Here is a 279,786-nt window from a genome sequence, read left to right as displayed (position 1 = left end):
TTCTGTGATACAAATTTCCCGTTTTCTATGATAATCTACTCTGGAAAATATATTAATATTTCCAAAAAGTCGATAATCTACTTCCACAAAAAAGTCGATAATCTACTTTCTAAAGTAGATAATCTACTTTTCAGAAAGTAGATAACCAACTTTCCCGGAAAGTAGATATTTCCCATTTTCTATGATACAAATTTCCCGTTTTCTATGATAAGTAGATAACCAACTTTCCCAGAAAGTAGAAATATTTCCCATTTTCTGTGATACAAATTCCCGTTTCTATGATAATCTACTCCAGAAAATATGTTAATATTTCCCCAAAAGGGATAATTTACCTAACGAAACGTCGATAATCTACTTTCCCGAAAAGTAGATAACCAACTTTCCCGGAAAGTAGATATTTCCATTTTCTATGATACAAATTTCCTGTTTCTATGATAAGTAGATAACCAACTTTCCCAGAAAGTAGAAATATTTCCCATTTTCTGTGATACAAATTTCCCGTTTCTATGATAATCTACTTCAGAAAAATTAGGTAATATTTCCCCAAACGTCGATAACTACTTCCCCAAAAAGTCGATAATTGCGAACTTTTGAGAATAAGAAAGTTAATAAAGTCATTTTCTCTTAAGTTCGAACCTACGACAATTAAAACGATCGTAAATTCGTATTCTCAAAAGATCGTAAGTATCTACTTTGTGACGTAGATTTTCTACTTTCGGTTAAGTATAAAAATTGGCTCTTTTCATTTTGCCTTGGAACCCTTTGTTTTCAACGTTTTATTAGGATTATTATAAACAAATAAGTATTTTTTCATTTATACGACACATTGTTACTATACAAATATTTGTTATGATTTCGGGATACTAGGTTACTGCTAGTTGCTGCCCTGGTACTCACAACTCCCAGGTAATACAGGGGTCCTGCTAAAGGCGACTCCAACCTGACTGGCGCGTAAAGGGCTTCAGTGTACCTGGTCGACGTGTTTCGCCGCCTATTTCCTATAGGGGCTGCCAGCCTCGGCACCCAGCCCTGCATCACTGTCCCTACAGTGCTGCAGACAGCCTTTAGTCATCAATATCCCTTACTAGCTGTCCACAACTAGCTACTTATAACCCCTAGAAGCATCATGTAGATCTTAGGAGAATCACTCAGCCTCTCCACATCCCCAAATTGCCACAAACATCACTTATCCCTTGAAGCTACACTGCCTTGTAATTAATTTTATTAATATGCAACATTTAAAAACAAAACAAAATACAATTGCAAAGCTTCCAGAGAAAAATTCATTGTTACAAATGTTGAGAACACGTAATAAACAACTAACTGATAATTGTACCCTTAAACTGGCATCGCTTATTTTGCTGTGCCAGCATAAAACATTGTATTACACAAATGAAAATTAAACTACAGCACAAAATATCAACCAACAATGCTTAACTTATCTTGACTTCAATTTTATTCCACCTATAACGAACTATTTTACTCTTGCTGGCAATTACAAGTGATGCTGTTTAAGCAATTCTACTGAAATTTCAGTTCTTATTAAATAATTACAACTCTTGTTGTAACATTATGTCACAAGTTCTTGCATTTTGCTTTTGAGTGAGCTGAAGTAACATAGGTATTCCATTGATGGATGCAGTGAGCGTCACCACTAGTAGCTCCACGTCAATGGTGAACAAACCACAAAGTAATGACATCATCAACAGTCTGCCTGTTGGGAGACAAAGCCCTTACTTTACACCACACAGTCAGTCCTTCCTCACCCCCTACACCTCACAGGGAGTCTCCTCACTCCTACACCTCAGTGCAGTCCTTCCTCACTCCTACACCTAGCGAGTCCTTCCTCACCTCCACACCTCACAGTAGTCCTTCCCTCACTCCTACACCTCACTGCGTCCTTCCTCACTCCTACACGTCACAGTGAGTCCTTCCTCACCCCTACACCTCGTGGGAGTCCTTCCTCACTCCTACACTCAGTGAGTCCTTCCACTCACCCTACACCTCACAGTAGTCCTTCCTCACCCCTACACCTCAGTGAGTCCTTCCCCTACTTCCCATCAACGTGACTCTCACACTCCTCCACATCACAGGTCCTCACTCCTACACCTCAGTGAGTCCTTCCCACACCTGCAGTCCTTTCTCACTCCTACACCTCACAGTGAGTCCTTTCCCTCACTCCTACACCTCAGTGCGTCCTTTCCCTCACTCCTACACGTCACAGTGAGTCTTCCCTCACCCCCTACACCTCACAGGGAGTCCTTCCCACACTCCTACACCTCAGTGAGTCCTCACTCCTACACCTCAGTGAGTCCTTCACTCACTCCTACACCTCACATGAGTCCTTCCTCACCCTACACCTCCTCAGTGAGTCCTTCCCTACTTCCTAAGACAACGTGACTTTCACACTCCTACACATCACAAGTGAGTCCTTCCTCACTCCTACACAAACACTAAAAGTCCTTCCTCACTCCTAAACAACACCGCATATTCTTCCTCACTCCTACACAACACTGCATGTCCTTCCCTCACCCTAAACAACACCGCATATCCTCTCACTCCTACACAACTACAAGTCTTTCCTCACTCCTACACAACACTAAAAGTCCTTCCTCACACATCCACAACACTACAAGTCCTTCCCTCACTCCTACACAACACTACAAGTCCTCCCCACTCCACACCACACCATAAGTCCTTCCCCTTCCCATACAACATCGCAAATCCTTCCCTCACCCTACACACAATACTACAAGTCCTTCCCTCACTCCTACACAACACTGAAAGTCCTTCTCTCACTTCTACACAACACTACAAGTCCTTCCTCACTTCTACCAACACTACAAGTCCTTCCCTCACTCCTACACCACACCACAAGTCCTTTCCTCACTATACACCACACTGCCAAGTCCTTCCTCACTCCTACACAACACTGCAAGTCCTTCCCTCACTCCATACATCCCTAAGTCCTTCCTCACTCCTACACAACCCTGTAATTTCTCACTCCACACAACCCTGCAAGTCCTTCCTCACCTTAACAACCCTGCAAGTCCTCACTCCACACAACCCATATGTCCTTCTTCACTCCTACACCTGCAGTCCTTCCTCACTCCTACACAACCCTGCAAGTCCTTCCTCACTCCTACACAACCCTGCAAGCTCCTCACTCCTACACAACCCTGTATCCTTAACTCCTAACCAACCCTGCAAGTCCTTCCCTCACTCCTACACAACCAGAGCAAGTCCTTCCCTCCTCCCTACAACACTACAAGTCCTTCCCTCACTCCTACACAACACTACAAGTCCTTCCTCACTCTACACAATACTACAAGTCCTTCCCTCACTCCTACACAATACTACAAGTCCTTCCCTCACTCCTACCAATGCTAAGTCCTTCCCTCACTCCTACACACAACACTGCAAGTCCTTCCCTCACTCCTACACAATACTACAAGTCCTTCCCTCACTCCTACACAAAACTTCAAGTCCTTCCCTCACTCCTACACAATACCAAGTCCTTCCCTCCTCCTCTACAATACTAAATCCTTCCTCACTCATACACAATATTACAAGTCCTTTCCGCACCCCAACACAAAACACAAAGTCCTTCCCTCAGTCCTACACAAAACTACAAGTCCTTCCCTCACTGATACACAACACTACAAGTCGTCTCTCCTCCTACACCACACTAAAGTCCTTCCATCACTCCTACACAACCCTGCAAGTCCTTCCCTCACTCCCACACAACCCTGCAAGTCCTTCCTCACTCCTACACAACCCTGGATGTCCTTCCTTAACTCCTAACCAACCCTGCAAGTCCTTCTTTCCTCCTACACAACAGTGCAAGTCCTTCCCTCACTCCTACACAACAAGGCAAGTCCTTCCCTCACTCCTACACAACCTACAAGTCCTTCCCTCACTCTACACCTTACAAGTCCTTCCTCACTCCTACACAATACTACAAGTCCTTCCCTCACTCCCTACAATGCTACAAGTCCTTCCCTCACTCCCTACAATACCTAAGTCCTTCCTCACTCCTACACAATACTACAAGTCCTTCCTTACTCCTACACCACTGCAAGTCCTTCCCTCACTCCTACACAATACCTAAGTCCTTCCCTCACTCCTACACAATACTGCAAGTCCTTCCCTCCTCCTCTACAATACTAAATCCTTCCCTCACTCCTACACAATATTACAGTCCTTTCCCTCCCCAACACAAAACTGCAAGTCCTTCCCTCAGTCTACAAAATACAGTCCTTCCCTCACTTATCTACACTACAAGTCGTCTCTCACTCTACACCACTAAAGTCCTTCCATCACTCCTACACAACCCTGCAAGTCTTCCCTCACTCCCACACAACCCTGCAAGTCCTTCCCTCACTCCTCACAAACCCTGGATGTCCTTCCTTCACTCTAACCAACCCTCCAAGTCCTTCTTTCCTTCCTACACAACAGTCAAGTCCTTCTCACTCCACACAACCCTGCAAGTCCTTCCCTCACTCCCTACACAACAGGGTAAGTCCTTCCCTCACTCCTACACAACCGTGCAAGTCCTTCCCTCACTCTACTCAACCCTGGATGTCCTTCCTTAACTCCTAACCAACCCTGCAAGTGCCTCTTTCACTCCTACACAACAGTGCAAGTCCTTCCTCCACCCCTACACAACATGAGTCCTTCCCTCACTCTACACAACATTGCAAGTCCTCCCTCCTCCACCACACCCTGCAAGTCCTTCCCTCACTCCTACACAACATTGCAAGTCCTTCCTCACTCTACAACGTTGCAAGTTCTTCCCTCACTCCTCACAACCCTGCAAGTCCTTCCCTCACTCCTACACAAACCAGGTCCCCCTCCTCCTACACAACATTACCAAGTCCTTCCCTCACTCCTCACACAACACACCAAGTCCTTCCCTCACTCCCTACACAACATTGCCAGTCCTTCCCTCCCTCTCTCAACCCTGCAAGTCCTTCCCTCACCCCTACACAACCCTGCAAGTCCTTCCCTCACTCCTACACAACCTGCAAGTCCTTCCCTCCTCCTACTCAACCCTGCAAGTCCTTCCCTCACTCCCTACACAACAAACAAGTCCTTCCCTCACTCCTACACAACCTGAGTCCTTCCCTCACTCCTACACAACCCTGCAAGTCCTTCCCTCACTCTACACAACATTCCAAGTCCTTCCCTCCTCCTACACAACATTTAAGTTCTTCCCTCACTCCTACTCAACCCTGCAAGTCCTTCCCTCACTCCTAACAACATTCCCAGTCCTTCCCTCACTCTTACACAACCCTGCAAGTCCTTCCTTCACTCCTACACAACATGCAAGTCCTTCCCTCAGTCCTACACAACCCTGCAAGTCCTTCCTCCTCTACACAACCCTGCAGTCCTTCCCTCCTCCTCAACCCTACCAAGTCCTTCCCTCCTCCCTACACAACAAAACCAGTCCTTCCTCACTCCTACACAACATTACAGTCCTTCCCTCACTCCTACACAACCCTGCAAGTCCTTCCCTCACTCCTACACAACCCTGCAAGTCCTTCCTCACTCCCTGAAAACCCTGCAAGTCCTTCCCTCACTCCTACCAACCCTGCAAGTCCTTCCTTCACTCCTACACAACCCTGAGTCCAGCCCTACTCCCCTCTCAACCCTGGATGTCCTTCCTAACTCCTACACAACCTACCAAGTCCTTCCCTCACTCCTACACACAACCTACCAAGTCCTTCCCTCACTCCTAATCAACCCTGGATGTCCTTCCTAACTCTAACCAACCCTGCAAGTCCTTCCTCACTCCTACACAACAGGGAAGTCCTTCCCTCAGTCCTACAACCCTGATCCTTCCTCACTCCCTACTCAACCCTGGATGTCCTTCCTTACTCTAACAACCCTGCAAGTCCTTCTTTCACTCCTAGAACAACAGGGCAGTCCTTCCCTCATTCCTACACAACATTACAAGTCCTTCCCTCACTCCTACACAACAGGGCAAGTCCTTCCCTCAGTCCCTACACAACCTGCAAGTCCTTCCCTCCTCCCTACTCAACCTGGATGTCCTTCCTACTCCTACACAACCCTGCAAGTCCTTCCCTCACTCCTACACAACCCTGCGTCCTTCCTCACTCCTACAAACACAGTCCTTCCCTCACTCCTACACAACCCTGCAAGTCCTTCCTTCACTCCTACACAACCCTGCCAAGTCCTTCCCTCACTCTACAATACTACAAGTCCTTCCCTCACTCCCTACACCACCTGCAAGTCCTTCCCTCACTCTACACAATACTACAAGTCCTTCCCTCCTCCCTACACAAAATTCTAAGTCCCTTCTCACTCCTACACAATACTGCAAGTCCTTCCTCACTCCTCTACAATACTACAAATCCTTCCTCACTCATACACAATATTACAAGTCCTTTCCACCCCAACACAAAACTACAAGTCCTTCCCTCAGTCCTACACAAACTACAAGTCCTTCCCTCACTGATACACAACACTATAAGTCCGTTTCTCACTCCTACACCACTAAAGTCCTTCCATCACTCCTACACAACCCTGCAAATCCTTTCCTCCTCCCACACACAACCTGAAGTCCTTCCCTCACTCCTACACAACCCTGGATGTCCTTCCTTAACTCTAACAACCTGCAAGTCCTTCTTTCACTCCTACACAACAGTGCAAGTCCTTCCCTCACTCCTAGAACCTACTAAGTCCTTCCCTCACTCCTACACAACACTACAAGTCCTTCCCTCACTCCTACACAATACTACAAGTCCTTCCCTCACTCCTACACAATACTACAAGTCCTTCCCTCACTCCTACAATACTACAAGTCCTTCCTACTCCTACACAATACTACAAGTCCTTCCCTTACTCCTACACCACACTGCAAGTCCTTCCCTCTCCTACACAATACTACAAGTCCCCCTCCCACTCTACACAATACTGCAAGTCCTTCCCTCACTCCTCTACAATACTACAAATCCTTCCCTCACTCATACACAATATTACAAGTCTTTCCACACCCCAACACAAAACTACAAGTCCTTCCTCAGTCACCACAAAACTACAAGTCCTTCCTCACTGATACACAACACTACAAGGTCGTCTCTCACTCCTACACCACACTAAAGTCCTTCCATCACTCTACACAACCCCTGCAAATCCTTCCCTCACTCCCCACAACCTGCAAGTCCTTCCTTCATCCTACACAACCCTGCAAGTCCTTCCCTCACTCCTAACACAACCCTGCAAGTCCTTCCCTCACTCTCCTACACAACAGGTTAAGTCCTTCCCTCACTCCTACACAACATTGCAAGTCCTTCCTCACTCCCTACTCAACCCTGCAAGTCCTTCCCTCCTCCTACACAACCACCAAGTCCTTCCCTCACTCCCTACACAACAGGTTAAGTCCTTCCCTCACTCCTACACAACAGGTTAAGTCTCCCTCACTCCTACACAATATTACAAGTCCTTTCCACACCCCAACACAAAACTGCAAGTCCTTCCCTCAGTCCTACACAACACTACAGTCCTTCCCTCACTGATACACAACACTACAAGTCCGTCTCTCCTCCTACACCACACACCAAGTCCTTCCTTCACTCTACAACCCTGCAAATCCTTCCTCACTCCCCACACAACCCTGCAAGTCCTTCCCTCCTCCTACACAACCCTGGATGTCCTTCCTTAACTCCTAACCAACCCTGCAAGTCCTTCTTTCACTCCTACACAACAGTGCAAGTCCTTCCCTCACTCCCTACACAACAGGGCAAGTCCTTCCCTCACTCCTACACAACCATGCAAGTCCTTCCTCACTCCTACACAACATTGCAAGTCCCCTCTCTCAACCCTGCAAGTCCTTCCCTCACTCCCTACACAACAAGGCAAGTCCTTCCCTCCTCCTACACAACAATGCAGTCCCCCTCACTCTTACAACCCTGCAAGTCCTTCCTCACTCCTACACAACCCTGGATGTCCTTCCTTAACTCTAACCAACCCTGCAAGTCCTTCTTTCACTCCCTACACAACAGTGCAAGTCCTTCCCTCACTCCCTACACAACAGGCCAAGTCCTTCCCTCACTCCTACACACAACTTGCAAGTCCTTCCCTCACTCCTACAAACCCTGCAAGTCCTTCCCTCACTCCCCACCCTGCAGTCCTTCCCTCACTCTACACAACAGTTAAGTCCTTCCCTCACTCTACACAACATTGCGTCCTTCCTCACTCCCTACTCAGCCCTGAAGTCCTTCCCTCCTCCTACACAACAGTGCAAGTCCTTCCCTCTCCCTACAACAATACCAAGTCCTTCCCTCACTCCTACACAACCCTGCAAGTCCTTCCCTCATCTTACACAACCACAAGTCCTTCCCTCACTCCCTACACAACAGTGCAAGTCCTTCCTCACTCCTCACACAACATTCCAAGTCCTTCCCTCACTCCTACACAACAATGCAAGTCCTTCCTCACTCCTACACAACCCTGCAGTCCTTCCCTCACTCCTACAAAACCTGCAAGTCCTTCCCTCACTCCTACTCAACAGGGTAAGTCCTTCCCTCACTCCTACACAAGTGAAAATCTTTTCCCTCACTCCTACTCAACCCTGGATGTCAGGTTAAATGACGTTAAACTAATGTTAAATGGCGTTAAACTAACGTTAAATGGCGTTAAACTAATGTTAAATGGCGTTAAACCCAACGTTAAATGGCGTTTAATTAAGGTTAAATAACGTTAAACTAACGTTAAATGGCGTTAAACAACGGTAAATGGCGTTAAACTAACGTTAAATGACGTTAAACTAACGTTAAATAGCGTTAAACTAACGTTAAATGGCGTTAAACTAACGTTAAATGGAGTTAAACTAACGTTAAATGGAGTTAAACTAACGTTAAATGGAGTTAAACTAACGTTAAATGGCGTTAAACTAACGTTAAATGGCGTTAATTCCCTCACTCTACAACACTACAAATCCTTCCCTCACTCCCTACACAACACTACAAGTCGCTTCCCTCACTCCTGCACACAATATTACCAAGTTCTTCCTCACTTCCACAATGCTTCACAGTCCATCCTCACTCTACAATACCTGATGTCCTCACTCCTACACCACTGCAAGTCTTCCCTCACTCCCTACATTACTACAAATCCTTCCTCACTCCCTACCATTCTACGTCCTTCCCTCACTCTACAGCCCACATAGTCCTTCTCCTCTCTACAACACTACAAATCCTTCCCTCACTCGCACACAATATTACAGTCCCTTCCACACCCCAACACCATTTCTAAGTCTTCCTCAGTCTACACCCTTTTCGTCCTTCCCTCACTGATACACAACACTACAAGTCCATCTCTCCTCCTACACCACACTAAAAAGTCTTTTCATCACTCTCCCAACCCCTGCAAATCCTTCCTCCCTCCCACACAACCCTGCGATGGCCCCTCCTCCCCACACAACCCTGCAAGTCGCTTCCTTCACTCCTACAACCCTGGGTGTCCTTCGCCAACTCTAACCAACCCTACAAGTTTCTTTGCTCCTACACAACAGTACAGTCCTTCCCCTCACTCCCTACACAACAGAGCAGAGTCCTTCCCTCACTTGCCCTCAGTCCTTCCCCTCAATCCTACTTAACACTACAAGTACTTCCTCACTGATTCACCACACTACAAGTGCTTCCTCACTGATTCACCACACTAAGTGCTTCCCTCACTCCTACACCACACTACAAGTCCCCCTCACTAATACACCACACACAGTCCTTCTCTTACTCCTACACCAAATTTAAAAACTCCTTCCTCACTCCTACACACACTAGTCCTTCCTCACTAATACACAACACTACAAGTCCTTCCATTACTCATACCTACTACAAGTCCCCCTCACTCCTACACACAGTCCTTCCCTCTCCTACACCATACTACGTCTTCACTCTACACCACCCTTCAAGTCCTTCCCTTACTCCTACACCCACACTAAGTCCTTCCCTTACTCTACACCACACTACATGTCCTTCCCTCACTCCTACACCATACCACAAGTCTTCCCTCACTCCCTACACCATACTACAAGTCCTTCCCTTACTCCTACGCCACACACAAGTCCTTCCCTTACTCCTACACCCATTACAAGTCCTTCCTCACTCCTACAAAACACTACAAGTCCTTCCCTCACTCCTACACCACACTACGAGTCCTTCCCTCACTCCTACACCACACTACAAGTCCTTCCCTCAATCCCACACCACACCACAAGTCCTTCTCTCACTCCTACACCACATTTACAAGTCCTTCCCTCACTCCTACACCACATTTACAAGTCCTTCCCTCACTCCTACACCACACTACAAGTCCTTCCCTCACTCATACACAACACTACAAATCTTTCCCTCACTATTACACCACACTAAAAGTCGTTCCCTCATTCATACACCACACTACAAGTCCTTCCATCACTCCGACACAACCCCGCAAACTTCCCTCACTCCTACACAACCCTGCAAGTCCTTCCCTCACTCCTACACAACCCTGCAAGTCCTTCCCTCACTCCTACACAACCCTGCAAGTCCTTCCCTCACTCCTACACAACCCTGCAAGTCCTTCCCTCACTCCTACACAACTCTGTATGTCCTTCCTTAACTCCTAACCAACCCTGCAAGTCCTTCTTTCACTCCTACACAACAGTGCAAGTCCTTCCCTCACTCCTACACAACAGTGCAAGTCCTCTCCTCACTCCTCCACATCACCGCATGTCCTTCCCCCACTCTTACATAATATTCATTGTTCTTTCCTCACTCCTACAGTGCTACAGTATCTCTACAGTGGTCAGTAGATTAGATTTCAACACACTGTTATAATCTGTTGTAGCATTTATGTGGACGTATTTAACCAACACTTAAATATATACAATACAACTTCCTGTCATGTTTGGTAGACTGCGTTATTTAGAGAATGTTCATCCTTTACTGTACTCTTGATCGTTTCTCTTGTCCATCTTGATGTTGCCTCGTCATCTGTACACCAAGTTATGGTCCTCATCCTCCCTGGAGTAGTATTTTCTGTTAATACCTGTGAAATTAAAATTTTATTAACCAAAAATACTTTTTTTGTATATATAGCAGGGCGACAAGAATTAAAATCACTCTTTCTTCATACTGTTATGCCAGGTCTCCTCTTTATCAAGAATTTACGACTAGTCAAGTCACAAGTCACACGAGTGGTCACAACAACAAGCAGGGTAAACACTATAATGACTCTTATATTATCTCCACCAAATTCTCAATAATAACCCTCAGATTAACTCAAAATATAGGTATCATGTTGAAGATGAATCATTAAATGCTTAACTTAGCATTATAAAGTTAAGAGACCACAAACAAATGTCAAGTAAAGGAACAATTTAAGTACAGTACAGATGACCACAGCGTAAATTAACCCAAACCCGAACCTCAGCCTCACCATACACTAGAAAAGTACAAAAGTATACACCACTTATCTCCGTATAAATACAATATATCCTGAGTCCAGACCAATTGTACCACATTTGCACCACACACTATCACCAGCCAGGCTCGTCTACCTCCCAGCACTTGCCGTGACCCACACAATTTGGATACCATGCCGCCAATTACCATACTATTTTCCCTAATAATAGCACAACGTTAAGCTGATTTACGTTTTACATACTTATTATAAATTAATATATATAACATACTAGACAATGTTTACATACAGGAACATATATAAAATATAGTCCTACCTACAGAAGAAGCAGTGTAATTACCTCTCAATCAAATATATTCAGTGACTTATAAAGCTCCCTCCCCAAACATAAAACACCTGTGCTTTATTTTCAATCTGGTGAATGAGATAGAGCATTTGCTACGAAATTCTCTCGCTCCTACACAACATACCAAGTCCATCCCTCACTCCTACACAATACTACAAGTTCATCCCTCACTCCTACACAATACTACAAGTTCATCCCCCATTCCTACACAATACTACAAGTCCATCCTTCACTCCCACACAACATACCAAGTCCTTCCCTCACGCCTACACAACATCCCAAGTCCATCCCTCACTCCTACACAATACTGCAAGTCCTTCCCTCACTCCCACACAACATACCAAGTCCATCCCCCTGCTGCATCCTTCCCTCACTTCTGCACAACTGCAGATCCTTCCCTCACTCCCTACACAACCCTCTGGGTCCTTCCCCTCGCCCCAACACTACCAAGCACACTACAAGTCCTTCCCTCCTCAACAACACCTAGTCCTTCCCTCACTCCTACATAACCCACAAGTCCTGCCCCTCCTCCCTACAACCCCATGAGTCCTTCTCTCACTCCTACACACCCTGCATGTCCTTCCTTAACTCCCTACACAACCCTGCAAGTCCTTCCCTCACTCCTACACAACCCTGCAAGTCCTTCCTCCCTCCTCCACACAACCCTGCATGTCCTTCCCTCCTCCTACACAACACTTCTTCCCTACACAACCCTGCATGTCCTTTCCTCCTCCTACACATCACTTCATGTCCTTCCCTACTCTACACAACACTTCATGTCCTTTCCTCCTCCTACACATCACTTCATGTCCTTTCCTCCTCCTACACAACACTTCATGTCCTTCCCTCACTCCTACACATCACTTCATGTCCTTCCCTCACTCCGACACATCCTTCATGTCCTTCCCTCCTCCTACACAACACTTCATGTCCTTTCCTCACTCCTACACATCACTTCATGTCCTTTCCTCACTCCTACACAACACTTCATGTCCTTCCCTCACTCCTACACATCACTTCATGTCCTTCCTCACTCCTACACAACACTTCATGTCCTTCCTTACTCCTACACACCATGTCCTTCCTCACTCCTACACATCACAGCATGTCTCCCTCACTCCATATTGCTTGTTCTTTCCTCCTCCTACAGTGCTACACTATCTCTACAATAGTCAGTAGATAAGATTTCAACACACTGTTATAATCTGTTATAGTATTTATGTGGACGTATTTAACCAACACTTACATATATACAATACAACTTCCTGTCATGTTTGGTAGACTGAGTTATTTAGAGAATGTTCATCCTTTACTGTACTCTTGATCGTTTCTCTTGTCCATCTTGATGTTGCCTCGTCATCTGTACACCAAGTTATGGTCCTCATCCTCCTGGAGTAGTATTTTGTGTTAATACCTGGTGAAATTTATTAACCAAAAATATATTTTTTGATATATTGCAGGGCGGAATTAAAATCACTCTTTCTTCATACTGTTATGCCAGCACTCCTCTTTATCAGAATTTACCACTAGTCAAGTCACAAGTCACGAGTGGTCACAACAACAACAGGGTAAACACTATAATGACTCTTATATCATCTCCACCATTCTTAATAATATATATAACATACTAGACAATGTTTACATACAGGAACATATATAAAATATAGTCCTACCATAATCAAATATATTCAGTGCCTTCTAAAACTCCCTCCCCAAAGAAAAAACACTTGTGTTTTATTTTCAGTCTGGTGAATGAGATAGAGCATTTGCTACGAAATTCTCTCTCTCCTACTTCATCCCTCACTCCTACACAATACTACAAGACCCTCCCTCACTCCTACACAACGTACCAAGTCCTTCCCTCACTCCTACACAATACTACAAGTCCTTCACTTACTCCTACACAACATACCTGGTCGATCCCTCATGCCTTCACAATACTGGAAGTCCTTCCCTCACTTCTACACAATACTACAAGTCCTTCCCTCACTCCTACACAATACTACAATTGCTTCCCTCACTCTACACAATACTACAAGTCCATCACTCACTCCTACACAGTACACCAAGTCCATCCCTCACTTCCACACAATACTACAAGTCCATCCCTCACTTCCACACAATACTACAAGTCCATCCCTCACTTCACACAACATACCAAGTCCTTCCCTCACTCCTACACAACATACCAAGTCCATCCCTCACTCCTACACAATACTACAAGTCCTTCCCTCACTCCTACACAAAATTACAAGTCCTTCCCTAACTTCTACACAATACTACAAGTCCTTCCCTCACCCCTACACAATAATACAATGTCCTTCCCTCACTCCTACACAATACTACAAGACCTTCCCTTACTCCTATACCACACTGCACGTCCTTCCCTGACTCCTACACAATACTACAAGTCCATCTCTCACTCCTAAACAACATACCAAGTCCTTCCCTCACTCTTACACAACATAGCAAGTCCTTCCCTCACTCTTACACAACATATAAAGTCCATCCCTCACTCCTAAACAACATACCAAGTCCTGCCTTCACTCCAACACAACATACCAAGTCCATCCCTCACTCCTAATACCAAGTCCTTTCCTCACTCCTACACAACATACCAAGTCCTTCCCTGCAGAGTTAATCACCATCTATTAAGTCTCCGATTCTTGTTTTTCATTCGACTTCTAAACTGTAATAAATTATGGTCACTGTAAACTACAATTCTCTGGTAGGTGTTGCCAAGATATAAGTTAAACTTTTCCAGTGCCATAAGCAGAGCCACAGCTTCTTTCACTATAGTAGAGTAATTCCATTGCACCAGCTCCAACGTCACTGGTAAGACATAAATTTTACTTACGAACCATTCAAAATCCTGTCTCTGCCTTGTCCAGTTCAACACGACTTCAGTCCATCTGGCAGTCGAACCCGAGGCCTCCATCATCCACAACAGGTACCTTGCCAGTGAGCCACCATACTGTGTTGAATAGTATATACACCAGTGTCAACATTAGATCGGGTCAAAAAGGGTATACATATTTTAAATTGCAATTTAGAATTTGTAATAGTCTAGAAAAGTTGCTCCTATATATAGTTTATCAAACTCCAACATATGGTATTAGTCTTGTATTATTACAGTAAAAGATGGCACCAATTTGCAGCCCTTAACTAATACTACGTAGATCTATCCATACTATTAATACTGAAATGTGCTCCTTAATTTGGGTTACTTGATCAACAAACACCTTTCCCTCAATACCAATATTTTGTTCTTTTTTCCATCAGTATATAATACAGTTATCTCTTATTTTTCCTCTTCAGTGTACAACAGTTTACATTACCCATCATCATCTCTGACGTTTGCCTCGAGCTGCTGGAGGCTGCCCACCATCCGTGCCTCCACACTCGCCTATTTTATTTTTCTATGTCGAGCATTTTCACCTATATGAAGGCTCCAATTCATGATATAAGTGTTAACAAATTATGTTTGATGAATATTGTTCACTTCTTTGATAACTGCCCTGTTCACACGGCACGAGAGATGAAGCAGTGGTCAGAGGAAAGGTCGAAGGAAATTGGTTTGAATTACAGGGGTTAGGTTAGGTTTCATTTCACCCCACATTATGGCTTCGTCCCCGTGCAATAATAACCTACCTCAGAGTTCCTTATTTACTATTTATGAATGTTCAGTCATACTAACTCCCTCAGTGGCAAACCTCTGGATGAAAGGCTAAATATAAAATGATAATACACGCGTAGTTGCTAGTGGCGTGGTTACTAGGGGCGTATCCAAAGGCTGAGTATTTTTGCTTACCATATATAGTTTCTGACGGGGCATCCTCCACTCAGGCGGAACTAATAGCCCTCCTTGCTGCCCTTCTCGCTGAGGAAGAAGCAGATGGTTTCTTGCCCCTTGCTTGTCTGCTACCACAAACACGAGGTAATACACAAACAGCAAACGTAAAACATGGAAATAGTGATCAAATACTGTATGACCACACACACACACACACACACACATGTTGCCGCCACCACTGCCGTACCTCTAATGTTCACTGGCAAGTGGCGAACCCGAGGTGCTTCGATTCCTTAATTCATTGGTTCGCTTTACTGATTCATATGAAAATAATTGACTGGACGGCGGAAAGAACACCATACAGGATTGGTCCGTCATCTATAATCTCATTAATTTTTTTAAATCACTTCTATCCACCATTAGCTAATAAAACTGATAATTATTAACGAAAGATAGTCATGAGTTTCGAAGCTTCGTCAACGATCCGCTCTTACGTCACTAAACTAGTCCACAACCAAACAAAAAGTTGGCTTCCACGGTCAGCATAAGCGTAATACTTCCATTACTATTTTTATTATTATTATTATTACTATTATTATTATTATAAATATTATTATTATAAATATTATTATTATTATTATTATTATTATTATTATTATTATTATTATATATATATATATATATATATATATATATATTAATATATAAGCTGTTGTACCAACTGTCAAGTGTCCCGGATAAACAAAAATTTCTCTCCTGGGAGCTTCTGACTTATGAATGGGATCATAAAGCGTATAAGGTGTTCATACATACAGCATAGGTAGTCCTCATTTATTTAAAAAACCCTCACAATGTGCGAATTTGTGATATGTCACTGGTTTATGCCCACATTTGCCCTTGAGAGGACTTGCATCCCACGTTTTTGGTGACGTTCCTCAGATGTTATAGCACTGATCATTCTTCAGGATGAGACCCACAACAGTCGACTAACATACCCACAGCTCGGTAAACAGAGGCAGCAGATGCCTAGGTTCTAGCCCTGTCCGGGATCGAACAGTAAATCTATCCGTTGTGAGTCAAATGCACTAAACTACCAACCATTACTAACTTTCTATTAGAAGCAATGTGTAAAGGGAGGTGGAGGGGTGAAGCTCGCAGCAAGGCTAGAGGTTATCTGTCTGACCTCTTAATATACAGGTGAAAGCTGTGACAAACTTGTCGGCTTCCACGCCCCTAGAGATGGCTGTCCTTCACTTGTCTTAGTCCGGAACACACAGTTTTTAATCATGGGAGCTCATAACTATTACTTACTATAAATAACTTGTGGTTAACAATTAGTAATTTATTGCCAAGTGTTGCATGTTCTCCCACTCACGGCCGTGCATCAGCTGATGGCTGACGCCTGTCTCCATATGATCCACATGCACAAGGTTCTTGTTGGTTGCTGCTCTGCTGGAATTTTTCGTGCGTATAGTCTGCAGTAATCTTATGACAGCATTGCAAAAAATGAAACATTGCGATAATCGGGTATTTTTATTATAAAACTAAAACTACGATAAATTTATATTCGAATTTGTGATAAACGAGGGCTAGCTGTGCTAACATGTAATAACACTTCCTAAAACTACAAAACAAACTATATACACAATAAAACAAAGGATTATTTATGGACACGGAGTTCTATCTCTCAAACTATATTGTCATTGTTGGACTAGTGTATTACTAACCTTGCTCTGTTCTTAAAGACCTTCATTGTTGAAGTGCAGTAATAACATTATAGCAACAACAACAACAGTAATGGATATGTTACATACCGATTGACCAAGACATATAATCAATATATACAGTACCGGTATACAGGCAGTCCCCAAGTGACGACCGTCCCAGTATTTTCATAATTCTGTATTGTTTAACATCACTTTATTTACAGTATTTACATTATTTGTTATGTATGGGATATTATTCTGGTTTTGTATGGGCAGGGTTTGCGCTTTAACCTATCCTAAACTATGGAATTAACACTGTTCTGACTTTCAAACAAATCGACTTATGATCAGGGTCCAGAAATGTATCCCTGTCATAAGTAGAAGACTGCCTGTATATATCCATTCCAGTCAATGTAACCTTTTAACTATGTCTCGAGAACTCTTAAGTGTGAATATATCTTGAATGATACTTTCCATAGAATGAAAATATCAGTAGTAACAGTAACAGTATCAAAAGACCTTCGCCTCTGGAAGCAGAGGAAGAAGAGCCAACCCTCGACTTGCTTGACCTCATTGATGTGACCCACGTCCGTCTTCTGTATCTGGCAACCTCCCGAGCAACCTCAATCGTGTTGACTCTGTAAGGAAGAAAAAGATAAAAATTAAGATGTTGTCAGTTCGATAAATACAGTTCACGCAATAAATTTATTTTTCTACATAGAGTAAAAGCACACTACTAAAATAGGAAGAGAAAAAGACATCTTCCTACCTGGGCTGAGGAAGGTAATGAACACCTGTAAGTGTACATGACTATATGTGGTAAGGGGAACTCCAGAGACAACTATTTGGTGATTTAGAATAGTTTTTTTATATGGATATGTATTTTTGTAAGTCCCGAGGAGGAAAAAAAGTAGAGTTTGTGGATTCGAAATGGGGGTTGGCTACCAGGGAACGCAGCCCGGCCCGGGGAAATTACGCCACTGTTTACGTTATGAGAAGACGCGCTAGCGGGGCCCAGTAACAGGTGCGGGGCCCAGTAACAGGTGCGGGGCCCAGTAACAGGTGTGTACCAAGTAGTTATAGCTCTATTAGGGTGCGTTTGGTAGGTTGAGCATAATGAGTGTTATATGAAGATTGTGATGAACTTGTGGTGGTATTTTGTAAGCCAGAATAAGGCTGGAGAAGGCTGGAGATGAACTGGGTATATAGGGTCAACAAGGTCACCTGAGAATGGCCTGGGCACCTGGCAGACTTACCTGAGGATGATCTGTACGCCTGGCAGACTTACCTAAGGATGATCTGGACACCTGGCAGACTTACCTGATGATGATCTGGACACCTGGCAGACTTACCTGATGATGATCTGGACACCTGGCAGACTTACCTGAGGATGATCTGTACACCTGGCAGACTTACCTGAGGATGATCTGGACACCTGGCAGACTTACCTGAGGATGATCTGAACACCTGGCAGATTTACCTGAGGTGGACATGACGGTGGTGAAGGTGTTGTAAGGGTCGAGCATTGTGGGTGATGGGTGAGCCGTCAGGGCCATGCAGGGTCTTCAGGGTGTCTAGCTGTCGTCGTGATACTTGCCCAGTCTGTTATTCAGAAGGTAAAGCTTGGTGATGCCAGGCAAAATTCCAAAAAGCTTATTACTTACATACCCTGTACAGTAATTGTGTCATTCTAAAAAAAAATAGTAATTTCTGCAGCCTTAATACGTCAAGACATTCAGAAACATTGTACTAACTACGGTCAAACATGTTAACGTTAAATCAGACGATTCATATTACGCTCAATAGCCCATGAAAGATGTTTCTATAACTTATTTCTTGAGTTCCCTCACCGAGACGTCTGTTTTCTCTATCGTTCACTTCAGTACCTCTAGAAAATCCCATGTTTACGTTTGTAAGTTTAAAATTACGAATGACTGTATGTGTTACCGTAATTGATGTGATCCATGACACTCATTATCATAGCCCAATGTGTACAGTATCTGAGTCAAACGAATGGGTATGTAGGTTCTTGTTGTGGCATCATGGAGTCTAAAACTGAGGTGCTGGGAAGGAGAATCACTTCTTGACGCTCTTTCTCCATTCCGTCGCACACCCCAATATTAAGTGTATTTAACTTGGTTGAACTTTGTTGAATATATCAATGTTCCAGTTTTAAACTAGTTGAACTTCTTATGTATCAAATAATTCTGTAACACAACTGGGCTCTTTCTGTGTGGAATGATACATTCATTCCCTTGCCAGACGTGTTTTGTGACATCGTGTTTTGACTTTCATTGCTTCTTGACGCTCCCCCTCTGTTGTATCAGGCAATGTGTGTATTGTTGCCGCTGCCAAGTATCGGTAGCCGCCTGCAGGCAAGATATCTAATGCAAGATGTTTTTAATACATCTAGATTAGAGTGACCATCACTATTGCCACTGTCGTGTAATAATACACTTAAGGACGTACTATTATTGAGTGTTGTAAGTGACAACTGAAGATCTATTTTTGCTACTTATAAAATACGACCTATTGGTCAGTTCTATTTTGTCTAGGTGTTACAGTAAAGTAATCAGTAATTGAACCTAAGTTTCGTTGTTGTGAGTGAAGGTTCGAAGTGTCACCATATTCAGACTTGCATTTCATAAACAATGATTCAGTATAATGTGTATATCACCGCTCACTCCTTCTAACGATAGCCATCACTGAAAATACTCTTGATAGCTCACCTACCTAACCTCTCATGCATACCACGCTAATTGAGAGGTTCATTGTGGATGTAATATTCTAAAGATAAAGCCTGGGTGGTGGTAGCTTTGAGATGTAAGTACAGTACAGTAATTATGCGAGTGCGTAAGAATAAAGAAGGATGTGGTTCTCCCATGCAGGTTAACCCACAGAACAGAATATAACGAAGTAAATCTGAGAATATAAGTAAATAAGAGAAAATAAATAAGAGACACTGAAAAAATACAATAAGTACTTTAAGAAAATGATTTATAAATTAAAGAAAATAACATAAAAACTTAAATAAGATAAATATAACTAAGACGACTATAGAGAGACAAATAAAGTAACATCAACAAGCATTGAAAATTTACCTTGTTACAACATCTAAATACTTCAAGACACCCCGAGACATATATCTACACTTGTAAACTGACTAAATTCCTAACAACAATTAGTATAGAGGACCAAGACACGTATACCATGAGGAGGACGAGCCAGGAGACAGGGGGGCCGCAGTAGAGGTGGGGGAAGGCACCCTGGTAATCGTAGTAAATGGTGGTGTCACCCATCAACCGCGTCACATTGGGAGACTTTACCATCTTGATGCTTCCCGCCTTCCTTAACTGGTGAGAGGATGAAGTGAGGAGGAGTGTGATCAGTGAGACAAGGTAAAGGAGAGGAAAAGGAAACAACGTGAGAATAATGTAATGAAGAATAAACTGAAGAAAATAATATGTGGTTGAGAAGCACATTTTTATAACACTTCTTTTTATTTAAACCTCTAAATCTTCTAAACCAAGTATAAATGTACAATATACATATATACTTTTACATACTCATACAGACTAGTGGAAGAAATCTTGTTTACATATGAATCAGTGTCAGGGTTCAAACAGAAACAGGATAACTCGAGAGACATGGGGGGGACATGAGACCGGTATAGCTGTATATTAAGTTCCTCAGGAAGTATCGTGATTATCAACAGAAGCTAAATGAAAGTTTAGTAAAGACAGACAAAAAGATGGATGTTATAACTGATGAGAGAGTTTGTGATGGGGTAAAAAAAATGAAGAAAATAAAGAAATACAAGGCAAAATTATTTCATTATTTGATAAAAACATCGACTGTCACCTTCACCTCCTGCCTGTGTTTATGTCTGTCTATGGCGCCGAGTATGTGTTTCAGTTCCTCGTTGTCCTCAGCCTCGTTTTGCAGCACATCCCAGGTGTCCAGTAATTTTAGTGGCTCCTGGATTGAGAAGAGAGAAGTTCTAGCACATATACAAGTACCTGTATTACATAATTGTCTTCTCACCTCTCTCATAAAATAGCGGCTGTAAACACATTAACTTGTGTATAGTTATGGACAAAAAGAATTTGGCAGGGAGGGACTATAAGTTGCATCTTCCTCATAATCAAACTAACAAAGAATCCAAATTGTTGTGTGGAAAGAATATCGTACTTATAATGGCCACCTCTATGTAAAGATGCCCAGTCTCCACCCACCCATGTACCAACTCCCTCTACTCCCTCTACAGTATTTGTTAATCACAATTTTACTTTGGTTTAAGTTCGTCAGTATTTAAAAGCTTCAAGGTTTGCAAAATCGCAGAAGATCCTAACCCAAACTATTATACTTGTGCAGTTTAATGTATACATTGATTGCTTGCCAATATAAACATTATCACAGAAAGATTTGCAATACTTACTTAATATCAGCTTCTCTCTTACCTAAAGGATCTCCAACACGTTCTTAAAAGACACGTTCTCTCTCCCTAAAGAGTACCAAGATATGTTGAAACACACGTTCATTATCTTGAAAAGAAAGGTATGAGACGTTCTGAAGCACATTCTTTAATCTACAGAAACTTTAGAAAAAGTCCTTCTCCCTCTGAGAAATTCGACACACTGATACAAACACAATCTGACACACGGGAGAAGATGAGGACATTCTCAAACAATAACTTCCTCTTACCTGAAAGAACTTGACAACAATTATTACTCCATCAGGTCTCTTCAGTGCTTCCTTTAGGTTCTTGTAGGAGGGGTTGTAGTGGATCAGCTGCACCTCCAATGGGAAACTGAGGCCCCCTAAGTGGTGCTCAGAGCCCCAGCGGAACACCATCTCCGCCAATAAGTAGCCCTTCGTCAGGTTACCCCCAATTAGTTCCCATTGCGGTGCCCCTATGGCATACCTCACCTAGGAAAGAAAAATATACTTAGTCCCCAAGCCCTTAAAAGATCATCAAGACTTTTCCTTCGCACAAAAAAGATAATCATTGCCTATATTCAGAACAGATTCAACTAATTTTTCTCTATAGCTGGTGATTATAACGGCTGGGTCACGAAGAAAAGAATAATAATAAGAATAAGACTTTACTCTGTTACCCCAGTCTTCACATTAACCACAAAGGATAACAATATAAAATAGGTTTACATGCCAAGGTTAAGGATAAACAACCAAGATTACCAGGTACAGTTTCATGACTACCTGGCTAAATCACACATACATACAGTCATACAGATGCTCGTGCAGAAGGACACACATACAAGACAGACAGACAAGGGATACTCCGTAAACCTAAGGAATGGGGGATAAAAATTAGATGTAAACTGAACTGTACAGTCTACCGCACCTCGATAACAAATGCCACGAGTTTACATTTACACAACTAACGCCGTCAGTTTGCACTACATGCGACAACAAGAGTGACCCAACAAGAGTGACCCAACAAGAGTGCTGTAGACTACCTTGAGGACCCGACCATCATTGGCGACGCTCACTTCTCGGCAAGACCCCAGATGTTTCCAGACCAGGTGTGGAGAATAGGTCACCTGTGCATGTTCCAACTTTAGATCTACAGGTGAGGGTAGAGCGCACTCTTGTTCCCCTATCCGCTGCTGCTTCTGTTGATGCTCCTGCTGCCAGTGTGGACCAATACTCGCCAGCATTACCCCGGGGAATGTTAGGCACTGATCCAAGGTGTTTGCACGATCTTTACCACAAACCAGGCTCTGCCGTCCCTCCTTCAGGCTACCACTGACAAAAGAACAGGATGTAAATGATCATATTGGGTCAAAAATGGTGTCAATGGGTGGCAGGTACCTGCAAAATTTACATCAGGTCAGAGATGGTCACCAGTGATACATTTCGCTGGATATATAACAACACTTACCGGTTTTCTTGAGGCATCATTGATTGCGAGTGTCAGAGTCTAAGACCTGAACTCATATTCGCAATGATTCTTACATTAATACTAAACTATCCATGAGAAAAAATATTTCATAATATTAAACTCTTTCTATACTGTTCTTTCAACAACAGTTTGGTCGACAAGATTGTGCCACAGCTTAGGTGCAATATGATCTCACATTACACTTAAGAAAAATGTAACATACAATTAATTCTTGACTAACATTATCACAATTACTGTCCCCTGTTTACTGTGTAATGATCACAGTCATACATGATAGTAAACATAAAATCAAATGATTCATATTACGCTCTATAGCCCCTAAAACATGTAGCTATGACTTATTCATGAGTCCCCCTACTGAGACGTCCGTTCACTCGCTGCTTCAGTTGCCTGAGACATCCGTTTTCTATCATGTGTTGACATCTCGTATCTCATGTTGATCTCTGTAGATTTAAATTTACGAGTGAATGTTTATGTGTTACTGTAAATCATGTATACCTGCTTACCGCTGAAGCATTCGAGATCCATTATGAGTGATGTTGAAAGCTTCAACTGTATTTACTGTTTGTAAAACTGCCAAGTGTGTTAGAGTTTGCAGTAGAGGCGAAAATCGCCAAACATAGAAAAGTTGCCCTCTTACTTACATTCTACCATATCACAATTGTTTGAATCCTCCTCCTTTCCCCAGGACCTCACCTGTTAAGGGGATCTTGTTCACCTGAATATATCTGCTATAGGATCTTCACGCACCTGAACAAGACTCTCCTGTTACCCAGGGGCTGTACGGGACGGAAGTTGTTGGCGATGTATCTCCGACTCAGTTGATTTGAGTTCTTGTGTTCCCTGACAGGCTGCACAGGATGGGGGCTGCTGCTCTTGTGTTTATGACCCCGATGAGTCTCACTCTTGTTCTCTTCGTTGAACTGCACAGGATGGGGGCTGCTGCTGTTGTGTTTGTGACCCCGATGAGTCTCACTCTTGTTCTCTTCGTTGAACTGCACAGGATGGGGGCTGCTGCTGTTGTGTTTGTGACCCCGATGAGTCTCACTCTTGTTCTCTTCGTTGAACTGCACAGGATGGGGGCTGCTGCTGTTGTGTTTGTGACCCCGATGAGTCTCACTCTTGTTCTCTTCGTTGAACTGCACAGGATGGGGGCTGCTGCTGTTGTGTTTGTGACCCCGATGAGTCTCACTCTTGTTCTCTTCGTTGAACTGCACAGGATGGGGGCTGCTGCTGTTGTGTTTGTGACCCCGATGAGTCTCACTCTTGTTCTCTTCGTTGAACTGCACAGGATGGGGGCTGCTGCTGTTGTGTTTGTGACCCCGATGAGTCTCACTCTTGTTCTCTTCGTTGAACTGCACAGGATGGGGGCTGCTGCTGTTGTGTTTGTGACCCCGATGAGTCTCACTCTTGTTCTCTTCGTTGAACTGCACAGGATGGGGGCTGCTGCTGTTGTGTTTGTGACCCCGATGAGTCTCACTCTTGTTCTCTTCGTTGAACTGCACAGGATGGGGGCTGCTGCTGTTGTGTTTGTGACCCCGATGAGTCTCACTCTTGTTCTCTTCGTTGAACTGCACAGGATGGGGGCTGCTAGTGGTGTACTTGGGGCTCTGTTGATCTGCTTCCCTCTTTTCTCCGATGGGCTGTACCGGAGGGAAGTTGGTGACGTATTTGTAGCTTAATCGATCTATGTCTCTGTTTTCTGTGGTGGGTTGTATAGGAGAGAAGTCAGGTGTGGTGTGTGTGTAGCCCAGGTGATATATGACTTTGTGTTCCTTATCGTGATATTTACCATCAACATCGAAGTCCTTGGAGTCGATATCGTCATCATCATCGTCATCATCATCGTCATCATCATCATCATCCTCATCATCCTCATCATCATCATCATCATCATCATCCTCATCATCATCCTCATCATCATCATCATCATCATCATCATCATCATCATCATCATCATCATCATCATCCTCATCATCATCATCATCATCCTCATCATCATCATTAACGTCGAAGATCTTGTGATCAAAGTTGTCGTCATCATCATCATGAAACATGTAAAAGTTCCTATCCTCTACATTACGGTAAGAGTCCAAACCGTGTTTACCATCACCAGTGACATCTCGGGTAGTACGGTGTCCAATTTTCTCTTTCTTGTTATTTTTGTGGATAAGTTCTGTACGACTGATGTTCTCGATGTCATCATCGTCATCATCATCAACAATGGCTGGCAGATTTCTTAGACCACTGAAGAAGGAGTGGGGGACCCTATGTGGTCGTCTGAACACCGTCCACAAGACATTCTCCGTGCAGGGTGGCGTTGTTAGTGACCCCTCGTACCTGCCGGTGAAGTAAACATTAGGGAAGGACACACACATACACACACACACACCTTTATTGTATAGTGTACATTAAGTTTGTCTAAAATGTATTATAATTTGTCAGCTTCCTTTATAAATAAAGCTACACTCTATACTACCTACTAACCGGTCTTCAGCCTCCAGGTTAATGGTTGACGCTGATTATAGAAGAAAATAACACAAAAGGTGTGCTGACATGGGCCTGCGACACCGACACAAGGAACATAATCACATCCTCTCGAACACTCACCAAGAGGCAGGTGATGGTCTGTATAAAAGCTAGGGAGCAAGATTTCGTACTGGACAACAAATGCTTTGTACCAAGATCTATAAGAATAATTGAAATGAACCCTGATATTATTGTGAAATTAATTATTCTTTGGATGGTTGCCATACATCAATAAAATTAATGCAGCCACTTCTGACTCTTACAAATGAGCAGAATTCAGTACCACCCCCATCACTGATCACGTCACCCAGGTAACAGAACTCGTCGACACAGTCCAGGAGATATCCTTAAGGTTGAGTTTCTCCAGCCTTGCTGTGGGCACATGGTTACCTGCACATAATGAACATTTAAAGTCAGCAACATCCTGCAGTCTGCCATCTACTCCACTGCACCTTCCACACTTATTGCACAATACTGAGTTGCTGCCAAGACCTTTCTTACAGACAGCAAATGGCCAATTTCCACTTTCCACCACAGGTCCCTCACCCACACCATTAGTCAATACTTTTGTTTTTGATATATTCACTCAGGACCATTGATTCCATTTCTTATATTTCTCCACTGCCTCTTCAGCACCACCTGCTATCAGAACCAAATCATCAACATTCAACAACTCCCAGGACAGACCAGTCCTTAAGTCCCCGTGATATTGCCTCTAACATCATGATAAACAGAAGGTGGATCAAGACAGGCTCCTCATGAACCTTACTTTCACCAGACAAGTATTAGGACATGTCTGGTGAATATCTGCTGCTGTAGCCTGTAGTGTTGTGGTGAAAGTCCTGTAAACTAACGTGTATTAGGTGAGCTCCTCTCTAACACATACTCCTTGTTGTGTACTGTACCCCACTGTACCTGTAGAAGGTGGCGTCGTCGAGGGGTAGCAGCTGGCGGAGATAGACGGGTGTGGTTGTGGTATTATTAATTTGCAGAGGCTGGAGAAAATTGAACCAATTTTGGGTGGCAGCCTGATGCTCCTCCTGTGTGTAGTGGCAGAAAGGACCCATCTCACGCCCCGCTACCTTGAAGTAACACTCGGCCCTGATGAAATGACAGTGGGGGTTAGTTTCTAGGATGATAGTATATATAAAAAGCCAAGTCGACTCAATAAACAAACCTGTACAAAAATTTTATAATAAATTGAATGTACAGTATTTACTCATCTACAGCACTTCAAATAATCTACCACATATAATATCTGTATTGTATACCTGAGTGTAAGTGTGAGAGCCATGAATACAAATATTGCTCTCTAAGGGATAATGTGGAAACTTTTTGCCACCTCTAAGGAGTTAATAACAGAAATTTGAATCCATAAAAGGCTATATCTGACAATGCTAACACTGTGTTAAGAGGTACTGTATCTTTGGTGTTTTATTTATAAGATTATCATAACTGGAGTTTATTATCATTGTTTATATATTGTAAAAAAAAATATGAACCAAAAATTCTACATCTTCTCAATAAATGACGAATTAAACAAACTTATATGTACTTAAGTGTATCAACTCCCTGCACTGAACAAAACCTTGGCTAATGATCAGTGATGAATACTGGGGTACAAGCTGTGGAATGATCACAAACTGTGTTATTTTGGCATGACAGAATTCCTAGGTTTAACCCCTTTGAGTAAGAGGACTTTACCCCACCAGACTACAATGTTATTATACTCAAGGGGTAAATCATGGGAGTAGTGTTAAAAAAAATCTCTCAGTTACTTACCTAGAAATCAGGTCATCAGACGTTGAGGGCATTACAGCGTGAGAGAGCGAGTCCTCCAGCATCACCCCAAGAACCGCCAGACCATCAGCATAATTAAGAGCTTTCCCCACTCCCCCATACCTGACAGACAGTGACAGTCATTTATCTGATGAACCTGACCTTACTATAGATTCTTATCCTAATAATAAAACAAAATAAACATACATATATCTGTTAAGTATGAAGGAACTACATAGAGGTCAGGTAAAGCATTATCCCTCTGTGCATAAGTCAAGTCAACGATAACTTTCCTCTCAGTCAATGAATATATTAGGTTATTGACAATTTTCCTGTCAGTGAATAAGTAGGTTAGTTTAGTTTAGGTCACCTTAAGACAGTGACAACTTTCCTGACAGTAGCTTAGTAGGTTAGTGATAATGTAAAGGCCTTGTTTAACACAGCCCCTCCTGATCATCAACAGATCCACCTAAGTAATATAGCACGTACACATGAACTTTGACCCAGTGACCCTAAAATCAATGGGGACTCCCTCTCCCTCAGGTCAAGGTACAGTACAAGTTTTACACGTTTCTTTGATGTTTGGGGACTCGGATTATGGATCAGTAATAAATATTCTGTTTCTAGTAACATTGACCTTCACCTTTGACCCAATAATATATGGAGGACCTTTGCTGTGGTAGGTTAAGGTACCCGGGTAAAACGTTGAGAGGATCATGATAATTCAGCTACATTCCAGACACCAGAGAACAACAGCCAAAACTGACTTGGGTGATGATGTTATGTTCCTGTGGTTAACATGCATACAAACAATTATTCTCACTTAACAAAAATAAGTACTGGTCTGAATAAATGATAACCTCACAGTTTTTTCTTGATACATTTTAGGCACATCCAAATTGTTATTGTTCGGTAAAGAAAATGACGTTCAAGTTACTATTATTCTCATATATAATATAAAAGACATTAAAACAAATAAGATTAAGTTTGCTTGTCCTCTTGGTCACCTCATCAGTCTGTCGGTCTGCTTATTCATTAAAATCATTATACAACACCATTCAGTTACTTACTCCTTCTTGAAGTGCACAAAATGCATTTCCCCAGAGAAGGAACATCCCTGTAACAGATGCTCTGAGCCAATGTTGCTGCTCGTCCCCCAGTGGAAATGGACGCTATCTAGCAGGTAGATCCCCGTCAGCCCTCCTCCAGACACTGTTGGTCTCTTGTTTGAGTCAGGAAATAACTTCACCTTCAGTGAGTGGCCCGTGTTTTCCAGCGTCACGTTGATCAACTTCATGCAAAAAGAAAATAAATCAAGTTTTGCTACAGCCTATATGATAAGGTGACAAACTGCTCGTCATTAGTCTACCACAAGAACAAGTGCCAGAGTGTTGCCACAGCACCAAGTGTGAGCTCCCTCAACCCCTTGTGCAATACCAACTGGAAGTGTCGTATTGCACCTTAAACATTCTACCCTCAATTACATGTCGTGTTAGGGACTGTGTTTATTTATGATTTTCTATTTAAAATAATATGGAACTTTAGGCCATAATTAGTTTTTGTGTTGTCTGATCTCCGATCACCTAAAAATCAAATGAGGACTTAAATCCAAAAATATTTAAAAAGGTGTCTGGCTGTACTGAATCAATATTTATGCAGACAAGAAAATGGAGCAAACCAAAAACAATAACCATATCTTCACCATGCATGGAAGACAACAAGGTCCACTACACAGAGAACCAAGTGGTTCCCTGACCCCATGATTGTGTTACCGTACCACAGTGCACTCTAGTGAAATATAAATCATTAAACTGCACCTCATAACACAATATAAATAAAAGAATTATGATTCAAAAGAACGATTCTTCCCCTCTCCTCCCTAACCCATACTCAACTTACGCCATAGTTAGTGAAGACAAAAGGTGGTGGGGTGAACTCCTCGACACTGCTGCAGTCGATGGGGGACTGCCTGCTTCCTAGACACTGTCGCTCAATCTGCCCCCACGACTCTGTATCATCATAGCTCCAGCTCTTATTTGCCATCACCCTACAACTAAAGAGAAACTGTTAATGTTGGCTCCTCTGTCGTTACCGGGATAACAATATGAAAGATTAACATAGTACAATGTTTTACCTTTGAGATTGGATGTAAAAAAAAATCTTTTGAGTGTGTCCAATGGTAAACTAGGGAAAATTGATGTGATAAACCAATATTGTCCACACACACACACACACACACACACACACACACACACACACACACACACACACACCTGGCCAGCAACAGTAGCAATAGCGGCTTAATCACGGTGATAGTGTTCATTCTGGCGTAGACGCTGACCCAGCTGTTCCACCTCCAGCTGTAGCAGTACCCAGGATCAACGTCGTCCACTCTTCTACACCAGCGGTCCTGGAGGAGGAGCACAGAATTACATGAAGATAGAACAATGCTGTTATAAAATAAACTAATAATACAGCATAAAAATCATCAAGTACTTCATATATCAATCCCAATTAAAGCCACCAGATAGAGCCAATCAAAGATGCAGCACAGATCATTCAGCAAGCCCTCCAGGAGGAAGACTTGAAACTTGAAGATGCAATTCTATGATGCGAGTGTCATGGGGAGTCCTGAAAAACATTGCTCTTCTAGAAAGTGGTACTTCAGAGACTATCTCAGGTTGATCTTGTAGATTTGAAATTATGAATGACTGTATGTGTTACATTAAATCAGATAAGTCTGCTTACAGCTGAAAAATTCAAGATGACTGGATTGAAGTTATTGTCAGTCTTATCCATGCGAGTTATCCATCACATTTGTTTAACTCTTACGATCACGACAGGTTTGGGAAGCGGGTGTGGATGACCCGACCAATAGCAGGAGGGTGGATGACCCATCCCCCATCCACATCATCGTGTGGATGACCCGTCCAACAGAAGCAGGGGTGGATGACCCTTCCCTCACCTACATTACGATGCGAATTACACGTTCAACAGTAGATAGTGTGGATGATCCCTCCTACATCCGCATCATGGAGTGGCTGACCAGGACAGCAGCAGCAGGAGTATGAATGACCCCTCCCTCACCCACATGGCCGACCTCTGTAATGATCAACACAATATTTTACCATAAATTTCTACTTAACTTTCTTATCTTTTTACCAGAATAAGAATAATAGATAAATTGTGTACAGGTACATGTTTAAGTATAAAGCACTGGTACACGTTTAGGTATGCATTTACTTTTGTCCTCTTCGCCACTGGGCGGTCGGTCAGGTCTCTGTTGCGCACTGTTGGCAAGTACTGGGCATGTACTGGCTCCTGAATGTATCTGTACCTCGCCAGTGTTGGCTAAGTCTGGTCTTGAATGAACTCACACTTGGTGCCGTCGCAACACTCTCTGACGGATTGTTTCAAAAGTTTACATTTCTAACTCCGAAAAAGTTTGCCCTCACTATTTTCTGGACTTGTGGCTTCTTCAACCTTGAGATGTGACTCCTTGTGGGGCGAGCGTCCGCCAGTTCCAGGTATGGACACTCGACTGAGTAGTGCCCTCTGAGATGTTTATAAACTTCCGTTAGGTTACCCTTTGCAAGTCTGTAGTATAAACTAAGCAGTTGTAGGCGTTCTAATCTCTCTGGATAACTGAGTTGCCGTAGTGCAGGCACCAGTCTGGTGGCCCTTCTTTGGACATTTCCAATCATGTAACAGTCCCGAGCATATCCCGTGGACCAGACGGGGAAGCACATCACACTTGATTCACCTTCTTCTCGCAATGGCCTGATAACTTCAATTTATTTTTAACATACACACCCAGGTCCTTTTCACATTCAATCTCTATTAATGCAGTTTCTTCATCCCGATGGGATATATGATACGACCTAGGTGACATTGAATCTTAGCAGCCGTTTCTTCGACCACTCTTGAAGCAGACATATTTCTGTAGCTCTTCACAGTCAGTTTGGTTCTTAATTTCCCTGAATAACTTGGCATCGTCCGCAAACATTTGCATGGAGGAGTGTATAGCTTTTGGCATGTCATTTATGAAACAAACAAACAACAACGGGCCCAATACACTGCCCTGTGGTACCCCACTTGTCACAGGTACACAACACACTGCTTGCAGTCATGAAGTCTCCGTTCCACACTAGGAGTCCTCCCCAAATCCTGTACCCTCCCAGTTTAATTCTCAGACTTTGGTATAGTAGTGATATTTTAAAGCCATATGAACTGGATATTAGGACATATTATATTTTTTGGGGGCACGTGCCCAGGTCCCCCCATTGGATCTGCCAGTGGCCTGAATCGATAAATGGGTTGAAATATATGGAATCCTTCTACAACCCAAGGCGTACTTTTTAAGGACACTGGGCGAGGCTACCGTCACTATGTATGGTCAGGAACTTACCTGGGAGATGCTGTCGGGACTTATAGATAAGACGGTGAAACTGTATATGAGGAGGAAGCTTTTGCGTCTGTAACCTGATGGGAGAAGTAAATAAAGTGATCTCATAGTGTAGAGGAGACCGAGGGTGCCATTACCTCCCTGCGTGGAAAAAAAAATACTGGAAAAGATACGAAACCCGACCCATGAATGAGGCGGAGAAGGACGAGTTGGCTAAAAAAAATGGTGTGAAAAAGGTCGCGAAAACTATCAATCAAGATGACTTAAAGAGTCAGTGAACTCATTTTCCCTCCTTTGGTGGAACTAAAACAAACATCAGTGACAGTCAACTTGTCTGAAAATATAACTAGTCACCCCACCAGTTGCTGGCCGTTGTGATCCCTCGGACAAATGAGGATTACCTTACCTTCTGCTCGACTGAAGGATGGAGGAACAACTCTTGTAGATGTCTCTCATTAAAGACGTTTATCACAGAAACAGTCCGTAACAGGGTAATAAGACCTATCATGATTAAGCAAATTACTTCAAATAATGTGCATATGATATGGAAGAATTCGTTGGTGAGGAGTCTGATTAATTGACAGTTCTTGTGGCAGTTATCCTTTGTGCATAAAATAAGAGGTAATGGAAACTTTCACCCTAACTTACCACAACACTGGCAGGCCTCAAGCTAAGTCAGACCTAACAGTAACACAACAGTTCGTGTTTAGAAGAACTAGCGAACATCTGTTATTAGCGCGATTATCTGGAGAAATCGTCATTTAAGGAGTCCCAGGTACAATGGAATACTGTACTCACTACCGTACTGAGTTACCCGACTTAGCCTGGATGGGAGGACAGGAGATAGTACCTGACCATTCCCTGAGGCCACCCGCATCTCTATAGACACAGAGAATGTATTCTATATACTATACTGTATATACATTACTGACCATTTCCTGCTATTAAAAAGTGACGATACCTCGACTATCGTTACTTACCTCAATCATGACTAACAGGATATATTAACACTTACCTTAAACACACAAACTCAAGATCCTCCTCAAGAACTCAGACAACAAACTCAAGAACCCTTCCACTAACCGTTCCACGCTAGTCATCCAACAGATAATGAGGCTATGAGACCTGTTTTACTGTTCCTTATGATTAAACCGGATTCCTGAATTTAGTATACCGTCGTGGATAAAAAGCGAGAACGAAAACAATCGGTATTTATGCCCACCAGTTTAACACAACAATTTCTGGCAACTTATTTCTACTTGATATGATTTTTGTCAGCGTGAAGAAATTAGTGAAACATGAAGACAGTGGATACAAAGAAGAAGGTAGAGGTACAGTAGGACTAGATATAATGAGAGAACGGGGATAGCACAGTAGAGAAGACAATAAAATAAGAGTAACTAAAAAAGTGATAGGGTTAGTAATGTCCGTACCAAAGCATCAGAAGTACGGATAAGTACAAGAATGCCAGGAAAAATTATTCTGAACATGGTAGGTAAAGTATAAGGAAGGATACTTACTGACCATGTAATATACTCCAAATAAATACTCAAAGGAGAGGACGAAAGAGGTTTTAGGAAATGTTTACAAATGGGGAAGTGATAGAGTTAAGCTGAGAGAGAAAAAATGAGTTAAGATATACACGATGGCCTTATGGGAGCTGTTGACCTTGCAGGGGTACGGTGAAGTATACTGAAGGTTGTCTTAGAGATTTCATAAATAAAGGGATGACTATGTTAGATTTTACGGTGATGTGTGTGATGATTAAAGTTACACATAATGGTACTCGAATGAACACACAGGTACAGGCCAGACACCACACTGTTTAACATGTTTATCACGAGGTACAGTCAGATGAGCATCGACTATGAAAAATGAGGGAGGAGACATGGAGAAGCTGTAGGTGAAGGGTGAAGGGAGGTTAGCGATAAAAAATAAGTATGGAGGACAAAACTAAGTAAAATATCCCGTTTTGTTTTTAAATTGTGAGTAAGTTTCTTCATAACTAAAGAATATTATGAATACAAATGGCATAAAGTTATTGTTTAATAAAGTAAACTGTTCACAGAATATGCTGAGGGTGGTGACTGTACTCACCGAAAAGTTAATAAGGAAATATGAAGAACTTAAAGGCTTTAGTCACCCCTGTTACTCTGTATATCAAGTCAAGGTTGTCTTCACCAGCTACTAGACCATCGCATTGGTTCAGGTGATCAGACGTTAGAAAAAGACGTAAAGTCAGCAGGTAATATACTCCTCGAAAGCAATATAAGCGCCATAGTGTATTACATTAGATCAGTTCGCAATACATTGAATTGAATTGAATTGAATTGAAACAGTTTATTTAGCCAGAAAACACAGATACAGAGTGGATAATAATAACAATATTAACATGGCTGAGCCAGTTGATAACCTAAGCTCTCTTTTAGGCACCTGATATATACTATACATTTATCTCAAGGAAGTATTATGTAACATTTAGTAACATCTGGAATAGTACAATAGCATCGCCAAATGCTGTGCCACCGATGGCAATAATACAGAACCAGTCGCTTACCAAGGCTGTGGGAGCAAAAAAGTGTTTGCAATTTTAAGACTAAACCCGGAAAAGACCACAAAAGAGCAAAAAGGGAGGGTCGAGGGACGGTAAATCAGCCACCAACCGTCTTCCACCCGACTCGATGTAAACAACGGTAAACATTCTGGACACTGAGCGAGTCCTTACCTTAGCCTGGATGACCTCTGTCATTCTGGAGGACAATACTGGTGATGTTCGCAGCCACATGGTGAAGCTTTGTGACTATTATAACCCAGCATGCACCAATGAAACAGGGTATTATTTCTGTTCCGTACTGTCTCCGTGTCCCAAATTAACTCAAGAACGAGCTTGTGAATTTGCACCAAACTTGGAAGTTTGATTATCATGTGACATGATTCACATGATAAACTTTTGGTGAGAACCGCGCCAAAGTTTACTAAGTTTTGCCGAGACAAAGATTCGCACATACGGTTTCCGGCAGTTAAAGAAAACGGTTCGCGGGCATGATTTGTATTAGCTCAGAGAATAGTTAAATAATATTATTATTGCTATTATCGTTATTTTTATTAATATTCATCATTAATATCGTCTACATATATGTAAAATAGTCTTTATATACACCAAAAAGTAAAACCGTTGACCAACCCACGCTCGGTTTGACCTTCTCCCCCTCCCTCATACCTACACATCTCCTTCTATTAATGGTGTTCCCTCAACTCTTTGTCTACTGACGCCGGGTACAAGATGTCAGGTTCTACTTACGAGGCACAGTTAAGTACGTATAATTGCATTTATTCATATACATTTTTAAACATATACTTTATCGTACTTATCAGTAGGAAATCTTATGTTCTTATACTTCCTGCTTCTCCTTAATTGTTTTTGTACTCATTAACAAGGTTTTTATACGCGTTAGGGGTATGAGTTATTTAAATAGTGAGGAGAAGATGGGGGGAGAGTAGAGACGGGAGAGCAGGTGTACTGTAAGGGTGTACCAGAGAGGTCAACATGTTGGTAATATATCTTAAAGACTTAGCGGGCAACACCAAGAATAATAAAAAAACACGAACACTGGTTTTAAACACGGGTATATTAATTTAAATCTGACTAACTGTGAATTAGAACATAAAATGATTGACTCACTGGAAGCTACGGTACAATGGTGGCAGTCAGAATGTGGAGTAAATCGCAAAAATCACTTAATGAACACATAGGTCTATTTTTTAATACAGAGACCCACACTTCCCGGTAATATACAGAACAGGTCAGCTATCAGATTGATTGTTTCGATATCAGTAAACTTTTCTGTTTCATATACCGCATCCAATGTTTACATATTTGTTTGGATATAGTGAAGTGTGTCAGGAACTCATTCAAGGATAAATTACATTGCTTACCGATTAATACTGTAAAAAATATCAACAGGGTTAAGGTCACGTATATTATTCGATTAAGTTACGTAGAAACTCAGGAAGCCGATCACCTTGGTCGTCTCGGGGCGCCTAGTGAACTGACACGTGGCGAAGAGGATAATTAGTGAACAAACAAACCAACTGTCCTGTAGCCTCTGGCAATAACAGGACAACAGTATCACCTTTACCGATGTGCCGTTCATTAGTGCTCAGGTGACGCAACCCCCCGGGACCACCACCTAACACCATCAACTTCATAAATCCCACTGATATATTCGTAATCGCTGGATGGATTATCTCGGGAGCTTTAGTTATTTGAATATCTAGATACCATTCTACTTAATAATGTTCATGGATTATCGCAACTGAGGTTAATTGCCTCATTAATATTGAACGCTATCTTTGTGACAAACTACCTTTCACTTTAATTTGTTGTGTAAATTATATTGTTATTTTGAATATCATCATTATTGTAAGAAATGCGAAACGTTAATAATCTTTGGAAGCATTTTTATATCGGAGGCAGCTCCAGTAGATAACACAATATGTAATGGAGCCTAGCTTACTGTATACTCCCTCCCACTCCCAACACCGCGTTCCATATTAACACCATGACCTTCAATACATTTATCATCACCATTGCACCAGGGCATCACTCACTCACTGTCAATATTATAACTCGTTGATAAATACCACATACTGTGTACACATGACTACAAAACCACACCGAATCTACGATATGTTAATCTCAAATTTATTACAAACAATAAACTGTATCATTGCATTTTTTATTTATTTTTTTTATTTTTTACAAGACAAGAATTTATATTTTTTCTCCCATAACTATATTTTTGGCGTGGGAAGAAACAGACCTTTTGGGATGAACACTTTGAGAAGGTCGAGGCTGAGAATAAATATAGTTAGCCTAATAAGCTAACTATAGCGAAACTTCTCCAAAGAACACAGACCCACCAAATAACAATAACACAACGCAATTATAGACCCAGAGACAAGACATAACTATAGAACCAGAGACAAGACATAACTATACGTCCAGAAACAAGACATAACTATAAACAGGCACGACATTCTATAGATTGACCCACTTGGATCAGTATGCCCACGGCTCCCTAATCCGGCCCTACTCGTAACTGTGCACGGATAAGAACATACAGTACTTAACTAGTTGCCTAAATGCACTGACACAAAGCTATTAGTTTAAACTTCATAAAGACGAATTTGTATGAGTAGTTTATTTTCACAGTTGCGAGACAAAGTTAGGATATGAATTTCATGAGAATTTGAGCTGAACATCGAAAACGTTTTTGTCGATGACCTATGTTTACCTTTCAAGCCGGGGTTGCTTAACGTGACCTCAACTGTATATTTGAATTTGATGTCTAACTGTGACCTACAAATACGACCCCACTGACGTATACTGGCCACTGAAGACGGGATATCAATTCGAATCTGTATTTATTCTGGACCCGACAAGTCCAAATTCTACAGAACCACCCTGGCTTTCCAGTAGGTCAGGCCGGCAAATACCAGCGAACGCGAAACTGTTATTTACCGCATATAATGATTGTTGTCAAGTGAGTGTTGAACAACAATCTACCTTGACACTACAACTCTTAAAACTTATAGTGAAGCAAATGTCTTCCAGCGCCCCGCTATGCGATTGGGTTATAAAAACAGATCGGTGGGAATGTTTGGAAAATAATCAGTAACTCAATAGGAATGTGATCATCGTATTCAGATAACTTGCTATTCAGCCCATCATTTTTGACAGAGAACACGTTACGAATATTGCTGGAAATAATAAGCCGGGGACACAAAACTTTAACTTTACTGCACTTGGAAAATTAATTGTTCGCTAGGTATTACATTAAATTGTTAGAGCTGCCAAAAATCATTTTATTCTCTTTAAATACGGTATCTGAGGGTTAATTGTCTGTTTACATAAAATGCATCATCTACTGGCCTCAACCATAAATAAAGGTTTACTCTACTCACCAGATAACGTCGACCTTGTGACAGAAGAACTGGAGCCTTCAAAATAATAGCAGTCACAAACCACTCTGACTTCCAGGTCGAACTGTGTGTGTGTGTGTGTGTCTACATTGAGGTTTTTCTTACTTCCTGGGAAAGGCTGTCACCGCCGCATGGTTGTGTAAGGTACGGACACTAATTACTTATTCGATAGACTAGAATTCAAACACAATAGCTGTCCTGTAGCCACCCTGCAGTACAAACAGGACAACTGCCCGTGTAGCGCCCTTACCTCACTGCTGTCCTTCAATGACTACTTCACTAGACGACCCACACCCACTAACCCCCTCCCCCTGTTACCGCTTCCACCTAATGCTTAAAATAGCTGCCCGGATTAACTTGAAAGATATGCACCGGGATAATGCCTTTTTACTGTCTAATGAGGCAAACTGTACCACTATACCATTGTTGTTTCCTACATTCGAATTATTTTCTCGAGTCCACCGTTCAACTAACTCCCTGTTGCTAAAAGCGAAAACCAATTCATACTCAGGTGAATTGCCTGTCTACATGACCTTGAATAACCGAAGTATGACGGATGATTTGGGCAATCCCCTCATAAATAACAAAGCTCTATCCCCCCATAAATAACAAAGCTCATGGCAGATTCGACATAAATCCATAAATTACGTTATTTCTACGTTAGCGTTATCACGCTGTGACATTTTTATAGGATAGTATTATTGTTACGTAAGACTGGGAGAACCACTTTCATGTGGACCATTTAATTTGTTATCTACTCCCAGACAGTATTATGCAAGTAACATCGATTCCTGTGAGGGTTATTTACGCCATGGTCAACACCAGGTATAATAATATAGCTTTACTTACTGGTCCACGTCGATTCATTAACTGGTCCCCGTTTCTTAAGGAGTCAGAAACTAGTACCAGTTTAGACGAGTCATGCAGTGTCACCAGTTCGCCAACACTACTGTACACAAATCATAGTCTCACACATATCTAAGTTAATGCTTGTTTATGTTATAATGCATTGGTGCACTTACAGGATCTTAAGTGCACACTCTAGTTAGTCAACACAAGTCATCAACAAATAAAAAAAAATTATATACATGTGCAGTGTTGGTAGTGCATTGGTAACACATTTATCTCTCGTGTATGTCGCCGGTTCGAGTCCTGGCCAAAGACACATGTGAGAAGATTTTTATTCAGTGTGGCACGATACCAAATATCTCAGGTAACAAACAGCAGATCGAATGGTTAGTAAAATGATAAGTGCTGAAATGATACTCTCTCCGGTTCTTGAAAATGTTTATCACGTGTGGTTTCCCTCTAGAAGAATACCGTGTTTTCTGCAGAGTTCATATTGAGGGAGAATGTTTCTTCACGGGGAGTGGTTACAATAAAGAGGGAGTGGAATTACCCTGAAGAATAGAATTAATAAAAGTGAAGTGATAAAATACAAATAAAAATAACTGGGAAGAATGCTGAGGCTGTACTGTATTACTGCGCTTCAACAGCTAAGGTTGTTAAGGTAAAGATACTCCAAGGTAGTGGTAATAATTCGTCTCGGTAGTGAAGATGTAGCCGATCTTTAAGGTTTTGAAATGCACGTGGATTACTTTTGTTACACGTTGAACACACTATCTGAAGTGGGCGGCGTCACACGATGAACACTGAGGTGGGCCGCATCACACGGTGTATCAACACACACTGTCAGCAGAAGAGGCCGCATGAAACAGTGTATTAAAACACTAGGGGTGGCCCGCATAACACACTAGGTCAGGAGGACACTGCTCTTACCTCAGTATCAGCTCCTCTCCTCACCTCTTGTATATTTTTACCGCTGGATATAGCGTAATATAAGCTCAAGAAGATTTTTCATATTGAGGCCAAAATATTTCGTAAAATAATGTGTTGACGAAATCATTTGTATTTTTGTTAAATTATGCCATAAAATTACACAAAAAGTCAATTGTATAAGTTACTGTTGACAGTTGTTTAACAGTGGCGGTCCGAAGGGTGGAGGGTAGGTGGGGCATTTGGGAGTCTAATTTACGATTTGAACAACCGACGAGCTTTTAAATTTTTCAATAACATCAACAAGCCTTACGTAATAGTAAGTACCCCTCCTGTCGTAATCACCACTGTAACATTTGAACCTTGGCTTTTATCCTTTTATCCTCGTTAGCCGCTTGGACGGTCGGTCACGTCTCTGATATACAGTTGGCAAATACTGGGCTTACTCATATCATGAACAACGTAACAGTTAAATTTGAAGGACAATGTCAATGTCACATGAATACATGATGGCTGGTACTAACAGGGGCTATATGTTTTAACGTAGTCACCACACTGTCCTCATTAGTTATAAGGTTCGGCGGGTTGTTCACCTTTATAGCGAGTCGGACGTTTTTCATGTTGTTATAGAAAATTGTCTGTGTAATTTCATTTCTCCAATCCCTGTTGCCATGGTTGAAGTCCCCCATGACAAGGAGGTGGCTAGAGTTGAACGCCATTACGTTGTACATTTAGGTTCTTAAGTTCCCTTGGTTTAGTAAGCACTGTAAGTTGCACTTTGGGGTTCTATAGATACAACCACCAACCAGTAAGTCTCTCCTTTAGTTTAATTGTACACCACCTGGCTGACTCTAAGGTTCTGTCTCCCATAAACAACCACACCCCTCGTGCAAGTATTATGAGAGATGCTATAATGTAAAGGGCTGCCAACACGGTTTATGCCGGGACACTCCTGTTTAACACAACTACTAAAGGTACTTGATGTTTGGACCCAAATTCCGGGACGACTTTAAACATTTTATTTGGCTGCCAGAAGATTTTATTCAGCTCATAGAGGACCCTATACACAAGGGATTACCAGACTCTTCATTAATAAGTACAGTAATAGATAAGTTTACTGTACGAGTATTTCTGAAAGTGAACAACGTTACATTTTACCAACTTTTGCATACTTAAAATTTGACTTTTTTTCTCTTAAAATTCCTCGATTTTTAGAATTCTCACACTGTATATTGGCTGCCTGGGCGCCTTTCTCCCCCTCCAAGTGAATTTTTGGACATTTCAATCAGACCTAAATTTGCACTCCCATAAAAAAAAAGTTAAAAAGAATCATGTGAAATGAGGACGCATAATTATACCGTAGTACAGTACTACTCTAGACCAATTAATGTGCCAATTTTTAGCTTAATTAGAACAAGTGTTGGTCATTTGGCGATTATAATTATTTCCAGGTACATGAAGTAAATACAAATATGAAGCTGTCCTTACCTTGACTTTGCTCCAGTATGTTCTGTGTTGTCAAAGATGTACCTTTAAGCTTGGGAGACAAGGGTAGATTATCTTTCGTTAGATTTTGACCTCACCCACATGCATTGGCGGGGCGGTACACATCACATAAGTTACTTAATGATGAAATAACTGTCTTCTTGACACTTATATCACAAAACTAAGGTGGTCTCCCAGTTCAGTCCTACTTCCATATTGCCACAAAGAATACTCAGGTCCTTCCTTGTGACACCGGCATACTAATTCTCAAAATATTAATCACCATTCAGTAAGTTTCTCTATTTTTGAAACCACCATAATAAGTCCTATACTTGTTCTCTTATGCACTGACCCCCAACCGCTTGGCATGGAAGTGACTTCAGTGTATTGTAGTGGAGTCTTAATAAGTTTTACAGGAAGCTTCAGTCAGCCTCGAGCTGCATGGTTCTTATCAGCAGCTGTTTGGTGATTGATAATGACATATCAGTAAATCATCTTTATACTGTCAATCATTTTGGCTAGAGATGTCATTACAGGTATCTTGACTTTTTATGGATCATTACGCCACAGTTCATACGTCATCTAAATATTTCTCGAATCTTTTTACAGACTGTATATAGATGCCCATCAGAGTTTCATTATCAGCATAAAGGGAACATTCGGACTTCAAAGGAATCGTGGAGGATATAACCTTAGAAGATGAGGTACCACAAGTCTGGTAAACATTTGGCTGCCCCACTATGATAGATGTTTTCCAATTCAAGCCTAATCTATTCCCTAGAGTACTGTATCCTACCAAACTTAATCCAAACCTAGTCTAAATTAATCCTAGTCAAACAAAGACTTAGTCAAATCAAATCTAAACTTGGTGCAACCTTAATCCAAGCCTAGGCCAACTGGAGTGTGGCAGCCAAGTGGATACAGTGCTCACTCCCTGTTTCATGCGTCTGTGACTCGATCCCCAAGCACTCCCAGTTCACCCAGCTGTAAATGGGTACCTAAGTTTACAACTTAGGGAAGTGAATGTTTTCAAGTGGGTAAGGCGGTAATGAGAACAAGCTGCCCTGTGTTGAGGCCAGCTCTTGCCCTAAGATAAGAGTTATCACTTGTGATCTTCACACCTAAAAGTTCAACTTCTTTTTGTAAGGCACTAATTCTGATCATGTACAATATTTCATTCAGAGACTGGTTCTCCCATGTCTTTGAATTTTCTTTCTTAATTTATATAAGAGGAAAGTTTTTGTCTTCTGGTACAGGTGTTAATAATGACTTTGGTTACCAATGACCTTCATTATCATGGTGTTCTTGTATCAAGCAAGTCCTCATTACCGAGTTACCTACTTAAACAAGATATAAATGGACATATCAACATTTGATAAGCATCAATTTATACAGGTACAGTATCCCTCAATTTACGATGGGGTTACATTCCTGAAAAAACCATTGAGTCAAAAATAACATTCTTACAATAATAATATATATAAAATACAATTAAACAACACTCACCACACCATTAAGAACTAGTCTGGCCATCATCACATGTTCCTTTTAAGGTTAAGGGGACCCTTGAAGGTGGAGTGGAGACGTCACACCGACTACCATTCGGCCTCTGGGGAGTCCAGCTTCACACTCCAGAGACACGGGTTTCTTGGGTGCCTTGGCCTTCCCAGACATTTTAAAAGTTATACTCCTCACTCCACAGTCACCAAAATAAGGAAAAAGCACTTGTCACAAAAACAGAGCGAATGATGATAACGTAAAAGCAACGATAATGGCTGACACTGCTCACAACAACAGAGGCAAATCACTTTAGTCACAAAAAACATTGCATAAATCACTTCACAGTTACCAAAACAGCACAATGTGAATGTTAGTGATGTCCTCTCACTGTAAGGTAACATCACCAATACTGTATTGACTGATAATTTCATTGACAATTTCAACAGCACACTTCATCAATATTTTAGGGCCATTTTCCATGATGATTTGGTGGCAGCATTCCTCACTATCTTTCTTGTCAGGTTCTTAATTCTTGAGGCCATTTCTTACAACCTCTCCCCATGTCACTCTTGTCCTACACCTGGCTCTCCTCCACATTTAAGCTCATGCATCTCTTATTTACCTTATTCATACCAAATGGCCACCCACTCGAGGTGGTTATGCTGAGAGAAGGAGGCCAGACCTGTGTAGGATCACTTCACTGTTCTTGATAGTTTTGTCGAGGGTTATTATGAAGGCTAGTACAGGTACAGTACAGTACTGTTTGTGAGTCCACCCCTTTTGCTGGTAGACAATTCCATAAGTCTACTACCCTCAGTGTGAAGAAGTATATTTCCTTATGGGCCTTCTTGACCCAGTTGCTCTCCTCCATTCTCTCCACATACGCAAATCATTTCAATCTTTGCCCATGTTGTCCTCTTAGCTCTGAACAGGAGTTTTCTGACTTTCAGTGTCACATTACACATCCACCTCACCATTCTAATTTCAGCTCACTCAAGCCATATTTCACTGTCATGTAACATAACACGTCTTATGCCAGTTTCATACACCCCTCATTTCACATGAAGGGAAGGTCCTCTTGCTGTCAATACATAACATACAATTAAAAATGAAAGCTGAAGAAACAGTAAGTAAACAAAAACTTATCCACATAACATACAGTACTGTAGTCTTTAGCAATAATTTCCATATTTCATCCAGTAATACTTGGGTGTAAACTTACAGGTTCAAAAATACATATTTGATCATAAGTTAAACATAATCTAGCACACAGACAATACAGTAAAAGTACTGTATTGTACAGTGTAAACATTGATGGATTTTTTCTCAAAGTTGATGTCGAGTTTGGATAATGGACAGAATGAAGGAATTGGGGATAAGAACTATGAAGGGTACAGTGTTTGGAATATGGATACACAGTAGTAGGTGAATAATGGCAAGTTGACTAAAGATGTGGAGGTGAAAGCTGAGAGTTAACAATAGGAAGCCTGTGAAAACTGAAGGTAACACTGAAAGACCTGAGGATTATGTGTGTAACAGTTTGGTACTGTTACGAGTGTGTGGGTTGTGTGTACCCTCTTAAGATGCAGCTGGCATAAGATGGAGGAAGAAAGTGTAGAGTAAACTTTTTAAAACTATTCAATATCCAGCTCAACTAAAGTCTAAAAGATAGATAATTTACACTCTGTTAAAAGACTGTTTATACCAACAGTATACAGGTATACACATTCTTATTCCGAAATTTCCAGTTATTCACATACTTAGGTAACTAATTACCCTATTACAACTTTATTTCTACTGAGATCTTCAACAAGTGACAGGGTTAATGCTGACACACCTTCGCAATCATCAGGAAATACTTGTTAGAGAGACCAACCTTTCACCATTCTAAAATGATCAATATTGCACAGATGCACAAAGTCTCACAACAAATCAAAATAAATTTATGTATACAGTAGTAATGTAGTACAGTATTCTTAACTAATACACATTATATTTTTTCCATCATATTTATTTTAGAAAAAATGTTTAACAAATTATCTGGTGTTGTTGTGGCAGTACTGTAAACCCTCGCAATTAAGGACCTTAAATATTTCAGATTTTTTCCCCTTGGGCTCCCATACATAATGTTGTACAGTACTGATAATTTTGAAAAAAGTAGGAAATGGTCATCCATTTGATAACTTCTCATGTGAGTAACACTTAATACTGCCCACCTTGGTCTCTTGATTGGCCCAAATGGTTGACTTGACCCACTTGATGCTGAGACACTGCCCACCTTGGCTCTCACAGTAACATAGCCACACTCTCAGTTCTTTGTATGAACTTGAATCATCAACACATCACCCTTGTGTTATCTCTGCTCAGCTATAATTTGTACAATTCACTCTCATTTTATTTGTGGTTTTCTGATAATAATCTTTGTGCTATAGCAAAGGCCTCTGCTAGTATTCTATGCAAGGTTCTACCATGGAAGATTTTAGCATCTCAGTAAAGCTGAAAATAACAGACATACACAAGTACTGTATGGAACAAATTTTCAACTGTGCCCGCCTCTCCCTCCTACCTGCCAAATCTTTCTTGCAGGGTCGTTCCATCAATATTTTGTCCCTGGGTTCACATCTGCTCAGCCATAATTTGTAGTACTGTACTCACCCTTTACTTGTGGGTTTTTAACACTTATAATATAAACAGAGGTGTGCAAAGTACAGTACATGTACTGAAACTTGCTATCCATGTTATAGTACAAATAATTTCACAAATAGTTACTTAGGTTGAAATAAAAGTATCACTCACAAAATGTACCCGAGAGCAAAAAGGTACAGTACAGAATTAGTTTAAAATACACCCAAGTGGTAAGAGTATAAAGTAGCCTCTCAAACATAATATCAATAAGTAGATAATACAGTGAATAAAAGAATACTTCCTGTGTGCTTCTTTAACTTAATATGAGATATGACCAAGGATAGTTAGCACTCCCAGAAACATAAGTGATCAAAGTTACCTCCAACATTTTCAACCTACACATCATTTGTATAAGGTTTTATCCTTTCAGTGCTAAATACAATACAGCTCCTCCCCAACTTACGACGGGGTTAGGGACCCAAATCCAGGTTGTAAGTCGAAATGGTCGTAAGTCGAAAATGCTTAAATAATACATAGAAAATCTAAAATGGGTGTCACTTTTTCTTCTCAGCAACACAACTCTCACTTTTAAGCTTGCCAGCCATTTTAAAGTGAATTACAAACGAAAATTTTGTCTGCGTACTGATGTTGGGACTCGAAAATACGTAATTTGACAAAATTTTGGTACGACTGAGGCAGGTCGTAAGTGCAGGTGGTCGTAAGGCGAGTAGGTCATAAGTCGGGGAGGAGCTGTACAGTACTTGCCAATACCACACTTTTGCCTTCCTTTACTTGATGGGATATTATTTCCAATGTATCTTGCTATATCTTGGTTCCTCTGCACCACTCATTGCTCCCCCGTGCAGCTAAGGTGAAAATATCAAAAATTTCAGTAAATATCTGTTCAGCTTCACTAATCACATCACACTGTTAGATTCAGTACTACCACTTTTGTCCTTGAAACCTGACACTAGACCTAGCATGAGTGACCTTATTATATATGACCTAATAGGTTGGCCCAAAACACAACCATTTTGTTTTAGTATTTGTAACCAATAGCCAATGAGCAAATTGTTTCCCTCACCCCAGCCATCCTTCTTACCTATGGTATCCCCCTCCCCAATCTGGTGTCAGTTAAGAACATAAGGAGTCTGCAATAGGCCGGTTGGTCTGTGCATGGCAGCTCCTGTCGAGAGTTACTACCACTCTCTATCATCCATGAATCTATCTAGCCTCCTTTTAAAACTCTCCAGCGTTCCAGTTCTGTGAGGTCATGACTCATATCACACACACACACATGGACACACATCCTCTCCATGAAAGAAGGCATTCAAATTGTTTTAAAAAGTCAACACACTCCTGACCTGTTTTTTAAATCTTTATACTGTACACCTGTTTTTGTATTAATTATTGGCATGAGAAAAGTTTAAGTAATGAATCATCTATCAGTATCACAATATTATCATCTTACTTAATATGAATGACTCAAAGGTCCCAAGATTTCAAGATCCCAAGGTCGGAGCAAAAACCCAAAGCGTAATAACAATGGAAGGTTAATGGTGCGACCACTATTGCCCTGTGAGTGACATTGAAGGTATGTGATTGGTTACTTTAAATTCCCACATTTTCCACTAATTCCTCAGATTAGTCAACTGAACCACATTAACTTATCAAATGATTGTGAAAAAATATTTTTACTTTACAAACTTGGGTGAAAATGTATTAAACAGTATTAAAATAAAATATTTTCTCTTAAAATGTACTGTAAGTTTCAGTAAAAGTATTTTAAAATACAGTGAACCCTCACTTTACGCGGTTAATTCAACCCACAGGGAATGGCGGAAAGTGAGAAACGCGTAAAGTGAACAACATAACATATGGGATTAATTGAAATAGAGACCGGGCCGACCCCCAAACTCCACTTTTTCAGACACAATACCTACGTTGTAGTAAAAATAACTTCTTAATTTTATGATGGTATGCACACACAATTAATAATTAAGAGAAATATCAATAATATTAGGTTTTTTAACACTTACATTAGTAGAAAAGATGGCTGGGCATACGGGGAAGGGGGGTTGGTTCCGAGGCAGAGGGCAGATTATTGGCCCTCACCTGTATCACTTGTATCAATTGTATCACTATCCACCACAGAGGCTTGCAGGGCTTCTTTGTCAAACCCCTCAAAGTCCATATCCTCACTATAATTATCACTATCACTGACTTGGGCCGGCTGTGGTGGGTGGCGGGTGAAGAACTCGGTAATGTCTTGATGACTGGGCGACCTTGTGCGCATCCTGCTCGAGCCGCTTACACAACATGGCAGATGGCGGGAGAGGGCGGAAGAGATGGCAGGAGGTTTGGATCCAAAAATGGCGCGGCTCGCCAGCCGCTCTCCGCGTAAAGAGGTACACGCACCACGGAATGTGAGCATTCCGGTTTCGGCAGGGTACCGCGTAAACGTGGAAACGCGGAATGTGGGACCGCGTAAAGCGAGGGTTGACTGTATAGGTAATTCTGAGAATGTGGATCCTGAAAAATATTACTAAAGTATACCGAGTACAGTACTTCACAACTGCACACCTCCATTTATAGTGCTCTAAAAATGGCTTTCAGTGGTAATGGTATTCTAGCAAGAAACATAACATATTACATGAGCTTAAAATAATAGAGGCACCTGGGCCTGGAAGACATCTGGTGTAATCTGAGTAATCACCACTACAGTACATACTTTTACCTTGAGCTCATAGGAAAAAAAACAAAAGAAAGAAAATATAACCTGCACAGTGCAGTACAGTACTGGATCTAGATGAACAATCATCCTAAAGCTAACTTCTCCTAATGTCCCCAAGAATCATTAAGGAATTTAATCATTGAGTGAAATAAGCTGGTTACTTGTACATAAGGCAAACTCAAGATGAGTAGCCTTCTATAAGCCAAAGAAAGTGAGTTTTTGAGGGGACACCTTACAGAGTTCATAATACAGTACAGTACTGTATCTATGTTTTCAAGACTGGCCTTCCCAGATCCTCCAAGAGTTTATGGCACTGTACTTGTAATCTGGATAGGATTTAAACACATGTGGCCCCAGGAAAGCTTTACTTAATCAAAGGTTGAGAATATCATAATCTAAAATCACCCTTTTCCTTCACAATCAATAATATTCTGCATCTGTTAAAACTTATATTATATATACAGTATATATATGCACTACCCTGTATTATGAAATTGCAAACTTATAATGGTAAGTGTGTGGAAATACGTAAAATATTGGAAGAGGCAGTTAAACCAGAATAATGAAAACAAAAATACAGGATATCTGAAAATTCAGTACTGTACAGTCAACCAAAGAAACACTGACCCCACCCCAGTCTCGGACTCGCAATTTTACCTGGAAATACTTGGTAAAGTAAGGCTGCATGTAAAGGTAGCATTTTTATAATAATAAACTATCCATCATGATTTTAGATCATGAGAAGTTTCCAAAAGTTCGTACATTTGTTTAAATAATGAAGAAAGTTTGATGTGAGAATCAATGGCAACTGTAGTTGTAGTTGAGTTGCCAATTTATTAACATAATTTTCTTCATTACTTAAGCAAATATACGAACATTTGGAAACTTCTCATGATCTAAAATCATGATGGATAGTTTATTATTATAAAAATGCTACCTTTAGTATTATCCTGACAGTGATACAGCTGTAAATAGATCCACCAATCACAATCACCTCTACATACAGCCTTACTTTACCAAGTATTGCCAGGTAAAATTGCGAGTACAAGACTCAGTGCATCTTTGATTGACTGTACCCATTGTCTGTGTTCAAAATGTTCACTTTAATTAAGTTCATAACATAACATATCTGTAGGCAATAAACCACCACTGGATCTGTGGGATATGCTCATAGAGATAGTCCAATTACCTGATTTCTATTGATCAATTCCTTACTTTTTGAACACCCAGTAGTGAAAGGCAATGTAATCTATAGTATAAGGCAATAATGTAATCTAGATGCATGAAAAATCAGATTCTTCATTGGATCTGCAAAACAAAAGCAACAAGACTCATACATATAACTCAACACAAATGTAAAACTAACACAAACAGGAGAAGTAATACATGTAAAAATATAAAAAAGAATTGGGAAGGATATAGTGACAGTGCTGTATATGTAGAGGCCCACCGAATGGACATACATCACTACAGACAGGACCAAGAAACACCACGACAGAAAAAGTAGCAGAAAAGACATCAAGAGGCAATAACAAATACAGTACAATATATTAAAACTTAATGTAAAGTGGAAAATTAAAAATATTAAGACCAAATTTGATGTGTAATAAGAAAAACTGTAATGCAAGATAAAAAATAAAATAAATAAATAAAGGGAATGATGAGGAAGTAAATATTGTAGAAGAAAATAAAGTTGAAAGAACTGATGAAGAGGCTAAAGAAAGAAATTATAAAGAAGCTAATGATAAAACTACTGTATAAAGAAGGAAGCAAATAAGTGGAAGGGAACTATGGGGCATAAAATGATGAATAAGTAACTATGAGGAGAAAGATAAGAGAAGGAAGCAATAAATGTGTATTCTTAATTAGAAACAAAATAAGTCAGGTGGCAAAATGCAAGGACAGTATAGAATACTACTATGAACAGTATTTGCATAAGGGAATATAATAAAGCAAATGGTAAGTACCAAAGGTGAAAGCAGACAGAAGTAAATATGTTTCTCGTCAAGAGTACAGTACTGTAATATCTATAATGTACAACTTGACACCCTCACTCCTTCACAACAGAGAAGGTGCCACTCGCTGTGACTGTACCAAATGTCATTAGTACTGTATTGACAGATATCACAACCACCTTAATAAAGTTAAAATATCTTCAGTAGTTGGTTCAGAACTACAGTATAACTAAAATTAACTATCATTTTTTCTTCTAGCTTACATGTAGTTCAAAATAAACATTTGTCTTGTACATCAGAACATGATAAACAGTACTGTACTTTATAAAATTTTAAATTATTCCCATGACTTTTGCGTTGAAATGCAGCACAGTGCTGAAGACATCATAAAGCCATATACAGTACAGTACCAAACTTAACAAAAACATTTATTACTGGCCAATAGTTTTTCTTTTATATTTGTGCTTAAAAGACAGAGAAGGAGGAAATACCAATTCCAGATTGATTTTAAAGTTACCATCACTTAGGTGTTCAAAAGCTAGGTTGTGTAAAGTTTCAATATTTTACACATCCATTGAAACTATTGAAAAATATTATTCCTTGACCTTATTTGAATTTTTCCTTTTCAGCCCTTTTGACAGTCAATTCAGCACAAAGTACAAGATATGATAGTACACTTGATCTTTACATATACAGTACAGTATAGTACAGTACAGTAAATATAAACTCACCCAAGAAAGCTTGTAACTCTTATTAATAAAAATAAAAGATGATAAACAAAAACAAGATTCTCTTTCACATAACGCAATAGTAGTACAGTAAACCCTTGCTATTTGCGGGTTTGTGATTCACTCTTTGGACTATTCGCAATAAACAGATGGTGGCTAGCTTATGAGCCTCTCCCGCAGCGCAACGAGCCACCCCCCACACGCCCACAGCATCTTCTCTCCCTTTGTTTGCGCTCAACCATTGCCTGTGATGCAGCATCTTTTGTGTTGTACTCAAAATTGTTGTGTTTCTGTGTGAAATGGCCCCTAAAAGACTGCCAAGTGCTAGTGGAGTGAAACGTTGAGAGACCGCAATGCTGAGAGGTAACAACTATCAATCACAATGTTTTTCAAGAAGGAACCAATCGTTTTCCCAGCTGATTCGTGTCCCTCACTTACTCGGTCAGCTGCTGCCGCCACTCCACCACCCACCTCCTCGCCACCAACCACCACTGCCTCACCATCTTCCAACAGTGATCTTGATGATCTCCCTATGCTTCAGTAACCAGATTTAATCCTACTATACAGTACACTTCTTCAAGCAAACGTCCACATATGAAGGAAAGTAGTATTGGTGACTTAAGTTTCTCATACACAATATAGGTATACAGTCGTGGACTGAGTCAGTATAAGTTGCAATTTGCAGTTTTACCAATTTGCACCATTCCTTGGAACCTAACCCCCACAAATAGCAAGGGCTTACTGTATTGTATGAAGTCATCAATGTTAAATATGAAATACCTGTACACAACAAGTCATCAGTACAATTGGTCCCCATTAATCGTCTCTCCTTTATTCCTCGTTTCACATATTTGTCGGTCATCAATGAGGGAATAAATTGCCTTCACCAATCATTTATGTCCCACTCTTTTGCTGTTTTAACTACGTGCCATGGTGGAGTAATTAGTCAACACTTATGCTACTTATAGAGTATTATCATCATTTTTCGTCTATTTTGTGTATTCTGGGTCAAATTTTGAGGTTTAAACTAAGGAAGAAAATACTATGTTGATACAGTAAATATTTGTACTTGTTATGTATACAGTGTAGTTAGATATAAAAGAGAACCATCGCACTATCTGTGTCTAGCTATGAACCATCGCACCATCTGTGTCTAGTTATAAACCAACGGCCATCTTAAGTCCAGTCATGAACCATCGCACCATCTGTGTCTAGTTATCAACCATCGCACCATCTGTGTCTAGCTATGAACCATCGCACCATCTGTGTCTAGCTATGAACCATCGCACCATCTGTGTCTAGTTATGAACCATCGCACCATCTGTGTTTAGTTATGAACCATCGCACCATCTGTGTCTAGCTATGAACCATCGCACCATCTGTGTCTAGTTATGAACCATCGCACCATCTGTGTTTAGTTATGAACCATCACACCATCTGTGTCTAGTTATGAACCATCGCACCATCTGTGTCTAGTTATGAACCATCACACCATCTGTGTCTAGTTATGAACCATCGCACCATCTGTGTCTAGTTATGAACCATCGCACCATCTGTGTTTAGTTATGAACCATCACACCATCTGTGTCTAGTTATGAACCATCGCACCATCTGTGTCTAGTTATGAACCATCACACCATCTGTGTCTAGTTATGAACCATCGCACCATCTGTGTCTAGTTATGAACCATCGCACCATCTGTGTTTAGTTATGAACCATCACACCATCTGTGTCTAGTTATGAACCATCACACCATCTGTGTCTAGTTATGAACCATCACACCATCTTACTCTGTCCTGTGTCTAGTTATGCACCAGTGCAGTTCTTGTTTGCCTTTAGCACTTTTTGAATTTCTTAACCCTTAAGCCCCGGGTTAGGGTGCTGCTGGCAGTACCCCCCACGCAGGGTTAAATCAATAAAAAAAATCAACATTTCCAAAATTAATTAAAAAAATAATAACAAAATAAATAAATAAAAACTGGAGGGAAAATAGGCGGACGTTCTGGAACGTCAACCGGAGCCTAAGGGTTAATGATGATATGTATATACAGTCGACCCTCGTTAATTCGGACCCCTTTAATCCGGATTTTGGATAATTCAGACAAATTCTGAACTAAGCGAGGGACTGTCCGTATCAAATTTCTGGCTCTGGGATTGTCTGATAGATGGCGCGCACGCGCCAGACCGCCAGTCATTGTTGACTTAGCGCCATATTCGAGTATCAGTGTTGTGTTGCCCTGCAATTTTCGTTGATATTTCAGTGATTAGGCATCTTTCAGCCTTGTATTTTACATCATGTCTTCAAGGGGGAGTAATACGCCGAAGAGGAAGCATGTGACCCTTTCTGTGAACCAGAAACTGGAACTTATAAGGAAGTTAGAGGCTGGTGCTTCGGTGGCTAGAGTTTGTGACGAGTGTGTTGTTAAAAAGCAAACGGTTTCGGACATACGCAAGGCTAAGGACAAACTCACTGCATTTTCTTTGAAATGTAATGCAATATTAACCCCTAAATCGGTAAATTCGGACAATCGGCTAAAACGGACACCCTTCCCCCCCTTTTAGTCCGTTTTAACGAGGGTCGACTGTACTTTAAATTAAATCTTTATTTGTTATTATGTCCTTTGAATTAGGATTAGGTAAAGTTCAGCATATATTAAACTATACGTATAGTGTAAAGGTACGGCAATTGGTACAGTGTCGATGACTTGGAATGTAACCTAACCTTATTACGGTATTTTATTTCTTATGACAGAAAATTTCCCCAAATTTCATCAAATGAGCAATGTTAGCGATGAATAGTTACATCAATACCCCTTATTCCATGAACTCTTTAAGAGGGAAAATTTCCCACTATTAGACATTCAGCATTAATCCCTATTTATTTAGGATGAAGCCCAGACAAATAATGGGAACCAAATGTATTGACTTCCCTGATCAACAATACAATTTTAAGAAATATGTAAAGTTTTCTTCTATGTGCTACACTCACTGCTGATGATTCAGTCTTAACTAACACTTCCTAAGATGCCTTATATACTGTATAACACTTATGCTATAGTAAAATATATAATTTGGGCAATAATGCAGAACTCTTTAATGTTTCAGATGACTGACTCAAGGTCTTGCCTAATTTTCCCACTCTGGACCAACAATTAGGATAATCCTCTGCCAAGTCTTATCAATCTGGATTACTCAGTTCCTCTCTACCTTAAGTATTGCCACTTTATATCACCAGCTTGCAAGATCCTTTCCCATGTAGGTCCTGGCCCCACCCTTTACTTGAAAACATAAAGTAACAAACTTTTACACTAATAACAAAGAAACTACTAAGAACTCTATAAAACAGTACAGTGTGGTGTTGGATCAATCTAATTTACATAAAACTCAAGTTTTAATGAAGCATCCATACTAATCAAGAGTGGAAGCCTCTCATATTCCCATACTACGTATTTTATGACAAACCCAAGCCAGGATGTGAGTGCCTCTTATTTACCAGCCAAGCTCTGATAAAAATCACAACAATCCATGAAAACAAGCATTAGACATTTGACAAAGGCAGAGTAACACTCAGGTTACATCAAACACTCAGGTTACATGAAGAACATCAAAGCTCCACTTCACACAATAACAAGATAACAATTATAACTATTCCAAGTTAACATGCTAAGTTGGAGGATTATTTTGGCAAAAATAAAAGTGTCAATATATTAAATAAATAAAAAATGTTGAGAGCAATATACAAGTGAATACCTTCAACTTAACCAGCGTATTACATCACTTGCAAATCCTAACTTAAGTTAACATCCTTCCCAGCTCCTCTAAATTTTAAAGAGTTGGCATTTACTGAGAGAAAAGGGTCAGCTAACCCAGGGCTTTTACATATGAAGAGTACTGTAAGTGGCTTTACACGCACCACAGCTAAGCACTCCGCCTGTCTCTAATTATGGACACCAAACTGTCTTTTGGATTCTGTTGCCACTGATACTGGTAAACATCTTGGCTCTTTGTCTACCCACAAATATCACTTAACACATGGATGTATTAATATTTCAAAATATCTATAATCATATTTTAATTACAGTCATAGTTTTAATGTATCAACAATCCAATATTTCATGACATATGCAATGTACACAACCCCAAAGATGAGATCTTACTATGTACTAATCTTACAAACTGCTGTTATCCACCTTATCTTTCATATACTTGTACATAGATTTAAAATTAAACAATGTATTAAAATATTAGAACAAATAAAAAGACACAGTGCTGGTTTGCTTTCAGATAATCACCATGTACAGTCAGGGTCAAAAGTTTGCTCCCTCCCAAAATGAAGCAGTATCGAGCCCAAGTGAAATAAAACAGCACACCCGCACCAGATAACGTCAGGGTAAATAAAGTTCGGAGACTCATTCCCGTGATTCAGTTTCACCGCGGAGAGCGAACTTTTGTCCTCGACTGTACAATGGTTGAAATGATCACATTTCATAAAAAAAAAATTTCTTTCTAAATTCACACCTCTGGTTAGTGATGTCTTTATGATAAAAAGCTTCTCAGATATTATGAAATAATCTAAATCTGAAATCATCTTTTTGTATCTTTCCAAACTACTGTTCTGTAATATACAGGTATATTCCTTCATAATAAATATCCTTTCTTAATAATAGAAAGATGTGCCTTGTACTTATTACAAACATTCACTTTTTTGCTTATTCACTATTGCACCTAAGATATCAAGTTTAATCGTTATTCCTACTACAAACTCGACTTAATCACAAAAATGAAACATCCGTACACGATAAAATAATAAGAGAAATAAAATTTTCTCATAGTGTGGTAAATGTTCAAACTCAACAATAGAGTTATCAAAGTTTCACACTGACATATTTACTACAGTACTTCATATAAACTTTCATCTGCTGTTTATTTCATCATTACTGAAGTGGTATGTGTGATTGCAGACTGTTTTTTCTGTTCTATTTCACATATAAGGTACTGTATACAGTACAGTATACTCAATTTAATCTAGAGAGCACTGCTCCACAACACTTTAACATCATGAGTATACTTAAAAAAAGTGAAAAATTAAATATTGTATGATAAACACACCTACATTTCAAAGAAATTAAAATATTCTGATGCAGTCACTATCTTTTTGATGATGTAGTAATAACAAACTGTTTAACTTTCCTCAGGAGAGACTGACACAGTGACCCGAGATAGTAAAACATTGGAATCATCTGACCGCGGGTTACTTTCACATCTGATCTCGATTCTCCGGTCACTAAAATGTCACTCGCTTCGTCACATTTCTGCCATAGTTCAATCATAAAGTCCAACTTGTCTGAATTGGCTGTAGAGTCTGAATTAACCATCATTTCATTAGCACTAACCTGGGCTTCTGTGACAGCAAGTTCGTACTGAAGAGGAGTAAAGTTGATCTTCTTTGGAACTCTCTTGGAAATTTTCTTTCTTCCAACCCACAGCTGAGACACAGCTACACACTGGTACTGTGCTAACCTGTGATACTGTGTAACTACTGGCACACTTTCTCCATCGACTCCCTTTATGCGTTTCCCTGTTTCATTGTCATCGTCCTGTATGATGGATTTCCTCTTCTTGCTCCCAGTAAAGGACTCAATTACAGACACATCAATTTTCAAACACTGTTGCAAGGTAAAGTGCACTATAGAACAAGCAGCCTGTCCTATGTCATCTGCAGCTGTCATTACACTCTTTCCACCAGACACTGCACCATCAAAGGTAATATTAAAATCTGGAATTTCCAAAAATTCTAAAGGGAACTTGTGGATTTTCTTCTCTGCAACACTCTCAGGCAACATTAATGACACCTCATCACATAAGTCCTTCAACTCACCCAGTCCATTTGCCCCTGCAGGTTTTTCCTCAGATGTGCAAGTAATATCTGGATTTTTTGTCATCACTTCTCGTGATTCTCCTGACAGCACCACTATTACATCCTCTACACCAGCCATAATTTCCTTTTGCTTATTGGCCTTTGTTAATGTTGGGATGCCTTTGGTTTTTGAGACTGTGTGCTTTTTGTTCCTCTTTTCAGAAGAATTTAAAATTTTGATTGAATCCTGAGAACCATCGTCAGAGTCACCAAGAGTTATGACCTCTTCAACAGACTGATCCAATTCTTTAGGGGAATCATTTGAGCAAATCTCTTTAAGTACATCCTGTGTAATCTCAATTGTGCTAAGAAAGTCACTTAATGGCTGCTGTCCTTTTATTATATTCGTACATATTTCCGCAGCTCTTTTGCATTTGTACTGAAATTCTGTAAGAGGACCTTTTTTTAGTCCTCTGGTGCAGTTATGACTGTGCTCAAATGGATCCTGTAGGCACAGTGCAGTGTCCATCTGAAGGCAAGTTTTTTGTCGACAATACCATATCTGACATTGGGGAAGACTTTTCATGTCTCCTTTTAGGAGAAGTTTCTTCTCTATCAGCTCCCCAGCAAGTGGACTTATAACCCACCTTGAGGCATCCAATTTCTCAAAGTAGGTGAAGAATTCTGCCACAAGCTCCATGACAGTCACATTGTGTTTTCTGCTAGTCCAGTCTTCCATATTTTGGTTATAGCCACAATCCCAGCCACCAATGATAACCTCATTATAATGTGGTCCCCGGTTGTTCTTGAGATATGATACGGATGGAATTATTGGATCATCTCTTGTCATAAGATTGAAGAGCATTAGCATGGTTAAAGCATAATTAGTAATGAGATATGATGGCTGCCCCCCACCTGCCACATCCTGAAAGAAGAGACACAACCTTTAGTAAGAAGGAAGAGAAACTAATATTGACAAGAACATATAACTGAAAAATACTTAATGCAGTGTGACACAAACTGTATTAAACACACTTTCTGCATCCACCACAAGATGTCACATGCAGAATCTCTCGGACTTTATAGTCTCTCTCACCCCTGGAAGTCTTTTACTGCTATAAAGGTGGCCATAACACAGGCTCTCCCTCAACACAGTCCTTTGTTATCTCTAAAAGCTACAGCTGATGAGTTCTGGTATGGGTGAAATGTTTAATGAGGTTTTCTAAGTAGCAACGGATAACTAGAAAGCTTAAGAAACTGAGATGTTATTTCAAAATCAACTGTTATGAACTTCGGCTAATTTGAACAAATCTCAAGTTCAAACAGATTATACTTTGAACCACTCGTCTGAGTTTGATAATATCAGTCTGATTCGAACCTAACTGAATTCCCACCAAAGCGCTGCCACTCAACGGAAGTCAGTTGTCATTTAAACACGCTGCTGTAAACATCAGTTGTCAGTCATTCCCAGTATAGACCTATTATAGTGGGTGTTGTGACAAAAAATAAGGTGTAAAATTTAGGAACAACCCGCCAGAAAATGTTGTGACATCACCAAGTGTGAACTCTTTAAGGTCAGACTTGACGAACACTGGCACATGTTCTGATACATTCTAAAGCCTATACCTCCTCAATATTGCCAATAGTGTCATCATCAGTGTTTTTGACATTGGTGATCACAGTCTGCCACTTGGGTATGTCTCTTGCTGGCTAGATCAGCCTTCCAGCCGTCCATCCAACTCTAAGAGTTGACCAGTGGTGAAGAGTGTTAGTTTATATGTGTTAAGGCACTTTAAAAATTGTGAATAAGCTGTGGATATCACTAAAACCTTTGGCTTAAGTTTAACATACAGTACTGTAATTTCTAACAGTTTTTCATATTTCTCCTGAATGATGCCTGGCAGCTGTACAGAAAGAATATTGTAATAGTATCTTAATTTGTTGCCTTAAATTACTATATCCAATTGTGTACAGTACTCGACTATAGGAGTAGTTACAGATGAGAAGAGGAATTATATAAAATTTTCTCATCAAAAGTAACAGTGGCCATCATCAGTGGATGTTAGCTGTAAGGATGACAGCCAACATCAATGGCTGTTTCATGTTCTGTGTTCCAGTTTTTGCACACATGGGTGACAGTTTAGGGGATCCTTAACCACTATATAAGGGTTAATGCCCACGCCACCATGTACAACAGCATCTTTCAGACTGTGCTTTCTATTTTTGCTCAAAGTATTGTAGGTTATAACAAAATAAACTGTACTGTATACTGTAAACATTAAAGGGAGATGTGCAGATGGTTAAACCCTGTTAACTGACATTAAGGGAGGTGTGCAGATGGTTAACAGCTGTTGACTGACACATATTTGTATCAAGTTTCCCTTAACCGCACAATTGATTGAAATCATTTTGACTGAACAAGATGTATACAGTATACAGAAAATACAAAGAAAAGAGAAGTTTGAGAAGAAATTACAGACAAGGGACAATGCAATGAGAATGTGCTTCCCTAGTTCTTGTAAACATAAAAATTAGCAAACCTTATACAGTACTGCACATAACTGTTGAATAAAACTTAAACCTACCTGGATTTTGGCCCAGTATCTGATGAGCATCAGGTAAGGCCGGACCAGAGGGTGTGCAAGTGAATACTGAGAAATGAGGTGAGTGTTGTACACAGGCATACCATGTCGAAAAGAGAGGTCCACCATCAATCGAGTGCTAGTGTCCTCAAATTTTACAATAGGAACACGTGCCCTAGCAACAGGTTGAACCTGAGAATAAACTATTATTATTATACACAGCACAAGCAAAAAATTACATATATGACAAACAAGCTAGACTCTAATGTCTTTACTTACATTCAAATATAATTAAAAATTCATCATTAGAGATGTGGATGCACTCACAAGTATTTTGATTTCCAACTAGAAAAAGTATGAGATAGCTGTTAGCTCCTTTCATAATTGTAAGTAACATTGAGCTGTGGTAATATCACTGGCACTGGTGACCAACAATAGCAATTCTCATATTCATTCTTGTGTATACACAACAAAACCACCAAAATTAACATCCTCTCTGTATACAGTACAGTACACCACATCACAAATGTGTCTTATAAAAACCTTATATTATATCTATATACATATATATCAAACAAATGACTCAACACACCTTGGTACCAATTCCTGATTGCCTGATCTCTCGCGACAAATAAAATGTAATGTCACTCGCTTTGCATTCCGACTCAACTGTAATGACAAGGAATGAAGAGAAGTGTTAATATGAATCCAAAGATGAATCCCTAATGCTCACACTGATCTCATGTTTACTGTTTCTTAGTTTAAGTTGAATCATTAAGCTCAATTATACAAAACTATTATGCCTGAAATTACTCGACTATGCACAATCCATAATCCTTCTTCCTCTTGTATTATCAAATATGACATCTTTTGTCCTTACAGCCTCACTAACTCACTTTTATACTGTCTATATCATTGTTTGTCATCCTCTCCCCAAGTTATTACAGTAAATCAGTGAATAAAAGTACTGTATATATGTGTAGAGGTTTTCAATTTATCAATATGGCCACTAGATATATTACAGATGACAAGACTATGCAACAGTTTCAAGCAACAAATAGGTACTTGTCTCTGTTTTTTGTCCTCTGGAAATTGATGAAATCTCCAACTTCTATCACGTAGTCTGTAATTTGATATGCATCCAAATACGGAGCATTTATCAGGCAAGCCATAGACCTTCACACCACGACAGCCAGCTGATAACTGAGGTCCCACCCCGAGCCACCCTCCTGGGTGGTTGGCTTGGTATATTTAGACATTGTGTGGACACTTTCACCAGGCACCAAAAAGAGGTTGGAGGCCTTTGAAATGTGGTGTTATAAGTGAAAGTTAAAAATAAGTTACACTGACAGGAAAACAAGTAAAGTACGTACTACTAAGATTAGCAAACACGTTGAGAGAAATATTTGAAATGACCATATAAATATAAATAAAATATTTTGGTAATATAATTATGGAGGGCCAGGGGAAGGCGGAGACTGGGTTGGATGAATGAAATTAAAAACTGGATCCCCAGAGAGATAAAAATCCTTAGAGGATTGGTAAAAACAGTTGCCAACCCTCAGATATGATGATACTACTCTGACTGATCTCCTCTAAGCCCATACGTGTAGTACATATCTTCTTTTCTAAGACTCTCTATCATCTGCTTTAATGTAAGAATTAATTTATCCACCTTCTTGTCTAAAACCTCCACTCATAACCTAACAATGGTTCAGTAATACTTATTACTCTCTCAACTGATATCAACCATATTCCTCTATTATTCTTAAAATCATTCTGACTTACTTTAAAAGTCAAACAAATTCTTCTATAATTCAAACATTATACATCAGAACAACTTTCCTCTTTCTCACCTAACCACAGCATCAAACTTGACTTGACACTTCTGAAATACTGTTCTGACTGCCTTACTGCCTCTTTTATAATGTCTTCTTTCTTCCCAACTGTACCTTATCCATTTTTTTACTGTTCTTACATTTACATCATTCTTTACAAAGTCTTCACTTGTGGCTTACTCCTTCCCTTCCTTATCTAACACTTTCTATCCAGCCAAATCCCTCACAGTTATATTTCTCAATTTCATATGAGAGAAATTTGTCCTTACCCCCATGCTTCAATAGATTCTCTTGCTAAAATTGTCATCCATGGCAGTTAAAAAGCAGAAACATAAAACAAGGTATGGATGGACATTACTTAGTACAGTACAGCAAATAATGATATGAGTGGAGGAGCAGTGGAATAAAAATAACTGCAAGACACTAAGGAATGTAACCGTAATATGTGTTGCTGCTCAAAACACCAATTACCACTAGAGAATCAAGACTTCACTACTACAAGAATGCCTCAGTGAGTGAAAAAGTGCAAGCAATTCCACTTACCTTTGCTTAAACCCGGTGCCCATGGATTTATACCAAGGTCAACATACATATCAACGTCACAGCCCTTGAAACCTAAGTTGTTTGCTGATGATCCAAATACATATCCAAATACACATGGAAAAAGATGCATCAAGAACTGCACTATGTTCTTTCTGTCAGTAGAAACAAAGAAACAGGTAAATTTCACAACTAATTATAATTTACATAGAGAAGACCCAGCCAAGTCTAAACATTAATGTTCCTTCCAAATCCAGGAATTATAAATGTCACGAACAACTGTGTCTGTTGTGAAAATAGGGTTATTCACTTAAACTCCCAAAACAATTGTTATTTTCACTTGAAATTGTACCTAAACATTCTGAAAAAGAAAATAATGATTAGTAACATGAAAATGTGATATAAATCAAACCATCAACAACTCAATGATCTGCTGAATATACTGTACTGTACTCACACAGTTAACATAATATTACTGTACCCAATAAAGCCACAATATACCAATATGAAAGTATTATACTGTGCATATATAGAAGAAGGCCAGTGTAACCTGAAGGATGTCTAATACAGTACAGTACACTGTACTGTATGGTGTGCAAAATAAATAATTAATAATATTCAACTCAAAAGAGCAATATGTGTAAGATCATAAGTCATATCCCTCTCCACCAAGAAGCAAGGACCATTATGCTGAGAAGTAAGTATGACAAGATACAAAACAAACATTTCTCTTCAATTTCATATAACACACATAAAAACATTTTAGACTACAGTACAGTATTTTCTCTTTACCAGTACTGTACAGTATTTAATATATATTATGATAAGGAACATAAAAGTATTAATATGGAGAGTATAAAATATTCTTCTGTATCTAAGCCTTGTAAAGGTATAAGGTATAGAGAGCGGTACAGTACCTCGATACACTGGACTAATTGGGGGCAGACCTCAGGCGGAAAATGGTGTCAACTACAGTCGTAAATCGAATTGGTTGTAAGTCGAAAAGGCGAAAATAATACATAGAAATTCTAAAATAGGTGTCTCTTTTTCTTCTCAGCACCACAAGAACTCTCATTTTCATGCTTGCCAGCCATTTTAAAGAGAATTATAAATGAAAATTTTGTCAGTACACAGCGCGAACACTAACGTCGGGACTCGAAAATACGTAATGTGAAAAATATTTTATACGACCATGGCTGTAGTATGTCCGGGTTGTCGTAAGTCGAGGAGAGACTGTATTACTGTAAAGTAAAGTGTTATATACCTGACCTTCGCTTCATGTGAGGGCTACTTTCTGCATAAACCTTACAAACTCGAAATCTAAAAGGTTGAATACATAATATTAAGGGGAAAACAGGGATGCATTCCACAACAATTTCTAGCAATTTTTCATTGGAAAGACACACTAAAAGACAACAGTATTGCTTTACTGAGACAATACAAAAAAAAAAAAAAAAACACTGAGTACCGGACCACCTGAGCAGCGACACAAATCTTGGAAAAATTATTTAAAATTTGAAAAATTATCTTGAGGATCATTGTTATTGTTGTGGAGCGATGTGACATGGACCACGTGGTCCCGCCAGCCCATCCCACATCAAGAGAACACAGCCGCGTCGCACTTATCTACGGGTGGCTATTACTCAGTGCAGATGTGCCAGTTCTCTTGAGACATAAATAACACACATTTCAAGAACAATGCCCAAGCAAGAACATTCGGTAAGGTCCCAAAGAGCAGAAAGTGCCTTACCATGAACAATGAAGTGTAAAAGTTGTGGGAAAATCACTTCAGTATGGTACAGAACTCTGATGTAACTTAGAAATAGTGGAAATATAATATAAAACTATAAAAAGGACCATGAGTGTGAAAAATATTCTGTGTGGGGGATGAGCATATGTATGGATGAGTTACGCTCTCTCAAATGTAATGTCACGGCAGCCAAGTGTCTCTCAAATCAGCTGGCTGGCTGTACTCGCCCACTCTGCTAAGTATAGTACTGTACATATAAGTAGCACAGTGCCAGAATGGGATAAGCACCACAACCGACCTAACATGTTTTCTTTGTAAAATGTGTAGTTCATTCTTCCCGTATCAGGTACAAGCGGTAGATGTCTCTTTAAGACACTGCAGTACAAACATGTTTGACAATCCAGTGAAAATTTTTTTATCAATGTGACCTTATTGTAGTGCAACTTTGGACGAGATTTTTTCACTTTTTTAAAAATGGCTCTTATCCCATTCAGGTGGTTGGCAGCTCATATGGTACAGTACTTTTACACTGACTGAATGTACAGTACAATATACATAACTATAATAACTTTTTACATCTTAAGACTGCTTTAATGGTATTCTTGGCTGATCATCTGCTGGTATAGTAATGTACTAGTACAGTACTACACAACATAGATTGTATGAGAAAACAGCAGTGAGCAAGTGAACAAGCTTATACTGAACAATGACAGAAGACAATGAACTTAGAGTGTCATGATGCGATAGTTTGAGGAGATAGGCTGCGAGATACAGCAGCCAATCATAGGCCTCCCATGCAGTCACATTACAGTAGTGGCACTTTACATTAGGTTTTCAGGAATGGAACCCTTTCACATATTGGGGAAGGCCTGAATAAGTATTCTGAGCAGCAAAACATGAGCCTGATGATGCTCACCTGAGGTGTTCTCGCTTCCGATAATCGTCAGGCTTCAGCTCAATCTCGGTGATCAAGGAATTAATGAATATGTCCAGCTCCTTTCCTGTTGCCTTCGTCTGTAGAAGCCTTTGTAGGGTCTGGCTTAGTTTGATGCTTCTGCTGCCTGTAAATAGATTCAGGGCATCAAAATGGTCCCATGTATATTGGATTTCAGCAGGACTTCAATCTTCATCATTTCAGACTGACCTTGTAACAATTTACAGAACATACATAAGCAGAAAGGTTATTTCTAAAGTCAACCTCAGCACTATAGGTACACAGTACTGCATGTCTCAACACATAATGATAGTCTACGAGCAATTCCACGTCCATACTGTAGGTATTTAACAATACAGTATAGTATTGCAATAATTTTTGGTCAAAGATTACAACCTAAAGGAGCAAACTCTTCATGAAAATACTGTGTTAAATAGTTAAGTGTAATGAAAGTTTTTCTTTTAAGAAAGAGATAATTAATAAGTATATGGATGTTTTACTGGAATTCCACTTTTTAAGAATTATCATAAAGGTGAGACAACCAACCTGGGCCCCTGCTCGGCTTCCTCGAGTGTTTGGCTGTCACTTGTAACCGGTTCTTTCCTTGGTAAAAAGTCTTCTTCAGAATATCCTTAACTACGTCCCTGTGACAAAATGAACCACATCAGTGCAGGTCATAAAACAATACTGTTAACTTCCATCGACTGTACACTGCCAACAAACACTTCTCAACACCTGGGCACAATATATGTGAGAATGAGCAGACTGGGGCTTGTCATCTCGAATGGTTTCAGATTATTGGTTCATTTTTCAGATTGTACAATGCTTATCGTGTTGAGAAGTTTTTGGTGAGTGTACATGTATATCAATTCTGTCATTAAAAATTGTGAAACAACATAAGTACAAATTCATCCATAAAATGAGAAGTAAAATCCTCAGTGACATAAAATTTATTGGTAAAGTGAACTGCACGTAAATTTATGAGCTGGCAACTGATGGCCACTTAGTTACTAGCCAACAGCATTGACTTCTTATTTAGTCAAAAATTTTGACACAACACAAATGTCCCCTAAGGATAATAAGACTGAACTGTCACTACTCACGACAATATAACTGTTATATTACCTTTCCACACTATTCTATAGTACTGTACTTCAATCTACTGCAATATATTCTGCAGGCACACACACACTCACTCCAGAAGCTACAATTGGACATAAATCCTCCTGGCATATGGTCAGTGGACCCCAGACCTGGGCCCAGATTCACTAATGACTTCCGGTTACCTTAAGTCCGTACGATCAATCTTAAGGCTGAAAAAAGACTAACTTATAGTTTATGGTGACCGTAACCGTAACACAGCAAAAGTTATGGTGGCCACCGAGCATCTGTAAGCTTTTGCAAGGCAGAAATAACTACTGTTTTCTCTACTATACAAACTGTCTCAAGACACACACAGCTGCCAGACATACAGTACTTCATGTGTCATTAGTGAGAGTGAAGCTGTGAAGATGGAACTAATGATTGCTTTAATTCATGACTGTACATTCCAGAGAGAAAGGGTGTTTAGGGATCCTTTGGACCCTCTACAAATTGATGACCACTAACTGCTACATAAGGATATACTCTGGCTAGATATGTCTGTGTTAAAATCCTTGAGGTTTTTTGTAAATGGTAGTTTCCAGAGTGTAGTTGATGATGTTACAAGTTAAGACAATCAACTGTGTCAAGAATTATAAAGTGCATTTGCTCCAAAATAACAGCACCAGTAATAATAATAGTTATCATTGTTGTTATTAGTTTCATTATTCTTTGTATTAATGTTATTGTTATGAATTAACAAAAATCTCATCAGTGAAATTCAGCTGCCTTTTATTTTAAACTTGTCCCTCCATTGTTCTTATCACATGTAACTTTATACATCGTCTGCTGGCATGGGTAACTTTTGATTGGTTAATATTCCTTCACAGTGTTTGTTCCAAGCATGGTGATTGGTCTGGCGAGGAAACAAAACAAATGCACCACAGCACCCTCTAACAGTAGCTTACTGAACTAATTGAACTAAACTTACTTGCAGTCGCTGTACAAACCTTTAGTGAATTGCCTATTCCCAATGTCGTACGGTCACCGTAGCCTCTCGAGATAAAGGGAGACACACACAATCAATGTTACGGTCAGGTTACTGAACCTGGGCTCTGATCCTGAATACTGTAATCAAGATGATTATCCCTAATCCCCGCCCTACCTCAACTCAGGAGACAGATCATGTGATCTGATTCCTTTGTTCTCTGTCTTTCTCCCTTTGTTCTGTTAGTTGGCTGAAGAGGGTCCTAGTATACCAGCTCCAAGATTTTGTCTTTTATTTCTCCAATGTGGGTTTTTACTTCATTTACCAGTGTGCCCATTAGGTACACTTTGGGAATATCATCTACTTAGCAGCTCACCTCACAATGTGTTACATTTATTTAATACTGTATTATTTACTTTATTATTACCTGGACTGTATGTACATTCAAAAAATATTTATGTTTGCACAGTACTATAGAGTATTAACTATAAATAGAATATTTTATGTGGCAGCCAAGACATTGTCACGCAGTGTATATGTTTGTTGGTTAGAATAACGAGGAACAATCTTCAGAATGATCCAGACAAGGTGCAATAATTGAACACAAAAATATGGAAATTGTCGAATACCGTACAGTAATATCAAAATACTGTACTGTATTCCGAACCCAGCTAATTCAGATTTTTCGGTAATCTGAGTGACCCAGAGCCCTCTTTTTGTTGAATTAACGAGGGTATTGTGTATGTGGTCAGGACTGTTGTATAGGTCAGAAGCGTGGATACTTTCAGCAGACACCAGAAAAAATGTTACAGGCGAATGTTAAAAAAAATGAAGTATGTGAAATGTACAGAAACAGAAAAATGAAATACAGTTCAGTACTTTGGCCATATAATTAGGACTGAGGGGAGAATGACAGAAATGTAAATGGGCAAAGTTGAGGGTAGGAGGGCCAGGAGAAAGCAGACTAGGATGGTTGAATGAAATTAGAAACTGGGTCCCAGAGAGATGCAAAATATTGGAGGATTGGTAAAAAACAGCCCAAAAACGTTTAGAGTGGAGGACTGTGGACGCCAACCCAAAGATATAAAGACGGTACTTTGATATATTTGATTACATCATAAAACCCGGAAGCTGCAGCGGCGTAAATGTTCGGGCATCTAATAACATACAGGTACAACACTAACCTTGTGTTTTAGCAAAATATTTGTGCCTTGTCCAGCAATGATTACCATTTAGACTTCAGAGGGTTCTGGTGGGACATAGGCTGCTTATGTAAGTTGTAAAAAGTAGGATATTTCTTAAACAAATAAAAATGGAATGTGTATGAATTTGGGACTGAAGAACCTATCTATTTTTCCAGAAATTCAGTATAGAATATCTAAAGGAAAGCAAGAAACTGCACTACCTAATGCCTCATTTCCATGATGGTCATGGCAGCAACAAGTCAAGGGGGATGTTGTCTCATGAGAACACAACTTTCTCACAATTAATGGAGAAATAATGTTATTGGATAAAAAAATAGCAAAAGGCAATAAAAAATGGAAGATGGTTGAAAAATGTGGTGTAAAAAAGAAAATTAACCTTGAAATCAATAGAGCCATTACGAAGTACCATGTGATAGGTGTACATCTTGTGAAAATCTCCTGAGCTTGACAATTATTAACATGCTACTATTTATAGTACTTGACAGACCTACAGTCAGACACATACATACCAAACAGTTTACATTAATAAAAATAATGGGGTAAATACTACAAAATAAAACTAACTTACGCAGTATGAAACTCGATGGTACAGGAGTTGTAGTTGTGGGTGATGTTACGTACGCCATAAGAAAAAAAGATTCCCACCATAGTCTCAGCACTAGTCCTTTGGTTAAAACCTGAAAGTACAAAATATTAAATATTAAAAAAAAAATTACTTTTAATAAGCTGGCAGTCACAGCCTCTTAAGGATTCCAATCTAGTTCACAGTGACCACAGAGGATTATGTAATAAAGGTAGCTACACCATGATATCTATTACCTGCAGATTTAATCCTTGTACCCTCAAGGTGAGATAATGCGTGCAGATACAACTATCTTGATCTAATCTTCAAGTGATCCCAACTTTCCCTAAATATTCATTACCCTGTATAGATAAAATTTCACACAATGCCAGTAATTACCTGTTACTTGGATGGTTCGGCTTCCTTCATCATTCGCTTGTGGCAGATTCCTATTCGTGAGGTTCTTCCGATGTCGTTTACCCAATATGTGCGTAATGTAACCGAGTCTGTCCAATGTGTGGGCATTGCAAACGATGCATGTAAACAAGTCCTGCATACGTACAGCATTCTTGTTTTGTTCCATTGTGGATATTTAAAAGTATTGCATATCAAGGCACTTACAAAATCTCTAGTTTACCACTTTGTACACACTGGACTTTCTTTCCCTTTTACTATGAATTGCTCGAGGTTGTGTGGCGTCAGCATTCTCCTGAAACTATTCAACAGCTGTGGTTTGTCATTTCACACAGTTGCATTCTTATCTTTCTATCAATTCAGTGCAGTACTTTGATGCAATAATATGTTCTCAAGTTGGAGTTAATACTTCCATTAGAGTTGCTAAGATAATGCAACTGAATATAATCACTTAAAATATTGTACTACTAAACTGCACATCAAACTCACACATGTTCTTAAAAACACTCAGGAATATAAGTCACTCTATTTAAAACAGAATCCACTCAAGATTCCTTTCACCGAAAATGTTTATTAACATTGCATATATGAAAAATGTCACTAATAATTCACAAGTAATGACTGAAGGATAAACTTAAAACTCTGCAGTCAGTAACACAGTGTTCCATCCCAGGGCCATCTGTCACCTACAGTGAGGTCTCCTCTGAAAGGATAAGAAACAAAAGGGTAAATTGTATGCAGATTTTCATACAGCCACTTACTAAAAAAGACAATTATGAAACACAGTTACAGTACAGTAAGTACTTACATCTGCTGGAGTCAGCTCTAACAGAAAATTCTAACTCCTGAGAAAAAGTACTTTACAAAGTAACATCCGAAACATGATATCCATAACATTTTCTTGTCACATAATCATCACAACCACTTTTTCAAAATTATAAAACATATACAGTACTGTAAGTAGTATTGGCACAAGTGACATTTTCTAAAAATAGAGAAAAAGGTGATTAAAGTTTGGTAAACATTAAAACGTAAATATCTTTAGAACCAACCAAACGATTTTCTTCTAGTTTGTGCCATTTTAAAGGAAATTTATCCCTCAATTACCTGTCAAAATCTTATTTTTGCTTTTACTTATGCCTATGACGCAACACAAAATGTAAGGTATGGCATTTGGATTCAATATTAACCAATTAATCTAACCTAACCTACTGTACACTAGGTCTTAGAGATGGACATAGAGAGGGACATTATGGCTGTGTTGAAGGTCAGAGAAAGCATCTGTTGAATTGTGTTCAGGAGAAAAACAATAATATAATTCTCATCCAACAAAACTTATTCCTCGCACGGTTTTCATCCATCTCGGGTGAGAAAGCATCCATGCTCTACAGATATGTCCTACAGTATTTAGATAAGGCATGCAATAATCTGGACTATAACTAATCTAATAATGATATGGCAGAGATCTTCTGGAATTCTGCTGAAAAATTTACCAGACAAAACACCATAAAGGCGCTTGAGTACTTTATTATTGTATCAAACTAAACAGTTTATCTTTATCCACAAATCCAAATGTTCCAAAGGTTAATTTATACTGAAGCTACCGTGGTTCCAGGAGAAGAGTACCGTAGCGTGGTTAAGTAATAGGTACAGTAAACTTCATTAAAAAATAATAATCAGTACATAATAACATTTACTTACATTCATGTTCTTGGCTTGTACCCGCTATTACACCTCACGCTCAACACTACCCCTGCCACTTCTATAATATATACAACCGTGAAGGTATATCACTTCAATATCTAAGTCAAATTTCCAGTATTATCAAAGAGAGAACGTAAGATAGGGAATAAATGTGGTGAGAGTGATCCCCTCTGTCCCTCAGCCAGACGGACAGGACAACAACTGGTTGATGAAGGACCACGACCCTAAAATAAATAAACATTATCACATTTATCTTTATTTTTACACATTCACATTAAATCATCACATAATATAGATAAGTGATTATTTTTCCACATTTTATTGAATAATATGGTCTATTGGAGGTGTAAAGAATTAAAGAATTAATCTGCGTCAGTGTTTAAACTGATGAATAAAATATTCACAAGGACCAGATCCTATTGATGGAACTATAGGAAAAAATGTGTTCTGTGTCTTATATTTACTATACACTCAATGGTTAAAACTTTGAAAATAGTAAAGGGGCACATATTATAACAAATAGAATTGCTATTACAATAGATTTAAAAAAAGATAACTAGTTGAAATTTTTATAGTTACGTTTTATTTGGCCCATACACATTAGTTTCTCTTATATTTTTTAATTATTGATGAGCGAGTGTAGAGGGAATATGAGGGATCGAATACTAAAAGTAAAAAGTAAAAAAAAAAACCACCTAACAAACCTTTGAGAACCTCACCTAACTTACCTTACAAGTGTTTTCGGTGTTTAGTATGTGCGAGGTTTTGTTTTCGATGTTCAGATAAGGAGCACCCATAAACTCAAAAGCAATTCTTAACCTTTTTATAGGTTAGGTAAGGTTTCCAAAGTTTTATTATTTTACTCACATTTTCCCTCTACGTTAAAGCCCTTTGAACAACCAGTATTGTCGGTTCAGGTTGTAGTGGATTCCTCCCCTACAAACGCTAGCCGACCCCGCGAGTTCCCCAGTGTATGCCTCGTGGTCTAGGTCAACCAGTGCCGCCTTACATGACTGAGGTCAACTATTAAGCCACGCCTACCTCCGCTATATAAGACCTGACCTCGTGGTGACAACCTCCCTAGACCAGTATCCGCCAGTGGGGTCGGCGGAATATGAAATAAGGCCCTTAAATCACCCATAAATGGGACAGGGTAGGCTGTCTAGTGCCTGTACCGGCAGACAATAACTAACCCATGACACAACCCTGACACACTATTAGCTTAGCTAGGCGGTCAGCCCGCCCTCTCTTACCTCCTCCTGAATTTCTTCAATTTCCGAACTATAACTTCCTTCCCCCACCTCTACTCTTCTTTCACCCCTCCTTTATCTACACAAAAAAAAAACACTCTCTTTCGACCTACACTAACCAGCCAGCAACACCTCCTCCTCCCTGGCGGCCCTCGCTCCCGCCAGCGACCATGGCGACCCACAAGCTAGTCCTCTGAGCACCCTCACCAACCAGCTCTCTCTACTCAACGCTTGTAACCATGCTGCCACTTCCCAGCACCAAGCTGCATTGTACATCCAATACAACATGTATACAGAGAGCACATTGTGAGTTTCCTTTCTCCATCCCATCCTGAGTGTGAACCAAACATCTCGTACCCCACAAGGTAATTGGTTAAAATACTAAAAAATATATAAATTTGCAATGGAAATATAATATATAATGAAGTACATGTACAGTACATATTTTTTGCTTTCTCCCTATATAAAAAGAAATATGAAGTTTCTTGTTCGACCTGAATCGAATCTTTACCAAATTTTCTTGTGTAATTGTTGATAACAGAATATGACCTTCATAAAACATTGGCTTAGTCACCAACAAATGTAAAGTCTTCTGAAACCAAAACTAGTTCCGTCTGTTTGTTAAGGACCAGAAAATTCTCATTCACTTTCACTTAAAGGATTCCACGTGCCATGCATTGAATTTCTTCTCTGATTTCAGTGGAATGTGTTCTAGTATTTCCTCAGGTGTTAAGCTTAGATGCTTCTGCCAAGAGGTAATAGAATTCCATCTCATGCTCCTGAAAGATAGGAGTTAGATGATGGTCAGTTTCAGCTATAAGTTAACCTATCAATAACGGTTGTGCATCTACATGACCCAAACCTGCATTCACTAAGTCAGCTATGAGCATATCATTGGTTACTGTAAAAGCCTGAATAGAGGCTTCAGCTGCATGCAAATACTGTATTGTAGGCACTGACTGTGTTAAGCCAAGGACTATACTTTTAACTTTTATTTTTATCCTCTTCACAATTGATTGGCTCATTAGCTGCTTGGGCTATCAGTCATGTCTCTGTTACGAACTGTTGGCAAGAAATGGCTCCTAAATGTATCTGAACCTGCTCCAGTGCTGTTCAAGTCTGGCCTTGAATGTGTTCACACTCGGTGACGTCACAAAACTCTCTGGCAGAATGTTTTGAGTGTTCACAATTCTCACTCCGAAAAAGTTTGCCCTCACAGTTTTCCGGACTTGTGGCTTCTTCAACCTTGAGCTGTGGCCTCTTGTGGGGCAGGCATCCGCCAGCTCCAGGTATGGACACTCGACTGAGTAGTGCCCTCTGAGATGATTATAAACTTCGATTACGTTGCCCCTTGCACGCCTGTATAAGCTAGGCAGTTGCAGGCATTCTAATCTCCCTGGATAGCTGAGGTTTCAAAGTGTAGGCACCAGCCTGGTGGCCCTCCTTTGGACATTTTCAATCAACTAACGGTCCCTAGCATATCATTGGGACCAGATGGGAAGACAATACTCCAGAAGGAGAAGCACATCACTCTTGAAGATCGTGATGAGCGACACACCATCCAGATATCTAAACGTCCTTCTTATAAGACCATCAATTCCTCATCAGAGAAATTACGTCTTCCCTTTGATTTTGGCATGTAGACAACTTCAGCGGTGTCCTCCATTTTCGCATTGACAGTATCAGGTGACAGGCTAGTGATGTGATTGGCTAAGCTGCTACTCCCAGTACTTGTTGACTATGTTGGGATTTTCATTGAATTGTTATAATTGTCTCACCTGAAAAAAAATCCTATGGTGCACAATCCGAGTCACCTATCTAAGGATAAATACCATACTGGCACCTACACAGAGACTCATTGGCATTTCTTATTGGTCACACCTGAAGAGCCTGGGACCAGTCACAAGACCATCTCTAATCAAAATAGGGCCTATGTCTCTCACCTGAATAAAATCGTCTGGAGTTAGTCAGAATAAAATATACTAAGTGTGCCATAGCCCTACAAAGGGTTAATAAGAACTGGAATGTTCTTATGGTAGTGTTCCCATGGGCACTAAGCAATCTATTAAGTAAAGATGTAAACCATTGGAGAAGCAAACACTCTGTACATTAAAATATTTATTATGGCCTATAAATATATTCAACAAAACTTCAGTACACATTATCTTGTGCAGTAGTTTCACACTAATGTTTTCATGAAAAAATATCACCTCTGTTAGATGACAATATACTGAACTTTTTGATCCAAGTTTTATTGCTCTCAATATCTGTACAAATTCAGAGCACTAAAGAACTCTGGTACTATCAATCAAAAAAATAAAATAAATTAACAACTGTTGTAATATGACTGAGTTAAACAAGTCCCCTAAAAAATTAAAAGTTCATTATATGTCACCAGTACCTCAATCTCAAATAAAGTAAAATATCAATTTATCAAAATAATAGTTTTTACCATTTTACAATATAACAAAGGGAGTTGAGAGGAAACAAAAATTACATTTTTTAAATATTCATTAACTAGCCACCAACATAAAAAAATTCTTATTGGAATGCTTATGCTGTAGTCGGCCGGAGAGAACCAGAATACAGTATTATCAAATATAACAAAATCAACCTTAAAGTGACTAGAATAAAGTACGGTAAGAAAAGTGAACGAAAAACGTAAACTCTTCAGTTAACACCACAAGGAGCAGGACTCTGGAGATAAAGTATAACCCATCCCAAGACTTACACTTCATTATGATGGTCACAATGCTTTTTTACTTAAACAAATTGAATATCTATGTTTGCATAATCAGAACTCTTATGAATCAGGACAGATACTGATACCTGTTGTCATGTATCATGTTGAGGAACTTACTTCACATACATAATCCACGTGCTTATTTATGGTATAGAGGCAGTCCCCGAGTTACGAACGAGTTACGTTCCTGGTCCCCGTTTGAAAGTCAGAAGTGTTAATTCCATAGGTTAGGTTACGCTGAAACACAACCATGCCCATACAAAACAACAATACGGTAATATCTCGTACATAACAAATAATGTAAATACAGGTATGGGACCATTTATCTGGCATAGTACTTGGGACTTGGGGTTACTGGAAGGGTTTTCCAGAATTTGGAGCACCAGGCAATAAATATACAGTAAACCCTCTGTAACTGGCTGTGAAGCCTCTGTTCAGAACATTATATTCACTCATAAAAGTAGCTTTAACTGTACACTGTAACATTAAAACTTAAAATTGTAGACATAAACATCAATAACAAAAGCATATAAATAGCAATAATGAAAGCAAAAATGATGCAAGTTACTGTACAAACTGTGTCACAGTTGCCCCTGCTGCTCGCCTTAGCGGTGTTCCTAGCAACGGGGCTCTGGACCACAGACCCTCCAACCTCTCCACATACTGTACTCACCACACAGCTTCATGGTGGAAACCCATAGATAAGTAAAACTTTACACCTTATGATAATTATTTAATTGATTTCATTTTGTGTGCATGTAACTGAGTAAAAAATAAAAAATTACAAACCACATCAAGCCAAAATTATTAGTTGAATGTAATATTGAGTGTGTATGTAATTGAGTAAAAAATAAAAATAAATTAAATGTCTGCCAAAAATTACAAGATTAAAATAATAACCATAACATAATACAGTACTGTACAGCTCACAGATGGAGAATGGTTGAAAATACCCCCACTCCTCCCAGAACATAGTCAATTTTTGGAGTGTTCCAGATACCGGGACACCGAATAAATGGTACCATACCTGTACCTGTAAATGAAGTGATGTTAAGCAATATAAAGTAATGTAAAAATTTCAAATATACAGATGTTTGTGATGAATATATTGGGATCCCATTAGTAAGTACGGGTGTTCGTGAGTCAAGCTTTCGTAACTCGAGGACTGCTTGTTGTATTAACATATATAAAAATCTGGTGTCCTTTTTATTGGCTATAGTACCTTAAGTAAACATATCAATAAGGAGTGATTTGAAATATAAATAAATTGGTTTCAGAAGTACAATTGTATATGCTCAACACGGCTTTATTTATCAACTGGCTACTAGCAAAATTGAGCAATTCAAGTAATGACTAGACCAGTTCAAATAATTTTTAAAATATCTTATTGTAACTGATTAAAAATTTCATCCCAACTGTGCTTAATCTCTAACCTCTTTTTATTCACCTCATAACTCAGTCACCATAGTTTATCCCAATAGAGCCCTTGACCCCTAGCTTTGTCGAGTACTCTTAGGGCCGTCTGACTAAACATTCAGTGAAAACCCTGTGAAGATGAGGAACAGACAATGAATACCATAATTACACACAACCTTTGATGGAAGGAATCTGTTCATCTTCTTCCTCTTAATAAAGACACATTGTATCTGTTCAAGTAACTATAGTTCAGTGATTGACTCATAACATTTTAAGTTTTCAGAAATTTATACAGGCTTCTATTACATTCATGCAGCTGAGTAACTACCTAGTAATGGCATGTAGCAGTTTATTTTCACCAAGTTACAACACAGATGCTCAGTTGCATTATTAGTTGTATAACTATTCAATAATGCAAAAAGCCAAAAATTCCTTAATTAAAATTATATCATTCAACTCAAGGACATTCATATTGCATTTTTGGCACAAGCATCATTAAAGGCATTAATGCCCATATATGGCAAGTAAACAGATAAATTAATTTACTGGGGTTACATTTTTTGTTTATTAAGGGAGACACACTATGGCCCAAAACTATAAAAAAACATTTAAAACAAAAAAAATTACTTTATACATAATGCCCACCATACTGATCTGAATAAAGAGTTAGTGAAAGGGGAAAATGTTCACCAGTTATGGAAGTTAGAGAGCATTAAAACATTTATATATAATATTGTACTGTATTGTATTTTACATAAAGTATACTGTACTGTAATATAAAATACACTATACAGTACTAATAGTGTTTTTTTAATAAATTCATACTTTCTAATCTTAAAATACCAAGAAATAAGTTTCATAATAGCAAATGTTCTACTCAAATACCAAGGTAAATAATAATCAATGTCATCAGTCACAAGAATAATAATTTGACTGCACAAGCAATGACAACTGGCTTTGTATGAACAAGTGCCAGTCTAGGTTCCTTCTGACTTACTGGATTTACTGTAATTTTAGCTCAGCTGCCCCAAGAAAAGAGTTTATGGGACATATACTATTGGTAGTGCAAACAATGATAAGTATTATGTTCAACTGTACCTATTGGTGAGCTATATTGTCTTTAGGCATAAATTGTAAGAGGTTAATGCAGGTTTTACTTTCTAAATGTCAGTGCTCACTGCACCATTGAAAAACTAGTTTTATATAAATCCTCTTGACAATGTAATACAAGCAGATTTTCATGTGTAAATGAAACCCCTAATCATCACATACTCCCCATCGTTTGGTCCCAGAGTTTGAGCATCTTGATTTTTAATTTATTAATGAGTGATGACCATAATAACCAGCCTATAATTTCAAATAATATTTTCAGTATGAAACAATAAGAAGGAAGATTCTTTTATCCCAATTTAGTAAATAATTATTATAAAAACAGTTCCCAGATTATTTGGAAGTTTTAAACACAATTCAAAAGAAACTGATAAATTCTTAAAGTTAATTAAAAAAATTATTAACATATGCCCTGAAAGTCTTTAACCAGCTATTATAGTTGTAGTTATTTTTCAGTGAGCATAAAATCTAATTGATAAGCTATACGTTTTCCCATTTTTATAATATACTGGTAACTGTTACAGTACAGTTGTCACCAAAATTCCGAATGACAAAATAAACTTCAGGATAATGATCATGAAGCCAGTTGAGTTGACTTCTACATGAATTTGAACATGGCGAGTTTGAGAAATTTTGAATGTACTGTTCCAGTATTTCTCTTAATAGTCGGGCAGAGGCAGCACCTTTATCATAGTGTCAAGCATATGAGGATTACTTCACTTGTAATTTATGACTAACTCCTAATAAAAGAAAATGAGTGGGATACTAAAAATTGGCATTTAAAAATTATTATTATTCACAACTAATTTAGGGACCAGCTAAACAAATAAATATTGTTGAAATCTTCACTAGTTCTGACCCAAAATTGGGGAAACCACATTATTTACCCTTTCACTGTCATATGGGATATTTGTAGCAACAGCCATTTTTTGCATTAAGGAACTTGAGTTACTTGGAGAAAGAGGGAGGGCATCTGCCTTCTATTGTGTTTTCCTAATACAGCCAGTGTAAGTGTGAATGTCTGTCCTTTTTAAGAGAATAGTAGCTAGAAAACATTTATCCATCTTTATGAAGATAAGATATGGCCCTGCTGAGTAAGAGGTCAACTAAAGCTGGAAGCATTATTGACCTCTACTCATGCAATACACAAGGTCTTTAAATTTTACATATCTAAAGGTAATTCTACATTAAGCTACAGCTCCCCATTTCTCAATAAATGTTTTCCCCTGTGAGCAATTGGATTACTAAATTTAATAAACAAATAAAAAAATAGATTTAAAAGACAATACTGTTCCTGTTGTGTCTTTTAGGCAGGAAGATGCCAAGATGACTGCTAGACAAACTTGTGAAAGAGAGATCTGTAACCTGTACATTAGTCTGCACTGATCCCGGGAGACATGAGAGGTAAACTGAGGATGGAATATATTCTGCATCTTTTCTCAATTAAATGAAATGGAACATTGTGAAAAGGATCACAATAAAATAATAATAAATTCATTTATTATCTATTAATTTTGAATGAGAACAAGTAGGTTAAGACTTTAGAAAGCAACTGTGGTAGCTGATGGATATTCTGTAAGGAACCTGTGTTATTTCAAGAGCCAATCAACAGTAGAAGATTATTTTTTAAAGCAGTACAAAATATGAACATGGAGGTGGGCAAAATTGTATAAAATAAGTCATATTATAATTCATCTCCCTATACTGAATATGTTGAAGGAAATTGTTTATTTCTGATGAAGAAAAATGGCAGAATAAACATGATATATGTATACAATAAATGGTAATTTTGTAAAAAAAAATATATATACAGTATACATACTTTAAGAGAAAGTCTTCCTTCAGTTTTATGGTTCATATCTATGACAACAAATTATGTGGTATAAAAATGTTTTAATATATAATGATGAAAATGATTTGGAGCAGCAATGAATTTCTTCCATACATAACTCTGAAGTTGTGCTTTATGTAAAGATAAAAAACTTGCTCCAGTTTTTCTTAACATTTAACTCTAAAACACAGCCATAAAAGTTATCATTCATAGACTGCAAGAATGAAAGTGTCGGGTGTGGTGATGAGCCAACTCTCAAGATGTTTACAAGTAACTGCTGGCAAAATCTCCTAACTTGCACAAGTATGGAAGCACATGACAAAACCACAAAGGCACACATTTAAAATATCCTGAAGAAGTAGACACAACCTACCTCATAACATGGCTTTTCTTTGGCTTTAGGATGTTAAGTACCATAAACATTTAGCTAAACTAATGGAATGTGTAAGTTCTACTTTAAAAAGCAAATGCAACCAAATTTATTTTAATTACATTACATGTTCAGTGTTTTAAAATACAGTATAGAAAATACAATCTGAAATTTGAATTTCGATTTTTCTTTATTATACTGTACTGTAATAAAATGAATGTAATGCCATAAAAGTTTAATGATCAATGAACATGAAAAACTGTCGATGGTCATAATTGTGCCGCTCTATACAGTATACTTTATCTGATATGATATATACAGTATTTCAGCCAAAAAATAATATCTGCTGATTACAATCACATCAAAACATCAAGAATGGTTTTCACAAAATTAAGAGGAAGTAGAAAGCCTTAAGTGAAAATTCCTCTATCTGAGAATTATATTTACAATATTTAATTTCATAGTTGTCAACTATAAGTGTAATACCATCAGAGAGCTGTGGTATAAGAACAGGAAATATCCCACATACATCCACAGCACAAAAATAATCCAAAGATCTCTCAAGTTTTAAAGAATAGACTATGGGCAATATACTGTAGCATTCAAATACTTTGATGCTGCTAAACTATCAGGCATATCTTTTGTATATTGCAAATTTACCCAAAATTCCTGAGATACTTCTCCATCGACATCCCAAGAGGCTATCACAATATTACGATACGGCTGTGATTATACGGAGTCTCATTGTCGGTTATCACATAGTTTTTACCTTCCAAGTTTTAAAGTACTCCAGCAGAATGTCATATGCTGTTCTTCACCAATAATGCCTTCACATTATACAGGAGTGACAACATAATACATGAGGTGTTGAAGCTCTTTCATTCACCACCAATACTGGACTATTATTCACCCTATTTTCACTTGTTAAATTCTCATTACTGTACAATATTTAAATTCTTGGTAGCACTGTTGTTTAATGATTAATACTTTAATATCACCATGTCAAGTATGTATGTGAACAAAAATGTCTTGCACCTCATACATATTAAACAGTCTGTTTACACTAACTCCAAAATGTAGGTGAATAAATTCTTTTTCATTCATAATTGTCACAGTTCATTCACTTCAGTTTTATCAGTAACAGTGATAATTTAGTTAGCAAATTAAAATACAGTATGTAATTCATTTGAAGAGATGACAAAATATTGGCAAATTAACATTCTACTTTAAATGTAATGGAGACCAACTTAATGGAAGAAACTTAAACTCTTATTGCATTTGTAGATGGCAGCATTTAGTTGACTAATTCAACATCTGCTTCAGCTGTGGTTCTGACCACTCGGTTCACTAATTAAACTTCTGCTTCATCAGTGGTGGTGACGACAGTTGTGGTGGTGACCAGAGAGCTAAAAGGTTCAGAAGCTTCATCGCCAGTTTCCTCTGCACAGTTCCGTCTGGTGAAATACAAATATCATTAGAAAGTTATGGTAAAAAAAAAATGGTTCACTAAGTCTTTTTGTCTATATGTTGGAGTATATGAGAAAATCAAGTACGGTACTATTAGAGAAATTTATTTTGACAATATTCAAAGCAAATACAACATAATTATAATCTCATTATATATTTTCTGATATCTAGTTATATAAGGTGAATTATCAGTTTTAATTTATCATGTTGATAACGTAACTTCAGATAGACTTAAAGCCATCAATGGATTGGCTTATCCCCCTCAACTTTTATTTTAAAAATAGTGAGATAAATAATAACCTTCCTATACAGAACAGTACATAGATACTGAGGATAAATGTTAATCAAAATTCCCATAGATCAAACTGAAGTTACTTCTCAAACAAGGTTATATTTATGAACAGCCTGACATCTACTGTATGATTTCTGGATATGGGAGCAATTTTTTTGCGCTACTAAGTTTTCACGGCAATACAGTGCAATGAGCACAGATTGTGTTCAAAAATTAATATTGTGCTTGTGAAACTCACTTGTCCTCAATTGGCCAAAACACAATAAAAAAAAGTGCAAAAGTCAACCTAATTCCTTGGAAATGTAATCAGATTATCCAAGGACACATATAATGAAACCTACAATATTTCAATGATCTCCAAGTACTGTAATACTTTTTAATTAATCCTACCAACAATCAGAATCAGGGTGTTTATTTCAGTACCTGTACATGAACCAGTAACTTAGAACTCACTTAGAAAAAGTGCTTGTACTTTTCTGAAGTACAATGACTACTAAAAGTTAAATCCCGCTTAAAAGATGCTGTATGGCAAGTTATCATTATGTGCTACCCGAGACTTAGTGATCCCGTTTATAATATTGGAAACGAGAAATAATAATAATAATAATAGTACAGTAATTAAACTAAAAAAAAGCAAAATATTAGTTATACCTAATACTTTTTATAACTAACACTACAACAGTACCTTGACCTTAATAGTGTGCAAGGAGTGACTACTACCAAGAGTATTGTAAAGAGTACAGTATTTACCTCTGCTATTACTTCTACTTATGGTGGTTTATGTTAAATCAAATTACAGAGCTGTCAACATGGTAAGTTCTTTGTCTGAGGAAAAAATCAGACTAGTTTATATTTAATGATTAATGCGACATGAACAGGACTGAAAATACAAGTTATCTGCCCCTCATGAGGGAGATCAACAACAATTACTGGTATATTTACAGTAGGAGCAAATGGTACAGGGAACAGAGAAGTAAACAATATCAAGACTTAATTCATGAACACCATTAAGTAGTACTGTAGTATTCTAGTAATGCTAGGAGAATAATTTAACAACAGTTAGTAGGGTCACTAGAGTTTCTAAATCTCACTATGATTACAGTAAAGGTTAACTAAGACAGTTTCTTTGAGGTAGAATATAATGAAACTTGATAATGATTCACTAAAAATAATAACTGTATACTATACTGTATATGCATTAAACTATCTCTTTTGTCAAATGGAATAATTATATGTATTAAACTATTACCATATACTACAGTACAGTACTATATATATAAGACATAAATTAAGAAAATGGGTGAACATTGTAGGTAACACAATGCATAATGTATGTAGAGAAACAGTGAATGTCCTGTGCATAGATACTGTCATAAACATTCTTAAGGTATAAAGTAAGAGAAAAGAGCATGCAACAAACCTGGTTCAAGTCCTTCATGGCCAGGAGAGAATTCAGTGGGGTCGTGGAAAACAATGTTAACCCAGTGCTACTAGTATGTGGTTGTTTTTCTTTTTTATGAACGTACACAATTCAATGCAAGACAATTAGTACAGAAGATCTAACACTTCTACCATACGTGTAAAATCCAACCTTTATTAATCCCTCGAGCAGGAAAATTGAAATTATCACCACAAACTGTGAACTTTCATTCTCCGTGATCTCCGGATCAACAAACTTGTGTATTAACATTGCCTTCCCACTGACCGAAGAAATGTATTAGGAGTCAGGATCTCGGCGCCTGCAGCGAGGAAGGTTGAAATCAAGTGTTGAGTGCATGGCCAAGATAAAATTAAAGATAAAGCCTTAAAAGATATATATACTGTACATGCATGGTCAAATCTTCATTAATTACATGTCATTATTACCATTTCTTTTTAGAGTACACACACACATATGCACATTAACCGAGCGCAGATATAACTGAGGCTTGATTATTATAGTACAGGGTATAGTGCATATGGGGGTGTGGGTCTAGTGGTGCTATGCCGAATTAAGAAACAGAATAAATGAATAATAAATAATAAATCAAGGCTTCAAACAGAGTGAAAGTCATGTATCACCTAAACTCAGTTTCATATTTAGACAATTTATTTTTTAAAGTATTAAACTTTGAAAATACCTGATTAGGTATCAGTACAACCTCCCTTTAAAAGATTGTCACTAGCAACCCACATGAGATTTACTGTGATTCAGACTGCCCTGGACCATATTTCCCCTTAAAATGAAAACTGTTGCAGGCAGGAGTTTCATATCTGTGATTAACACGCCGAACAAACTGCCCACAACTTCATCCTCAACATGAAGCTGATGTTAACAATTACTGGTGCAAATAAAAGTTGTACGTGTGAGGGAGTTGAACTGTACAGTGCAGTACACAGCTCAAATTTTGGAGTAAATTATGGTTCAGGCAACCTTTATGGAAGACTTCTGTGGTGAACACCATCCATAAGGAGAAATAGTCCTCTCTTCCTGCTGTCTATATCCATTAAGCATATCTATGGCAACTGGCAAAACCACTTCATTATCTACACTTACCACCACAAATACATCCTTAAATATAATCACTACAGGTTACATATAAAATATAAAGATACAGGAACTGGCATGAAATGTGCAGCAGTGGGACACAAGGAAGGTGCACATTCATTAAAATGTGAGAAGCAGAAATATCCACACAGACTCTTTCATGTCCTAAACTTACATAATTATTCAGTATATAAAGTGAATCTTAGCAGCCACATTAATTCAATTTGCTTCTGAACTGATGTGAAGTGGTGTAAATTGATGTGGATGCTTAGCTTCACTTTATATATTGTGTATGTGTGTTGAGGATGTGAGCAAGTAAGTGTGAATTTTTCAACTTATGTTAGTCATCTCCTGTTACTTTCCACCCTTGTCTTCCACCACTCTCCAAACAGAAGTGAAAACAGTGAACATGTGATGGTAGAGTGTGTGTGTGTGTGTGTGTGTGTGTGTGTGTGTGTGTGTGTGTGTGTGTGTGTGAGCAGAAGTCAAGAGTGAGTAGGTGAGTGTCTGGGGTAATTATCACCTATGTGTATGGAGATTAGCATTAACTTCAATACAATACTGTATCTGGCTCAAGATACTATGGTAATACCATTTTAGTGTATTTCTAGAATATGATCAGGACAATATCTCAGACTAATCATATTATATCCAATAATTCTGAATATGAGAACTACATGGCAGAAGACCACATAATATATAGTGTGAATGTTGCAAAGAAAATGATTCATCACTGGAGGAGATGAAAAACCTGACATTGCTTTACTACAATCTTTGTGCAGTTCAATATAAATCTTTTATCTTTTAAACATCTAGTTGCCATCACCATGATAGTACTCCCAGGGGCCACTGTGACCAAGTATACTACTACTACTACTACTACAACAGTCCCCAAACTCTGTGTTGTAGCCCAATGTTACTCTCTTGTACTGTAAAAGGTAAGGCGAGTGATCCACGTGTCACGCAGTTCTTATGAGAGTATCCATCTTATATCAATGCACATGCTTGACCATGCAAGCATCACTGGCTTTAAGGTAAAACTACCATTGCCAGAATATCATGCAACATATTTAAAATTAAGCTAAAATATCTATATTTACTAATTCTTTTAGAAGAACTCTAACTATGTAAAACATGCATACAGAATATGTACCTGTATATATTAAAGATAATTTATAGCTTATCAGACAAGTAATAATGATTTTTCAAGACTAAAATTTTCTTGGTATCTTTTCACCTCTACCTTCTATCTCCTGCCTGACAAGGCAATCCATCATCTAAAACTGATTTGCCTATATAAAGTTTTCTTCATATACTTTCATAACTGCAAATTACAATCATAAGACAGAAGTAAACAGATCTTAACTATGAGGAAGTTACCCCGTTCACTCTGATGTGAATTACTGTAATCTGATTTGACAATACAAAATTTACCAATGAGACAATTGAATTTTTATCAATATGAGAACAACTGAATCAATACTAAATAATCATAACTATCCATAAAGCTGCCAAATATATTTCTGCCAACCAAAACTATATATTCAAAAGCATCTAGAAAAATATATGCAAAAATCTAGTTGCATAATTATACAAAGCTGCAGCATGTAACTAGAGAGAGAGAGGTTAAAGTACCTGTACACAGAGGAGGATGACGTTGATCTCGACCAGGACACCATGAAGTCTTTATGCTGAGTTCCTTTATTATCTATCAAGGCTTGTGTTACTTCATCAGGATTTAGACTGCACAGAACTGCCCGCACAACAAACCTTGAACCAAAACAATGTTAAAATTCTCAGTAACCATGAACAAATTACTTAATTTTCAAGAACTTAATCTATACAATAATAAGTCTATTAAAAATCTTGTGACTCCCGAATATGCTCTACCAATATTACATCATGAATGATTCACACTTTTATACATTCCTTCATTATCAGATCATTTACACAAACATACTCCTTCACTTTGCTTTTCCATTTGCACCTTTAATTTTTCCTAGACCTACTTACTGTAATTACAGATTTGGTAAGACAGCTGTTTAGGTCTGATGACTGTGACTAAGGGAGTGTGTTTTGCTCTTGATTCTGGCTGTCCTTTGTTACTATTGGTAAGAGTTTACAGGATTGAGAGAAAAAGGACCACCACACACATGCAGTCTTTCAATCCACACCATTCTGTACAGATGTTCATATCATGTTTAGTTTTCATATGTTTTATCAATCATTGCATTCATAATAAGTACGGCACACCAGAATGTTATTTCTGCCTCCACTAAAGTTGAAAAAGTCCCTTACTGCACCACAGCCATAATTCTCAACTATGTTAACAGAAACACAGATGGAAAGCCTCCACTTCTATTTCTCCTTCCTGAGATGATTAGGGGTAAATGAAGGCATATCAACATATACAGAATAAATTTTACAGGAATTGAAGATCTAAGGTGTGTATATAGTTAATCTTGATTCTGGCCACCTCCTATTAAGCAGGAAAAGGTGGAAACAGCAGATTTTTCCTTCTTGTGAGATCCTTCCACTGTAGTGCGAGGTGGCTGGGATCAGGGGCACCACAGTCTCTCAAACACTGCCACTTCCTCTTTGAGCTGCCTTACCAAATGTTTCCCACACTAGCTGCCTGTCTCTCATCTTCCACAACAAATCAAAGAGCATCACAAATCAGCAGCATATATATCTTTTAAAATCCACCCGATGCCATGATACATGCTCACTGTTGCTGTCTGAGTGTCCATCCACCTCCCATTGTGTAATCCCTCACTTTATCCTTCTATCTTCCTACTTGTCTTCCTCTCTCTTCTATCATCCACATCTGAATTACACTAAAGGTGAATTCACACATCACAATAATAATACCACACTACTTACCTGGGCAAGACTGCTAGTGTGGCAGTAAGCAGAACAGTGAGCCAGTGTATAGGGGATGACAACGCATGCGGCAGCTCCCCGTACTGACTGGGCGCCCCAAGACAGGCCGCACAAGTCATGGTGTACAGCGCACCAAACCCGTAGAACAGTAAGAAGGACAATACCAACCCAAGCACATGAATCACAGTCTGGAGAAGAAAGTACGATGTCAAATAAGGATGATGGAAAAAAATAAATAAAAAATCCTGATGCATACTATAATATTATACTGTATTCACATATACCATAAAATAATTGAGAAAAAAAATCCAGTAAACTCACCCATGATTTGGTTTCAATAGCAATATGCATTGATTGTGCAACAAGACAAGAATGCGTAACTGTCATGCCAAACTGGTACATCCCAGCGCTGGAATCCTCATGGAGCTGTAGAGACCATACATTACACTCATCAGCCTTACAAACTGTTATGTCAGGTGGGTGGGAGGGTGAGAGTGGATGATGGTCAGTAGGATGTAAAGAAGAGAGAAAAGGAAGAGAGAAGAAGGGAAGGGAAGGACTAAGTAAGAGGCAAAGAAGGAAGAACAAAGAGGATGGGAAGGAAGAAGAAAGAGGGAAGGCAAACAGCATAAAAGAGGGAGGGACACAATATAATGAGGAGGTCTTCTATAAACATCTGTTTCCTTCAATTACCTGTTGCTTCTGATACAGACTTAAGGACATGCTGATCCCCTGTTTATGCACAACTAAGTAAAACATTTTCAGCAGATAAGAAAATGTCACTGCTTTAGTAATGTCTTGTATAACATCAAGAGAGAGAGAGAGAGAGAGAAATTCCCAAATTATTCTAACCAGTCAATGAAGTGGGAGCTGGGTGGTGTGATGAGGTGAACCACACACAACACATTGCAGTATCTTCTCTCACAAAGGACTCTTGGACCATCAACATACAGTACAGTACTTACAGCCATTGGTAAAAAAAGAATTATGGCTTCCAAGAGATGCTCTGAACAGTCTGATCTCTCTATTACTTAAAGGTCCAATATTAAGTATTTTAATCCTACACAAAAAAGGATAAGAATAAGTAATGTGTGCTGAAAGTTGCCAACTGTATCATGGTGCAATTCCACAACAAGGTATTTCTCTTCTCTATGGAGGATGTTATTAACTGATAGCTTGAGATGGTCACAAACAGATATTTAGCTTACTATGTACGGTACTTTATGAAGGCAGTGTGGTAAAGGTTGGCAGTGTATCAACATTAATTATATTCACATTTGAGAGATGTTTTATACAGAATATTTGCTTAAGAACAACATGCCTAGATGAATAAAGGTAACTGTCTTATATAGCTAATTTCCCTTAAAAGATTAAAACATTATATTACATCTTTATATCTTAGAAGAACCTTCCTATAAACACAGGATTGTAAACATAATGCAATATAATATCATTATAATGTATCCCTTTAATTCTGATGTACTGTATAAATATTCACAGGCAAATTCTCTACCACAATGAGACCCTCACTAGAAACTATGCACTGTCCAGTATGCAAAACAGTTTCTTTGTCTTAAAAAAAAAGTTGCAAGTCATATTGGTTCTAATCCTACTGGACCCTAACCTAATCCAACAACCAGGAGTAAGGCTGCTTCTGGTGGACTGAAGGCCCATTAAAATTAGGTCAATATCATAATTGCTACAGGTTTTGGTTAGTTTTGGTCTAGTAGGAATGGGTAATAATTTGATTTGAGGCCAAATTGACTAAGTCGCCCACAAACAAACATTCCCTCAACTTACGACAGCGGCAAAGAAGAAAAGAACAATGGCCTGATACACGGCATCAAGGATGTTGACCCAGAAGCTGTGAGGCTTGTAGAGTCGGCTCTCCCGGCCCTGGGCATATAACTGTGGCTGGGCAAGGAGCACTTCTGCAGGTGCATCCTGATCATAGATGCCTGTACAGGGAATATGGTATGCCTAAATTAATACTGTATCACGATGGCCCCCAAAAATGGTAATGTATGTAAGTTAGAATCAAATACAAAGTTTGTTTCCTAAGCAGGTGAGGTTAAAGATGTCATAAATTTCACCTGTCAAAAAATATTCAGCAAAAAATTATGTCTGGCAAAATTTCCAGCAGAATTTTAGGATAGGTAACTCTTTTTCCCTACAAATGTTAGTGAACTATAGAGTGAGGAACATACCCACGAAGATAGGAGGTATGGAGGTGAAGAAGAGGTTAAACACCATCAGGTACATCTGGTCTATCATGCTGCTGCCGCTGAAGCCATTATATAACTGGTAGCACAGCAAGATCAACACAAAAGACTGTAATACAAACACAAGGTTACATGAAGCACTCTCAGGTACAAATAACAAGTATCACTAAGAGAACAACACACTAACATATACAGTATTTGGCTAGGACATAGTTATTACATATTAATAATTAAATATGATATATTATGAAAGAAGTAATGGCATTATATAACATCCTGTAGCTGTATGTATGACACACTCACACACACCACACCACACAGACATACACTGGTTAAATCTGAAAAAGTTTGAATACAGTAGAACCTTTCCAGTTTGCATACCTTTGAGACTGATAGTTTGGTGTACCTGTGAATTTTATGAACTTATAAGATGGTGCAAAGGACCTTGAACTCAACGTATCAGTTTTGTACAATACTCATGTTTGGACCTTAGACCATCAACACCAAACATCACAAACATACAAGACACCACTGACCATAAGATCCCATAATATACATATGCACTGTACAAGGAAATAAATGGAATCAAAGGTACAGTATAAACAGCATAATTTGTACTCATAGCAGAGCAGTTTGCACAGTACACAACTGAGATCCAGTATAAGACTGGGTGTTTATATAAATCCAAGCTAAAGTACAGATCTACACCAGAATAAAAAATAAAAACCAAGAGGACTTTGGCTTAAATTTCATCTCTGTTGATTTAGAAAAGAGAAGACAGAGGCATCCACATCAAGCACACAATACCACTTATATCAGCTACATGCTCACCTGAGGCCTTCAACCTATTCATTATTCAAACTCACTCGGTGACTAATCTAAATATTCCTCTCTTAAAATAGAGATGATGGTGATGGTGAAAACATTAATGGTGGTATTTGTTTATATGGTGAGGAGGTTGTGAGTACAAAGAGATAGTACTGTGGATGACTTTACATGATATAGGGTTAAATTGGGTGCAAAAAAAAAAAAAACTTTTTTGACTGTCTTGTTATTTGGTAACTTCTTGTTATAACAAACACAAAACATATAAGGTGTTTGTAATACAGAACCAAGTTACTCTTCACAGTCTGCTGAAGACAATGAACAAATGTTGCATTAACTCCCAGAGGAGGTTGAACCATCACTTGAAAGATCATTCCTTTCCTCATCAACTCCACCATCATTCTCTTCCTCTTCTTCAGGACACAGATCTTTTCCAAAATTTTATCATCAGTGAAGTAAGCCTCAGTACTGTATCTATGTCGCACACCTGTTGTATCTCATCTTCATTTAAAACCTGAATATGGTTGTTGTCCATGATTCTGTCATATACAGTACTGTACTGTACACAAAAACCATGTCTGGTTAAAGTCTAATATTATTTGTACAAGTTAAAGTTTCTGACCATACTTGACCCATGAACAATTAGCAATTACTAGAGGTCTTTCTACAAAATAATAGCTAAGAATTAAGGCCCTATGCATACAAATCACTTAACTAAAACAAATAGATAAACTAAGGTTCTACTCACAGCATTCTTGTAGAAAAAATATAAAATAATACGGGACAGTCGATCATAGCACCAATGGCCATGGACTAGCAGCAATTTTTCTAGGTGGCGAAAGCGTGCAATGGCATAATCTGAAGCCATCACTGCTTGTCTACCTTCTACCCCTGAGATGCCAACACCCACATCTGCTGTCTGATGGTTGAGGGAAACAGAAACAATATTAGCAACTAAAGCTAATCATTACCTGTAACTCCAGAAAATAAATGAATGTTTGCAGTATTTATCTAACTAAATGCATTGGTACTTTTGATCAAATGTATCTAATGAACCAATTTCAATCTCTGTCATTTGCCAGATCATATGATGAGTCATGAGAGACTTTAAAACCTTCCTTAAAGAACTGATTATTATACATATCCAGTAGAATATAAGGTACTGTGTATATATATATATATGTGTGTGTGTGTGTGTGTGTGTGAGTAGCAAAGCACTGACACAGATAACTATGAGAAATGTACCAACTTATATGTTTGGACAATTCTGCATCAGCAACTTGTCATACTTCAGATAAACACTGAGATTGCATGTGGCTTTAGCACTTGTTACTTGTATGTTGTGTGAAGATCATGTACAGCATATATCCAGTGTGGGGGGTTTTAGGATGGTGGTTGTTGTTTGTTTATGTAACATATCACTAAACTCTGATATTGGTAAGTTATTGGCCCTCAGTGTTTCAGCCACCTGTTGGAGAAGTTACCCGGTCCTGTGTCTTGGAATAATTTCATGACTGTGTGGATCTTGTGTGTAGTTAAGGTTTTAATGAAACTCTAACTCCTATCTTCTGTAAACATATTTCTCTTACCCCCAAAAATATAATATACCTGTATATATAACTCAATCTTAATGTCCTTATTCCTCTTTCATTTATAGTCAGTGTGGATCAAGGAATAAGAAATATGGAGGGGAAACAGGAGACGAATCACAAAATTGCTCTCTCTCTCTCCCTCCCTCCCTGGGTATACGATCTACGGCTTCTCACCTGGATCATCGAGACATCATTTGCACCGTCACCAACAGCTAGGGTGAGAACTTTGAGGCTATCTTTGGCACTGCGAACAATGAGGGCTTTCTGAAGGGGCGTGGCTCTACAACATAATACTGCACTGCACTTTCCAGCCAGTGTAAGGAAGGCTTTCTTCAGGTTTGCTCGCCGGTCAAGAATATATCTGTAGGGAGAAAAAAAAAATATATAAATGAATAAATCAATGACACTGAAGCCAAATTTACTTAATATAATTGGATCATGTAAAGAACAGCCCACTTCTAGCTTATTTCACCTGATGATTAAACACCCTAATGGTACCCTAATCTAACCTGATTTCTATTAGGGTATTTAATCATAAGGTAAAATAAGCTAGAGGTGGGATGATCTTCGTAAGGTTTATATAGTAAAATTATTCTTGATATCTGAAAGTATAAACACTGCAGGATACAGCTGTTTATATATGGTGACACTATGTAGACCCAAACATTACAACGCACGCACACACACATACACCGGGAAGCGTTGGAAACCCTCCTATTTGCGAGATAAATACAGTCGCATGGTTGAGTTTCCAGAAGCAGCTAAAATCAACAAAGCAGCAAGAGTCTGTACTTCAATTCACACAAGCCCACACTGTATTATTCAGTTAGCAAATTGTTACAATGGCCTTTAGTGTTAAGTGCTTATTAGAAAAGTAAGCCTCAATATCAAACTTATGGGCAGTCTAATAAAATCTGTAGCCAAAATCCTTCAAGAAGACCTTGCCGGGGGTGACCTTACCTGGGATGTGAGGAAAAACAATGTTGAAAAAACTGGAGACTAAATAACGAGTAATTTTAAAACACACAAGAAATATGTTACAATACAATCTTTTCAACAACTTCCTCATGTAAAGGAAATTATTCACCAAATTCTCTGATGAAAGAGATTTAAAAAAGACTGAAAATTATTTGTTTTACTCATGTGTCTTAGTGTTACCTCACAACAAGCATCATCACTTCACACAAGCATTTACCTCACAAAAATAAGACTTACACAAGTGTTCTGCCGTCCACCACAAGTCCTCTCTGTTTCACTGGTTCACTCTGTCTGTGATTGTTCTCTTGAAAAGTAGTAAACTGTATCATTCCACTATTTGCTGCCACAGGGTCTGGTACTGTTCCTTGCATCTCATTACGTTGCAAGATCTCCTCCTGTTGTTTTATTTGTTGCAGGTAGAATTGTATCGTTTGCTCTGCCTGGTCTTTTGTGCGGGCATTTAACTTTAGGATCTACCGGAAAAAAGAAAAAAATATGGCATCCGAAAGCAAACAATATATTTCTGTCATATGAAGGACTTGAATGTATAGTGTTAAATCAAGTACATAAAGTGAATGTTACTGACAGAAGAACATATATATAGAGCATAACATGGAAACTGTATGACAATGAGTTATCATCAAGAGGACTGCTGTATAATTAAAGTGTATTAGGGGAGAAGCAGGGTGACTGAGAGAAGATGTGGGTGTGTATTTACTTGTCTCTGACCACTGTGCATAAAAAACAAAGAAAGGAGGGAGAGAGGAGGAGGTAGAAGTGAGCAGCTTTTTCAGAATCACAAATTAATATAACTAGAACAGATGTCACCTGAGTGTGTCCCAAAGCCAACCTGGGCATGTTATCCTTGTGGGACATTCTGAGAAGCTATAAATAACATGATGCAAGACAACTGTGCATGAAGAAAATCCAGAACGTGTCTTCCTGGTGAGGAGCTTTAGTTTTAATGGTGAAGACAAAGTAGAGTCAAGAGAATGGATGGGAAGGTAGAATTGCCTGAGAAGCTAAATACTTGTTTAGTTGACCACAAATATCCCTTGTATTCAATCAAGTAGCTTCTTGTGTATAACAAACAAAATGCTCAGGATATATCTTACCTCCATACTTGGCACAAAAAGTGCACAGGAATAGGCAATGTTGACGGCAGTTTCTTGCTTATCTCCTGTGAGGACCCACACCACAATACCTGCATTTCTCAGAGCTTGGATGGTCTCAGGAACACCATCCTGTAATCTGTCCTCTATTCCAGTAGCACCTGCAAAGAAAATTAAGTTTCTGAATAACTTTCAAATCCTTTCAATGAGTCTTACCACACTCAACTATCACTCATTTACAATGATAAAAAAATCTAAACAGTCTAACATACAAAACCAATTTGGAGTTCCAGTGTCATCATAGATCACTGGACACAACATGGACAGTCAGCAATAACCTAATGTTTGGGAAGCACAAGAGGTATAAGAGAGGAGGATGAAAGTTATCAATAAACAAAACTGCATAATATCAAGGTACTCTATGTGTGCTTAAAAAATAAAATTGGTCGATTGATGCAATGTTGAGAAAATTACCTCTGGTATCCTTGCACCCTGTTGTGTCACAAGAGCAACATGACATAACACATATGACAAGACAATTACACAGAATGACTGACAACACATGAGGGAGGAGTCAGCACTCCTCTTAATTTTGGTCACTGCAACCCTATCAGAGAGGCTGACGTGAAAAAGAGAGAAATTTTTTTTTTTAGTTTCTCTAAGTTTTACGCATCTGTTAAAGACTGCATGTATATAAGAGCAGACACAGGTGGATGAAGAAAGAAGAATTTTTCCCTGAGAACCAAACTGAAGCCAAGAACTGAACTACAGTTTAGACTAACCTATTAGTTTCAAGTTTTTCTCAATTCTGGTGTAAGAATCTTGTAGTTTGTGCTCTCTGTTTGAAAGAGCATTTTCTGCATCTTTGTGCTTCATCGCCCAGTCTTCATACTCTGAGTCTGTGAGGACCCGCTTGGCCATACACAGCACCCGGAGACCCTTCTTGGAGTAGTTGTTTAGGTGTTGTTGAGTACGAAATATTCTAAGTTTTGTCTTGTCATCTACTGATCTATTTAAATTGTCTAATATTGCAGAGTCAGCACCTGGAAAAAAAAATTATATGTAGTTATATTGAAGTCATTTTAATTAGAAATAATATCTTGATTTCAGTGTCTAAGTGCAGGAGAGGCCAGTAAATATGTTTTCCTCAAATCCAAAATAAAGTAATCAATTATAAGAACCTTTGATGTCTTTTCTAAGTTCCTTCTTGTATTTTCCAGAGACTTTTGTTTACCTACAACCAGGAGAACGTCAATGAGGAACATCCTTATTAAATGCAAGACTGAAAACATCTATACTACAGTGAATTACCTGTATTTCTTTGCCTCTTCAAACTCATGAAATAATGGCAATAATCCCTTCATATGATTAAACGCATTTACCCACAAAAGAAATGTGGTAATACATTGTTTTGAAATATCGGTAAATGTTTCAAATGATTAACAAGTATTTCATATCAAGTCAGTCTACAAATTCTTTCCTTCTCTTCACCAATTGTCCTTCTTTCGAAAGAATCGTGGGTGTTTGATATATTCTATATACCTGATAATGTGACTTGAATGGAGGTACAGTATGTGATAAGTGTCTTTGATTTAGGGGACTTCAGACAGCTCAAAAGTTATTTTAAAGTCACAATCCAAAAAAATTTCACGCATATTTACAATGATTACACGATATAAAACTTGTACAGTAATAGGATTATGCATACTGGGCACCAGCACCCCATTAAATTTATTTTACTGTCTCTCCTAATGTATAATCTTAAAAAATTATCCCCAAACAGAACCAAATACCACTTTATTTTCACATAATACAATTTTCTTGAAAAGTTTTCCCTTCTCTTGACTCTTCTTCCCCTTTTGACCAATACAGCTATGTAATTTTGTTGCTGCAGCTTTCTGTCCAACTTTTTTATTTTAGTTCATTGATGTCCAAAGCCAACCCCAAGCTCTAACAGGTACAGCCATTGAATTAACACTGTTATCTAAAGTCACACTGTCTCTGGGATGATTTCAGACACCTATAAATCTTCTCTTCACAGCAAAAGTATGATGTTTGCTGAGTTTCTGTTGACACGTATGGATAGCCCATTAGTTCACGCACCAAAGGCATACTTAACACATGGTTTTAATCTTCAAACTTAGTCTGCAGTGTAAAAACTCTCAAACACTGTCCAAAGTCACCCCCATCTTTCGGTAGTCTGTAATATAACTTCAACAAATTATATGGCACCGTTCTTCACACTTCTCACCTTTGCAGTAGAGGATTTTTTCTTGAGTATCAGGATGGCGGACGATAATAGACATCCTCTTGCGATTGGAATCAAACGGTAATACATGGAGGACTTCATACTCACACAACCCATAACCTGCAACAAGTGAGTGAGTGAGTGAGTGAGTGAGAGTGAGTGAGTGAGTAAGTTAGTGAGTGAGTGAGTGAGTGAGTAATTGAGTGTGTGAGTGTGTGAGTGTGTGTGTGTGAGAAAAGCTGAGAATCAAGATAGAAAGTGAGTACCATACATTACTCGTTTTCTTTTTTCCCAAATAGTTATTGGTTATTCAAGTCGTATTTATTACCAAAACTAAAATAATCAAATATATCTCTGTCGTTTACAGAAAAGATGGTAAAGGTGTCTCCAAGTACATACATGGGAAGTCCCTAGCTTGTAGTGAACACCCATCTTATTGAACTTATGAACACTTCCAAAGTTCAATGGAAAAACAAACAAATTAAAATTTATTCAAAGTATTTCATCTTATGTCCTGAGGATTTACTCCAAAGAAATATTGTACATAAAATTATTACCTGGCAGTGAAATCAGAATGTTGTGCAAGTTTCTCCTGAGCAAACGGAATCCATATTTGTATGCTGCATCCACTAAAGCTAGTTCATCTGGACTCTCAGCTTCATATATGGGTTGAATATCCATGGGTGATGGTGTGAGGGAGCGTGAGTCCCTCATTATGCTAGAGTTATAAATTTGTGCAGACTGAATGTTTAGGAGGGAAGGTCTCACTGGGGAGGTGTTCGGGGAAGCCACCTGAATATCAGACGGAATCTCGTGGATATTCTCGAGGTTGTTTGATTGGTTGATGGGGTTGAGAGTTATGCTTACAGATGACGGATTGTGATTCTGAGAGAGACTGGGAGGAGTCGTATAACGGGGCGATGACTCCGGGGTGCGTGGAGGGGTGCTACGAGGGGAGGAGGCTATTGGAGAAAGAGGACGAGAAAATGGGAGGAATCCTCGTTTCACTCGATTGAGTCCCCAGAAACTGGAACTAATACTAGTTGTAGAGTTATTATGGCTGGCATTGTCTACCTCACTAACACCTGAGTTGTTTGCATTATCATTTGGCACAATCATACCGCTGGCATTCATCTGAAATGAGAAAATATGAACTGTATGAGGGAACTGAACCAAACAAATACAGTACTGTATAGTAATTCAAAGAGACGATTGATATTGGAAGACATGATAAAAATAACGTTCAGGAACAAATATAAGAAGACAACATTCCCGAACTGACACAGTTACAAGAACACGACTTATAAAGCACGTTACTTACCGCATCACGATGGGGATACTTGGCAACAACAACAGTGTTACACGCAGCAAGAGTGAAGAAGAAATCCATGATTCTCTCTGAGGACGAGTCCTTTGGAGGGCTGAGAGCAGCAGGATTTTGCCTACTACCAGGCTGAGCATATATGAGTGGAAGCTCAATAGAAGCGAGCTCCTCTTGCAGTTGATTGTTCAACGTGAAGGTGTCTCGCTGACCTGAATTCTGGTTGGAAGAAGGACAAGTTTAAATCTCAATATCAAAATAATGATTCTAGTGTAAATCCAGAAATATAATACATACGGTATTACCATATGTAAAAGTATACTGTACTCACAAAACTACAAAACAATACTACTATTACAGGTAATCTAACAAATACCCTTACAATTTATAACATATTAAAAGTCGTGAACAAAATTAAGTCGTGAGCAAAATTGTTCCCTAACCTTGTCTCTGCCCTTTGGCCCTAAAATCAAGGTCATCAATATGTACACTCTCACCAAAACTTCTCAACGCTATAAGCATTGTGCAATCTGAAAAAATGAACCAATAATCTGAAACCATTCGAGATGACAAGCCCCAGTCTGCTCATTCCCACATACATTGTGCCCAGGTGTTGAGAAGTGTTTGTTGACAGTGTACAGTAGATCATATACACAACTTATCTTATATCACAACCAAACATAAATGGTTACACATCACAACCTCACACAAGTTTATTTTTTAACCTTCAACCTTGTACAGTATTGAACATTACTAAGCAACCCCTGGCCTGTGTTGAGCAGCAGGATCCCATATACAGCTTAGATGTACGTATATATTAAGGATAATTATAAAAGAAAGATAAGAGTCAGAGGAAAATAAGAGACAATAGTAAAGAGAGAATTTGTAGTACTCTTGGGAGTGGGATTGCACGAGTAAAAAATAATACAAATAATAATAATAAAAAAGATAAGAATTAAACCCAGAGCATCTTTAAGCAACTGGCATGTCTTTTTATTACTGATTTTAAGGCAAATATCTGGAATAAAACTATTTTTTGTTTCTTAAATAAAACTGTGTTACAAAACCTACCTGATTCTTGTTAATAACAGGTGTGTGGGCATAGTCGGTACCATTGATAGAGCATCTCTGGAAGACCATATTGTTCTCTGTGAGAGTCCCTGTCTTGTCCGTGAACACATATTCTACCTGACCCAGCTCCTCGGGGATGTTAAGTGCTCGACACTCTGTGAAGGTAACAAACAACACTAGATGATGACTATAATAAATGAACCACAAGGATAAAATACATATAGCTGTCAAACTAAGTATTTTAGGAGCTAAATATTTTACTGGATTTAGAAAATGTCTTGATTTTAGTCAGATTTATTTTAGTTTCAAAGCTAAATTGATTTATGAACACATTATACGTAATACTAAACTATTCAATTACATAGTGGCATGAAGAGTCATCAAACTCAATACAAAAACTATAAAAAGTTTGGCCAAGTTGTCAGTTCAAAGCTACTCTAATAACAACTTGTACCACAACAGTAAATGTCTTAAGAGCAGCTTACGTGTATCAAATGTCTTATCCTGCTAATGATGAGACATTCCAAAACTTTTCAAACAACAAAATGGGTCACATGTACATTAGGCACCGTGGCTTATTTCACTTGAAGATGAACCATTCTATTGTTAAGGTAGGCTAGGTTAGGTTAAGTTAAGTAATATTAGGATTGGTTAGGTTAGATTAGTGTTCAAGTGGTCAATATTTAGGTGAAACAAGCCAGGGTGCCTAATCTTCCGGTGAAACAAGCCAGGAAGCCTCATCATCTTACCTATAGTCTTACCACTCTTCTTGTCCTTAAAGTCCTTGTCACAATGGATGTGGTAGATCTGCATGAGCTTGATCACCTCTATGGTCACGTACAGGGATATAGGAATGATGACCTGGGGAACGTGAGATGTAAACAATATATACAGTACAGTACAGTGAAACGTCAATTTACTGGGCTATACAGAGATGAAAGTTCATTATTTCAAGGGCCTGTTAGATGTGAAACCCCCATTTAATGAACTACCTGTATATAGATGAAAGTCCATTATATCGAAGGTCTGTTAGATGTGAAACCCCCATCTAAAGAACAGTATGGGGAGAGAAGACTATGCAGTATGGAGGTTTCACTGTTCAGTACATGCATAGATTACCATAATTAGAAATATAAAATAAATTAAAAAAAGAAAATCATTGGTAGATAGGAACATCATTAGGAGTATACAAATTAGTTACACTTTACAATTATTAAAATACATTTGTATAGAACAATCTGGAAGCGGTGATAAGTATGGGAAAAAAAGATAAATAGAATGAAATTGGTTAAATGGTTTCAGTTTTATAAGAAGAAGTGGGAGTTTAACTTGGGGAATAGATAACATAAATGGGATGGTTAGATTAGGTTATGTGCTAAGGGCAGGGCATATTGAAAAGCCATTTAAATCATAATGGGGCAGTCTATCCTGGCTGAACCATAAGACATTATTTTTAATGTTTGTAATGAGAGATCGTCTTTTTTATCAGGGACTTTTTGCCATATGGAAGATGTGCCCAAGACAGGATACACTGATGCAACAGGTGACATTACTGTAAGAGTTTGGCTAGGTAAGGCTGGGTTAGGTTAGGTAAAGAAAGGTAAAGTAGGGTTAGATTAGGAAGAGTTAGTTTAGGTAAGATTAGATTAGGTTATGTTAGATTAGGTTAAACTTGGATAACATTAGATAAAATTAGGTTAGGTTAGGGTTGGGCAAGGTTAGGTAAAATTAGTTAAAGCTCATGTAAGAATAAATTAAGATAAAGTAAGAAAATGTGAAGTACGGGAAAACACCAAGAAAAGCAAATAAGGATGACAGAACAAAACTGGAGAGTGAGAAAGAGATAGGGGAAGCACTTTAGGAAACTCCATGTAAAGGTCACTTCATGGAATTATATACTGTAATGGGAAACACTGGGAAAATGTGTGAAGGAGGATGACTGAACCTCCCTGGGTGTGTTATGAGGTTCAGGATGGTAGGTTATGTCATTGATAAAAGTGCTTTGTTCTCATGTGACTTTACAGAGCATTAGATAGAAAAATTATGGAGATCACATGAAGATTAGCCCCCCCCAGCTTATTACACCTGATGATTAAACAACTTAACATTACTTGGAAGGAGGGGTTAGGTTAGATTAAGTTAGTATGTGTTAGATTAGGTTAGGTTAGCATTTTGGTGGTTAATATAAAGGTGAAATAAGCTGGGGCTAATTTCTCTTCACAAATATTAGGAAACTGGTATACTGTAAAAGGTACATCATAAGCTACCTCTTGGAATATTAATACAAATATGGTAAATCTCTTTTTTTTTCTTTTTTTTTTTAGGTAATGAAAGCATTTTACATGCGGCAAGAAGACCGATTATAAACCTGCCTCATCATTACTTGGGCTTACCTGATAAATAATAACAAAAGTCCAAAAACTAATGAAGCCAACCCAGACCGAGTTGTTAGAGAGCTTGATTTTTGCGAGTGATGAATCCAAACTGTTGAGTGGGAGGAATGGTACCAGACCTAAAGTGGCATTACCCTCATAGTAATTCTGTAGGTGGGAGAAATATACAGTACATTAAGTCATTTGAAGTTTGATAACAATGAGGTACTACAGCCTACAATGTACAGTACAGAATACATATATATGCAACTTTCAAGCTTTTGGGGGAAGCATTTTTGTAAACAGTATCATGGTGAGGCTAAAGGATATAACAGTCAGTACTGTATGGGGAAAAAAACCAATTATGATTGAGTTGAGGAGAGGCAACATTACTAAACTCAAGTCACATTACACTAAAGTACAGTATAGGTTTTATAAAGTGACTAGAAACACACAACTACAAGTATCTAATTGTATGGTGTCAATAAAATATACAAACACATTTAGCTGTTAGAATAAATGGACGGTGCCAACAGCATAGATTTAGTAATAAGAAAGGAAACATTCACTGGCCCATGACTAGGCATTAACACACAACCATCTCTGAAAATGCCTTCATTAGTGCCACCAACCATGGAGCCAAGATGTCTCTACTTCACCTAACAGACACTGATATTTCTGATCATATGATTGAAAGAGGGAATTCAAGAACACTACATTGTTTCATGGTTGTGAGTACAGTACAGTAGATGTAAAGTTTGGGCAATAATGTTAGACTGACGTGAATGCCCTTGATAGACTAAAAATGCCAGGTATATATTCCTTGACAAACATTCTAGTGAAATCAGTGAAGCGCATACATAGACAACCTTTAAATACATTGTAATGTGTGGCTAAGCTGGCGGAGCATGATGACATTGTTTCTGAATCTTTTTACATCATATTACACAATGGTTTACCTGCTTGGTTGTTCTCCTCTCCAAGTATAAGACAACATATATAGAGCTATAGCAAGAATCTTAAAATGCAGTCTCAGTGTTATTTGGTCGCCATCTTTATCCCATTGTCTGTGTGAGGTAATGCATTATCACCTTACAAGTTTTAAGGTAAATATTGGGATACGAGTCTTCAGCAATTGGTGGTCTAGTCCAACTGATTTAAGGTTTATTTTACCTCTAAGATGAATGTTAAGTCAAATTGGCTCAGCTGAGGTATAAAGTGACTTAATATGGCGTCGAAAGTGCTCAGAGACTGTCTTAACTACTGTTGGTGTGTTCCTGTGTCTCCAAGGAAGAAATTATACTTAAGAAACCTTGGGACTCTGGTAAAATTAGCTTAAGAATCCGGCAAATTTGACTTTTGAAACCTTGGAAAGCTGGCATTCTTCACTTTAGTAACCGTGCAAATCTGACATCATTGGGAAACCACAGAAATCAGTCATAAAATTGTACCATGGTATCTTTCAGGTCTCTCTAATCCATCTCCTCTAGAATAAGTACAGTTGATACAGCATTACAAAAGCTTTCAGCAGTGTTTTAACCATTTTTAGCCCCAGAACATTCTCTCACAAGCCATGATCATCCACAACGAACCTTGATAATATGCAAATCATCAATAAACACTGTACCTACCTGCCAGAGGCCAGACCCAGTCGCGGAGATTAGGCACATGACAAACAGGATGACAACACACCAGATCACCTCTATGTTCATCCTCCTCTCCAGCTTGGACCTCTTATACCTGGTGCCTCCATTATTCAGCATGGCCTTAGTTTCACGACCTGAAGCATCACATATATAAATATACTGGAATCACTTGTTAGATAATTCACCAAGTATATGTATAAATGCTAAAATGTGTGATTAACTGCCAGAGAGGGGTGCAGTTTGCTCCTACAGACATTATTCATGCGTAGCGGCTGAATAAGTTAAAATACAATGCGAAAGGATTAATAGAGGAATAATTTAGTGAAGTGTAATTTATGAGAAAATAAAATAATTAATAATTCATTAAAAAGGAGATAACAGATTCTATACACAACTTCACTGAGAGTAATGGCATATAGCCCAATAACTTGAAACTGTTCAACCCCTTTTTCAATTTTCAGAGTACTACTGTACTGTACAGTATAATACATAACTCTACTGTAATATTTAATCAGCTCAATACGGAGAGGTAACAGCTTTACCATTAGTTAACATCTAAAACAAATTATACCCGTAGCTCAAGAAGTTTCAGAGATGATGATTAAAAAAATAATACAAATAAATGTATATGGACTTTAACAAACTTCAGGGGACAGCTTCTGAGTGATACTGTACACTGAGCTGGTCCCATACATCAACACAGATCCCACTTTCTAAGACTTTGAAAGGTATTAATCCTGATTCAATCTGTCACAAACACTGAGTACAGTCGTAGTTGTTTTTGTCTTGACGAATATACATAAATTTCAGATTTCTAGAGTTCTAGTACTGGTAGTTCACAAAAAACCTATGAACAAAGAATGTCTCCACACAATAGGTTTGATACCCGAGGTGAATAAAGAGAATATAAATAGTAGAGTCGAGTTATATGGAAAACAACACCATAACGGAAACCTTACCGGCGTACACAACAATGCCCTCAATGTAATCTGTATTCCTGAGAGCACAGTCTCTGAGCAAGAGATTGTCTTTGGTGAGGGGTACACGTTCTCCTGACTGCAGTGGAATTGTGCCGGTGAAATGGTAGATCTTAGTGGAGGGCGCACCGATCTCCATCAGGAAATCAAACTTGGAAACCTCAAATTTATCATCCTGAAAATTTTTAATGATTTTAATATATTACAGTACTATACAAAGGGGCATTTTTATTATCTGTAAATACTGTAAATAAACAAAATTATTACAGTACTGTATGTCCAACAAAATTCAAAATTCTTCAACTTTATCCTTACCATTCCAAGTCCTTTAATACTTTGTCTCTGCTTGAGGTTACTTTCACCATCCAAGTTGGAAGACTCGATGAAACAAATGCCATATTCATCTGAGGAGTTGAGGACCACTAAGTCGGCTGGGATGATCTCGTTGCAGGAGAGGTGGATAATGTCCCCAACCCTCACATGTTTCCACTCGGTTTTAACGTATCTTCCCTGGTCTCTGAAAATACATAAAAAAGATACATATTTAGCATTTATAATCTGGAAATACATAAAAAAATACATATTTAGCATTTACAATCTGGAAATACAGTACATAAAAAGGACACATATTTAGCATTTACAATCTGGAAATACATAAAAAAGGGACAGTTAGCATTTATAACCTTTCAGTACTCCAATATATTTCAAACTCCTCAATAAATATTCGTTAGTTGTTCTTTATGGAATATTCAGTCTAATAAAAATCTCCAATGCCATCAAAGTTGTGCCAAAATAAACAAAAAAGGGAATGGGTGGATCCCTGTGACCAAGTCCCAGGTTGCTGATCTGACTTGATGCCCCATTTACACACAATTGCAAGGTTTCAATTGTTTCTCTTACTATTGACAATACAAAATACTGTACATATATCGTTTCTCACTATTATTTTTTCATTTTTGTATTTATTTATTATTAATATTATTATTATTATTACAGTGTTGTTATTATTATTATTATTTTATTTTTAATTTTGTATTTTTATTATAAATTTCATATACTATGAATTATTATTATTATCATAATTATTATTACATCCCCCCCCCAGGCCCCGATGTGGGTCAGTGACCTGTGCCACTGTGCCCGGGTGGGCTAATCTCCGTATGTATATATATATATATATATATATATATATATATATATATATATATATATATATATATATATATATATATATATATATATATATATATATATATATATATATATATATATATATATATATATATATATATATATATATATATATATATATATATATATATATATATATATATATATATATATATATATATATATATATATATATATATATATATATATATATATATATATATATATATATATATATATATATATATATATATATATATATATATATATATATATATATATAAAATCACAGAACAGGATAAGAGTAAACAAAACAAAACTGGATAAAAGAGGAAATAATGATACAAATGGATAAAAAATAAAATAATGACAAAAACGAATTAAAAGAGGAAGTGATCACAGTGCTCAGGGTAAAAATCAATATTTACTCTCTCTCCTTAGTGCTGGAAGTCAATTACCAGGAAAATCTCAACTGAGGAGTCTTGACCATATAACCTAGAAGGACTCCCCAGGTCTGTAATGTTTACCGAATTATCGTGTTTTTTTTTAGTAAAATTTACCGGATTTCTGTGGTTTCTCAATGATGCCGGCTTTCCACGGTTACTAAAGTAAAAAAAATGCCGGATTCTTAAAACTAATTTCACTTTATACCACAGTTGAGCCAATTTGACTTAACATTCATCTTAGAGGTAAAATAAACCTTAGATCAGTTGGACTAGACCACCAATTACTGAAGACTCGTAACCAAATATTTCCCTTAAAACTAGTAAGGTGATAATGCATTACCTCACAGACAATGGGATAAAGATGGCGACCAAATAACACTGAGACTGCATTTTACGAGTCTCGTTATAATTATATACTGTATACGTTTTCTTATACTTGGAGGGAAACGGTATGAGGATCTCACCTGAAGATTGGCCCCTCCAGTTTATTTCACCTGATGACCCAACTATTGCTACCTGGGGGAGGTAGGTTAATGGTTAGTGTTAAGCTAGGTTAGGTTAATTTTAAGTTAGTATTAGATTAGGTTAATGTTAGGTTAGTGTAAGATTAGGTTAATGTTAAGTTAGTGTTAAGCTAGGTTAGGTTAATTTTAAGTTAGTATTAGATTAGATTAGGTTAATGTTAGGTTAGTGTTAGGTTAGGTTAATGTTAGGTTAGTGTTAGATTAGGTTAATGTTAGGTTAGTGTTAGATTGATTGGGTTAATGTCAGGTTAGATTAGGTTTACATTAGATTAGGTTCGTGTTAGATTAAGCTGGACAGGTTAATATCAGGGTTGTTAATCTTATGGTTAATTAAACAGGGGACGCTTATCTTCAGGTGATAAAAAAAGTTAACACTTGAGACTGTGAGACTCCAGGCAGAGGATCCACCCACTCCACCTTGAGAGTGACACGGCAGTTCCTTGAGCAAACTTCCTCCAGGTACCGCCATCATCACCACACCTGTATCCCGGTAGCTCCTTACACCACCTGGGAAAGCCTTGGTCCACCTAAGGAAGGGGCAGACGGCGCCACAGTCACGTCCACAACACACAAAACTTCCCCCCTGACTCATTGTTCAACGTGAATTAACTCACGCACGATAAAAATAAAAAAAATATTACTGAACGATCTAATGTGTTAAGAGCCACCAGCCATCACCTCCTCCTCCTCCTCCTCCTGGACGCAGACCATGGCGAGGAAATTAAATATCATCATCAATTAAAGGACAGATAAAAAAACAAACGCAACATATCATAAACTGGATTACGAATTAATTGACAGGAGACATACAAATCAATGGTGGCCAGACGCGACGACTAGACGGAGTGACAGAACAGACAGACAGAGTGACGCTTAACGCAAAATCTATGCGCCCCAACAACAGTGATTATATCGACCGGTTTTTAAGTGTACATTCGCAAAGACAATAAAAAAAATGCAGGAAAGGTGTTGTGATAATGAGTCAACGTCAGCGGGGCCAAGGTGGAATTTCCCGCCAAATTGTCGACAACATTATCAAACACGAAGTATTAGGTAATGTAAAAGGATTCGGCCAGAACACGGACATGGATTTTTACTTTTATTTCTCCTACGTCGTTTACTGATTTATCTGGTTATTCTTTTATTTATTTATCGAGTGAATTATTTTTCGTTACAGAGTATTAAAGGAAGATGAATACAGTGGAATAATAATAAGGATTTCTCACTTGGTCGACAATGAACCAGGTGTATTCAAGCGGACCTGGGACCTGTTTAACAAGATAAATATATAAGATTGTGGCTACTGAAGACAGCTTCCCACCTCTTCTGAGAAGACCTGGATCTGACTGTGGCTGAAGGTTAAGTGTACAAGAAACAAGTTTTTATTTGTTTTTTAAGAAATTATTCGACTGTAAGAAAAATATAATTGTCCGCACGCAAAGCAGTTTCGAAGGTGTTGGTGGGAAGGTGATATTACTTATTGAACCTATCTTGGCTTAACAAAAACACTGATAATAATGATTGACCCTTGTGTACGGGGATGGCCGGCTCTAGGGTCACCTTGACGTGAATATGTTTCAGGTATAAAAGCTGTCGCCCACGCAACAACCACACCCTATGTTAACCAGTTGTATGACCCAGTGTCAAGGAATAATTCAACACGCCAACTGTATTACCTAACCAATCGATTAACACCCAGGTCCCCAATTACTGCTGGGTAAACAGAGGCAAATAGTGTAAAGAAACTTGCCCATAGTTTCACCCTGACCGGGGATCGAACCCAGGACCACCAGTTTACACCACAGGTCGCCACGATAGCTCCTCCCCCTTCCCTGACACTCTGGTCAAGTCATTCTCGTAATAGTAAATACAGCATAATCTTTACCTAACTAGATACAGTATACGAGACAGCATGTTTACTAAGTACAGTCTCTGCATAATGTCGACTCCATTTCAGTAATGATGGGGATAATGTTCTAGACCGCATACCACATACCCTCATACTAGTAATAATCACATGTGCACTACGATCAAGGTACACACAGTAATTATACTTACATGACGTACATAATTATACTAAGACCACTGAGTATGCATACAATCAAGTAAATGTGGTTTATTAGTGCACAACCCTATTGACCTTTTCACCTAAATTCTCTAAATGTAGACCAATTCTCTACCCCTCTCTCTCTCTCTCTCTCTCTTGGTCATAACGTCAACTAATTCTCTCTAAAACATTTATAAAGATTCTCCACCCACCCTAACATCACCTTCCCACCCTCACCAACACAGGTTAGGTCAGCCAGGTGTCCTCTTTACAGGTGTTTCAGACCTACATAACGCGGCTGAAACTGAAACACACTGAAACAGAAATAAACACAATATACACTGAAACAAAGTGAAACAAACCCCCAAAATATACTGAACACTAAAAAAAATACTATATCAGTGTTTCCTTCTTTGAATTTGTCGCTATTTTAAAGTCATTTTCTTAAAGAGAGCAACGGTTATATAGCGAAAAGCAACGTTCACTAAATAAAGATCTCATAGCGAAAAACATCGTTAACCAATTAAACATATATGACCCACAGGTAGATGCCAGGTGTTAGGGGAATTATGATCCACAACTGTACATATATGTCACAGGTGTTAGGTCTATATATTACGGCTATACACCTCAGGGAAAGCGAGTTAACACAGGCTATTTGGGTCAAAGCTTAAAAAGAAAGGTTTGTTTGGGATGTATTTGGGTCAAAGCTTAAAAAGAAAGGTTTGTTTGGGATGTATTTGGGTCAAAGCTTAAAAAGAAAGGTTTGTTTGGGATGTATTTGGGTCAAAGCTTAAAAAGAAAGGTTTGTTTGGGATGTAATTGGGCCAAAGCTTAAAAAAAACCCGTTTGAATTATATTAGAATCGATTATCCGGAAAACTTAGAGAAATACACGTCGAGGTTCCATAACAGAGGTAAGTTCAGATATAAACACTTAGACGCTTTAGACAAACACACTCATAAAGGATCGCGGCTTCGGTTATACGGACTTAGCTACAGAGCGAGACAAGTGAGTCATGATAGGGACCAGCAGCGCCTCAGTGGACAGGTGTAGTCTCAGGTGATTACGACACGCTGCACACCTGTCGCCGCCCTACACCTGTGGTACTGACTCATCTCTCCTAACTACAGGTGTACACGGAAACCTCCGACCTACTGACACGGTACACTAACCCAGGCACCTATAACAGGTGTTGGAGGTGTGTATTGCAGGTGTCACCTCATGATTGACCACACTAACCTAACCTAATCTAACCAACTAAACTAACCCAACCTAACTTAACTACCCTAACGCTAACCTAGCCTAACCTAACCTTAACCTAACCTAACCAAATACTGATAGGGGTGTGTAATCTTCAGGTGAAATAAACTGGGGTGTGTAATCTTCAATTCCCTTATTCACTTCTTCAAGAGACGACGTGCCTGACACCTACAAGTCGGAGTAACAGGAAGATCGAGCTTATGATTGATGATGATGATGATGATGAGTCGCGTCTTGCTGAGGTGACGAGAATTGTCATATTTATAAACTTTCTTGGTTGAATGGTTGGGGAGGAGGAGGAGGAGGAGGAGGAGGAGGAGGAGGAGGAGGAGGAGGAGGAGGAGGAGGAGGAGGAGGAGGAGGAGGAGGAGGAGGAGGAGGACGAACAGAAGTGTGAGAAGGAATCTCTCTCTCTCTCTCTCTCTCTCTCTCTCTCTCTCTCTCTCTCTCTCTCTCTCTCTTCCTTAAAAATGTCTTCATAATTTTTGTCTGTCATCTGCCTGTCATATACCAAACAGGAAAGGTTAAATATTCACACACACACACACACACACACACACACACACACACACACACACACACACACACACACACACACACACACACACACACACGACAACGTATTCCCTTGAGTACGGTGAATTAAACATCTCCATCTAGGAAGACGACTTTTTTTATTTGAGTACGAGTACGGCAACGTATTTCTTGAGTACGAGGACTTATTGAGTACGAGGACTTATTTCCAAACCCAAATGAACCACATCTAACCTAACCTAACCTAACCTAACCTAACCTAACCAAGCTCAGGAAACAACAGGATACAACTATCACGGTCGATAAGGAGACGATAAACATAATAACCAGTTGAGGAATAATAAAAAAAATATCAGTAACAACACCCTTATGTACATCACACCAGCCTCACCACACGTTACCTATGATGGTGATGATGGTGATGATGGTGATGATGGTGATGATGATGATGATGATGATGATGGTGGTGATGGTGGTGATGATGGTGATGATGGTGATGATGATGATGATGATGATGATGGTGATGATGGTGGTGATGATGGTGATGGTGATGATGGTGATGGTGATGATGGTGATGATGATGATGATGGTGGTGATGATGATGATGATTGTTGTTATTATTAGCCAACACAGACATATCTACACAGCCTGACGTTTCCTACCTCATGGTCTCTACCTAGCTATGTTTTGATGTGCCAGACGAACGATCGCCAGCATTGTCTCAAAAGGTACTGGGTCCTCAGTGCCCTTAACTTATAAACAATGCAGGTGGTGTCAGTGGCCACACCAGCCAACAATGCGGGTCGTGTCAATGGTGGTGTGGAGTGGACAGCGGCTAGATCTGCAGTGAACCACCTCGTGTACTAGGTATTGTGCACACAGCGGACACGTGCACTCAACATTACACACCTGTCAAACGTGCACAGGTAACATCTTAATGTACACACCTGAGAGAGAGAGAGAGAGAGAGAGAGAGAGAGAGAGAGAGAGAGTTCCTCGTCTCACACACAGAGTCAAGGTCGGGGCCTCATTATTGATCACAGCCGCCACATTTAACCATATTCTGACCACCACACCGGCGACACCTTGACAATACCTCCCCCACCTTCACCTGATGATGATGAAGGTAGTGGTGAAGGTAGTGGTGAAAGGCAGTGGTGACAAATTTCAATACTAAAGCCAACTAATGACCGTGTTAATTATATTACTAATAGTGATAAAGAAGAAATTATTATTATTATTATTTGTTGTATCTGTTATTAATCGATTACTTACAAGGTGTTGTGGCAAATTTAGGGTAGGAAAGGTAACCTGACCTATATTTACTCACGAGAGAGAGCGAGAGAGAGTTTGGTGAAGATCCTAAAACCAGATGATAAATAAATACACACACACACAGACACACACACACACACACACGGAAGGTGGCTGGGTTTCCAAGGTTGCGCAACAATCGATGGAAAAACTAGGAACAGGCAGAGACCCAGATGGCGACTCCTGTCTCATCTTCCACTACAAGGTGAGTAAGTCCACACACACACACGCACGCGCGCACACACACACACACACACACACACACACACACACACGCACACGCACACGCGCACACGCACACGCGCACACACACGCGCACACACACACACACACACACCTGAATTAATAAAATGGGAAAATGATCTATAATTAACGAGGACAAGTTACCAACGCCCTCTTTAGGAAAACTTGTTCGGCAGGTTGTATAGGTAAAGTAAATAACATACCTAGGTTCAATACTCATACTACCCACTGATGTAAACACACCCAGGACCTGTATCCACTAAGGTATACACACCCACTCATGTACACACACCCACTCACGTACACACACCCCCTCACGTACACACACCCCCTCAGGTACACACACCAGGACCTGTTCTCGGCCCTCTCCCCCACCTGACTTCTGAGAGACATCTTCAACAAGCCCCGACACTCCTGACCCAGTGATGAAAATCTTTAGGAAACTTCTGATAAACGATTTTCTTAATAACGATCGAACATATACGTATTTGTACACTTTCATTACGAATTTTACCACAAGCTGTAACTTTGTGGTTAATATTAATCTAGAGTTTATTTAATGTTATTGTAAGTTTATTAACACTACAGGTAATGTTTTGTTGTTTAAATGTGAGATTACTAGTATTTGTGTTTACCTGTGGTGGTGTATTAATTAACATATTTCACCTGTCAGGTTCTCTTGGGGTGATAAGACTCGTCGCCATGTTTTCATTCACACAGTTGAATATAAATGGAATCACCTGAAGATTAGCCCTCCAGATTCTTCTTCTTTGAGATTAAACATTCTAATGCTAATCCTAACCTAATCTAACATTACCTAACCTAATCTACCTTAACCCTACCTAATTTAACTTAATCTAACCCCACAGGTATCGTTAGGGTGGTTAATCTTAAGGTGAAATAATAGAAGAGGTTGGCAGCTAAACTCCACAACAAAGACAACATTCAGAACATTATCGAACACGACGAATTTCCAACATAACATTCAACATTCAGCAAATAATGATTCAGAAGTAATTATTCGGCTGACAACAATGACCCAATGTATTCCACTGATATAATGAAAGTAAGTTATTGGAGTGTAAGCGACCCAGAACTGTAAACAAGGAAATAGGGATTTTTTTTTAATCCATGAATGATCAGAGATTATTTTGATAAGGCATTAAACTCTTGAGTACGATAACTTAACCTCCCCCCCTCCCCTTAATTAAATGTAATCGTACTCAAGGGAATTGGTCATCGTACTCAGGGTATACGACTCCTTCATCTCTTCCTCCTCCGTGGCATTTACCCTAATTCCTTCCATCACTCCACATTCCTCCATTCTACCCCGCCCTTTCTCTCCTTCCTCCTACACACCTCCAGGTACCTCTAGCACCCTGATTCACACACCTCCGTCGGCTGTTATACCCTTCAGGAGGCCAGGAGGTCGTCGAGGGCGTCCTGCGAGTGATTGATCCACCGGCTGCTTTACGACCGGGACTTAACATACACCCTTCAGAGAGAGAGAGAGAGAGAGAGAGAGAGAGAGAGAGAGAGGTATATCCCATAACAGGTTCAAATGGACGTCACAGCGCGGGGGCTAACTCTTGACGTCATCACCTGGTCCATGCACTATGACTTTCAACCCACCAATAGTATTATATATTTTTTTTGTCTTCAGTATTTTTTTTTCCAAACGATCATTATTGTGTTCCTATGTGCGTCAGAGATCGACAACGGAGAGGACAATCTTCCCCGAATTTTATGGGCACACTCGGGAGGAACTAAGGAAGGTTTCAACACTAAAAAAAAAATAGGAAGAATAATCGTAGACGGTGTTAACAGAAAACGGGATATCCCCCCCCAATGTGGCCACTCACAGGTAGACGAGTAGGGAAACGTCCGTCGGCTCACGTGAAGATTAGCACCTCCAGTTTATTACACCTGATAATTAAACACCCTGACAAGAATCAAATCTAACCTAACCTAACCTAACCCCCTCAGGTATCGATAGTGTGTTTAATGATCATCAGTGGAATAAATTAGGGTATATAATCTTCAGGTGAGTGGTGGCGGAGAAAACAAGTGTGCCATATGACCGGTTGAGTGCCACAATACACACACACACACACACACACACACACACACACACACACACACACACACACTAACAAAGGTCATTATCTACAACTGGTGCCTCATATAACCTAATGGGCGGTGATCAGGGTATGAGGTAATGAGAGTATGAGGTGACGAAAGGACATACAGTTGTGGAAGAGGAGGAGGTGAGTGAGTGAGTGAGTTAATCTACTTGTATTTCAGTTGTGTTGAGGACTCCAGGTTTAACCCCTTGAGGACTCCAGGTTTAACCCCTTGAGGACTCCAGGTTTAACCCCTTGAGGACGACGACTTGACCCCCCCCGGAGAACAAGTCGTACTGAAGGGGCTGAAGGAGGCGGGTTTGTGTCCCCTTCGTATCGTTAAAGACTAGGTAAAAAAAATAACTCTTTTCTTCACCTGTGTTTAAGTGGCTCTACCTTCTGTCAATAATAATAATAATAATAATAATAATAATAATAATAATAAGCTAAAAATAATATCAAACATTCATACGTATTAAATCATGGTACTCAAGAGGTTGTCATTGTACTCCAGGGGTTGTCATTGTACTCAAGAGGTTGTCATTGTACTCAAGAGGTTGTCATTGTACTCCAGGGGTTGTCATGGTACTCCAGGGGTTGTCATGGTACTCCAGGGATTGTCATGGTACTCCAGGGGTTGTCATGGTACTCCAGGGGTTGTCATGGTACTCCAGGGATTGTCATGGTACTCCAGGGGTTGTCATGGTACTCCAGGGATTGTCATGGTACTCCAGGGATTGTCATGGTACTCAAGAGGATAAAAAGCTGGCACAAGAGTTCTAATTCCGTTAACGTAAACATTATCTGGATGACCCACGTGTTTATCTTCGTTTAGGCTTGAGGAGAGAGAGAGAGAGAGAGAGAGAGAGAGAGAGAGAGAGAGAGAGAGACTGACGTAGGCGTTATCTAAATCATGAGAACATAAATTTCCGTTATTTCCGTTGCCTTAAGTTAGTTATTTCCGTTAACGCCATGACTCCCATCACTGTTTATCTGTTAAGCAATAAAATGGTTGAATAATCTACCGGTCTGTCGGTCTGTCTGTCTGTCTTAGGTTACTGACAGAAGAGCTGATCAGTTCACCTACATATGTGAGAAGGACAGACAATTCGGATACTACGGAGTCGGATACTACGGAGTCGGATACTAGGGAGTCGGATACTACGGAGTCGGATACTTGGGAGTCGGATTCTTGGGAGTTGGATACTTGGGAGTCGGATACCAGGGAGTCGGATACTAGAGAGTCGGGTACTACGGAGTCGGATGTGTGGTTATGGTAGCAAGGAACAAGTGAGATGTGGTGGTGATGTTGGTGGTGGTGGTGGTGATGTTGGTGGTGGTGGTGATGTTGGTGGTGGTGATGGTGGTGGTGATGTTGGTGGTGGTGGTGATGGTGGTGGTGGTGGTGGTGGTGGTGTGTGGTGTTGTTGGTGATGGTGTTGTTGCATGTTGAAGGTATCTTAACTAGGCCCAGATTTTTTTCTCCCCACTTGAGGTAAAGAATCACCCCCTTGCAACAAGGTCAGTGGGGAGGGGGAGGAAAATAAGACGAGTACCTGTCCCCTTACCTGTCTCAACAAGGTATGATAAGCTGTCCACGGCCCCCCCCCCTCCTTCCCCTCTTTCACCTGATGATTAAACATTCTAATATTACCTGAGGGGCGTTAGGTTAGCATTAGGTTAGGTTAGGGTTAGGTTAAGTTAGCATTAAGTTAGGTTAGCATTAGGTTAGGTTAGGTTAAGTTAGCATTAAGTTAGGTTAGCGTTAGGTTAGGTTAGGTTTGCATAAAGTTAGGTTAGGGTTGGGTTAGGCTAGGTTAGGTTAGGTTAGGTTTGGTTAGGTTAGCATTAGGTTAGCGTTCGGTGAGGCTAGTTTAGATTACCAATTTAATCACCAAATAAATTAAATCGGCTGGGGGGATCTTATCTCAATACAACAACACCAACCTCGGCTGAGACCCGTGACTGCATGCTGTCCTCTGTAGTCAACATATACCTCCTGACCCTGCAGCCAAGCCGGGGATCTGTTATCACCTTCCTCACCTGTGCTGCTTACCTCTCAGGTGTATCAAGCATTGACCTCTGTACATGGTGTCTTAATGTCCTCACACACCTGTAGAACACCTGGGACGAGCAATTACTACTCTCCAACACCACCACCACAGGAACACAACCACCACCACCACCACCACACAGGAACACAACCACCACCACCACACAGCAACACAACCCACCACCACCACAAGAACACAACCACCACCACACAGCAACACAGCCACCACCACACAGCAACACAACCACCACCACCACAGCAACACAAACACCACCACCACACAGCAACACAACCACCACCACCACAGCAACACCACCACCACCACCACAGCAACACAAACACCACCACCACACAGCAACACAACCACCCACCACACACAGCAACACAACCACCACCACCACCACACAGCATCACAACAACCACCACCACCACCACAACCATCAACACCACTACCATCACTACCATCATCACCACCACCGTCTCCTACTGCCACCAACCCTACCATCACCACCATCACCAACAAGCCTCCTCCCTCTCCCCAGCACACACACGCAAGAACTCCCACAGCCCAGTTCACTTACCAAGACTAATAATGCACCGCTAACACCTGTTGACATAATTGAAAGCGTTTTTCCATGCTTGGTTTGAGGGGGGGTGAGGGGGAGGGGGAGGGGGGAGGGAGGGGGTAGGAGACACCTGGACTAACACTGGGCAGATTTAATACCCCTCCCTCACCCACCCACCCCCTGTTCACCCCCATCAAACCCCCCGTTAAAAAAGCCGAAAACTATAACCCATTTCGTAATTCAATGTGGCGGAACAAGTTCACTAAGACTCATGAGGAAAAAAAATTGCGATATACCGTCATAACACCTGCTGGTAACACACCTGTGTCCTCGGCGGTCTGATACACCCCCTGCACACCTGCCTCCCCCCCTTCCTTCCAATACAACATAAACTCGACTCTAATACCATACCATCTATTTTGTACCAAGAAATCCAATACATTTTTTTTATGAAAGTAACTAATAAATCGGGATGTTTTTTTTTTAGGTGGTAAAATAAATTAGCGAGATGTGTTTGAAATAAATTATACTGTTATTGTTGGGTCATTTTTATTTTTTTTCCCAGGGTTTTCATTATAGCTAAGCAGATGGCATCATTATTTATAGTACACCTTCAGTTAGGTTAGGTTAGGTCAGGTTAGGTCAGGTCAGGTTAGGTTAGGTCAGGTCAGGTCAGGTCAGGTCAGGTTAGGTTAGCATTAGGTTAGGTTAGGTTAGGTCAGGTTAGGTCAGGTTAGGTTAGGTCAGGTCAGGTTAGGTCAGGTTAGGTTAGGTTAGGTCAGGTCAAGTCAGGTTAGGTTAGCATTAGGGTGTTTAATCATCAGGTGAAATATGATGGGGTGTCTAATATTCAGGTCCTCCGACTGTGTGGCGGCTGACTTACCCCTGAGAGACAGACCCCTGGTGAATTATATCAATTTATGCGACCTTTTGCGACCTTATTTGACGTTATGCTACCTCTTACGACCTTATGTGACCTCTTACGACCTTATGTGACCTTACGCAATCTCGTACGACCTTATGTGACCTCTTACGACCTTATTTGACCTTATGCAAGCTCGTACGACCTTATGCTACCCAATACGACCATATGCGAATTCGTACGACCTCTTACGACATTATGCGACCTTGTACGACCTCGTACACCTTTATGCGACCAGGGGGAGGTAAAAAACACCAAGGTAATTTTATTGGCTGGTGAGTGTCCTTGAGCTGTCGTGGGTGAGTGTTGAGAGACGACACGGGCTGGTTTGACAGGGAGGCAACGGGAAGATGTTTAGTGAGGTGGACACACACACACACACACACACACACATCTCCAGTGTATGATGTGTGTGTGTCGCCAACAACACTATTCATCGCAAATATCGTGTGTGTGTGTGTGTGTGTGTGTGTGTGTGTGTGTGTGTGTGTACAAAGAAAAACACAAACATAATCATCCAGTCAGTAAACTCAGGAACAAACAGGCACCAAACACGTACTGTAATTGGTTGGAGTGCCACTTAACCACCACCAATCACACACACTCTCTCTCTCTCTGTAACCCTTGTCTTATTGACCAATTACCGACCCGGCCATCATCAAGGCTTAATGACCCACTAAGCTGGGAATTACCTCATTACTGACACACCTACGCTGTTCTCCCCCTTTGTGCTCCATGAAACAGACAGACATTCACACATAGATAGACAGATAGACGAAAGGGCAGATGAATGGATTGAAGGATATTGATTAATTTAAAGAAAGAGGACAAATAGATGAGAGAGAGAGAGAGAGAGAGAGAGAGAGAGAGAGAGAGAGAGGACACGTCTTAAAAGTACCGTGTCGGGCTAAGAACTGGTGAGACGGACTAGGGATAACCTCACTTCAAAAGGCCATTAACTAAACAGCTGACATAAACAGAGGTCTAGTGTGGAGGTTAATGGTACTATCACGTCAAGATGGCGTGATGTAAACAAATGCTTATTCTAGCTTACATGTTCATTAACTGTTATTAGACCTTTTATATAATACTACCGTCTCTATTAAGTGACAGAGGCTAATACAAAGTTATGTGGTGTAATAGAGTTTTGTCCAGTCTCTATTATGTGACAGGGGGCTAATACTGTAATGGGGATTTGTCCAGTGGTGAAATTGTCCAAGGTAAGTTTTGTCCACCATAATGAATCAGAGGAGTTTATTGTGATTTTGACTAGTTTGTTTAGTCACGCGATAACATACAAAATAATAACCTAATCTCTCTCAAACTTTCACAGCTACTTGGCCTTTGCAGTAGCTAGACTCTGTACAAATTTGGTCAGCCTCGGAGAAAGGTCAAAGCCACAGGTCAACAACGAAGATCACTCCTCCTCACCTCCCTCACCCACAGACCGGAAAGCAGATAAGTTACGACAGATCCCCCCCCACCCCACCCCACCCCCCACAGGTGAGGTAACAACCTCGTGTTTTCTTTCAAGGGGAAACTCAAGACGACTGGATGACCCTGACCAATCTGGTATTTCCCTGTGAGAGACGTTTCAGGTGCGCTTTTTCCCTTGATATGCAAAACACTTCTTCAGGCAGCCAAGAATAGATTCAAGGAGACAAGGAACTGGTACAAAATCTTGAAATATAGTCAAGGAACTGGTACAAAATCTTGAAATAGTCAAGGAACTGGAACAAAATCTTGAAATATAGCCAAGGAACTGGAACAAAATCTTGAAATAGTCAAGGAACTGGAACAAAATCTTGAAATATAGTCAAGGAACTGGAACAAAATCTGGAAATATAGCCAAGGAACTGGAACAAAATCTTGAAATATAGCCAAGGAATTAAAAAAGTCCTAAATAGTTTGCATTAGGTTAGATTAGGTCAGGTCAGGTTAGGTTAGGTTTGGGTATTCAAACTTCAGGTGAAATTAAGCTCAGGTGTTAAAAATCTTCAGGTGATGAACAGGACCAGCCTCAAGTAGTCCAACTCAGTCAGGTCAGTACAGGCGGGCTTTAAGTGATGGACCAAACACCTATTCGACACACAGCAATAATCGAAACACCGATAATCGAGACACGCCAATAATCGACACATGCCAATATAATCGACGCACATCGACATTCGACACACCCCAATGATCGACACACCCCAATGATCGACACACCCCAATGATCGACACACCCCAATGATCGACACACTCCAATGATCGACACACCCCAATGATCGACACACGGCAATATAATCGAAACGCGTAAACTGGGTCAAGAGTTTAAGGTACAAGCCTGGAATGAGGTCACGTCAGGTCACACCCGGGAAGGGCTGAAAAAGAGGTCATTGCGGGCGATTGGAAAATCCATATTACTCTCTCTCTCTCTCTCTCTCTCTCTCTCTCTCTCTCCTCTCTCTCTCTCTCTCTCTCTCTCTCTCTCTCTCTCTCTCTCTCTCTCTCTCTCTCTCTCTCTCTCTCTCTCTCTCTCTCTCTCTCTCTCTCTCTCTCTCTCTCTCTCTCTCTCTCTCTCTCTCTCTCTCTCTCTCTCTCTCGTGTGTGAGGCGGATAAATTGTTGTGTGCGTGTATATGTGGATGTATATAAGTGTGATAGGAGGTTGAGTGGGATTTTGCATGTGTGTGTACTGAACACCTGCCTACACACACACACACACACACACACATCTGGTGCCAGATATAGAGACCCTGTGGCCAGACACAGAGAGAGGTGATGAGATTGGCCATACCCTCTCTCTCTCTCTCTCTCTCTTACACACACACACATACATACATACATACAGACATACACACACACAATTATACACAGCTTCACCACCCCCCTCCCTACACGGAAGAATGTAGTCTAGCACCAATGAGTCTCCTCCCCTCCCTCCTTCTCTACCCCTCCCCCCCCTCTCCCTCCCTCCCCTCCTTCTGTACCCCCTCTCCCCCTCCCCTCCCTCCCCCCCACCTCTCCCTCCCTCCCTCCCTTCCCCCCTCCCCCCCTCCCTCCTTCTCTACCCCCTCCCCCCACCTCTCTCCCCCCTCCCCCCACCTCCTCCCCCCACCTCTCTCCCCCTCCAGTAAAGGGACTAACTTCCTCAGGTGTCCAGGAATAGCAACGTTATTCATCCTGATTCACTCCTTCCCTCCCTCCTCCTCACTAACAGGCTTACCGTTAACCTTTGTCTACCTGTACTGTTTACGTATATGCTGAATTAATTTGAACTTGTATGACACCTTTACTATCTAGCTGTCTGTCTGTCTGTCTGTCTACCAGTCACTACCTTCGGCACTCTTGTTGTTGTGACAGCAGCGAGGAGGGTGGGGGAGGGGGTGGCAAGGGGGAGGATTACGAGGTCTCACGAGGTCCTTACACACTCACTCACTCACTCTCTCTCTCTTTGTGTGTGTGTGTGTGTGTGTGTGTGTGTGTGTTACCTCGAAAATTGTAAATAACTACACCGTCTATATACGTTGTCTATAATGTATACATGCTGGTCTGTATACCTACATTGCCTTTACAGTATACTATACAGGATATGCTGAACCTACTGTATGTTTATAAGACATTCATAAGAACATAAGAAAATAAGGAGTCTGCAATAGGCCGGTTGGCCTGTGCATGGCAGCTCCTGTCGAGAGTTACTACCACTCTCTATCATCCATGAATCTATCTAGCCTCCTTTTGAAACTTTCCAGAGTTCCCGCACTTACTACAAAGTTGCTAAGCTTGTTCCACTCGCCCACCACCCTATTTGTGAACCAGTTTCTTCCTATCTCCCTCCTAAACCTAAACTTATCCAACTTGAATCCGTTGCACCGAGTCCTATCCTGCTCGGATATTATAAGAACTTTATCTATATCCCCTTTATTGATTCCTTTCACCCACTTAAATACTTCTATCATATCTCCCCGCACTCTTCGTCTTTCTAGGGAATGCAAGTTAAGTTTCTTTAACCTATCCTGATATGGAAGGTTTCTAAGTCCCGGAATCATTTTCGTCACTCTTCGCTGCACCGACTCTAGTGAATTTATATCCATTCTATAATAAGGGCACCAGAACTGAACCGCATAATCGAGGTGCGGCCTGACTAGCGCAAGATATAGTTGCAATAAGACCTCTGCACTCTTGTTACTTCAATCAATCACCCACTCAACCAATCACCCAATCAATCACAGTGCATTAACCCTGAACTCAATCCTTTCAAGTACTAGTGTACTGACCACAACACCCGAGCGGATACCAGAAATGTCAAGGACGAACGGACATGTGAACGTACGTATACACACACACACACACACACACACACACACACACACACACAGGAGAGAGAGAGAGAAACACACACACAGACAGAAGGGAGAGAGAGAGAGAGAGGTCAACCCGTATCCAGCTGATCCATAACTTCACGTACAATTGGTTAACTTGACACTAATTACGAGTCGTCCAGCTGATGTGTTGATGACTCATTAACTGTGTAATTAACGTGAGCCTAATTAGACTATGAAATTAATACCTAGGTCAAGGAAGGAAGAGCACCACACCTGTAATTTATTCCCCACACCTGTAGTTTATACCCCACACCTGTAATTTATACCCCCCACACCTGTAGTTTATACCCCACACCTGTAATTTATACCCCACACCTGTAGTTTATACCCCATGCCTGTAATGACGTTTTTTGCAGAAGTGGGATAAATGCAGAGATATAATGTGGGCAACACGTGTCACCATACCCACGTGCCCAAGGCCAAGGGTACACGCTCGTGGTGCGAGAGGGTGAGGCAATAAGATAATACGTCACCACTATAACCAGGTTATTTTAGGGTAGTAAATAAATGACCGTGACGACGATTTACATGATGATGATGATGATGAAGGAGAAGGAACACACACACACACACACTCTTTTCCTCGTTCCCGCCGACTCACCACTTCAAAATCATCTTACTGCGGCGCCAACCACCACCTCCACCACAGTCAACCTTCTCTCCTAACACCCCCACCACCCCCCCCCACCTAGATTATTTCACCTGTTGATTAAACACCGTAACGCTACCTGGCGGGGTTGGGTTAGGTGAGCTCGTGTTAGATTAAGGGGTGCCTAATCCTCATGTCCGCCAGGCAGTGAGAGACAAGATAGGTGGTATTTAAAGGCTTCTTGTAACGAATCCAGGAAAAAAGTCACAAAAAAAAGTAAGAAAAAACCTAACCTAAGCTAAGCTAACCAAAGCTAACCTAACCTAAGCTAACCAAACCTAACCTAAGCTAACCTAACCTACGTGCAATGCCATCATATATATATTGTGTTGTCAATGTGTACAAGTCATGTGACATTTTTTCCCGTGACTTTATTTCCGCCCACCCTTGTAACAACACCGACTGGCCATAAACTGGTTATCTGGAGAGCTTATGGCAGCCACATATGCTTACGTGTGAAGATAAGGTGGTGGTTGTGGTTGTGTTGTTGTAGTTATTATTATCACTATTATTATTACTCCTATTCTTATTACGTATTTTATTTCATTATCATCATTATTGTTATTATTACCTATTTTATTACTGTCATTATTATTATTAAACCTGGTATAAGTTTTTTCTGCAATATACTGTAAATAACCACTTACACTCGGGGGTGCTACAGGGTGGGTATCCCTCGCTCTTAGCAATACCGCTCTGTTATAGGATACTCCACGCGATCCCGGCAGTCCTCCTCACGTGACGAATACAGCCAAGTTATTGATCCACCAAGTCACGCGAGGGCCCCGAGAGAGAGAGAGAGAGAGAGAGAGAGAGAGAGAGAGAGAGAGAGAGAGAACGAACCAACGACCCCCAGGAAGCGAGTTGAAGTACGCATCCACTCGGCCGCTGGACTTCACATCTCCTTTGGTTTATTAGTAATATTTTTCCTGGCTATCCTGACCTCTCCTAAAGGTCATCAAAGTCAAACCTCTCTTCCTGTACACCAGTGTTTATTCTCCGAGCCATCTTGACCTGACCTCATCAAAATCAATTTCCTCTACAGTACATTAGTCTTACCCTTCAGGTCAATCACTGTTAACGTTAATGTACTGACCTCTGACCTTATCTTGGCTGAGTGGAACACCGCCCCCCCCCCCTCTTTCTCTTTGAAGAATGTATCATGGATTTTCCGATAGTCCACACAGTGCTCTCTCTCTCTCTCTCACACACACCCGAGTGGCCAAGGCGTGTAGGCAAGTTTTAGGCAAATCAGTTGTGGTGGTGTCGAGGGAAAAGCCGAAGACAAGGGGAAGAGGAAGAAAGTGAAGGAAAATGGAAAAAATAAAGAATTAAAGACGAGGAAAAGAAGAATAGAAGGATGAAGACGAGAGAGGAGAAAGAAAAGGGAGATGCAGAAAACACAGAAGAAAAAGAAGAAACAGAAGATGAACGAAAAACAGGAGAAAGAAATGAGAATCAAGAAAAAGATAGAGAAGAAAAACACAACAATAGGAGAATGAGAGAAGGAAGAGGAAGAAGGAATAAAGTAAGGAAGAGGAAACTAGACCAAAACAAAGCACAAGACTCCTCCTCTAAATGTTTGTATAGAAGAGACTGTGTTCCTGTGGTGGTGGTGTGGATGACTACGACTCTCTAGTGAGGGACGGACATTAGGTGGGTCGTCGTAAAGTCGTCCAGGTGTACTTAGGGCAGCTGTTACCTCCCCAGCAGGAAAGGTCGTGTCCACCGCTTTTTTTTCCCTTCATACTAACTGGATCTAGGTTAGGTGAGGTTGGGTTGGGTGAGGTGAGGTGAGGTGAGGTTAGGTGAGGTGAGGTAAGGTAAGCTTAGGTTAGGTTTGTCCTCATAGTCTAGGCATTTGAGAGAGAGAGAGAGAGAGAGAGAGAGAGAGAGAGAGAGAGAGAGAGAGATTCTGGAATCTTGTGTACGACAGGGAGGAGGCATGAGCCCCCTCCCCTCCCCTCTCCCTACCTCCCTTCCCTCTCCCTATCTCTCCTCTCAAAATACCTTCTCTCTCACCATGTATTTGATGGGTTAAACCACCACTTTACTCAAGGGGATAAACCACCATCGTACTCAAGGGGATAAACCACCATCGTACTCAAGGGGATAAACCACCATCGTACTCAAGGGGATAAACCACCATCGTACTCAAGGGGATAAACCACCATCACCAAGGATAAACCACCATCGTACCAAGGATAAACCACCATCGCTCAAGGATAAAACCACCATCGTACTCAAGGGATAAACCACCATCGTACTCAAGGATAAACCTCCATCGTACCTTTTCAAGGATAAACTAACATCGTACTCAAGGATAAACCAACATCGTACTCAAGGGATAAACCACCATCGTACTCAAGGATAAACCACCATCGTACTCAAGGATAAACCCATCGTACTCAAGGATAAACCACCATCGTACTCAAGGATAAACCAAAATCGTACTCCAGGGTTAAACCACCACTTTACTCAAGGGGATAAACCACCATCGTACTCAAGGGGATAAACCACCATCGTACTCAAGGGGATAAACCACCATCGTACTCAAGGGGATAAACCACCATCGTACTCAAGGGGATAAACCACCACTGTACTCAAAGGGTTCAAACCATTTTCCTCGCAGTCTCCATTATCCTCATACTAATTTTTCTCCCATTTCTTCATTTCCTCCCATTTCTTCCTATTATTTTCCCTCTCTTCATTTTCCTCCCATTTCTTACCTTTTCTCCCATTTCATTTTCTCCCATTTCTTCATTTCCTCCCATTTCTTCCTATTATTTTCCCTCTCTTCATTTTCCTCCTCGCAGCATCACACACCCTGAGCATAAGTGAACCATTTCCATGCTCCCCCACACACTCAATTACAGGGAATATTTAACGTGTGAGAATTTCTGAGAATCTTTGGGGTGAGGGGGGATGGGGGGGCTGGGGTGGGGAGTGGGGGGGGAGGGGGGCTGGGGGGTGAGAATGGGGGAGGTACTGGGTGAGAAACTAGTGAAGGGTGACTGGGGTGGGGACTGAGGGAACTGGGAGAAAACGGGTGGGGAAAAACTGAGGGGGGGAAATAACGCTGTCTACCTCCATGTCCAGGAAGGGAAGTTGGGAGGGAAAAAAATGTAGAAGGGGCGACAGGATTAAAGGAATCTCTCTCTCTCTCTCTCTCTCTCTCTCTCTCTGTTAGGAAAAACATTCGAGATCTTATGGATGTTTGAGAATGTTGTGTTAAGAATGCTCAGGTCTACCACACTCCCGCGCCGCTTGAACATTCACAACATTGACAACATCTCTCTCGTGTATATAATAAACACACGCCAATTAACGTAGAATTTTCTTAACTAAGTGATTAAACCTCGAGCGTGGAGTAGTGCAAAGATGACCATGAGGCTGAGTTGGGCGCGCGGGAAAGGAATTGGGAAGTGGCCACTGGAGAGAACAACCAATCACACGCTACTACGTCATAGATTTGGGAAGTGGCCACTGGAGAGAACAACCAATCACACGCTACTACGTCATAGATTTGGGAAGTGGCCACTGGAGAGAACAACCAATCACACGCTACTACGTCATAGATTGCGTCATAGCCAGGGGAGTTGAGCAGTGGCGAGGATCAGAAAGCTGCCGCACGTCACCACGCTGGAGAGAACAACCAATCACACGCTACTACGTCATAGATTACGTCATAGCCAGGGGAGTTGAGCAGTGGCGAGGATCAGAAAGCTGCCGCCACGTCACCAATTACGTCAGAGTCAGCTGGGTGTCCGGGTTAAGGGAGACTGAAGCCCCACCGCCACCTTTCTCTACTTGATCTCATTCATTTTAATGTTTCACCTAACGGCCAACACCTCCACTAGTTGGCCAGCTGGGAGTAATTTTCACCCGGCCAGCAGACTTCACGGCCACGGCCAGCAGACTCCCTGGCGCTGGTTTTAAAGTTACTTATCATAACTTTTTGTAGTCTGCCCATTGTGGTTCAGTCGTCTCTCGCTGGCTGGTACTAAACAGAGCAGGGAGATGACTGACCTGAGACACGAAGGAAACAGGGTAAGGTAAGGCAAGGTTCACAGCACGGCAACAGGATAGGGAGGATAATGGAGGCATCGTCGTCGCCATGGCAACGCGAAGCTTATGAGGGAGGTGCAAGGATGACGTCACCACCCACCAGCCATAAGACAATGCTAGAATAGTACCACGAACACAACAACTAGGAGGACTTGGCTGACATCTATGTATGTATGTATGTATGTATGAGAGATCCATATCACACACAGGACGTACGGATAATTACTGTTACTGATGACCCTCACAGTAACTACCCCTCTCACGGTCTTCATCAGTTAATAATAATAACTACTAAAACAAAAACAACGTAATGTCCAACCCAGCGCACCGACAGAACGCACAAAAACAAAGGAACGTCAGGAAGCGGCAAGATATTCTAATTACAGGTAGAGAGTTACGCCCTTACGCCTCCCCCTACACCCTCCCCCCACCCACCAGAACCAAGGTAAAAAAGTATTGTCAGTTCCGCTAATGAACCTCGAAGTTAAGTTAGCTGTCATCTCTTATAATAACTTGTGTTTCGTAGGGTAGGGTAGGGTGTGGGTAGGGGTGGGTAGGGTAGGGTAGGGGTGGGCAGGGTAGGGTAGGGTTGGGGTGGGCAGGGTAGGGTTGGGTAGGGTAGGGTAGGGCAGGGTAGGGTAGGGTAGGGCAGGGTTGGGTAGGGTAGGGCAGGGTAGGGTAGGGCAGGGGTGGGCAGGGGTGGGCAGGGTAGGGTTTGGTAGGGTTTGACTGAACCAGTACAGCCCCCTCATCAACCACCTCCCGCCCACCTACTGTCCTCATGTCCTGGATCACCACCTCACCCAGCCCTGCCCTGCCTGCTGTGACGTCATTGTTGCCATACGTCGCACTCCACAAGTAAACATTGACTTCCCACCCATCACCTGAAGATAACTTTGTCATTTTCTTTGGTAGTTTGTGACGGCATTTCTATCTTACGTTCGATTATGACTTTAAAAACACAATAACCCTCACATAATATTACTTGTTAACATTACACAGGTATCGTTGAGTTCACTGTAACGACATTGAACAGGATAATGAACACAGGGGGATTAACCTTCAAAGTCACACTCACTGATGAACGAAAAAGTCAAATGTTCACCTAGCTGCTGACGTCACACTTAACGTTCGAGTAACCGAGACAAAAATATAAAAAAAAATAACTTTAAAACGTCCGCACACACACACACACACACACACATACACCCACACACACACACACACACACACACACACACACACCCACACACACACACACACACATACACCCACACACACACACCCACACACACACCCACACCTACACGCTACCTGCTTGGAGCTATCACCCTCAAACACCGTCAGCAGGGTCGTGTAGGTCAACCCTCCCAGCCTATGTTGTTTTACCTGAGGGGTGGTAGGCCAGAGGTAAAGAAAGGTCAAGGGGTCAAGCATAATAATCAATAGGCTGAGTGACTGCGGAAGATCAGGGGAGTGGTCTATAGTCTTCCTCCTCCTCCTCCTCAGCCTCCTCCTCCTCTTCCTCAGCCTCCGCCTCCTCCTCCTTTTCACCCCTCCTACATCATTGGAACTACCCCCCCACTGGTTGACTGTTCGTAGCGGTCGACATGTTTTCCGTTCCTATTTTTAGGTTAGGTTAGGTTAGAGTCGAGATGGATTAAGCGCTTTCTACTGTACACCACACCACCCCCAGCACTATCACCACACCACCCCCAGCACTATCACCACACCACCACACAACCCTCAGGTGAAGGCTAGGTTAAGGTGTCCTAGGTTAGGTTAGGTTGAGGTGAGGTAGGTTAGGTTAGGTTCATTTTCCTAACCATTACCAACACACATTTCTTCACGGTATCAGAAGTAACTCGCCTCCTCCAATCACCAGTTACCAGGACAAACACTCTACCAGTAACCTCCACACGACGTCACTGCCGCCTCTTACGGATTATCGCCGGAAGTGAAACGCCCATGTCGTCATATCCAAACATTTCCCAATATCCCTCCGTGTCCCCCCCTGTGTCCCCCCTGTGTCCCTCCTGTGTCCCCTGAGAGCAGGACACGTGGCAGATCACCTGATGATTTATACACCCTAGCTTCTTTTATCTGACGAGACATCCTAACGGGGCGACATGATAGGTTAGGTTAGGTTGAGCTGGGCTAGGTTAAGTTAAGTTAGGTTAGGTTAGGTAGGGTAAGGTAAAGTAAAGTAAGGTTAGGTTAGGTCCCGGGTATAATCACTTATGGTACTTATTGAAGATACAGTTAGCTCTCACCAAATCTTATGTTCTTATATAGCCCGCTAAACAGAGGTGTCACTATATTAAAACTTACAACAAAGCGAAAATAACACAGCTGTTTAAATCAATGCTGTGTTAAGTATAGGATGGTTGGGTTAGGTTAGGCAAGGTTAGGCGAGGTTCAAGGGCAGCTGGCAATCCCTAAGCCTAGGGGGGGTGGAGGGAGGCCTTTAAGGGAGGGAGGCCTTTGTTAGCAGGTGGTGACTGGTTGACAAGGTTAGTACAGAGGAGGGGCGTGTTACTGCCTCTCATTAATAGTCACCACAAATCAACACCTGGGTGGGGCTATACCTGCCTGGTATTCTAATGGACGGCGGCCACCTTGTCTGTTTGTGTTACCGGATCCTCAGGTGGGATTTGATGGTGTTAAAATTTATACATGTATCCATATCAGCACACACACACACACACACACACACAGACCAAGGAGAACACACCAAGTAACACGATCATAGTAGAGGTCATTAAGGGTGTGTATAACAGCCCCCAGTGGTCAGGATATTATGGTGGAATATTACAGAGTGTTTCTAATACATTGTTTGTTTAGTTCTGTACATAGAGGTTGACTTATTCACACCTGCCTTAGAGTGAGGTAGTATGTCTGGCCTCACACTTTGTTATTCACACCTGCCTTAGAGTGAGGTAGTATGTCTGGCCTCACACTTTGTTATTCACACCTGCCTTAGAGTGAGGTAGTATGTCACTGTTATTCCACCTGTTAGAGTGTATGTCTGGCCTCACACTTTGTTATTCACACCTGCCTTAGAGTGAGGCTATGTCTGGCCTCACACTTTGTTATTCACACCTGCCTTAGAGTGAGGTAGTATGTCTGGCCTCACATTTGCGTGAGAGGTATTTAAGGACATTGTGTGTTTGGTTCTATACATGGGAGCTGATATAACTACTGAGAGCACAAAAAGTGGATACAATCTTAACACGTCAGATTGTGCCATTCCCTAAAAGGTTCTATCTTCACACAGTCAAGGACGTAGTGTTCGAGCGTGTGGCCATAGATAGGGTAGGGTAGGGTAGGGTAGGGTAGGGTAGGGTAGGGTACGGTACTAGGGTAGCATTGTTAACCTACAGGTGAAATAAGCTGGGGGGGCTAATCTTCATGTGATCAATCTAATTTCTAACCATAACACTACCTTGCAAACTAGTGACAGAATTCGAGGTAATACTACATACTCCCTACGATCTAATACGTACAACAGATAACCAATACTTATATCAAATACTTACATCAATGGGCCTAGGCAATAAAGGTATATTCTAGCATAAACACCTGAGATATTAATGTACTCTAACCTACTCGAGGATAATATAGCAAATAAAAACTAAAATATACTAAATTATCGCCCCAATTATTTTTTTTTTCACAGAGTTTAATCAGATACTAACGGTGAAAATAATACTGCAATAATAAACAACATGCGAAAGACCCGTTACTTACGACCCGTCAGAAAACTGTTCCTCGTGTATGATGAGAATGACTTACCGGGACGAGTTGAGACGGGTGGGTGGGTGGGTGGGTAAGGTGGGTTGGTTGGTGGGTGGGTGAGAGTTACCAGCCCACCACCAAGCATTATTATTATGGTCGAGGGCAGGTATGTAATGTACTTACCTCTTGCCAAATTAATATGAATTGAGGTCACGTGTAGACACCTGTTGTACCTGTTAACTGGGGTGACGTGTACACACCTGTTACATAACCCTGGCTGTACATGTAAGTGGGGTACATTGTGTAACTCCAGCCTAACACCTGATGTACTCCTAACATAAACCACTGCTCTATAGTACTGTACACACCAGCCTCACACTTGATGTACTCCTAACATAAACCACTGCTCTATAGTACTGTACCCCAGCCTCACCTGATGTACTCTAACATAAACCACTGCTCTGTTTGCACAACCTCACACCTGATGTACTTACAACCTGCTCTATAGTACTGTACACCCCAGCCTAACACCTGATGTGCCTCTAACACAAACACTGCTCTATTACTGTACACCCCAGCCTAACACCTGATGTGCTCCTAACATAAACCACTGCTCTATAGTACTGTACATCCCAGCCTAACACCTGATGTACTCCTAACATAAACCACTGCTCTATGGTACTGCTGCACCCCCAGCCTCACACCTGATGTACTCTAACATAAACCACTGCTCTATAGTACTGTACACCCCAGCCTCACACCTGATGTATCCAACATAAACCACTGCTCTATAGTACTGTACACCCCAGCCTCACACCTGATGTACTCTCTAACATCCACTGCTCTATAGTACTGTACACCCCAGCCTAACACCTGATGTGCTCCTAACATAAACCACTGCTCTATAGTACTGTACACCCCAGCCTCACACCTGATGTACTCCTAACATAAACCACTGCTCTATAGTACTGTACACCCCAGCCTAACACCTGATGTGCTCCTAACATAAACCACTGCTCTATAGTACTGTACACCCCAGCCTAACACCTGATGTACTCCTAACATAAACCACTGCTCAATAGTACTGTACACCCCAGCCTCACACCTGATGTAATTCCCAACATAAACCACTGCTCTATAGTACTGCACACCCTGTGCCTCATACCCCTGATGTACTTCCTAACATAAACCACTGCTCTATAGTACTGTACACCCCCAGCCTAACACCTGATGTACTCCTAACATAAACCACTGCTCTATAGTACTGTACACCCCAGCCTAACACCTGATGTGCTCCTAACATAAACCACTGCTCTATAGTACTGTACACCCCAGCCTAACACCTGATGTACTCCTAACATAAACCACTGCTCAATAGTACTGTACATCCTAGAGTACCTTCCACCTTCTGTACACAAGAGCCAGGCACAGTACTCACCTGCTGTAGACCCTGCAGGTGGCGTTATTGACCCGGGAGTCAGACAGGTACCGGCGGCGGTCCTCGAAAGCGTCTTTGATGGCGGTGATGCCCAGCACGAAGAGGAGGGGCAACATGGCCACCTCTTTCCCGAAGGCGTTCACCGCCGGTACGAAGTTCAGCAGTACGATGAACAGGAAGTACAAGTTGGCGAACCTGCACACACACGGGGAGGAGAAGGATAGAAGGATGAACAATCTTAATACTCTCTCTCTCATCTATAAACCATCATAATATATATAAAACATAAGCCATCTTTACAGTGCCTCATAAAGCACCCTGAGTCTCCATCACTCACCTGTGGAACTGCTCGAACAGGTTCTTGGGCAGGAAGGAGAGGATGGTATACTTGGTGGTGCAGATGCTGTTGTCTGGGTAGCCTCCGTTGGGGTGTTGGCCGCGGGACACATGGGGCGGCACCACGTGGTTAGCCACTACCACCCGGGTCCGTGACTCATCCGGCACCTACAGGAGGAGGGAGGTGTTGAGGTGTGTTGTTTTACCTGCCTGTGTATATTGTAATGTATACTCTCTCTCTCTCTCTCTCTCTCTCTCTCTCCCTCCCTCTCTCTCCCCCTCTCTCTCCCTGCGGACACACCCTCCAACCTTCCAGTACAGTATCATCACAAAACACATTAATTCTATAACTCAGGCGTCATCTGTCTCTTGTCAACGTAAAGTATAAAGAGAAGAGCAATGTTGTCTGACCACTGATGTATTAATAACTCACTACTGTTTTATTGCCTACTCCTGGTAGATTGTTTAGGACCCCACTCAAAGAAGAGAGCCTGGGGGCACACGCAGAGACACAAACACTGGCTGAGTGAGTCATTACCTTCTTCCAGAACATGAGCTTCTGAAGGAGTGTTCTCTTGTTCTGCCTGATGGTGTAGATGGACTCAGTGCGTGAGGCCTGGCGGGAGTGGCCCTTAGGGAAGGAAGTGGTCCTCGTCAGCGTCTTCTTCTGCTGCTGTTCTCTCTCCCTCTCCCGCTGTTCGTGGCCCGCCGGCAGGATAAAGTCTGTCTTAGAGCCCGCCCGCCGGTGTCCCCGCCCGCCCTCCACCAGCTGCCCGTGGGAGAAGGTCCTCTGATGACCCCTGGCCATCCCTCCTCCAGCGCCGTTGACACTGTTTCCAGAGCCGCCCACTCCTTGAGGCAGGGTGCCGCCCACACCTGAGGCTGATCAACCATAACAAATTAATAATAATCCGTCAGTTGCATAACACTTAAGGTACACACGACACTCTGGGGGCAACACTACTTCAGTCTGAGACGGTCCTTGTTCCTCTGGTGAAGGTCCTATTGGTCCATACTAGGCAGTCCCATTTACACCCAACCCCTATCGCTCATATATCCACCCAGCCTATGTTTGAAGCTATCCAGCGTATTCCAGTTCATGATGATATTTGGTAACCTGTTCCACTCGTCCACTACTCTATTTTCAAACCAATGTTTACCTATCTCGCGCCTAAATCTAAATTTGTATAATTTAAAACCATCGAAACTAATTTAAAACCACACTCTCTCTCTCTCTCTCTCTTACCTTGATCAAGAGTGAGCGGCTCCCTGGTAATCATGACGCCCCCATGAGACACACTACGGCCGTGACACCACCGCCGGCCTCCCACTCCCGAGGCCCCGCCACTGCTGTAGGCATGGGCACTGCCATCACCGTACGCCCCGCCACCACCATAGGCACGGGCGCTGCCATCACCGTACCCATCACCGCCGCCCGAAGTGCCGTTCATACTTATGCAACATCACTCCATTCATGCCTGTAAATAAAGCATTAATATTAATAATGGTGGCAACAACAATAATAATAATGTCTTTATAACAATAACATCACATACAATAACATACAGGGTGTAACAAAAGTCTGGAATCATATGGTTATGTACACTAATTTCACTTTAATAACACGTGGATGGGGAGACTCCGAGGTACCAGGGAAACGGATCGGTTTATGATCACTGACGTTCCCCCTGATTTTTTTCTTGCGGGGGAGGAGGGGGAGGGGAAGGGGGAGGCAAAACATGGTAATGACTCCCAAGTTAATTAACATATATGTATTATAGTTCCTAGAGAGTGAGGCACTTCCCACAAACACCTGGCTGCTGTCACTCTCCTCCTACTGCCACCTGTCAAAACCACCATCACAATGACACACACATATGACCCATACAACCTCCATCCTCTGTCTCTGTCACCCCACAGAGAGAGAGAGAGAGAGAGAGAGAGAGAGAGAGAGAGAGAGAGAGAGAGAGAGAGAGAGAGAGAGAGAGAGAGAGACCCCAATCCCCGTGACCACCAATTGACACACACACACACCTCTTAATGCCATACTGAGGCCACCTAATGACCCCCTCCTTCATAGTCTGTTATTTGAGACGGTATTACTGCTGTTAGTGACAATTACATTACCTAATTATCGGTTTAAGTCTTCTATATAATAATAATAATAATAATAATAATAATAATAATAATAATAATAATGATGATGATGATGATGATGATGATGATGATGATGATGATGATGATGATGATAATAATAATGATAATGATAATAATAATAATAATAATAATAATAATAATAATAATAATAATAATAATAATAATGATAATAATAATGATGATGATGATGATGATGATGATGATGATGATGATGATGATGATGATGATAATAATAATGATAATGATAATAATAATAATAATAATAATGATAATAATAATAATAATAATAATAATGATAATAATAATGATGATGATGATGATGATGATGATGATGATGATAATAATAATGATAATGATAATAATAATAATAATAGTACCCTAATAATAGTAATAGTATTAATAATAGCCAATTTACAACACTAGCAACACCAACATCATTACAACAGGAGTAACAAGGAAAGGAGGAGGAGTAGGAGGAGGAAGAAGGAGAGGGAGGGGGAGGAAGAGTGAGGAGGAGAGGGAGGGGGAGGAAGAAGAAGAGTGAGGAGGAAGAGGATGAACAACAATGTTTGTGGTCTGGTGTGAGTAATGTTTACAGAGAGGGGGAAGATGAGAGAGGAAGGAGGGAAGAGGGGTGGATGGAAAGGAGGGAGGGAGAGGAAGGATGGAAGAGGGGTGGATGGAAAGGAGGGAGGGAAAGGAGGGAGGGAGGGAAAGGAGGGAAGGGGAGAGGAGGAGAGGCGTGTGGTGGGGGAGGGGTGATAAATGCACTGAATCCTATTGTTTACTGATAGCCAGAGTACACAACAGCGGTGGTAGTTAAATAGAGTTGTTTACACCAGTCCAGAGTAAAAACAAAGAGTGAGGAGGAAGATAAGAATTGTTTACAGAGGTTCAAGTGTAGACAAGAGTGGACAAAAGTGAGGAGGAAGCTCATAAAGATTTGTTTATGATAGATGCAGACAAAAGTAGAGAGGAAGGAGGGGGTCTACCAAGGTCATCGGTAGACAACAGTAAACAGTGTGGTCTTACAGGTATCCGAGACCAAGGTGAGCTCTCTCTCTCTCTCTCTCTCTACTCTAATATATATCCACGTACACCTCCCCCCCACCCCCTGCCAGTAACCACGAACGCTACACATTATATCAACAAACAAACGAACAGCCACGGACGACAAGGCACGTACACGTTCTTAACCAAAAACCTTCACGTGTCTGGGGGGTTTTACCACTACACAATAAACAATAGATAAGGGGTGGGGGTAAGGGGTGGGGGTAAGGGGTGATAAGGGGTAATAAGGGGTAGTAGTAACGTGCAGGTAGACAACACACACACACAGTCGCCACCATTAATGTCAACAACACACTCACAAGGATGTAGACCAGCAGTTGTTCCCTTACCTAACCTTTGTGTTCTTACCCGCGGTGTTTGAACCCACCCACTCACCCACCTGCCCACTCACCACCACCACCCACTCACCCACCTGCCCACTTACTACCACCACCCACTCAATGCCTCAGCCGACCACCAGGTAAGGAATATAAATTGTTCATACTATTTTTGCAGCATCCGTCACACACACACACACACACACGGCCTGAGATCTGTCATCGAACACGTAAGCTCCAGCAAAAATATTCTCATGCTTTTACTTCTGCTGAACTTGTATGACCTTGGCTTTTGACCCCACCACCACCATTAACCTTTCTCTACCCACCCACCCACCCACTCACTCAGTACCATCACCACTCATCTCCCAGTCGCCCACCACCCAGTCGCCGCCCACCATCACAACCCACCCCCCCCACCACTGCCATCCACTCGGCACTCACTACCACCAACTATCCACTCACCACTCAGTCGCCCACCATCAACGCCACCCACCACCACCCACCCACCCAGGGACCACTACATACCTGTCTTAATATCTCTTAACTACAGGTAAACTTGATATAACGTTAACATTACTCATTACACACGTACACCCACGCCAAAGCTCTCAACGTGTTTTCGCATCTTATGACCCTCTGTAACCTTTGACCTCACGACAGTCACCAGGTAAGGCTAACTTAAGTTTACCTACGGATCACCTGAAGATCAGTCCCTCTAAGTTATTTCATCTGATGAGTAACCATCCTAGCGCTACCTGGGATGGGAGTTAGGTAAGGTAAGATTACAATAGGGTATCTTAAGGTGAAATACAGTGATGACCTTCCGTGATATTGACCTGACCACCCCCCACACTGGTCGTAATTTTCGTAGCGTTATTGTTATTCCACCTGTAACACGGGCAGTCACTAGGCACGTCCTGTACACCCACCTTATACCCTCCGTCCAGAATCCTAGATGTGTTTTGATGCTGTTGACCTTTGACTACACACACACACACATATACATACACAAACAAACACACAAACACATACACAAACACACATATACATACATACACACACACACGGCTCTCTGTGACCTTGACCATGCTCTTATTTTTCCTTACAAGGTTACAAGGAAGAATGCGAAGTCTTCACACAACTGCCCACTCACACAGTCAGCCCTGCAGAGCTTACCACAGGCTGGCGTCAAGTATCTTGGTGACCCCAGGGCGCGCACATACACGCACTACCCTCTGTCACCTTGATCTCCAAATCCGGCAGTAGCGCCCCTACCACCTCATCACCTCCACAATCCCCCCTCATCACCACCACCACAACCCCCCTCATCACCACCACACCCCCATCACTCACCACACCTAATCACCACCACCCCATCACCACCATTAACTCTAATACCACCACAATCCCTCACCACCACCACCCCCCATCATCACCACAACCCCCCATCACCACCACAATCCCCTCACCACCACCAATAAACCCCACTAACCACCACACACCCTCATCACCACCACAACCCCTCATCACCACCACAACCCTCATCACCACCACAACCCGTCATCACCACCACAACCCTCACCACCACCACAACCCCTCACCACCACCAACTTCTCATCATCACCACCACCCCCATCATCACCACCACCCCATCACCACCACAACCCCCCCACCACCAACTCCCCACCACCACCACCCCCTCATCACCACCACATCCCCCCCTGCACCCCACCACATCCTCACCAGACAAGGAACACACAGCCATCTGGAGCTGCTTCACTACAGCTCATCAAGCATCAACTTGAAGGCTCTCCGTATATACTTGTACACCCACATACTCGAACCTTTACTCTTGATGACTCTCCGAGGCCTTGACCTTTGAACCCGTGTCTCCACCTCCTACTCCACCATCCCCAACACCACTACCCCCAACAACATCACCACCACTACTACTACTACTACTACTACCCCCAACACCACCACCACCCCCAACACAACCACTCCTAACACTACCATCACCACTACCTCCACCACCCAACACTACCACTATCCCCAACACCAGTACCCCCAACATCACCACCTTCACCACCACCCCCAACATCAGGTGAGGAGTCCGGCTCATCATCACTGACGACTCACCCACTTGACAAATAACACAATGTAAACACGAAGACAAATTACTGACCGGAGCTTAAATGACTGTCAAAACACCTGGCTTCATAGGGTCACTCATTAAATTGGTCCCTGTCCTTGTAAGCCCCGACCTAATCTAACCCAACCCAGCCCAGTCCTGAACAAACTCCCATCAACTGCTTAGACAAGAAACAACAGGCAACCGGGTGGCTTTACTTAACATACCGTAGCTTAAGTTACAAGTTATGGTCAATGTGAGTGAGTGACACACACTACGTAAGGTCCCTCAGCACCACCTGTTACTGCACCACGTGTTTGCTGTTCAACACCTCAGCACAAGTGGTGTACGTGACCACACACAGAAGGACGTCACACCAGCCCCTCATAGTGACTTGAAGGAGGTCGACCCAGTCCACTCTTGCTGCTGCTGGGGAGTGTAAAGGAGCGGTGGTCCTCCCTGACAACACAGTCGGTATTATTACAAGTTATAATACTGAAAAATGGTTCTTGATCTCAGGTATGCACTGTGTAGCCTTGCATGCTTCTGTGCCCAGCGGCCCTTTGGTGGAAACTCATCCATGTTTTATTTATTTATTTTCGTCCCCGCCGCTTGTTGAAGTGGGGAGGGGGGTGAAGTATCAGCTGCTATTAATTTGTTTTAACTGATTGTAATTGTTTTTTTTAAGGGATATCCCGTAATTGTGATACAGCTCTGAACTGCCTATTGGCTCCGGTGCTTGGCTTTGAGCCTAAATTCCATAAATCAATCAACCAATCAATCAGCCCGCGCCATTCACTGTAAAATAAAACTCGTGTTTACTTCACGTTCCTTTTCCTTTTTGTAATGAAAGCTTTTGTTCAACGACACCCCCCCCCCTCTCTTGTCACAAGTCGAGTCTCTACATTGTTGTACATTTTTCATTAAACCGTTGATTATTAGTATTAACATTAACAGCATCATTATCCTTATTATTGTGTGTGGGCTTTATTTCATCTACTGCAAACAAGAGAGACACAAACCATCTGTGGTTGTCACCGCCAAGTACTTCACCAAAGTATTGGACGTTCACAACTTTATTATCAACAAAACCATCGAGCAGAGACTCTACCTTAACTAGATGTGTTATACACTGTACCTCACCTGTGTTACCTGTACACTCGCGAATAATGACGCCCAAATTACACTGTTTGTCCTGTTACGGAAACAAATATGATGCCAGATACAGGTGTTGGCCACAATACACCTGTCAGGGCACACGTGTCACCAGGCATGATTAAAGACCCCGGCCTCAACACACACAAACACGTTCCTTTGTTTGTGTTTCGCTTTCATTTGCTTGTTTGTTGACCTGTTTATAGAGTTTTAATGTAATAGTCGTCACTGTAACTCTTTTGGATTTGAGGGAAGACATTACAGGAGGTGATACAAGTACTGTACCTGCAGGTGGTGATACAACTACTGTACCTGCAGGTGGTGATACAACTACTGTACCTGCAGGTGGTGATACAGCTACTGTACCTGCAGGTGGTGATACAACTACTGTACCTGCAGGAGGTGATACAAGTACTGTACCTGCAGGTGGTGATACAACTACTGTACCTGCAGGTGGTGATACAACTACTGTACCTGCAGGTGGTGATACAATACTGTACCTGCAGGTGGTGATACAACTACTGTACGTGGTGATACCACGTACCTGCAGGTGGTGATACAACTACTGTACCTGCAGGAGGTGATACAAGTACTGTACCTGCAGGTGGTGATACAACTACTGTACCTGCAGGTGGTGATACAACTACTGTACCTGCAGGTGGTGATACAACTACTGTACCTGCAGGTGGTGATACAACTACTGTACCTGCAGGTGGTGATACAACTACTGTACCTGCAGGTGGTGATACAACTACTGTACCTGCAGGTGGTGATACAACTACTGTACCTGCAGGTGGTGATACAACTACTGTACCTGCAGGTGGTGATACAACTACTGTACCTGCAGGTGGTGATACAACTACTGTACCTGCAGGTGGTGATACAACTACTGTACCTGCAGGTGGTGATACAACTACTGTACCTGCAGGTGGTGATACAACTACTGTACCTGCAGGTGGTGATACAACTACTGTACCTGCAGGTGGTGATACAACTACTGTACCTGCAGGTGGTGATACAACTACTGTACCTGCAGGTGGTGATACAACTACTGTACCTGCAGGTGGTGATACAACTACTATACCTGCAGGTGGTGATACAACTACTGTACCTGCAGGTGGTGATATCCACTGCAATTCTGCAGGTGGCATACAACCACTGTACCTGCAGGTGGTGATATTAACTACTGTACCTGCAGGTGGTGATACAACTACTGTACCTGCAGGTGGTGATACAACTACTGTACCTGCAGGTGGTGATACAACTACTGTACCTGCAGGTGGTGATACAGGGGCAATACAAGGTACAGGCAGATATTATATAGGTTGAGGTATACATAAAAATAGTTAAAAATGAAGATACAAGTACAGGTACAGAACAGGTGATACAAGTACAAGAGACACCACCTGTCTTATAGGCTTCTAACGACTACGTCATCAACCCTGCCATTAGGTCAATTGGGTCAATCGTCATCATCAACGCTATTCCCTTCCTCTTCGTCTCACCCAAGTGACTGCTGTAATCACCTAGCGAGAGAGAGAGAGAGAGAGAGAGAGAGAGAGAGAGAGAGAGAGAGCTGCCCCTGTCACCAAGTCTATTGTATGGGTTCGTGACGTCAACACAGGACCAGGAACTACAGTATGTAATGCAATAATTAATGATGGCCTGTTGACTGTGCTGGCATCATACCCGGACCTACACACAATCTCTCTCTCTCTCTCTCTCTCTCTCTCTCTCTCTCTCTTCCTTTGTTTGTCTTGTTCTCTTATTCCCCCTCTCTTACTAATCTTTCTGTAATCTTTTCCCCCTCTTCCATTCTTCCAGTTCCTTCCTCTCTCTATTCTTCTTCCAGTAGCCACCCTCACCTCACCTCTCCATCTGCCCCCCTCCTCCTCTACCTCCCCCTCCTCTAAGCCCGGTGACCAGTTTCCCCCGGTGTAGAGTCTCCCACCAGCCATAACTGGGATCCCTAATGGCAACTCTCTAGCCACATCACTTCACATCCCCTGCACATCACATCACCTACACATCACTCTCCTCCCTCAGCCTCGTGACCAGTTAGTACCACACGCACCTTACGCCACCTGACACTCCTCCCCTGATTAACCTCATCTTACCTGACACTCCTCTGACCTCCGACCTACTTATACATACATACATAAACATTCACATACATACATACAGATACACATCACATATACACACACCAACACACAACATACACACACCAACACACAACAAACACAGAGCCGTCGTCGTGAGGTGCGGACTGACACGGCAATTCTCTCCCTCCCTGGGGCTACACGACACACCTGCCCGCCAACACCCACGTCCGAGTTACCAGGAGGCAGCAGGGAAGGCTCCTTGTACGGCCCGCAGGTGTAGGTCAGGTGCAGGTGATCCGTGTTTACATGTAAAGGGTCACCTGAGGATTACCCACCCTAGTTTATTTTACTGTAAGATTTATCAACCTAACGTTTAGCTAACCAACCCGAACTAACCAAACCAAACTTGACCTGACCTGACCTAACTTGAGCCAAACTTAATCAACCACTAACCAGGTAACAAGTGAAACATTACAAAATACAGGTAATACAAGTCCACAGGTTTTAAATTAACAGGACAACACCTGACTGGTCAAGACTCCAAGTAAATACATTATGACGTCACACCAACATGTACTGTACACATAGAAAGAATAACGCACATATGAACGTAACGTACACCAACATTGTGCACATGAGATACGAACATATTAATATAAGAATGGAGGAAACTGCATACTGGGCAGTCCCATTTACACCCAACTCCTATTGCTCACATATCCATCCAACCTGTTTGAAGCTATCCAGCGTATTAATGATGATATTTAGTAACTTGTTCCACTCGTCCACTACTCTATTTCCAAACCAATGTTTACCAATTTCGCACCTAAATCTAAATTTCTCTCTCGAGGGAGTGCAAATTAAGATGCTTTAACCTGTCTCTGTACTCAAGGTTCCTAATGTCCGGGATTAGTCTTGTTATTCGCCTCTGAATTCTTTCCAATGATTCTATATCCATTCTGTAATACGGTGGCCAGAACTGAACTGCGTAATCCAAGTGAGGTCTCACAAGCGCAAGATATAGTTATAGGAGACCTCGCTAGTCTTGTAACTTACACTCCTTTGTATGAACCCAAGTACTTTATTAGCCTTGTTTCGAGCAAATGCACATTGTTACTTGGCTTAAGATTCCTACTTATCATTACTCCTAAGTCTTTCTCGCAGTCGGATTTCTCTATAACATCGTTGTTCATCTGGTATCCGGTTTCTCTGTTTACATCGCCTAGACTGAGTACTTTGCATTTGTCCACATTGAATTTCATCTGTCATTTTCAGACCATTCGAAAAATTTTTTTAGGTCTTCCTGTAGTTTTGCAGAGTCCTCGTCTGATTTAATTACACGCCCTATTTTAGTGTAATCAGCAAATTTACTCATGTTGCTGTCTACGCCTATATCTAGGTCGTTTATGTATATAATAAATAATAATGGTCCAAGTACTGAGCCTTGGGGTACTCCACTAGTGACGTTGCTCCAATCGGATTTAGTGCTGTTAATGCTCACTCGCTGTTTCCTGTCCTGTAACCACGCCCCAATCCATTTTAGAAGATCTCCTTCAATGCCATGAGCCTCCACTTTTCCTATTAGTCTGTCGTGGGGGACTCTGTCGAAGGCTTTGCTTAAGCCAAGATATATCACATCATAGTTGTGCCCCTCGTCCACTGATTCGAAAACAGTTGAAAAGATTTAATAGATTAATCAGACATGAACGCCCGCTTGTGAAGCCATGTTGTGAATCATTGATCAACTTATGCTTCTCCAGGTGATTTCGAATAGTTTGAAATTATTGCTTCCAGTTTTTTGCCTACAATTGATGTTACACTGATTGGACGGTAGTTAGAGGATAGTGATCTATCTCCCTTCTTGAAAATCTGTATTACATTCGCTATCCTGGAGGATTCTGGTACTACACCCGTTTTTAATGACATGTTAAACAATTTTGCTAAGGGCATACTAAGCTCTTCCTTACAGCTTACAATTATTAGAGTTGGCTGCAATGCTCCATCACCCCCTCTGTCTCCATCACCCCCTCTGTCTCCATCACCCCCTCTGTCTCCAGCACTCCCTCTGTCTCCAACACTCCCTCTGTCTCCAGCACTCCCTTTGTCTCCAGCACTCCCAGCTACTGCAGCACTACCTGTCCTGTATATGTAATGAGTTGATAGCCGTCAAGACATATCCAGATACATCTAGTAATGGCTGGTGATGTGAAGGAGGCAGTGAATGGTGTGTGAGTTATATAAATACAGACAAAACGAGGAAAAACAACAGATAAAAAGACAACATTGGTTTGGAAATGTAGTGGATGAGTGGAACAAGTTACCAAACATCATCATTAATACGCTGGATAGCTTCAAACACAGGCTGGGCGGATATATGAGTGAGAAGGGTTGGGTGTAAACGGGACTGCCTAGTATGAACCAATAAACCCGCTGCAGTTTCCTCTATTCTTATGTTCTTATAAAGAGGGATAAGAAGAGACAAACGAGTTAAAAGCAAAGAGATAAGAGACAAAACGAGATAAAGAGAGAGAGAGAGAGATAAAATGAGTGATAAACAGAGAGAGAGAGAGAGAACTAGCTGGTTGCCACGAAGGTCGACCAGCTTACTCTAGTCTTCCCTCATCATCACCACTTTTATCCCACTACCTCCCACACCCTGGTTAACACACACACACACACACAACCAGCTATTTTGTCCACCTTACTAGATAAAATCATGGAGGAAGAAACACAAGAGAAGGATAACTTGAAGATTAACCTAACCTAATCTAACCTAACCATAACGTTAGGGTGGTTAATCTTCAGGTGACGACAAGACACGGCTGGTAACACGATACGTGACTTTTACTCTGTGTGTGTGTGTGTGTGTGTGTGTGTGTGTAAAATAATAATAAATAATAATAATAAACGGTTTATTAATAGAGTTGCAGCTGGTGGCTGAAAATATACTTACATTTGATTTAGACATAATGATATAATATGCATTGAATACATTTACAGGGCTGTACAGTACATAAATCAGGAGTTAATAATAATAATGAACGGTTTATTAATAGAGTTGCAGCCGGTGGCTGAAAATATACAGACTTACATTTAACATAAGAACATAAGAATGGAGGAAACTGCAGCGGGCCTATTGGCCCATACTGGGCAGTCCCGTTTACACCCAACCCCTATTGCTCATATAAGCATCTAACCTATGTTTGAAGCTATTCAGCGTATTCGAGTTAATGATGATATTTGGTAACTTGTTCCATTCATCCACTACTCTGTTTCCAAACCAGTGTTTACCTATTTCCCGCCTAAATCTAAATTTGTCTAATTTAAAACCATTGTTACGAGTTCGCTCCTGGATGGATAGTTTGAGTACCTTTGTAATGTCCCCTTTGTTTAGCCCTGCCTTCCACTTGTACACCTCTATCAGGTCGCCCCTCGCTCTACGTCTCTCGAGGGAGTGCAAATTAAGATGCTTTAACCTGTCTCTATACTCAAGGTTCCTAATGCCCGGGATTAGTCTTGTCATTCTCCTCTGAATTCTTTCCAAGGATTCTATATCCATTCTGTAATACGGTGACCAGAACTGAACTGCGTAATCCAGGTGTGGTCTCACAAGAACAAGATACAGTTTTAGGATGACCTCGCTTGTCTTGTAACTAACACTCCTTTGTATGAACCCAAGTACTTTATTAGCCTTGTTACGAGCAAAAACACATTGTTTACTTGGCTTAAGGTTCCTACTTATCATTACTCCTAAATCTCTCTCGCAGTCGGATTTCTCTTTGGCATCGTTGTTCATCTGGTATCTGGTTTCCCTGTTTACATCTCCTATACTGAGTACTTTACATTTGTCCACGTTGAATTTCATCTGCCATTTTTCAGACCATTCGAAAAATTTGTTTAGATCTTCCTGTAGTTTTGCTGAGTCCTCGTCGGATTTAATAACACGTCCTATTTTAGTGTCATCAGCAAATTTACTTATGTTGCTGTCTATGCCGATATCTATGTCGTTTATGTATATAATAAATAATAATGGTCCAAGTACTGAGCCTTGGGGAACTTCACTTGTGACGTTGCTCCAATGGGACTTAGTGCCGTTAATGCTCACTCGCTGTTTCCTGTCCTGTAACCACGCCCTAATCCATTTAAGGATGTTACCTTTGATGCCATGAGCTTCTACCTTTCTAATTAGTCTTTCGTGGGGGACTCTGTCGAAGGCTTTGCTAAAGTCGAGATATACCACATCATAATTGTGCCCCTCGTCCACCGATTCGAAAACTGATGAAAAGAATGTTAATAGATTAGTTAGACAAGAACGTCCGCTTGTGAAGCCATGCTGGGAATCATTGATTAATCGGTGCTTCTCCAGGTGATTTCGAATAGAGTTTGAAATGATTGCTTCCAGTAATTTGATTTAGACATGTGTGTGTGTGTGTTACGTCATACACTATTGGTGGATGGTGTTATATAATAATATACATTGATTCTAATATACTAAGTTTATGCAAGAAATTAATATCACCTGAAGATAAGTCCCTATAGTTTATTTCACCTGATGATTAAAACACCCTGACGCTACCTGGGGGAAGGGGGGGGCAGTCTTCAGGTGACTCCTAAATTACATACTACACCTGTACTAGACACACCACAACTATGGCCCTCACCTGTACTCTGGGGGGGGGACCAACATGGCGGCCAGACTACACAGAGACTCGACTATAGATGCATCATATTATATCTCGTCCCCTTAATATAGATAAAAAAATTAATATATGAATCTGTTAATTCGAGTGTTTGTTAATCCGAGTGTTTGATAACCTGAGTGTCTGCTAATCCGAGTGTCTGATAACCTGAGTCTGTTAACCTAAACTAACCCACATAACCTAATCTATCCGGGACACTTGTACACACCCACATGACCTAACCTAACCAATTAAAACCTAACTTAACCACACCTAACCTAACTTAATCTAACCAAGGCACCAGTTCTACCACCTCTGTGTGTGTGTGTTGAGGGGTTGAGTCCAGGGGCCGGGCGTCGCCTTAAGAATATTCCCGTAAGGAAAGTGGGTGGGGGGGGGGGGGGCACAGGCTGGGTCGTATGCACTTCTTTGGTTCAAGCGGCACTACCACCAACAGGGCCTGTGTGTGTGTGTGTGTGTGTATGTATGTATGTATGTGTGTGTGTGTGTGTGTGTGTTGTTTGGTATCTTACTTCCCTCATCTTCCTTCTTGTTTTATTACGTTCTTCCTTCTACTATTACTTCTCTTCATCATCTTTTCTTTTTACCTCTTCGTGTTTTTCCCTCCCCCCTCCTCCTCCTCTTTCTTCGTTCCCTTCCTCCTCCATTCTGTGTGCTTCCTTCTTCCTCTTCCCTCCTGATGTAGTGGTATTTTGTGTCCGTTGTTGGTGGTGTTTTTTACCGTCGTTACTGAGAGACCAAGGACTTCGGGGGGTTGGGAGGGGTGAGTGAGGGAGGAATGGATAGGATGGAATGAGGGAGGTGATGAGAGGGGGAATGAGGAAGTGGGAATTGGGATACAGAATGTGAAGGAGGAGGGAGAGGGGGTTGGGAGGGGGTTGGGGATATGTTGTCATCGGTGTCAGTATGAGTCACTCGAGAACAACAATTAAGTCCGTTTGTCTGTCAGTGCACCAGAGTTCAGTGATAGCAATGTACCAGCGCTCCTGTGGGCGTATTTAAAACTCTCCTTACTCGGGTATTCATCCACTGTACCGTACAGTCGGCTACACTTATACCTGGTACAGTGGCTGGTGCCTTTTGTAAGATGTGGCAACACCGTGGAATGCGCATCTAGCATCATTAAATCTGGCTACCATTGAGAGGTTCCTTAGGGCCATTCTAGGAGTTATAATACGATGTAAACAAACACAGAGTTGCCACATCTCACAAAATAACCCCACCCACTGTACCAGGTATAAATGCTGCCAACTGTACCAACCTGATTTTCTTTTACAATATACCTGCATCTGTACCTCAATAATAACAACACCATCACCATATCTAGCCTCTCGGTATGTGGCCAATATGATGCATAAACAAATAATAAATTAACATTACAGATACAGCTGAGGTGTAAGGAACAGTTACTGGGAGTGGTGGTGGAAGGAGCAGTCAATCACAGGTGTGGTGGGGGTACTGACCAGTGGAAGGTACACAGTAGGACACAGTGGTTGAGCTTCTGTTGTGTGTCGTCAGCCTGGCATGAGAGACAGCAGCTTTACACTCTCAATATACATCTCTGGACCCTAACCAGCGGACGAATACACAAGTAGGAATTCCTCAGCCCGCCGCCAGCCAGTTAAAACCAGCAGTTTAACATTACACTGCATACTAAACACAAGGAGGCAGCAAGACCGTCACTGCACTCGATCGCCTCTCTCTTCCTCAACCTCAGCTCAATCGAATGTGGTCACCTTACTATATTGCCGACCACTGACTTCGAACCGGTGACCGTTGGATCAAGAAGAGAGAGTTGTGTCTGCTGGACCACCGTGTCCTTAGAGGTTAATATGTTGCAGCATTAGCCATATAAACATACTGTGTAGTGGTACGCATGGTGCACTAGAAGATGACGAGAGCACGCGCACACACACACACACACAAGAGCACATTAATTACTGTACATTAATAGGTCACATCACCTTGTACACACAGCAATAAGAGTACTGATGAACACCCAAGCAATGTGCACTTACATCCTTTAACACAATGGAACACCGTAATAGAACATAACTTAAGAATGAAGGAAACTACAGCGGGTCTATTGGTCCATAATGGCCAGTCCCGTTTACACCCAACCCCTATTGCTCATATATCCACCCAACCTATGTTTGAAGCTGTCCAGCGTATTCGAGTGAATGATGAAGTTTGGTAACTTGTTCCACTCGCCCACTACTCTATTTCCATTGTTTACCTATCTCGCGTCTAAATCAATATTTGTCTAATTTAAAACCATTGCTACGAGTTTGCTCCTGGTTGGATAGTTTGAGTACCTTTGTTATATCACCTTTGTTTAGCCCTGACTTCCATTTATACTCCTCACTTATTCAATACACTAATTTTGGATCACCTGAAGATTAGACACCCCAGTTTATCTCGCCATTAGATTAACCATTCTAACTTAACCTAATCTAACTATCCTAACTTAACCTAACCCAAACCTAACCTAACTTACCCTAGTCTAACCTGCTAGGTAGGGTGTGGGCGTCAAATCTGCAGGTGGAATAAGCTTGGGGTGTCTAATCTCCAGGTGATCCGAAGTCCTCAGGCGCCACTCATTATATAGTTAAGTAGTCAGGAAGCACTTATCACACACCTGTCTACCCGGTGCACTGTTCCCTTGCCGTGACCTTTACCACCGCCTGACCTCCGACCAACACACACACCAGCTATTGGGGTTGTCATGGTAACCAACCCTTTCTGGTCATTTAAACCGAGAGTAGTTGACCTTCATATCTGACCTTTAGGATCATCTGAAGATTAGACACCCCCTATTATTAGGAGATTAACCGGACTAACGCTACCTGGGGATAAGGTAAGGTAAGGTATGGTAAGGTTATATTGTAGTGCATGGGTTAAGATAGGTTAGGTTAGTTTAACATTACGATGATTGGTTAGGTTAGGTTAACATTACGATGATTGGTTAGGTTAGGTTAACATTACGATGATAGGTTAGGTTAACATTACGATGATTGGTTAGGTTAGGTTAGTTTAACATTACGATGATTGGTTAGGTTAGGTTAACATTACGATGATTGGTTAGGTTAGGTTAGTTTAGGTTAACATTACGATGATTGGTTAAGGTTCAGGTGAGCGACATTAACTTGTACTGAAACTCCTGAAGGCGATACTCACATTCTTAACCGTGGCTGGTCCCTCGTTAAAGTGGTCAGAGGTCGTCCAGTATTCACACAAGTATCTCTGAAACACACAAGAGGAAGCCACAGATTACACTAATGACCCGTGAACTAGTGTTAATAGTTCCCGACCTAACGTGACCTAATCCATCATAATCTAACCTAACTTAACATAATTCAACCTAACTTAATCTAACCTAACCATTAAGACTGGGGTTAAGTCCTTATGAACCCCGATACTAATGGTTAGATCAGGTTAGGTTAGGTCAGGTCAGGTTAGGTCAGGTTAGGTCAGGTTAGGTTAAGACTTAATATTACGTTCAGACAATAGAAAAAAAATGGTAAAATCGCTTCGTATCCTTCTGTCGTTAAGTGACGTCAGACCCACATGACTGACCATAGTGACGTCAGACCCACATGACTGACATCAGATAACAACAACAATAATAACAATAAAAAATCACAATAACATTAACCACAAAAAATAACAACAATAATAATAACTACATAGAATATACGTATATAATTAATCGCTTCAGAAACATAGTTATTAATAAAAAAAAATGGATCCCATATCCCCTTCAACCACATACTGCGTCACACTCACCCAAGACAACCCTATACCACACTGTACCTCACCCCGTCTACCACGATACTACCACCAATACACTATCCACTCTTTAAATAGGCATGATATCTAACGACCATGTACAATAATCGAACTGGCATTAATCACCGGGACGATAACACACTGATATCGTAACGTTAACCACTCCCGCTATCATGTTATTTACACTACCATGATTGCCTGTCTGTTTCATAGCTGCTGCAACTTGATCAATATGAGAGAGAGAGAGAGAGAGAGAGAGAGAGTCATCACCATCAATCTTCCACAGTGACGGCGCTAATCCCCTGACCTGGACCATCAACCACTATAGAATAACACACAGGTACAGTACATATATAACACAGGTGTACATATTCAACTATATACCATCAGTGTGTCAGGTAAGGACCTCCCGTGTGTAGTAAGTAAATCACAGGTTGTTGGCACGTGATAATATGCCGCGGCTGAGAGTCTCGTGTGATGGTGAAGGTGGTGGTGGATTAGGGGTGGTGGTAGTGGGGTTGGTGTGGCGGTGGTTGTGTGGTTGGGATGGTGTGGCGGTGGTAGTGTGGTTGGTGTGGCGGTGGTAGTGTGGTTGGGATGGTGGGGTTGGTGTGGCAGTGATAGTGTGGTTGGTGTGGCAGTGGTAGTGTGGTTGGTGTGGCGGTGGTAGTGTGGTTGGGGTGGAGGGACTAGAGGTGTGGTGGTGGTGACGGGTTCAGGGGGTTCCGTGCACGTCTTCCCTCCAACCAGCACCCGACTGAGTGTACCCCCTCACCCTCCCTCAGCAAACCCTCAGAGCTGGACACACTAGGGCTGTAAACATCATATAGATGCCATATTCTTAAACAGGCCTCAAACTAACCTAACCTAACCATAATAATCGGGGTCCATAGGAGTGGATTCAATTCAAATGGTCTTTGATTAAAACCTATTAGGATGGGGAGGGGGGAACTGATGATGCACCTACGCACGACGCCCCCAGCAGAGAGGGAAGGAGCCGTTTCGTTCATGCCTTCAGGGGCCGCCCACACCTCTCTCTCTCTCTCTCTTGCTGCTACGAGTTCCACTCTTTACTGCACTCCGGTGATCATCACACACACACACCACCATCCCCCCTCTACACACACCACCTGACATCCCCCCCTCCCACACACACACACACACATATACAGTATATATATAAAGCCACCCACCCACGCTCACACAAGCCCCTAGCGCACATAATTCCTCAGAGCGGATTCACAACACACACACACACACTACCCTCAGGATACAGTAAAGCGATGTTCAGGTATCTCACGGTATTACAAAAAAAATCACACGTTACAATTAATTACCTTCCTCTATCGATTGTCTCAGGTGTGGGTTACAGATGCTCTAATTACCCTGTACCGTACCTGCGACTTTAAAACCATTATCCACTTCTGTATTCGTAGATTCTGTACAAATTTCTCAATGTATAATTACTGTACCTGTAGTAATATATCCACGCCTATACTTGTATTACTGTATTATGTACCAGAATATAAATTACAGTGGTCATGTAATTCACCTATATTTCAATGGTCATTACGCTCTAAAATACAGTACTGTACCTCGGGTTGTGGGTCGAATCTTTACCATATGTACCGGTAAGTGACCAACACACATACAGTACCGGTAAACACACACACAGTACCGGTAAACACACATACAGTACCGGTAAACACACATACAGTACCGGTAAACACACATACAGTACCGTTAACACACATACAGTACCGTTAACACACATACAGTACCGGTAAACACACACACACAGTACCGGTAAACACACACAGTACCTAAACACACAGTACCGGTAAACACACACACAGTACCGGTAAACACACATACAGTACCGGTAAACACCATACAGTAAACACACACACAGTACCGTAAAACACACACAGTACCGTAAACACAACAGTACCGAAACACACATACATACCGTTAACACACATCATACCGTCACATACAGTACCGGTAAACACACACACAGTACCGTTAACACACACCGGTAAACACACACAGTACCGGTAACACACATACAGTACCGGTAAACACACACATACCGGTACACACACACAGTTCGGTAAACACACAACAGTACCAGTAAACACACACACATACCACAAAAAAACACAGTACCGGTAAACACACATACAGTTCCGGTAAACACACACAGTACCGGTAAACACACACACAGTACCGGTAAACACACATACAGTTCCGGTAAACGCACATACAGTACCGGTAAACACACATACAGTTCCGGTAAACACACATACAGTACCGGTAAAACACACACAGTACCGGTAAACACACACACAATACCGGTAAACACACACACAGTTCGGTAAACGCACATACAGTACCGGTAAACACACATACAGTTCCGGTAAACGCACATACAGTACCGGTAAACACACATACAGTACCGGTAAACACACACAGTACCGGTAAACACACACACAGTTCCGTAAACACATACAGTACCGTAAACACACACACAGTACCGGTAAACACACACACAGTACCGGTAAAACACACATACAGTACCGTAAACACACACAGTACCAAAACACAAGTACCGGTAACACACATACAGTACCGATAAATACAGTACCGGTAAACACACATACAGTGCCGGTAAACACACACACAGTACCGTAAACACACACACAGTACAGTTAAACACACACCACAGTACCGGTAAAACACACACAGTACCGGTAAACACACACACACACAGTACCGGTAAACACACATACAGTACTAACACACCAGTACCGGTAAACACACACACAGTACCAACACACACACCACACAGTACCGTAAACACACATACAGTCCGGTAAACACACACACAGTACCGTAACACACACACAGTCCGGTGAACCACACACACACACAGTACCGGTAAACACATACAGTACCGGTAAACACACAGTACCAGTAAACACACACAGTACCGGTAAACACACACAGTACGGTAAACACACATACAGTACCGGTAAACACACATACAGTACCGGTAAACACACACATACCGGTAAACAAAATATCACGAGACAGCACATATACCGGATGTCCAGTACCACAGGACCGGTAGTGTTGGTGTGGTCATGAGTGAAGCGCGGCTTTCCCAGTATTACGACCAGAGAAAGAATACGTCAAGAGGTTGGTATACTGGGTGTGTGTGTGTGTGTGTGTGTGTGTGTGTGTGTATGTATGTGTGTGTGTGTGAGTATCAGGCAATATGTTAAGAAAAAGACGATTTACGTAATAACTTGGGAAAAGAAGATCAGTTAGACCAGAAAAGGCTAGGTTAGGTTAGGTTAGGATTACATAGGTTAGATTAGGTTGGATTAGGTTGAGTTAGGTTACGTTAGGATTAGGTTAGGTTAGGCTATAGGTTAGATTAGGTTAGGGTGGCTAATCCTCAAGTGATCCATTATCATGCCTCCAGAAGACTCACCCAGGAGGGGGTGTCATGGAGCCTCACATCCGGCGTGTGACAGTGATGATGACTCTTGACAGTGTGGTGAAGGCAAGTACTCAACCACTCGTCAGGGGGCAACACCACCACCACCACACTCCAGCAACACGAGGCTCACAATAAACCAGGGGGAGGAAGGGGGTAGAGGAAGGGGTAAGATAGGAAAGGGGAGAGGAAGGTGGGTGTCTGGGGAATGTATCATGATTTGGACTTTGGGGGAGAGAGAGGAGGAAACGGTGCTTGTGAAACGACTAGACAAACACTAGTTAGCTCACACACACAACATAACTACGAAAAACAATGAAACACCAAATTCTGAAATTATATACATAAAAAAACAAAAAAACATCAAATATGAAATTGACAGAAAAAAAACACCTCACTCCGTCTGTCACAAATTAAATAATAATCCTCCACGTGTATGTGTGCGTGTCCTTGTGCTCCACTGGGTGAAAATAACAGCGTAGACAAACAGGTGAAAATCACACACACACACACACACACACTCACACACACACAGAGTAAACACACTATGAATCCTGGTATTTGTTTGGTATCCGCGGACAAGTGTTTCGGCTTCCCACTAGCTGGACGCAGGGCCACTAAACCTGGTCTTAACACCTTCAGGATACCGTGTGGCCACCTTCAGGAGACCGTGTGGCCGCTACCAACTTCCCGATCAAGTCCTAGTCGCCGTCTATATCAGAGCCCCAAAGTTCAATGAATAGTTCAACCTCATCAAAGCCGTGTGTCGTGAAATTATGGTGAACCACACACACACACTGACCCCTCCCACACACACATACACAGATCCCTCCCCCACACAAACACACTCACCTCCCTCCCACACACACTGATCCCTCCCCCACAAACACACTGATCCTCCCCACACACTGATCCCCCACCCACACATACACACTGATCCCTCCCACACACTGACCCCCCCCACCCACACATACACACTGATCCTCCCACACACTGACCCCCACAGTGACGAGGCAGGTTCCTTCACCGCCAAGTCTACACCGTTAAAATGAGGAGTTACCCAAGATAATATAAGCTCAGGCGCTACAAGGTGTCTCAGGTGCCACTCAAGTTAAATGCAGTAAAACACCAACACACACTCATATACGCACAAAACCACACACTCACATATATACATACATATATACATACATTCTATGCACATACACACCCCTGTACACACTCATATACATACATATACGCTTGCAGACCACACACACACACACCAGAATCAGTGCCTCCTCCTCCCCTCATTTACGTGCATTTACAATATATTTTGCTGGCTCTCTCTCTCGAATGTGTGCAGGGAGAGAGAGAGAGAGAGAGAGAAGCCCTGTATCTCCCTCTACAGACAAACAGTGAAGGATCATTTGTACGACATGAAGGAGTTACGAGAAGGTCTTTTAACATCCCATCCATCACCACCTCTACCCTTCCTTCCCTCAACCACCTCTATCCCTCTCACCTAACCTAACACACATACACACCCACTAGCCCCCACCAACACAGATAACACACACTTCAAGATACGTCACCCACACACACACCCACACACGTACTGTCTCACTCCCACACCCCCACCTACCCCCTCCCCCCATCCTCATCAGTAAGAGGCGACACTATTTTTATAACATTACACAATAACTTTCTAAAATGTGTGTTTACCCAACAAATAACAAAAGACTGGGGGTGGAAGGGGAGAGAGGGAGGGGAGGGGAGAGAGAGGGAAGCGAGAGGAAGGGAGGCTTACAATACTACCGGGAAGACTGTACACAAAGCAAGGTTTTCCGTTCACATTTGCCTCACTGTTCCTCGCTCACTGGTCAAACGGGCCCCATCACAACCAAACTAACCACACCACACTAAACCTAACCACACCTAACCTACTTTCACCAGGCTCTTTACTCCACCAACACGAGACAATACAAACGTACACAATCTCTCTCTTTAGAAAAAAAAAATAATCCATTCAAATTATTTAAATAGAGAAACAAAGGCGCCCGGGACAGTGATTCTTCTTCCTCCTCCCCCCCTCCTCCTTCATCCCCACCTCCCCCATCACCCTCACCCCTTCCCCACAAAGCGAGAAACACACTTGGAATGGACCAGCTCCTAGTTGTATGGGACGACTCATGCTGTAACACGTTGGTAAATGGGGTGTGGGGTGGGGTGTAGTGGGGGTGGGGTGGGGGTGGGTGGGTGGGTGTGGGTGTGGGTGGGTTAAAGAACAAAAGAAAAAGACATGGAAATTATTCCCACTAGTTTATTTCACCTAAAGATTAATCCGTCAATTTATTAAAGATTAGCCCCCTAGTTTATTCCACTACCTGAAGATTAGGTAGTGAGGGGTTCAGGGGTTCAGTGAGGGGTTCATGGGTTCAGTGGGGGATTCGGAGGTTTAGTGAGGTGCCGTTAAAGTTTGATAGACTGAAGAGCATGAGATGAATATTTTCTCAGTAGGTCAGTGAGTCAGTGGGCCAGGAAAGACCTTCATAGAGCTGACTGATGCAACTAAGAACACACACACACACAAAAAATCCCTCACAACAGTAAACAAAAAAAAAACATCCATCAGTCAAGTAAGACAAGGCGGATTACGGGACGAAAAAACACAGGCAAAATATAAACATCAGCCTCAGGGGGTACACAATGACTGTGGTCGGGGTGATGGGGTTAACATTATGAAGGGCGTCACTGTACACATCCACGGGCGGTGATAAACAAAAACGATGTTATCATTTATTTGCCTTCGCCCCCCTCACCAACCATCCCACTCTCGTCCTGTGAATCTTTAAACGTATAGCCTAGATTCTCCTGGAAATACCAACACATTCAGTTCAGTCGAGACACATACCGAAATGCACATACAATAAATGTTTGTTGGGAAAATAGAACAATTTCAACACTGCTTCAAAGACCGACACCAGAGCCAGATATCTGTTGCCGTCAATCAAAGTCAACTATTTATAACACAAATACCTGCCGTGATGCCAAATAGGCCCCCGGTAGATACCAAAAAGAACAGTAGTAATTACAAGGCTGATACACTTACCTATGGTCCTTTCTACCCATCGCTATAATTATATTATTTAAGAAATTATATATAAATTAAAGCACCTCTTGAAAAAACATAGGTAAGGTGGTTGAGTGGTTATGTTAAGAGCTCGATTCGTGTACTAAGGGTCGCTGGTTCGCGCTCAGAGCACCCACAGTCAACCCCGCTATGGATTTGTACCTAATACTAGTTAGTTGGGTAATGGAAGGTAGTTAAGTCCCTCTAAATGCACTTACCAGCCACACTACATTACCTCCTTAAGTGCTGGTAAAAGGCTCAAGGTTGTTGCCACTAGATCTACAGAGCCCCGAAAGGCACCTCATTACCACTACTTTATACACACACTTCTGTTAGGTTAACGCTCACAAAACGACTCACCTGGGCTACACACAGACAGATCAAAACACTATACAATATATAACCCAGGATAGATTACTTGAGTGGCAGACACAAAAAAACATAAGTTATAACCGCAGATTTATCTATAAATCAGACGCTCACGACACATTATATAACGTCACTGTGGGAGTGTTACGGTGGCTTATGTACACGGGAACCTGCCACCTGTGTGTGTGTGTGGCTGCATCACACTCTGGGAAGCTAACTTGGCTACATCACACTCTGGGAAGCTAACTTGCGATCACACTCTGGGAAGCTAACTTGGCTACGGCCGTCACCCAACTTACAGCCTGGTTGACCGCGTTTCTCCCGTACCCTACCTCACGCTGGCCTCTCGTCTCTCCACACACACGGGGAGAGTAGCCTGATTCCACAACACAACACATCACATAATATAGAAGAAGGTCATTAATTTGTTGATTATGGAAGGGTAATAAATAGGTATAATTAATTTGGGGTAAAGTTGCAGGAGTTGTCAACAGCTCTGTCTCATCACCAGAAAATACTGGAGAAATATAACTTAATACACGAAGAGGTAAAACGTTGATGCTGTCAGTAGTAGTAGACCAACACCTAAGACACGTAAATTCTCTGGTGCCCCAAATACTGAGTCCAGGATCCAGTTACAGTTGTTCCTTGTTCAGACACCATATAAACCATCATTAACATTGTCTACACACCTCCCCAATCATCATATTAACACCAGGCAAAACAAAACAATAAAAATCATAAAACAAATGTCAAACAAAAGACAGGATAGAGTGAGGTGTTAAGGCTGATGATCTAACTTCATCAGCCACACACAGGAGCTTTCTTTCCTGCCTTAAGTATAACTGCTCAAGCCACGTTGAATAATTCGCTGAGCGTTTTCTCTTAGGGCGTTACGACATACAGTAGGTAAGACTGACTCTTGTTGATGGTAACAATGGCAAGTGAGGCTGTCTGCTATTGTCAATCGCATCTCACACACACACACACACGCATGAACGCACGCATATACTGTACGCACAAGCACCAAATTATATTATCTTACAACAATTACAATATATATTTGATGTCTTCAGTATCTCAATTATTGGCAAGTAGTGTGTGTGTGTGTGTGTGTGTGTGTGTGTGTGTGTGTGTGTGTGTGTGTGTGTGTGTGTGTATGTGTGTATGTATGTACTAAGTCAGAATACACGTTAAAGCACTGCCCAGAACATAATGCCCTCAAATTGTTGATACTAAAACACAATAATACCAGGAAATACGATAACTCTGGCCTCAATGACCCAGGGGTGAATGGTAAGCAAAACCAAGGCAGTCAGACAGTCTGGGAGCTTTGTATTGTTGCTGGGGACACGTTACTGCCTCCAGCTTTCTTCTCTCGTGTTGTGGTTTACACTTATGCTCAAAATACAATATCAACAGACCAGCTGCACCTCAACATATCAACAGACCAGCTGCACCTCAACATATCAACAGACCAGCTGCACCTCAACATATCACCCGCGAGTGTACGACAAAATCATCTTCCATGTTTTGTCTGATTCTGAAGCTGGCGAAACATATTAAAAGATTTATTTAAACTACATATAAAAAGTTAAATCATGAAGCTGGAAACTGGGGATCAATCCTCTCCAGGCCCGCCAACTGTTCAACAGTTCTCAGAGACCGTGTAGGAAGGCTCCAACGTTCCACGATATATTCATTCAAAAGTGGGAAGACAGTTTTGTTGCTGAATAAGACGTGTGTGTGTGTGTAAAAAACAGGTAACCTGCTTCATGTACAAGACGACGTAATACTGCACTGTTACCACCTGCATTATCAACATCTCTACTTCAACTGATACGCTATCAGTACCAACACTCTTGGCTGTGAATTAATTAGGCTGCATAAATAGTATAATTAACTTCTTACTGTTTCCCTTTGTGGAGTCATAGAGTACATAAAGGAATTGTAATTAATTTTATATGGGTTCCCTGTGACAACAACAATGAAGAACTAGGACAAACACTGGGCGAAACATCCACAGTTAGGAGACTGGGTAGAGTAACTGGTGAACAAACTCCGGTCACTGCCAGAACTGTACAACATACTTGAAACACCTATGGTTAAAACTCTTGGCAAAACATTCGGTGACTTAGCCTCGCAAAGTGTTGGAGTAAACACTTGATGGACGACATACACTCATACAGCAAGTAGAAGAATTTACCATCAAGTGCTGTCCATGTGAAGCGGTAAAACACACAAGGTAGTTTAGGCGAGAAAAGAGCGGCTGAAGAGACAAGACAACATACAAACACCCCACCACGCCCCGATATGGACCACACCCACTACAAGGTTATAGGGGGAATTTTAACACGCGTTCCACCAGAGCAGACACACAAGGTCGATCACAAGCTGAGCTGAACTTCCCACGCTACTCCTTACGCCATCATCACATTATAGCTGTCATCACTATCATCACCGAGGCATCAATATACCAGTCACTGTCATCATCATCATCAATACGACACATCAACCTACATTACCATATTATCAAGATATACAAACCATCTCAGGCAAGAACACAAATACATTAAAACAAAAACACACAAACACACCCTCCCTGGCACAGAAAAAAACAAGCCCAGCAACAAGTACAATAATAAGCCAACCTTCCCATAGAATAAAACAAATACACAAACAAACAATAAATATTTACACCGTCCTTCCGCCTATGATAAAACCTTTTTTCTTGGAGGGGGAGGAGGAGGAGGAGGAGTGAGGAGGAGGGGGAGAGGAGGAGGGGGAGAGGAGGAGGAGAGAAGGGGGAAGGAGGGGGAGGAGGAGGAGGAGGAGGAGGAGGAGGAGGAGGAGGAGGGGGGAGGAGGAGGGGGGAGGAGGAGGGGGAGGGAGTGAGGCAGAGCGGAAACTATTTATTTCAAGGCCTAATCCCGGCTAGGAAGACCCGACCAGATAAAGCCCATCTGGGGACGCCTCATGACTGCCACGAGGATTACCTACACAAAAAATAACTTTATCACCCACCAACCAGTTCATCCTAGCTGACGACTGCAGTTATGGAGGTGTATGTGTGATGACGACGATGACGATAACAATGACTAGCTTGAGTAACATGGTCGTGCTCATACAAATAACAATACTACTAATAATACCATCAGGGAACACAGCCTCTCCTTAATATTCGACTCAGAATATATACCCAAGTCCATGTCAACAACCAAACATTGTACAGTACAGTTATTGTCAAACTTCCCTCGACATTTGGCAACACGTGGTCACCTGCTCCTGCTCCTGGAAGCTCTTAATTAAAAGACTGACGTGGAGATGCCATTATAACGTATTGCCAAATGAAGAAAAATTTTGGCTATTATTATTACTGAAATGTTAACTAGCACTATTATTACTCTTGTTTACTCAGAGGGTGAATGTTATTCCTAAAACACCTCACATTCTTCCCTGTCACATGGCAAAGCGCCCACCACCGTTATCTAAGGAGTGGAACAGGAGAGGGAAAGGATGGGGGTGTAGCCAGACGGGTGGTGGTGGGCGTACCGTAATGGGTCGTGGGTACAAGCAGTAGTAGGTTGTTGGCAGATATTGGCGATGACAACATACCGAATCCATAATTTTCAGGATAATATTTTAATCTGACTTTAGATGTTTATTGAGAAACGATAATGTAAATATTTCAAGCGGTTATTTACTTGTGTTTGTTCGTTAACCCTTGAGGATCATTATAACCTCTTGAGTATGATGACAGCTGCTTGAGTACAATGAATCACCCCACTGAGTATGATGTTACCCCTTGAATATGATGATAACCTCTTGAGTACGATGACTTAGCCCCTTGAGTACGGTGAATCACCCCTTAAGTATGACGTTATTACCCCTTGAGTATGACGTTTTCACCCCTTGAGTATGACGTTTTCACCCCTTGAGTATGACGTTTTCACCCCTTGAGTATGACGTTTTCACCCCTTGAGTATGACATAAAACATTTTAACCCTTTGAATAAGATGACTAGTCTCCCTCAATAAGCTCCAGTGTACTCAAGGTCTTGGGGTTAGGGTGGTGGTGGTGGTGGGGTGATAGTGCCTAAGCAAAATGTTGGTACAGTACTATAAATATGTCTACAGAGAAATAAAATACCCAGGAAATGTACTAATAATGCCCCAGACTCATCTAGTGCACTAAGATTACATACAGTAAAACAACTTAACAAACAAAAGCAAAATATAAATAACTTTAAAAATTATATAAACATCTCCAGCATCACAAAATTGAACAGACAACATTATTTCAGCTTCTTTATACAATTCAACTGTGCATGAATACAATACACTCAGTTTAGAATTTGGGTGAGTCAAAGCTAACGTAAAATAAACCTGATTTTTTTTCCTTTAAGCGGTGGTGATAGTCGAGCATGAAGGCCACGCCCCAGTTGCTCTTGTGACAGTAAGCGACCACAACACCACCGCTACCTCTTGATACGTGACTGTCTCCTTCCCTGACTCCTACCTCAACTCTTTCTCCCGTTACAGAATGCATGCGGAAACTCTTCTGTTTTACTCCAAGAGAATAATAATTTAACGTACAGATCACTGAGAATGTACATATCGTTATTACACCTTCGGATACGATAAGACAACACATGGACGTTATGGGAATCTAACTCTATTCCGTATAGTAACGTTAACCAGCTGGGTGTGTTCTTGTATATCTATCTAGTAAAATAACTTTATACTGGGACTTTTGACAATCCACCTCTGAGGTATTAAAGTGCATCGCTCTGACGAGATTTTGGCGCGAAACTGCTGCTCTAAAGGTATTACACACACACACCAAGCTGCCAAGAAAAATATAATATGAAGTTAATCCATATTTGTGTAGCAGGATGAGTGACAAAACATCTAACTGATTCACGTCCGTACAAATACAGTAGCGAGGAGGAGGTTCAAAGGTCCGTATTGCCCTCAAGAGATATAAGAATGAATAGGTTACTTCACTCTTTAAGTTACAACACAAAGGACCATTCTCAAAGGCTCGCACGTCACAGCCTAATTAGACGACCCGCTGAGGCTGCAACACAAAGGCGCTGGATTTACATATCAAGAGTTAAATTTATACAAAGGCTAAATCGCCGCACCTAGATGAGTTACCATCCAGTTTTAAAATAAATAAATAAAAATGGTAGTTGGTGGTTAAATAAGCGTCGACACTGCACTAAATTACCATAACGAGATAATTAAATTTATCCAACTTCGAAAAAAAATATGAGTTCAAACTGTGAAAATGACGAGATAGGTTCAGTGATCGGGTTAGCGTGGAGGAGCGGAATGAGGGAGAGAACTAAACAAACATAGAATACAGTGCTGCTGAAGGTCGGTAGGCAGAGGAACACAGTGGTCCAGGTCCCCGTGAGAAGTAAATAATTACACTTGGTGAACCACAGTACATTACTGGTCGTCCGGCTTACGCAGACTCACCCGACTAACACAACATTATACTGTAGTAGGCGCTGCCGAAGTGCATCTCACCGTGTATTGATCCACATAATAAATGAACAAATATATAATAAAAAAAACGATATATCATGAAACTACCACCCCAGTGTTACCATGAACAGCTTACAAATGACCAAACGAATAAAAATAACACGAAACCTACTGAAAAATAAATGTAATTATAAAAAAACTAACAAATTAACAAATAAAAACACGAAACCCCTAAAAAAAATGGCAAGTTTATAAAAAAAGAAGAAGGTAAATTAACTGTTGCTGGCTGGCCCTGGGAGGAACAGGCCGGGGAGGATGTTGCTGGTGACGCTAAGCCTGCCCAATACACCTTGGATTTAAGCACCAACCCAGGCCATATGTACATTAGGTTAAGTATACCTTTTCCTACGGTCACCATATTACCTTACGACTTAACAAATAAAACCTAATGTACTATGAACGAATGACCTTTTGGAGTGCATAACCGCATAACCCGATTACAAAATATCCGGCCGAATAACTTATCCAATGAACCGCTAGTCACCTTAAGTAAAATGCATCATATAGTCACTAAACAACGTACTGTAGAGAGTCACCAAGGAGAGTTAAAACAGGAACACCCACACCCAAACGTGACACTAGCAAGGAGTACAAAATCAAGCAGCCTATATGTTTCTTCCCACTCGGCTGCACGGTGGCCGGAACAATGAGCAAAAACACTCCTTTCACTGGCCTTCATCCATACTACCTACTGAGGTGGCGACGGAAAGGCGCCAGGCAGCTCTAAACCTTTGAGAATCCCATAACAAGGATGGCAGAGGAGGACTTGTTCACGACTGCCTCTCAGATTTAGGTATTCATTTGTTTCGTAACTACTGAGCTCCCTGCTACAGTAATATACGGTATATACATTACTTATACATGACACACTGTATCCACCTCGAAGAACCTGCCACCATGGTTACGATATACCGGTATATAATAGAACATACGAGGTCAATACACTAATACACCAACCTCACTGAGTACGCGAGGTCTAAATTATACAGTACCGGATAGTATATGGATTGTGTTTTACTCACTTGAAACCTTGCTACAATGTTACGACTTGGGAATGCAAGCACGGAACACGAACACTACTATACCACCACTTGGACTGAAAAATAAACCCCATGTCCTTGAAACTAGCGAAAAATTATTAAGAATAGACTTCTACAATGGCACTAGTTTGGCATTGTGTACGTGTAAATTGCCTGAACACTCAACTGGACGTAAGAAGGCAATCCAGTGACAATACCAAAACTGTATGTGACAAAAATTCACGATTCAAATTTTAGTGTCGTAACTTTCCCAAAAATTTTAATCAGAAAATGAACACAAAAACACAAGATACATACAAGAGTGAGTACAAACGCTGACTAGACTAAATTAAAAACAAGATTTACCAGCATTTAATCCACAACAATGTCAGATCAATATAGGAGTAACTGTATCGTTCACAAGAGATCTATGACTAGCTTACCGTGATCACACATCTGTTAGGGTGAAACTGATACAGTATAGACTACAATGGTCGCCTGCAGGTGCGTTTAGATCTAAAACTTCAACATTATTTACTACAACGAGAGCAATAGAGTTAGGCACCGTCTTCTGAGCTATAAAACGGGGATAGGTCAGTCATGAGTTAATTATAAAGGGGGGGAATGTTTTGAACGAGTGAGTGATGAAGTTTACATGATGAATGGGGAAGGTTGATGAGGCTTGTCCAACACCAAGAAACATGTGGAGGTGAGTGTGATTTAGAGATGAAAAGTGGTAAGTCGGTGTGATCATAAGTCAGCCGTGAAGGGACGAATACGGGATGTTTCTTCATGACTCATAGTAAGGAAAGCGAAGTTAATGAAGGGTAATAGTTGGGACAGTGAAAATGGAAGGAGTGAGAAAGGGGAGTTTCCTTGAACACCAATGAGCAGGGTATGGGGAAAGGAAGGGAGGCGAGGAGAATGGCTGGCACCGGGCCATATGGTCTTTGAGGCAGCAGTGATGGGAGCAGCAAGCCAGTGTAGCGATGGTCACTTTTGCTGGTTACCGTGCAGTCAGTCCTTGGTGTTCCATGTTTCCACAGTACCAAGGTCGTGGCAACTTCACAAACACCACGCCATGACTCTCATAATAAACACAGCAAATGATAATAAGCAATGCCTCCATACACCCAACACCAAATATTCAGTACACTATATATGCCAAGGCTTACGAATGGACACTATAAATATTAAATACAAACTTGTTTTAACAGTCCATCTGGTATGTAAGTACAGCAATTGAGGCCCATTAGGTGAAGAGGAATGAAATTTTAACGTATTTTCTCAGATAGTTCTTTGTATTAAGGAGTGTTTTTTTCTTTCATTTTGTGATTTGGATGTAATGTGGATGAAAAACCGCGTTATTAAGTATAAACCAATCATACATGTGACCCGGAAGTAGATGCCAGATATTGCCGAGTGTTCAGGGAATTTTGTCCGTAACTGTACAAAGCTTACATGGAAACTCCTGGGATTAGTTGACTCTTTTGATTCTAAGAACGTATACACTGTTGCAAGATAAAGACCAATTTCAGTGAAACTTCCGCCTAAAAGAGTGAGTCTGGTCGATTACAACTACAGTAGCTCAAGGTCGGAGTCAGAACGCCATCGTCATGACTCAACCTTCTCTCCTGCCATTCTAAATCACATATCTTTAAAATTAGTTACAACCAAAAGTATTCTAATTCAAATCCACATCAACTCCAGTCACCTGAAGTGTGTGAACCATGCTGGGCTACACAAAATATGGGAAGAGTGGACCAGATGTGGCCCAGTCATATAGCAGAACTGGTAGAATACTAAAAGACCGGGCACCACCTTCCACTGTAGGAAACAAATATTGATGGATTAACCTAAACTAGCCGTGCAACCAAACATAACCTAAACTGGCCGTGCAACCAAACATAACCTAAACTAGCCGTGCAACCAAACATAACCTAAACTAGCCGTGCAACCAAACATAACCTAAACTGGCCGTGCAACCAAACATAACCTAAACTAGCCGTGCAACCAAACATAACCTAAACTAGCCGTGCAACCAAACATAACCTAAACTAGCCGTGTAAACTCCCACCTAAAATTTATTAACATACCTAAATTGACCTGATCTTACAATGAAAAATCCCACCTAACTTAACCTAGCAGGGTGAAGTGACACGAGAGATTTTGTGGTGTTATTTTAGGCACTGTTACTGAGGCACTGTGTGTGTGTGTGTGTGTGTGTGTGTGTGTATTTCCCATGTAATACCGCCTTCACGATAAGATAAGGAGGTTTTCCCATCCTACTTTACTTTTATTGATATCATAAACCGGCACCTCGTCAGTCGGCGCACCCCACTGTCGGCACAAAGTAGAAATGACTAAAAACAATGACGTGTGTATTCATTATACTCCCGGAAAAATACAGTATCGGCACATATACGGAAAATCAAAATACAGTCTCAGGGTACGTGTAAATTCTGACTCCTCATGACTCTGACCTATATACAGTATACTGCTAATGAATATGATGTATTTCTTTGTGTATGAACCTCTGTCCTGCGTGGCAGTGAGAAGTGATAACACCTTCAGTGTCAAGACCAGACTGAATTACTCAGAATAGGCAAACTGTACTCCAAGCTTCGTCAACAAATTTGTTAAACAAACAAAATAAAAAATAATCACTCCTTGGGTGTACAATGTATCGTGTTATTTTCGAGCGTAAAAAGGGTGAAAATTCTCAACCAAGTGCAACGTATATATTTAAATTCTCACCCCAGTGTTATCCTCGGGTGTAATGTGTAAATTCTCGCCTAACTGTTATTTACGAGCGTATAAAAGTGGAAATTCTCACCTACGTAACTGAAAGAGTCTCAACCCAACAAGTCACAAAGATGGAAACATTACTCATCACCACTTCCGTTAAACCAGTTTAGTTCACCTCTAACGAGAACACGAAAACAAAATCCTAACAAAGAACGTAATTTACTCTACATTATAATTATCAATATACTGCATGTTTTTTTTTACTGGGGCGAAGTGGTAATTACGTAGGAGAAATGCCTGATGGACTCCTTAATGCCCCACTGAGTCCCTGAGAGAGGCGGCTTTGTTCATTATCTGTTTACGTAAGACAACTCCCATGACTAAAGCTACAAGACGCTCGCCATATGTCTAGTCTTCGCTACCATCACATAACACTAATTAAGGCTTCCTCTTTATATAATAAGCTACGAGCTACAATATACCTACACTTAATATACAAACTAGTAGAAGCTGGCCGAGAAGATAAGAAAATGACAAAGATGCAAGTTTAAAATCTGTGATATATTTAGAAGTTTGATATTCGTTTTGAACTGCCCGAAGTCATAAGCATATTGATACGTCGAAGTGGAAGGGTAGATTCGTAGTGGATTCCTCCCCTACAAACGCTGTTTGTTGCTGGCTAGCCGACCCCGCGAATTCCCCAGTGTATGCCTCGTGGTCTAGGTCAACTATTAAGCCACGCCTACCTCCGCTATATAAGACCTGACCTCGTGGTGACCTACCTCCGCATGCTTCCCAGTTGGGCACTGTAAACGCTTCTGCGCTTCACCTTGCACAGGATGTAAGAGGGGGTGCCCAATAAACTAGCCCCCTCCGGGGCAATTTGTAAAAAAAAAATCTGTACACCAACCAGCCAGCAGCAACACCTCCTCCTCCTCCTGCCTGGCGGCCCTCGCTCCCGCCGGCGAGCATGGCGACCCACAAGCTGGTCCTCCTCTGAGCACCCTCACCAACCAGCTCTCTCTACTCAACGCTTGTAACCATGCTGCCACTTCCCAGTACCAAGCTGCATTGTACATCCAATACAACATGTATACAGAGAGCACATTGTGAGTTTCCTTTCTCCATCCCATCCTGAGTGCGAACCAAATATCTCATACCCCACAGATTCTAAGAACATTTGCACACTTGGAGTCCTGACGCCTATATAAAATACACCTCCAATATACTTACTAAAACATACACTTTTTATCATAATGTTCCAAGACGCGCTGACGGCATAACTCAGGGTCGTGTGTACAAAATTTCACGTGAGTCGGGTAACTCCCAAGGCGTTTTCCGATCCTCTTGAAACTTGGATTGACGTCATCACCCATATTTTTGTAACCAAGCCAACGAAGCCGCTTCTAAATATTATTTCCTTCAAGCATCTATATCTTTCTATGCATCCTAATATACTTACTATTCTGCAAGCGTATTAATAATGTAGCAAACAGAACTTATAACTAATAGTATGACTAATATTTAACGTTATAGAGAGCGAGGGAGAGAGAGAGAATGTACGTTTCCCGGAATCTGCCATAAACACATCACTTAGCTTAACTCTGTCAGCTTCTTGGAGTAAAAACTTAACACCATAAGCTTCTTCCTCATTCCACATAATCATATAAATATACTCATAAATAGCTTAGCGTTACCAGTCTTGCCAAGTGAAGTAACGTTATAGCTTCAACTTATAAAACGCATCAAGTTTACCTACTAAAAAAATAAAAAAAATGCACCTAAGTTTCTCTGTGGCTTCCAGGGGTCAAAAAAGATGAGAGATTATAAGGAAACCTAACCTAACCTTGGAAGCCACAGTACTTGAGACCATTACGTTCACCCCCTCGCAAGTGGCAGAATTTGTATATTAAACTAGTTGTCGAAGTAATTGTCGTTGTATATTAGTTGTCGACTTGTACAGTGTCGACTTGTACAGTATTTCCCCAGCACCGTTGTCGTTGTCGACTTGTACAGTATTTCCCCAGCACCGTTGTCGACTTGTACAGTATTTCCCCAGCACCGTTGTCGACTTGTACAGTATTTCCCCAGCACCGTTGTCGACTTGTACAGTATTTCCCCAGCACCGTTGTCGACTTGTACAGTATTTCCCTAGCACTGTTAATTTCTTAGACGTGTCCTATTTCTGGCATCTCAGATATTTTATTTTGTCATTCTTTATCTTCACATTTTCAACATTACATTTCTTAAAAATAAAAAAAAACACTTAGCAATACAATTTACCGCCTGCTGCAGCGAAATGTCAACGTGTAGACTTCCCAAATCAAGGAGAAATGTCCAAGGTCGGATGCTCTCGGCGAATAAGTGTACAGTACAGTACAGTCCAGTATATGTAAATTAAGTAGCGTTTTATTATGACTGGCGCGACATTTTATCAGAACACCGACTGTCACGGTTCAGTGAGGTGCTGCAATATTGGCATGAACATTGTTGCATTCTCCGGCAAAACAAACCCAAAGGTCATTGTAATCTATCATTTATGAATACGAAAGACAACTTTTTTATATATGCCAGTTAATGAATGTATTTCACAATTATGTTGTTCCTTATATTTTTATCCAATGTAATGAGGTTGACGGTAAACTAATATATGAGGCTATATTTTTGTGTGTTTAATAAACGCTCTGTTAACAAATAAAAATACAACACGACAATATATCTTAATACTGTATATCATTTAAATGAACTTATTTTTCCTGTTTGTCACCATTAAAACGAATAAGCCTTCATAAGTTCCTCTGGTAGCAGCAACACCAATAAACTGCACAGTCAGTGCTCATATCCAAGAAATAAGTCATTACTGTCTTCGATTTATTGTATTTTGCTCTCTTCATGTAGTCTTTAATATCTGGTAACGAAGTAAGGGATTATTGATTGTCAATGTCAGACTCAAGGCCACAGGAAACTAGATCACCAAGCCGTAGAAACTCTCAGTACACAATGCTTTAATTTTATTATTTTTTTTATTTGCTCATTAAAATGTCTTTCCTTGGGCAGTAGGAATCAAAATATTCAATTTATAGTTATTTGCAAAACACAGATGATTAAAGTGTTTAACTTTGTTTTCCATCCAACAATTACTGGCATCACGTTAAAGCTATTTAGTGACGTCGCCACCAACAACTAAAGAACGGAAATTGCTACATTGTTTATACATTCAAACTAGTAGACACACCTGAAAGCACTCTGGCTGTCTTCCCTAAACTGTGTATGAAACAGGATGTACAGTACGTACTGTACTGTACAGTACATCATATCTGTATATATACGTGAACAATATTAGAAGGGCTTGCCGCTAATTTACACAAAATCAATTTACTGGAACAACTCAGGAAAGGGCATACAAAAACCCCACTGAAGAGTAAGTGACATAAGTTAATACTGTAAGAGAACCCATACAAGGCTCAGGACTTTAGTGCATTAGTAGTACTGTACCGGTAAGTGCCTGTACAGTAGTTATCTTCACTGGTAGCTGTACACACAAAAGAAAAAATTTACATACAGTACCATATATACACAAGGTAAATAAATACCTATTACAGTAAAGTATACAATCAAAAGCAGTAGAAATAGATTAAAAATAAAATAAATTTGCTACAGTATTCAAACATATTCAAGACTACAAACAAAGCTTTTCAAATGAATTTCATAATACATACTGCAAATTTTTTAATACAGTAATAAAAGTTGTCCAAAAATAGCACACAGTATCCAGTAATTCACCTGCTCACCTGCTATACTGTATTACAAATATTTCCGTATAAAATATATTGGGTAAAAATTTACCAATAAATATGGTGGGTACTGTTAACCCCTTCGCTATGGTAATGCCACTTTTGATATTTTATTTGGCTAATGCCAGACGATTTTATTCAGCTCAGAGGGGAGCCCCATACATCAATAACTATGACAATTATGGTAAACTCTCCTTTATGTGTGTACAAGAGCTGAAAATATGAACCACATCACTATATTAATAATGTACAATACTCGGACAACCAAAGATGTGCAGTAGTCCCCACAAGCATATTTTACCTTAAGATTAACCCCCTAATGCTAACCTAACCTAAGCCAACCTCCCTTACATTGGGATGTTTAACAATCAGGTGAAATAAGCAGGAGGCTAATCATCAGCTGATGCCAATAATCTTGTCAATGATGCAAATACACCAACAGTACAGTACAGTACTTGTTAAATCAAAGGCCATAATCATACTCTTGTTTGACTCTCCTACAAAATCAAACCTGCATTTTTTTCAATTATTCATATAAAATCTGATAAGAAATAAAACCAAATACCCAAACAAAATCACACACTAACTGGCCATCACCAAACATCCAACATGTGTGAGCCTACAGTATTACTGTATAATGTTTCTGCCCATAAGACAAACACCACAACTGCTGAGAGGTTACAAAACAGTGAACAATGGGCTACTACTATACTGTAACTAATTTTTTTCCCTGTTAATCAAATTCTAGATACCAAAGAATGTTTATTTTTGCAATCCTATATATGTAACTGTATACAATACACACACATTAACACAAAAACCAGACTGCAGTGTTAAAGAGAATATTCATATAAAGCCACAAGATAACTTTGAAATAATTATTACAGGTGCAGTGTACAGTATTTTACCCCTTCACTATGGGATGCCACTTTTAATATTTTATTCAGCAGATGCCAGACGATTTTATTCAGCATAGAGGGGATCCTAACCTGTTCTGTATTAAAAAATATACATATATTTTGTTGTAGCTATTAAATGAGTCATATAAAACAAATCTTAAATTTAGACTTTTCCTAATATAATTCTTTTTATAATTGTACAGAACCATTCATATTGCACAGTCCATAATTTTTTCTTCTGTACTGTACCTTTATGGTGTTATACAATATGACGCACCGGACCAAGAATTCTCACAAACGTACGGATTTTTTATGTACAGTATGCCTGTTAATTTATCTGTATTAACTTTACGTGATATACAGAATACATCGCATTGGTTACAAAATGCATCACACAATCAGAAGTACAGTACCAATCTTACCATAGGAACATGGCCTCAGTCAGCGATCATTGCGAAGGCCGTAAGACCCAGGGCTGCAGATTTTTGTTTTGCTAGTAGTATGTCTTTTAAAACATGCACAGTGAAGCAACAACATCTAACATACGGGGTAACAAAACAATATCCAAGAATATACAGTAGGGATAAACATGAGACTGATACCACAGCCACAGTATGGAGAAAACCTACAATAGCAACCATTACAATAACTGTAACTTAATCCTATAAATCGGTATAAAAATAGAGTAACTTTTTTGTGTAATTAATGATGCATCTATTTGATTACTGTAGTATGTTGACTACTAGTAATTTAAATGGTGTAAAAAAAATACACAAATAAAATTCATGAAGCCCAGATATCATGTGCCCTTTGAATACTACCTGCTCCAACCAGGTTCAGTGCACACACACAAACACAAAATAAGGTTATTAACTTATGTAACCGGTACTTCTGTGTATTCTGGGCTTAACTACCAAGACTGCATTCATTATTTTCATTAACTTGCTTGACAGTAATACAATACCATCTCAGTATCCAGGTATCAGGATGTTATTCCATATAAATCAAAAGAGGAGGGCACTTCACTGTACAAGTTAGTGACAACCAGTGCAATGTTTTAAAGCTCCACCCCTTGCATTAAACCAAACAGTGAGTAATAAGTGATAGCCAAGAACATTCAAACATTTATTAACTATACTTAAGACTTACAGTACGGTAGCTAATAGAAAAATTACTTATCACGAAGAAAAAGTTAAAAAAACATACGTTATTTTCAATTCAAGTAAGTTTGGTAATAACGTATGAGGCAGCCATCGACTCCATCACTGGACGATGTGTAATTTCAGCTACAACAAATAGCTGAACATTACTGAAAACCAAAACACTGGCCAAATACAGTACAGGTATTAATGTTTGGTGATCCCTCCCAGTTAAATTGAGGCAGTGATCAAGGTTGGGTCATTTACACACACAGGAACTGAACAAGTGGTGCAGGCAGTAGTGCACAGAATTTTGCCACTTACTTTACTCATATGTCATAATAATTTCCAAACTTACTCCTGCAGTATTAAACAATGAGGTTCTTCTCTGAATATGAACTGCTACAGTATACTTGTATCAAAAAATCTCAGAACTTATAAATTATTTTACCTTGGTGAGATAGCTACATCAGACCTGACCAATATCTTCACTATGGCTAAGGGGCCCAGGTCTATTACTTGTACCCAGAGGTAAAGGGTCATTAACCCTACAATGGATATTAATATTTAGCCTTAAATGTGGCAGTTACCAGAAAAATTATTCTTATTTAATAGCATAACCTTTACCAATATGTTTGTTTTAACGTACTCTAGCGGGCGAGTAACGAGAGTACAGGTACGCTGAAGAAAACCTTATATGGCAGATTACGAGAACCGACCTAACATTAAGTACTGTAGTTGGTTCTTGTGATCTGTTTCAAACCAATATTTAATCTACAGTAGCTTAATCCTTGTTCTCTTAGCAGATATGCATTCCATTCATGAAAACATACATGTAGGTGATAATGCCAACAAAAATATTAAGATGTAACACTAGAGCTAAATTTATCCTTCCCCAATCAATACTGTACTAACACTGTGATAAACATTTGTGGTCCTGTACTGTATCTGCATTCTCTTTGGATTGTTCAAGCCTTACTTATGCAAACATCCAACTGTACTGTAACAAGTTTAATTAAAGTTAAGCCAGAATTTCTAAATCAAGGAATTACGTACAGTATGTCATAAATTCTATATTATACCGGTACCATAACGCTGGATTCCCAAACCTCGCTGTACATTGCTATTATTTCTGGAATAGTGCACGAATCAAAAACTGCCTACAACATTCTAGGTTCTGTTAGAAAGACTTTAATATACTAACACCAAAGCTTAATCTTGGTACAGTATAAGAATATGAACCTATTGTCAAAATAAAGACATTTCCCACATAACTTCATGTGCTACTGATCACACAGTAGCACTACATCTACCTGAATCTCTGTCATTTAAGATCAGATTAAGGAAGAGTAAGACAAACAGTGTTAAGTTTGGCAAACATTAATGCACTTACCAGGAATACTTTCCCTTAAGCTCTGGAACCAAGGCAGCTGAGCTCAGGCCTGTAGCTTCACTCTATATTTACTTCATTAAAATTTCAGAAGAGCTCCATCACCTTGATACTAAATATATAACTAGTTTACTATAAAACTGTCCATAATAGATGTAGGAGTCAAGACAAATTGCCAAAATAAACCAGACAAAAATGGAAGTTTCTCTGAAGAATCACTGTATCTCAACAACAGCTGCCTCTGTGTGTGTTGCTGGAGTGAATGAAAACAAACCATCTGAGAACTGTCCATTGAGTGTTGTCAAAATAAAATAATGCTGAGTTATTATTAATGGCAATGGTTAGTTCTCGCTAAAATTCGACAGTTCAGTGTTGCTTTGTTCTCACCCTGAAGATTCAGAGAAGATACTACAGCTGCGGCCAAGATGCAACCATTCTTCTGTGAAATTACACCGTGTCCAACCTTGTCTATGGCAACATTTATCTGTTCTTATAACGTCTCTTAATAATTTTTCTTGGGGGAAATTTCTTGTAAATTTAGTACTAAGCTGGCAGAGCTCTTCTGAATTTATACCTTTCTTAACCTGGTTTCACTCCTTAAATACACTAGCGTATACTTCATATTCACGTGATACAATGAATAACGAAGTAATAGACATATGCCAAGTAAAACATTATTCAATACATGCTCTGGTTACCTGAGAAACACTGCTATAAGTGGTACATACCTTCATCACCTTGTGTACCAAAACAGATCAGCTGGAAATAAACACTGGATACTACCTGACCTATTTTACCAATATCTAATACCATCTCCTGATCTGCCTAGTGATCTTGTTGCCGTTTTCACGTATAAGAAAATACCCAGACAGCTGCAGTATTAAAATATCTGCAACTTGATAAAGCAATTAACGAACGTAACCTCTACTGACCTCTCAGAATTAGGTTACGTCAATCAATGATGCACTGACAAAGAATATTCACTTCACGGGCATTTCTATGTAAGTAGTATAGCACCACACAACAAAAGATCGGTCATTACAGATATACTGCAGTAAAAAAACCTCAACAATATGGGCAGGTTGGTGTACCCAAGCCAAACGTCACTAACTTTTACAGCAGCTGAAAACTTGCGAGCTTCGACCTTACCGTGTTATTGTGGAATTTTATAGTAAATTCCTCTTTCTTAACCCAACTATCCCCCGTAACGGACCTTTTATACTAACCTTTTGTGAAAAAATGTGCTCTCGAAGAAAAGCTAAACTCCTGTACGTAAAGTAACACAAAACAAGAGGTGGAGGGGTTCACAACACTCCTCACTCACAAGGAACACGAGCAACACTGAGATACCGAGTGGCCGAGTGTCGTCGTGGAGGTGAAACACATGACGATCACTGCGGCGCCGCGTCCCTTCCTTGCCTGTTACTTTCACACCCCTGTCTTCTAATTATATTTTATATAAATTACGTCACTTTCTTCAATGCTGACTCAAAAATATCCTTTCTTACTGGAATAACGGAGAGATTCGTGAAACCTGTCCTTTCTGGGACAGAATGTCGTTTTTTAAAATAAAAAATACATTGTTGACATTAATATACAGTATATGAATGAATAAAACTCATAAAGATGACCGACCAGTCATAATCTAAATGTGAAATATGAAATTAAAATATCTGTTGCAAGCACTAAACCTGCTTACCAAAAAATTAATTCTCTAAGACGAAGAGTGTAATAAGACGTTAATACTATCTCACTATAAGATACAAAACAGGCAATCATAAAATTTTTCCTAAGATTATACCTATTAACGAGATTTTAATGATTTTTCCCTCATTCGTTGTTTGTAATAACCGCATCCTCTGTGCTGTCACCTAGTGGAGGGTGCAAGAAGCTTGTCGCCATGGAAACGCCATCCGCTGACTGTAAACAAACAAACCTTGAACGAGTGGCTTGTCATAAAACATCATTGAGTGTTTTGGTTTTCAGCATTGTTTTTAGCCTTGAAATTACATGGCGAAATATTCTTAAGACAGAATAATGTGAGCGAAGGCTAGTGGTAACCAACGGCACTAACAATGCTCTTGATTAGGAGTGTAATTGTAAATAGCTTCTCACTTGTCTGACCCAGGTAGTTGTTTAGATGGTTCAGAGACAATTTTATCTGGTAAGTTGCATGAATATTTTGATATATTAACTTTTCGCTTTTCCATTAACTGTATTTATGTGGCGGTAATATTTGATATAGGAATTGTACGGTAAGCAAAAGAACAACACAACACAATACTGTAGTTACCTTTTTCGTATTCTGTATAAAACATACGACGAGCTTCAACCCCGGAATGGTTTTCCTTATAGCAAATTACTTTGGTTAGGTTAGGTTAGAGTTAGGTCGTTTTGGTCACACGGTGGGGCCGTTTTGGTCACACGGTGGGGCCGTTTTGGTCACACGGTGGGGACGTTTTGGTTATAGGGTGGAGCCGTTTTGGTTAGAGTGGGGCCGTTCTGGTTTGGGCCGTTTTCGACAGGGGCCGTTTTCTCCTGCTACCCACAACACAACACAACCCCCACCCCAAAAAAAAGTTAAAACGTTCTTAACTTGTCCTAAACAGCGTGATGGAGGCATACACGGTGGTAGGCAGGATCGGGGAGGGTGCACACGGGGTGGTTGTGAGAGCCAAGCACAACCTGACGGGGCGGATGGTGGCCCTGAAGAAGATTCCTTTAAGGCGGCTGGACCAGGGCATGCCCACCACCGCCCTCAGGGAGATCAAGGCCCTCCAGGAGATCAACTCGCAACACGTATGTATCATCTCACTCACAACACATGCATCAACTCACAAAGCATATATCAACTCAGAACACATGTATCAGCTCGCAACACGTATGTATCATCTCACTCACAACACATGCATCAACTCACAAAGCATATATCAACTCAGAACACATGTATCAGCTCGCAACACGTATGTATCATCTCACTCACAACACATGCATCAACTCACAAAGCATATATCAACTCAGAACACATGTATCAGCTCACAAAGTTCGTATCAGTTCACAGTAAGTCAGTCAAAATATAGTGATACAACAAGGTCATGTTCCTATGCAGCAGCCTACAATATACTGTAGTGCCATCTCCCTGAATGTAATGATGTATTATTATGAACGAAGACGAAGGAATATAACTGAAACTAAAACGAAATATTCTGATACTAAAAAATAATTTAACCTAGAGGTGATTTTGGTGTCGCTGTCATGACGGATGTGGCCACGATACTGTACTGTGAATCTGGCTGCCTATCAGAACACCGGCAGTGATATATTATAATGGAATGATTATATAGACGCGAGATGGGTCAATATATTTCATAAATATATCGTCAATAAGTTCAAATATAAATCATTAATATTCCTATAATAATAATAACAGTAATAATTAAAAAAAATACACGACCTGTAAGTGGGTTAATGTTTTATAATTGGATGATAAATATTTGAATGAACTAAAACTAAACTATAATGACGTGTTGAATCACTTTGGTGCATAGTAATTATGAGTAAGATTGTGAGTCAGTGCGGAGGCTGCGGACCCCTCTCCTCCCTCGTGACCAACCATTGTCTCGTAGAAACTAGTCAACATCTTAATCATCTTGTGAGGCCAAGTTTATGGATATCAATGATGTAAAAGGTGTCATAATATATACCAGTAATTATACATGATCTAATTTCCATACATCAATATTCTTATAGTGATAGTTTTATACGTGTGGTTTTGTTATTATTGGTATTTTCAAGAGACCAGCCATGTATTAGGTTGGCTGGACACGTTCGTTTTAATGTACTGTTTAATTTTCGATCGCCAGGTAGTTCGGTTGCTGGACGTGTTCGCTGAGGGTGCGGGGTTCGTGTTAGCGTTTGAACTAATGCTGGGTGACCTGGGTGAGATGATCCGTGATGCCACACGATCTCTGACCCCAGCTCAGGTCAAATCTTACATGACCATGCTACTGTCAGGGGTCGCCTTCCTCCACCTGCACAACATCATGCACAGGGTAAGTGTCAAGGAGTATAATGTTAATAAGTAACCACGGACAGGATGACCATCAGACGGTCTAAACCATTTATTTATTTTTGAAACCAGACAAGAACCAACCAGACTTATTTAAATACTTATTACCAAATTGTAATCCCTTTTACTGTACCTGTAGTATGATCACATTTGTTTGTCTCTGCACATCGTTTATACACCAGCACAGTCTATGTATGTACACAGGCTATACTAGAAATCGCTCTCTCTCTCTCTATCTATAGGACCTGAAGCCAGCAAATCTATTGATCAGCGACACAGGTCAACTTAAGATAGCTGACCTGGGTCTTTGTCGGGTCTTCAACAGGCAGGGCAAGAGGCTGTACTCTCACCAGGTACTGTAATGTGTTTAGTGAGAGTTAATAAGATTCAACATAATTCGATAATTTTTACCCGTACTTTACATGTAATATGACCCAGTAACCTGTAATATGACCCAGTAACCTGTAATATAACCCAGTAACCTGTAATATGACCCAGTAACCTGTAATATGACCCAGTAACCTGTAATATGACCCAGTAACCTGTAATATGACCCAGTAACCTGTAATATAACCCAGTAACCTGTAATATAACCCAGTAACCTGTAATATGACCCAGTAACCTGTAATATAACCCAATAACCTGTAATATAACCCAATAACCTGTAATATAACCCAATAACCTGTAATATGACCCAGTAACCTGTAATATAACCCAATAACCTGTAATATGACCCAGTAACCTGTAATATGACCCAGTAACCTGTAATATGACCCAATAACCTGTAATATAACCCAATAACCTGTAATATGACCCAATAACCTGTAATATGACCCAGTAACCTGTAATATGACCCAGTAACCTGTAATATGACCCAATAACCTGTAATATGACCCAGTAACCTGTAATATAACCCAATAACCAGTAATATGACCCAGTAACCTGTAATATAACCCAGTAACCTGTAATATGACCCAATAACCTGCAATATAGCCTGTAATATAACCCAGTAACCTCCCATAACCTGTACAGGTGGTAACCTGTACAGTAACCTGTAATATGACCCAATAACCTGTAATATAACCCAATAACCTGTAATATGACCCAGTAACCTGTAATATGACCCAGTAACCTGTAATATGACCCAGTAACCTGTAATATGACCCAATAACCTGTAATATAGCCTGACTTCGTTGTACAGGTGGCTACACGGTGGTACAGGGCGCCAGAACTGCTGTACGGGGCGAGACAGTATAATGAAGGGGTCGATCTGTGGGCTGTTGGCTGTATCTTTGGAGAGATGATCAATAATTCCCCAATTTTCCCGGTGAGTAGAATTTATCAGCTATGTGGGTCACCTTCTGCCTGTCTCTCTCTCTCTTTCTCTAGTTGTTTTTCTATCTAAATGTCTGTCTGTCTGTCTGTCTGTCTTTCGTTTACTGTTCCCCTCTCTCTCTCTGTCTTTCTGTTTGTCTCTTTATTCATTTATTTGTCTTTTTATCTTTCTGTCTGTTTATCTCTTTTTCTGTCTGTCTATCTATCTATCTGTCTCTTTCTATCTCGCGTTCTCTATTATCGCTATGTTTACGCCCAATTATAGCTAAAAATAGCACCTTATAACCTATTTTGCCCGGTTCATTACTGGTAGTTAATTGTCACAGGTGAGAGGTGTTCATAATAGTTCCAGGTGATGGTGGTGCTGGTACAAGGTGGTGTCAGGTGGTTCTTGTGTTGCAGGGAGAGAGTGACATAGACCAGCTGTGTGTGGTGCTACAGATCCTAGGTACACCAAGTGAGACCAACTGGCCCGGCCTCTCCCAGCTGCCAGACTATAAGAAGATCACCTTCCCTGAGTCTAAGCCAGTCCCTCTAGAGCAGGTGAGTCTAGTTAAGTCTCCCTATAACACGCGAGGCCCCTTATAACATGTGAGGTCCCCTATAACATGTGAGGCCCCCTATACACGTGAGGCCCCCTATACACGTGAGGCCCCCTATAACACGTGAGGCCCCCTATAACACGTGAGTCTCCCTTTAACACGTGAGTCCCCTATTATCCACATCACAAGACAGTATAATATTACAACAGGTTTTTTTACTATTTTAAATTCGAGTTTCAAACAAGCCATATCGGTGAAAATATATACACAATATCATAATAGAAACAGGAACCTGAATACGACTAATAATAATATATCTTTTACAATATGGTGACTGAACACCGATATGCTGAAATAATTATATTAAAACAAATTCAACAATGTACGAGTGTATAATATATATCCAGAGTTCATTTTAAATTTACACAAATCTGAACACACTAATCTAAGCTTGACCAAGTGTAACGAAACCTGTTCAAAATGAAAGCGATACATAGTGAATATTATATTTAGTTTACGTTCGTCAGCCCTCAAGATTATGCTATCCACCCCACTGGCTCCACTATCTATATTTTGTGGTCTGTAGTGCGAAACGGTGTAAGCCATTATGTGGGTTTGTGTGTGACGCGCTGATTATTATTATTATTATTATTATTATTATTATTATTATTATTGTTAACATGGGGTCGTAGGGAGAGGTTCATCCATCTCTACGGCCAGATGAAAGGAATCGTCATCAGCTCATTTCTCACCAGCGTTCATCACGGGCGCCACACTTCCTGTTAATGTGACTCAGCAGGAGGCGAGGCACAGTTAGGAAAAGCAAATAGGGAAGCGCGTGACCTGAAAAATCCATGAGCTGGCGAGTGTTCAGTAGCGGGGAAGGAGGGCGATTCACAGGCAGGCATATCGACTTTAGTGGCCTACCATGCTGCAACTATGTTTTATTTATTATTGTGTGCACCTTTAACGGCATGTGCAAGTTTTCAGTATATTCTGCAATAAGCCACAAAGGTTCACCTGGAGATAAATTACCCATAGGTTATTTCACCTTAAGATAAACCGCCGTAACGCTTACCTAACCTAATACCCATTCAGCAACTGGGTCGACTAAGTAGGTTACACTATTTCCGATAGGACAGGAGGCAGAGTGATACACGGTACCCACTTTAACACGGTTCACAATACAGTACTTGATATTCACGTTTTCCTCTGATGACTTAACGATTCTTGAAAATTATTACCATACAAATATATTACTGCATTAATTGTAGTATTAATTTGTATGTGTATAAAAGATCACTGAGAACCTTGCGGCTTAATTCATAAATCAGTAATTTCCGTCCACACATGACTATTGAAAACTTTAACATTATATATCCGAGATGCGTTTTGTTAAGGATTTCAACTTATTACTTTTGTTTATATTAGTTAGGCGTTCCTTAGATGCCCGAGTTTAGTGATAATTATAAAAGTTGTGAACATAATGGTACTGTAGGTGTTGCATCCAGGTGTACAATCCTGTTATTTATCATGCGCCTCCAGTGGTTTAATCTTTGTTGTTTATGTTTATATCCTGTCAGGTGTTATAGAAAGCGTACACCAAGTAATTCTTTGTTTACATCTTTGTTTATGTCTGAGTTTTAATGTTTGCAATTTGTTACATGTTAAAATATTCATAAACCAAGTAACACTGTGTTTACATCTCGCCAGGTGCTGCCAGATGCACCACCTGATGCCTTGGACCTGGTCAAGAAGTTCGTCATCTACTATTCTGACAAGAGGTTATCGGCGAGCAAGGTACTGTACCGTATATATCGCGGCACCTGTATCATAACGTGAGTGTGTGTGTGTGTAAGACTCAGATTCTCTTTCAGCCTGCCCCTGGTTCAACCACACCTCCACCATCCACCCAGCTAAATGGTACTACCCTCTCTAATGTTGCCCACTTTCAGTATCTCGGCCACCACCTATCCACCATCGCGGACAACGATGAAGAGATTCAGCATCAGATCAGATGTGCATCTCAAGCCTTTGGCAGACTCCGTACCCGCGTCTTCAGCTGTAGGGAGCTAAAATTATCTACAAAGTTATACCAACCCACGCCTACCCCCGCCTTATAAGACCTCACACCGCTGTGACCAACCTCTTTCTACCTACGGCCACCAGCAAGCAACACCTCCTCCGCTCCAGCCTGGCGGCTCCCGTTCCCGCCGGCGACCTTGGCGTCCCTCAAGCTGCGTGCCCTCCTCTGGGCACCCTCACCAACCAGCTCTCTCTGCGCTTGTAACCATGCTGCCTACCCAGTACCAAGCTGCATTGTACATCCAATACAATATGTATATAGAGAGCACATTGTGAGTTTCCTTTCTCCAACCCATCCTGAGTGTGAACCAAGAATTTACAGATGCCATTGCTCTAAGGTACGGTCAGCCAGTAGAAGGTTTGCCCTCCCAATGCGTGTGTGGCTCTTCCTATGACGTCGATCACGCCATGGTGTGCAAGAAAGGGGGCTTCATATGCATGAGGTATGACGAAGTAAGGGACCCCACAGCAAATAAGTTGAAGGAAATCTGCAGGGATGTCATGGTAGAACCGACCCTCCTTCCTTTGGATGGTGAGATCTTCCAACATAGGACTTCAAACACATCTAACGAAGCCCGCGTTGACGTCAGTGCTCGAGGATTCTGGACGCAGGGACAGCGAGTTTTCTTCGACATCAGGATTTTTTATCCCATGGCCGCATGTCACCGTAACCTAGCTCTCGATGCTGCACACAGGAGGAACGAGAACGACAAGATAAGGGCATATGGGGAGAGAATTCAAAACGTTGATCAAGGCAGCTTCACTCCTCTAGTGTTCACAACCTCTGGTGGGATGGGGACCAAGTGCAAGATGTTTCTACGCCAGACTCGCGGAGGTGATCTCCGAACAGAAGCAGCAGCCCAGAAGTTATGTTACAGCCTGGATGAGATGTCGACTGTCTCTCCTTCGGTCGGCTTTGCTCTGCCTCAGGGGAACGAGAGCTTCTGCCCCTACTCCGACAACTGCTGCAGATATTGACTATGAGGCAACAGTCACTGAATGCCGCATAGATCTGCGGCTCAACTAACTCAACACAGCTAGGGTAGCTACTTATGTATTAGGATATTTAATATTAAGGTAATAAAATGGTGGCGAAGGTGTGGCTATTGGGGGAGGCTGGAGGCCACGTTTTATGAAAAAAAAGTAGTAGCATGTAGTAGTAGTAGTAGTAGTGTGTGTGTGTGTGTGTGTGAAGAGAAAGTAACTCTCCAGTGAGGGGGTGCTGGTACAGGAAGCCAGACTGATTTTTTTTTTTTTTGTTGCATAAACATAAATGTCGCTATAAATGTTAATGATAGTGTACGCGACCACAGACTCGCACGTGTGGTGAGGCTGTGGGCTGATAACAGTGTCCAGAGTTAGGTTTGAGTTACATAATCAAGACGCTGACGCTTTCAGTGTTCGAGAGTAACACCTGAAGTAGTTGTCTGGATCTATGAGGCTAATAATAATAATGATAATAATAGTAATAATAATAATAATACTATAAGCATTTAATACCATAAACACATAAAAACATTAGGCGTCGTGAACAGTTGTATTAACATGGTTCCTATAATAAATGTAAACACCTGTATAAACATGTATCGTAAATAAGACAATAAACGTAAATATAAACATCAATATATATTTACAGTGCCGTACATACACGAATAAACACAATATAACATAAAACACTAGAAAAAAATTGACCGTAAACACTGGTATAGCCACACGGTACCGTAAACACTTAATATTCTGTGAACACGTGGCTGGGCAGACGTTCTCATAACACGCACAGGTTTTAAAAGAATACAAAATATATATGCTGGTCCATCACGCTCAGGCGGACACAACCATTACCTATATCTTCACTCCTCACGCCCACATGACTTTGGTGCATGGAGACAGTATGGACAAATAGTGGCCATAACTCTTAAATTACGTGTTATTAATTACGTTTGACAGGTGTTATATCATTGTTTATGGGTCACATAAAATGATAAAGGTATTTTGGTATCCTGGTCAAAAAGTACAGTACAAGTGTTCCAAGTTTCAAATTGGCTCAGAATGGAAGGAATGAAAGATTATTTCCTATTTATTTGGGAGAAAAAAGAACAAGGCATAGGCAACGTATCTCCTTTCATATGAGGAAGACATAATGTGTGGACTGTCATCACGTGAGCCACAAGATGAGCGGCTTGTGGCTGGTCAGTAGAGCGATAAACAACTGTACGGTTAAAGTATGTAGAGCGTATACAGTACAGTCGATACTTTATTATGAAAGACGCAAAATGTCCTTGGTGAGAGTCGAAGGATAACTGGTGCTCATATATTTATTTGAAGACTTTCGTAATTGTTTTAGAGCATAATATAAAGCCTGTCATATGGTAGATGTGATTTAGTTATATAATACGAAATTCCTTAGAGACTAGTTGTAACGCGACTTGCCAGATGATTCTAGCAATGTGAACCACTCTTATTATTTTTAGTCCATTCTCCCCTTATCCTAGCTGAGCAACACTTTTAATATCTATAATTCCCTTGGCTCTTCTTGTTATATCCGTCCATTCAATGTTCAAAACCTCTTAAACATCACGACCTTACTATTTTTAGCACTCCTCACCTACATATCCGACTCTCCTCCTCACTGCCCCTCTGTAATCCCTTGGTGCTCGCAGAAAAACCCGTGACCACCCTGCACACGCTCTGCTGGCCTCGGGTTATTCATATCTCTCTTACTTCCTCCCACAAAAGTAAAAAAAAAAAATGGATATAATCTTCAGCCAACCCCTCTTTATATACTTATCCATTATTTTTTACTAAGTATATTGTTTGTTTAAAGATGCATCTACCCCTAGTTGTATATACACAGGTTATATATATATAGCTTAAATAAAGGTGTAATACTTGAGATGGACGGTTTGTGGTAATCTGCACAGACACTCACACACACACCTCTCCATTTACACAGACCCAGTATTCTTTACCTCATGACCTTAAAAGTATAGAATGTCAAAGTGCATGTCTGGATCACCCTGACCACACACCATTCATAAAACGCAGACAGACAGACAGACGCCACCAAGCACCTCCCGTACCCATGATGTTACAGGGACAAATGTGGCTCACTAGGGTACGAGTGATACATGGGCGTGATTGGTTTGATGGCCGGCTGGGGATTAGGAGAAGGTGAAGCTGTAAGAGGCTGGGATTAGGTGATGCAGTATGAGGCTGGGATTAGGTGAAGCAGTAAGAGGCTGGGATTAGGTGATGCAGTATGAGGCTGGGATTAAGCGAGGCAAGAGGCTGGGATTAAGCTAGGCAAGAGGCTGGGATTATGTGCAAGAGGAGGAAATAACAAAAGACTGATGAGTATTACAAAAACGAACTGTAATCATCACTATACCTGCCTCTCTACCTGTGTCCTCCAGGCTCTCCTACACCACTACTTCTTCACCGCCCCACTGGCCACCCCTCTCAGCCAGATGCCGGTGCCACCCCTGGACAAGAAGCCGCCCCCAGCCACCCAGGAGTACATCACAGACTTCCCGCTTCATCACATCACTGACGCAGTCCGCCTCCACCTCGACTCTCTCTACCTAAAAGGGTGACTGAAGCTAGTGGCTAAAAATTACTCCTTGTTTGAAGTAATAACAGAGTATTAGGATGTATAGAGTCTTGAACTGGCGGATTATTTTGTCTAATTTTTTTTACTGTAGTGTAACGATTGTCTATTTTCTAACTGTCACGATGTTTACTTATTCAGATATTGTACAAGAGTAATAAATAGGCTGCCAAAACAAGTTTCAATTTGTACTAGTGATTTATAGCTTTAAATAAATACGTAATATATTATGAATATCAGTGAATTAAAATAAAACATTCCCAATATATATCTGTACCATTGAATGATATTATATAATATACATAATAAATTATATTTCACATGGTTTCTTCACCACTCGAACAGTAAGTGAAGCTGCAGCGGACACCCAGCCATTGTATAGTTGAAGGGGACAAATTAATTCTCGTTTGTTTACGTTTAACGCCTGAGTTTTATGTTATATGATAATAATAACTTACCATAGACTTATATTAATCATATCTCTCAATCGAACTGTAAACAGGCGGACCCAGATTATTTTAATGAGGATATGCGATCGATTTTGTCATCAGGTGGAACTTAAGGAGTGTCCGGAGAGTTTTTACAAATAATAATTAACGTAACGAGTCCTTGGTAGGTCAGTATAACCCTGAAACTTCAATTATATTTGTACAACACCTTCCTGTCTTGACCGGTCCCCAATATTCATGTTGTAGAGAGAGTGAACTACAGTACGGGTCGCTGGGGTGTTGTTTGATGACAATGCCTTGATAAAAAGCTTTCTTAAAACGACTGTAATAGGTTGTATAAGCTTGTTTGTTTTCGCAAGTGTATAGATGTTTTACACCTAACTGACACAAATCTCCCCGTGTTTGCTCATGAACCTTACGAAAACGATAACTCTAATACGTACAAATGATAAGACCTTGTGTGGGGATTTAGCTCATGGAGAACTGAGATAATGAGTTATGTCATCAGTTTTACCCTCCGCACTTCCTGGAGATAAGTCGCCTGTATTTCCTCCATGGCGACGGGTCAACTTTTTGTTCAGTCTTACTTTTACTTTGTGTCTTACAGAATTGTTTTATTAACATTAGTTTACTTGGTCCAGACGATGAAGACGCTTACTATAAAAAAAAAGTGTTTTGACGAAAAGTTCCACAGATGAAAGTTTTGAAAAAGGTCTCTTAACCCAGTGTTGTGACAATGTTAGCAGGTAAGCGGTAGATATAATTATGTGTTCATTGGCAGTACATCCCTCACGTGCGACAAACATCCATTAGTCAGGGCAGGAGAGGCCTGGTGACCTGACTGAACCCAGCCAAAAATTTACGAAAAAGTGTCAGTGTAAACAGACCCACAGCTGCCGTCATGACCTTCGAGTTAAACAAAGATTAATTTATTATTATACGTAACCTAAATCAGCCAAACGAAACTCGCAACACTGTATTGATAGAATTACTTTCTACATTATCTAAAATTACCTTAAATATTGGGGTCTGGTATTAGTGAAAATCTAGTTTGGACACAACCTGCTCTGTGATCTAACCTGCCTTACATAACCTAGTACGACCTAGTATATTATCCTAACCTCATGATAAAATGTACAGTTTTCAAATAATAGTCATATAAAAGTGCCTTTGTGGGTTTGGAATTTAATAGAACAGATGTGCCCTACATGTAATATTTCAAAATCTGTTCGTATTTCTGGCATCCAAACGTCTTAATGCAATTTTCCAAAGAGGGAATAAATGAAAACACAAATAATGATTATATTGCTATAAATTGCTTATTCTATTTACAATCAACGTATGTCTACAAGGTACAGCCAAAATAGTCTTATATGAAAACGCATTGAGAATATATGGATTAATTTGGTATAAAATTTATATTTGTTACATGGTCATCCTAGTCAACAGTCGGTAGGATGAGGAGGTGATTCTCAAACTCTTCTACTTATTTTTTTCCCTACCTAAAACGCTTATTTTATCACTTAACTTGGGCTAAAAAACGCAGTTACTTACAATAGACTCTCGGGGTCACCTCAGCACGTTTACTTGACATCCATATAAGTGACGTACCATTGAAAGTTCGGCAGTTTAATGCGCTGTCACTTCTCCAGCCAAGATGATAAAATATCGTAGGGAGTTTTGAGAATCTTCAAGGGCAGCAGGGATGGTTAGCGGAGAGTAGGCTGAACATATTTATGCTAGATAAATACGTTCATAGTTTAAGAGTCATAAAATAAACAGACTATTCCTATTTACCTTGCAAGACACTTTTACCACACAGAATATATAAAGCTCTCATAATAACGTGCAGGCATGGAACAATGACAATGTAATTGATTATAATTACTTTGCTTGTGTTCAAATACTATTACAGCTAACAAATGAAGGTAATTGATTGCAGTTACCGATTATGACTGTTTGTTTAACGAGATGACGACATCCCCTTGACAAGTAGCCTAATTGAGATACGGTTCAGTTCCATTTAGAGCAACACCTAATACAAATTAAAGGAAGAGAAAGACGCGAAGTAAACATCATATTGTGAAGTACAGTACAAGGAATCTTTAACATGTGCTGTCAGTCATGTACTGTGATCATACCTGAACATTTGGCCCCCAATACTGTACTGAAGAGACGTTCTGGGGGGCAGAGGAGGAGGGACACCAAGGCAGCAAGACCTGGGTTATGGACCTGCCAGTACTGTAATGAGTGGCTCAGACGATCTTCAGATATACAGAGGGGACTTGGATATTCCTGGACCTCCTTTACCACACTGTTGGGTTGAGACAAGGGTTCAGGTGGAGGGTTGAGACAAAGGTTCAGGTGGAGGGTTGAGACAAAGGTTCAGGTGGAGGGTTGAGACAAAGGTTCAGGTGGAGGGTTGAGACAAAGGTTCAGGTGGAGGGTTGAGACAAAGGTTCAGGTGGAGGGTTGAGACAAAGGTTCAGCTGGAGGGTTGAGACAAAGGTTCAGGTGGAGGTGGAGGTTGAGACAAAGGTTCAGAGAGACAAAGGTTCACAAAGGTTCAGGGAGGGTTGAGACAAAGGTTCAGGTGGAGGGTTGAGACAAAAGTTCAGGTGGAGGGTTGAGACAAAGGTTCAGGTGGAGGGTTGAGACAAAGGTTCAGGTGGAGGGTTGAGACAAAGGTTCAGGTGGAGGGTTGAGACAAAGGTTCAGGTGGAGGGTTGAGACAAAGGTTCAGGTGGAGGGTTGAGACAAAGGTTCAGCTGGAGGGTTGAGACAAAGGTTCAGCTGGAGGGTTGAGACAAAGGTTCAGGTGGAGGGTTGAGACAAAGGTTCAGCTGGAGGGTTGAGACAAAGGTTCAGGTGGAGGGTTGACATTTGTCAAGCTGAATATGGCGAGTGCTTGACTTGATAACTTGAGTGGTTGGTTGGTGAGATGATAACACAAGTAGTGTTTGGCGTGAGAGTGAGTGACAGCTGTACACCACTGCAGCGTGAACCTGAGAACAAGATCAGCAACAAGTACAAAAAATATCCTTTTTTTCATATCCAGAAAGGCGGCTGATGAGCGAGTCTTTGAGAGTTGGCGCCAGCTTATCATTAAAGTGAGATTTCGTGAAATTGAGCCGAGCTTTGAGACCAAGAATACACGGAATAACATAGCTGGAAATGACCTTGTCTGACCCTGCATATTACCAGTGGGATCTTTAAAAGGACTTAGATTTTCACACGAATCCTCCTGGATATTACGGTCACAAGCAGTTAATTTTGCTGTATCAAGCAGGTCCAACTTCTCAGATGAGGCTGCCAGAAGAGAGTGCAGCGTCTTCACCTCGGAGTTCCAGCGTGCAGGTGTGGCTGTCTGTACACGATTCTCTCCATCAAGAGGATCAGCTGTATGTGTGGACCTCTTCATGTGTGCAGCAATATATGAAGCTTTTGCGATGGCCTTGCGTAGAGTGCCAGTGTCAGCCCCTTTTGACCCATCCTTCATGGTAAGCTAGAGTGAGTGAGCAACACAGGCAAGGTTTAATACAACATTAATATTACTTGTTGAGGTCCTGCGTTTTAACCGTAATATTGCATCAATTACATTGCCATTTCGAAAGTAAATTATTAAAATTGCAATTACATTTGGGTAGTTAATTCAAATTACTCAACAATTATTTAAAAAATATTTTTTAAGTAATTAATAACAATCAATTACAATTACCCTATGCCTGGTAATGGGCATCATCAGTGTACTGGGACCAAATTCTCAAAGATTTATACGTGACTTCCTCCTAAGTGTAGATTTAAGAATGTACCAAACTAATTACATGTAATTTAATCTACCGCACACAAACAACGTCTAATAAAAAAAATGCAGTATATAATATTGACCAAATATTGTCTACTTTAATCTCATACAGTACTGTACTGTACCTGGTGCAAGGTGAACCTATCTAGTTAGTTTCTCACTGTAATTCTGATGATATTTTTAAGCGGTATTTTTGTTCATTCGAATTAGATCTTCATTTAAGAGAAAGAGCCACTGTATGAACCTTTGAGAATCGTGACCTTGTTCCTCTACCTGGCGCTTACTGCCTGCTGTACTTGTGACCTCCTCTCACGTCTCACAGTATTTTATAATGTCACAAGAAATCCTAAAAAAAAATTAAAAAGCGTCATATCTGTTGAATCTTATAGAAAAATCTGTTTGAAAATCTTTGGTAAATGTTATGATTATCATAAAATAGTTTAGCAAAGTATATTTTTCATCTTTACATTCCTTAAGTCGGTTCACTGGAGGTTTACAACTGAGGCCTAGGGTCAGTTTGTAGCAAGGCAGCTGATTGGCTGGCGGACGAACACCCGTAAATCACTCCAGTTCTTTAATCTATCATATTTATATTCTGATATTTTAAGGGATAATAACTATTCATCGCTGATCTCTGATAACTTCCGCATTTTGGGAAGCAAAAATTGGCAAGTGAAACGCACTGGTAACTTAGGTCCGAATTCAGAATGGTGATTTGAACCCGTCCGCATGTTTAAATCAAGGATCGAGTAATGATCTAAGCTTGCTGGTATCCAGAAGACAGGCTTGAGCCGGCGCACAGTTTCATACAGGGTTTGAAGTCAGATTTGTCGATCCTCGCTTTAATTATGATGGCAAAGAAATAAATGAAGATGTGATATTGATGGGACTATGTGATTACTATTACCCTTATGTTTAATTAAGGATAAGACTATCACACTGATAAGTTAGAGTTCTTACCAATTACCACTAACTATCACACCATTATCCACATGACTACTGCAGATAGTTAAGGGTAACATTTACAACTCCCCTCTCAAAATATTTTCGTTCTTTGACTTTCCTAACTTTCCAACAGGTCTGAAGTTGATGTGTCGTTCTTGTTTGGACGTTAACACTTGAGTTGTATTGCTCGGTAACTTCTTTCCACTTGTTTGTCTTATTTCATTCTATACTTTTCGGCAACTAAACTAACAAGGAGAGACTTTTCCTCCCAGAATACTCGTCGTGTCATATCTGCTGCCGTGATCTTGTAAACATTACTCTCGGTGGTGGTTGGCTGTCGTAATGGTGCAAATGAAACGAGATTGGCTGGAATTTCAGTGTTCGAGTCCTTGCTCGAAACTTAAGAAAATGCAACAGCTTACCCGATCTGGGGGGTTCACGCCGATGTTCTGAATATGGGTAATCCTTTACATGAATTTCGTATCGAGGGATCCCGATTACGCACACCTGAGCCGAGCTCCAATCGCAGGCTCAATCACCGTCTGAATTCAGGCTGTAATATCGTAAAGAGAAAAAATATGGCAAATTTTCAGTGACATCCTTGCTGCGTGATGTCAGGCGGCGAGCGAGAGATTACTGTACTTGTTTACCATGTTGGTGTTTCCTTTATGATGTTTTTATTGCCAGCGAGTTTTACAAGCTATTTTTTACCTCTCCAATTGTAGTGATGAGAGATCAACAAAGAAAAGTTATTATCTCTCAAAGTATCAGAATATAAATGCGATAGATTAAACACTAAAGAACTGGGTAGTAACCCCTTGCGTGTCGGTCCGCCAGCCACTAAGCTGCCTGGCTACAAACTGACCCTAAATCTCAGTTGTATAAGTTGGAGCGAACAGACCATAGAAGTATTATTACAGCAGCTGTATTACAAAGTCTATTCTATCAAGGAACTACATAGTCAGCTGTGTTAGGTATTCAGTCCCGTTTAAAACAGATCCTTCTGATAGCTTTTGGGTCTTTTTTATTAAAAATAATCACCCAAATTTTTAATCTTTAACAGCCATTATCACATAGAGTGCGCGTCATGAGACAGTACAGTACAGTACAGCACGTTGCCACGGTGTACTGACACCGTTCACCAGGTCTTGGCTTATAAAACATTCTGAATGTTTTGTTGTTGTTGTTTTGAATTTTGGAGTTTCAACTGGCAGGGATATTATGCATCGAACCTTTTACCATTTGTTGAACTAGTGGGAAAGGCAACAAGATTATACAGCATAACCTAGCCAAATACCTCAGTTATTCACCCTCTTTCTGCATTAAGTAATCTATGTAATATCTATATATGGTTATTACTCTATATAGGTATGCCTCGGGTGTACATTTCGCTCCGGGATTCAAGATGTTGGCCATATAATGTCTTAACCATGTGACTCACACCACCTCCACCACACCTTCATGGTTTTAAAGACTTGCATCAAGACTAAATATTTCCCGAAGGATTCCACACTCAGTATTTCTCTTCTATTGTACTGTAATTCTAACCTAATATCTGTCCTGTAAATATAACCTACCACACTGACAGACAGAACCATATACCCCAACACGGTCACGAGACACTGACATGACAGCCTCAACAGTTGACGTGCCGGGAAGAGTATGTTTACTGTACACTCAACTGAAGGGGGTGTCAGTGAGCCTCCACACTAGTGCTGTACTAGGCAATATTATGACTGCAAAACGTGTTGCTTTGACATTAATTACAGATATAGATGCTCAGATACAAATTAAAAATATGTAATTTGTTACATTCTATAGCTGCAAATTTAAGGTCGTGTAATCTATAGTTTAAGTGTAAGCTAAGAATGAAGGTTCAGGACGTCTGTTTTAGGAACTGATTTGTGTAATTTAGGCTGAGGTTATACAGCTACAGGAGCTAGTGAGTAGCTGGCGAGCAACACAGGAAACAGCGGTAAGAAGCGTAGCGTCTCCAGCGAATATTGATCTTAGGCAAGGGTGAGGAGAGGGCAACAGTAGGCCTCGAGAGGACAGGATGGGGAGGGGACTAATATCACTGATGAGAACTGAGATCTGGGTCCTGTTGATGTTGTAATGTATAAAGAGCTTCAACAACCAAGGCCTTTAGACGCGTATTCTAGATTAGTACATAGAGTCATCAACAATTAAAAAGTAAGAGAGATTTGATTACTGAAGATCTTCACGAGTAGAAGGTGAGGACTGAGGTCTGGTTGCCACGGAGGAGGAGGAAGGGCGGCATCTGGTGTGTGAGGGTCTCCAGCCAGGCCATGTAGAGGGGCGCCGACACAGTCCCGAGCGCGGGTATTGGTAGCGTCCTGTACAACACCACAAAACACCCATTATTATATGTATATTACTAGGTTAAATGAAGGGTTAAGATACTGTCACCACGCGGGAGTTACTGTGTGGGCTATATGACCAATTAAAAAGTATTAGCCGTTAAGATTTTTTATACATCGTACAAAGATACCGCAAGCATCGGTGGTTCAGTGGTAGAATTCTCGCCTGCCACGCGGGAGGCCCGGGTTCGATTCCCGGCCGATGCACATAATTTTAGAAGGGTGTCCAGTGAGATATTACCAAACATGACAGGTTTCCCGGTCTCCGATTTCCTCCTGTTTTAACACTGGATAGACCAAACGATCGAACGGCTGATAAGTGGTCAAGATGAGAAGAACAAAAATATCAAACGTCTTTATTATCTCAAGTTTACCCTGTAAGAAGTCAAAGAAAACGGTGGGGACGTTATCAACACAAACTTACATAGATATTTGAAAATGATAAATAGTTTTACAAGGGGTAGAAGTGTTAAAGCGATGGTGACAATTTCCCGGTTGGTGGGCTCCTGATGTTAGTTCAGTGTTGAAATGGTACTGAAGAAATGACGTAACACCATTTCAACGTCGAATCAAAGCTGAAACAACGTTTGTATCTCCACCGGGCCCCACCAGAGCTCCAGTTTTGTACACACTGAATTTCATAAAACAACATTCTGGCAGTGTTGCTAATGATAAGGAATTAAATTATATTAAGGGGATAACTGCCATGTTCATAAATATAAATCAATCAAACAATAATGTAATTATTTCACTATCGCGAACTAATTTACATAATGGCCACGCAAACTAGAGGTGGTCATACAGAGGGAAGGAGGCCAGGGGCCTGTGTCGGGTTCCAGTACTGTTCTAGACCCCACAGCTTGAACTGATAGACTGTTCCACAAATCTAACAGATTATTTGAAAATTGTGAACCTTGAGGGTTAGTAGAATCACTTTGATGTTTCCCTTACTGGCGGGAGAGCTGCAACATTACCTCACTCCCCCATCTTCCTGTACCCAGACGACTTGGCCTCTTCTGAGCTCCTTGTCGTTTTGTTGTTGTCGTGTCTTTCTCAAGATATCACACTTGCCCTCGTGTGTCTGTCAAGTCCTTCCATATTTGTTATAAGCAACTCGAATACAAAGTGAACCACATCCCTCAGCAGTGTAGAGATAATGAAATGATAAGGAGCTGAACTAATATGACAATATACTGGACGAGACTGTCGAAAAAATGAACTAAAATGGCACAATTTTTTAAATTAAGAGAAAGCTTCTAGTGCAGGTGAATGTGGTTACGTTTACTTGAAGTCAGATCAAATGAGTAAATTAGGTCATAGAAACCTGTTACTTTCAAAAGAAAAATTCTCCATTATGAAGAGTCAATCGGAATCGTAAGTCACGATGGCGCAGTTAAATAAAAATAATTAACACAAGCTCGGCTACTCACATCACAATAAAGGAGGCTTCTCTCGAGTGCTCCAGTAGCAGCTCCCTCAGGCGGATGTGTCGGTTAGTTTTATCCTTGAGGGCGACCAGCTCAGCCTCCGTGATGCCGTCACACCTGTTGCCTGAAGCAGAGGAAGCAACAGCGTGATTTCAAGGAAGATGTAAATTTACAAGGGATGATACTCTCTCTCACTCTCATTTTATCTCTTTACCCACTCCCTCACTTTCTTATTCTAGTTCTTCTCTCAGTCTTACTTTTTCGTCATCTCTAGAATAGATGAAGTGGGGCAGAAAGTCAACAGATATGTAAGATGAGGTGACAGCTACGCAAGGAATGGCGTTCACTTCTCCATGCAGGTTACATGAAGGAGGAGCACCACCAAGAGCTAACACACACACACACACACACACACACACAAGGGCAATTTCAATTCTGTTTGGGCCAGCCTCTTATTGTCGTTCCAATCTGATGAACTACTACAGGCACAGACAATGAGTGTAGCTAACTGCAGACTTTCGGGGCTTGTGCGCATGCCTCTCGACTTAAATTGTTTATAGTAGGTTAGGTTAGGTAACAAATTATAAACTAAGTTAAATCAGAAACACAAGAAAATACCAAAGAGCGCTCTCTTGTGTTCTCATACTACACTAACACTCCTCCTTCACCCACCTCCTGCGTCTTCGTCAGGCAGGACCTTGAAGCCGCTGATGAGGTTATTAAAGTCTTTAATAGACTCTTCTCTGGGACGGCGGGTCACGTCAGGCACCATCACCACGTCCGAGAAGTCGATACGGAACTTACACAGTAACTCTATCATCCTCCTGTGCTCAGACGCCAGGTCGTCCTGCACGAGAAGGATACAGTTACACATTAATGCTATCACTACAAGTACACTATACAGGCCGTCATTAGTCCCTGAATGAATCCATAGTTTGTATAGAACAAAAGTTTTCAAACGTACTTTACAGTGGCACTTAGGAAATTTTTGTGAACGCATCGGAAAGTTATTGAGTTGGTAGAAAATGAATTAATGTATAATTCTTATAATTCATCAAGACAAACACATTGTCGAGTGTAAAATTTCAAATTAGTTTACCTTCTTGTTGGCCAGGCAGAAGACTCTCAGCTTGCACGAGGACCAAACTGCCCGGGTCGTCAATATGTACGGGATCAACATTGTCAGACCTATAAAAATAGTTTAGTTTATCCATAAAGTTTCGTTTTCTTAATTATCAATGTACAATAGAAAACAAAAATTGCAGGACCAAATAGATGGGAAACTTTAGTTAAACAAATACACAAAACATGGCTAACTTAAAATGTCAATGAAAATCGCGACGCATTTTACTCGAAGTAAATTACAATATTTACACTTGTGAAAATTTATTCGAAATTCTGTTTAGTTGGACAAATCCTACGACCTCAAACATTACCAGCATATGAGTGATGAACTACAGTACAGAGAATTAACTGGGAAGAAATCGTTAATGAAGACTCAGGCCAAGACGATCCAATGCAATACTTTATGGAAATCCTTGAAATAACAGTAAAGAAATATATACCCAGGAAAGCAAGAAGAGGTAACAAGACCAGGTGAATGAATTACGGATCTAGAAACGCCGGCAAAAGAAAATACCAAATGTGGAACCGGAGCTCAAGCCATCATGCAAATTATGTTGCAGACAAAATAGCCCTAAAAGTAGCCAATCAGGAGACTAGATCGACCAAACGTCACTTCGAGATAAAACAAGACAAAAATATTAAGAAAGATCGGGTCCTTTTATGTTATGAGGACTAAGTGAGGATAACATACTGGCTGTGACAACTTACCACCGTCATCGTACAGCCACCACACGTCGATGGTGCCCTTGGCTTGTTTACGTGTGAAGCGTAACATGGCGTCCACCGTGTGGGGCGGCACCCTCTCTCCGTCAGGTAGTTTATACATTGGTTCCAGCTTCTTCTTACTCATCTTGAGAGCTCCAAGGAAGGAGGGGTGACCGTCTTCAGTGGGTGACAGTGGAGGGGAGGTGCGGTCACCGATGTACCCCGTCATGGCAGCTGTCAGGGAAGACAGTGTTAGAATTCAATGAAATATTTATACCTCACTAAGTTACTGATACCCGAATTCTTTCATTCTTTTATGTAGCTTCATACAGGCTATGGGATGGCTGGTCACAGGTGAGAAGGTTACGCCTGGGTCCGTGTCAGGAGGGAACACACACTGATACATCTGTAAACCTGACTGGCCATGAAACCGAACTCGCGTCCCAGGAAATAAGAGTTTGTTTGACAGCCAATGAATTAGGGCGCCTCATGAAGTGATAACTTAGTACATTATACAGTTTTGCGCCTATTGTCTACCTGTCAAATTTACCAGAATTCGTTTTGAACAAATTACTAAAAAAAGAGATATTTACAACAGTGTATATCTTCTGTAAACTTATAATAAAACAAAATTTAGCGGAGCTGAAAGAAAATTCACTAGATTTTATTCTAATTGTTTATCTTTTATATGTTAATTATGTATGAGAGAGAGAGAGAGAGAGAGAGAGAGAGAGAGAGAGAGAGAGAGAGAGAGAGAGAGAGAGAGAGAGAGAGAGAGATACACACGGCAGCCATCACCCAGGACTCACTAGTATTGACTTAATGTGTAATGACAAGTCCAAGTTCAAGAGACAATACATGCTGACTATTTGTTCAGTAATCCAACCATGTTGAAAATAAACCTCAATAGCATACCCTTATAATACCAAATATAGATCACCTGAAGATTAGCCCCAGCTTATTTCATCTTAAGATTAAACACTCTAATGAGTCATTAGAGTCATTAGTAATGCTAACCTAATCTAACCTACCCTAAACTAACCCCCTAGGTAAATTTAGAGTGTTTAATCATCAAATGAAATGAACTGAGAGGGACTAACCTTCAGGTGAGGCCCAAATACTACTCAAACACTACACTACCATTCACGCCAACTATTGTCATTACAAGTCATCAGCAATGAGCATAGTTATGAATCTAATGTGACAATTCCACATACTGTTGAGGGACAGAAGAATGGAGCACTAAGACTGAGGCAGTACACTATATCACATCATGCACGTGTCTAAGAATGTTGAAGTAATATGGGTTAAGTCAGGAAGTTCTTGTTAGTCATAATCAAGGCTTTAGTAATCATGACAAGTCTATTCTTCATATATCATAAGTTTAATAAGTTTCTTTTTATTCTACACTAAAACAACACCTTCATTATACTGTCACTAAGTGGGGAAGACTGCACCTGTACTTTTAACCCTTCATCTGTACCTGGATTGACTTCTCTACACAGGTTCTTTGAGTCTGAGTATCTACCGCCAACTACAGGAGTCACGACACCGCCATGCAGCCTAAGGTAACACATGCAGGTTTTGGGGTCAACTGTTTCAACACTGAGGTTACCTTGAGTCAGTTTTTGAAACCCAAGAGTGATGGCTTTTGTAAGAGCTGGGGGGAATATAATGACACAACACGTTAAGAGTTATAGAGGGCAGCAACACTTGTCATCCTGATCATCATTCAACATTGACTTATTTTCCTTATCTTTAAATGGACAAAACATATACACTATCTTTTGTTTTTACTTAATTGTGTCGTTTATAACTATGGTCATCTCGTCTATACAATCATGTTTACGTGAGCGAAGAGAAGCCTCGACGTACTCAAGCAGTATTAATGATTAAACATATAGTATAAACACTACGAATACGTGAATAAGAATCTCCATATAAAGAACTAGTGTTTTGTTGATCATTAAATTCATCATCGGTTACCCAAGTCTCTCTCCATACTCACACGAGCTGGAACAGGGATCTTGTTCACACTGGTAGTGACCGAAGCTGACGGCGGACGAAGAGGAGGGCATCACGGAAGGTTCAGCAGGTTCGGGATCGACGGTGAGGTTGGAGGAAACTGGTTTTGGGGGTCTGGTGATGATGGTGTTTTGAGCGTTGTAGGTGGCGGCGTCGTCGTCGTCCTGGGTCATCTCCGTCACGTTGGAATAGTCAAGGCCGTCCTCCACCCGTAGGATCCCCACAGCCAAGTGTAACCCGAAGGCGTAGCTGAGGGAGGAGTGTAAGGTTGAAACTGAGAGTAGATTTTCAAAAGGATTTTGTACTACCTCCTGTCTTCATCCCTGGCACTACGGACTACCTTCATCCCTGGCACTACGGACTACCTTCATCACTGGCACTCACTGTATGGTGGTGAAGTAGCTGTGTAGTTCCTCAGCGGGGCAGGAGTGCCAGGTGGCCTTGTAGCCCATCAGTACCAGGTTGGGCCGTAGTTTGCCCAGACCGACGGTACACATGAGGGTCCTGGCGGCCAGCTCCATGGAGGGGCCGTCAGCCAGGGCGTAGAAGGCCCTCACCTTGTGTTGTGACAACCACTCCGAGGCCTCCGATACCAGGGAAGAACGTTCTCTTTGGGACTGTTGATCCTGGAGGTGTGGGAGACTTACTGACTCTGTCATAATAATATCTCAGCCATAATAATAATCTTAACAAGTAATGGACCCCCAGTCGACCCAGCTGCTGAAGGCACAGATAATGGTAAAGTGTAGTGCCGGTTTACTGAAGACGTAGTTTTCAGAGTAGTATATCCACACTGTTCAAACAGGCCGTCAAGCTTATGGGAGCCACTTTCACAAGTCTCTCAACTAAATTACAAGATTTAAACGTATGTATATATAAATATTGGTGTATGTGCGTTCTAATGGATATACAGATACTGACATACTGATAAATAAGTGTCAGCACACATAAACAGCTGAAATACTGCATTAGGTCATAAAGCTCAGTGATTTTAGGCCTTCATCATCCGAAATATAAATACATTTTAGACCGGAAAGAAGAAGACCATGACTCACTTTCAAGCAGTGTCCCACAACCAGCAGTGACATATTCTTGGTGATGGAGTAAGCGAAGTGGAGGAGAGGCGGCCTGGCGGAGGGCGCCCCACATAACACCAGGATCTGCGGACGGTAGGTCTTGACGTGCTCCTCGATCTGACTCAGAGACATTACCGAACTCAGAGCTATGCTGTACATCTGTGCCTGTGTCGACGACCCCCAGTTGACGTCTGGCGATGAGGAGGACAGTTAGTACAGGAGACTATTACATGATGTATTAGTACAGGAGTCTATTACATGATGTATTAGTACAGGAGTCTATTACATGATGTATCAGTACAGGTAAGGTCGCGTGAGGTGCTGTCAGGAGAGGAGGAGGGAGGGGGAGGGGGGGGGATGGTTCACCTGGTCTCCTGTGGGCGACGATGAGGTAGAGGAGGATGATGATAGTGAGGGTAAGCAGCGCGGTCCACCACTGTATCAGGAACATTATGGCTGTACACATGACGCCTCCTATCAGACTGAGCCACTTGTTGTAGTACTGTCCCGCGGAGGAGAGGAGGGGGGGTGTTAGTGTAAGACCTATACAGTATATGGTTATTAGTTTTTTACCTGTAGATTCCTCCCCTGATTATTTTACCTGATGATTAACCAACCATCCTAAAGCTAATCTAACCCAATCTAACACTATACTAACTTAATGCTATCCTATCCTATCCTAACCTAATACTAACCTAAGCTAACATAACCTAATCTAATCTAACGCTAACCTAACCTTGCTTAACTCTAACCTAATCTAATGTGAAACCTAATCCAAATTATAACTTCCAGCTAATTTATCTCAAGGGTAATAACCTTAGCATACAACCTTCCAGCAGGTCTCATGTTGTAACACTAAGCTACACAGGAGAGATGAGAAACGTTTGAGTGAGAAATAGAGAGTTACCCTTGTGTCTCATATGTGCATACTTTTGCTCCGACAGATACAAGTAACATTAACACGTTCTCTTAAATTCACGCAAGAACAATTATTTCACTTATTCTCAAAGTTTTATTTTATCATCACACATATAGCATTAATCTACGAATCTTGTTACACACCTTTATACCAAAACACACACACACACACACAGGTAACTCAACGCTCAGCCAACCGAACCTTATGAGTAACGGATGTCCCTCAAGGTGCGACAGAAAATCAATATCTTGCTCATGTTTACCTCAACACACACAACAACACCTAACCTCAGCTAGTGTACACATATTCACTTTAATTAATTATTCACTAGTCAGTCACACCTCAATGTCAACCGGCTGATGATGGAATAGGCACAAGACTTAGATATTTAATAATAATAATAATAATAGACTATAAAGTGATGTGTGTGTGTGTGTGTGTGTGTGTGTGTGTGTGTGTGTGTGTGTGTGTGTTTTGCATCTATTTCGTCCCTATTCAGTTGTAAAAGAGGTTTGGTTGTTAGATACATTTATACCAACCATTGTACCTGTGACGGTGCTGAGACGAACAGGTGATAGATAGATTATTGGAGATTCATAGGTGAAGGTAATGGAATTAACTATGAGAGAGAGAGAGAGAGAGAGAGAGAGAGAGAGAGAGAGAGAGAGAGAGAGAGAGAGAGAGAGAGAGAGACAAAATCATGATATACTCGTACTTGGAAGTGGAGCGTTACCTTGAAGGTGGGCCTCCAGCTGGGTATGTGCTGGAGGGAGGCGTGGAAGGTGGAGAGATTGATGAGAGCGTAAGCGGCGAGGAAGAAGTTGGTGATGATGGGCGCGATGGAATCCAGGCGAGCTGAGGGAGGAGGAGAAGGAGGGAATGGATGATTTACGACGAGGAGGAGGAGGAGGTACAGGAGGAAGAGGTGTAGGAGATGGAAGAAGAGGAGGGGAAGGAGGAACTGGATGGTTAAGGAGGAGATGTTGGTGATGCAGGTGGTAACAAGGATATATAAAGCTTATTCACAGTGTTAATACCCACTCTGACAAAAGCCCGTCTCCAAGTACTCCCCAACAGTCCTCCACACACCTCTGTAACAGGCGGAAGTTACACCACAAACTCACTACACTTAAAAGTCACCCCCCCCCCCCCAAAAGTATCGGGACCCCTAGATTCAATTATGTTTGGTAGTCTTGTGAGCAACGTTAGTCTACTAGTTTGGGAATAGTTGGTACGATAGGTAATGGTATACACCTCTATGTACTATTATCATATTATATGGTATATTTTTCGAAATGACAACTGCCAAGATTTCAAAATGACCAATGAAGTTTTATTACGACTGTTATATTATGAGTATAAATATTGTATTGAGTTGAATACCGTCAAGCAGGTATACCAACACATGGCACTGAGCAGGAGAATATGTTAAAACATTTCATCCAACGTTTTAAATTGTTAATACGGAAAATTTTACGATACTTTTTTGAGGATTGTTCATCAGATTATGTTAAAATATATCTTTTTGACTGTTTCATTTTCCAACATACAGTAGTAGTTTATCAGTAGTTTGTTAGATATTTAATAATTTTAATGAATTAGTTTTTTCTCAATTTCTGTGTTAGTTTCCTCGGATTAACTTGAACTTCAGCACACCAGCTTAGTTCACCTGGCGATTAAACACCCTAACGCTTCCTTGGAGGGGGTAGGAAAGGTTGGATTAGGCAAGAATATATTAGGTTAGGTTGAGTTAGATTGCTTTGGGTTACATTAGGTTTCGATAGGCTAGGTTAGGTCATGTTATGTTATAGTACGTTATGTTAGGTCAGGTCATGTCAGGTCAACGTTAGAATAGTTAACTTAAGGTGAAATAAGCTGAGGCTTTAATCTTCAGGTGATCTTTGATTCCTTTAACATATCAAACGTAAACTTAAGAAGATAAGAAAAAGCGAGTCTTCTGCGCCTCAAGGCCGACCTACCGAGGAGGGTGAAGAGGAGGATGATTATGAAGGCGAGGACGTAGCCAAGGTAAGGCTCATCGTTCCTGCCGTAGCCCTTACCGAACACCTGGATGTATGGGTACAGGCGGTCCTTACACAGTGCCTGGGGAAGACAAACACTTTCATGATCATGTAGGGCCATATTATTAACGTTTCTTATCATCATCATCACTGCATACATTAGGTAAGGTACAGTAGTGTAGAGTCAATACGGTACCTGGAACACCTTGGGGGCAGAGACGATGGAAGCGAGGGCGGAGGAGAGCGTAGCGGCGAAGCAGCCAGCATACACCAGTGGACCAAACACCGAGACTAGCTCCATCACCTGCCAGATCAACGTGTTGCTCTTACCATTGTATTATTATTATTTACAACATCCATCATAATATTAACATTAGGACGGGAGGTTTATTACAGCTGAGTCAAGGCTCACTTAACATGTAATGCAATCTTCTCACACACAAAAATTCTGGTGTGACTCATGTTTCTGTAATGACCTCTTCTCTCGTCTATCTTTGTATTATGTTACAGTGGGTGAACCTAGAACAGTGGTTACTTGGTTTAAAGGTGTTCCATGTTGCAGTGTGGAGGAAGGAAGATCATGTTGTATTGTTTGAGAATAATGTAAATGCAGATTTTTTTAGTTAATTAATTACGGCCGAAGCGAGGGGAACTTATCAGAGAACCACAAGTTATCACAACTTAAGACAAGTCAATTGTTATATAGTTAACAAGCAGACTTTTCCCAAATGGTGAGAAAGTTGAGGGGACAACAAGAGAACCTCTAGTGTGGGCAGCGTGCCAGTAGTACAGTACAGCTGAGTCATCAGGTACAAGTAAAGGGTGACACGGTGTGATCAGTGACTCCCTATGGTAGGAGGTCCCTAACAGTGAGACAACTGAGGCAATAATGCACAAGAGTATTAGATGTGGGACTCTTACATTGTCTTCAGGAAGAGAAGTGCGGGACATCTTCCGTCTCAGACATTTGTCAGTTAAGTCTGTATCTCAGATTAATGTGAGTTGAGACAATATTATGTCTGTAAACCATAAGAGTCCCCCGTCAACGATACTTATATGGGAAGGGAACAAACTGATCACAGTGATGGATGCACAGTAACTACCAGACCTTTCTTATCTCTGCAATAGGTTGTATAGGGAGGAGAACGATAGTGTACACTCTTTCTGTAACACACGAGGGAGGGAGGGAGGATGTAGGTCCAGCATCAGGGAGAACACCACCACAGGGAATAAAGTTTGTTCGTCCAGGAGTGTGGAAAAAGAAGCTATGTTGAAATATACGACAAAAGACAGTTTATGTTGCTTTAGTACGGACGAATATCCCTTGATGTTGCAATATAGGAATTTATTTTAGCTCCAGTTTGGGTACAAATTCACTTACTGGTTATATACACGACACGGCAGCTTGGATCACGTCTATACATTGCAATATATGGAACTGTAGACAAGACACCTCATAGAAAATAGCTGCTGGTGGTTTTCAGTAGACTTGTTTATACATTTCTCCCGGGATATAATTGTTTACGTGCTTCATTGTTTGCTTACACGTCACCACACCACCCAGCTGACCACACCATCCAGCTGACCACACCACCCAGCTGACCACACCATCCAGCTGACCACACCACCAACCTGACCCCACCACCCAGGTGACCATACCACCCAGCTGGCCACACCACTCACCTGAGAACTGTTCACGAGTCCGTACTCACAGACTGTGTCGGTACAGTTAGTGAAGGACCAGTTAGCAGCCTGTGTGACATTCCCCGTAGCGTCCCTGACCATCACGGCGCCAGACAGCACCAATATGACCAGGTAGGAGGCGTACGTCACCAATATGGCCAACAGGGTGCCTTTAGGGATGGCATTAGAGGGATCCTGTGAGAGGGAGGAGGTGTGAGGAATCCTTCATAATATACACACACACACACACACACATATGTAGGTTTTCAATACTGTACATTCATAACTGAAGTCGAACAATATTTCCATTTCACTAATTGTTTTTATCCTCTCTCTCTCTCTCTCTCACTCTGGTTATCTCTCTCTGTCGCCGCTACACACCTTGAGGTCACCGGAGATGTTAGCACCAGCCAGTATACCAGTACAGGCGGGGAAGAACACGCTGAACACGGTGAAGAAGCCCTGGTGCTGCTCCCCGTCCGCCTCCTGCCCCTCACTACGGTAGTCCGAGTACAGGTTCTCCGCCAGCACCGACCCTAATGGTGGGAGACAGGCACTTAACGGACCACCTCAAGACTACCCCGCAACAGCTTATTTTCACCTGATGATTACACAACCTAACACTAATTTAACCTAACAAAATATAATATAGCATAACCTAACGCTAACTTATCTTAACCTAACACAATTTAATGTATCCTAACCTAACGTTAAACTAGTCTCTCCAGGTAGCGTTAGAGGTGTTTAATCATCAGGTGAATTAAGCTGAGAGGCTAATCTTCAGGTGATCCAAAATTTCAGCTGTGGTCGTGGCTGGTTGGTGAGGTACACGAGGGGAAGCAGACGTGTTCTGCCTTAGGTGGGGCGTCTCTCCTTCCCAGGTGGAAATTTACCTTATCCCCTTCAATAGGAGGACTCTTAATCTCCCGAGTACCGGGGATTTAAGGTCCTCGTACTCAAGGGAGCAAGTCCTTGTACACCTGTGCTTATAGAATCCTGGCTGGTACACAAGGGGTTTACAAGACTACTGGAAGTTAATAAGGAGGTACAGTTGGAAGGAGAGGGTGGATGGTATAGGAGGGAGAAATAGCGAGGTTAAAGACGAAGGGAAGGAGTAGGAAGAGAAACAGAGGATAGGAGGGAAGAAGAGGAAGGATAAGAGAGAAGGAAGTCTCTCTCTCTCTCTCTCTATCTGGCACTACTAACCATTAAGGCCAACAAAGCCCCTGGAGAGCTCGTCATCATTGAGAGGGCCCACGAAGACCCCGATGACGAAGTCGACGATGGCCACCACCAGCACCACCAACAACACCACCTGCGCCTGTATCAAACATTATTAGTGTTTCCATGTGTTGTACTGAGGCGCTAATACTGTCTATCCTGCACCAATAACACCACCTGCGCCTGTATCAAACATTATTAGTGTTTCCATGTGTTGTACTGTGGCGCTAACATCGTCTATCCTGCACCAACAACACCACCTGCGCCTGTATCAAACATTATTAGTGTTTCCATGTGTTGTACTGAGGCGCTAACACATCCTGCACCAACAACACCACCTGCGCCTGTATCAAACATTATTAGTGTTTCCATGTGTTGTACTGGAGGCGCTAACACCGTCTATCCTGCACCAATAACACCACCTGCGCCTGTATCAAACATTATTAGTGTTTCCATGTGTTGTACTGAGGCGCTAACACCGTCTATCCTGCACCAACAACACCACCTGCGCCTGTATCAAACATTATTAGTGTTTCCATGTGTTGTACTGAGGCGCTAACACCGTCTATCCTGCACCAATAACACCACCTGCGCCTGTATCAAACATTATTAGTGTTTCCATGTGTTGTACTGAGGCGCTAACACCGTCTATCCTGCACCAACAACACCACCTGCGCCTGTATCAAACATTATTAGTGTTTCCATGTGTTGTACTGAGGCGCTAACACCGTCTATCCTGCACCAATAACACCATTATATTCGTCTGCTGGTGATATAAGTGTTAGTATGAAGTAGTATGTTATGATTACAGTACATACCTAAATGATGTTTAAAAATCGACTTGTATTTGACGTATTTACTTGTTTAGTGTAATGTTAGCAATAAGTTTAGGTGTTTTACCTGTTGACTAGTACCAAGTAACTCGTCATTACTACCAGGACCATAGCTTTGACCTGGATCACCGTTAAGTCAGAGGTATATCGAGTATACTGTGGCACCTTGGGTATGCTGTGGCACCTCATTCACTCACAATGCCACCTGGGATGAGGTTATTGGCATCATGTGTAACGGTGAGTTGAACAGGGTCACCTGAGGATTAGCCACCCCAGCTTATTTCACTTGAAGATTAACCCCCCCCCCCTAATACTATCTGGGGGATTAGGTTTGGTTAGGGTAAGTAAGATTATGATTCATTAGGTTAGGTTTAGATGAGCCAAGGATTGTTTAGGTTAGGTTAGGTTAAATACGGTTGGGTGTCTAGTCGTCAGGTAATCCGTCGTACTACTCACCCTGGCTTCCCACTCCATGCCGATGACACAAATGGCAAACAGGACGACGAGGGTGATGCTGCCCACCAACCGCACGTCGTTCACATCTCCATCGATGACCTGGAGCCCGTGTGACCCCAGCAGGTCATTGAGGGACTCGCAGAAGCCCACCACGTACATGGAGGCGGCGACGGCGGTGGCCAAGGAGAAGAGGAGGCCGATGGCACCTCCCAACTCAGGCCCCAGCGACCGACTGATCATATAGTACGTCCCACCTGAGGAAGAGGAGGTGGGTCAGGGGGTGTTAGTGTGGGGAGGGGAGATGGGTGAGGGGGGTCTTAGTGTGTGGGAGGGAGGGTCAGGGGGTCTTAGTGTGGGGAGGGGAGATGGGTGAGGGGTCTTAGTGTGGGGGAGGGTCAGGGGTCTTAGTGTGGGAGGGGAGATGGGTGAGGGGGTCTTAGTGTGTGTGGGTGGGGGTCAGGGGTCTTAGTGTGGGAGGGGAGATGGGTGAGGGGGTATTAGTGTGTGTGGGTGGGGGTCAGGGGTCTTAGTGTGAGGGAGAGGAGTATGGGGAGGGAGTCTTAGTGTGGTGGGAGGGTGAGATGGGTTAGGGACAACGCCGAGAGAAGGATGTCAATGATAGTGAATCAGTAGGGCCCCCGTAAATCTTTGTTCTAACTATAATTGCATCACATGTACCAAGAAGATAATGTAAACTAACTCAGTGTAAACTATGTAAGGAGTGCGGGCGAGTAGAAGGGTGTGAGTCGAAGGTCTCTCCTTATCGCAATAGTGTTTTTCAACAAACATTGTTGGCTCCAAACAGCTTTGGACAACAGTAATGTTACTTTCAACTATAACGAAGTGTACAGTGTAGTGTGTCACAAGTGTCAGATGGTGTATGTATCCCCCTCACCACGCCACACAGTTCATATAGTGTAGTGTGTCACAAGTGTCAGATGGTGTATGTATCCCCCTCACCACGCCACACAGTTCATATAGTGTAGTGTGTCACAAGTGTCAGATGGTGTATGTATCCCCCTCACCACGCCACACAGTTCATATAGTGTAGTGTGTCACAAGTGTCAGATGGTGTATGTATCCCCCTTACCACGCCACACAGTTCATATAGTGTAGTGTGTCACAAGTGTCAGATGGTGTATGTATCCCCCTCACCACGCCACACAGTTCATATAGTGTAGTGTGTCACAAGTGTCAGATGGTGTATGTATCCCCCTCACCACGCCACACAGTTCATATAGTGTAGTGTGTCACAGTGTCAGATGGTGTATGTATCCCCCTCACCACGCCACACCAGTTCTAAAATATAGTGGTGTGTCTGGGGAGTGTGTCAGATGGTGTATGTATCCCTCACCACGCACGGTTCATATAGCGTAGTGTGTCACAAGTGTCAGATGGTGTATGTATCCCCCTTACACGCCACACAGTTCATATAGTGTAGTGTGTCACAAGTGTCAGATGGTGTATGTATCCCTCTTACCACGCCACACAGTTCATATAGTGTAGTGTGTCACAAGTGTCAGATGGTGTATGTATCCCTCTTACCACACCACACAGTTCATATAGTGTAGTGTGTCACAAGTGTCAGATGGTGTATGTATCCCTCTTACCACACCACACAGTTCATATAGTGTAGTGTGTCACAAGTGTCAGATGGTGTATGTATCCCTCTTACCACGCCACACAGTTCATATAGTGTAGTGTGTCACAAGTGTCAGATGGTGTATGTATCCCTCTTACCACGCCACACAGTTCATATAGTGTAGTGTGTCACAAGTGTCAGATGGTGTATGTATCCCCCTTACCACGCCACACAGTTCATATAGTGTAGTGTGTCACAAGTGTCAGATGGTGTATGTATCCCTCACACGGCACACAGTTCATATAGTGTAGTGTGTCACAAGTGTCAGATGGTGTATGTATCCCCTCACCGCACACAGTTCATATAATTAGTGTGTCACAAGTGTCAGATGGTGCATGTATCCCCTCACCACGCCACACAGTTCATATAGTGTGGTGTGTCACAGTGCCAGATGGTGTATGTATCCTCACCGCCACACAGTTCATATAGTGTGTGTCACAAGTGTCCAGATGGTGCATGTATCCCCTCACCGCCACACAGTTCTTATATAATTGTAGTGTGTCACAAGTGTCAGATGGTGCATGTATCCCCCTCACCACGCCACACAGTTCATATAGTGTAGTGTGTCTAGAGTGTCAAATAGTGTATGTATCCCCTTACCACGGCACACAGTTCATATAATTGTAGTGTGTCACAAGTGTCAGATGGTGTATGTATCCCCCTCACCACGCCACACAGTTCATATAGTGTAGTGTGTCACAAGTGTCAGATGGTGTATGTATCCCCCTCACCACGCCACACAGTTCATATAGTGTAGTGTGTCACAAGTGTCAGATGGTGTATGTATCCCCCTCACCACGCCACACAGTTCATATAGTGTAGTGTGTCACAAGTGTCAGATGGTACACCCTGTACTCTGGTTCAGACTCTCAACACGAGTACAACAGAGGTTTGTGATACACTGTTACTGACACCCTCGCTGGCCTGGGGATACTTTAAGGCGTGGACACACTGTTCAGGGATACCAAGTTCACTGTTGAAGGAGGGAGTGGAGGGAACTGTACTGTATACATAGGTGGGGGACAGGAGGTGAAGGCGGCACTATGAGTGTGTGTTTGTGTGTGTCTTAATGTGTACAATTGGTTAAGTATACAACAATGCTTCCCTCTCTCTCTCTCTCTCTCTACCCCCTTGACCACCTATGAGAGAGAGAGAGAGAGAGAGAGAGAGAGAGAGAGAGAGAGATATATAACTCACCTGCTTTGATCTGACCATTAGTGGATATAGCTGACATGGAGAGGGCGGTGATGGTGGTGACAACGTTGCCACATGTCACGATCAACAGGGCCTCGACTGTCAACAAAAACAGTGGTGCCACGTGTTATACTGTGCAATGGTGCCACACGTCTACGGTACAGTTAATTTGTCTTATAGTCAACAAGAAATGGTTTAAAGGCAATGATGGTGCAAACAAAAAACTGGTTTACGTGTATAAGAACATTAATAAGTGGAGTAAACAATAAGATGGTTAACAGTAAAATATGTTGTGAGTGTTTACAAGAAATATTATTATTATTATTATTATTATTATTATTATTATTATTACAGAAGCTTCCCCTCAAAAATCAATTAAAAAAATAAAAAATAAAATAATCCCCCCCCCCGAAAAAGAAGAAAAAAAGAAAGAGAATAAGACGAACACAAGAATAAATTAAATAAAACAGCATAAACAAAGACAGGTTGAGAATCCCACAATGTTCCACTGAGGACCAAAACACAGTAACCTGACCCCCCCCAGATGGTGGCTGAGGAGACGCGAGGGATGAGATGGAAGACTTGGGGTGACGTGTGACGCTAATGGGAGGAGCAGGAAGAATATCAATAAACAGGGGAGGAGGAGGAGGAGAGTGATTTTATTTGTAACATAGATCTGATGAGGGAAATTCTGTGGTTGTTTTACGAGAGAGAGAGAGAGAGAGAGAGAGAGGTGTAGTACAGTATACTCACGCACTCCCGCCTGGCCGACGACCCATGGGAGCCTGAGGAAGAGTATGACTCCCCAGATGTTGAGCAGACAGCGGACCAACACCCCCTGCACCCACCCGAACTTGACCCCGTCACCGCCACCTTCCTCCTCGCCTCCGCCGCCTCGAGACGTCCCTACCACCTGTTGGAGGGAGAGATACTGAGGTGAGAAACACGCATGAGGAGGAGAAGATAGATACAGAGCTTAAGAAACACAAGGGTGATGACCTGTCCGGTGAACGCCTCTCTCTCTCTCTCTCTCCCCTTCAGCACGTCAGAATGAAAAAAATATATATATATAAGATCTCAGTAGCGGAAGAAACAGCTTTTGTGGGTCATAACGAACCTGCCATCTCCAGTCTTTCACAAGGCGATGTTGACAAAGGCATCAGTTGATCGGTCCGCCCCTTGTCAACACCACTGAGCTCTACACACACACACACACACACACACACACACACACACACACACAAAAGAGCGAGAGGTAATGATTCTCACCATCATCATCATCATCATCATCATCATCATCATCATCATCATCATTATCACCACCACTACAATTATCACCATCATCATCATCATCATCATACCACCAGCCCTTATTCCGTCACACCAGCCCTCACCCCATGACAGTAGCCCTCTTAATGACACAGCAGCCCTCACCCCATGACAGTACCCCTCTTAATGACACAGCATCCCTCCCCCATGACAGTAGCCCTCTTATGACACACCATCCCTCACCCTATGACAGTAACCCTCTTCATGACACACCATCCCTCACCCCACTGACAGTAGCCCTCTTCATGACACACCATCCCTCACCCTATGACAGTAACCCTCTTCATGACACACCATCCCTCACCCCATGACCCCCTCTTCATGACCACCGTCCTCACCCATGACAGTAGCCCTCTTCATGACACACCTCCCTCACCCTATGACAGTAACCCTCTTCATGACACACCATCCCTCACCCTATGACAGTAACTCCTCTTCATGACACACCATCCCTCACCCCATGACAGTAGCCCTCTGACACACCATCCCTCACCCCATGACAGTAGCCTCTTCATGACACACCATACCTCACCCATGACAGTAGCCCTCTTCATGACACACCATCCCTCACCCATGACAGTAGCCCTCTTCATGACACACAGCCCTCACCCCTATGACAGTAGCCCTCTTCATGACACACCATCTCACCCGCGACAGCCCTCTTCATGGCACCATCCCTCACCCATGACAGTAGCCCTCTTCATGACACCAGCCCTCCCCCATGACAGTAGCCCTCTTCACCCACACCATCCCTCACAGTAGCCATCTTCATGACAGCAGTAGCCCTCTTCATGACACACCATCCCTCCCATGACAGTAGCCCTCTTCATGACACCCCATCCCTCACCCATGACAGTAGCCCTCTTCATGACACACCATCCCTCACCCATGACAGTAGCCCTCTTCGCGACACCAGCCCTCCCCCATGACAGTAGCCCTCTTCTGGCCACACCAGCCCTCACCCCATGACAGTAGCCCTCTTCATGACACACCAGCCCTCACCCCCTCAGCCTGTTGTAGCAGCACCCGGCAACGAAATACCCCAAAGGATTCCCCGATAATTTGACGGAGAGGACCCGAGGGAGTCTGACTCGACCCTCTTCAGCTAGTTGTTGGGCATCAAGACGAGGTGCCGAACACACACACACACACACACCTTCAGAATGTAGATTACTTCACTCTCTCTCTCTCTCTCTCTCTCTCTCTCTCTCTCTCTCACTTTTCCTGTTTGTCTGTCTGCTGTGTTTATCGTCCTCTATGCTTTATCTCTTTCTGTCTCCTGTCTCTCTTTCGGTCTGTCTTTTGCTCTCGTTCTCTCCCTTATTGTGACTTGTTATCTATCGCGAGTTGTTATCTACCGAGTTGTTATCTACCGTGACTTGTTATCTACCGTAAATACTTATCACCTTGACTACATATCGCCAGAGAGAGAGAGAGAGAGAGAGAGAGAGAGAGAGAGAGCTAGTTAAAACTCTCCTCAAGATTTAATGCCACATGACAAGCCTCCCACAACAACCTCTACTAGCGAATATTAAACCCCAGGCAGTAGGAGGAGGGAGGAGGGGGAGGGAGGAGGAGGGAGTAAAGGAGGTCAGGACAGGTTGTGTCGGACTGGTGGGTGGGACTCACTTGCAACACTGCTGTTATTGGCGACTCTCCAGCACCCCCTCCACCCCTCATCCACTCCTCCTCTCCTCCACTTTTCAGCCACTCCTCCACCCAGGCTGCCACCTACCTTCCCACACCTCCGCCCACTTCTTGATTCCTGCCACCTCTTTGAAGCCTGGAACACTGCCTCTCCCCCTGAACACTGCCCTGCCCTGGAACACTGCCCTCCCCTGGAACACTGCCTCTCCCCCCTGAACACTGCCCTCTCCCCCTGGAACACTGCCCCTCCCTGGAACACTGCCTCTCCCCCCTGGAACACTGCCTCTCCCCTGGAACACTGCCCCTACCCCTACCCTGGAACACTGCCCCCTACCCCTAAACACTGCCCTCCCCTGGAGACACTGCCCTCCCTGGAACACTGCCTCTCTGGAACACTGCCCCTACCCCTGGAATACTGCCCCTCCCCTGGAACACTGCCCCTCCCTTGGAACACTACCTCTCCCCTGGAACACTGCCCCTACCCCTGGAATACTGCCCTCCCCTGGAACACTACCCCTCTCCTGAACACTGCCTCTCCCCTGGAACACTACCCTCCCCTGAACACTACCCTCCCCTGGAACACTGCCTCCCCTCCCCTGAACACTACCCCTCCCCCTGGAACACTACCCTCCCCCTGGAACACTGCCCCTCCCCTGGAACACTGCCCCTCCCCTTGGAACTAAGACTAGACGGACACTGAACTGAGGCCAAAGTTTAATGACTAATGTTTCCTTCTCGAGTCATTATCCTCCTAAAGCTTTAATCTTGTTGTAGCCATTTTCTCCCTGACCTTTATCTTCTAAAGCCCTAAGCACACCAGTCCCAGTCCTCCACACACACACACACACACACACACACACACACACACACACACACACACACACACACACACACACACACACACACACACACACACACACACAGACACAGACACAGACACACACACACACACACACACACACACACACACACACACACACACACACACACACACACACACACACACACACACACACACACACACACACACACACACACACACACACACACACACACACACACACACACACACACACACACACACACACACACACACACACACACACACACACACACACGTATATTGAAGTATTAAGTGTAGATGACGTAGATACCAAATAGACAAATTACATCACCACCACTACTTCTTCCCTGAGAGGTCCGTCAGATTACACCCAGCTGGCCTGCCTGGGATCACACCTCGAATCAAAAGACTTATGCAGCAGAAACAACAACTGCTGAAGTGCCCTTAGTAAGAAACTCATCCGTGAAATACGCACTGCAAAAAAGTCTTACTACCCAACCAAGCTGCAATACCTGAAGCAGACCAACATCAGTCAGTGGTATGGTAAGTTTAAGGAGGAAGACCAAGCAGGGGAAGCTTAGGGGAGTTTAGGGAGTATCGAATGTTGAGTAAACAATCAAGAGCTCAGGTGCGTGAACTCCGACGGTGGAGTATGTGGAGACGAAAGGAGTAAGATTTGACAATTGCACTGACGTGTGTTTTCCAATTGAGTTTGTTATAGTGTCGTCAAGGAGCTTGGTGGAGTCCATTACCTGCAGTGTGTTGGAGCCAAATACGATGGAAGGAAGAGTGGATAGTATGGTTAGCTGGTGGTGGTGGCCCAATTTGGGAGACTGTTCAATATATTCTGAAGGGCGCTGTAGTCGGGAGCCGAGTTATTCACACTGATTCCAATGATATCCCTCAGGGCATCATTGATAAGGCATACAGCCTGGCGTCGGTAACTAAGGAAGTCTGTGAGCTATGGTATGAAACTTTCCCAGAAACCAGAGGTCGATGACTTTATTGATAATTAAGTTATGACTGACTACGTCGAATGTTTTGGTGAAGTCATTGATGGCGGAAGCCACACAAATCTTACGTTTTTCTAGGTTGTGGTATAAGTAATCGAGAAGGCAGACGAAACATTGGGTGACGGAAGTTTTCATGTTGCCCAATTGCTATGTATCTATGGTGCCAGAAATATCAGCATAAGCCAAGTAAAAAACGAGATTCTAACAGATCAGACTGGGTATTGGAGTGACGGCAATGGGTCACCCATTTAAGGATTGTGGGCCCGTTGAGGTAGCGTACTGGTGACATCTTGTTTGACTGAGAGAAGCATTGATAATGGAGCAGAGGGGTTTAGTTAGTTCCGGGAGAACTCCTTGTAGAGCTTCATTGGTAAGTCAATAGGAGTGGTGGAGCTCTTGACCCTGAGTTTGTCCAGGCACCAAGCAACATTAAATTCTTGCACTAAGTCCTGGGTGAGGGGTCTGGTAGGCAAGGTGGAAGACACATTATGTCAAGCTGGGGGAGCGTCTGGCATATAGTTGTAAAATTATTATTGGTTTGCTCAGCTGCTTCACCATAGCTCCTTAAATGGTACACAGCGAAGACTCCTATAAAAAGTGTAAAAGAGGCTGGGTAAGGCTATTCTCTCACCCTCCTACAGTGTCTCAGCTCTCTGATCATTATGAAAACCAACCATCGTAAAAATGGCGGAAGGGACAGATACACGCAGAGGTGGAAGAAAGAGGGTAATTGGTGGTAAGACGGAGGAGAAGGGAAGAGAGGAGGGAAGGATAACAGGAGGGGGGGGGTGTAATAATGGATAAATGAGACTTAAGAGGATTAACAATAAATCTTGAGCTGAAAATCCCTTCAAAGAGGATCAGGTCTCCGGATTTCCCAAGATCGCAAGACAGATTTTCCCAATAACTTGAATAAAAAAACCCACGACACAGACAGATTTTCATAAGTTCGTAAGACAAGACTTTCCTCGTCATTTAAGATTGTGAGAATGGGGTTAAAATGCTACTACACACAGACGGATTCTCAAAGGATCTTAAATTGAGTTTTGGATTTCACTTCAGATATGGGAACGAATCAAATCGACTTATTGTGTAAATTACGTAAGTTTCAAAATGGCGACAACATTGCACCGAGACTACTGTATATAGTGACTAGATGCGATTTTCAAGGATAGTGTAATGATATACCACTTATTGATACTGATGGTGTTGACGGTGAACGATTATTCTGTCTCTCTCTTCTCTGTCTCTCTCTTCTCTCTGCCACCTTTCTCTCTTTCCTCTCCTCTTGATCCCGTTTTCTCTCTCCTATGCACCATCACCAAATAAGCCAACAGCAACGCATATGTAATTACGATCACGTTGCATGTCAGGAGTCACTCGAAATGGTTACTGACCTGTCTCTGTCTGTCTGTCTGTCTCTGTCTGTCTGTCTGTCTCTCTGTCTGTCTGTCTCTCTGTCTGTCTGTCTGTCTGTCTCTCTATCTGTATGTGCAATTATATATTTTCCCCTCTATCTATCTATCTATCTATCTATCTTTGATCTCTCTATCTTTGTGTTTGATCTCAATCTGTCTGTCTGTCTCTCTGTCTGTCTGTCTGTCTCTCTCTCTATCTCTGTCAATGTCTTTCTGATTTCTCTTTCATACTCTATCTCTGTCTGTCTCCCTCCCCCAGGTAACCCGGAGTTAACAAAGGGACTAACCTGGAGGGAAGGGTGGTGAGGCTAGCAACTGGGTCACTCCTATTTCCGGATGCAGAAGTATACGTGTTTTCCACCTATCACGGTCCTCCCTCCTGTGTGTGTGTGTGTGTGTGTGTGTGTGTGTGTGTGTGTGTGTGTGTGTGTAAGCATATTTGGTAATACATAGATATAAAATTAACGAGACAGACAGACAGACACTACATCCTTGATCACCGTAGGGTCAATACTCATCAGGTGGACCTCCTTGGCCAATGTTCGACCCATTCCCCAAGTCCCTCTCCCCGACCCATCCTCACTGCTGGGATATCAACATAATCAAAAGTGACAATTTCGTTTCGGAAAGAAGTGGGATCAGTGTTGAACAGTGATGAACAGTGTTTAAGCTAGTGAATTCAGCACAAGACAGTATCGGTGAGAGCCGTGACCCACCAGTGAGATAAGCACCCCTGGGAACCATCCTCTGACCAGACGGTGTTAATCAGTCCACCCTGGGAACAACAGAGGGCCGGCTATACACCTGACTACGAGGTAACACAACATCACCGAGCAGAGTGAGGTACTGTGGCACCACACCACACCACCCGGTGTCCCCATGACCACGTGAGGTCCTTCATATCAACACCCGAGGACGAGTCACCGCACCTCATGAATACCACACCACCCGGTGTCCCCATGACCACGTGAGGCCCTTCATATCAACACCCGAGGACGAGTCACCGCACCTCATGAATACCACACCACCTGGTGTTTCAATGACCAGCCCTGGCCCGGGCCATCAACTGTAAACTATAATAATTTGTATGTTCAATTCATGTTCCTTCTTCTTTCAGTAATGAAAGCTTTTGTTAAACGACCCACCCACCCCATGTTAAGCGACCCACCCACCCCATGTCTTTGTATGTAATACGTCATTTTTGTCCAATGTATATTTTCAGCCTTCGGGCTGCAGAACTTTTTCAATGAACAGTTAATTATTATTATTACAAAGAGAGAGAGAGAGAGAGAGAGAGAGAGAGAGAGGTTCCAATAACGTGCCCTATTTTTGGTCTGGCAGACTTGGAGCAGTTTATCTCTCTCTCCTTCTCCTCTTTTTTCAGAAACCAGTACCCTGACAATAACACACACACACACACACACATTAATATAATTTTGTATTTATAATTAATAAATGAAAAACAAGACATAAAGAAAGAAAAAAGTTAGATATATATCACGATAGATTGTTTAACTTCTTACAACAGATTGTTTAAATGTCACGGTAGAGTCGAGGGCCCCACGGATTCATCGGCTCAATCTGGCTCTCACTAGTTTGAACCTTGCTATCTTCACCTCACCTGTGTTCCTCTCAGTAATCACGTACTGCTCCCCCTACTGTTAAGTCTACTGTACTCATGACCTATGTACTCTTTATAGGTGTAGTGTCGTATTCAGCTTTATTTACAGAAGTACGGTTAGACCTACCACAAATTCTACTGTATATCCACTATGTTTATTTACCTTGAGGAGAAAACCTAATTTACATAAACCCAATATGGCTGCCAAAATGCGCAGACAGATCTTATTTGCCATATAATATCAGTCATTCATATCATATAACCATACACATACCAATATCGTATCATCATATCAATATCATATATCACTAAAAATAAAATCCTGTCTTGCGGGCGTTGGCATTGTTGATCTCCAGGTAGGTGGGGCGTGACATCAGCCACGTAAGACACTGCCATACCTCTTCTTCTTGTCAACCCACTTGATGTCTTCACTGACTGCCTCAGTACAGTATTTACCTCATACCTGTATCAAGAGAAATTCCAGCCCAGAAGTGAATGGTTCGGCGCACTAAATGTAGGAAAGGATTATACAGTATACCTCTGCATGTTGTATCCTGAGCTTCACCATACATACACTGTACTGTGCACTGATCCTGTATACAAGTTGTGGCCTCATGCTGCCAAATAAGGCAGAATGCCATGTATGGCTCCCAGATGTAATTTCCAATGGCCTTTCCTTTCTACTTTCAGGAACTTTCTCAATATGTCTATATTTCCATGTACTGTAGCCATAGTTTTTGCATTACGGGGTGTTGTTAAAGAATCCTTCACTATTAGTAGGTGATCACTGAATTATTGAGGTCATTGAGTGGAGGAGGGCACCCTCAGTAATTTCATATAAACCTGACAAAGTTTTCCCAAGATTTTCTGCTTTTCCAGGTGTGTGTGTGTGTGTGTCTCAGCTGCACCCAGTTGGCCCTCCCCTCGTTGATCATTTTGAGGGACATCACTGGGGGGTTGAGTGCGTGAGCTCCTCTTGTTCTTCTGTGACTGAGTATTGAGAGGAAAATCAACTTTGAATGCTTCAAAGACCAGCATGGCACTAAGTGTTGCATCAACATTAAAGTGCCCCCGTAAACTCTCTCTAAAGGCCTGACCCAGCCATTACGTGACCAATACATCCTATGAAACTCATTTGTGTGTGAAAACCAAGCCGTAATACAATGCAGCGAAGGTCACTCTCTTCAGGCTCACTCTCCGTTATCTGAAGGGCCTTCCGCTGGAGTGGCTGGTCAGAGGGTACAGTGGGTGTTACATTATACTTCTTAGTAAGGAAACTGTAGTTATGCTGCTGCCTCGTGCTTCACTAGCCTGTGCTATTCCTTGACATCCTTTGAGTTCCAGTGCGACAACTGTTTGCCCGTCGCCCAGGGAAGCTTCACAAAATACGTTTATCCATCACTGGCTGTGTTTGTCGAAAAAGAGACAAATATGTTTAACATTGTCGACATCGTAACTATTGCTTTAAGCTAATTTAGAACGTGTAGTTGTTTTATTAATGATACTTTCAATTTACTTGGACATCAGTTGCTGAAATATTAAGGACAAGTTATCAGTATGGCAACTGTGGTTTTCTCATACAAGACTTCTAAACCACTCAAAAAGCTTATTTAGAAACTATTCTTTGGCAAAGTAAGCTCTGTCCAGGCAGTCTGGCCGCCATATTGAATTTCTGCAGCTTAGGTATATTTACCCAAAGTAGATTCGAGTGTATATATACATCTATGATAATATAAGGTCGTGTCTGTCTGTGTGTTGCGGCCATAACTCCAAAACAGAAGCAGTTAGACCTAAAACTTTACACACATATTACATGGGTGCCAAGATTGTGTCCTCAGTAATTACTATTGACCACGGACCTCCTGGTGGCCCGGGCAAGAACCAAATATATTCCCGGGCTGAAATATCGCTACAACAATTACTGGAGGAGGTCACCCGTGTCAGGGAGGGCAAACTGTGACAATCAAATGTACGTAGTATATACCTAGCCCGAGCAAAGACAGACAATTTTGATATGTTGGGTAAAGATTAATATTTTCCTATATTTACTAGACTAGGGTAATACCTGGTGCGTGTTCCTTACTTCCTTCTTATGTACGAGTCACGTTAGCGTCCTACAAAACCATACACACACACTGGAGGGTCTGAGTACACCTTCAACTGTTAACTGGTGTTTGTTGCTTCATTGTTTGTTTTAACTGTGATTGAATATGTTTGTTTTTGCTTGAAGATGAAGGGAAATAATTATTCTCTTTCTTTAATGAGCCGAAAAAGCTCTCTCTCTCTCTCTCTCTCTCTCTCTCTCTCTCTCTGTGGTAGAGTAAAAGGATAGAGGGAAATAAAGGGAAGAAGAGGGTAAATGAGATTTCCGTGTTGTCGACTAACTAGATAATGTTTCCAGCCTCACCACCTTCCTCCTGACACACCTGGCTGACACACCTGGCTGACACACTCAAGACACCTCGTTGAAACTTTAAATTTTAAGACACGTTTGACACACTAGAGGATACGTTGGATGACACTTAAAAGACACATAGTTGACACACTAGGACACCTGGATAACACACTTCCTGACACCTGGTTCACCCACACACACACTGTACACATATATACTGCACACATATACATACACACACATACTGTACACACATAATGGTTGCCCCTCGTGTACGAGGATGGACGGCCCAAGGGCCACCTAGGCGAGACTTTGTTTAAGGTGTAGTAGCTGTCGCCAACACAACAACCACACCCTAAGTTAACGAGTTGCATGACCCAGTGTCAAGGAATAGTCCGAGAAGACCGGACAACTCACCAACCTCACTGGCTAACCATTACCCCAGAACACGATCCGCAAATAGATTAACATCCAGGTTCCCAATTACTGCTGGGTAGACAGAGGCAAATGGCGTAAAGAAACTTGCCCATAGTTTCACCCTGACCGGGGATCAAACCCGGGACCGCTCACTTGCGAGGCGAGCATGCTGACCATTACACGATTCGCCATTGCACCACGCATACATACCTTCCCTTACACACACACACACAAGACGATATATATTAAGTCTGGAACACGTATCTAGGAGTTCTTACACGAGATTAAATTTTCAAGGAAGAGAATCTGTCCGCCAACACGGGTGAAAAATATCGAGTGTCGGTTAGAAGACGAAATATATTCACTGGTGGACGAATTCAGTAAGCTGTTCTTAACTAAACTTGACCTCTTCTTTACCTAACTCTCCACCCAGGTTAGTTTATTATAAGTCGTTCTTAACTATACTTTCCTTCATTACTAGGTATGACCATTGAGTCTCTACTAACAGTATTTTGTTACCAGTATGTCCTTAACCTCACTCTCAATACTCAGCATGTTTCACACTCCTGCAGGATATTGATTTTTAACTTCACAGAGTCTTCCTGGACCAACAAACTTCACTCATCTCTTCCTCCTCCTGCAGGATATTGATTTTTAACTTCACAGAGTCTTCCTGGACCAACAAACTTCATTCATCTCTTCCTCCTCCTGCAGGATATTGATTTTTAACTTCACAGAGTCTTCCTGGACCAAAAAACTTCATTCATCTCTTCCTCCTCCTGCAGGATATTGATCTTTAACTTCACAGAGTCTTCCTGGACCAAAAAACTTCATTCATCTCTTCCTCCTCCTGCAGGATATTGATTTTTAACTTCACAGAGTCTTCCTGGACCAAAAAACTTCATTCATCTCTTCCTCCTCCTGCAGGATAACACAGCTTCACCAAACTTTCCCTCACCATTAATTATTTAACCAATACATACTTCAGGTAAGGATCAACTGCCTCCTGGACACCAGCTCGCCTCCCACCCACTGGTGCTGCAGGTGGAGGGAGGGAGGGAGGGAAGGGGGAAGGGAGTGAGGTAGGTGGGAGGGAGAGAGGTGGGTGTGTCCTGGGTGGGGTACACCACAGCCGCCTCCTCCCCTGCATACCGGGGCCAGACGTGATCAATAACTCTCTCCACCACCACCACCACACATGGAGGTCAGCACCAACACAAACTTCCCTCCATCATCTCCACCATCTCCACCATTAACTCAATATCAATGAAAACTCGTGAAATTCCAACAAGTTATTAAATTCCCTGATCCTCAAATATTCAACAGACTCTAAAATAAAAAGTCAACACTGAACGGCTCTCAATACACCCAAGCTTGTTTCATTCCCCCCCAAAATAGTTAAAATCTCATAAACTTCATAATTTTGCTTCGTTTTGGCAATAAGTTAAAGGTGTTGTCAGATGGTTACTGGGAATGTCATCACCTTCACGTCTCATGGTTAAAGTCAACGTCTCGTGGTTAAAGTCAACGTCTCGTAGTTAAAGTCAACGTCTCGTGGTTAAAGTCAACGTCTCGTGGTTAAAGATGACGTCTTGTGGTTAAAGATGACGTCTCATAGTTCAAGTCGATGTCTCGTAGTTAAAGATGCTGTCTCGTAGTTAAACCAATGTCTCGAGGTTAAAGATGACGTCTCGTGGTGAAAGTCTGTGTTTCGGGGTTAAAGGTGCTGTCTCATGGTTAAATCAATGTCTCGTGGTTAAAGATGACGTCTCATGGCGAAAGTCTATGTTTGGGGGTTAAAGTGGAAGTCTCGTGGATGAATTCTTCAGGATAATGGCTGCCCCTCGTGTCCCAGGTTGGCCGGTCCTAAGGCTCACCTTGGCGTGAATTTGTTTAAGGTGTAGAAACTATCGCCAACACAACAACCACACCCGGAGTTAACGAATTGCATGACCCAGTGTCGAGGAATAATTCAAGATGACCAACCAACTCTCCAACTGCACTGACTAACCATTGCCCAGGAACACGATCCGCAAATCGATTAACATCCAGGTTCCCAATTACTGGTGGGTAGACAGAGGCAATATTCACACTGCCGGGGGATCAAACCTCTGTCATACCTTAACACACACACTACAAAGAAACGCAATTTTAATAGATAAATTATCGTTTTAACCTCATCTGTACGAGGGTATCTGGGCTGAATAAACCGTCGAGTGTTAGCCAGACATAGTATCTAAAGTGACGTCGCCATAGTGTAGGTATTTTTGTAATTTACGTCGGGAGAAAAATAGTCACATTAGATTATAAGGACCTATTCTATATAATGTCCTGAGCCAATAGATAGATGACTATTAGATAAAAAAAAATAGGAAGCAGCAATAGACAAGTGGGTATTATAACCTTAGAGTCTAGAACCAATAGATAGGTGGCTATTATTAGCTATTTGACGTCCAGACAGATGGCTATTAGATGTAATAGTTTAGGGAGAATCAATAGAGAGGTGACTATTATAAGGTACTGGCGTTAGGGAGAGAGGGAAGGAAGACAAGGTGACTGACTATACGAGTTTTACGAGTCATGAAGAAGAAGAAGAAGAAGAAGAAGAAGAAGAAGGACACCCTGGAACCCTGAACCATTGCCCCCCCCCCTCACCCTCAGAACCCTCCCCCTGAATCCTAAGACTCTCCTTAATCTCCTGAACCCTCCCCTGAATCCTAAGACCTCCCCTTAATCTCCTGAATCCTCCCTGAATCCTAAGACTCTCCCTTTAACCTCCTGAACCCCCTTGGACCCTACCCCCCACCTAACTCGTCAGGGTGTCAGTAAACAAACACACTAACCCACCATGTCAACACACAGTCATAGGGAGTGATGGGGGGGTTAATATTGTTCTAAATCTACACTGATGTCTCCTGATGGTGTCTTAAGTAACGTTTCTGGGACAATAAGTAACGTTTCTGGATCTATAAGTAACGTTTCTGGATCTATAAGTAACGTTTCTGGATCTATAAGTAACGTTTCTGGATCTATAAGTAACGTTTCTGGATCTATAAGTAACGTTTCTGGATCTATAAGTAACGTTTCTGAACTATAAGTAACGTTTCTGGATCTATAAGTAACGTTTCTGGATCTATAAGTAACGTTTCTGAACTATAAGTAACGTTTCTGGATCTATAAGTAACGTTTCTGAACTATAAGTAACGTTTCTGGATCTATAAGTATTTAAAACTTACTAGTTAATCCGCCCACATCTGTACACCCACCTCCAACCACACCCACACACCCCCCCTTAATCCACACCCACACATTCTAAACTATCCATACACACCCTTAACCACCCACACCCACACCACCCTGCAATAACAACATGACCCACCCCCTCAGGCACGGACCCGCCCACATACGGTGCCATCCGCCCGTCACGGTATCGATCAGTTGCCAGGAGTGAGTGGCTGGGTGGGTGGCGCTGTCCTCATTCCACCACCTTCATTATCAGATTTGTTTGACTTCTTTCGTGTTTGTCAGTCATGTGTTAACACCAGGCAGATATGAAGTAACACTCTACTATATAATTATGTTAACTGTATGCATGTATGTATGTATGTATGTATGTATGTATGTATGTATGTATGTATGTGGGTTCCTGGGTGCGTGACGTGAAGGCTCTACACCTAAATGCAACCCTTTGGCTTCACACACACACACACACACACACACCAAAAATAACACTCACTCAACAACACACCTGGGAGTCTAGGAAAGGCTGAACCAGGTAAGCGCAAACGTTCTTGTAATTATCCCAAACGTTTAGTGATTTATTACACGTTTCTCAGGTGTAGTAAAACTTGTGTCTCTAATTTATATACAGACTAATTATATCTTTAACAGAACAATATAAATGATCGACTAAAATAATGGCGTTTGTAGATGAAATTACTTTGAGAAATAAAACTTTTCTGTGCAATGAAGAGAAATAAATTATTACCCAGTTTCTTGGACAATAGTTCAGTAATGGATTAAACTCGTATATTTTATAATGAACAAAACACGTGAATTATTACCAAACACACTAAACGACCACCAACACCTGGGAAGAGTTGACCTAAGTGATTCAGTACTATAGTCTACAAGTCAGCGATAACCTCAGTGGAACTCGTCCATGTTGACACCGGGTCGTCATGGTAACAGTTTTAAACCCGTATTTTGTCAATATGGCTGTTTGTCTAAACTGTTTTTATTTTGATTAACAGCCATGGGGTAATTACAATGACTATGTAACTGATTACAATTATTTTGGCAAGTAATTGATTGCAATTACGATATGCTATCACTGTTAGTACACCTTGAACCACCTGTTGGTACACCGTGAACCACCTCTGCCACCGCTGTTCGGACAGGTTGCCTCATGTCGTGTGCTAATGAATCAGTGAGTTACGGGTCACGCGACATGAATACTCTTCTGAGTAAGATCAAAGTTCAGCCGCTCCCTCCCTCACCCCGTGTCTCTCTCCTTCCCAAATATCCCTCCCTGTCTGCTTACACGTCTCTCTCTCTCTCTCCACTCCTGCTTCCCTCTCTATCTGCCTCTGTCTATCCTTCCCCCCCTCCCTCTCCTCCTTATTTATCTTGCCCTTGATCAAGGCACCCAAGATCACCTGTATAGTCTATGTGGTCACCGGATAAAACCCCAACGGGGTTCTCATTTGTCAACACTAACCTAACCTAACCTAACCTAAGCTTAAAAGTGTTTTATTTTATATTGTAAATATGAGACTGGGGTTTTGTCCGTTGGGGTTCAGTAAGAGGGTCAGCTTATATAACAAACTAGTGTTTCTAACATTACTACTTTCCACAGAGGTACACGTGGTGAAGCAAACAAGCAAGTATCAAAACAACAGTAACTCTAACCATTTAAGACAACAAATACGGAGTAAATTTATAAAGAAGAGTTAAGGTGAAGCTTAATAACATATGGCAGTAAACCAGTTGAGAGTAGAGGATATAAATATGGAGCCCGGGGAGTGACCACAGGGAAGACTATAGTCACCTGAGACAATACCCTCAGGTCTAGAGCAATGGCTGAGGTTACCTTACCTGATACACTATATGGCAGAGATACTGAGCGGGAAGAGTAATCCATGTAGGCGAGTCTCTCAGAGTGTGAGTGCGGGACGTATTATTACTGTACATGGGGCAACACAGAATTCTCATTGGCTATAAGCTCAGGAAAGATGATGATTGGTCAACTGTAGTTCACTAGAGTGACACGAAATGTTCCGACTCGTTCTCTTGAACATTGAATCATTTGGATACGTTAAGTCAGACCAGCCACTGTTGTCGATACTAATAACAACCTGTACAGTAGTTTATTAACCTGACACAAACAATAAATAACAATACACAAAATTAATATTAAATAACATAAACATAAATATGAATATGAGCTAAACATAGAAAAATGTTACAGTATGCTGTTATATACACGAGGTTCACTGTATAACAAGAGTACATGGTAGTCTGGGTGCAGTTATCAACACCATAATGGACACTATACTTTATCGTAGTATTTAAAACAGTCAATAAGATGCCTTTTAGATACAAAAAATATGACCTTTATGACTCACGGACCGAGACAGGTGTGGTAGCAGGTGTGTCGGGTTAGCAACAGGTGTGGTAGCAGGTGTCTCGGGTCAGAAACAGGTGTGGTAGCAAATGTGTCGAACCATAAACAGGTTTGGCAACAGGTGTGTATCAGAAACAGGTGGTAGGTTTGTCAGCAACAGATGCGGTAGGTGTGTCGCGTCAGCAACAGGTGCGGTAGGTGTGTCGCGTCAGCAACAGGTGTGGTAGGTGTGTCGCGTCCGCAACAGGTATGGTACCGGAAGGAAATGCTGTTGGACCAGCAACAGGTGTGGGATGTGTGACGTATTAGTAACAGGTGTGGTAGGTGTGTCGCTTCAGCAAAAGGTATGGTACTGGTAGCGGATATTTGCGGGTCAGCAACAACAGGAGTGGTAGCAAGTGTGGCCAGCAACAGTTGTGGTAGGTGTGTCAACAACAGGTATGGTCAAAGGTGTGTCAACAACAGGTGTGGACCATCAGCAACACATTAAACCTGATCACGTATTTTTTTGTCTCCACATTTGTGTTGTTGTTGAATGACTGATGGTTCTGTGTACCTGCTTCTCTCTAGTCTCTCCTTCCTTAATTATCTCTATCTCTTCTTCTTACCTTATCTCCCTTTCTTTCTCTGTGTCCTATTCGTTCATTATCTCTCCTCTTCTTTCTATCTGTCCTTCCTTCATTATCTCACCTTCCCTTTCCAGTCTGTTTATCCTCCTCCTCATGTCTCACCCCCTCCCTACCCGGTCTCTCCTCACCAAGAGAACATTACAGAACACTAAGGGGTCTCTCGGGCGTCTGGAGATAATGAGCCTTGAAGTGAGGTGAGATTATCTGTTTTCTTTGTCCTCTTAAATGATATTGAGAGAGAGAGAGAGATAAACAACCATACCTTATTGGGAGGTGGCTGGTGGAGGTCATCTAGGGTGGGCCTCTGATGCGCCTCTGGACCATGCATAATACTGGCCAGGTTACGGTAGTGGTCGAGCCGGGGTAATGCCTCCCTGGTCAGCTGACGGAGGGAGCGGAAGGTGGATTGAGTGCCCGAGTGAGTGCCCGAAAGAGTGCCCGAGTGAGTGCCCATGTTGGGTTCAAGGTCCGACGGTGGGGACGTGGGTGAGTCACATATCTCCTCGATGTCTACCAATGAGAAGGGAAAGACAGTGGTATTAATGGCTCTTTGATGAGAGTCCAAGCTATATCAGGCAACAAGGTTTAATTAATAATGAATCAATCAATTTTTTATCAGTAAACCTCTCCAATAACTGAAAATAAAATTGGGTGGGCTACTAATAAAGGGTGGGTTAGTAACATGGGGTGGGTGGGATACTAACATAGGTGGGTTAGTAACATGGGGTGGTGGGCTACTAACATAGGGTGGGTTAGTAACATGGGGTGGGTGGGCTACTAACATAGGGTGGGTTAGTAACATGGGGTGGGTGGCTACTAACATAGGGTGGGTTAGTAACATGGGGTGGTGGGTGGGCTACTAACATAGGGTGAGTTAGTAACATGGGGTGGAGTGGGCTACTAACATAGGGTGGAGTTAGTACCATGGGGTGGGTGGGCTACTAGGGTGGGTGGGTTAGGGTGGGTTAATGGCATGGGTGGGTGGGCTACAATGGTGGTTAGTAACATGGGTGGGTGGGTGGGTTAGTAACATGGGTGGGTGGGTTACTAAAATAGGGTGGGTGGACTAGTAACATGGGTAGGTGGGTTAGAAACATGGGGTGGGTGGTTAGAAACATGGGTGGGTTAGCAACATGGGGTGGGTGGGCTATTAACATAGGGTGGGTGAGCTAGTAACATGGTGTGGGTTAGTAACATGGGTAGGTGGGTTAGAAACATGGGGTGGGTTAGAAACATGGGGTGGGTTAGTAACATGGGGTGGGTGGGCTAGTAACACAGTGTGGGTGGTCTAGTTACATGGGGTGGGTAGGCTAGTAACATGGGGTAGATGGGGCTAGTAACACAGGGTGGGTAGGCTAGTAACACAGTGTGGGTTTGCTAGTTACATGGGGTGGGTGGGCTAGTAACACGAGGTGGGTGGGCTAGTAACACAGGGTGGGTAGACTAGTAACATAGTGTGGGTGGGCTAGTAACACAGGGTGGATGGGCTAGTAACACAGGGTGGATGGGCTAGTAATACAGGGTGGGCGGGATAGGTACCTGGGATGGGCGGTGAGTGGGTGGTCTCAGCATCGCCCCGCTGGTCCTGAGTGTCCACCCGGTTCACGTGGAACCTTTGGCGTTTGTCCTGACTCATCACGGGCTTCAAGATGACGTCACACTGGCTCCCCAATGAAGTTATTTTGGCTTCTTTATAACGTCACCTAGGTAGTTGATGACGTCACTTTCGTCTTGATGACGTCAGTTTTCCTTATGACGTATCACTGGCTCTGCAATGACGTCACTTTAGGCTTGTTTTGCTCCGTACAGTTACTTATAAACACTTTTCACTAACGATCATAATCTTGTTTTTCTACGTCAAGTAACTTATCAGCACTTAATCGAGTATAGTTATATTTTTCCAACGTTAAAAGTAAATATATTAACAGCACTTCATCAACAATAAACAATGTTAAAAGTAACTTATAAACACTTTTCTTCAACGATAACTACAATATAACAATTTCAACAACTTCACTAGATCAAAAAATGAACTTCAATGGTATCTCGTCTTGGTAACTTTCTCCTTGTCAAAACACTCACACCTTTATAAAACTTGCAGAGGCTTAGGCATTAAATCAGTCACTATAACCCCTTCATTAATTACTGTTATACATTTTTCCTCTGGTTTAATAATGGATAAGCTCGCCATTGTTGTTGACTGAGTGAGAGAGTGGACGAGGGAGGGTGCGTGAGGAGGTCCGCTTAACACACGTCCGTCTTCCTCGAGAGTCGCGAGAGCACTAACTCTACGGGGCCCCCACCCGCGTTTTAGTAATCCCTGCCAAACCCTCATTTCCCCTCCCTAATCATCCTTCCAGGTCTCCCTCTTACTGCCCCTTGGTAACCCTCACCCCATGGGCCAAGGTGTCGACATGTTACCAGTGATGGCTTGTTACCCCCCCCCCCATATAGTAAACAAAACCACCCTATCATTATCCAGGAAAACAGTGTTGCCAAACCCACAATTAATACAACATAAACATGAGGCTCGTGTGGGAACATTACCTTCACCATAACTCAAGACGTTAAACCACTAATTACCTTCACCATAACTCAAGAGGCTAAACCAATCATTACCTTCACCATAACTCAAGACGTTAAACCACTAATTACCTTCACCATAACTCAAGAGGCTAAACCAATCATTACCTTCACCATAACTCAAGACGTTAAACCAATAATTACCTTCACCATAACTCAAGACGTTAAACCAATAATTACCTTCACCATAACTCAAGACGTTAAACCAATCATTACCTTCACCATAACTCAAGAGGCTAAACCAATCATTACCTTCACCATAACTCAAGACGTTAAACCAATAATTACCTTCACCATAACTCAAGACGTTAAACCAATAATTACCTTCACCATAACTCAAGAGGCTAAACCAATAATTACCTTCACCATAACTCAAGAGTTAAACCAATAATTACCTTCACCATAACTCAAGACGTTAAACCAATAATTACCTTCACCATAACTCAAGACGTTAAACCAATAATTACCTTCACCATAACTCAAGAGGCTAAACCAATCATTACCTTCACCATAACTCAAGACGTTAAACCAATAATTACCTTCACCATAACTCAAGACGCTAAACTAATAATTACCTTCACCATAACTCAAGACGTTAAACCAATAATTACCTTCACCATAACTCAAGACGTTAAACCAATCATTACCTTCACCATAACTCAAGACGTTAAACCACTAATTACCTTCACCATAACTCAAGAGGCTAAACCAATAATAACCTTCACCATAGCTCAAGAGGCTAAACCAATAATTACCTTCACCATAACTCAAGACGTTAAACCAATCATTACCTTCACCATAACTCAAGACGTTAAACCAATCATTACCTTCACCATAACTCAAGAGGCTAAACCAATCATTACCTTCACCATAACTCAAGAGGCTAAACCAATCATTACCTTCACCATAACTCAAGACGTTAAACCAATCATATTTAAACCTAACCCATGAGACATAAGATCGTGGGCAGAGTTTAATGTTTACGTCATCACAAACCTAAATTATCAAATATACTATATACAAACTAACTCAATAACTGGCAGATCATTAGCCTCCATCAACAACACTCCAATCACCCAATTAATATGATGGTCGGTGTAGTTAGGTTAGGTCAGGTCAGGTTAGGTCAGGTTAGGTTAGGTTAGGTCAGGTCAGGTTAGGTCAGGTTAGGTTAGGTTAGGTTAGGTTAGGTCAGGTCAGGTTAGGTCAGGTCAGGTCAGGTTAGGTTAGGTCAGGTTAGGTCAGGTTAGGTTAGGTTAGGTCAGGTTAGGTTAGGTTAGGTCAGATCAGGTTAGGTCAGGTCATGTCAGGTTAGGTCAGGTCAGGTTAGGTCAAGTCAGGTCAGGTTAGGTTAGGTTAGGTTATCACTAAGCTTATAAACGACCATACGTCAGCATCATGTGATATCTCCGGGTTGGTTAAGTTTAGGTTTTTTGTGGCCGAAATATAAAACATCATTTACTAGTCCATATAGTTTGAGAACATCCTGAACAGTAATAAACAGATGGAAGACTGTGGTGAGATAATACTGTAGTTAAGTTGCTGGTACTGTACTGTCTCTCATCACAGAACCTATAATAAGGTAAAGTCAATGTGTTAATGGTAAGAAATGTCCAACGAAACTTATGCTAAAAAAACCCAATGTGTTTGTTTGTCAGAGGTTCGTGGTTTGGCCAATTATTTTAATTCAATTGTGAAATAAATATTCAAAAGGTTTGAGACTTTTGAATCACCCTGTACACGTGATGACAAAATTCCCTTCGGTCATAATTAACAAAGAGTTACCTTTTAATAATAACAGGTGGGGGAATTCCTCTTCATTGTTTACACTTTAGTCTGTTGGTATTTACTGACAGGTGTTTTATGTTGAACTATTGTATTGTGAACTGCTGCCCCTGCCTTTGTTCTACGTCCAGGGTCCAGGGTCCAGGGTCTAGTGTCCAGGGTCCAGGGTCTAGTGTCCAGGGTCCAAGGTCTAGTGTCCAGGGTTCATGGTCTAGTGTCCAAGGTCCAGGGTCTAGTGTCCAAGGTCCAGGGTCTAGTGTCCAGGGTCCAGGGTCTAGTGTCCAGGGTCCAGGGTCTAGTGTCCAGGGTTCAGGGTCTAGTGTCCAGGGTTCATGGTCTAGTGTCCAGGGTTCATGGTCTAGTGTCCAGGGTTCATGGTCTAGTGTCCAGGGTTCATGGTCTAGTGTCCAGGGTTCATGGTCTAGTGTCCAGGGTTCATGGTCTAGTGTCCAGGGTTCATGGTCTAGTGTCCAGGGTTCATGGTCTAGTGTCCAGGGTTCATGGTCTAGTGTCCAAGGTCCAGGGTCTAGTGTCCAAGGTCCAGGGTCTGGTGTCCAGGGTTCATGGTCTAGTGTCCAGGGTTCAGGGTCTAGTGTTCAAGGTCCAGGGTCTAGTGTTCAAGGTCCAGGGTCTAGTGTCCAGGGTCCAGAGTTCATGGTCTACTATCTTAACAATGCTGGGAAATATTATTGGTATTGGAACTCTCTTATTTTTTAATAATTTGGTTTGAATGTTGTATGTGTTCATCTTATGTGTATAGAGATGATAGAGTGTGGTAGGGTGTCGTCAGCGGCGGTGTGGGTCGGTCAGTGTCGTGAGGGAGAGGGACGGGTGGTGGGGTCAGGCGATGTGAGTGCGGCATAGGAGTCAGCCACTCAGCAGAGAAGTTTGACACCATGGATGGCATCAGAGGCAGTAATTCGATCGCAGACGGTGAGCAGAAGCATGACTTCTATTCTGGTAGTTGTAGGGCAACCAAGACGAGTTTCAACCAAATGTTTTCGATGTTTAGTTGCTCGTGTCAGGAGCCAACCGCAAAGGACGGGAGAAGCATAATCGATTATAGCCTGTACGATGATGTACCGGACATGAGGCCCAGGACCTGACGGAGGTATTACAAAAAGGTGAAAAATATGGTTTAAGAGTTAATGCTGTAAAGACTAAAGTAATGGTTGTTAACAAATTGGAAATAAATCCTAAAATAAAAATTATGGAAGAAACAGGGAACTAAAAGAAGCGGAAAATTTTGTGTATTTGAGAAGTAACATTAACTTTGATGATACAGTACATATACAGAAGAAATCATAGCAAGAATAGGGCAAGAAACAACAGCTTTATTATCTAAAAGACCTAATGAAGGGAAATCAACTTTAATTAAAAAAAAAGGTTATTGAAAGGACTGTTGTGTGGATAAGAAAGTAGACACTTCCAACAGACATCAGAAAGAGTGAGTGATATTATAGAAGAATGTTAAAAATAAGTTACACTGACTGGAAAACAAATGAAAAAATACTAAGGTTAACAAAAACCTCAAGAGAAATGCTTGAATTATGCACAAACAATATATATACTTTGGGTCATATAATTAGGGATGAGGGGATAATAACAGAAATACTAATGGGCAAAGTTGAGGGTAGGAGGTCCAGGGGAGGGCAGTGACAAGGATGGGTGAATGAAATAAAAAACTGGGTCCCCTTACAGGATTGGTAAAAACAGACCGAGAACGTTTAGAGTGGAGGACTGTGGTCACCAACCCTCAGATATAAAGGCTGTATTCTGATTAAATGATTCTTGCTCCCTCGTCAGGTTTGCCTCCTCATTAATAAAAACTTTCAGGAAATATCCCGAAGGAACCAAACCATTAGCGCACAAAAGTGACGTTCTAAATTATATACGTTTATTTTGGGTTAAACATCATCTCATTTTAATTCTTAATGATCCATAATACCAATAATATAATTAACAGCTAAAATAAAATTGTTAGGCCTTCTATTATTCTATTACATTTTCTTTGTTAGAATAATAACGAGTATTTTTAGGGGTAACGTAAGTAATATTAACCCACTGACGGTTGTTTAATGGATAATTTAAGGGTAGATAGATATTTATTCAATATGAAGTAAGAGTATAACTACACACACCCAGAACTACCAACTTAAGGACATGACACCAGAGGAGATCAATGTTTACTTACCTCATTAAAGGCCAGACAGTGGTAGAGGAAAGTCTCTCGTACTCTCACTTTTACGATTTCTTCTCACCTGAACACAAATCAACGGTCGACCTTCCACGTCAACAATGTTTCTTCTCCACTTATGTGACGTATGAGTGGTTCCTTTTATAGACAATATTTGATTTTAAAAGACAATACAAGATAACTATTCTTTTAGGTTTGGATATGTTGGTTCATGGACGATAAATTTTAAACAGTTGTTATGTTGGTTCCTTTCAGACATTTATTTATGTTATTAGATGATAATTGTTTAAATCTAGATTATGTTAAGGTAGGTTTTTGTAGGTTGGATTAGGTCTGGACTTGGCGAACTGACACGACAGACGTAACAAGGAACATTTGTGGCTTGGATGTCCCGAGGGTAGGTGAGTGAGTGTTCAGGAGGAATAAATCGTAACAAATGATATTATAACAAACGTTTTCATCGTTGATTTTTAGTCATTTTCACGAGGTAAGGAATATTATATATAATGAAATGTACTGCAGATGGTAGGTGTGGAGCGCTGGAGGACTTTACCATTATCTAAGTGGCAGTAGAGTCAGCGTGTACTGTACTGTAAACACGTGTATTTACCCAAGACAAAGCCAGAGGAGTTGTTCAAGGCTTCTTAAAGGAAAGAGTTACTTAATGGGTTTAGATATACCATAAAGTCACTCTACCACACACACACACACACACACACACACACACACACACACACACACACACACATTGAAAGGAACACGAGAGAAAGTGAAGAGGTTAAGAGATTTCCCATTCTCTTGTGTTAGCAACAGTGACTCGGCTCCCTCCACCTGCAAACATGAGAGAGGAAGGGAGGGAGGGAGGGAGAGGGTGGGAAGTGAGGGAGGGAGAGGGTGGGAGGGAAGGGGAGGTTGGGGAGAGGGAGGTGAGAGAGAGGGAGCGGAGGTAGATAGGAGAGGAAGTGAGAGGGAAGGAGGAAAGGAGGGAGAGGAAGAGAAGTGGGAGGCAAGTAAGAGTAGGGAAGGAGGGAGAGAGCGGAGAGGAACGGGAGGTAAGAGAGAGAGAGAGAGAATATGACACTATAATTCAGAATATTTATTTACCCCACAAAATTGACAATAAAACATGATTGAAGCTTCCTGAGAGACGCAATTCGGGTCTTGAAGATGAACCTTAAAAGATGATGAAGAATAAACATACATATGACTCTTATATACGGTATAATTCAAGAGTTAAGAGTGTATAGCGTAATACAAGTATACAGATGTTGAAAGTATTAGTTTAGGTACACAACACAGAGGGGGCTAACACATAACACGGTAAAATGGAAGTTTATTCTATGACACACCTGGGGAGGATGTTGTATGGTAGCGCTTTAATGTTTGGACAATAGGGAGGGAGGATAGGTGAGGGACGGAGAGAGTGGTGAGTGAGGGACGGCACGGAGGGACGTAGGAGGGGAGGGGGGGAAAGGGAGGGCGTATAAGAGGAGAGGAAAGGGGTGAAGAGAAAGGGAAAGTTGGATGGAGGAAGGAAGGGAGGGGAGGGGACGGGGTTGAGGGTGTAAGAGAACCATTAAGTCATTCTTTAAGTCAGCATTTAACAACCTAACCTAACCTAACCTAACCTAACCTTACTTAACCTAATTCGCGGGGTGAGACAGCAGTTGAGGTCAGTTTATCAAGATGAGCTTGGCACAGTACACGCGCCCAACCCCTGAACCAGACTCTCAGGTTTGAAAGATAAGAATTCGGACACCAACTTAAACAAAATGAAACGCTGGACTTTACACACAGGGTTCAGGCGTAAGGACAAGTTTGTTTATGATACCTTTGATGTAGTCGCTTGTCGTGCTCGTAAGCTGGGATTTAATGTACCAAATTATCCACTCAAGTTTCTATTTTAGGTACAGAAGCGTTTTGAAATTGGTACCTAAGCTCTCGAGAGTACAAATGCAACTCATAGTCAAAACATTACCGGGTGAGTTCAGGTTCACTGCTTAAGAAAGTAAGTCTGATTTATGAGGGGAGTTCTTAACATGGTGGTCACGCTATGAACACACCCTAGACGGGGTATACTTGAGGGCGTCAGTGAAGGGCTCTCTCGTGCTTGTGTGGGCGAGTGTGTGAGCGGCACCTTCCCTGGGAGTAAGTTTGTTCATGTGCTTATCTATACGAGCTGGTAAACCCTGGTCTGTACACCTATCCTGGAGGAGGAGCAACACCCACACCGCCTCGTCTGTGTTAAAGGTAAACACAGTGATAATAAGAGGAGGAAATTCTTAACAATGACGGACAATTTTTGTTTTGATTTTTTTTACTTGTTTACATTGATCCTCTTTTGTTTTACAGTTCTTATATTGTCTGTCTTTCTCATTAATCTTATTTAAATGATGCGTGTTTGTTATTGTAGTGACGTTAGAAAGCGTTTTATTTACCATCAAACATCGTCACGTCAGGTCTACAGACACACCTGTCAAGTGAAAGAGACATTACCTTAAAGAAAGAGACAAGTTATCACCGAGACAAACACGATACTCCTGTAATGTTATATAATCTATTTATAAGTCATTTAAAGTGTGGTAATTTGTAACTTGCAGGAGGTGGCACAAAGGGGGGAGGGTAAGAGCTGAAGGGAGGAAGGGAGAGGGGGGTGAGAGGGGTGGTGGGGGGGGTGAGTGGAGGAAGGGAAGATGGGAGAGGTGGTGGGGGGTGGAGGGAGGGGGTGGTGGGGGAGGAGGGGTGGTGGGGGTGAGGGGGTGGGGGTGAGGAGGTGGTGGGGAAGAGGGGGGTAGGGGTGGGGAGAGGGGTGGCGTTATACGTAATAATATCAGCTATCAGTCCACTTGGCAGTGTTGTAATGAGTATTATGGTTCACTGACTGCTTGTATAACAGTAACACAGCAGTAGTATTATACACCAGGTACTGTATACCAGTAATACAACGAGAGTATTTTACAGCTGTTAGTGTTTACTTAACACTGAAGACAGAGACTCATGGCCTACTCTTCAAGGTTATCGTTATATGATGTTCAACCATTTCATAAAATTAACACAAACTTACAGTACAAACACACAATCAGCCACTACAAACGCTGCACACAATACATCCCTCATGAACTAATACACACACACACACACACACACACACACACACACACACACACACACACACACACACACACACACACACACACACACACACACACACACACAAATGTAGATTGACCCACAAAACCTCCAATGAATTTTAAAAGACGGTTATGAAATGCATATGGTTAAGGTTGAGTAAATAGTGAGGCAGACTCGTTTCTGTGTCTTGTAAGTGTTTGTGGTGCCAGGGACTGATGTGGCCAAACACTGATTGGTCATGAAATGTGGAAGGAGGTGAAGGGGTGGCGGTGAAGGAGTGGGGAGGCGACAAGCAGGAGGAGGAGGAAAAAGAGGGAGGAGGAGGAGGGGGGGGAAGAGGAGGGAGGAGGGGAAGAGGAGGAAGGGGGGGAAGGAGAGGAGGAGGAGGAGGAGGAGGAGGAGGAGGGGGGAGGCTTGTTGCACCCCTGCTTGAGGACACTGTGGTTCACCGCCGTCACACTAACACGACTCCCTGCACATTATTCGTCTCCAGTTGCTTTCACTGCATTATTCACGACAATTAGCTCAGTGTCTCCCATCAACCTTGCTAACGAGACCTTCAAAGTTAAGTCTGCAGGTTAGTTACGAGTAATGAATTACTACTGAAGAGTGGCAATTTGCATGATCTGAAAGTATCATTAAAAGTATCGCTAAAATCTTGCCTTTACCCAGAAGTAGAGCAGAAAACGTGGCCACAACTATACACTCTTACTGGTATCAGCTCATATCTCAGCCATATAGACCTCACCTGAAGATTAGACATCCCGGCTTATTTCACCTTAAGCTTTTTCACCTTAACGCTAGCCCAACCAAAGTTAAAGCTAAACTAATCTAACCTAAGCTAACCTCATCGAACCTAAGCTTACCTCATATAATCTAACCTAATCTAACCACACCAGATAGCGTTAGGGTGTTTAGTCATCAAGTGAAATAAACTGGAGTGTCTAGTCTTGAGGGTGTTTACCTGAGTGACAAAGATGGTAATTATTCACCTCCTGTACACAAAAGAGCGACCCACATTATTGAACGTCAAGTATGATCCTATTAACACTCAAGTGGTTGTTGTCATAATGTATTACTGTATAAAGTTTATATACTCAAGTAATTTTCAAGTATATTATTTCATGAATTTATCCAAGACGTGTCAAGGATTACGATATTATAACCAGGTAATGACTTTAACTTCGCTGTAGGATGTAAACAACGAGAAACAAGAACACTGTGTTCTATCGCCTACAGAAATATATCATCGTTATGTCTTACGTGGTATTACATAATGTCTCCAGGTATGTGTTCGTAAAGGTGTCTTGTTATGAGGGGGACAAAGCAGGTAAACAACCCCGCCAGGAACACAACCTTGCCAAGATGACACTGTGGCTATTGTAAAGGAATATTAAGGAATAGGTAAAAAAAAAAAAAGTCTCATGGCACGTTTATAAGCGTCAGAGGATATGAGTTGAGGGATCACATGAAGATTAGGCACTCCCAGCTTAATTCACCTGGGGGTTTGGTTAGGTTAAGTTAGAGTATATTAGGTTATATTGTGTCATATTATGTTCGTTTATATTATGTTATGTTAGGTTAGGTTAAGTTATGCTACGTTAGGGTGCTTAATCATCCGATGAAGTAAGCCGGGGTGCCTAATCTTCAGGTAATCCCGTCAGAAAATTGAATATAAATACAGAGCGTGACAACACTATCAAGAACAATGGTGGGATCCTACACTGTCTTCCTTTCCCCAACACGACTAATGCTTGTTGTGGTGGCCGCCAGGTAGGTAAGACTGGCAGGTAAGGTGAGCAGGTAAGTAACAGCGGCTGGGAGTCGACCCTTGAAGTGGACCACGACGAGGTGAAGTGGTGACAAATGACCTCAAATGACCTCGTGTACTGGATTGTTAAAGATATAGGAGAGAGAGAGAGAGAGGTACTTGACTTCGAGGTTAAAAGACACGCTTACATTGAACAGGTCATCCACTAGAACGTACCTGAACCCATCATTATGACACACACACACACACACACACACACACACACACACACACACACACACACATACGGACACCGGGACATATACACACACGAAAAATAGACACTGGCACACAATAACACCCCTCAACCCCCACTTTACTCTCAAATGTCCAAATATCACACACGGGGACGCAAGACATCTACTACTCGATATAAAGTAAAGACGGAATCTAGGCCGACTCCCACCCCAAGGTGATTGCTTCTGCCCTCAGCTGTTTCCTCGCGTGTGTGAACTTGATCTTTATGGTAACTTTCCCCGGTACGCTGACACCCGTGAAGGTAGTGCGTGAAGATGGTAGTGCGTGCAGTGGAGAGAGAGAGAGAGAGAGAGAGAGAGAGAGAGAGAGAGAGAGAGAGAGATTTAATACGGGTTAATCAGTTACAATGCACTTTAATTTACTTAATAACAAACAGTAGAATAAAATTATAATAAAAATAAAGAGATAAAGAAGAAAAAACAACAAACAAGAAGATATATCAACAGGTTTACCAATAACTGTATAACCAAATGAGTAACTTGATTCATTGTTCATTTGACTCACTCGTTATCCATGATTGTGGCGACGATTAGACGAGATCGCGTGACTGAATCCCCTAATTCCAGCTGATTGGCCAATCACAAGTCAGCCATGGAAATATTGGCAAAGAATCATTACTCTCACTAATATAATAAATGGCTGGGATATTTCTTAACATCATTATTGGAGATGTTTTATACACGGGAGTCCAAGACCTAATTCTTTCTGCTGTGAAGCTCTTATGACACGGTGGGTATTATTATTATTATTATTATTATTATTATTATTATTATTATTATTATTATTATTATTATTATTATTAATTATTTTTATTTTTATTATTATTATTATTATTATTATTATTATTATTATTATTATTATTATTATTATTATTATTATTATTATTATTATTATTATTATTATTATTTTTTAATTATTTTATTATTATTATTATTATTATTATTATTATTATTATTATTATTATTATTATTATTATTATTATTATTATTATTATTATTATTATTATTATTATTATTATTATTAATTATTTTATTATTATTATATTATTATTATTATTATTATTATTATTATTATTATTATTATTATTATATTATTATTATTATTATTATTATTATTATTATTATTATTATTATTATTATTATTATTATTATTATTAATTATTTTTATTTTTATTATTATTATTATTATTATTATTATTATTATTATTATTATTATTATTATTATTATTATTATTATTATTATTATTATTATTATTATTATTATTATTATTATTATTAGATCTGCGGCTCAATTAATTCAACACAGATAGGATAGCAACTTATGGATTAGGATATTAATATTAAGGTAATAAAATGGCGGCGAAGGTGTGGCTATTGGGGGAGGCTGGAGGCCACGTTTAATAAAAAAGAAAAAGTAGTAGTAGTAGTAGTAAATAATAATAATAGTAGTAGTAGTAGTAAATAATAATAATAGTAGTAGTAGTAACTTTTCCTTAACTTTAATTATTATATTCTAAGCCATTGTATCATTATTAATCTTACGTGATCAGAATGATGTGAAAATTGATAACCAGTGAGGTAACTTGGGTGTCTGTATGTACTGTATGGATGTGGGGCGACCTGTGGTGTAATGGTTAGCACGCTCGCCACGCAAGCAAGTGTACCCAGCAGTAGTAATTGGGGGGTCCTGGATGTTATTCAACCACCACCACCACAATCATTACCATCCCCCCCTACCACCACCACCACCACCACCTACTTACACCGTTATCAACAACCACACCCAACCACCACTACTTACCACCACCACCACTCTCCCACCTTACCTAACAGCCTCTCATGACGACACCACCACAGTCATGCCTCCACACCTGTACACTATATATTTCACCAACACTGTAAGAAATTCATGAGAAGTATAGTGAATGCATGGAGCCCTTGGGGTGACGCGGCCACTGTCATGTAGTCAGCCATGCAGAGTGAGAACTGGTGGTGGTGGTGATGTTAGTTGGTGATGATGGTGGTGGTGATGATGGTGGTGGTGGTGATGATGGTGGTGGTGATGATGGTGGTGGTGATGATAATGGTGGTGATGATGGTGGTGATGATGATGGTGGTGGTGATGATGGTGGTGGTGATGATGATGGTGGTGGTGATGATGGTGGTGGTGATGATGAAATTGTGTGGCATAACGGTGATGTTTTGTTGTAATGTTACGGTAATAATGATAATGATGATTATAGCATTACTACAACTACTACTACTACTACTACTACTTTTTTTTTTTTTTTTTTTTTTAAATGGCCTCCAGCCTCCCCCAATAGCCACACCTTCGCCACCATTTATTTACCTTAATATTAAATATCCTAATACATAAGCAACTATCCTATCTGTGTTAAATTAGTTGAGCCGCAGATCGATGCGGCATTCGGTGACTGTAGCCTCATAGTCGATATCTGCAGCAGTTGACGGAGTAGGGGCAGAAGCTCTCGTTCCCCTGAGGCAGAGCAAAGCCGACCGAAGGAGAGAGAAGGACAGTCGACATCTCATCCAGGCTGTGACATAACTTCTGGGCTGCTGCTTCTGTTCGGAGATCAGCTCCGCGAGTCTGGCGTAGAAACATCTTGCGCTTGGGCCCATCCCACCAGAGGTTGTGAACACTAGCGGAGTGAAGCTGCCTTGATCGACATTTTGAATTCTCTCCCCATATGCCCTTCTCTTGTCGTTCTCGTTCCTCCTATGTGCAGCATCGAGAGCTAGGTTACGGTGACAAACGGCCATGGGATCAAAAATCCTGATGTCGAAGAAGGCTCGCTGTCCCCGCGTCCAGAATCCTCGAGCACTGACGTCCACACGGGCTTCGTTAGATGTGTTTGAAGTCCTGTGTTGGAGGATCTCGCCATCCAGTGGAAGGAGGGTCGGTTCTACCATGACGTCCCGGCAGGTTTCCTTCAACATATTTGCTGTGAGATCCCTTACCTCGTCATGCCTCATGCATATGAAGCCCCCCTTCTTGCAAACCATGGCGTGATCGCCATCATAGGAATAGCCACACACGCATTGGGAGGGCAAACCATCTACTGGCCAACCGTACCTTAGAGCAATGGCATCTGTAAATTCTTGTTTGTTAAGGCTGAAACCATTTGCCCTTATCGGTAACGTAGTTAACCAGTTCGAGGCGCCCACCTCCTGCGCTATAGCTACTTTTTTTGTCAAATTTTCTGGAACCTGCAGCAACAGTTGCTGCAACATGTCATTTTGGCAGTGCTGCCGATCTGTTGTAATGGATCTACGGATCTTATTAACTTCGCTGGTGTCCACTTCCCCTGTTGCATTCTGGGCTATTATGTGGTCAGTGAGGGCTGCCGTGAGCTTAAGTGAATTTTGATGTTCAGAGTCAGCAATCTCCTCTGGATTAGTTAGTCCCATCCCTCCCAGTCTTGGTGGAAGTGCAAGAAGTGTTCTTTCTACTGGGGTTAAGTCGTGGTGTTTCACTAGTTTGGGAATGAACTTGACACTGATTGCTTCTTCCAAAGGGTGGAGGAGGGGTCGGATCTCAGGGATGGTACGCATCAGGTAGTTCCAACGATGCTTGACTCCATGTGTGAATGCTGCAAAGGCCGCATGTGGCTCTGTGTTAGCAATCTCCGATAGAGCATGGATTTCGCTAACCCACTCGTTCACCTTTCCCCCTACGTACTGGGTCTTGAAGTCCGTAGTGCCAATTACTGCGCCTAGATGTCTTTGGCCGTCCTTAGTTATTTTGACCTCACTTTCGCCGAAAGCCTCCACAGCCCGATCATAATGATCTGGCTTCACGATGAGGAAGGATTTGCTGGCGTTTGGGTGGTACCCTATTTGTGGACCTCGCGATGTTACCAGGTCCCACCACTTTTTGATGTCCTCCACTTTTCCTGCTCCTGTGAGGTCATCAGCATATGCCACTTGTTTGACCCCAGTTGTTTCATACTTTATTTCTTGTTGGAGCACTGATAGGCCTATTGCATACATTGCCATTGCAACGGGGTCTCCCTGTGTTGTTCCCTCGGTCGACTGTAGGATGGTATCACCTCGTAGAGCCTTGTTGTTTACTACGTAGAGGTCTGAAGGATTCCTATACGAATTTTCAACATACATCGCAAAGCTAGGACACTTGATCTTGATGTTGTGCAGTGCCGCCTTGCGGTTAAGTATGTTGAATGCGTTTGAAGCATCCACCAGGAGAACGGCCTCACAATCACGCTGCTCAAATATCAATCTCATGGCGTGAATGGCCGCCTCCCCACCAGCCTGGTGGCCAGCACACACTACTACTACTATTACTACTACTACTAATCTTTCTCTCGTTCTTTTTATTCCTGTTTCTTTTTCGTCTACTTTACCAATTCATACATAACGACTCTTCTTTACACACACACATACCGTTCTCAATATAAAAATCCCCCCCCCCCCAAGGAAGTGACACGGAGGAAGCAGAAGAAGTGATAAACGGAGTGTGAGGCCAATAGAGAGTTAAAGATGGGCCATATGAGAGAAAATGAGTCCCTTATGATGTATTACGTCAAGTACAATATGTCGTCATTTTCTGTCGCCGCCATCATGGGGTGGAGAATGCATTTCCCTTGTCTCTGTGGACTTATTGTAACCTGAGCGATGGAGTTTCTCATTTTCTTTATGATGTAACCCATGAGGACGATAGATACTGTTTACCGTTTTCTGTGTGAAGGTCCGAGTATGATGCTAGGTCCTTTCTTCGGTGGGTTGTGTCTTAGATTATTAAGATACAGTTGTGCCGCCGATGATTTGTTCAATAAATTATAACTTAGGTGATGATGAAGGCAGTAGTTCAATGTTCTTTATAGTGTAATGTACATGATAAAGAATATTATATCTATTTTTTTTTAACGTAACATAGACTTTAGCATTAAAGAATTATGTAAAGCAGTAAGAACCACACAGAAAACGTAAAGTGACGCTCATTCACCAGGATTATGTATAATGAATGTTATTTTCAGTGTAGTTGATGTCGTTGTTAAGAGAAGTGTAAAGTTAGTGTTTAGTTGTAAAGTTAGTGTTTAGTTTTTGGGTTGGTTGTTAGTGAGGGTGAACTGCCTAGTAAGACGATAATATAACCAAGACGTTGTACAGCACGGAGAGGAAGTTGCCTCAGCCCTGTGTTCTGTTGTCTAACCCGATGACATTTCGTACTAAAGTCGGGAGTTTCTTGGTGCAAATTACCGTGATACCGATGACTGTGGTTAGAGGATGGTGATGGTGTGGGTGGGGAGTGGTGATGATGGTTGTTGTCGGGTGGTGGTGGTGGTGGTGGTGGTGATGATGGTGGTTGCTGTGGGGGTGGTGATGATGGTTGTTGTTGGGGGGTGGTGATGCTGGTGGTGAAGATGGTGGTTGCTGTGGGGGTGGTGATGATGGTGGTAGCTGTGGGGATGATGCAGGTATTGATGGTAATGGTGGAAGAATACCCCAAATCCCTCCTAGTAATTCAGTGCCACCACTAGAGGTCAACACAGCCATAATAAACGTATCCAATTAAGGTAGAGTCTCAGTATAAACGATGTTATTTTTACACTTTATTTTGGTGTTTTGTCATAGGTCCATCAATCACCCATCTACTAGAGGAATATTCATCGTACAAACCTCTGGGTATATGTGACCTGGAGGAGATTATCTGACGCAGTGAAATATGATGTACAGGTCACACACTGCTAGCAAGTCACGGGAGGAGGGAAAGGGGTAGAAGGGGGAGGGAAGACATCCTCAATAAATAATCTCAGATACAATGCGTATTTCCTTCAAGTTGCTGCTTATTATTTTATCTGTGTTGCAAACCTCACTTACAGCCTTCAGAGAGTGTTGAAAGGTGCTGTTGTCAAGTGTTGGGTGTCAATCTTGTGTTTCCCCTTCAGTTCGAGGCGGTAAAACGCTCTCTTAATTCTTCACCATTATACTTAAGTCTTGGGTGTATTTCGCAGTCATCACAATCATCGTATTTCTTCATATATCTGGTGAAACTTGACACTATAACTGCCCACAATACAACCTGTCCACATCACAACCCGTCTACAATACAACCTTCAGGTAGTTGTTAACCCTACCTGTCCACAACACAACCTGTCCACATCACAACCCGTCTACAATACAACCTTCAGGTTGTTGTTAACCCTACCTGTCCACAACACAACCTGTCCACATCACAACCCGTCTACAATACAACCTTCAGGTAGTTGTTAACCCTACCTGTCCATAACACAACCTGTCCACATCACAACCCGTCTACAATACAACCTTCAGGTAGTTGTTAACCCTACCTGTCCACAACATAACCTGTCCACAACACTACCTGTCCACAACACAACCCGTCTACAATACAACCTTCAGGTAGATCTTAACACAGGAAAAAAAAAAAAACCTTATCGGCCTCGAAAACTCCTCCAACTTTGGCCGAGCTGTGTGATGAAACAGAGGCTCTCAACCAGGCTTCGAAACACCTAGTATAAACCGGTGTCACATATAGTAATACCACCTCAGTCAATATCGTGGGGAAGTGACGAGAGACTGACCATTGTGTAACCGGAGCTCCACACAACACCAGGAGATAAAATACGAAGCTTAAGACGTGAATGGAAGAAAGATAATTTGCCATGAAGGTGATCTAGACAAGGAACCGGAACGTATGACGAATATACGCGGTAAAAAACAATCGTTAAAGGGGTGGAAAGCCATGACATCTTGACTACAGTACCTTGAACCTTACACACATACGGAGAGGAGGTCCCAGGTTGTGGCGCCCCTGAAGGAACACATGGTAAGGAGGATGGTGGTGAATTGTGGTGGCTGATGGTGGAGGAGTGGTGATGGTAGCAGTAAAAACGTGATGACAGTAGTGGTGATAGATGTTGGGAGAGGTAGGTGGTGGTGGTGGTAGGCGGTGTGTAGTGGTAGGTGGTGGGTAGTGATAGTGGTAGGTGGTGGATAGTGATAGTGGTAGGTGGTAGGTATTGATGGTTCTCCTACACGCTATAGAGTACTTAAAAAAATTCATATTAGGTTTATTGTGTTGTCAACCCCTGATGCTGAACAGTTTAATTTCACCCAGGTAACACACACACACACACACACACACACACACACACACACACACACACACACACACACACACACACACACACACACACACACACACACACACACACACACACACACACACACACATACGAGAGCATACCTTGTTTGTCATTGACGCAAAGAGACCTTAATTCATGGCTTGCCAAAAGGTGTTTGTGCCCTGGAGGACCTCTCTCTCTCTTCTATTCGAGTTTTTGTCGACGATGGCAGGTGTTAGTCGCTGACCTCAGGGTTTTGCTCAACACCAGGGAATGTGTCTAAATGTGGAGGTGAGGTTGATGACCATCTGTTGTCAGGAGACCCACAGCGTGACGTGTACACAGATGATTATAGTCAAGTTGTTTTCCTTCATCCTGGGGTAGAAAATGATACACATGCGGCTCTGGTGTTTCTTGTAGCGCCGTTCATAAACCCTGAGAGTGGGAGGCGTCGAGCCATAACCTTCCTGGGGTAAAGGTGTAAAGTGAATTGGAGATAAGCAGTCGAGTACTGTGTATATTTGTCCACTTAACTAATAAAACATTCCAGATTTTCTTTCCATCGTTGAAATCCCCAGAGTCACTGCAGCTCCGGCGAGTCTTAGTGGAATTTGAAAGTCTTATTGAATGAAGAGACGAGTGACGTTCTGTTTACGATGACAAACTGTGGATGTGTTTAAAGATACTGAGTTGTGGAATAAAGAGCCGCAGTCCTGTCTCAAGTGGGATGACACAGGAGGAGGAGAAGGATGTGGAGAAGGATGTCAAGGCTCAATAACTACCTACAAGAGGGATGAGACTCCACCTCTCTACCACAATACTTCAAAAGAGTCACTCAATACTGAACACCCTTCCCTCGGGTACCACAGTGATAAGTGTCACCACCCTCACTCAGCCATGGGTGTAAGTCGAACGCAACACGGGAATCACCTCCTTGAGTAGCACCACCCACACATCCCTCCTCCAACACCACACACCCTCCAACACTGCACACACCCTCCCTCCAACACCACACACACCCTCCTCCAACACCACACACCTCTCCTCCAACACTGCACACCTCCAACACCACACACCCTCCCCTCCAACACCACACACCTCTCTCCAACACCACCTTCCCCAACACTACACACCTCCTCCAACACCACACACCCTCCTCCAACACCACACACCTCTCCTCCAACACCACACACCCCTCCTCCAACACCACACACCTCTCCTCCAACACCACACACCTCTCCTCCAACACCACACACCTCTCCTTCAACACCAGCAAGTCATACAAAACAGGAAACTCATATACTTGAAACACTCCAAACAAAATTCCTCCTGAGTTATCGTGCACGGCTCCTGGATGACCCATACTGATAACACCTCCAGGAAATACCGCCAGAGAAGACCAAGTCATCTCGATTCGTTTGTCAAGACTCAAGGTGGTGAGGGTGACGACAACACAACCAACACAAATACTCTATAGGTCTTTGTGTTGTCACCAATTTTGAGACTGTTTAAGGTGCAAGGAGAGAGAGAGAGAGAGAGAGAGAGAGAGAGAGAGAGAGAGAGAGAGAGAGAGAGAGAGAGAGAGAGAGAGAGAGAGAGAGAGAGAGAGAGAGAGAGAGAGAGAGGAAGGATAACTGACGGGTAGGCCAACAACATGGAATGAAGAGGAGGAGAAGAGGGGGGAAGAAGAAGAGGAGGAGGAGGATCTTGCTAGAGACCTAGTAGGACCCACGAACAAGAGGCTGTTCTACTACTTTCTACCCACTAGTGAGAGGTCCTGCTGCTCAATCATTCATCATCACTTCGAGGTCAATTGCTTACTATTAAAACGTCACTTGACCTTTTTGGATGTAACACACTGATTAAAGGTACATACACAGAAATGATATTAGATTTTATTACTGTTTTTTTATGGTGATTTAAGAACATGGTGTATTAAAATGATACTGTCGTTGGTGGAGGAATTAAAGATTTATGGCCAGATTAAGAGGGTAGTATAGGCTGCTGGGACACATCTCACCTGTCGGACATAAGATATTAAACTTTATGCTATCACTGACTTACCTGCTGATTAAACACGCATACCTTCTTCATAAAAGTGTGTGTGTGTGTGTGTGTGTGTGTGTGTGTGTGTGTGTGTGTGTGTGTGTGTGTGTGTGTGTGTGTGTGTGGCACTTAAACACGTACACAATATAAACAAACACACTAATATTACAAAAACAAAGCAAAAACGAGGGAGAAGAGGAAATAGAAAACGGATATCAAGGTAAACTTAGAGAAACCCAAGATTATTATGACTATATCCAATAATTAAGTGGTCACTCTTCACTCCGCCAGTATTATATAATTATTCTTTAATTTATTCTGAGAAATAATTAATGATCATATCTGTCAATCAAACGGTATTATCATCCTCTTAAATGTGACAGTGTTGAGAGTGACGGTGGTAACTCATGAGTGTCTGGTGAGTTATGAGTGACGGTGGTAACTCATGAGTGTCTGGTGAGTTATGAGTGACGGTGGTAACTCATGAGTGTCTGGTGAGTTATGAGTGACGGTGGTAACTCATGAGTGTCTGGTGAGTTATGAGTGATGATGGTAAATTATAAGTGACGGCAGTAAGGTCGTAAGTGACGGTGGTAATTCCTAAGTGACTGGTGAATTACGAGTGAGTGGTAAATTATAAGTGACGACAGTATCTCATAAGTGGTATCGGTAACCTATGGGCGACAAGAGCTTCAGGAGTTCCACAATAGTTGATAGTCAGTCACAAAACTATCTTCACTTGGAGTGATCGATGAATTACAGAATGAACACTGTGACTCCCAAGGTTGTCCTCGATAGGGCTGGTCAAAACTCTGTCATAGCCATTTTTCAACACAATTTTTATAGAGGCTTTTGAGTGACCGTACACCTGCCAACAATTCACGAACACCATCATAACAACAACATCTCTTACCACGAACACCATCATAACAACAACATTCTTTACCACGAACACCATCATAACAACAACATCTTTACCACGAACACCATCAATAACAACATTCTTTACCACGAACACCATCATAACAACAACATTTTTACCACGAACACCATCATAACAACAACATTCTTACCACACGAACACCATCATAACAACATTCTTACCACGAACACCATCATAACAACAAATATTCTTTTTACCACTTCCAGAACACTCATCATAACAACAAATATTCTTACCACGAATACCATCATAACAACAACATTCTTTACCACGAACACCATCATAACAACAACATTCTTTACCACGAACACCATCATAACAACAACATTCTTTACCACGAACACCATCATAACAACAACATTCTTTACCACGAACAACCATCATAACAACAACATTCTTTACCACGAACAACCATCATAACAACAACATTCTTTACCACGAACACCATCATAACAACAACATTCTTTACCACGAACAACCATCATAACAACAACATTCTTTACCACGAACAATCTTCCGTTTATGACAAGATATCCTGTAACTTTGAGAGTAATGTTACAGTGGATGTGGTGAAGAATACAGTCATATGTAGAATGTGGCGGTGCACTGTAAATTATAGTGTTTTGCTGTACCTTCCTCACGGGGTAGTAAACACACTGTACTTTACACTCCACAGTCAGATTATCAAGAATGTTAGGCACCTCAGATTATTTTATCTGATTATTAAGCACTATAATATTAACCTAACCTAACCTAACCTAACCTAACTCTAACCGAACCTGACCTAACCTAACCTAACCTAACCTAACTCTAACCTAACCTAACCCAACGCTACCCCATCCAGGTAGTATTAAGGTTGGTCAATCATCAGGTGAAATAAACTGGGGTATCTAAACCTCCAGGTAGTCTCACACACACACACACACACACACACACGATAATAATAATAATCTCCCTATAGTGATTTAATTTCAATATATCTCTGTATACACCTGACACACGGCACCTGACACACTAATTAGGAGTGCCTGTCAGTCTCCAGGTGTGAGCCATAAAAATGATCGTGCGTGTCTCGGAAGGTTCACGTTCTGGGGAAATCTTCGCTGGCTGCAGTACGTTCCCTTGTAAACAAAATATATGGCAGACGAATCACGAGTTATTGTGTCTAATGACTGCCTTCTGATTGGACCCTTCAAGGAGACTGGCCTAATGACTGTCTTCTGATTGGTTCTGCAACGATAATGGCTTAATGGGCCGGTTTCTGATTGGCTATGCGTTGTGTTGGATGGGAAGTGGTGTTTATATTCTAAGCTGTTTGTCAAGTGACTGTTTGTGTTACGAGGGGGAGAGAGGGGAGGGTTGGGGGGGTGATGGGGGAGGTGAAGGGAGAGGGGGAGAGAGGGGAGGGTTGGGTGGGTGATGGGGGAGGTGAAGGGGAGAGGGGGAAGAGAGGGGAGGGTTGGTGGAAGGTGGAGAGGATGTAGGGGTGGAGGTGGACCAGGGAGGATGGTGGAGGAGGGTAAGGGTGAGAGGAAGAGGAGGAGGAGGAGGGAGAGAGGTTAGGACCAAACGTGTGTGTGTCTATCACGGTAAGGCGAGGCCACCACGATACCTCTTGGTGTCAAAGGAGGTTAAGGAGACATTCACATGACATGGACGATAGCCTTCAAGTACGATGATTTAAACCCTTGAATACGATGACTTAGTTCCATGAGTACGATGACTTAAAACCTTGAGTACGATGAATTAACCGTCCAGGGCTTGGTAAATGTCCCCAGTCACGTCCAGGTCTTGCAATGTCCCCAATCACATCTAGGTCTTGGTAAATGTCCCCAGCTCCCTGATAGCAATATACACACCCTCTTGGATGACCTGGTAAAAAAATACGACAATAGAAGTGAAAATTACACCTGGATTATTTTATGTTACTGAGGTGAAGATGGGGTTCAGGTATTACGTAATAAGTGGCCAGGTGTGTTGGTCACGGGGAGACACATACAGTATAACCTCTAGACTGTATAATGGAGGTTTCCTCCACCATTCATACAGTGTTCACCTAACGTATTTATGATCATAACATCTCGCCCCTAACGATAATTATCTCCCCATCCCCTGTTAATAGTATCTTTGATGTCATCAATATGAGAGGAAGGGGGAGAGGAAGGGGAGAGGGGAGGGGGAGGGGAGGAGGGGAGAGAGAGATCAGATGGAAAATATGAGAAAAAATGTGGGAAGGGGATAAAGGGAGTGTAAGAGAGGCAGAAGGGGAGGGAGAAATGGGGAGAGGGGCGATGAAATGGTGAAGGCTAATGCGGAGTGGGAAAGGGGGGTGAGAAAAGGGGAGAGAGGGGAGAAGGGGGTCCTTAAAACACCATTAAGAACAGCTGCGCTTCAATGACCTCAGTCAAGGTAGAGGAAGGAGGAGCCTCCCTTTGTGTGGTCCTGATCCCTTCCTCACTAGTTTAACGCCTTCCGTGTATTGTGTGTGTGTGTTGTAAGAGTAAGGTTATCTTTCCACGCTCACGCCCATGTCCACGCCCACACCTATGTCCACGCCCACACCTATGTCCACGCCCACACCTATGTCCACGCCCACACCCATGTCCACGCCCACACCCAGCGTCCACGCCCACACCCATGTCCACGCCCACACCCATGTCCACGCCCACACCTATGTCCACGCCCACACCCATGTCCACGCCCACCTATGTCCACGCCCACACCCATGTCCACGCCCACACCTATGTCCACGCCCACACCTATGTCCACGCCCACACCCATGTCCACGCCCACACCTATGTCTACGCCCACACTCATAATATCACAATCCAACAGAATAATCTCCCCTCGTACAGTATACATCATTAACCTACAACACACAGGTACACAATACATCACCATTGTATTTATAAAGATTCTTAAAAATACTAATAAACTGATCTAATTAAATATAATGAATAAAGTGAATTGAATAAAGATAAGAAACATATATAAGGTAATAATTAGTTTATATATGAGACTTGAGGATAATTTGTGAGATAATGAAAGATTTGATAAAGAAATATGAAAATAGTAAATGAAATGGACATAACTTATTTTATATAGGAAAAATATGAAATAAACGTGGCTTACTTACTGATGAAACAAGCATTGATTTATGGAACAGAAATATACGATTTATATAAGAGAAATATACGATTTATATAAGAGAAATATACTATTTATATAAGAGAAATATACTATTTATATAAGAGAAATATACGATTTATATAAGAGAAATATACGATTTATATAAGAGAAATATACGATTTATATAAGAGAAATATACGATTTATATAAGAGAAATATACGATTTATATAAGAGAAATATACGATTTATATAAGAGAAATATACGATTTATATAAGAGAAATATACGATTTATATAAGAGAAATATACTATTTATATAAGAGAAATATACTATTTATATAAGAGAAATATACGATTTATATAAGAGAAATATACTATTTATATAAGAGAAATATACGATTTATATAAGAGAAATATACGATTTATATAAGAGAAATATACGATTTATATAAGAGAAATATACGATTTATATAAGAGAAATATACGATTTATATAAGAGAAATATACGATTTATATAACAGAAATATACGATTTATATAAGAGAAATATACGATTTATATAACAGAAATATACGATTTATATAAGAGAAATATACGATTTATATAAGAGAAATATACGATTTATATAAGAGAAATATACGATTTATATAAGAGAAATATACGATTTATATAACAGAAATATACGATTTATATAACAGAAATATACGATTTATATAAGAGAAATATACTATTTATATAAGAGAAATATACGATTTATATAAGAGAAATATACTATTTATATAAGAGAAATATACGATTTATATAAGAGAAATATACGATTTATATAAGAGAAATATACGATTTATATAAGAGAAATATACGATTTATATAAGAGAAATATACGATTTATATAAGAGAAATATACGATTTATATAACAAATATACGATTTATATAACAGAGACAGGAGACATAATAGAAAGACATCATTTATATAATATACTATAAATAATAGACATTTTTATATAAGAGATGAAATAGACGTGATTCATATAGACATATTATAGACAATATAATTATGATTCATTCTATAGACATAATTGTTATACCACAAGACGACCAAGAGACAGACTAGGGTATAGACATAGATTAAGAGCCTAGACTAAAACAGACATAAATTAAGACATAGACTAAATCCTAGACTCAGACATTGTTGCGGTTTGATATGGAGGAAGAGGAGGAGGAGGAGGAGGAGGAGGAGGAGGAGGAGGGGAGGTGGAGAGGAGAGGAGGGGAGGGAGGAGGAGGAGGAGGTGGAGGAGGAGGAGGACAAACCATCAATTGACAGTGATTTTTGTCCCAATTTGCTAGTGACAGCTGAATTATTCCCTCTCTCTCTCTTCCTCTGTCTATCTCTCTCTTCGTCACTCTCCTCAATACCTCTTCTCCTTCCCTCTTTCCTCTTCTGTCCATTTACTGTCTCTCTCCTTCCTCTTCCACCTTTCACACTCCCTCTCTTCCCTCTCTACCACCTTCTCCCTCTCCTCCTCCACTTTCTCCAAACAGGAAAAAGAATAGGAGTTTCTTACCCATGAAATGCTTATTAACATCACCTGGCCTCACCTGATGGTATGTGATGAGTTCTGGAATGATACTCGTAATGTCATTGAACTCTCTCTCTCTCTCTCTCTCTCTCTCTCTCTCTCTCTCTCTCTCTCTCTCTCTCTCTCTCTCACTATCTATCTATATTACTGACAACTATGGGATTGGTAACATTGTACCATCACCTAGTTGGCAACATTGTACCGTCACCTAGTTGGTAACAGTGTACCATCACCTACTGTAGATGGGGAAAGGAAATTATTGCGTTATTTGCTGCCTCATGTTCTTGACCACGTCACACGCACGCACGCACGCACGCACACACACACACACACACACACACACACACACACACACACACACACACACACACACACATACACACACATACACACACACACCTCCCCACTTAGTTAATAATAATAATAATAATAATAATAATAATAATAATAATAATAATAATAATAATAATAATAATAATAATAATAATAATAATAATAATAATAATAATAATAATAATAATAATAATAATAATAATAACAATAATAATAATAATAATAATAATAATAATAATAATAATAATAATAATAATAATAATAATACAGGTAATAATAATTGGCCAACCAACACACTACACATACAGTACTACATTAACACAAACATTAGTAAGTGGTGACATCATCGTCAAAACCACCAGAGTCATCAACACACACCCTGCAGTACACCAACTTTTTACGTTTTTTTCTAAAGTAACCTGTACTTATCGTCGTCATTTACATAATTTAGACACAAGGACAAGGTTGCTTACAGGTATGCAGTCAAGACAAGGTCAGCAGGTTGGCAGTCTCGTCGATAAGGGGAGTGTCAGGGTTCGTAACTATTCAGAATTCTGGGTTTTTACTACAGATGATGACACTTAGATGGCAGGAGGTGTAGTGAAGATGTATTGTTAAGACTCTTGGGTATGGTATTGACCTTGCCTCTTCTTCCCCGTGTCCTTCCTCATCAACACTCCGGCCTTCACCTGTCCACCTGCCATCTAATTGACTCATTATTACTCATCTAGCGATTCATCCTCGATTTAGAAGTCATCAATGTGTACCTACTCGTCAGAATGGCTACTCGTCCATAGATACATCCCCATCAGTAACTCACCCATACTAACAGTCACTCATAACTCATCATCCCTGACCTTCACCCATCAAGAAACATCCTATCACCCGCTCACTCACTCGACTCATCCACTTGTGTTAGCCGACCTCCAGGGATGTTTGCTTCCCCCTTCAGGACCAGGGCACCGGTCTCTCGTGGGAGGGCGTCCTTCACCTTCTGTATTTTTCTCTCTCCGTTTCTATATACCTGTTATTCTTTACTGTCTGTCTCTCTCTTTCTCTCTCTTTCTCTCTATCTCAATATCTAGCATTCCTTCTCTCTCTGTCTCTCAATAACTCTACCATTCCTTTTTCTCTATGCTACGATATATCTTTCATTCTTTCTTCTCTCTTTTCTTCGTCTGTCTGTCTCTCTTTTCATCTTCCTCTTCGTTCACTTTACTCGTACATAATCTATCCTATCTCAACACCTAACTGGAATATCCACACATCTACCTAAACCACAACAAACAAAACATTCTATACCTTCAATCATTCCAACAACAACAACAATAATAATAACAATAATAATAAAAACATAAAAATACACTTTTATAAACCTAAAACGAAATTGTTAAAAGATTATAGCAGAACAGATAAATTCACACGGGTTGGGATCCCCTTAATAACACCTTACATGGTCAACGAGACACCCCTACCAACAACACGTCCGGCCTGTTGTAATTACACTCCATAAGGTGGGGCTGGCCGTACCTTAAAGACCCCCCCACCCCCCCTGCTCTCCCCCCTCCCCTCCCCTACCCCCCCCTCCCCTCCTCTGTAATTAACATCGTGTCTACCGCTCCGGAATCATAAACAGTGACCGTGTGTGGGAGAGTCTTGGGTTACTACGTGATTGTTGTTGTGGTAAATGAACAATTACCACACCACACCACACCACACACCACACCACACACGGAAACACTTATCTGTTATGTGTATTGAGGGGTGGGTGAGGCAGGGAAGCTTTGATGACTGATGTGTTTAAAGGGTTTAGTTGTTGTTGTTGTTGTTGTTGTTGTTGTTGTTGTTGTTGTTGTTGTTGTTGTTGTTGTTGTTGTTGTTGTTGTTGTTGTTGTTGTTGTTGTTGTAGTTGTTGTTGTTACATTTGTTGTTGTTGTTGTTGTTGTTGTTGTTGTTGTTGTAGTTGTTGTTGTTGTTGTTGTTGTTGTTGTTGTTGTTGTAGTTGTTGTTGTTGTTGTTGTTACATTTGTTGTTGTTGTTGTTGTTGTTGTTGTTGTTGTAGTTGTTGTTGTTGTTGTTGTTGTTGTTGTTGTTGTTGTTGTTGTTGTGGTTGTTGTTGTTGTTGTTGTTGTTGTTGTTGTTGTTGTTGTTGTTGTTGCCTCACATTTCTAACTGCTGAGGCTCTCTATATATTTTTTCCGTCTATGATCGTTCATCTTTCCTTCACTCACCCATATATCTCTTCTCCTGACCTACATCTCTCACCTCTCTGACCTACATCTCTCTCTGACCTACACATCTCTCCTCCTCTGACCAACACATCTCTCTCCACTGACCTACACATCTCTCCTCTCTGAACTACACATCTCTCCACCTCTCTGACCTACATATCTCCCTCTCTGACCTACATCTCCCTCTCTCTGACCTACATCTCTCTCTGACCTACACATCTCTCACCTCTCTGACCTACACATCTCTCACCTACTCTCACCTCTCTGACCTACCTCTCTCACCTCTCTGACCTACACATCTCTGACCTCTCTGACACCTACACATCTCTCACCTCTCCCAGCCTACACACATCTCTCCCTCTCTGACCTCTACATCTCTCACCTCTCTGACCTGACCTACCCCTCTCCCAGCCTACACATCTCTCCTCTCTGAGCCTACACATCTCTCACCTCTCCTGACCTACACATCTCTCACCTCTCTGACCCCTACACATCTCTCACCTCTCTGACCTACACATCTCTCCTCTCTGACCTACATCTCTCCCTCTCTGACCTACACATCTCTCACCTCTCTGACCTACACATCTCTCACCTCTCTGACCTACACATCTCTGACCTGCCCTACACATCTCTGACCTCTCTGACCTACACATCTCTGACCTGCCCTACACTTGACCTTAACCTGGTGTGCTATAGGGAGTCATGTCATCCTCTGAGACCTTCAACACCACAGTCCTCTGAGCCACGAGACGCACTGTTCGCTACACCATTGGTTCTTGTCGAGTAAGTTTACCGATATTACTTTCCCATGACGAGAATAAACGAATAAAAAGAAGAAAAATAACTAAATTAATCACGAAAAATGTATGTTTAATTATTTATTGGAGAAGTTATTGATCTATTTAATTGATATAGTGTACGGTATATCACCTCTAATTAGTGAAGGTTCGTGTGATGCGTTCAAGCGTTGGTGTTAGTATGTGATGCAAGGCCGCGGGTCACGCCAGGCTGACTCGAGCTGCTCCAACTGGGAATTGTCTCTAATGATCAGTCTGAACACATCCTTGTGGATTTGACCATACCATGACGCATCCACATTGTGAAGCTGGGGAGGAGGGGAGTAGAGAGGGTGAAGTATGGTGTAAAGGAAGAGAGAGAGAGAGAGAGGGAGAGGGAAACGGGGGAGAGAAGGTATTGCGTAATCCAGTGGTTTCCAAACTTGGGATAAATTACTCTATTGAGGTACAGTAATACAACTTTCTTAGTGAGGTATTGTGAAGCAGACGCCGGGACTTATGACCGAGTCTTCAACAACTTACTGTACTAGTGTGAGTCTGACTTTACCAACATCATCCTCCGCATGAAAACAAAGAGCTGGAACAAGCTGTAGTGTCGTCTGGTAACTCAGCGGCACCATCCTCCACGGGGCGGCTGGCAGCAGTATAGTAAACCTTAGCATCTCTCCCTTATCATTATTGTTTATGTTGTTTGTAAATGTTAAGCCGGAGCTGAATGAACGAACTACTTATTTATGAACAGTGAATATAGTTCCAGCAATCTTATGATCACAGTTGATGATCCAGGTAGTTAATGAGGCGTCAGGTGGGGGGGTCATTATGCAGGCAGCCAGGTGAGGAAAGGGCTAATGACTCACAAAAGTTTGGTACCCACTGATGGAGATAGTAAGGTATGGGGGGAGAACGAGGAAGGAGAGAGAGCAAGACGGGGAAGATATGGAATAAGGGAGAAGAAGAATAGAGACAGGAGGTAGAGAGAAGGACTGGAGAACAATGGGCCACAGCTCACAAAACACAGTGTAAGAATAACGTGAATTAGCCCAGCAACAGTACCTCTCGTGAACACTGTATCGGGTCACCTCAAGATTAACCACCCAGCTTATTTCACCTAAGGTTAACCACCCTAATACTAATCTAACCTACCATAACCTAACCTAAATTAACTTAACCCAACCTAACCACCCTAACACCAACTTAACCTAAACTAACCCAACCAAAATTTTAATAATCAACCTAACGCTAACTTAACCTAACCTAATCAAACTAAACTAAGCTAAACCTAACCTAACCTAACCTAACCTAGCCTAACCTAACCTAACCTAACCATAACCTAACCTAACCAACAGTTAACAGGAACAGACACTTATATGGACAGTCTGTAACTGGATGACTGTCACTTAAAAACCTGTAATTGGATGTTTCTCTTTACCTGACTGGCGATGGTGAGGTGTTGTTTTGTAACTGACAGGTAAAGATTGTGTTAATTACTTAGTTTTAGGTGCTTCAACTACCAGGGTTATTAAGCACCGTTCATTAGGTCATAGTTTTAGGTGCTTCAACTACCAGGGTTATTAAGCACCGTTCATTAGGTCATAGTTTTAGGTGCTTCAACTACCAGGGTTGATGCTTTTAATTCATTCGCATAGTTTTAGGTGCTTCAACTACCACGGTTATTAAGCAGGTCTTAGTTTTAGGTGCTTCAACTACCAGGGTTATTAAGTACCGTTCACTAGGTCTTAGTTTTAGGTGCTTCAACTACCAGGGTTATTAAGCACCGTTCACTAGGTCTTAGTTTTAGGTGCTTCAACTACCAGGGTTATTAAGCACCGTTCACTAGGTCTTAGTTTTAGGTGCTTCAACTACCAGGGTTATTAAGCACCATTCACTAGGTCTTAGTTTTAGGTGCTTCAACTACCAGGGTTATTAAGCACCGTTCACTAGGTCTTAGTTTTAGGTGCTTCAACTACCAGGGTTATTAAGCACCGTTCACTAGGTCTTAGTTTTAGGTGCTTCAACTACCAGGGTTATTAAGCACCGTTCACTAGGTCTTAGTTTTAGGTGCTTCAACTACCAGGGTTATTAAGCACCGTTCACTAGGTCTTAGTTTTAGGTGCTTCAACTACCAGGGTTATTAAGCACCGTTCATTAGGGTCTATAGTTTTAGGTGCTTCAACTACCAGGGTTATTGATCATCAGGTGTTTAATACACACGTTATAAACAACAATACCTGGGGATGGGGATGTGTTGATGTGTGTGTGTGTGTGTGTGTGTGTGTGTGTGTGTGTGTGTGTGTGTGTGTGTGTGTGTGTGTGTGTGTGTGTGTGTGTGTGTGTGTGTGTGTGTGTGTGTTGACATCTTGAAACTGATCACCTAACTTAGTCGCTCCCACTCTTTATCTGTCTCTTACTTTCACTCTCCTTCACTCTCTTTATCTCTCCTTCTCTACGTTGATCCAATCTTTCTCTCTCTCTCTCTCTCTGTTCCTCTCTTTATCTGTCTTTTTTATTCTGACTCTCCTTCACATTCTCTCTATCTCTCTCATTCACTCTCTTTCCCACCCACTCTCTCACACCTCCTCATCCCCTTCTCTTTAATCTCCCCATCGCTTACTCACTCTCTTTCTTATCTCCTTCAGCGACTGACTGACTGACTGACTGAATGACTGACTGACTGACTGACTGACTGACTCCTTCACCATACGTCATCGTGTTGCAAGTGATCACAGTTTCCCACGAGGCTGACGGGATTGCAACGTAACGTGTTGATATCAGACATGTGCAACGTCTGTTAGTGGCTATCCTCAAATTGGTGATCAGAAAAAGGTGTTAGGTTGTTATGTTGCCAGTAGATTGTACAATACACGGTGTAGGTATGTATGTATGTATGTATGTATGTATGTATGTATGTATGTATGTATGTATGTATGTATGTCAAGAGTGTAACTGCTGGCAAGGAAGACTAGTCAGGGTTGGAAGGTGGTGTTACTACTACTACTACTACTTTTTTTTTTTCAACGTGGCCTCCAGCCTCCCCCAATAGCCACACCTTCGCCACCATTTATTTACCTTAATATTAAATATCCTAATACATAAGAAACTACCCTATCTGTGTTAAATTAGTTGAGCCGCAGATCTATGCGGCATTCAGTGACTGTAGCCTCATAGTCGATATCTGCAGCAGTTGTCGGAGTAGGGGCAGAAGCTCTCGTTCCCCTGAGGCAGAGCAAAGCCGACCGAAGGAGAGAGAAGGACAGTCGACATCTCATCCAGGCTGTGACATAACTTCTGGGCTGCTGCTTCTGTTCGGAGATCAGCTCCGCGAGTCTGGCGTAGAAACATCTTGCGCTTGGGCCCATCCCACCAGAGGTTGTGAACACTAGCGGAGTGAAGCTGCCTTGATCGACATTTTGAATTCTCTCCCCATATGCCCTTCTCTTGTCGTTCTCGTTCCTCCTATGTGCAGCATCGAGAGCTAGGTTACGGTGACAAACGGCCATGGGATCAAAAATCCTACTACTACTACTACTACTACTACTACTACTACTACTACTACTACTACTACTACTACTACTACTACTGCTGTTACTACTACTACTACTACTACTACTACTACTACTACTACTACTACTACTACTACTACTACTACTACTAATACTACTACTACTACTACTACTACTACTACTACGTGGCCTCCATCCTCCCCTAATAGCCACACCTTCGCCACCATTTTATTACCTTAATATTAAATATCCTAATACATAAGTTGCTATCCTAACTGTGTTGAGTTAGTTGAGCTGCAGATCTATGCGACTGTTATTTACTTTGGGGCCGAAGATCTCGTTCCCTTGAGGCAAAGCAATACACACCATCATTTATTAAGGTACAACTATTCTGAATTATCGACTAAGAGCGTAAAATACTTAACCTTGGATAAGTTTAACGAGATAAATTCGTCATACCAATAAAAAAAGTAATAATCTTTCTTTATCTTATTTGATTAAACAGGACAGTAAATATTTAGACGGGTAACACTGCCAGTCACCTAAGGAACGAACGTCTTCAGGGATTACTTTTGAGACAGTCTCCACCTGGCCTCAAGACAGTATCTCTCTGTTGTGTCTACGAGTATATCTTCTTCATAGGTCTCTCACAAGCTCTCAGTCTCGCGGAATTCACAAGAACTATAATTTTGACTCTATAATATTCTGATCACCTGGTGGTTTGGTTAGGTTAGGTCCTTGAGATGATGTAAGAACCACAAGAAAACGAAACAGGAACCCACAGTAACCAAAAAGAGCAACTTGATGGACCATTAAAGTATTGGGGACGACTTGCGTTATCGTGTGTGTGTGTGTGTGTGTGTGTGTGTGTGTGTGTGTGTGTGTGTGTGTGTGTGTGTGCGCGCGCTTGCCTGATGTGTGTGTGTGTGCGCGCGCGCGCGTGTGTCAGTGTGTGTGTGTGTAGTATGTGTGTGTGTGTGTGTGTGTGTGTGTGTGTGTGTGTGTGTGTGTGTGTGTGTGTGTGGTAGAACGAACGAAAGAAGCAAAGACACAAAACGGAATTAATAAAACATAAAAAGAAAAGAACGAAAGAAATAGAGAAATGAATAAAGAGAATTAGACACTCTCCCTACCTCCCTCTTCCTCACCCTCCCTCTCCCTCACCCTTACCCTTCTCTCACCCTTCCTCTCTCTCCCTCTCACCCTACCTCCCTCTCCCTCACCCTCCCTCTCCCTCACCCTTGCCCCTCTCTCACCCTTCCTCTCTCTCTCTCCACTACTCCTCCCTCACCCTCCCCTCCCTTGCCTCTCTCTCACCTTCCTCTCTCTCCCTCTCACCCCTACCTCCCTCTCCCTCACCTCCCTCTCCCCTCCCACCCTTACCCCTCTCTCACCTTCCTCTCTCCCCTCTCACCCCTACACCTCCTCTCCCCTCACCTCCCCTCTCTCCTCCACCCCTGCCCCTCTCTCCCCTTCCTCTCTCTCCCTCTCCCCACCCCTACCTCCCTCTCCCTCCCCACCCTCTCCCCTCACCCCTTGCCCCTCTCTCCCCCTTCCTCTCTCTCCCCCTCTCCCCTACCTCCCTCTCCCCTCACCTCCCTCTCCCCACCCCTTGCCCCTCTCTCCCACCCCTTCCTCTCTCCCCTCACCCCCCTCCTCTCCCTCACCCCTCCCTCTCTCTCCACCCCTTTGCCCCTCTCTCACCTTCCTCTCTCCCTCTCACCTACCTCCTTCTCCCTCACCCCTCCCTTTCTCTCCACCCCTTGCCCCTCTCTCCCACCTTCCCTCTCTCTCCCTCTCCACCCCTACCTCCCTCTCCCTCACCCCTCCCCCTCCCTCTCCCTTGCCTCTCTCTCACCCTTCCCCTCTCTCTCCTCTCACCCTACCTCCTCCTCCCTCACCCTCCCACCCTTCCCCTCTCTCACCCCTACACCACCCCTCTCCCCTCAACCTTGCCCCTCTCACCTTCACTCTCACCTGTGTGTTGTTACCTGTCCAGTGTTCCTCCTCACCTGACCATCATACCTGTGGCCGGTTAACAACAACAAGGCGAAGGTCATTATATCCCATTCCTAATATCCTGAAGGACCCTTTATACTTTGACTTCAAGATCCTTTAGCATTTCAAGGGACTCATCTTTTGAAACGTGAAGGATTTTATTTTTTTTATTTGTGGTTGGATTAGTTGAGTGTGTGTCATAGCTCAAGGTCCTTTCGGATATAGGATTTCAGCCTTTGGTCGTATCGTAGGACATATAGCTAGCTCAAGGTCCTTCAGCGGTAGGACTTCAGCTCTTGATCGTATCGCAGGAGAGAGAGAGAGAGAGAGAGAGAGAGAGAGATGTATTTACCATTCATATCTCACGTCTCTCCACTACGTTCCGCTGCATGACATCTCTTTGCAACACTTGGCAGTAGTGTTCTTTACAGCACTATAATAATAATAATAATAATAATAATAATAATAATAATAATAATAATAATAATAATAATAATAATAATAATAATAATAATAATGGTTGCCCCTCATGTAACGAGGATGGCCGGCCCAAGGACCACCAAGGCGTGAATTTGTTCGAGGTGTTGAAGCTGTCGCCAACACAACAACCACACCCTAAGTCCGAGACGACCGGACAACTCCCCAACTGCACTGGCTAACCATTACCCTTGAACACAATACGCAAATCGATTAACATCCAGGTCCCCCAATTACTGCTGGGTAGACAGAGGCAAATGGTGTAAAGAAACTTGCCCATAGTTTCACCCTGCCCGGGGATCAAACCCGTGACCACTCATTTGCGAGGCGGGCATGCTGATCCTTATAGCACTTTACAACACTCTACAGTATTTAAAAACAGTACCTTACAAAAACTTAATATATCACACCTTAAAGCAATTAAGAGCACTTTGCAGCATTTATGAACACTTAACAGCCCATTAAAGCAACTTATAGCACATAATAGCTCTTTATAACACTTTAGAGCACTTATCATCCCTCTACAACACTTTAGAGCACTTATCATCACTCTACAACACTTTAGAGCACTTATCATCCCTCTACAACACTTTAGAGCACTTATCATCCCTCTACAGCACTTTAGAGCACTTATCATCCCTCTACAACACTTTAGAGCACTTATCATCCCTCTACAACACTTTAGAGCACTTATCATCCCTCTACAACACTTTAGAGCACTTATCATCCCTCTGCAGCACTTTAGAGCACTTATCATCCCTCTACAACACTTTAGAGCACTTATCATCCCTCTACAGCACTTTGAGCACTTATCATCCCTCTACAACACTTTAGAGCACTTATCATCCCTCTACAACACTTTAGAGCACTTATCATCCCTCTACAACACTTTAGAGCACTTATCATCCCTCTACAACACTTTAGAGCAGGTTTTCTGGTGTAATGATAGTAACCATGAGGTCAGTGAGAACTATGACAGGTAAGGGGAGGAGGAGGAGGAGAGGAAGGGAGGGAGAGGGGAGGAGAAGGGGAGGGAGAGAGGAAGGGAAGGGGAGGGGGAGGGGAGAGGGGGGGAGGAGAGGAAGGGAGGGAGAGAGGAGGAAGGGGGAGGGGATGAAAGGGAACGAAAGAGAGGATTTTCCTGAACGATGTTGTAGTTCCCCAGGATATTCAGCTCCGGGTATGTATGTAAGTATGTATGTATGTATGTATGTATGTATGTATGTATGTATGTATGTATGTATGTATGTATGTATGTATGTATTCATCGTTTCAATTTCATTTCACTCCTCAACATGCCAGAAAAATATCATTTATCGTAATAATGTTTTAGGAATGTGGGTCCTATAGAATGATACGCTTGCACACCTGTTGCTTCACCTGTGGGGGGTTGGGGGGGGTGGGGGGGGGTGGGGGTGTATGTCGACAGTGAGAGGTAACTTCTTGGTGGTGTGTTATGGGTGATGGTGAGTGATGGGTGACGGATGATGATGATGGGTGACGGATGATGATGATGGGTGACGGATGATGATGATGGCTGACGGTAAACTCAACGTGGAGGTAATTTAGTTTTCCTTAAGAACGAACCAGGTCGTGTTGTCTTTTCAGTTGTTCTTGCGAAATAGATAGATAGATAGATAGATAGATAGAGAGATATATAGATTGATAGATAGATAGATAGATAGATAGATTGATAGATAGATAGATAGATAGATTAGAAAGATAGATGGAATGATAAGAGTCATGTCTGTTAGGCTGTAAGCGTCAGGTAAACCCCAGACATCAACAAGGGCGTATATCCGTGTATGTCTAAAATTCTACGCAAAAATCAACAAATTACTCATTTTTAGACACGCTAGCCTACCGACAGCCATAGATCGGGTCTAGCATAAGCGTTGAGTGAGCGATCTGGAGGTACAGGTAAGATATGATTAAGGAGGTGAGATTTGAGGTTAATACTAGACAGGTAAGATTGATTGGCGGTCTACCGTCTACTGCAGTTCCTCCCCCCCCCCTTCTTCCCCTCACTCATGCCGCAGGAAGACATATGCAACTCATTACCTTCCTGTAGGTGGTTCACACACACACACACACACACACACACACACACACACACACACACACACACAGATCCCTGAGTTACAAGGTGGTGGAGGATGACAAGAACTTCTCATCCGAGGGCTTCAGGGAGGAACAACCTCGTCGTCTTCATCCATTAGTACCTGAAGAAGGAGAAAGTGACTTTACCACACACACACACGGTGGTAGGTGCTGTGTCACGCCGCTAAGTAAGTCAGGTCCGGCGGCAGAGTTGCCCGTTCACAGGTGTTCCTCCTCCTCTTCCTCTTTATTTCCTCCCCCTCTCTTCCCCCTCTTCTTCAACTTCCCTTACTCTCAGTGCTTCTTCTTCTTCTCTTCCTCCTCCTCCTCTTCTTCCTCCCCTCCTCTTCCCCTCTTCTTCCTTCTCCCTCTAATCCCTTCTTCTTCTTCTCCTCTTCCTCCTCCTATTCCTACTACACCCAACGGGTTTGTGAGTGGTGCGGTGGTAAAGGGTGTGGTGGTGAGTAGTAAGGTGTTAGTAGTGGGTGGTAAAAGTGTGGTGGTGGGTGGTAAAGGGTGTTAGTGTGTTAAATTGGTAAAGGGTGTGAGTGAGTAGGTGTTAGTGGTGGGTGGTAAAGGGTGTTAGTGGTGGGTGGTAAAGGGTGTTAGTGGTGGGTGGTAAAGGGTGTTAGTGGTGGATGATAAAGGGTGTGAGTGGTGGGTGTTAGTGGTGGGTGAGGATGAGGTCGTCTCCATACTGAAGCTCATTAATGGAAGCTGCCGACACCTTTGTTCCTGCCTGGAGTCGTCTTACGTTGAAAAGTTCCTTCATCTGGTACTGGATGTCCTTCCCGTCGGCTAAATTGGCGCTGGCAGCCAAGAAAATGGAAAAGAGAGTTGGTACCAGTACACACCCTTGTTTTACCCCTGTTTGGACGGGGAAGAACTCAGACTGGGGGCCATTGTGCAGGACACCGCCGTTCACGCCATCATGGAGTTGGTCACACAATGGCGATGAGCTTTGGCTGAAGGTCCGCCAGAGAGCTTCCCTGTTGACCGAGTCGAAAGCTTTGGTTAGGTCGATGAAGACCATGTACAGGTCACGACGCTGTTCTCTGCACTTTCCTGTATCTGGCGGACGCACACACACACACACACACACACACACACACACACACACACACACACACTGAGAACACCAGGGAAATACATCAGATGACCTTCCCTAGATGTGCATATGGTAACCTGTACGCACGCTATACACAACACATACACGTCTTTCGCTTGCTCTGCACAATACATACATCACCAACTGCTATACGCATACTATACACTACATAGAGTATATAATATAATGGCTGCCCTTTGTGTAAGAGGATGGCCGGCCCGAGACCACCTAGGCGTGAATTTGTTTGGTGTGAAGCTGTCACCAACACAACAACCACACCCTAGTTAACGAGCTGCATGACCCAGTGTCAAGGAAATAATCCGAGAACACCGGACAACTCGCCAACTGCACTGGCTAACCATTACCCCGGAACATGATTCGCAAACCGATTACCATCCAGGTTCTAATTACTGCTCAAATTTCACCCTGCCCTGGAATCGAACCCGGGACCACTCACTTGCGAGGCGAACATGTTGACCATTCCATTACACCTTTCACTTAGGATAATACATGCACCCTCGACTCCTCTTGGTATACCCAACAGACATACACAATATACGTACGCCACCGACCATACAAGACATGCTTCACCCACTTGCTATGCATACCACATATAACTTTCACCAGCTTTGCATGTTAGAAGATAGCGTGTAGTAAAGAACCAGGTGGTGTGTGATACCTGGTGTGTTTGTGATACCTGGTGTATGTGGTACCTGGTGTATGTGGTACCTGGTGTATGTAATTACCTGGTGTATGTGGTACCTGGTGTATGTGGTACCTGGTGTATGTGGTGCCTGGTGTGTATGTGGTACCTGGTGTATGTGGTACCTGGTGTATGTGGTACCTGGTGTGTGTGGTACCTGGTGTATGTGGTGCCTGGTGTATGTGGTACCTGGTGTATGTGGTACCTGGTGTATGTGGTACCTGGTGTATGTGGTACCTGGTGTATGTGGTACCTGGTGTATGTGTTACCTGGTGTATGTGGTACCTGGTGTATGTGGTACCTGGTGTATGTGGTACCTGGTGTATGTGGTACCTGGTGTATGTGGTACCCTGGTGTATGTGGTACCTGGTGTATGTGGTACCTGGTGTATGTGGTACCTGGTGCATGTAATTTACCTGGTGTATGTGGTACCTGGTGTATGTGGTACCTGGTGTATGTGGTACCTGGTGTGTGGTACCTGGTGTGTATGTGGTACCTGGTGTATGTGGTACCTGGTGATGTGTGGTACCTGGTGTATGTAACCTGGTGTATGTGGTACCTGGTGTATGTGTACCTGGTGTATGTGGTACCTGGTGTATGTGGTACCTGGTGTATGTGGTACCCTGGTGTATGTGGTACCTGGTGTATGTGGTACCTGGTGTATGTGGTACCTGGTGTATGTGGTACCTGGTGTATGTGGTACCTGGTGTATGTGGTACCTGGTGTATGTGGTGCACGGTGTATGTGGTACCTGGTGTGTGTGGTACCTGGTGTATGTGGTACCTGGTATGTGGTACCTGGTGTATGTGGTACCTGGTGTATGTGGTACCTGGTGTATGTGGTACCTGGTGTATGTGGTACCTGGTGTATGTGGTGCCTGGTGTGTGGTGCCTGGTGTGTGGTACCTGGTGTATGTGGTACCTGGAGCAAGGACTGCCAAAGTTGTTAATGTTTCATAAAGTGTCCAAATAATAATACTTAAAACACTCACATTATTATTATTATTATTATTATTATTATTATTATTATTATTATTACTAGCAACAAAGCGTAGCAATAATAGTAGCAGTTAGAGTAGTAACAGGCGCATTAGTAGAATAAATAGTAGTAACAGTAGAAACAGTAGTAGTAGTAGTAGTAGTAATAGTAGAAGCAATCAGTGTCAAGTTCATTCCCAAACTAATTGAAACACCACGACTTAACCCCAGTAGAAAGAACACTTCTTGCACTTCACCAAGACTGGGAGGATGGGACTAACTAATCAGGAGATTGCTGACTCTGAACATCAAAATTCCCTAAGCTCACGGCAGCCCTCACTGACCACATAATAGCCCAGAATGCAACAGGGAAGTGGACACCAGCGAAGTTAATAAGATCAGCAGATCCATTACAACAGATCGGCAGCACTGCCAAAATGACATGTTGCAGCAATTATTGCTGCAGGTTCAAAAATCTGACAAAAAAAAGTAGCTATAGCGCAGAGGTGGGCGCCTCGAACTGGTTAACTACGTTACCGATAAGGCAAATGGTTTCAGCCTTAACAAACAGAATTTACAGATGCCATTGCTCTAAGGTACGGTTGGCCAGTAGATGGTTTGTCCTCCCAATGCGTGTGTGGCTATTCCTATGATAGCGATCACGCCATGGTTTTACGAAGAGGGGCTTCATATGCATGAGGCATGACGAGGTAAGGGATCTCACAGCAAATATGTTGAAACCTGCCGGGACGTCATGGTAGAACAAACCCTCCTTCCACTGGATGGCGAGATCCTCCAACACAGGACTCAAAACACATCTAACGAAGCCCGTGTGGACGTCAGTGCTCGAGGATTCTGGACGCGGGGACAGCGAGCCTTCTTCGACATCAGGTTTTTGATCCCATGGCCGTTTGTCACCGTAACCTAGCTCTCGATGCTGCACATAGGAGGAACGAGAACGACAAGAGAAAGGGCATATGGGAGAGAATTCAAAATGTCGATCAAGGCAGCTTCACTCCGCTAGTGTTCACAACCTCTGGTGGGATGGGCCCAAGCGCAAGATGTTTCTACGCCAGACTCATGGAGCTGATCTCCGAACAGAAGCAGCAGCCCAGAAGTTATGTCACAGCCTGGATGAGATGTCGATTGTCCTTCTCTCTCCTTCGGTCGGCTTTCTTCTGCCTCAGGAACGAGCTTCTGCCCTACTCCGTCAACTGCTGCAGATATCGACTATGAGGCTACAGTCACCGAATGCCGCATCGATCTGCGCTCAACTAATTTAACACAAGATAGGATAGTTGTATGTATTAAGATAATTAATATTAAGGTAAATAAATGGTGGCGAAGGTGTGGCTATTGGGGCTGGAGGCCACTATAGTAGTAGTAAAAAAAAAAGTAGTAGTAGTAGTAGTAGTAGTAGTAGTAACAGCAGTATTAGTAGTAGTAGTAGTAGTAGTAGTAGTAGTAGTAGTAGTAGTAGTAGTAGTAGTAGTAGTAGTAGTAACAGCAGTATTAGTTGTAGTATTGTACAAGTATATAAAAAATACGTTACTCATAAAATCAACATGGGACAAGACTAAAATAAACGTTAAAATCCTTGTATAACAGATATAAACTTATCTTAGTTATATTTATGGCTATATGCCCATAAAAGGTACAAGGGTCAGAGGGTCTTGTTGTTGACTATAATCTGTCAAGCTGTATCAAGCAGAAGAGTTACGGCCACAGCAGATACGGTACACAAGAAGCAGACACTGTACGGTACAAGACAGCAGCAGAGGATTTAACCCTTTAGTACGATGTCTTAATCCTTACAGTACGACGACCAAATCCTTCAAGTACGATTATTTAATCCCCGAGTACTATGACTGAACTTGAAAAAATAAGTAGCTATAGCGCAGGAGGTAGACGCCTCGAACTGGCTAACAACGGTACCAATAAGGGCAAAAGGCTTCAGCCTTAATAAACAAGAATTTACACATGCCATTGCTCTAAGGTATGGATGGCCAGTAGAAGGTTTGCTCTCTCAATACGTGTGTGGCTCACCCTACATCAACCACGCCATGGTGTGCAAAGGGGGCTATGTGTGCTTGAGGTATGACGAAGTCAATATGCTGAATGAAGCCACGACGTCGCGATATCACGGTGGAATCGACCCTCCTTCTATTGGGCGGTGAGAATCTCCATCACAGGATTTCCAACACATCAAAAGAAGCCCATGTGGACGTCAGAGTTCGAGGGTTCTGGATGCGGGGACTGAGTGCCTTCTTTGATGCCAGGATATTCGACTCCATGGCCACATGTCACCGTAACCCATCTCTTGAGGCTGCACACAAGAGGAACGAGAACGACAAAAACAGGACGTAAGGGAAGAGAATTCAGAATGTGGATCCAAGCAGCTTCACTACTCTGGTGTTTACAACTGCTGGCGGGATGGGACCAAGTGCAAAATGCTTCTATGCAAGACTGACCGAGGTGTTGTCTGAGCAGACACAGCAGCCCAGAAGCCACACTGCAGTCTGGTTGAGATGTCGACTGTCCTTCTCTCTGCTTAGGTGTGCATTGCTTTGCTTAAGGGGAACGATATCTTCGGCCCCAAAGAAAACAACAGTCGCATATATTGACAAGGAGGCAACAGTCACTGAATGCCGCATAGATCTGCGGCTCAACTAACTCAACACAGCTAGGATAGCTACTTATGTATTAGGATATTTAATATTATGGTAATAAGATGGTGGCGAAGGTGTGGCTATTGGGGGAGGCTGGAGTTCACGCTTATAAAAACAGTAGTAGTAGTACCTAAACAATGACCTGCTGGACACTAACAAACAGAGGTCACTGATGTACTGTACCGTAGTTGTAGCAAGAGAACCAACAGTATTGACTACGTGCAGTGCCAGACACTCACTCTGGCACTGTATGTGTGTGTGACAGGAGTACACCCTGGGAGCCACTCATCCCTTCCCCTGGGTGAAAGTTGTTATGGCAGGAGTAGGAGGTGGAGGTGATGGCAAGTTACTAAGTCTTGACGTGTTAAGGGCTGCTCCGTCAGTTGCCATGTGAGTGGGTGGTAGACTGACAGCCTCTCACAACAGGGCCATCATTGATGTGTGTGTGTGTGTGTATATGTGTGCGTTACATGAAATACATACGCCATTCAGTATGCTACGTAAAATACAAAGAATAATACATCATCACTAAAATAAAATGATAATTACAAAAGTTACACAAACCACATCAATCAATCAAGGTAATATCACTATGTCTGAGGAATGGCGACCACAGCCCACCATTATCAATCGTTTCCAATCTGCCTTTACCAATCCTCCCAGATGTCTTAACTCATAGGGACCACAACATTTCATTCACATCAGTCTCTACCTCCCCCTTCCCACCATACCCCCAATTCTACCCATTATTCCTACCCATTATTATCCCGTGTCCCCCCCAAAAAAAATCAAATACACAGAACAACGAACAAAATAACAAACCAAACACAACGATGGCTGGGTTGGGTTGGGTTGGGTTGGGTTGGGTTGGGTTGGGTTGGGTCACATTGGGTTTGTGTATCTTGAGGTATATATGCAGGCTAAATTATACACCTTTAATGATAGCTATACTGACCATAATTATACACCTCGTAGTATAATCAAGAGAAAATAGAATTACACTTAAATGGGTGGATAAGAATGAGGTAAGTTTTTTGTTTGTAAATAAATTGAAAAACAATAATAAGGTTCAGATTGTTCTTATTGCTACTGAAGCGTGGAGGGAGGGAGGGAGGGAGGGAGAGAAGGAGGGATAATAGGGAAGGAGACTGAAGGAGAGGGAGTGAGAGAGGGGAAGATTGAGAGGAAGGCGAAGGGGAAGGAGGGAGGGAGGGAGTAAGAAGGAAAGAGAGATATGGGAGCTTCCTACGTCACACAACAACAAAAATTTCTTTCAACACGTCATGGCCAGTCCCACCTCCTCTCATCTCCTCCTCCTTTCTTCTCCCTTTTTCTGACCCTTCCAATCCCTGTTCTTCCTCCCTTTGTCTCTTCCCTCCTGCTCTCCTTCCTCCCTCCTCTTCCCTTGTTCTTCCCTCCTCTTCCCTTTATTCTCTTCCCTCTTCCTTCCTGTTCCCTTCCCCTCCTCTCTCCCCTTGTTCTCTTCCCTCTTCCTCTTCCCCCCTTGTTCTCTTCCTCTTCTCCCCTGTTCTCTTCTCCTCCTCCTCTTTCCTTGTCTCTTCCCTCCTCCTCTCTTCCCTTTGTTCTCTTCCTCCTCCTCTTCCCTTGTTCTCTTCCTTCCTTGTTCTCTCCTCCTCCTCTTCCCTTTGTTCTCCTCCCATCACTTTCCTGGCCACACCCACGACCACACCCCCGCCCCCGGCTCCGTCACCTCACTACCACCTCTCCCTTCCTGCTACCCCCTAGTCCTAAGACCCTCCTCTACCTCTTCCTCCCTTCTTTTCATGCCCTTTCCCCCTCCTTTTTCCTATCTTCCTTTCTACCTTCTTCCTCCTTCCTCCTACCTCCTCCCTGTCTTCAGAGGGAGGAAAGAAGAAGAGGAGGAGAAGGGAGTGGGGGTGAAGGGAGGCAAGGGAAGAGAGAAGGAAAGGGAGAGGAAGGGGAAGGGAGGGAAGAAAGCGAAGGGAGGCAGGGAAAGGAAAGGGGGGGAGGAGAAGAAGGAATGGGGAAAGGGGGTGAGAGGGAGGGAAGGGGGGAGGAGAGAGAGAGAGGGAGTGAGGAGGGCGGGAGGAAGATATGCATAGTTTACTTTCACTTAGATTATAAGTCAGTCACTGCTGTTGTTTGACTGTCAGATACATTCACCTACATCCTGACCTTCACCTACACCTACACCCACAGCTACACCCTCACCAACACCCTCACCCACACCTACACTCTCACCTACATCCTCACCCACACCTACACCCACAGCTACATCCTCATCCACACCCTCACCTACACCCTAACCTACACCTACATCCTGACCTTCACCTACACCCTCACTTACACCTTCAACCTCACCAACACCCTAACCTACACCCTCACCTACACCGTCACCTACACCTACACCTTCACCAACACCCTAACCCTCACCCTCACCTACACCCTCACCCTCACCTACACCCTCACCCTCACCTACACCCCCACCCTCACCTACACCCACACCACGTTAATGAGAACATGATACCCACCTTTGTCACCAGGTCATCACTGAGGGTCACAAAAATAGGTGGTCACCGCCAAATGGTCAGTGCCAGGACGGGCAATCAACAACGCCTGGCATTCTCTATCTCCTTGAAATGTCACACAAATGGGATCTACGCCAGGCGGAACATTCGCCCGTCTCCTGCCTGGCGGTGGAGCGTCTGTACTACACGAACCTAAGAGAGTGTGTGAGTCAGCTTGTTGGCTACAGGACTTAAAGCCTCAGACATACTACTAGCCAATATCTAGCCATGTACTAGACTGCATAGACATACTTGCCATAAACTTCATATTTTTCCCGCCTCTGTTGACGGTCGGGTAATATTTCTATGTGATTCTGATCTTTAAAAATGTTGTTTTTGCATAATGTAGTATTACTGATACGTAATTTGTCTTAGTATGCCTTATTGTGGGTAAAAATAAGGTATATATTAAATGCATCCTCATAAAGCGTGAATTTGCTACCAGAGTTTAACAGTTAATTCATGTATAATACGTCTGATAAACTTCCTACATGCTCATGTTTGAAATAATGGTTGTATCTTATATAATTTAGCTAAATATCTTTCTCGTCAGGAACGGTCATCCCAACGATTATGAATAAACTCATTTAGAAATACATCATTACTTCAGGACGAAATCGGACAGGTTTGCAACAGCCAATCAGCTCTAACTCTTGAGGAGGGGGCGGGGCATGTTTTCTCAGTTGGAAAAAAACGCACTGTTGTCATATACTAGAGTGACTGGTTTCTTAAAGGTCTCTCTTTTTTTCCTTGCCATAGGGAAGAGAGATTGTATCTAGAAATGGTGGAATATCAACCACAACCATAACAAACATCTCATGACCACAACCACCAATCGCACCAACCACCAGTCACAACAACTACCAAACAACCACCACATAACCACCAGTCACAACAACCACAACTACAACAACCACAACCACTACACACCCAGAACAACTATCCCAACTACCATAACCACATTACCATAAGAAGTACGACACAACCTCAATCACCACACAACCACAATAACTACCACAGAACCACACATGCCACACACCCACAACCACCCGCCCACAACTATCACCCCTTTTTGCACTTTACTCCACTACTTTTCAGTTTATTTTAAGCAGTTTAAAACCCGAAACAATTAAGTATCATTAGAATCAGTTTTACAAAAAGGAACATAATTAACACAATACTCGACACTCGCTTCCATATCTTTACAGCACATTGTTGGTCTGACCTGGCAGGAAAAAGTCCTTCATACTGACATCCTCCAACACCGCCAGTATAGAAGCATTTCTGGCGAAGCGACAGATGCAATAAACAGGACACGTCTTCTGTAGATCTGCCAGATCCTCTGTGAGCAGCTGGCCAAGGCACGCCGCAACCCTGGAGGACAATGCAAAAGGTGCAAAGACCAGCTCAGATTGACGCTCAAAAATGTAACATTCTTCCAAATAATCTTGAAACTATTGCAGCCGAGCGTAGTCTATGGCGCTCCACCTGTACCCAAGGCGTCAAACATCTCGAGAACGAGCGTAATGGAGCCAGATGTGTACGTCGGGAAAGGAGACACAATCACACTCCCAGAGACCCGGAGCTGTCCTGACCAATGTGTGATAGAGTCTGCGGGTCAAGGACCGGACTACACAGCCACTTCCAGTGTCACCGCCGACAGCATCCCTAGTTCACCACTCATCTTCATCATTGATTTCATAATAAAGCCTTAAGCAAGCAGGTGTGTGTGTGTGTGTGTGTGTGTGTGTGTGTGTGTGTGTGTGTGTGTGTGTGTGTGTGTGTGTTTCTCTCCCTCGTCTCTCCTCTGTTCAAATATTGCTCTTTTTTTCTCCCTCTCTAACTCTTTGTTTATCACTGCTTATCTTTATCCTCTCTCTATCTCCCTTACTCACTCCCTTCCTTTGTCTCTCCACCACCTTTATACATCTCCCTCCTTCCCTCCCTCCTTCCTTTCCTTCTTCCTCTCTTTTCGTTCTCTCCCTTCCTCCTTATCCAACCTTCCTTCCGTTATCCTTCCTCCCATTTTTCTCCCTTTCACCCCTCCCTCCCTTCCTTCCCACCTCTCTCCCTCCCTTCCTTCACCCCCTTCTCTCTCCTTCTCCCCCTCTCTCCCACCTTCTCCTACTTTCACCCAAACACTGTCAATCAAACCACACACCTGAAAATTCATCACCAAAACACGTTGTAGATTTATGTCTTCAGTGTCCAGTGGGATTAAAATCACTGCTGGTATCATCAACACCACTGGTATTATCAACACCACTGGTATTATCAACACCACTGGTATCATCAACACCACTTTCATTCTCACCACCAGTACCTCAGATATCACCCTACACACACACACACACAAGGAGGCACCACTTGAGGAGAGGAACAGAGGGAGGAGGTGAGGGGAGAGAAGGGGGGGAAGAGAGGAGGGAGGGGAGGGAAGGAGGGAGGGGAAGGAAGAGAGGAGGGGCAGGAGGGGGGGAAGGGAGGGAGGGGGAAGGAAGAGAGGAGGCAGGAGGGGGGAAGGAGGGAGGGAGAAGGAAAGAGGAGGGGAAGGGAGCATTGTGTACAAACAATACCGTCAGAATATTATCGCCTTAACATTATCCCAGAGTCCTAAACATAAGTCATAAATAACACACCCAAAGGGTTTAAGTCCCTGACCTATAATACCAGGTCTTACCATCACAGTGACTCAGTGAAGTGACTCAGTGAAGTGACTCAGTGCGAAGTGACTCCAGTGAAGTGACTCAGTGAAGTGGACATATGACCCCATCAATGACTCAGTGAAGTGACTCAGTGAAGGACTCCAGTGAAACGACATAGCGATTCCCATCACAGACTCAGTGAAGTGACCCAGTGAAGGACTCAGTGAACGACATAGCGATTCCCATCAATGACTCCAGTGAAGTGACTCCAGTGAACGACATAGCGACCCCCATCAATGACTCAGTGAAGTGACTCAGTGAAGTGACTCCAGTGAAGTGACATAGCGACCCCATCAATGACTCAGTGAAGTGACTCAGTGAACGACGTAGCGAACCCATCAATGACTCAGTGAAGTGACTCAGTGAAGTGACTCCAGTGAAACGACGAAGCGAACCATCAATGACTCAGTGAAGTGACTCAGTGAAACGACATAGCGACCCCATCAATGACTCAGTGAAGTGACTCAGTGAAACGACATAGCGAACCCATCAATGACTCAGTGAAGTGACTCAGTGAAACGACGTAGCGAACCCATCAATGACTCAGTGAAGTGACTCAGTGAAACGACGTAGCGAACCCATCAATGACTCAGTGAAGTGACTCAGTGAAGTGACTCGGTGAAGTGACTCGTTGATTCATTGAAACGACTTAATGAAACATAAAGGTAAGAAGGCAGGGTGATAGGGTGTCAGGGTGATAGGGTGTCAGGGTGATAGGGTTTCAGGGTGATAGGGTGTCAGGGTGATAAGGTGTCAGAAGATAGGGGTGTTGTAAGATAGGGGTGTCAGGAGGAAATAGGGTGATAGGGTGTCAGGGGTGATAGGGGTTTCAGGGTGATAGGGGTGTCAGTGGATAAGGTGTCAGGGCAGGGTGTTAGGGGTGACAGGGTGGGCAGGGATAGGGTGGCAGGTGATAGTGCTGTGGGTGAGTGTGTCAGGGGGTGATAAGGTGTCAGGGGTGATAGGGGTGTTAGGGTGATAGGGTGGCAGGGTGATAGGGTGGCAGGTGATAGGGTGTCAGGGGTGAGCAGGGTGTCAGTGAGTAGGGTGTCAAAGTGATAGGTGTCAGTGATAGGGTGTCAGGGTGATAGGGTGTCAGGGTGATAGTGGCAGGGTGATAGGTGTGGGTGACAGGGTGTCAGGGTGATAGGGTGTCAGGGTGATAGGTGTTAGGGTGATAGGTGTTGTGTGGTAGTGTGGCTAGGGTGGAGGAAATAGGGTGATAGGGTGTCAGGGGATAGGGGCTGCGGAGAAATGGGGAGTGATAGGGTGTCAGGGGTGGAGTAGGGTAAATAGTGATAGTGTCAGGGTGATAGGTGGTGAAAAGTGATAGGGTGGCAGGGTGATAGGAAAGACAGGAGAGTCGTATTAATGGTAGGATTGATTCTTGTGGACACCCAAGGATTAACCTGACGTATTTAGTCCCCTGCAGGCGGTTCTCTCTCTATTTTTCCGTCTGGGTTTCTGTCTCCTTGTCTGCCTGTCTTTCTTAATCATTCTCTCATACAATCTCTGTCTATTGTCTATCTATCTATCTATCTATCTATCTATCTATCTATCTATCTATATCTATTTATCTATCTATCTGTCTATCTATCTATCTATCTGTCTGAACTACTCTCTAAATATCTTTCCTTCCATCACATCAAACAAACTTAACTAACCCACTAACCCACCAAAACACTAACCCACCGACCAACTAACCCACCAACCCACCACTAACCCACCAACCCACCACTAACCCACCAACCCACTAACCCACCAACTAACCCACCAACCCATCACTAACCCACCAACCCACCAACCCATCACTAACCCACCAACCCACCACTAACCCACCAACCCATCACTAACCCACCAACCCACCACTAACCCACCAACCCATCACTAACCCACCAACCCATCACTAACCCACCACTAACCCACCAACCCATTCTCATACCGGAGTTGAAGATCTCTCACACCTAAGTCATAATAACTCAACACTGTAACATTACCTTCTTTTTTCCATTATCTCCTCCTTCCACTTATTGTCTCTCTCATATCGTCCCTTCCTCCCTCTTTCCAGTTTCTCCATTCTTCCTCCTACACCTTCGTAATCCCTTCACCTCTTCTCTCCCCGTTCTTTCCACCACCTCCTTCTTCCATCCCTCTCTCTTCCTCCCTACCCTTTCACCACCTCCTGTCTCCACCAATAGATGGCTCGTCCTTCGCACCAGCTGGCCTGACCTACACATCACGCAGCTTACCATATAGTTAGAGGTCGTTAGCACAGTGAAGGGGAAGTGATCACAGTGTAATAAGCTGAGGGGGGTTTATCTTCATCTGATTCCAAGGAGTTTGTCTTTTTTTTTTGCTAAAATTGTGTGTTTAGCATTGATCGATAATAATGAAGGGGAATTAGAGTAAACATGTGATTATTTCTTTTAGTTCTCGTTCAAAGACTATTCTCACTTTAAATAATAATAACAGTACAGAGACATTGGTTATATATACAGGTCAGCATGAGTATAGTGCAGGTATACAACAGATGCTTTGTACAAGATCTTCACTGCGGTAACTTAACGAGGTTGGTGGCCGCATCTTCTCTGAGGTGTGTGGGTGTCTGTCCTGTATACAGGGACTGAAGGATCTTCACACACTCACACACACAAGTTTACCGCCACAACTGTACGTCCTGTCCTGTCCTTAACCCTGGCCTAGACTCTTGAGAGTATCTGAGGTATGGAGGTGTCTTTACTTTTATCCTCTTCACGATTGATCGACTCGTTAGCCGCTTGGGCGATCGGTCACGTCTCTGTTATGCACTGTTGGCAAGTACTGGGCATGCACCGGCTCCTGAGTGTACCTGAACCTGCTCCAGTGTTGGTCAAGTCTGGTCTTGAAAAAGCTCACACTCGGTGCCGTCACAACACTCTCTGGCAGATTGTTCCAAGAGTTTACAAACCTCACTCCCAAAATGAACTAGAGGTACTGAAGTATCTTGACACAAGAACACCAACACAAACTCATCTGGGTGATGGAGACTCTATAAGCCGATGTTGATACCAGAGACTCAACCCTCCACGTGACGGACTCATAAACACACTATGACTGGCCAACCACACAGTCGTAAATGTGGAGCTCCTTCATTAACCTTACCGCTGCACCGTGTCCCCAGGGAAGAGAGAGGGGAGGGGGAGGCGAGCATTCACCATTTTAACACCAACACGTGATAGGTCTGTACATGTGCAACACAGCCCAACGTGTTTACCTATGTTGACATGACGACGTAGGATAGATGACTTTATGGTGCGAAAAAGAGAGAGAAAAACTAAGAAGAAAAACTGAGAAGAAAAACTGAAAATGAGATTGAAAAAGAGAAGGAAAAAGTGACCAAACATTACAAGTGTTGTTCATTACATACAAGACAGAAGGACATCCGCGGCCCTCAGAGAATACATGACCACCACCGACCTCGTTAAATGAGGAACTTGTACACAACAACTGTAACACCTGACAGTAATGAACGTTAAAGACCATACTACCAGTCTTACTCACTACGTACACAACCACCCCTACCCTACCCTACCCCGCCCAACCCCGTCCCGCCCCGCCCCAACCCCGACTCCGCCCCGCCCCGCCCCGCCCCGACCCCGCCCAGTCTACATGCCCCTTCTCAGGTCTTTCATACGCCCTATGCTATATTACTGTTAGAAGGAAATAGCATGGATCACCTGAAAGAATCTCCACCCCAGCTTATTTCACCTAAAGATTAACCACCCTAACGCTAACCTAATCCAACCTAACCTAACCCAACCCAACCCAACCCAACCCAACCCAAAGCCAACCCAACCAAACCTCACCTCACCAAACCAAACCATTACTAAACCTGATGATCTGTTACGTTTGAGATGACCTACAGTACCCAAGTTCTACGACGCCTCAACGCTACAGGGAGTTAGAGTGATGGTCGTTCTTATAATACTGAACGAGGAGGCGACTCATTCAATCCTTCCATTATACGTTACAATTAGTGTCAGTTTTACATTGTTGTTATGTATGTGAGGTGCTCAATCACCCTCATGGAAGAGTCTTGTCATTAACGTCCTGGTAATTGTCAACAGCAGGAAGAGGTGGTGGAGGTGAGGGAGGAGAAAGAGGATGAAGATGAAGGAAGAGGATGAAGAGAAGGAAGAAAAAAGGAGACGGAAGAGAAGGAGAAGGAAGTGGAAGAGAAGGAAGAAAAAGAGGAGACGGAAGAGAAGGAAGAAAAAGAGGAGACGGAAGAGAAGGAGAAGGAAGTGGAAGAGAAGGAAGAAAAAGAGGAGACAGAAGAGGAGGAGAAAGAAGAGGAAGAGAAGGAAGAGGAAGAGAAGGGGGAGGAAGAGAAGTAAGAGGATGAAGAAGAGGAAAAGTTAAAGAAGATAATCACCCCTACACGTGTCTATAACAAAAAAACAAACAGAGCAGGTCCTCATCACTGCCCCTGCACCACGCCTGTGTTTTAGCGCCACAGACCAGGTACTTTCTCTCCCTACCCTCCACCACCTTACACTCCCTCTTGCTCACCCCTTACTCCCTCCATTTCCCTGACCCTCCTAATCTTATTTCCTCCTACCCCCACCCTCCTATCCACAATCCCTCCCTCCCTCCCATCTACCCTCCTACCTCCTCCATCCTACCCTACCTCCCTCCCCCCCTCCCTCCCTCCCATCTACCCTCCTGCCCCTTACCACTAACACCACCTTTCCCTTTAGCATTTTGCCGGTCATCATGAAAGTACAGGTAAAGGTCAAAGGTGAAGAATTGGGCGGTGAGGGAGACGGGGTGAGGGAGGGGGGTGAGGGAGGGGGGTGGGGGAGGGGGTGGGGGAGGGGGGTCAGTCACGCTGCTATCCCCCACCCCCTCCTCTCAGTTTTCTACCCTCCCACCCCCTTCTTGCTCCCTCCCTCCCTCCCTTTTTCTCTTCTCCCTCTCCCTTCTTCTCCCTTTCCTTCCCACCTTCTTCTTCCTCTTCTCCCTCTCTCCTTCTAACCCTTTCTTCCATCCCACCTGTAATAAGGGAGGAAGCTGATAACAGTGAATAGCAGTGGTAGTAGATAACGTAGATAGATAATATAGACAGATAATAGATAAATAATATACAGATAATATAGATAAATAGTATAGACAGATAATATAGATAAATAATATAGACAGATAATATAGATAAATAATATAGACAGATAATATAGATAGATAATAAAAGATAATATAGATAAATAGTATAGACAGATAATATAGATAGATAATATAAGTAATATAGATATAGTACAGATAGACAGATAGGATAAGAACATTATAAATATTGTTATCATATAAGTGCTGTTTTAAAATCCATTAATTTTTTCAGTATTGTAAATTATAGCGCCTCCTAGCAACCTACTACAACCCCTGGCCACCTCTTCCACCCCTAGGAACCTACTGCAACTCCTAGCAACCTCCTACAACCCCTGGCCACCTCTTCCACCCCTAGCAACCGACTGCAACCCCTAGCAACCTCCTACAACTACTAGCGACCTACTGCAACCCCTAGCAACCTCCTACAACTACTAGACCTCCTGCAGCCCCTAGCAGCCTCCTGCAAACCCTAGCAACCTCCTGCAAACCCTAGCAGCCCTCCTGCAAAAACCCTAGCAGCCTCCTGCAAACCCTAGCAACCTCCTGCAAACCCTAGCAACCTCCTGCAAACCCTAGCAGCCTCCCTGCAAACCCTAGCAACCTCCTGCAAACCCTAGCAGCCTCCTGCAACCCCAAGCAACCTCCACTGCAGAGCTAGCAACCTCCTGCAAACCCTAGCAACCTCACTTGCAAACCCTAGCAACCTCCTGCAAGCCCCTAGCAACCTCCTGCAAACCCCTAGCAGCCTCCTGCAAACCCTAGCAACCTCCTGCAAACCCTAGCAACCTCCTGCAAGCCACACAGCAACCTCCTGCAACCCCAAAGCAGCCTCCTGCAAACCTAGCAACCTCCTGCAAACCCTAGCAACCTCACTGCAAACCCTAGCAACCTCCTGCAAACCCCTAGCAACCTCCTGCCAGGCTTCCCTAGCAACCTCCTGCAACCCTAGCAACCTCCTGCAAACCCTAGCAACCTCCACCTGAAGCCCTAGCAACCTCCTGCAAACCCTAGCAACCTCCTGCAAACCCTAGCAACCTCCTGCAAACCCTAGCAACCTCCTGCAAACCCTAGCTGCTTCGTGAGAGATAAACATTTTTTTGTGGACATAAAACTCAACATTTGACAAGACTACATAACTTACTTGTACTTAAGATAATGTAAGTAAATTCCTTGTAGTAGTTACTTAAAGACATAAGTTCCTTGTACTTAAAACGGTAAAAGTTCCTTAAATATAGAACGGCCTAAGTAAATTCTTTATAGTTACTTAAAAATACATAATTGCCTTGTACTTAAGACAGTAAAAGTAAGTTCCTGGTACTAAAGACATAAGTAAGTTCCATGTACTTATCATAAGGTTCACAACTTACAAGAGGAGATACACCCCTGTTGTTCTTAACACTCCATATAATATATTTCTGACTGAGTTTATTATTTCTACGATTATTTCCACTGTTTTAGGTCAAGAAATTATCGCCAGGAAAGGTTACAGGTGAGGAAGTTTTGCTGTATACCTGTATTTTGGGTTGTGTGTTGATGGGTAGATTATGACTGGAGAATTTGGTGTGTTTAGGGTTAGGTTAGGTTAGGTTAGGAATGGTTAAGTTAGGTTAGGATTGGTTAGGGATGGTTAGGTTAGGTTAGGATTGGTTAGGGTTGGTTAGGTTAGGATTAGTTAGAGTTCGTTAGGTTAGGTTAGGATTGGTTAAAATCACACACACACACACATACACAGACACACACAGACAGACAGACAGACACACACACACACACACACACACACACACACACACACAAAAGAGCTACACAAACAAGCGGTCCTACCAGCAGTTTCGGCAACGTTACATAACATGAATTACATCACCAGAGACTTGTTAGCTTTCAAATTGCTGCAGCCAGAAGCTAAATTCCTACCATTACCTCACACAATGACAGGAAGCAGCTAAGGTATGGTTCACTGACATGGTTTTATCTGGGAGGGAGAACTTCCTAATATAAAGAGGTATTGAACGTGTATTGTACTGGAGTCTTATTCGATTCCAAACAGTGGATGAAACCAAGTAGGAATTGCTCACTGGAATGGGTTTTAAATGTAAATCCAATAATAAAATGATGTATAGTTAAATAATATAGTATCTAATTCTATGTTGATAGCAAGTACTTCATTTTATCGCTGGAAGTGGCATTGGATCCTAAATAAGTTCATAGCCCCTCAATATGATCATGGAATCGAAAATAAAATAAATAAAAGGTAGTTTATTGCT

The 279,786-nt window shown here is 41.7% G+C and overlaps 5 protein-coding genes and 1 non-coding gene across 12 annotated transcripts; 3 read left to right on the top strand and 3 right to left on the bottom strand.

The window, feature by feature from the left end:
- Positions 1-49,302: 49,302 nt before the first annotated feature.
- LOC121868575 (speckle targeted PIP5K1A-regulated poly(A) polymerase-like) lies at positions 49,303-70,346 on the bottom strand. Its single transcript, XM_042369332.1, has 10 exons — positions 70,154-70,346; positions 68,942-69,155; positions 68,438-68,753; positions 68,045-68,153; positions 64,750-64,847; positions 64,186-64,330; positions 61,523-61,674; positions 59,734-59,810; positions 59,145-59,333; positions 49,303-57,484 (listed from the first exon to the last, which is right to left on the bottom strand). The coding sequence occupies exons 3-10, from the start codon at positions 68,619-68,621 to the stop codon at positions 55,850-55,852; spliced, it is 2,589 nt and encodes an 862-aa protein (XP_042225266.1). The 5' UTR covers positions 68,622-68,753; positions 68,942-69,155; positions 70,154-70,346; the 3' UTR covers positions 49,303-55,849.
- A 3,165-nt stretch (positions 70,347-73,511) lies between these two features.
- On the bottom strand, positions 73,512-172,532 carry LOC121868574 (phospholipid-transporting ATPase VD-like). Of its 2 annotated transcripts, XR_006089422.1 has the most exons (27): positions 172,397-172,532; positions 147,029-147,094; positions 131,459-131,690; positions 130,751-131,094; positions 130,214-130,380; positions 129,877-130,071; positions 102,725-102,926; positions 102,392-102,584; positions 101,418-101,566; positions 99,808-99,954; positions 98,164-98,275; positions 97,415-97,569; positions 96,344-96,562; positions 95,580-96,156; positions 95,026-95,142; positions 93,557-93,817; positions 92,778-92,935; positions 91,900-92,135; positions 90,859-91,045; positions 89,841-90,011; positions 88,253-88,376; positions 87,846-88,003; positions 86,367-86,471; positions 86,046-86,233; positions 84,798-84,932; positions 82,056-82,374; positions 73,512-80,330 (listed from the first exon to the last, which is right to left on the bottom strand). XR_006089422.1 is itself a non-coding variant. In XM_042369330.1 (26 exons), exons 3-26 carry the CDS (start codon positions 131,661-131,663, stop codon positions 80,228-80,230), a joined length of 4,608 nt encoding a protein of 1,535 aa, XP_042225264.1. In that variant the 5' UTR covers positions 131,664-131,690; positions 147,029-147,094; positions 172,397-172,532; the 3' UTR covers positions 73,512-80,227. The 2 variants fall into 2 exon arrangements, 1 of the variants encoding a protein (XP_042225264.1); XM_042369330.1 differs by lacking the exon at positions 82,056-82,374.
- A 560-nt stretch (positions 172,533-173,092) lies between these two features.
- LOC121868572 (cyclin-dependent kinase 20-like) lies at positions 173,093-183,038 on the top strand. 4 transcript variants are annotated; one of them, XM_042369328.1, is made up of 8 exons: positions 173,093-173,209; positions 173,780-173,969; positions 175,034-175,222; positions 175,482-175,592; positions 176,441-176,566; positions 176,977-177,117; positions 178,830-178,916; positions 182,615-183,038. In XM_042369328.1, exons 2-8 carry the CDS (start codon positions 173,784-173,786, stop codon positions 182,792-182,794), a joined length of 1,020 nt encoding a protein of 339 aa, XP_042225262.1. In that variant the 5' UTR covers positions 173,093-173,209; positions 173,780-173,783; the 3' UTR covers positions 182,795-183,038. The 4 variants fall into 4 exon arrangements, with proteins under 4 accessions (XP_042225262.1, XP_042225260.1, XP_042225261.1 ...); XM_042369326.1 differs by having other exon boundaries at positions 173,093-173,334; positions 175,038-175,222; XM_042369327.1 differs by having other exon boundaries at positions 173,093-173,334.
- Positions 183,039-186,628: 3,590 nt separating this feature from the next.
- On the bottom strand, positions 186,629-225,924 carry LOC121868571 (bumetanide-sensitive sodium-(potassium)-chloride cotransporter-like). 3 transcript variants are annotated; one of them, XM_042369323.1, is made up of 22 exons: positions 225,194-225,924; positions 223,917-224,164; positions 207,469-207,628; positions 206,719-206,814; positions 203,880-204,133; positions 202,576-202,690; positions 201,751-201,905; positions 201,370-201,564; positions 199,883-199,990; positions 199,645-199,768; positions 198,399-198,520; positions 197,113-197,248; positions 196,726-196,937; positions 196,055-196,296; positions 195,654-195,919; positions 195,261-195,305; positions 193,649-193,879; positions 192,915-193,003; positions 192,488-192,662; positions 191,819-191,939; positions 190,220-190,364; positions 186,629-186,762 (listed from the first exon to the last, which is right to left on the bottom strand). In XM_042369323.1, exons 1-21 carry the CDS (start codon positions 225,288-225,290, stop codon positions 190,229-190,231), a joined length of 3,327 nt encoding a protein of 1,108 aa, XP_042225257.1. In that variant the 5' UTR covers positions 225,291-225,924; the 3' UTR covers positions 186,629-186,762; positions 190,220-190,228. The 3 variants fall into 3 exon arrangements, with proteins under 3 accessions (XP_042225257.1, XP_042225258.1, XP_042225259.1); XM_042369324.1 differs by lacking the exons at positions 186,629-186,762; positions 195,261-195,305 and having other exon boundaries at positions 190,229-190,364; XM_042369325.1 differs by lacking the exons at positions 186,629-186,762; positions 197,113-197,248; positions 198,399-198,520 and having other exon boundaries at positions 190,229-190,364.
- On the top strand, positions 190,525-190,595 carry Trnag-gcc. Its single transcript has one exon. It is a non-coding gene; the product is annotated as a tRNA-Gly (tRNA).
- Positions 225,925-228,100: 2,176 nt separating the features above from the next.
- On the top strand, positions 228,101-228,739 carry LOC121868498 (uncharacterized transmembrane protein DDB_G0289901-like). The gene has a single exon (XM_042369162.1). The coding sequence runs from the start codon at positions 228,101-228,103 to the stop codon at positions 228,737-228,739; it is 639 nt and encodes a 212-aa protein (XP_042225096.1).
- The last annotated feature ends 51,047 nt before the right edge of the window (positions 228,740-279,786 follow it).

Source organism: Homarus americanus, unplaced genomic scaffold (genome assembly GCF_018991925.1).
Source record: "Homarus americanus isolate GMGI-L3 unplaced genomic scaffold, GMGI_Hamer_2.0 scaffold59495, whole genome shotgun sequence".
Classification (NCBI taxonomy): domain Eukaryota; kingdom Metazoa; phylum Arthropoda; class Malacostraca; order Decapoda; family Nephropidae; genus Homarus; species Homarus americanus.
Note: the sequence above shows the minus strand (reverse complement) of the source record. Positions and strands in the feature narration are given on the sequence as shown.

Bases quoted from the DNA above. Each gene is read 5' to 3' on its own strand.
- LOC121868498 (XM_042369162.1), top strand. From the start codon at position 228,101: ATGTTGAACTATTGTATTGTGAACTGCTGCCCCTGCCTTTGTTCTACG.
- LOC121868571 (XM_042369323.1), bottom strand. From the start codon at position 225,290: ATGAGTCAGGACAAACGCCAAAGGTTCCACGTGAACCGGGTGGACACT. The intron at 199,769-199,882 runs GTACCGTATTGA...TGTCTTCCCCAG, and splicing joins CTGCCCCCAAGGTGTTCCAG to GCACTGTGTAAGGACCGCCT. The intron at 195,306-195,653 runs GTGAGTATGGAG...TATTCCCCCCAG, and splicing joins AGATCCCTGTTCCAGCTCGT to CTCTTACAAAAGCCATCACT.
- LOC121868575 (XM_042369332.1), bottom strand. From the start codon at position 68,621: ATGGAACAAAACAAGAATGCTGTACGTATGCAGGACTTGTTTACATGC. The intron at 64,848-68,044 runs GTAAGTTAGTTT...ATTTTGTCACAG, and splicing joins ACCATCGAGTTTCATACTGC to GGACGTAGTTAAGGATATTC. The intron at 59,811-61,522 runs GTAAGTGGAATT...TTGTCATTACAG, and splicing joins GGCACCGGGTTTAAGCAAAG to TTGAGTCGGAATGCAAAGCG.
- LOC121868574 (XM_042369330.1), bottom strand. From the start codon at position 131,663: ATGAACGGCACTTCGGGCGGCGGTGATGGGTACGGTGATGGCAGCGCC. The intron at 102,927-129,876 runs GTGAGTACTGTG...ATGTATTTTCAG, and splicing joins ACCTGCAGGGTCTACAGCAG to AGACCAGGGAAGATACGTTA. The intron at 98,276-99,807 runs GTAAGCCCAAGT...CACGTTCCCCAG, and splicing joins CTTTTGTTATTATTTATCAG to GTCATCATTCCTATATCCCT.
- LOC121868572 (XM_042369326.1), top strand. From the start codon at position 173,311: ATGGTTCAGAGACAATTTTATCTG. The intron at 175,593-176,440 runs GTACTGTAATGT...TTCGTTGTACAG, and splicing joins AGAGGCTGTACTCTCACCAG to GTGGCTACACGGTGGTACAG. The intron at 176,567-176,976 runs GTGAGTAGAATT...CTTGTGTTGCAG, and splicing joins ATAATTCCCCAATTTTCCCG to GGAGAGAGTGACATAGACCA.